A 288358-nucleotide genomic window follows, 5' to 3' on the forward strand; every position below is an offset into this window, starting at 1 on the left:
CAGCAAAAGAAGTGCAGAATGAAATAAATACATGTTCCTCACAGTGAAGTCATTTCTTTTTTTTAATCTTTTTTTTTTACATTCAGTTCAAACGCATGAAGGATGTTCCAGGAATGAGCAGACATTGATAGCACGCACGCACGCACACACACACACATACACACACACAAACAGGACTCTCAGTAAAGGGCAATCAAATACAAAAAGGTTCAAGTCAGCTAGTTTTGAAGGTTGACAGCACTTGCAAGGATCTATTGGATTTATGGATCACCTCTAAATTCACTCTCAGTTACAGACATTCTCAGAGACACATTTAGTCATTCAAACGAAAAAAAAGTTCTCTCTCTACAGCATGGAGATGTAATGTAGAAGACTCTCCTCCCCGAAAAAAAAACGCTCGCAGACGTCGTTTGTACAAGCAGCAAGAAATTCCAACCCATATTTACGTTTCTCGTGGCGGGAGCAAAGCAGGACGCAATGCGACGAAATACAAGAGCGCCGAATTTCCGCGTAACCTTAAGGAAGTGAACTACTGTCTTTTTTTTAACCCAAAACCACGACCGTTTTCTAAACTTAACTAATTAGTTTTGGTGCCTTAACATAACCAAACTGCGACGGTGGCCAGTTTTTTTGTAACTTTACGAACGTCACATTCAGCGCCACGTGCGTAACCGGAAGTAAAGGAACGTGTGATTTTAACCCAAACCACGACCTTTTTCTAAACATAACCAAGTAGTTTTGGTGCCTACACATGACCAAACTGCGACCATTTCACAACGTTAAAGACGTGTTTAAAATCGCGACCTTTTCGTTCAAAACCGCGACCGACCTTCTCTGGTTTAGATATGAGGTTGTATTCCTGCTACCGCTTGGGGTGCTAATTTATGATATGCTCCAGTGGGGCGTATTAGAGGGTAGGAACAAACGACTCATATCGTCTTAAGGTTTGGAGGACTTGTTGTAATGTAGATGCAGTTCTCTGTACTTATTCCTAGGGGCTTGACGATACATTGATCTGGGTCGATATATTGGTTCAATCTTCAACGATCCAATATTATCGATACAAAGGGAAAACACGATACATATCGTCATCTTTAACATGCGCCTTTATTTTGGAATTCCTGCTTCATATTTATTCTTTTTATAAAAAGAGTAGTTTGTTTTTAATTTAAATGTCTGGAAGAGCTTAGCAATGGAATTGAAAACAATCTCATTTTAGTTGCTTTTTGTAAATATATATAAATGTAACTGATTGCGTTAAATAGGCTTATGTATCGTCTCGTATTGGTCCTAGGGCCCTGAATTAAATCAAATTGAAATCCTATCATGGCAGACTTTGTGATTATCAGTACATATTGTATAGTTTTCCAAAGAATTGATACAATATTGTATGGTGATAAAACATGTGATGTACACCCCTACTAATACCGTGCCTTCAAGTGAGACCTTCCAACACATAGCCATCCATCTCATGAAAAAATTTCAAACCTGTATTTGCTCTTGAAGGGGCCCAATCTCAATGCCACAAACACGTTTTCCCTCCATCGATTCCCGCTGACCCCGTTGGGTAAACACGCGTGGCCCTAAACGCAAACAAGCTCAAGCCTCATCCATATACAGGGTGTGCTCGTGTTGAGAAATGATGCATGATGCACGGCAGCTCCCACAGATTGCTTACGCAGCTTTGCTTAGTGGCGTTTAGAGAACGATCTCTGCGTCCTGAAGGAGCCCATTTGATTACGGTCAATCACGGTGACACACTGCTTACTGTGCAGCGCTGCAGCAACAGCTCTGGAATAGAAAAAAAAGCACTCTGCGTTGCCGTCTTTTGTACTCTTTGAAGACGGTACAATGCTTGAATGGCAGAGAGAGACAGCCGTGGTCAGCTTTTACAACGCATGCAGGATGCAACCTTCAGAAGACTAATTGCTATTTGGATTTTGTAAAGCTAGTAGGGCTGCTCGATTATGGAAAAAAATCATCATCACGATTGTTTTGGTCAATATTGAAATCACGATTATTTAACACGATTACTCACTGGCTTTTAGAAAAAGATGTTGTGGATCAGTGAAACAGTTAAATAAATCAAGAGTGAAAACACCTCGAACTGTGAAATTTCCCTTAATACTTTTCCCCTTTTTCCATTCAGAACACGAGACAAAATTAAGAGTTTACTTGCAAAACATAATGTGCAAAATAATCGTTTTTCTCGATTTCTCTGTTTTAGTGATCGTTAGGAGCCGGAATCATAATCACGATTAAAAGTAAATTAATTGCACGGGACTAGAACAATGGTCGAATGGCCGAGACGGACAGCCGTGGTCAGTTTTTACAACACATGCAGGATGCTACCTTCAGATCTAAACAAGCAGTGCATGTATGAACCAAAAACAACATAGCTGTTTGGATTTTGTAAAGCTAGTGGAGGTTGATTCAAGGTTGTCAATAAAGTGCACTTACGATCAAACCAGTGCAAAGGTTAAATATAGCTCTCTGTATATACATAACTACATATGCAGCAGATGTGCAACCATTGCTGGATAAGAGACGTCTGTGGCAACACTATGATAACAGTTCTCTAATGTCAAAATGTAAACATTTGATGGACAGCTCAGTGATGAGTGAACAGGCCTCACCAATTTGCTGGAAAAAAACATCTTTTATGTCACGCTTCAATGCGACAGGTTGTGGAGAAATGACATGATTTAGCCAATGAGATGATCAAAATATGGCATCGTATATATGTTCAAAAACATAAGACAGTGTCTGCTACGACGGTGCTTCCCTGCTATCATCATGCATCATATTGAAGTTGGTTTATAGAAAATGACAGCGTGTGAGGGAGATCTTGGCAGTGGGTCCATATTACGCAGTTTTCCGGAAAACAAAAGCAATGACACCCTGATTTAAACCATTTAAAAAATAATGAGTGCCTTATGAAATCCATCCTTGTGTAGACAATTTTAATCTACAATTTAAAACGGCTCATCAAGAAAGTGATGGTCATTAGACCAGAAGATTGTACTGTATGGTCTTGGATAATGGGCATCGTTCGCGTTCTACGTATAGCAGAGTTGCTGTTAATTATATCGGTAGGCCTTTTTTCTGTCTCCCTGTTCCATAATTTAAGGAACAAAATGGAAATAAGTCATATATATTACTTGTTATAGTGTTATAATACTGTAGATTTGCTTCAATACTGTGCGATGGCTTATCAAAAGAATTGACCGTTTGCTGACCCCCCACCCCACCAACAACAATTCAATCCAATCATAGTTTAGCGACTGCATATGCACAATAGGCCTGTCAAGCTTTCCTTTCTACCCTCCTACACATGTTAAAGCGGTGTACATGGGACTATAGTCAGAGAGATGCTCGGCATTCGAATAGCGCCAAGAGTGGTGTCCGTTCTTAGCTTTTCCAAAACCAACACAAGAGCGAGAGTTTAACGTGAGTGGCAAATGTTAGCATGTCCAGCTATTTAGCCTACAACAGAAACCGAGAAACCTTATTTCCAATGCCAAGGAGCTTATCATTAACTAACTACTGTACTCATTAGTTTGTGGGTTACAGGTACATAAGCTCCATGCAGGACTAGCACACCTTAATTGTGTAGTCAACACATTCTCAATCCCAACTTGTCAAATACTGACCCTTGGTCACGACCCCTTGGCGTCACTTTTTAACGCTCTAGGTACCCCTTTGGCGTCATTTTTCAACGTGCAGGGTAAAACCACTTAGTTAGGGTTAGGGAAAGAGTGGCGGTCGGGCTAAAAAATCACACGCGGGACAACAACAGGACACAAACCCCGGTCTCCTGGCTGAAAGTCCTGTGTTTTTTAACCCAACCCCCACCCCCCCAACCTGTCTCCTTATGCGGATTTTTCGGTCTTTAAAACTACTCGCTACCGTTGTCGCTCTTCATACTATGTCATCTTACAGCGCCGCGGTCAAGCTGCTGCTGTGCTGCTAATTAAACATACTACTTGAAAACATGGACACATGTAAGATAAGCATCTAAACAGGGCCGTGTTAGAACAAAATAACTGATTCTGCTATGATGTAGTGTAGTCAGCCTGAGAAAACATTTTCATCCAACTCATGTAGGTAGGTAGCATTAGCTAGCTAGCTATAGAAAATGTGGAGATGACGTCATGCTGTGTTTTAATTTTGGTAGGCCTATGGGTTAGATTTGACTGTTTCAAACTACTTTTAGCCAAACAAATCACGGTAAGCAGGTAACATCCGTAGTCAGGCACATGGAAACAGATCGTGTCCTCACAAAATGGCAGCCCTGTACCAAAATTCAACACAGCATGGCGACAACTTCACATCCTCTATAAGCTGATATAATCGACATGCAGCTACAGCGACTGTTTTCATAAAAAGCAGAGAGAAATAAGAAGCCTGCTTTTGTCTCTTAATTCAAGTACCCATTGTTTAAAAAATGACTAATTTGAGTTTGAGTGTATTTGAGTTATGACCATAAACTGTATGTGCCATGCGGGTCTGGAAAGCTTGACAGGCAGTGGAAGAGTAGCTGATGTTCTGCATCAGCTAATGGGGATCCTAATAAAATCATATCGTAGCAACCTTAAGTTAGGAGGGCAGGGCAAATGATCAATAATAAATACATTTAGTCAATCAATCAGTGCAAACAATTGAATAAAAAGTGAAGGCTTATACAGCAGGTAGAGCCAATACAAAGATACTGTATTGCCCATTTATACTGAGCCTTATACTGAACTACTCAAGGTCAATGAGTTAGATTGTAGTAAACGTGTGAAAAAAGTTGATATCCACTATACTGAATTATTTGTGTTATATGGGGTAACACTTCAGCCTACTTTCATTTGATATATTTGATGATAACAACACACAAAAGATCACATTAAGATAGACTTACACTGTAGATACATGAGCAGATAAAAAATAAATAATTTTAAACAATACATTAATTTTTGTATGAAGGAACATATGTTTTGTACAACAAAATACTTCATGTACAATCAAGGGGTTAAATGCTGCCTATCTATTGCCTTGGTTCTACGGATAGTTTAAGACCATCGACGTTGTAACCCTTAAAGAAGAACTGAATCAACCAGCAATACTGAAGGCTTTAAACCAACTCTAAAGGGAAAATAGTTAAATGCTTTTGACCACAATTAGCATCTGTTAGTGTTCTGGCTGACTATGGTTATCAATAAGGCCATAAAACATCTACAGTCAATCCTGTGATGGATGTCAGATGTTTTGTTTTGCATGGCTACACGTCAAACTCAGACTTCTGAGTTAGCATTTTCAACAGTCACAATACATGGATCCTTTAATAACAGCTGCTAACAATCCTAACAAATGGGATATACACGCCCTTGCCTCTTTGATACCAGGGAATTTATACATTGAATATACTGTACAAAGTGAAGATGAGGACCATATTCTCCAAATCAACTCCATCAGGAACAACACCACCAACAGCTCCTGTCCTGTAAGCCTGCAGTACTAGCACCTTTACTTGAAGTAGTTGAGCCCTGCCACTAAGAAGAACTTCTCCAGGAAAAGCTCAGAGTCCAAGACAGCGATGTGGGCGGCGCGGCCGATCAGGGTGTTGGCTGTGTTGGGCAGAGCGTGAAACACATTCTGGCGGATCAGCCGGCACTCTTTAGCCTCCACAAGTGGCTGCAGGAGGTTGTTGATCATCTCAGTGTACACAGGCCCTTCAGTGCAAAAATGTTAAAAGTTATGGTGAGTCCTACTTCTTAAACTGTGTTTTGTACATAACATATATATATATATATATATATATATATATATATATATATATATATATATATATATATATAGTGAGCTTTAAGCCCCTGACACACTAACCCGACGGCCGACCATTGGCAGAAAAGGCAGTCGGACTGATCAGTCGGCTCCCCAAGGTCCAAAAAGTGCCTCAGAACACACCGAAGTGACGCCGACTTGAGCATGTAATACGTCTCCATAACAGCAGGCGACGCTAATCTGAATTGTCGCCCAAAAAATTAAAATCGGCAGCTGATTGGACGAACGTGTCACGTGGGTCTGGCTGCTCCCGGATTTTTCAACTGGGCATAATGGCGGCTCGTTTAGAATACAATTCTAAAATATTTTTAGCGAGAAATAGGCCATGCAGTTGCTGAATCTGTCTTCATTTCAGATTGACAAAGGTCAAAAGATTTTCGTCAGATTTTGAGAGGCGTAGACACGCTCATCCCGCTCGTCATTTCCGGGTTAGCACTCCACCAATCACATTGGTCATGGAGTCCGACTGCCCGCCCTAAGCTAAGCTAACCGCCTTCTAGTTGTTGCATATACACCTTGATAAAAAAAAAAAAAAACATTTTACGCTTGGTTAGGTGCCTTTGGCTTTTGTTAAAGATGCAAAAAGACCCCTTAAGCGTCTCAATTAGACACAGTGGGGCTTTCAACTAATTCACACTTGGTCCAGACTCTCTGCGTCACTTTTTGGCGCTCTGGGTCAGGACCAATTTGGGGCCAAAGAACGGGACTGTTGGGTTTAGGAAAAAAGCGTGGGCGGGGTTACAAAATGTACTCCTGAGTGAAAGTTGTTTGGCCCATCCACCACCCCAACCTACCTGCTTACGTGAATTTTCGATCTTTCACACTAGCAGTGTGTTCCATACAGACGCTAAAGGGTGATTTTTACGTCGGTATCTTACACTGAGAGCAACTGACCAAGCGTCAGTATTTGACAAGTTGGGAATGAGAACGGGTTGGCCAAAAAGAATGTTGGTGTATCCACTTCTGCTGTAGTTAAGAAGTGGCGTTTAGGTTTAGGAGCTCTCATGTTACGTTACACTTAGATTGCTCTTTGTAACTTTTGTTAAACAACGGCCATTGTAGTCACATGTGCCAATAACGGGCTAATGGTATATGCGTGTATAAGTGTACTAGTAGTTGAAAAGAGCCATACTACTGACTACTGATTACTGAGTCAGCGTACTCAATCAGTAATATCAGTTACACAGCAATATCTATCTGAAGCTTGCTAACATTAGCCACCATAACCTACTGGTCATACAAGACCAAATACAGCTGTAGCAGCAAAACCAATAGGCACATTAAATTGAGCAAGGGTGCGTTTTATTGCTTATTAGTTTGACTTTTAATTTGAAATAGGAAAGATGTGTTATTTCTTCTTTCAAAAATGACGTAGTGTCACTTTAAATAATGCTAGTTAGTTCCACCGACTGATGTTTACAGACAGACTGGTATGGGATTGGTACTCAGTACTCCCACAGATATTGCGAAAATAAAACAAATTGTTTTTCTAAAAATATTGGAAGATAATCAAATAGAGCATTAATGCATGCACTTCTGACCTGTGGTCCTGTCTTTAAGAGCAGTTTTGCACATCTCTATTCTGGCAGAGTGGAAAGGAACATAACGGTCCTGTGGAGACGCCACCAACACCACGTTCTTGAAGAACTGGAGCCCTAAAAGGTAACAAAACAAATGAGTAAATAAGGTGTGTGTGAGTGCGTGCGTGTGTTTGTGTATGTGTATGTGTGTGTGTGTGTGCGTGCGTGCGTGCGTGCGTGCGTTTGTGTGTGGAAGACCGAGAAAAGGAGAGTGAATTGGTTGTAAAAATGCAAAGTACAATCACAAAGTACAATGACAGGCTTGATACGATATAACCGTGTTTTTTTCTCAAGTCTCCTGTCAGTGTGCTTTTAAGAGAGTGCGCTGGTGGGTTTCCAATGACAGGGTTTGGATCATTTTGTCAGCCTGCCACAGCTCTGGAGGGGTAAAATAGTGTGTTCAGGCTTATCGTCTTCAAGCCTGTGTGACAAACGACTGCTTTGTTCCACTCAAACAGTGGGGAGGCCTCTCGCAGCTTGCTGGCAGGGGTTTGAGTGTTAGTGAGATGACGCGTACAAAAAAATTGACAAAAAAGATGACAAAAAGACGACAACATTTTCATGAATATTTGACTAGACTGTCTTTCAAGTAAGAGTCTGTAAAGTGAGGATGTCAATGTACTTTCTGTTATATACTGTATTTATCCGCTCTGAGACAATACCTGGCTTCTGACTCAGGAGATAAAGGAATGTTTTCCGTGGATCAACGTGATCTCTGAAGGTGAGCTGCAGCAAGGATCCGGATTTTTTAAGCTTCTGCATTAACCACAGACCTAAGACACACACACACACACACACACACACACACACACACACACACACACACACACACATAATCAGGACCCCTGCTTTTTGGACACCCTGCATAGAAGCAGAGCAGTATGCATGATATTCTTAGGGTGTTTTCACATATAGTGTTTTTTAAACGAACCAAACTCTGTCCTCTTTGGGTGTTTTCACACCTATAGTTTGTTTGCTTTGGTCTGAATCAGTTGATGAGTTTGGTTCAGTTTCGTTTCACACCTGCAACGATCCAAGCGTACCAAAATGCGGCATTACAAATCACGCAAGAACGTTCACTCCGCTTATTGGTCGGATGTGTCTGGGGGCGGGAGCAAAAAAGTAAATACAGGAAGAAGGTCCTGTGTTCCGGACTTGTGAATATTTTATTGCATCTCCATGGTCAAACCAGCTCATTTCATTTAAATAATCAGACATTGTCACCGAGACTTTCGCTCTGCTGTGCCGGCGTCTGTCTCCAACTATAGCCGCTGTTGGTTTGACCACAGAAATGCGAGTGACGGCGAGCTTGACCGCAGTCTATTTCTGTCAGAGAGAAATTGCAAGCTGCTACAGTTTGCATGTTCTGTTGCGTTGCAGATTGCTAACCACACCTGACTACAGGAGACGTTAGCTCAGACTTGCGGAGTACACATACAGTAGTAGGTGCGGTTTGAGGTCGGATCACGTTCTCACCAGAAACGAACTGATTCAGAGTTCGACTGAAAGTGTACCGAGACCTCATCATCAAGCAGGTCTCGGTACGCTTGTTTGGTCCGCTTTTGGTGCGCACCTGAGTGTGATTGCAGCGTTCTCACCTGCCCAAACAAACCGCACCAAGGGGGAAAAGGAACTCTAGTGCAATTCAACCGAACTCTGAGCTCTGATGGGGCCTCAGGGCTAAAATACATAGGCAAAAGGCAAAACGTACCTAAAGCGTGTTGTGTTCACAATGTCCGGTGAAGAGAACCGCAACACGGACTTGAAGCGAACCATACTTGGAGAGTTCGTTCCAGAGGGGTTTGAGTCCCTTTGGAGTGTTCACATATGTGCAACAAAATGCTAAGAGTTCTTTTGGATGGCTGAAATGGACCAAGTGTGAAAACACCCTAAGATGAAAGATGCTGTTGAATAACAAAAAACTCACCTGTGCTGACCAATGTGCTGTTGTTGTACAGCGTTCCCAAGTGTGGGCCTGACAGCGAGAGGAAAGTGTGCAGTTTGGGCAAATAGCAGCGGAAGCGAGGCCTCGTCAGCACAGAGCGAATGATGACGTTCCCCAGAGAGTGGCCGATGAAGCTGTTGGCCGGAGACAAACAACTTTCAGAGCTCAGCTCGAGTGGGCGGCTGGGAAAAAAACAGTGCCTCCAACACTGCTGACCAATGACACTGTGCAGTATCTCATTATAGACTCTTCTGTATGGAGGAACTAGCTCCAGCAGAGCAGTGGTGGAAGAAGTATTCAGATCTTTTACTTAAAGTAAAAGTACTAATACCACACTGTAAAAATACTCTGTTACAAGTAAAAGTATTGCATTGAAAATGTTACTTAAGTAAAAAGTATGTAAGTATCATCAGCAAAATGTACTTAAAGTATTAAAAGTAAAAGTACTCGATGCAGAAAAATCCTCCCATTTTAGAAACTGGAAACGATCCAAACAGTTCTGTCAACCAACTAAGTGTTTAATGGTCTAATCATGTCAGCTGGACTTGTAGGCCGTTATGTTGTTGGCTAGTTTAATTTATAACAATACATCATATTTTATAAACTACATGTGTTTTGTGTGCAAAAATCTTAATTTGTAAAGTAACTAGTCACTAAAGCTGTCAGATGAATGTAGTGGAGTAAAAAGTACAATATTTCACTCTGTAGAAGTAGAAAGCGGCATGAAAAGAAACAGCCTGGTCTCACAGAATTCTGTGAAATGATCACGAACTGTTAACACCGCATTACGTGGTGGTGGCACGGAATGTGTGAAAATTCCGTGTGGCCACCACAGACGTAGCATTAAGAGCGACTACGGTAACGAGTAGTATGAAAGCCCGAAAATCCGCGTAAGGATGTTGGTCGGGGTGGTGGATGGGTCAAACAACACAGGACTTTAACTCAGGAGACCGGGGATCATGTCCCGCGTGTCATGTTTCCTAAACCCAACCGTCCCGTTGTTGTCCCGCGTCCAGTTATTGTTTTCCTAAACCCAACCGTTCCGTTCTTTTCCTAAACCCAAACGTCCCATTGTTGTCCCGCGTGTCATGGAAACGTACAGTAAGCCCACCCACGTCCCAACCTTTTCCTTAACTTAAGGGGCCGTGTTCATTTCACGAAATTCTTTCGTGGGCCCATCACGGAATTTTTAGCGATTCCGTAAAACTGGCACCGATTTTGAGTTAAGGGGCCGTGTTCATTTCACGGAATTCTGTGAGATCAGTTTGAAAGAAAAGACTCAAGTAAAGTACAAGTGCCTAAAATTTTTACTTGACTACAGTATTTAATACTTAGTAAATGTACTTAGTTGCATTCCGCCACTGCAGCTGAGGCTATTTGGAGATTTTGTCTACAACATTAGCAATTGCAAAAACAAATGATTAACTTGTTAAATGGTTAAACATTCTCAAAGGCAATGACAAGTTAATGATGGTAACATAGAGGACACATACCACACAGATGAATAGTCTTCCCAGCACAGGGAAATATTAGATTCATAAAGCTATATGTCTGTCACTTAGTTTAATTACTGTACTGTTACAGCTTTACCCCAAATCCCTCACTGCCATGTCGGCTCCTTTTCATCTGTCTCCTCCCAGACTAAATATAGAAGTAATGTGGAAAGAGCCAGATGCTGTTGTGGCACTCCAGTGCTTTTTGTCTTTGATACTTATTCTCTAGAGAATATGCCACAATAAAGAAAGTTAACAAACTTGGGTTAGAAAACTTCTAACAAAAAAACAAATTGGCACATCGAGGGCAATTAGGCGGGAAGATGAATAGCTTAATTTGATGGGAACTAGGCAACACACTGCTGCATAAAGGACTACAGTCTATCAAGTGAAAGTCAGCAACGTATTGGCATTGTATGATAAGAGCTTTTCATCCATTTTGTGCTGCTTATCCATTTTGAAGTTCGTACAGTCTATATATTATCATGAAACAGTGATTCTCATGAGTTAAAGCATTCATGCTGAGTCCAAGTATCAATGTGCAGTCTTTGCTGCCATCTGGCGTCCAAAGAAAATGCTACTCAAAGTTAATGACTGCCCCCATGTTCTGCCTCAGAATAATCAATCAAAATCAATCACAAGCAGAGTTGTCAGTAATGTGTATGTTGCACAGCATTAAAGTTGAGCGACTGACCTTATCCTGCCTACGGTGAGATTGTAGAGCTGGATATGCTGAATGATCTCATCCAGCAGCCTGTCTGTCATGGTGTCGAAATCTGCAAACGTGTCGGTCTGCATTGGAAACGGCAAAGAAAAGCACGGCCGTCAGCGCTCCACATACTGCCTAAAAAGCACTTTCAGAAAATGTGACTGCAGGTACATGTAATCAATTTGCTCCCATCGCCGTCATGTCATCTACGAATGTACCTGGTTCCTTTCAGACATGAGGAAGTCGAGCCTGGACCCTGGCAATCCTAACTCAATGAAAGTCTTCACCAGACGAAGATCTGCGCTGTTTCCTGGAAGCAAAGAGGAAATTATACACAAAGTTTCTAGATAGATAGATACTTCATTGATCCCCAAGAGGAAATTATAAACACAGTTTCTGGATAGATAGATAGATAGATAGATAGATAGATATCCTGGAAAATACTGGAATCGCCCCTGCTAATAGGACACTAAAATAAAAATTAAACAAGAATGTACAGTACGCTGTTGATGTGTCTGTTTAATAGCTTTCACATTCTATTTTTTTGGGGCATTTTAGGCCTTAAATTCCACAGGACAGATGAAGATGTGAAAGGGGAATGACATGCAAAGGGCCGCAAGTCAGAGTCAAACCCACGGCCGCTGCGTCAAGGAGTAATCCTCTATATGTGCGCCTGCTCTACCAACTGAGCTAACCCGGCCACAAATGGTTTTTACATTCTTGCGGTGGAATTGGACTGCAGTGAACCAGAACCTTCCGCTGTATGCAGCCTTACCATCAAGCCCGTGGACACAAACCACAAGGTGTATGCCATCATCAAACTCCTCATCGTCCTCCTCAGGCGGGAAGTAGGGCAGATCTGATGCCAGGAGAGGAAGGTCGCTGTACAAGCTGGCCTCAAAGCTCAACTCTTTGAGCAGGTCCTCTTTGGCTTTGTAGAAACTGGAGAAAAAAAACACAAGAGATTATATTCTGTATGTTATCAATAAATTGAAACACACCTTTCTAGTAATGCGCAAAGACAAGCAAATAATGTCCAATCTTAGTTACACATAGGGCTGCACGATATGAGGAAACTATCAAGTTGCGATTGTTATTTTGACTGATATTACGATTGCGATATGATTTTTTTGGAGGGAATGATCATTTTTTGTGTCATTATTCTCATTTTCATTGGAAAATATTAAAAGTAAAAAAAAGTAAATGATTATAAGTGTGATTTTTGCGAGGCTCTGTACCAAACAAAGATAGTCTGTAGGATAGGATTTGTAGGCCGTGACGTCTCTGCAGCACCACAATACTTCATTCAGAATGGCTTGACACACATGTTGCCTTTGACAAATATTTTATAACCCTGTCATACTAAATTGGTCGTAACTAAATTGGTTTAACCTGATCAATGTTAACATTTGCAGGTAAATTTAAGCTGCTGGCAAACAAATCTGTTACATTTTAAACAGATAACATATGAATCATAACATGACATTCTCTCTCTCACAGCTCTTCTGTGAACTAAGTTAAATAAACAAAAAAAAAGGGGGGGGGGGTTGTTTTCGGGATAACGGGCCATCAGACTATTGGCTTTCGGTCCAATTGGAAGTTTTTTAAATATTGGGGTCTCGCAATAATGGGCTGTCGAACTAAATGCATGGCCCCCTATTTTGCTATGTAGTCTGCTAACATCTTTTCCCCCCTGGCACTTTCCCCCCCAGCAATTTGACTGGTAGTGTGTGGGTTGCATTTCACTCTGTGGCTTTTTTATTGTGTGTAGCAGGCAGGCTGCTGTCTGGCTGTTAGTCAATGTCACCGCCTGTCTACGTAGACAGTGATGCAATGACATTCTGCCTGCTAGAAAGCTAACGTGGGTTGCAGTTCACAGTCTGTCTTTTGTTTTTGTGTGTAGCAGGCTGCTGTCTGGCTGTTAGTCAGTGTCACAGAGATGCAATGATATTCTGCCTACTAAAAAGCTAATGCTAGCTAGAAAGCTTGTGTGGGTTGCAGTTCTAAGTATGTGGCTCTTTTTGTGTTGTGTAGCAGGCTGCTGTCTGACTGTTAGTCAGTGTCACAGAGAGGCAATGTCATTCTGCTTGTTCATGCACAGACAAAAGGTAGACATACATTTCTTCATTTTTAGTACTTTTTTCAGGGGACCAAAGGAAGTTTGATTTGCAAAGCAGACCTGTATGGTGAAGCAGAAATAACATGCTACGTGATTTAAATTGGGGTTTAAAACACATTTACAGCTCAGTTTGTCGTTAAAACATAAACTCACTTTAGCATTCGTTCATTAGTCTCGTCGTCCATGTTCAGGGGATTGAGCGAAGACGAGGATATTATACCAAAGGAGCCCAGGGGCTGATGGGTGATAGGTGAGGTAGTTTGGCGAGGGGACATTCCACTGACGGATGGAGAGTCTCGCAGAGCAGAAGAAAATGGCAGGCAGGTCGGGGCACAGGACACTGACATGTTCACCACCTCCACCATCTTCTTATTCATGAAGGCCAGCCCGGAGTTGGGGATCTTAGAGGGCTTAGTCTGGCAGTCTAAAGGCTCTTTCTCACTGGCTAATATCCCAATGAGGTCAACAGGTGATGCAATATCATTGGCTATCAGCCCTGTAAGGTCACTCGGCCTCTTTGCGGTGGTACTGCTGGGGAGGCCATTGGTGTGTTGAAGCCCTAGAGGTGTTCGAGAGGGATCCAGACACTCCTGGTCCCTAACTCCAAGCAGTTCGGTCTGATGGAAACGCAGGCACTCATCTCCAGTGTTAATTCTCTCGTGAGCTGCTGGATTTTTATGCACACATGGTTTGTTTCCACAGCTGCAGGGCACTGCTTCCGTTTCAACGAGATGCACATCCTCCACTGAGGCGCTTACTCCACTGATGTGTGTTTGATGTTTTGTATTCTCCCCTTGGCTGCCAATAACAGCGCTTCCCTTCACATGAGGGCTCTCTACAGACACTTGTAAAAGCAGCACATCAGACACACCACTTAACACTGACTTGGTGCTGTATGTCTCTGACAGGTACTGTGGAGGGTTTGACTTTTCAGAGCTAATATTCTCCTTGAGGATATTGCCAAGATTTTCCATTGAACTCGGGTCTAATAGAGATGATTGAGATTGCTCCAAATCCAGGTTGCTGTTCAAAGAAGAGCAGTTTATCTTCAATGAATCCTGTTGTTGCACTAAGCTATGATTATCTGTTTCCTGGGTGAGCAGCACATGGTCCTCCTCAGTGTCTTCAGGGCTGTTTATCTGCGGTGCAGAGACTGACTTGGTCAGTTTGCTGAGCTGCCTCTGCTGCTGGTCCTCCTCGTAGGGCAGGGAGCTAATAGAGGTGAGGGAGGCCTGTATACCTCCACTGCCGTTGCTTTCCATTTGCAGGCCTTCCAGAGAACTCCGATGGGCTGGGTGGCGACGCACTATTTGCTGTGGGATCTCCCGTTCACTAGAGAAGTCTAACGGAGGTCGGCCTCGCAGTGCGGCCTCCAGGGGCCAGGCCACTGAGCTGGGCTCGCTCTCAATACCTGAGTCGGAAATAACTGAGGAAGAGCGCTTCATGATCTTGGAGCCGACCAGACCTCCACGTTGAGTCATCTCTTTTCTGTGATCACCGGGAAAGGAAGGTATAATTGGATGCCCATAGGCTGCGGGTAAGCTGTTGAGAGGAAGATCCTCACTCTCGTCATCCATGGAGTGGTTTAATGGCATGGCAATATCAGACTCCTCTTCATTGTTTTCACTCTCTCTTGCATTGCTGTCATTTGTGGCATCACAACGTGGGATGATATTTTCTGTTATTTGATGAGCAGGACACTCATCACAGCTCTTATTGGAGACTGTGAGGGGATTGTGGTTGGTGGAGAGAACCTGGACTGCTTCTCCTCTACATGGATCCACATCACAAGGCTTAACTGCGATGTACATTGGGCCTGGATTACAGCTTTCCTCAACCCGGCCTTGTTCTTCACCTGGTTCCTTTAAGTGTTCTTCCTCTGCTATAGAGGGTTCAGTACTGTCCGCGGTACGGATGAGGTTCTGGGTACTTCTGATGTTGGTACTGGTCTTACTCTGCTCTGCCATGAGTGAGACATATGTGGGCAGGTCCATGCAGTCATCACTGTCCAAGGGATCCTGGAGAATTGCTGGTGATCTGGCTCCCTGGCCATTTTCAAAAATCTCGGCATGAGTGATGGCGGGACGTGAGTTGTTCTGCCCATCAGTGGTTGGCACATGTGATACCGACTCTGGAAAGACAAGGACATTGGAGTATAACTTTTGTCTTGAAAAGAAAAATCTTTGATTAGGTTTAAATATGATAATATTTTTAGCCACACCTGCTTGAGGAGACTCCACATATCTGTCCTCAAAGATGATGGGAAGGCTGTTCCAGTCTCCATCGATGTCTAGGCACTCAACAGGTAAAGGAGGCATCTTGGTCAGGTAGTCTGAGCTTCGCACTTCTGCAGCTATCTGGCCATGTCTGTTGATTCTGAATCAGCAGAATAATATTACAAACACACTTCTCTCGATTTATAGAAGGAATTATACTTTCCCCGAGAAGTCTGATACTTACAGTTCTTCTTCAAAAGTCAGAGATATCTCTTTGGGGTGTTCGGTGAAGAAGTATGCCTCTGAGAACCTCCTGACCTGGGTGTTATCAGAAACATAGTCTGGATCAACGGAAGTACATTTTCAGGATAAAGCCTGACTAATCTGGCACATGATATCAGGCTTTGCCCCTCATCTTCCGCTCTGTGTGTTGCCGTTCTCAAAAGACCTTCGCTACTGGAAACAACAACAAACTTTGAGCTAGCAAGTTTCATGCTTAAAATGGCAAGTTTGAAAGGAAATGTGGATTGTGCAATTAGGCAGGCCTGCTATGTTCTTTCGGGAAATGATTGTAAAGACTTAAAAGAATACTGTATGTTTACGACATTTACGATCTAACGGACGTTTTGGGACGATTGGTAGGGGTTGCTGTGGACGAAGTACACATGGCTATACACTGGTAAGAGCAAATTAGATTTAACCATGTATCCAGCAAATTGAAATAGCTCACGTTACTGTATTGTGTAAACAGTTAACTTCATTTCATATTTCATATGGCCTTTTTTTTTTGCGACAACAAGTTCCTTCCCGAGACTAATTTGCAGAGACACCGGAGCTTAGCGCCACCCAAGTCAATTGTAATTGGTTTAGAGAAATGCAAAATAATTTTCTTCTATCCCAGATTGTATCTGTGGTGTAGCCAGACCTTACTCTACAGCACTGTGGATATAGGTCTGGTAATGCGAGACTATCAGAAACAAGACAACAAAACAGTTTTCAACAGTCAGTCGCATTGAGTCAAACATTCAAGGTCTGCACACAGAGGGATTCAAATCACTTCTTCTGGTCTCTGACACAAGCTTGATCCAAAAGCTTTTTAATTCTCCAGCTCCAATTAGAAATCCATCATCATATAAGGCCGGCCACTTTGAACAGGCACATCTCTAGGAAGACTCTTTCTGGTGTATTTTCACCCCACAATAATTACAGAATAAGTGTTAATTGAAATCCATACTCCCCTGGTGGGTGGAGGCATGCCAATATCCCCTTGGGGTAATCTAATATCAAAGCAAACATGTTCATTATTTTCAGACAACTGAGATGAAACAATGGCACATGTGAGAGCCTTGAGAGCTACTCCACTGTGAAGCAAATAGTCATATGAAATAGCCCAGTGATTGGATAGAAATTTAATTGAAAATCATATTAACTTGCTCAGCTGGGTGTAAGCTACTGAGGACTAGAATTGCATCTTATCATTTCCCTAATTCCCTTTGTAGCTTGCAGATCACAGATCACTCTGAGTTCCAGAGTCTCCAGAGTTCGGTAAGTTTAAGTCATACATCTGACCTTTGACATTAAAATTCATATAATACCCTTTTTGTGGTCCAGCATCGAGGTTTCTTTCTCATTACAGCTGTTTTAAATTATTTTATTATTCATTAATTTCAGTTTGATGAGAGAGAACTTTATTCAATAGCTTGCAAAACTTTTAAAGGTCCCATATTGTAAAAAAGTGAGATCACCATGCCTTTTTTTATTATAAAGCAAATTGTGTTGCTAATTAAATACTGTGAAAGTATCAAAACGCTAGCCTGGGAAAAATTTGAGATTTGCTCCGCAAGTCAGCCTGGCCAAGAGCCCATTCAAGCCCATTTCCAATTTTTCCAAATCGAAGCACCAATCACAACCATTGAGGCGGGCTTTACACGATGACGATAGCGCAGCGACGGCAAGCAGCTTTTTGTTTACATTTTACATGACGGCTACCAAAGTGCAGCAACCCGTTGATGCCGCTGTCGCTGCTACGTCACCCGGATCGTTGGTCTGGTTGGTTGAAGGTCTATCCAATTGCGCCCAGAGGCATTTGAGCAGCGTTCGTTGATGACGCCCTTTGGAAATGAGCTGTGAATTAACCTTTCCCAGACCCACTCTCAGTTACAACTGAGAAGGGTCTGGTGTCACAGCACGTCCATCAGGACTCCAGTACTTCCGAACTATAATATATATATATATATATATAGGTAGAAAGTGCTGGTACAGTGCCGTTACAGTCAATCCCAGGCTGTAATGATGGTGCAGAGATTTACGGTGGCCCTGAAGTGCAAATCACAACAGCAAATAGAAAAACGCAACAGCAAATCATAAAACACAACGGCAAATAGGAAAACACAATGGCAAATAGGAAAACATGACAGCAAATACGAAAACACGACAGCAAAATATGAAAACACGACAGCAAATATGAAAACACTTCAACAAATCAGAAAACACAACAGCAAATAGGAAAACACGACAGCAAATATGAAAACACGACAGCAAATATGAAAACACGACAGCAAATATGAAAACACTTCAACAAATCATAAAACACAACAGCAAATATGAAAATACGACAGCAAATATTAAAACACAACGGCAAATAGGAAAACACAACAGAAAATAGGAAAACACGACAGCATTAACTTCTACCGGAAAAGGTAGGGCCTATCTAGCAGAGGACGGACCCACCTGATTGGACAGACGGACTGTCTGTCTTTTAACAGGAAGGAGAGGTGAAAAACACAGAGAGACAGTCCGTCTGTCCAATCAGGAGGCTCCGTCCTCTGCTAGATAGGCCCTACCTTTTCCGGTAGAAGTTAATGCCGTTTTGTTTTCATATTTGCTGTCGTGTTTTCCCATTTGCTGTCGTGTTTTCCTATTTGCTGTCGTGTTTTCATATTTGCCGTTCTGTTTTCCTATTTGCCATTGTGTTTTATGATTTGCTGTTGCGTTTTTCTATTTTCTGTTGTGATTTGCACTTCAGGGCCACCGTAGAGATTCCATGAGTGGAGATTTGAAAGACCCGGGAACACTGACCAAACAGGGCAGACTGGGCATTTAAGGAGGGGGGCTTAAATAGACAGACAGCTAAAATGGAGCGTTTCAGACAGAGGGTGAATACAGGTTTATTTGAAGTTTTAGAAAAATAAAAATAAAATTGGAACGTTAAAGCATTTAAACATGTTAACCAATGGTTATGAAACCATTTTCATTGTTGTTCATTTTTGTATTTTGGTGCTGAGGATACAAATGGCTAAATTTAAACACATCAGCACAAATGGTCATCACTGAACTCTAATATGGAGACTATCTGGACTGTGGCGCAGAACACACAGGAACATGTTGGCGTTTGAGCATTGTATAAGCATGCCTTTGATGCAGTGTCACTCTCACCCTGAGTGTGTGGTGCTCCTGGGCCAGATAAGAGAGGATGTGTGGGTTGAGCACAGCGACCTCCAGGAAGCGGCTCCACAGAGCAGCCAGCTGGGAGCAGAGCTGGCTCACATCCCTGCTGATCTGCTCCGCTACCCTCTCATGGCCTTCCTGCAGCTGAAGGGGACAGAGAGGGGGGAGATGAAATAAGATTCCTATAATATCAGAGTGAATGCATCATGCAACAGCATTCTATTCTAGGATCCTTGGGTTTTCTGCTAACATATTTATACCTACGATACAATATACAGTAGTGTCTCTAGTCTGCCTGAAAACTCACGTTAAACTCATCAATCAATGTTTTTATCCATTTTTTCAAAACATAAAACATACAGCTCACAACATGAACATCCCCCCCCCCAAACCCCCCCAACACACACACACACACACACACACACACACACACACACACACACACACACACTCGTCATCCCCACTTCCTTAGACAAAAACTAAGACACGATGAAATAATAACCATAATATTCAAGATAATGCAATAAAATATCAAAATAGACAAAAAACTGTAAACCATATAAACTATGTATACTGTATGTGCTAAAATTCAAAGCCCATACAGTATATGCCTTTCCACAGCACATGGCTTCTTAGGAGCCCTCCAGAAAGCATAAGTACTTTCCCCATTTTCTAGTGTAAACACTCAATCTGGCAAACCGTTTATATGACCTTAATTTCAAACGCCGCCACCCTGGCCATCTCACAAGCCCACTCCTGGATTGACAGCACCCCTTCATTCCTCCATCCTCTTTGAAAAATCTGTCTGGCTGTCATTAAACTAGTCTGGACCCAGCTTCTTATGTGCTTAACCATCCCGTTTGGGATTGATCCATCTCCTAGAACAATAGTTTTAAGCTAAATGGAACCTGGGTTATCATGCATCCCGGTCCAAAATTCCTGGACCTTATCACAGGACCATAGGATATGAAGTAATTTGGTCTTACATACCAAAACATTGTGTTTAGTCACCAATAATATATTGTAATCATATCCATCCTCTTAAAGCGCCCATATTATGCTCATTTTCAGGTTCATAATTGTATTCTAAGGTTGTACCAGAATAGGTTTACATGGTTTATTTTTCAAAAATCACCATATTTTTGTTGTATTGCACCGCTCTCTCTCACTGTTGCAGATCCTCTTATCACCTGGTCTCTGTTTTAGCTACAGAGTGAGACCTTTTTTCTTCTTCTTCTTCTTCTTCTGTACTATCTTTGATTGCACTCGCACAGGTGCAGTAGCTCAGATGTAGATCATGTCAGCTAGCTAGCTCCATAGACAGTAAAAGAAAGGCTGTTTCTCCAACTTCGGTCAGTTACAAGGCAGGATTAACTGGGAGACTTCTAAATGAGGGCGCACATGGAAGTAGTTCTTTTGTAGATTATGGTGAACTTGTGTGTGTTGTAGCAGTGCTTTGCTATTGAGAACGAGGTAGCATGCTAGCGTTAGCATTAGCGTTAATGCTAACACTATGAGCGAACTGTTGCGGTTAGCCAGCTCGTTTTCGGCTTGTGACTTCACAAGCCGTGCCGATTTTGAACAGCTCACCCGGAGACTGAAGGCAGGACACATTCAGAAACCGTATCTCACTCAAAACAGCATGGATGGATTTTTTACAAAGTTTGTATGCGTGTGGAAGCACCAGAGACACAAAAGAACACCCCAAATCCCAGAAAAAATGTTTTTTTCATAATATCGGCACTTTAAACTAATACCATTGTCTAAGATGAAATCTACTGTCCTACAATAAAAAATACAGCACCATTCCTTTTTTCAATTAATCCAAATTCATCCTGTGTTGGTGAGCATGCCAACATTAAATTATAGTTTTTTTCAGCCACACACATCTAAATTAAGGCATTACATTTGTCTGTGCATAGAATTTACTGTTTTACATGCATGGTACAGCATGTAGGCTAACAAAGAAAATGTTTTTTTTACTTCTGCATTTGAAATGATAACAAAACAAAAACGGAAAACAACCACAGAGAATCATTAAAATGGGGATGTAACAATAAAGTTAGAATCCTTTATTGTTAAAGAAAGACTTGTCTTTCAGGTGGCATTTTAACATGTGGATGTAGTTTGTTGAATGAACATACCTGTAACTCTATTGTAAGCTGATTTAGAGTTTCTTCTACAGGCAGCACCTCTGTGGAAACAAAAGTCATTTGCGGAGCTTAGTGCAAAGGGTTTGAACACACTATGCGTGGGTCTGGCAATGCGATACTAAGGGCCTTTCCCATTTCCCAGTTTGTGCATCCCCGATTCCTCTCCTCGATTCCCGCCCACAGGAGATTGGAGCCGTGGAGTCGAGGAAGAGCATCGAGGGTAGAGGAGTCGAGCCAACGGGCATTTAACAAACACGAGACATCTCTGCCTCCGAGCTGTCATTAAAAGCGACGTCAGTTAAATATGACGAGCAGCACCATACATACATACATACATCAGTGTATCCTCGATTTTAACTCCTTGGAGGAGCCTCCTCGATGCTCGATCCTCACTCCTCGATGCGCATTTTAGGAATTGGGACGTCCTTCAACATGGCGCGCTGAGAACGATTTCCTTGGTCACAAGCCGGAGGATCGAGGGTCAAGGAGTCGAGGAGGTACAAATTTAGGAAATGGGAAAGGCCCTAATTCTCAATAGACCTTAACTTTAGAATTATTTTTTTTTTACAAAATTTTCAAGGACCAAAACAAGAAGTTTGAATGCAGAGCTTTTTTCCCCCATGCTCACCTGGGTCTAGTGGAGTCTGCTGGAGCTGTGGGATCTCCTTCATGAGTGCAGCGTGGTAGGTGTGCAGGCCCCTGTGTGCGACCAGCAGGAGGCGACAGAGCCTCCGGTGCCACGTATGAGCTCTCTGCAGGCAGTTTTCACTGGGCACATAAAAGCTCCCCTGCAGAGAAGGAGACACACGGGAAAAGTTAGCCCGCTATGTAGGTCAGCAGTCACCTCTCAGCAAATGGCCTGCCTTAATAACAGACATGTACACATACTTGACCTTTATAGTTCAAGTATACACGTGCAACACTTGTATAGGCTCGTCGCTGACCCGGTGTTAAAAGGAGCGTGTTGTCTGAATGGGAACGGATAAGCCCTTATCATCATTACTTGGAAGATCAAATAGGACGTTAGAAAACAAATGGCCCCTAAACACAGCTTGCTGTGAAGCTGTAAAAGCAGATCAATACGTGTCTGTGGCCTGAGGAGGATGTAAGGCATCCCTGCTATGAACTTTTAAAAGTTCACAAGTATCGGAAGTTGACCCGGAATCCAAGGCGTTTCAACGTTTGTCTGGGGCATGAAGGGCAAAAGGAACAGTAAATTGTGGACATAACATTATGTGTAGATGAATGGATAGTTTATTTCGGACGACATACAAAAGAATAAACTAAGAACTTAAAATGCAAAACACAAAAGTAGTTCACTATGAAAAAAGAAAAGGCAAGAATAAATAATAAATAAATACTCTTGTCCGAAAGGAAGGTAAGAAGAAGCAAAAGGCTTTTCACGTCCTACCCTTTTTCTTTTTAAATGTCCAGCCTTTAACATCTTTAATTTCAAAAATAATGAAAGCTGAAGATCAAATTTGTTGAGCTAAAATCATACAACGAAAGATTCAACAATGCCAAGTGAGGTACAAAGCTGAAGGAAGCAAGTGGCTTGATAAGTAAAATCAAAAAGAATTCAAACAAATACGATCTGCCCCTGCTTTTGAGTGTTCTAAATACAGTATAAGCTGTAATATGGACCACGTTTCCAGTAGATGGCTCTCTAACAATGCACTAGAAGTATTAAGTGGATTCCGCCATTGCAATTTAGAATATGTGTTGAGTCCAGCGGTGGAAGAAGTATTCCGGTCCTTTACTTAAGTAAAAGTACTAATACCACACTGTAAAAATACCTAATAATATAAGTCCTGCATTGAAAATGTTACTTCAGTAATAGTATGTAAGTATCATCAGGAAAATGAACTTAAATTTCTCAATGCAGAAAAATCCTCCCATTTTAGAAAGTGGAAACGATCCAAACAGTTCTGTCACTCAACTAAGGGTTTATTCTGCTAATCACGTCAGCTGGACTTGTAGGCCGTTATATTGTTGGGTAGTTTCATTTATAATAAAACATTGTATTTTAGAAACTCTGTGTGTTTTGTGAGCAAAAATCCTAATTAGTAAAGTAAGTAGTAACCAAAGCTGTCAGATGAATGTAGTGGAGTCAAAAGTACAATATTTCTCTCTGAAATGTAGCGGAGTAGAAGTAGAAAGTGGCATGAAAACAAAGTACCTCAAATTTGTACTTAAGTACAGTACTTGAGTAAATGTACTTAGTTACAGTACATTACACCACTGGTTAAGTCCAAACTGCCACAAATTCCCAAAGCCTTGATACGGCTGTATAATCATGTCTCTCATTCATCTTCCTTGAAGAGCTACTAGCATTCTATCCAAACAGCTATCATTGTAGCAGCTGTCCTCATCTGGAGCTAGGGATCCTTGAGTGTGACCAGTGACTAGGGCTGCTTGATAGTGGAAAAAATCATAATCACGATTATTTTGGTCAATTTTGAAATCAAGTTGGTAACACTTGAAGGTATCTACATAAGAGTGACATGACACTGTCATGAACACATGACACTCTCATGACACAGTCAGCCTAACCCTAACGCAAGTAATTCAGACAGTATTTTAGAAGTTAAATAATATGTTTTTATTATTGGGATAGAATTTTCTTTTGTATTGCGACGCCGGGCTATTTATTTACATAACTCTAGATATATATATATATATATGTTTTATTTAGTTTAATTATTTATTTTGTAATGTCTCTAGGAGAGACCAGGACAGGTGTGGAGATGACCTTTTATTTAAAGTTTTAATCTTCCGCTGTCCGTCCTGTTCAGTGGTTCTTTTAACCTGCTTTTAATATCTGCCATTTCTTTAACAGCTTTCATATAACCAAACCTGGCTTTTTAAGGAGGTTTTTAAGTGTTTTACTCACACCAGTGGTCCCCTTGTGTCCCTGCCTCTTGCAGCGCCCATCCCGGGCGGTGCGTTTTAACCCAAACCTAACCATAACTTGTCATGACAAAAACCGAATGACACTAAAAGAAGCGTTATGTCATAAAGGTTTATGAATTGTTTATAATGTTTATGACACGTTCAAGACAGTGTCATGTCACTCTTACGTAGATACCTTCAAGTAAAGTCTAACCAAACAGTTTAACAAATCAACAGTGAAATCAACTTGAATTGTGACATTTCTCTTAGTACTTTTGCTGTTTGAAATTTTTGTTAATTTAGAACACCAGACAAAACAAGAGTTTAATTGCAAAATCTAATATGCTAAATAATTCATCTGTTTTTAAAATTAAAATTTCGGTTAATTGCCCAGCCCTACCAGTGACCGCCCTCGTCAGCTGGTCTGCTACCAAGCGACACCTCCTCATGTCTGGGATGTTTTGGCAGCGCCAGTGGGGCTCTGAGCTTTGAAAGGCATGTAATGCCTGAGTATCTGGGGATGTACTGTAATTTGCACCTAGCAGGTAAAGTCTCCGGCCCTATCATCATACCTGCGTGCGCTCTGTAATTGCAGCAGTGCAAGATACCCGAAACCAGGAAGGAACATCTGTATGTTTACTTTCATAATTCTTTTTACCTTTTATAGAGGCCTGCCTGGATCAGTCTGCGAGCGATGGGCAGAGAAAAATAGCTATTTTTCAGTATGAACTAGTCATTATCCTGAAACCATAGTTTCTCACTCTGCTGACAATGTCCGGGATGCCCTTTAGTCCTATATTTCACCTGACCTGAGAATTTATGCTTTTGTTGATGCAGCTTTTGCAGTTCACCGTCGCACTGGATAACCCCGACCACCCTCTCCACCCCACACTGGTCCAACAGAGGAGCACCTTCTCTAAGAGGCTCCGACAGCTTCGATGTCACACGGACCGCTACAAGAAATCATTCCCACCCCAGGCAATAAAACACATCACTGGGTGCTAGATAAGACTCTTAGACATCACATCTGCACTAAGTGCAACTTGCACAATAGGTTTATCTACATCTTTATAATTACTAGTTAAGCAGTTGTACATTTTGTATTCCCAACTTGTGTATATTTTAAATATTAGTTATTGTGTTCTATCCTATTATTATTTCATGTATATTGTATGTATGTATATTGTATCCTATTATTTCATGTATATTCTATCCTAGTATTTTATGTATATTCTGTGCTGTGTGACTGATATTTTGCTAATGTAACACTGGAATTTCTCATTTTTGGGATCAATATCTATCTATCTATCTATCTATCTATCTATCTATCTATCTATCTATCTATATATCTATATATCTATCTATCTATCTATCTATCACTATGTAGTGGTATCTCAGCATCCAATCACTGCTGCTGTTAAAGAAGTTTTAAATTGGCAGAGGACAGCAAATTTGACATGATTTCTGCATTATCTTCAGGCGCATGATTTATTTCCACCAAAAAGACCGTGAGATTGTTTTGGAGATTGGTGTATGCCTTCTGACAGCATCATTTTCCTCTCAAAATATCATTTTATACTACGGAGGCAGTGGTGGAATGTAACTAAGTACATTTTCTCAAGAACTGTACTTATAAAAAAATATAATATAAATAATAATATAAAATATGAGGTACTTGTACTTTACTTTTCATTCCACTTTCTACTTCTACTCCGCTACATTTCAGAGAGCACTATTGTACTTTTTACTCCACGACATTCATCTGACAGCTTTAGTTACTAGTTGCTTTACAAATGAAGATTTTTTGTGTTTTATTATAAATTAAACTACCCAACAATATAACGGCCTACAAGTCCAGCTGACATGATTAGACCATTAAACACTTAGTTGGTTGACAGAACTGTTTGGATCGTTTCCAGTTTCAAAAATGGGAGGATTTTTCTGCATTGAGTACTTTCACTTTTAATACTAAGTACATTTTCCGGATGATACTTACATACTATTACTTAAGTTTTCAATGCATGACTTTTACTTGTAATATAGTATTTTAACAGTGTAGTATTAGTACTTTTAGTTAAGTAAAGGATCTGAATACTTCTTCCACCACTGCACGGAGGGAACTTTTTCCTTCCTTTTGAGATGCAACGGCTGATATCAATGGAAATGTACAACATGTGATTTTTTTTTTTCATCTTCCATAAATAACAACATAACACTTAGAGGCAATGCCGTGGTGTTAAGAGGTAAAGTGCTGAAAACGTAGTGTAGCCGCAGATAAAAAGCTCTAAATAAATAAGGGTGAAGGAGCAGGCGGCGTTCTGTGTACATTTCACCTGCAGCTATGTGGTACGTGGTGCTTGTGAGCAGATCTCATTACTGTGATCAAAGGAAACCCCCCTGCTTGGCTAAACACAGAGCTTATTAAAGTGCCTAGCCAGGGGTGGGAGTGAAAACGTGTGTGTGTGTGTGTGTGTGTGTGTGTGGAGAGAGAGAGGGGGAGGGGGGGGCAACCATGGCGCTCATAAAGATTCAAAGTGTAGAATGTGACGTCCTCAGGGACTCGAGAGATGCATGGCAAATATTTAACCAAAGCTTTTACAACTTTACATAAGTTGGAATAATTGGAAAACTATAGATAAGAGATGTTGATTGAAGAACATGGCTACATGGTTTACAAAATGAAAACGGTGCAAAATGACATGCAGTCCAGAGAATAGTCCAAACAAGAGGTTCTTTTCATATGGACCATATGTTTCAAGGCTCTAGGCTACCACATGTAAATTCTAAGCAGGTTTTGAGTATAGTATGCTGACACTGGTAAGCCGACTGAAGTTATTGTACTCAAAGATCAGCACGCAAACTAAATCCACTTCATTTCAAATGTGTTAAATACTCCATGCTGATTCTATACAGTGAGTACTACACACGGATCATCAAACAGCAGTATAGTATGCAAAGAAAAACATTGCCATTTCATACTAACAGGATCTAAATCAAGCTGTCAAACTATTATTTTAATTGTTCCAAGCTTAGTGTACATCGACCAAAATGTCTTCCGTCTTCTGTTACGTCTGCTTTCTTTTCTCACGTTTCCTGTGTGAACACACTACGTACAGTACTCAAAACTTAATATAATAATTTGTGTGTACTATGGATTTGGAACATGCTGTATTTTCCTTTAATGCAATACAATGCACATGGAATGGGGGAGCTCACAGCTGCAAAAAAAAGAGGAGGAGGTTATCTTAGCTTTGCATAGCTATAGAGTCTGGAAACAGGGCAGCAACTGGCTCTGTCTAAAGATAACACATACACTTATCAGCACCTCTAAAGCTCACTGTTTAATATGTTATATCTCGTTAGTTTAATCTGTATAAAAAATGAAATGTAAAAAACATCAATGTGTGGTTTGACCGGGAGTTACATACTGGAACTATTTCCCAAAATATCAAACTATTCCTTTAAATCAAGATCCACTTACTAGCTATTTTTCCAAAGGGGTTCAAATACAGGTTACTGTGACGATTAGTATATAAATACAATCTGTATACTATTAATACTGCAGAACAGAATGGATTTGTTATGGTTTTGGTGTTTTGTCTTGTCTTATTGTAGTCTGTTTTCCTGTCTTTTTGGTAGCCTGGTTTTCTGTCATGTCTTGTTTCCTTCCGTTTGTGTGATTTCCGGTCTTGTCTTGTTTTATGTTCTGTTTCCTGTTTTATTTTGATAGTCTGTTCTCTGTCTTGTCTTGTCTAGTTTTACTCCCTGTGTTTTCCCGCTCTTGTGATTGCCTGATGTTTTCCACCTGTTTCCCAGCCCTTGTGTCACCTGCCTCTTGTTACCTCGTTACCCTCTGTATTTAGTGTTTGTGTTCCCCTTGTCCTGTGTGCGATCATTTTGTGTTTGTGTCTGTGCCCAGCGTGTTTGCATCAAGTGTACCAGGTTTGGATTCTTCCCTGTGCTCTCTCTTTGTTCCCATGAGTTTGCTGTAAGTTTGTTCTTTGAGTTTTCATTATTTTTGGACTTTAGTTTTTGCCTGCTTCCTTTGGATTCCCTTTGTTGTTTTTGTCTGCCTCATTTTTTTGGCTCTCCTGATTTTTGTGTTTCAATAAACCCTTGAGCTCAGTCCTTCCCCTGCCTGCCTGCCTGCCTGCCTGCCTGCCTGATTGCCTTGCCTCTGCATTTGGGTCCACCTATTTCCCCCTGAACATAACAGAATGATCTGACCACAATGGACCCAGCAGAGTCATTCAAGGACGGACTTTGTGACCTAACATGTAGGCTTATCTGTGCTGTTGGGAAGTGGAGATTTGCTCAAGGTTGGGAGGCTAAGGAGGCAGTTGTTAATTCTGCTCGCTGGAGAGGTTCCACTTGACCCTGGCTCAGGAGCTCCCTGCCGGAGTGGATTCAGGACTTCTTGGAGACTCCTAGCCGTGAGCCAACACCCCAACATGCTAGCAGGCCATCTTCTTCCAAACCTGCTAGCATTCAGCTACCCCTGCTGGCAGTTGGTACCCAGCCTGCAACATGGTCAGTGAGTTTTCCAAAGTTGACCAGTGTCTCCGAGTTGACCAGTGTCTCCATGCTCTCCTAGCGTCCCAGAGCTTTCTAGCGTCCCCCGGCTGGCTAGCAGCCACTCCGAACCCCGGCTTAGCGCTGCAGCTGCCCAGCAACCGCCCAAGTCTCGATGACAGCTTCCCAGAGTCCACGTTGACCGCTCTCCCAGAGTGTTTGCTTACGGGCAAGCCAGTGACTTTGCCGGTCTCCGGCGCCCCAGAGACCACCCCAGTAACTTCGCCCTTGTCCTGTCCCCAGAGACCTTGCCTTTTGTTTTCGGTCAGACCCACTCCTGCCCCTCATGTCCTGTCGACCTCTGTTCCTGTTGCCTGTTTGGCGAACTCCAGCCCAGCTGATCTGCCGCCTGGCCTCAGTCCAGCTGAACCGTCGTCTGTCTTCAGCCCAGCTGACCATCACCTGTCTTCTGCTCGGTCTGCCTGTCCTCTTGAGAGGTTTTGCCTTTGCCGCAGACCTGCTCGGCCTCCAGAAGGGATTCTGCCTTCGCCGCCGGCCTCCAGAAGGGATTCTGCCTTCGCCGCCGGCCTCCAGAAGGGATTCTGCCTTCGCCGCCGGCCTCCAGAGTTTTGGTCCTCGACGTCCTGTTCGGCCGCCTGAGGGGCTCTACCTTTGCCGACCTGTTCGGCCGCCTGAAAGCCTTCGCCGCCTCAGAGTCCTCGACGTCCCTTGGGCGGCCTGTTCGGCCTGGAATGTAATGTCACTTCCTGAAACTGAATTATCACTTATCACTTGTCACTGCAAACCAGATCAGACTATGTGCCAAGTTTGTCTAAGCAGCTTTCTAAAGTACTACTACTTAGGAAATACTGCTCTGAGAGCAACTGTGTTTAAGTGATATTCATAACGTCATTTAGTTCCTATAAAGTAAGACATAATCATGATTAATAATTATAACAGTTATTTGATTATAATTTCAGTCATCATGCAATTGTGCAGCTTAACTACACTGTACATGGGCACAAAGGCATGAGAGGGAGGGGACAAGACTACACCATCATGTCCAATGAGAGCTGCTATCACTTCCAGATGCAAAGAACAAAGTCTACACGCCTGGGCAGGTGGGTTAATCAGATTTTATTTAAAAAAAAGCCATGGTCCAACGCAGCAATATCTGTGTTGGCCTCTGGTCTTTAAGCCTTAAGACTCCACGGAGCCCCTACAAATTACAGATTCGGAGGGACAGACTAGTCCAGGATCCGTAATCCAGATCAGAATGACTCTCTGCTCGGCTCTTGGGCTGAATCCTATTGCTTCTGCGTGACACGCCAAAACAAATCACAACTAAATCCATCGGCCTCTGTCCCCAAACCGAGATCACATTTACGTCATTGTTTGGCATTTAGCTGCGTGCTTGCGAAGAAAAAAAAGGAACAACCAGCTGAACGGATCCTGGCTCATTTTGAGCTTTAAAAAAGCTTTGTCAGACAAAAGAGGCTTTGACTGTCTGTGACTTTCTATTTGAGCGCAGCTGAACTGCTAAAGGTTAACATACCTCAGAGATGACAGGCTTGCAGTAGCCAGCTCCGAACACAAGGTTCTCTACAGACATGGCAGATGGGTCGCTCGGGCTGTCTGGCGAGCCCTTCCCCAGCCAGGAGCCCTTCCCTGTACGTGCAAAGCTGCAGAGAGAACAGGAAGGGACACATGCAGGGACAAACCATTAGTGTGTGATGGAAGACAGATAAGCTGAGAGATAGGAGTTGCTACTGTTCCAATCAATCAGTTCCTGCAGTAATCCATGTAATGCATGGCTTAACACTGAGTATATGATGTTGACAGCTGAATTAATCAGATAAGTGTTTGGAAAACTATCCATTCAAGCAGCTAACGGATACAACTCTTAATTGTGACTGCCAAAACTAATAGGAAGGAGGAAAAAGCTGTGCTAGCAGCTCAATCACTCGAGTTCTTCTGTTCTTGATATTATGGATTGCAATTTGGCCTGGCCCTGGGCAAACCAGCCTTTTTTGAGAATTCTTTATCGAGCTTCCTCCCTCCCTTTATAGAATTTCTTCTTTTACTTCACAGATAGGCTAAGGCTACCTTATTAATATTTATAATGTAATATTAATTTATGTAGTGAATTTGTGATTATTTGGCTAAAGATTTCTTTCTATCTACCTTGCTGACACAACCACTAAGCTTTATGCAAATCATTGCATAATGATGTCACAAATATGCAAATGAGCTCATCTAGCTACTTTTAGCGACTTTTGGAGCTGGTGCTGCTAGCTACCTTCATCGGAAAAGAGTTGGCAACACTGGTGCCAGGCTTTGAAGCCAATTTGACACAGCCTAGGGACCAAACAGTGGAATTTAAATTTCTGTGTTTGTCACGTGAGTATCACAGCCCCCGCGAAATTACTCCTTTCACTATTGATCCACATTTGATCCATTCGGTCCGGTAACGTTTGGAAAGAGCCACAGGCCAAGTTCGCGCAGCGCTAAACCTGAAGTAGCCGGCTTGTTTTATTATTCATCCATGGGCCTATCAAGCTTTAGATTTCTTAACATGTTGAAGCAATGTGCATGGGGCTATAGAGTGATACCCACAATTTAAAGAGTTTGAAATGTGGTGTTGTGTTTTAGCCTTAAGGAATGGGTTTAACAGTGATTAAGTGCTTGAACGCAAGCTGCACTTGTCTGTGTAATGAGCTCACAACCTAACCAAGCATTACTTCCAGGGCTTAAAATAAGCACATCATTAACTTATTAGGTTACATATTTTTCTTTTTTTTTTTGATTTTGCCTTTTATTTCAAAGGCAGTCCTGGATGCTAACAGAGTTAAGGCTAACGTTAGCAGCTCTATCCTTCCCTTTATTGAATTCAGAGAAGTTTAAACATCCTAAAAGCCTTTTTCTCTTGTAATGTAAAAAGTGAAATAAATGTTAGCTAAGCAGCAAACAGGGTAAGGTTAGAATGGAAATTTCTCAGCTGGAAACATTAACGATTCAGCCAGAGAGTTCTGTTCAACCAACTCATGGAGCTGGTGTTAGCTTAATTAGCTAGCTAGTTACAGTTGTTAAAATCTGCCAGCCATAGTTGTCAGCTGTTAAAACAGTCGTTAGCTAGAAATGAAAATGTCTGAAACTGAAAAAATCGAGGACCCATTATTTTAAAAATGTTATATTTTGAATGATGAATTTGCCACTGTTATGAATGTAAACTGGATATGTGCCATGTAGTTAGAAAGGAGGACAGGGCTTATTTACATTCAGTTGGCTCCCTGTTTTCAGATCATACCAAAAGGGTCTTTCTGCTTTTTTGTGAATTCAAGGTCTGCAAATAGTCTGCAAAATGCCCCTGTGAACTCTACCTGATTAGTGGCTGATGTAAGGCAACCAGTGAAGCATGTATGGAGACAGAAATGACGGACAGGTGGAAGTAGTCGAACATGACGGGGACGTGGTGGTGGAGGCCTCTCCGCGGGTGGAAGTGGAGGCTAAGGGTCCGACTGCTGATCAACGGGACAGTCGCTATCTCTGCCAGCCTGAGGAATGGAAGAAGAGCGACAGTGAGTTACACTAATACACAAATGACAAATACGTCAACATACTCTTATAGGAGTAATCTGCAGAATTCTTGTTTTTGGTAGGCTTCTTTCCCAATTTGTAATGCCTATTCCAGTTATACACACTCACCAATGGACAGCATTAAATTATATATATATTATACTTTTTTTTTTTTTTTTAAGGTAACAATATGTAAATCCAAACACTGTAAAACAACAAACTCACTCAAACTCTGTATTACAGTGCTAATGCAAAACTACAGAGTACTGATTAATAAAATGCATATTAAGTGATTTTATTGCACACATTAAAAAGAAATGTCTATTTATTCTGACTCTGGAGAGCCTGTACCTCAAAGCAACAGCTCTTTGCGTTTTACCAGACTCTTCTGATGTCTGAGAATGTGGACTACTGCTTAACAACAACCTAACCTCACAATCTTGACTTTAATTGAAATGGAGACCTAGATATTCTACAGCCGTACAGACTCTGAGTAAAGGCAACCAGTGCCCATGCTATATCGACGAGGGGCTCCATAACTCAGTTCTGTGTAGTGTGGACAAGTACTATAATCACACAGGTATGACAAAAATGGGGAATTAACAGTTTAAGCACACCAACACTCTTCACTGATGTGCAGCTGCTGGTTCATACAAGAGCAGTTCCCCAACAAAAACATTGGCTTTTGCCATATGCTAATGCAAACTACCTATTTATTCTTCTATTTGTCCCAAGCAAACAGACAAATCCCAGTAATTGTGTAGTGTTAGCAGATAAGTTGTGATCAGGTGCTTAAAAAGATGGCTATGAGCCAAAAGACATAATAGCCCTTATTCATGCCTAGTTTGCATTCTCACTCTTGCATAAAAGCCTCACAAGGAGAGTCTGGCGCTCTCTCTCCCTCCCTCTCAAACACGCACAAACACACATTGCCGAACTGCTCAAAAACCTACTGTTGCTCATTGTCGGTGAAATGAAGGTCCAGCTTTAACTGAAAGTCCACCTCACTCAAGGCTTCCTCCACCTGCAAAATACAGGTACAGCAGTGTTAATGCATTAACATTATAGGGACAAGGTGACATGGAAGGGGGCAAACAAAATAACGAAAATGCCACATGGAAACATACTTAAATCGTCCAGTTGTCATGGAAATAAGACAAGCAGTACTGCTGTTTTAGCTTGAATGCCAGTTCATTTGTTATTGGTTAGTTTTCAACATGAGACAGCAAATAGAGATGCAAAGAGAACAAATAATTTCCTCTGAGGGAATCTATATAATGTTTAAAGGGATACTTTGCCTATTTTAGACCAGGGGTCCATTTCAGAAAGCAGGTTTAGTGAAAACTGAGTTTGTTAACCCTGAGATGAGGGGAAACTCTGGGTTTTCTGTTTCAGAAAGAGAGGTAACTTAACCTCAGACTCAGTAGTAACTGAGTCTGTTAACCTAACCTGGTCGGGAGCAGGTTTTCTTCAAGAAACTCGAGGTTTCTTCTCTCTCATTTCCTCATTCATTCAGTCTGTATCAGGCGCATTTTAATGCAGTTTATCTGCATGAATACAAAAACGTATTGGTTTATGTTAGGCAGATTATAAAACGTTTATTTTTCAAACATGTCATGTCCTTTTGTCAACGATCCCGTTGATGAAAAAGCTGTATTACTTCACAGTGAGTTTACGTCGGGAGATGATATTGAGTCCCGACTAGATGTATTTTCATTTCCACATAACCGATTTGAGAGATTTTTTTTTTTTTTTCACAGTCCATCAGATATGTAGATATCTGTCCTCATATTACTAACATCCACCATCGTGGACATGCTTTATTAACATCCCAGCAGATTCTTTGTGTCGCATAAGTTTTTTGCAAACGGCAGTTTTCTTTATAACATTGGTGATGCGGATCGTACTGTAATAGTAAAGCCACTGTATGCAGAGCCGTCAGAAAAGTGTGACTCGCTCTGAAACGTTTTTGTTGTGTTCCCTGGAGACAAACCAGTGAGAGCCATTAAAAAGAAATAAATGATTATAAATTATAGTTCTGTTAATGATCATGGTGCTGCAGCCTCAGAATGGGATATAGTAGTAGCTTACTTTTTCGACCGCAGGATTGCACCTGAATGAAATTATAGGTGTAATACAATTCCAGTTTTCACCAGTAATATCAGTTGACTGTGATTAAATATGAAATGAATACTCTGTTAATGCTTACGGCATTGGCTGGTGCAGTAATTTTCTCCCACACCACTTCTCTCTCTTTTACAGCAGCCGCTGTCTTGCTTTTTTAACGAAATACATGTTCAAACTCGTTTGTGCGAGTATTTCCGCCGACCCTTTTGTTTGTGGTTGTTACCCTGGTGAATCGTAGTATCATAGCTCCATTCATCCTGCCTTTTTATTGTGGTGGAGCACGCTCGTGAACCTACTCTGAGTTGATTGAACCAACTCATATCAGCTGTTCTGGAACCGAAAACTCTGAGTTTCCCATCTCAGGGTAAATCAACTCAGTTTGTTAAACCTCCTTCCTGAAACGGGCCCCTGCTCTCTGTGTCATGTTTGTGTGGGCAGTGTGTTTTAGATGAACGCTTTTTGGCTTAAAGGAACATGCCACCGTTTGTTGAAATAGGGTTATTCACCGTCTCCCCTAGATGTAGAGAGGTAGGCAAAAGCATTTTTGTCTCAGTGCATGTGTTGTCTTAATTAATAAATAACCATGCGTCATGTTTACAATAATCACTTACTCTATTTCAACAAACGGTGGCGTGTTCCTTTTAATATGACTACACAGTAACAGATTAAAGGAAGCTCCAATGCTGGTTGGCATAGATTCCCTAGAACATAGATTCTGATTCTCATTGAAACAAATTATATTTTCTCATTTGGTGTGTTTGCTTTAACCTTTTTTTTTTGTTTTTATTAATATGGTTCACATAATTCTTCATCTAACCTATTGCCAGACAGGAATGGAAATATTGGATTCCCCCCCAACATCCACTCTCATATTCTCTGCCTTGCTAATTAAGGGGTGACACTTCTTCCTGCATCGGCACTGAACATTGGCATTGGATGTAAATCAAGAGGTGTGGAATCTTCCAATATGGACGTAAATCCATAGAATTACTGGGCTGTATAGGCAAACACAATACATGGTAAAATGTTTCCGTCAGTGATGGAGTACTCGAGTCCTGGACTCGGACTTGAGTCGCTATTCACTGGACTTGACTCGACTTGGACTCGCACAGTAATGACTTGGAGTCGAGGATTTCCGGACCTGACCATTTATGACGTGAAACATGAAATAATGAATCAATGAAGATCACCAACAAGTGACATATGATGGACATTTACACTATATACAGTATGGTGTGAATGAATTTAGCTATTTAGCATAGAACTTAATTAACCGACCTTGTTTGCAATGCTGATTTAGTTATTTTTAATAATTCACTTTGTGATCTACAACCTGTAATCCTGCCTTTCTTTGAATCTGATGTAGATCGAATTGAAATGTATTACTCTCATGTTGAAAGGGCCATAGAATACCATGGTGTATGGAAATACAGAGCACCTATTTTGAATTTCAAAAAGAAAGTGGAAAAAGGTTTGGGTGAGCTACAAAGGCAGTGCCATGAATGGAGTCTTTTGACGACGGAGGTGCGGTGTTGCTAATTATTATAAAGGGCATACACAGTTCTTCCTCTTTCTTCTTACATTTGTCTAAAACGTACTTGCATATTGTACAGCAAACATACAAATCGTTGCAGTTCTGCCCGATATTGATGTTCAGATTGATTAAGCATACAGTCTACGGGTGTACACAGGGGAAACGAGGGGCTATTTTTGTCTGTGCTATTTGTAGCTGTGAGCGGCAGATAACCTCCAGAAGGTTAATGAGCGGAGAGCCTTCGGGAGAGCTTACAGCTGAAATCTGATATGCCTTGAAGCTCCTCCACACCTCCACATTAATGTCTATGTTTAATGAAATCTTCTAAAATTAGGAGTCATGCAGAGCCATGTAGACAGACTATCCACATTCTGACTGCAGCAGGGATCTTTCCACAGTAACCCAGCCATCCGTACTGTAGACATATGTCAGAGCAGCTGAGCGATGGTGCAAGGTAATGTCAATGTCTGAGCTATGGCTATCACATGGATGATTAGCTTCGAGCGGAGGCCATCGCTACTCCCCCGCATCGCATACCTCGAGCCTGTCTCATCGCTGTCACCACTGATCAATTTGAGTCCAACAACAAAAACAGGCAGAGTGGATTTTCGGGGTTTTGCCCACGGTGAAACCATAAAGGACAGAACATCAATAACTGTCTGGCAGGTTTACACACCTGATCATTTCAACTGAACATGGGCAGTCAGGGACACAGCAATTTACATTTGTCTGTCAATTGAAGCACATTAATTCCATGAGGCAAGTTGGTGAACTCCATAAGCCTCATACTGTTTCGGTGTCTAGAAGAGTTCAGACTGAATTGTTTTGAAAAAGGAGATTACCTTTGCTAGCTAAGAATTGGTACTTGGTCGTCAGCCTTAGGGTTAGGGTTAGCCCCTTGCAATATTTTGCTTTGGGGCCCCAACCTACAGCCAGTCATTTCATCACCTTTTCAAAACCAGTGATATCTCTGGTTAAAAAGGAAACGACTGCAATTAGGTACGCCCAGGAAAGGATGAGGGCCTGGCCCTGTTTGCAGGTCCAATCATTACTAGGGCCTTTACACCTACTGTGTCGGTTGTTAAGTATTTTTCCTTTTTTTTTTAAGAGTCTCTTTAGGGCCGGTGGGCTATACTGTTGTAAAGAGCTCACCAACTTATCAATTTGCTTGTGCCTAACCGTATATTTGCTACAGTTTCTGCACTTTCCTGAGGGAAGGGCGATGCAGTGTTTGTGTAGCACAACAATCAATAGTTTTCAGGCTGGGGGTCAGACTCTAAACCCCCATCAGAAGCTTAAAAGATCAATCTGATGGGATGTGAGGTGATTAACGGGATGGAAAGGAGTAAAGTAATGTTATGGCTAGTCTGTTTTTTCTGGTAATCCTGTATTTTTCAGACTTCTGTCAAGTCAACATCAAAATTAGGTTGAACTGCTCAACCATAGCAGAACCTAACAAACGATCACTGTAGTCAGCACAAGTCTCTGAGCAAGTCTGCCCAAGTCAATGGCCAATGCTGAGATAAACATGTTGCCAACCTGTCCGGGTGCTTTACGTAAAATATATCAATACTACTTCTACCACCGAAGCTTTATATATACGCACATAACCTGATGAACAAAAACTGTCCCTCGTAGACATTTCACGCCACTTTAAGCAAATTATTTACATTATTTACGGTATTCAGCATTATTATATGACTTCTTCATTACCAGCCTTGATAGCAACGTAGGTATTGTTTTCAACTTTTGTGTGTCATCATGGTAAAATGTGGTCCTGGAGACACAAGTGGAAACTACCACAGAAGTGGCTTTGAGTACTTTGCCATGTGTTTATACAGTATCTCTGTCTACGGACAGATTTTGTCACCGCATTAGAGTCACAACTTTACAGGTGTGTAGTTAAGATCAAAAAGAAGGTAGAGTTTGGGTATGATCTGAGCAAGGGCACCGGAAGTAGGGATCAGCCATTGGACCCCCCACTTTACACCCCTGGCCCAATTTGGCATCGTGACTGGTGTGATCCCATCACAAGATAGTCTATAGTTACATAGTAATGATAGATTTCTGCTTTAACTAATTGGCTTTAATAGCTCTGTCATGAAAAGGAAGTATTGTTGGTTTGGACAGGCGCAGTGGGGACCAGAAACGTGTGTAGAAGAGAACCGTGGATGATAAAATGCATTAATTAATGGCCGTTTAATTCAACTACATGTATCATACATCTGTTTTCACTGTTACTACTGATAAAATGCGAGAGAGAGACCAAAATGCTGGACCCCACAACTTTAAAGGGCTGTTTGAGGGTTAAGACTTTCGGGATTAGGGTTAGAATTAGGTTATGGTGAGGGTTAAGGTTAGGCATTTAGTTGTGATGGGTAAGGGGCTAGGGAATGCATTATGTCAATGATGGGTTGATCCCCACAAAGATAGTGCCACGCATTGTGTGTGTGCGCATACAGAAACTGTCACCAGCTTGACTCACCCTTTCTCCGTCCAATAGCAGGTGGACTTTGAAGATCATACAGTCATTCACCGTAATCTCCTCATTTCTGTAAAGAATCTGAAATATCCGGCTGAACACTGCTCCGTCGTAAACCCCTGCAGAGCTGAAGCTGCATTCTCCTGTTGTGGGACACAATAACATGAACAATTAACACAAACGACAACAGTATCACTGATTCCATGTAACAGTCACTATGTATTGTATTTATATATTTAATAACATATTCCATGTTATTAAATGCAGAGCTTTTACAGTACTAAATTAATAGTTAAATGGTTTAACAAGGAGTTGTCTCAGAAATACACTTTTTTTATCATAACCAGAAATAAAATTAGGCCTTTCATTTGTCTAACTGATATTCAATGTCCCTGCACTTTAAATGCAGCTACTAGCTTTCTGTTTGTCCAATTTGTATATTCAAAGGTGCTATGATGAAATCAAGCTAATATCTGGTAGAGTTAATAACATTAAGTGAGCCATCCAGACACCATAGCACTATGCATAGATGGAACAAATAATAAAATGTGTGCATAGGAAATGTCCGTGCGAGCAAGAAAGTTGGACGTTGCACGTTGACTCTGTCAAACATGCATTCTTTACTTTCTTACGCCTATCATTTTGGGGACGCCTAATCCTTTTTGGGATTGTTGGGGGTTGCGATTATGCGGCATGTTTTCTTAAAAAATGCAACGGAATATGTGGGATATTTATACAATTTTATGCGACGATATTGCGGGAACTTGCAAAAACTGCGGTTTCATCATGGCTTCATCGCGGGGTTTGCAGCTCTTCGATGATGTTCAACGTCGCCTAATTACATCACTTCATAACGTTCCCGTTTCATCGGTATTTGAAAAAATGCGGTCCCCGCATAAATATGCGGACTTTGGCTGATTATGCATTGAATTATGCGATCGCGTAATCGCGTTTTTCTGGAGGGACTGCCTATCGCTCCATGTTCATGGAGCATAGGTTGTTGACCACAGTTCGCCAGAGTCTTCTGTCCTGGGCTTGCCTTTCCAGCTCTTTCCATGTCAGTTCGCTCTGCTTGATGTCTGTCTTGAGGTCCCTTCGCCACATGTTCTTGAACCGCCCTCTCTTTCTTGGGGGCCTTGTTGGGGATTCCATCTTAGGGTCTTCCTGGAGATGCTTGTATTTGGTTTGCGGAGTGCTTGGCCAGTCCATCCCCCATATTCTTCTCTTGATCTCTTCTTCCACTGGGTGTTGGACCGTTCTCTGCCAGAGATTATTGTTACTGATGGTATCTGGCCAGCGGATGTTCAAGATCTGCCCTCAGGCAGCTGCTAAAAGTTCCTGGTTGTCCTTTCACGTCTCTGATCTGTAGAGTAGCATAGGCTTTAATGTTAGAGCTGAGGAGTCTGAGCTTTGTCAGCTGGCTGATTTCTTTGGAGCTCCAAAATGTGGTCTTTATTATCCAATCTATAACCAGGATGAAGAGGGAAAGTGGACAGTAAACAGCCTAGTCTGATGCCAGTCTTCATTTGGAAACTTTGATTGAGCTGTCCACTATGGATAACTCTGCAGCTCATCCCTTCGCAGGAGTTTCTGATCATGTTGTTCAATTTCCTGAGGTGCCAGGGTTTCTCGGTCGATTCTGTCTAACGCCTTCTCGTAGTCTATCAAGTTGATGCACAGCGGAGAGTTCCAGTGATTGCTCAACTATGATACAGAGAGTTGCAATCTGGTCCACACATGATCTATTCTACCGAAAGCGGGTCCACGGCTTCCTTTATTCGTTCCATGAGGACTGTTGAAGATATTGATATTGAGAAGCATGATTCCTCTGTAGTTAGGGCATTTGCTGAAGTCTCCTTTCTTGAGAAGCTTGACCATGTAGCCTTCCTTCAGGTCTGCTGGTACTTCCTCCTTCTCCCAGATCCTCTCAAATAGTGGGTGCAGCATCAAACATACATACTCACATGTAATGAACAATGATAAATCCAACCTGATCTTACAGAAATACATGAAATGACAACGAGCTCTTAACACAGCATGACGTGGTGCTGCTTAAAATTACGTGCCAGCAGTACGGAGACAATTTAGGTTTAGGCAAAAAAAACTACTTAAACCTAAAGGTTTAGGCAAATATTATGGTTTGGGTTGACATACATTCTGTATGTGTAGTGTTATGTAGGCCCTGTGACGTAAGTTAAATACGTTGCGTATTTTTATCTTGCATACATAAGTTAGAAAAAGTCAACGTTGACTTACACTCTTACACACGAACAGTCTCCTGGGTGAAAGGCCTGGGTTTGTTTGACCCAGCGATCCACCCCAACCTCCTACCAATGCGGACCGTTTTTATACTACCTCACCTGTCTTTGAGACAGGGCTGTGTTGAACTGGGGAATTAGTGTGTCCACCATGACAAAGCGTCCTAATTGACTGTTTTCCGTGATGCCAGCACATAATTCTGACACATTACTTGCCACCAGTGTTGGGCGTAACGTGTTACAAAGTAATGCGTTACAGTAACGTAACTACTTTTTCGGGTAAAAAGTAGTGTAATGCGCTACTACTGAAAATTTGGTAATTAAACGTATTTCCTTTTTGAATTCGGTGCAACGTTGCTTTTCCCAGGGACAGATTTGACAGCGACACTGCCTTCTCAGCTGCACGTTCACAAGCTCCACACAGGACGTAACAGAGGTAGCAGAGTAATCATGGCAAGCGAAAAGCAGCCAAAGCTAACTTTTGAGAGCTTTTTAAGCTTTGTGGCTTTTTTGTGGATGGCGCTCTGAGCCAGGCAGACACAAAGCTGACAACCTCACAGATGGATGCGGTGGAGATGGCCTCATGCATACATTTACACAAATTGCCGTGAGACTGGGTTGGCGGACCACTGTGGACTTTGTGGATTTCCAGAAAAGAGGCTGCATGTGTCTACGACAAAGCACGGACCCCGGTACAACTCGATACAGACATTACATAGTATACACTAACACCGTGTAACGCCGACGACCTGCTGTTGTGCATTCTACCCACGTTGGACTCGTTCATAATGAATCAGGCTTCACTCTGTGAGTAGAGAATCCAGTCTGCAGTGTAGTTCAGACACTTCACTGATAAACCATAGATCGGCTTTATGGTCAAAGATATTTTTTGTATAATTAACTTCAGTTTCTGCCAGAGATGCCTGCTTTTAAAAGTAACGAGTAAAGTGAAAAGTTACTTTCCATAGGGGGTAACTAAGTAAAGTAACAGATTGCTCGTTACTTCTTAAAAAAGTAAACACTACTTTTTAAAAGTAACTTCCCCAACACTGCTTCCACCAACCACGTAATGCAGTGTTAAGAGGTATGCATTTCTATGGGATTAGGCTGGATAAATGTCATCTACTCTACATATGTGTTTGTGCATGCTCAACCTTTAAAAGTCCTAGTAACAAAGGAAAAATTTAACATTTTGAGACATACACTTGAGAGACATGAGAAGGTCAATACCACTGCTATTTTTGTACCAAATATAGGGTGACCAGATTTCCCGGAACTAAAACCGGGACACTGTGCGCTTGACCGTAGTGCTCGTGCACGCACACGCTTTTTAACGTGAACATGTGCCAGCGCAGGTCAGACATAGACACAGACAGTAACTTCATTATTTTGATCGTAGGCTCCTCATCTAATAATAACAGTGCTTTTTCCTGTAAAATTAACAAAATTGCAGCAACAGCCTTTTTCAGTTTAGTGTGAGATTTGTTGATTTTTTTCTAAAGATTTTTTGAAGTGTTATTTATTCCAATAACACCAAAATAATTCAAATGATTGTGATGGTGAATTTGTATGCACCTATTTCTACTTTTATTTCTGAATCAGTGTATGCTGTAAATATCTTTATGTAAAGAGAAATCTAGATTACAATCCAAATATAAAAAACATAATGGAATGTATTGCAGTAAGGCTCTCAGGCATTCTGTATTGCTTTCAACTATTTATTCTCCTGTAGATCGACTTTACTAATTATATCGGAGTCAGCACACATGTAGCCTAGCATTTACTCCTCCCTGCTGTTTTGCATCTTTTGTTGGGGAATTAACCTCCTTTAATGTGCATATGACAATTATTCAGCTCAATGATACATACATTCATTCATTTTAATTTATTTATAAAGACCCTGGACTGTAATATTTCAGATGTGTTTGAGCAAGATTTCATGTTCAAAACTTTGTGCACATTCAAAATACATTATCTGTGTTCTCTGTGATTTGGAGGAGTCGTGATATTTTGAGAAAAATAAAGTGATAATAGGCTATTACAAGAATAAAGTCACTATATTTCAGAAAATAATCTACCCGCACCATAGCCTGCTGTGCATTACGTGACTGCTCTGCTGATACGGTAGATCTCAGACCGTCTGACAGACCAGAGCCCCGTTTGGGTCTCTGAATGAAACACATAGTTTAGCCACGGAAGTGGAAAACTGAAACTACTGCAGAAATACACAGAGCACAAACGTAACACATCTGCCGCAGCATGTCCACAGCAGAGCGCGTCCATAAACCTGAAGCTGTCCTGCATTTTACAGCGAGAGTGGACACTAAGCGACGCACGGGTCTGCTTCAGAGCTCCGTGTGTCAAACTAAATCATTAGTATTGCCCTCCTAAACTTTGTGTTGATGGCATCAATGTATTAGACTGATTTGGCTGTGATTCCTCCGAAAAAACAGCTTTCCTCACTTGGAGACAGTTGCTAGGTGATAGCAACAAATACAGCATGGTTGGACCCCGCACGTAGCTGCCCGTTCTATTCGCCTCGGAAAATAAACTGGACAAAGTTACATTCTGGGCTACACTCAAAACATTTGGGGCTGAAGCCCCGGCAAAATCGGCTCACGCCGCTCCTGGTGTAAACCGGGACATTTTAGCGTCGACCGACAGGCTTTTGTCGGGACTCGGGACACGCAATTCAAAATCGGGACGTCTGGACACCCTAACCAAAAGCTGCAGCCAGTGTCCGCTTAGCTTAGCCTAGGATAACATAAAGACTGGATGCATGGGGGAAACATATGTGTTTTTGATTTTCAACATTTCCCATGCTACAACACTAAAACTACACTGCAACACATTTGTGTGCAATATGATTATTCCTACCAACTGACACATTCTCCCTGGCTCCCCTGCTGTCCAGCTGCATGCCGTGATAGGTCTCTGAAATCCCCTGCTGAGGTTGTGCTCTTTTCAGTCTCATTCTTACTCTCCCTCTTTCTGTAGGCCTCCTCCTGATAATGCTGTCACTACTAGCAATATCAAGCAGCTCCAGCCAGGACAACAGATGTGTGGGAGCATGACTGTTGTCAAAGACTTTGTGGATGTGTGACAGACAGCGTAATCCCTCTGGGTATGTATTGTATGTGGAAGGAGTTGTGTCTCTGTGTTAGCACTGTCGCCTCACAATGTGACGAATGTGACAGATATTTTTTTTTTTTTTTATGTCTCCTTGTGTTTGTGTTTAAGTTAGTAGGGGTCCAAATCACGCGTTTTATCAAGATACGATATTGATTCTTTGGAAAACGATACAATATTTACTGATATCACAAAGTCTGCCACAATAGGATTTCGATTCATTTCAGGGGCCTGTACTAGACAATACATAAGCCCATTTAACACAATCAGTTACATTTAAATATATTTACAAAAAGCAACGAAAATATGATTTGACAATGTCATTACTAAGCTCTTCCAGACATTTCAATTAAAAACAAACTACTATTTTTAATAAAAAGAATACGTATAAAGTGGGAATTTTAAAATGAAGGCGCATCTTAAAGATGAGGATACGTATCCATATTTTCACTTTGTATCGATAAGATTGGATCGCTGAGTATTGGAGAGAGAGAGAGAGAGAGAGAGAGAGAATCCACAGCATCCACAGCGATGTATCGTTACACCCCTACAAGTTAGGAGGATTATAGACTGTGAACTGCGCAGGAATTAACATAAAAGATTGACCCGTGAAGGACTTGTGATCTCCCCCAGGTGCTTTCATGCCCTCTTTCCTTTGCTGGGTGGCCCTTCAGTTTGGCCAAATTGACTAAATCAATGAAGTGTAGCTGCTGCAGTTGTCCTTGCTACACTCACACACTCTATTCCCTTTGAATGCCAGTTTGTTTAACAGGATTGATTAAACAATACATTTAGTACCAAGGGAGCAGAAGCGATAAGACCTTGATAAGAAAGCTGCTTTGCTGAGATTTCGGCTTTGACATTGATAGCAACGTTGTTTGCATACAAGGGGAAGGCAGCACCTGTACAATGCAGTCTAATACAACAGCCATACTATGAGGCATAGGCGTGACCCCCCCCCCCATAATCAAAACTTGCCGCGGTAATGAAGTCAGAGTTTAAGTACTGTGGCAAGCAAATATTTGTTATTAAGATGTGCATGACTTCTAAAACGATAAATAAAAAAAAATAAAAAATATCTATCTCTCTCATCCCAAAACATGAGTAATGTTTTGAATCTGCAGAAAGTTTTGAACAATACCGCAGATTAATTACTTAATTAATAATATTTACATGAATAAAGATATTTGCATGCAGAAAAGGCACAAATTGAAAAATTCACCAGAATGCAGGAAATAAAGCTTTTAATGCTCAAAATTTCCTTGAGGGACAACCACCAATGTTGGCTGATTATAATGTGTTGGCCCTAATGTTTAAACAAGCATTTCAACCCCCCCCCCCCCTAATGTTGAACCCAAAGTTACACCCTTGCTATGAGGTCTAATTCTGTAAATGTTATGTTAGATTTCAATTGAGACATAAAGGTGGGCATTGTTAATTTTGAGATTGTTGTGTATGTTGGTGTTGCATTGAATTACTGTAAGTTATACACGTAAGTTATATTTTCTTCTCACAGAAGTGGCTCGTCTTTTTCCACGTTTGGATTAAAGAGCCCAGCAATCTCTCTCCAAAGTTTGCCTACATTAGCCAACATACTGCAAGTGACAAGTCATACCAGACCAAGTGAGTCATTTCTTCTTTTTTTTTTTTTTGGCTTATGAAATAAAATTCCAACATGAGAAATGTGTTATTTCTTCGTCTATGGAAGCCCATTTCTGCCAGGAAAAGAAAAAAATAAGTATATTGTTTATTAAAAGGATGCCCATAAGTCAGACTTATAAAATAAGATTCAAACAATTTCTTTTCACTTCAAATGTGTAATGTAGATAATAAATACATATCCAAACCTTTGACTTAACAAGAAAAAAAATTATGACAGTAAGTCAAAATTCAGCATTATGAAATAGGAAGAATATGAAGCAATTCCAGTTGCCCATGACTTAATATTTCTCCATATCATCACCTGTATGACAGAGAAACTTCACAGATACTGTTTTCCTTTCCTGGCAGAAATGGTTTTCCGTAAATGTCAGACTCTGACACCATATGTGTGCCAAAACTATTAAAATATTTGTAATGTTTAATATTATGTCCACGCTCTTTTGGTTCCTGTTGGTTATAAATGCGTTAAAAGTTAGTTTCAGTGCTCCCATTCATGTTTTCAGTGAGTTAGACCAAGAGAAATACATCAAACCCACCCACATGTTGGGTAAAGTGCAGTTCTCACAGGAGTGGTGGAGTTATCGCATCCTGCTCTTTAAAACCTGCTGAAATGCCCTTAAGCTTTAGCCACAGCCAAATCTGTGCTGGAAATAATATGCTTACAGCTACTGGTGCTCTGCATCTAGTGTGTGTGTGTGTGTGTGTGTGTGTGTTAGTCACTCCCTATCGGTAAAACACAAAACTCTTCAGGATGCTAACATAACGGAGTATCTTAGTCCGTGCAGTAGGAGACAACTTAAACAGCAATCCAATTCTTCCTGTTCACATTCTGAATAAAAAAAAAATCACTGTTTTTTTTGTGCGTGAATCAGTCATTAAATGCTTCAGTTGAGAGTCTGGCACACACAATTCATTTGTCTGAGGGGCTCAGACAATTGAAATGTCAAGCATACACTTTTACAGAGAACGCAGTAAGGGATTATTTCCTGCGTCTGTGTATGATGAATGCATTTCCTCCCGCTGGCTTGCCGGAGAGCTGGCTGATGCATTTATTCTCAGCATTCTGCCTGGGAGGTGTACAGGCTTAATACATGACCTTGTGAAAGGAACTGCAAAGGGATGGAAGGGGAGGGGAGGGCTGCAGCCTTCCAATTACAATATGAATGTGATGGATTGCAGTCATTGGATTACATATACAGCAGGCCGCATTGCTTTAGAACAGCTTTTGAATATGCGACTTTGTTTATAGAGTTGACAACGGTTAAATATAGTATTGTAACACATGCATGGTATAGACTAGAGGACCACACAGATATATTGCACGCAAGAATGTAGTGGAGGGTGAATCTAATTAAGCTGCAATTTACCTTACCTAAGGTTGACGGCCATAAATCTATAAGAAGAGTTCAACATTTTTTGAAAGGCTTATTTACCTTCTTTCCGTGTGAGATTAATCAAAATCAAGCTCAGTTTAGTTTAGCATAAAGACTAGCCTGGGAAAACCCTGACGAACTTCCGGCAAATTTGAGATTTGCTTTGCAAGTCCGTCTGGCCAAGAGCCCATTCAACCCCATTTCCAATTATTCCAAATCGAGGCACCAAACACAACCGTTGAGGCGGGCTTTACACGATGACGATAGCACAGCGACGGCAAGCAGCTTTTTGTTTTACGTTGTTGACGTTGATGCCGCTGTCGCTGCTACGTCACCCGGATCTTTGGTCTGATTGGTTGAAGGACTATCCAATGTGCCCAGAGGCATTTGAGCGGCGTCCATTGGTGACGCCCCTTTGGAAATGGGCTGTGAATGAACCTTGCCCAAACCCACTCTGTTACAACTGAGAAGGGTCTGTCAACCAGGCTACATAAAGACTGCAAGCAGTTGAAAAAAGCTAGGTTTCTTCAGTCCAATGTGAAAAATAAATATGCCTACCAACACCTCTAAGCTGACTTATTTAAGATGTATTTTGTTACACTGTCACTTCACTTGTTGTAGTTATAGAGTGTAACTAAAGAAAACAAAATTTGAATTGCTGTTTATGTATGGGTTGAACAAAAGACATACACTGTCTTAAAGGGGCTATATACAACATTAAGAGTCTGGGCAGGGATTGCCTACACATGGCTCTCACCGCTGACGTCACAATCAAACATCAAAATGGCTGCGCCTAGCATTTTGCGTTAGCATTTGCTCTAGCATGCATGCGTAGCTGGCCCAGCTACCAAAACAAAGAACAGAGAAGCTTGGTTTATGAAACACACAGGAAGTATGACTTCATTCTCTGCCTGAGAACACCATTACTCCACTATATCCTTAGGTAGTTGTTTGCTGCTTAGAATGTTGTATATAGCCCTTTTAGATTAAACAGCTTTCGAACAAGTTTTGCCATATAAAGATGAGAGGTGTGTTTTTTCTGTTTTCCCCCTGCATCCAGGCTTTATGCTATGCTAGGCTAAATGCATCCTGTTTTCAGCTCGAACCAAAACCTTCATTCACTGATTTTTCTGGCAGCAAAAACAAGCTGCGAACACACAACTAAAATATTATCACCCTAATGGTGAACTTTTTTAGTAAACTGTTCCCGTTTAGACTTCGAGGACATGGAGCAACATTTTCATTATTTTGGAGTCATGTTTCTGGCCGTGATGGCTTCTGACTCGACGTGGACTCGCACACTGACTGATGACTTGGACTCGAGGATTTATGAAATCGAACTCGGAAATTGGATGGAGTTTCTGACTATTATGTTTGATAGGCAGGGCTTGAGTACTCGAATCCTGGACTCGTACTTGACTGTGACTCGAGTCGCTATTCTCTGGACTCGTTACTCGACTATGACTCGACTTGGACTCTTTTTTTTGGCGACTCTGAGTGGGACTCAGACTTGAAAACTGGGGACTTGAGAGTTGACATGGACTCACAGTTGGTGACTCAAAATACACACTGGTTTCTGGCCACCTGATGAGTCCTATATTCACTCTCCTATTAGCTCTGTTTTGGTCTAACTCCTGAGGGAAATATCTGTCTCTTTAGCAGCTAAATGCTTCTCTAGGTTCACCAGCTAGGGGCTAACTGTGTCTGTACTATTTGGTGCTGGGCAGGTAGTACGCAGTGTTTTTATTGGAGACATTATCCATAAATAAGCTGCCTGATATGTCAGAAGAAAGTAGTGTAAGTAGTGTATTTCACAAAATATTGAATTACTCAAATGGTGTTTAGCTGAAGAGAATAAATGTGGCAATGTTTCAATTATATCTTTTCATACTGGATATTTGCTTGTGCTGACTCACTCAAGGTCAGTTTCCTTGACATCAGGCTGAATAATTCAAAGAATGAGCGAAGATGAATGAATACATTAGGTTATATTATGGTAACTGAAGCAAATGTGTCTGTTCACACATACTCTTTTAAAGCATGTACAGTACTCAGTTTAACTGAATCCTCCTCCAGCTGGACTTTGCTCTCCCTTCTTTTCCTCACCTGACATTATGTAAATCTGCACCTGCAGGATTCAACTCCTAAAAATAGACTATTGGGAGCAAGACTAATCAACTGCTATTTTTATCATTTCCATTGCAATCTATTAATATTTTGACTATTCAGGATTTGTCTCCATCCACAAACTAATAATTTTCCCTGCTGGTATTCCTCTCACTGTTTCTGGATAAAACACTCCAAATTACATGAGTCACTGTCAAATAGCTCACATTACTGTATTGTGTGAACAGTTGGCTTCATTTAATATTGTAAGTGGCGTTTTCTTTTGCGGGGTACAAATCTTCCACCAAAACAAGTTCCTTCTCGAGGCTATTTTGCCGAGCCACCGTCGCTGCGGACGGAGCTTAGAGCCGCCCAAGACAATCGTGATCGGTTTAAAGAAATGCAAACAACCCAGAGCGTTTTGTTCCCCCTATCCTAGTATCTGAGGTGTAGCCAGACCTTTTACCAAAATCCTAGCCTTAATATAACCTGAAACTGAGGCTGGAATTATAATGTGGGACCTAATGTCCTCGCAATCCAAAATGTCCTTACAAGGATAGTGGGCTGCACTGTCAGGAATTGGTCCTCACAAGTACATCTAAAACACACACACACACACACACACCGACCGCTCCAGTCATGACAAGCTAAAAATAGCTGTTATTACTGTGAATCAGTATTGCCAGTAAAACGGCTTTCTGCATTGCCAGAGATCCAGATTTTACACTTGGGTAGGTTCAGAAATACTGTGTCACAACCTATGAATACAAAAGAGGACAAGACACGAGCTATCTTTTATGATAGAAACCATCTGCAAGTAATTGTATTCAGGAATTAATGGATGTAGAATGCACAGAGCATAAAGTAAAATGCTGTTTTATTCCTGTTCGCCTCGTTGGTTGCATATTTTGTTGCTAGTTATCTACAGCATTTTATTTATTTAAGAAACAAACCTTTGACAAAAGGACCTTTTTACAAGTGAAAATTATTCAATTTAAATGTTATGGCCACAAATGAACATAGTTGTCTTTGAAGCAAGGAATTTTAAGATTAGCTGTTGTGGTTTATGGTGCACTGCAAAAACATTCAGCTTTAAGCCTGTTCTGTCTTAAATCCCTCATTGTAAGACAAGACAACCCAGTCGCACGGCAGTTCGTGAAATGGTCACGTAATTTAATCTATCGATTTGTGTACACGGACACGTTTATCTCGTTTTTTTTCTGTGATATCGGCACGTTTTTTTTTTTTAAACTAATGTATTTCAATGGGAAGCATCTTTCGTGATCACAGCACGACAACAACGGGACGGTTGGATTAAGGAAAAGAAGAACGCGACTGTTGAGTTTAGGAAAACAAAGGGACAACAACGGGACGTTGGGTTTAGTAAAAGAAGAACGGGACAGGTTTGGTAAAAAAAAGAAAGTGACGGTTGTGTTGCGGAAAACGCGGAACAACAAACCCTGGTCTCCTGGGTGCAAGTCCTGTGTTGTTTGACCGATCCACAACCCCAACCAACCTCCCTACGCAAATTTTCGGGCTTTTCATACTACTAAAGAATCGTGCTGTGCTCACGAAAGATTCTTCCCATTGAAATTCATTAGTTTAAAAAATTTGCTGATATCACGGAGAAAAAAACAAGATAAACGTGTCTGTTTACACGACTCAATAGATTAAATTACGTGAACATTTCACGAACTGCCGTGACACTGGGCTGGACAAGAGGAAAATGTGGAGCACCGAAATTCCAATGGAGTTCTCTTAGTATAACAAAGTGCAAATATTTCGAGACAGCATAGAAAAAATTAAGATCAATATGGATCAAGAAAATGACACTGTTTGAAAACTGAAATTGATTTACTTTTGAAACAGTTGAATCATCTTGCCACCATTTGGCTTTGGAAGATATCAGAGACGGAAGATTTTCTGCAGAGTGCATCAGTCAGTCTTTAACCCAAAGACTCCACCAAATGTCTTAAATCACTGAGACAAGGTAAAGCCATAAAATCCCCACATGCCACTCTCTTTCTCTGGTGCATATCTTTTAAAGCTGGGACAATGGTAGGAACACACCAATAGATGAACTTACTGTGCACAGTTAATTGTTAAAACAATCGATTTGGTTATTTTTATGCTAGGGCTTGTACCCACAATAAAAATGAAAGATTCTGGTCCATTCCAAGGTAAATCCATTGCAGCTCTGTCTCCACATCTGTGGTTTGCTTTATTTTAAGAAACGCCTTTGTCATGTTTCTGATTGAAGCTCTTTTCAATCCACAGATGTCAGAAATACAGCCATGAGACATGAAGGAATGAATCTGTTAGACAACTATAATCCAAAGAAGATTGTAGAGAATGTTCATATTCCACATCCACGTGATATGCTTACTAGTTCCAGGAAAGGCACAGAATAAGAGTACTTCCTGCATTACAGTACCATGTACTTTACCACAAAACACTGTGACGGATTACTGTTTTCACACAGACTTCAAACACAAGCATGAACAACAGTGTGTGTAATTCAGACGCAAACTGTGGTCATGAAACGATTCCGTGTGTCACTTGAGATTTTCTCACACTCAGTTCCCTTTGGACTTGGACCACTGTGGATGTAAAGCAAACTGTACAGACTGATGATCAAGATCAAGCTCTTAACATCCTTCGTCAATATTTGAGACCCAGAATGACATTTAATTAAATCAACTGTTTGCCAGTCAGTGTAAATAGTACTAGATAGTATTTATCTAGTATAGTATTTATTTATTATTTGTGTATTTGTGTCAAACTAGAGTCATATTAGAGTGTCTTTAACCTGAACACAAGTACAGTAGCAAGATGTATTACTACTAGTAGTAGTAGGAGTATATTTGATTGTACTTTTCTGGTTTCAAATGAGGACATTTCTTTTTCACCACCCTAGATACGTCTCTGGGAAAAAAAAAAAACTGTATATTCAAATTTAAATGTATTTAAACTGCTGTATTTCAAGTTCAGTACATTGTGTCTGACACACATCCTTATATTTGTCCTTCTTTATTACATATAGGCTACATACTGTAACTGAATACATGGATGGATTACTGAATGGGCCCTCCGGGCAAAGGGCCTGGGGCCCAAGTGGTCAGGGGGGGTCCCCTGCGATCCAAAATGACCACAAAGAGACGCAAAATGTCCATGAAGAGAAAGGGGAAAAACTGCAAAGAGAGGCAAAGTGACTACAAAATTACACAAAATGACTACAAAGAGATGCACAATGACTACAAGTGTCAGACACAAAAAAGACCACAAAATGAATACAAAATGAACAAAAGATACAAAAAGATCTGCAACACAACAACGAGACAAAACGACCACAAAGAGACACAAAATGACCCCAACATGACAACAAAGCAAAGCTAAATTATTACAAAGGGAAACAAAATAACCACAAAATAATGCCAATTAACTACAAAGAGATGCAAAATAACTACAAAGAGAGACACAAAATGACCACAAAGAGATGTAAAATAACCACAAAACGATGCAAAATGACCACTAAGAGATGCAAAACGACTACAAAGAGAAGCAAAATGACCACAGAGCGATGCAAAATGACCACAAAGGGACACAAAATGACTAGAAAGAGATGCTTTGTCTTGCTCGATGTTGCAGGGGTGGGGGCCTTGAACATGGCTGTGCCCAGGGGCCCATTGTCTCATAATCCATCCATGATTGAATATCACTTCTGGCCTGTAAATACCTTAAAAATCTCCAGTCTTAACGCATGCTTAAAAAAAAAAAAAAATTGGCATTTGCAGAATAAATGTATCAGCCCACGGGTTCAGCAAAAGTGCGATTACAGAGAACTAATATAGCAAATAGGGAGCTTATCTGCAGACAAGGATGAGGATAATGTTGTCTGACTGGTAAAGTCTATGCGATGCCTAAAAATATCATGTGTGTGGTGTAAACTCCACTTCCCCTTACAGTACCTGTATTGTCTTGTGTTGTCGCTATCAACCTGTGGGGCACTCGAGGCGAGACCTTTAGCCCTGCTCGTACCTGGTAGAACCTGTCGGAGAGGATACAAACATAGCAGTCACACTTAAAACTGCACTGAATAAATGTAAACTGATGTCTCCAAATGGCCTGGGGGTATCAAGAAAATATATAATGTGAATAGTAAAATGTACATGCTGGTGTTCACCATCAGGGGTAGATGCAGAGACTGTATACGTGAAGCCAAAACATCTGAATCACCCCCTTGTGGCTGGATGCAGTATAGGTAAACGAAATCCATGTAAGCAAATGGGATATGGACTAAACTAAAAGTACACGTCAAATACATTTTTCCCAAAGATGGTTTCTGTCATTTTAAGTAGTTCTGGTCACGCTGGTGTTTTTTCAAGCATTCATTTTATAAGTTTGGTTTTATTAGTGATGTCCCTCACCTTCCGCTTTCTTTTGTGTTGGCCAACTCCGGTGGATTGCTGAGGACTATGGTTAACTGCTCCTCAGATCTCTGCAGGGTAAATCCAGACAGCTAGCTAGACTATCTGTCCAATCTGAGTTTTCTCTCACACGACTAAAAGAACTTTTGAACGTACACAAGTGGCGCCAAAACAAGTTCCTTCCCGAGGCGATTTTGCAGAAGCACCGTTGCTCCGTCCGGCGCTTAGTGCCGCACAAGACGACTGTGATTGGTTTATAGAAATGCCAATAAACCAGGGCACATTTTTCTCCCATCCCAGAATGCTGTGTGGACTAGCCAGACCCTCCTTCACAGCACTGTGAAGTAAGGTCTGGCAATGCGAGACTATGTAAACCTATATCCTAATGTAATCACTGAGGCAGATTTTTCAGATATGCATTTCTTGTTAAACATGTGAAGTGGTGTATCCTGTTATAAAACATGAGGAAATATGCCTTAGCAAAACGTATTTGCTGACTAGGACAGATGTATTGGAGTGTCATGTCTAAATGGAATACAGGATGCTCAGCATTGACAAGTGCAGATCTTAAGCTTCATAAGTGCTCTTCATGGCATGGACAAGAGGTTAACAATGCCATGTTAAACAAAATACAAATCCATGAATTGTACAAATGTAGCTAAATAATTAAAGGATTACAGCACTTGGTTATTAATAATGAAAAAGACATACTAATGTACCTCTATTCAAAGGCTGTAATGTATACTGTGCATGGTATCGGATGAGCACTGGTTCTAGAAATCTACAGTTCTGTCAAACATTACAGGTTGGATGAAAATGTATTGATCCCAGGAAAATGAGGCTATTAGCTTCAAAGTAATTTTAGTCACAAGAAAGAAAAATATCAGCACAGACCTTAACAATGGAAAACAGAATAGAGTAGTCTTACTGACTTATATAAGGGTTATTGACATGACATTCCAGACCATAGGCAGTGATGGAAAACATGTCTTTGAAAAGCTCACTTTGACAGTTTAAGTCAAAGCAGCTTTGTGTAAAAGCACATCCCCAGGGACCCATTGGCAATCTGAGAGACCAAAGTGTGGCTGTGAACACAGTCATCACATCAGTGTGTTAGCGACAGCGCTCCTAAAGATGGAGCCTTGACAGAGAAGAGCACGGAAAAAGGTTTTGAAGGTTGATAAATAAATAAGGGATATTTATGGAATGAAATAGGTCACTCAGTGGCCAAGAGCTGGTCAGAAACCTCTCTACTTCTACCTCTAACAGCAGAGACGTACAGACTTGTGTGCTCAATGTTTAATTTAGCAAAACTGCATTATTAGTGCTGTCAGTTAAACGCCTTATTAACGGCGTTAACGCAAACCCATTTTAACGGCGTACATTTTTGTTATAGCGATATTAACGTTCTTTTTGGCATAAGCAAACTTTGTAGTTTTTTTCACATTCTGTTGCAACAACTAGTAACGTTAGGAAAACTACAACACCACACCGGATCTAGCTAGACCGGAAACAAAACAACAGGCACGCCGCACACACTTGTTTGGGCTCGCGAGACGCCGAAATGGATGCCAATAAGATTCTGAATGGAAAGTTTACTTTTAAAAAGTTGCCAAATAGTTCCATTGACAAGAACAAAGTGATCTGAGTGTTTTGTCGTTGTGAACTGAGCTATCATCGCAGCACGTCCAGTCTGAAATACCACTTAACTACAGAGATGCAAAATGACCACAAAGAGACAAAAAAACTACAAAGGGACACCAAATGTCCACAAAGAGACACAAAATGACCACTTAGAGATGCAAAATGACTACAAAGTGAGTTAAAAATGACTACAAAGTGACATAAAATGACCACAAAGCGATGCAAAATGACTACAAAGAGAATCAAAATGACTACAAGTGATGTATGTTGTTATTTGTGTGCTTAATGTTTAATTTTCAATTAGTCTCGCTTTGCCAGACCTTCCTCCACAGCACTGTGGAGGAGGGTCGGGCTACACAGCATTCCAGGATGGGAGGAAAATGTGCTATGGCTTATTGGCATTTCTTTAAACCAATCACAATCGTCTTGGGCTGCGCTAAGCGCCGGACGGTGCCCCAGTGCCGCTGCAAAATAGCCTCGGGAAGGAACTTGATGTGGTGGAACATTGTAAGTGTAAAGTGTAAATTCAAAAGTTGTTTTTGTTGTTCAACAGAAAACTCAGATTGGACAGATAGTCTAGCTAGCTGTCTGGATTTACCCACTCAGAGATCTCAGAGGAGTTAAGAATGCCAACACAAAGAAAGAGGAAGGTAACGGACATCCGGCCGAAAAGAGTGAAATCCGATGGAATTTCCAATGGCAACGGAGCAATGCCGGAATTGGAACGTCGTGGATATAGACTAATTTTCAATAAACTACTTTATCATTTTCTTTAAAAGGCACACATCTGAAATACTTCGTCGTATATATACTTTATGCTGGAGGAAATTTTTTTTTTTTTTTTGCACATTTAAACCAGAATAAATGACGAAGACGAAAATCAAGAAAATACAGCTGGGCTCGTAATCCGAGTATCTGAAGCAATCCAAGACTCTAACTTTGCCAACATTAGTGAAAATTAAAAGGGTTATGCTTATCGCCTTCTTTCAAATCAAATGCAGATTTAATCAGTATTTTCAATGCAATCCGTGTACAACTGGGCCCTTCAAAGTGTACGGGTGCATGGCCCCCCAGTCTGGCACAAAGATTTGTATTGATTTCAGTAATTACATTGCTGTGTGGTGCTGATGCTCAGGTCCTGGAAAAACTAAACTGTTCTTATTCCGCAGTGCATCATCTTTATATTGGGGGATCCAGTTCTTCTTAGTGTCCACATCACATCTCTGCTGCTATCGAAAGCAACGTGGCAACCAGTAAAAACAAACCTATTAGTGCACTCAGCTGAAGGGATTACCCTGATAAAGCTTAAGCCCACCCTATTTGGAGAGGGAAAATCATTTTGATAAAGCTGGCATTTCAGCTGACCAGATGAGAGGTTTTAATCTTCCTGCAGACGCAGCAGCAGTATAAACATGGCCCTTTTTTTGTCATGGAATATTATAAAGACTCAACTGGAAAAGTAAATAATTAGATTTTAGCTCTTTTATTTACACTCTCATTCTTCTTCTTATTGGTACAGCCCATCACATATTTTAATTTGTTACTTTGTGTGTATGTTTGTACATTGTAATGTTGTACTCAGGTTAGCGCTGACCTACAGAAGCAGAAGGAAAACTTGTAATGCCTTCATTTTGGGGGCTGATTATTTAAACCCCCAAAAATATTAGAACCGCTATTATGAAAAAAAATCCACGATGCCTTTTACTGTAACGTTCAGGTTATGTGGAGAAAACACAGTCTCTCCAACAAAATGTGTTCCTTTAGATAGTTTTAAAAGATTATGGTTTACGTTATTCTGGTTGTCTGGTTTGCTTTTCTAGGAGTCGGTTCATCTTCTAGATCTACTAATTGATATTTATATAGAAATCAATACAATTGATTTACAATTAACACATTCCAATATGTGGTTTAAAGGGAGCTTAACTTAGCCAAATCACACAAAGTCCTCTTAAAGAGTCAAAGTCAAAAGCAGAGATAGCAGCTTCTAAAATCTGCTAGCTAGTTACCTTTTAGCAGTTTCGCTTTAGCTGGTGTGTTTTTTGCTGCCTCATTTACTTATGTGGAATTACCAAGATCTCTCTAAACCTCTCTCTTCCCAAGACTCTATAAAAATTGATATTTTAAAATGACAGTTAACAGCTATAGAAAAATCCGTGGGTATATTTAGCTTTAGCTAAGGCTAGCCCTCTCAGCAGCTAGCTTTCACTTGATGAAGCTCTCAGTTTTGTAGTTACTGAAAATTGAATACTATCACAAAAATCATAAATTTTTTATGGTATAATATTTTTATATGGCAAGGTAGATGCCAAAAATCCAAATGAATATACTGCGTTTTGCTTTTTAGGACAGGGGTCTTAAACGTTTTTAAGGACCCCTTAACTGAAAGAGAGATGGAGCAGAGACCCCCTACTACATACATTGTATCAAATTAACTGGGCCCACAATGACGTGAAGGGCGGCCAAAAGCCTTTATACATACTTTTTTTGCATATAATTCTAAGCTATTAAAATAGCCTAATAATTGTTGGCATGATTTTATAAATCAGCGAATCCTTAGGATTGTATGTGGATGGCCTTAGTGACTACCTTACCTATAGGCCAGTAAGCAGTGAGGTTTTATATTTGCTAATAATATGTTGGATTCATGTTAAGACTTTTTTAAGTTTTGAAAAAAAAAATAATTTGGTTGCCCCCTTGCATTGACTCGGAGGACCCCATAGGGGTCCAGGACCCCCTGTTGACGATCTCTGTTTTAGGGTATCCTGTTGTCTTAATGTTGATGACAGGCACATTCAACCCATTCTAAATTCATTAGACCCCATGATGTCCTGACATACATTTTCAGGGGATTATGGGTACTTTATGAAACATGCCTGACAACATACAGCTCAGATGAAGGTTGTTCAACACGGTCTTTTCTTTCCAATGTAGTACGTCAGTTTTACAGTGTAATCTATGTCCTAGGCCACAAGTACACAGGTGTTTTTTTTTTTAAAACGTAGCTAAATGAATTGCCAAATTAAAGAAAATATTCAGTGAAAAAAGTCAGCGAAAGTCACTTGGTGTGACTGGTTATATAAGTAAACTCAGTATGATTTTCAAAGAATTGTGCTAAACTAAAAGAATTGTATTGAACTACTTCTATGCATCCTATAGTCTGGATGAAAGACGTTCATTTACTGGATAATCGGCGGAAGATGTGGCGGCGATGTCCCTCGACTTGCAAAACTCTGTTCGTTACGGGAAACGACAACAAACTTTGAGCTAGAAGCTACATGCTGAAAATGGCCTGTTTTGAAGAACATTTGGATCGTGCAACAAGGCAGGCTTGCTTGGTTCTTTCCGGGGAATACTTGTTAAGATGTACAAAGAATAGATGTATTTTGATTTATTATTTTTTTTGCAGGGTGCAAATGTTTCAACTAAACAAGTTCCTTCCTGAGACCATTTTACAGAACCAGCGTCGCTGAGTCCGGAGCTAAGCGGCGCCCACGACGATTGGCCCACGTGATTGGTTTAAAGAAATGCAAACAACCCAGAGCATTTTTTTTCTCCTAACCTGGAATGTACGTATGTATTGAAGAGCCAGACCTTAACACCGCAGTACTGTGGAGACTATGTATCCAACACATTTAAGTGTTGAATTCAGGTTAATATATAAATATTCAGTTCAGGTACTAAAACAAAACAAAAAAAGAATAAAGAAACTGCTTCTTTTGACAATCAATAAAATGCGTGGATCCTTTGTCAGCAACATGAATATGCACTGGGAGTTTGCGGAGTTGCCAGTTGTGAAGCCAGCCAGGTAATCTAAACAAATATCATGACTCTGGAAATGTGATTTGTGCAGAGATAAATTGCTTACCCCCTTTGAAAGAGATCCACATTGTGAAACTTGTGTAACTCTACAGAAAACTCCAGTGTTCCCTGTACTTCAGACATGATTTAATCCCACTCATCACCTGTCAAAAGAGAGGAAGCACAGCAAATATGACGTATTAGACATATAAGCCGAATCCACAATGAAAGATGAGACAAATGATGACATTTCTAAAACTAGCTCACACTGTTATTTTCAGTTTGCCGAGGTGATATGACTCAAACAGTCCAGTGTGGAGAGCCGACTCTATAAGACAGACAGAAATGTTGGAGAAAAGAGCACCAACCGATGATAATTATGTCCGAGTAAAAGCATGTGCAGCTGCTCTCTTTGTTGTATCTCTCTTAATAAAGGAGATTGTGAGCTGATTCTATTTCAGCTTCTATTACTGTCAATGCCAGCCCTTCGGTACAGTATCATTATTACCTGTATAATAAGTAGGATTAGATCTAGGGACTGTATAGCTCTGCTGCTTTAATATATCACCCTTTAATTAAATATCAAATAGCTGCAAAACTGGTGCTTAAATGGTGTAATTATGTTTTTAATGTTTTAATTTAAAGGCCTCATGTATCCCAGAGCTTTCTCCGTGTTTTGGGCGTGTTAAAGATTTAGTGTGCCATGATTTTTGCGTCGAAAGGAGCCAGTTGAGGTGGTTCGGGCATCTGGTAAGGATGCCCCCTGGGCGCCTCCCTAGGGAGGTGTTCCAGGCACGTCCAGCTGGGAGGAAGCCTCGGGGGAGACCCAGGACTAGGTGGAGGGATTATATCTCCAACCTGGCCTGGGAACGCCTCGGGATCCCCCAGTCGGAGCTGGTTAATGTGGCCCGGGAAAGGGAAGTTTGGGGTCCCCTGCTGGAGCTGCTACCCCCGCGACCCGACCCCGGATAAGCGGATGAAGATGGATGGATGGATGGATGATTTTTTAAATGCTTTTTCAGAGACTCTTGTACCTAGACGAATATGAAAGTCTGAGGAAACGAAGGTCTCCTTATCCTGTTTCACACACAAATTGAAATTTGGGACATCAAATGTATGTTTGATGTGGCACACAAAGTTTGCATTGTAGATTCCCATTTACACATGAAAAAGAATTGATGTGTCAACCACAATTTTGTCTGCCTGTTGCTGGTATTTTTTCTTGCTGTGCGCATTTAGTTAAGTTTACCCGAAAACCTCTTTTATGATCACACAGCACTGATGCCCATTATCTTGTTAAAGGAGATGTCTAAACACATAACAACTAACTAAACAGTGGAAAAATGTTCCCATCCAGTACCTATTAGCCTTTAGGATTAGGGGTTCAGTTCAGTGTTTTATTGTAGTTAGCAATGACTAAAATGACTAGGGGTGGGAGTCACAGGGTACGTCACGATTAAGATACCATACATGATACATGGCTCACGATACCGATAATATCATGATACAGCAGTTCAGCGATATATTCAATATTCAATATACAATCCTATAATGATGCATCTCGATATCCGTCTAACTATGAATACAAAATGCATGTGAAAAGGTTAAGTGCAGGTTTTCTCTCTTTATTCACTGCCACTTCCACTAAGTCCAAACTGTTAGAAAACGGCACAATTTTGCAGCACCAGTTTTTCAGTCCGTAAATTAAAGTTACAGAACTAGAGAGCTAGAACTATGGGCCCAGACTTTGGACTTAAACGTGGCTGGGGCATCTGCTATTTTCCTCAGACTGCTGTCCGCCATCTCGTTGAAAACCTCTTTGACTATAGTTCACTTACGTTCAAGTTTCTCTCATTCGTGTGTCGAGGAGCCATGAAGTAGCGAAGCTCGGAGCAGGGAAAAGAGCGCGTTATGTTTTGAATTAAAATATTAATATTTGGCGCCAGCGTATCGATTCTCGTATCGCACGAAGGACAACGATATGTTGCTGTAGCCTATGGATATTTTGTGTAAAATTTACTATTATCTGTAGGGACAAAGACATAAATACAGGCCTAAACATGGGCATTACCTGAGCTCAATTCTCAATGTGCCTCAATGCATCAGACCATTGAAAATGGATGTACCTTAAAGAACCTGTGATCAACGTATCCCAGGCTAGCTGAAGCTCATTCCACACCCATGAATGTTTTCCATTAGCAGCACGTCCAAACACCAACCATTTAATTAGACTTTAAATCCTCTAACCAGTAAACGTAGATGTGGACTTATATATTCTGCAGCATTCACAGACAGTGCAGTGGAAGCTGAAACCGTAAATACTGAGCTGCAACCAAACAAAAGGAGATAAAAAACGGACTCTGTTTACAATAAAGTGTCTCAAATAACCCCTCATTGAATGCTTTGGAACATAATCCTTGCATGTGTGCTGCATGTGGGTAGTGTTCCTGTAAGCGTTGTAAAGAAGAACATGGACAGTCATAACTAGACAGGAAGGTACACACACAAGTGCATCTTCACTTGTGCATTACGACCAGTCCTTAGCTAATGCTGGCCCTATATATACTAGATTTTGGGTCCGATTCACCCCTCCAGACAATGGCGGGGTTGTTCATGATTTGAGGTTGGTCTAAACAGATTATTCTGTTACCGACTGGATCGGAGTCTCCCCCGATTTCTGACTGGAAATCCTACAGTGTGAAAGGAACAGCGATGGATTATTGAGCAAAAACCTGCAATAGTCAATGAGAGCCAGCTGATCGGGTAAGCATCACCAACTGAATGTTGCTTACTTGTGTAGAACAGAAACATGGCTGCCAACATATAGAACCACTAAAGGAAAGAAGTTCATTTATAAAGGATGATAATGTAGAGCAAGCCGGTCATCATTGCGAACCCCGACATGGAATCAGTGTGTAGGGGTTGAATTTGCAATAATGACCAGCTCGCTACATTATCCCGCTTATTACACACCGTTCGGGACGGTTAACTTTACAGCCAATGAGCATGGCTCTCCGGATCGCCCCAGTGAGTGTGCTAACCATGGATGTATTAAGAGAACTGGATACAGCGTTCGGCGGGAAGCCCCGTACATTCCAATGAGAGTGCTCAAAAGCGCATAAAGCAAACATGGAGCTCGGCTCTTCCGCATTGTTGGCCCATAACGCTGGTTGGCTCACGATGGGCATGCGCACTAGCAACAATTTGTTTGTGTTGTCGTAGCAACCAGTAGCAACATGCGCGTTCATGAGCTCCTCTCTCGTGTCTCGTACAAGTGGCGAACTCATGAACTCGCCGTTTTCATTGTCTAAAATATTCACTAACGTTAAACATTGTGTTTTCGTTGTTCCCGATCGTTTACATGCTTAGCTAAATAAACGATATATGTATTATCATGCCTGCATCAGAGAAATAATCAGAGATATGTCCGTTACTGCAAAAGAATGTCACCGGAATAATCATAAATTCATTTCTATTATTTGTTATAGGAATTTCTCTTTATATGTTTATATAGATTGTTATACAGTGTCAACAATGCTTATTTAAAGAAAGGCAACATCAAAAAGATAGGTCTTCAGCCTTGATATAAGCAAATATGGATTTTAAAAAGTATTGATTGATTTTCCCTCGATTGGACACACAAATTATATTTTCTTTTGTCTCCCGAGACAGGTGGACAGAAGAAGAGGAGGACAAGCTTGTGAGACATAGCACACACAAATGCAACCATCTGACAACGACAGTCCACCTCCATGTTTTTCACATATGATCCTGCCAGTTTCTGTGAGATCCCAAGTCCAATAATTTAGGATAAGTGTGTGTGTGATCCTGAGTCTTGACTGAATTGTCTTGTGTGTGCACTATTATGATTAAAAGATTAGCAATCTGTTGAACCTGTCGTTATATCCGTGGTCACCCACATTTTTTTAAATCAGTTTGAAAATCCTCTTGTGTGCACCAGACATTAGCTGCCTGAAAAACATGACGCAGTTTCAGTCCACTTTCTTTAAGGAGTGAAGATTGATCTAGACAGGCTGGTTTTATTTCACCAGAGGTCAGACACTGGGGTATTGCGAGACGTTAATTTGCTGTGACTAAAATGCAAAAGCTACTGCTAATTATAGTTAACTCCAGCATACAGATATTCATTGAGTACCACCAATCTTCCTACCCTGGCTAGCTAGCTAATTAAGCTAACATGAACTCCAATAGTTGGTTGAGAAATGTATGCCAGTGTCCCTTCCTTACCAACATCAGAATGTAATTTGTGTAAATAGGGTGCATCCAAGGTGTCTCAGTTGGCAGTAAAACATCCTCCTCCCCCTCGCTTATGCTAATAAGATACTATACGTATCTTGCCAAGTGTAGAGAAAGAAGGGCCAGTAAATCTTCAGTAAAACCTGAACATCTGCCTTACAAAGCCAGCAGTGTAGAGGACAACAAAAAGGTGTCCATGTAAAGAAAGAAAGCAAGCATTGAAGCAGTGCTGAGACACACCGTAACCTTCTCTAATGTAGTACACTACACTGCTACAAATGGCCCAAAGAGACAAGAAATGGCTGTTTTTGCCTTCTTCTCTTCTTGCTGAATCGGCATGTCATGCCACATTGACGCACAAACGCTTGCAGCTCCGTAAGCTTTGTGTGTGTCAGGGTGACCACAGATGACAGCGGTCATCATAATGCCGTGAGCCAATTATTGGCAAGTTGGCGTGAGACTGCGAGACACTGGAGTTTGTACAGCTTGTTATTTCTTTAGCGTTGATTACGCTAGCCCAAGATGCTTCACTGCTTCCGTAATTCACTGAGTTGTAAGCCAACATCCTAGTTATCTGTTATCTGCTGTCTCAGAGGTTCAAAACAGGAGCTGCTCACTGCTCCAGGAATGTGTCAAAAATCTCATTGTGTAAATATTTTGTGAAAGCACCAATAGTCAACACTACAATATCGTTGCAGTATCGATATCGAGGCATTTGGTCAAAAAATATCGTGATATTTGATTTTCTCCATATCGCCCAGGCCTACTTGAAAGCCCTGTGTTTTATGACCCACCTATCCGACCCAATCTCCTCCCTACACAGACCGGAGCGGTCTAGTACAGCAGCAGTCACTGTGCTGCATACAGCAAGAAATACATGGAATACATATGAATTACAGTTTGTTTCTTTTCGTAGCTATATGTAAGAATGGTTTATGAGAACAGCCTTATCAACTGCAGCATACGCTAATGTCTTTAATGGGCAATGTGGGGTTACGCCGATTTTCATATTCAAATCCAATGAAAAGACTTATACTACTAACAATGTGTTTGTTCCTCTCTGTGTAAGGCCTCCCTGTGGCACTCAGCCCTTAGCTAATCCTTGCCTTCTAAAGATGTACAGTTTGTACATTTTTTTTTTTTTTTTTTTACCAAATCCCAAATGTCTTGGTTTTTTATAAAGGCTTAGGGCTACTCTGACAATACTTGTTGAATTATACATTCTTTGTTGGTTTTGGTCTTTTCATTTGATTTGTTGACAGAAAAAGAAGGGCATAGAATATTGGCAGCCTTATCCAAGCAGCATCTTACAGATAGAAACCTGTTTTAGGCTGATACCAGCAGGCCTATTTTTAGACTATTTCAACCAGGATCCAGTATTTCCCCACCTGGATTTTACAGGGCTTTTAAACAGAATGTATGCCTTTGTGTTGCTGTAAAGTATAGAGTGATAACACTTTACATTACGTGTCTGTTATTTCATGATCATTTTCATTAAATCAAAACCTGTTTTTGATACTATTTATTACTGATGTTTTTTTTTAAGAGTAGCCTTTCAATGTGTACATTTTGTAATACCTTTCTATAAAGTAGAGGTTGGACTCACCAGAGGCCCCACGATACGATATTATCACGATACTTACGTCAAGATATGATATTTTTGCGATTTTACACATATTGCTATGTTCTTCGATATACTGCAATTAATTACCTTTTTTTTTAAACTTTTTTTATTACCTTTTATGTCCCCAAAGCCAAACTTTGTCAACGTCTATTTTGTCTTTAATAGAAATGTCTCTGGTTTGTTCATCTCACAAATAATAATAAAAGATCGATACTTGGCGTCCGTGTGTCGATACAGTGTTGCCACGGAAAATATCGCAATACTATGCTGCATCGATTTCCCCCCCCCCACCACTACTATAAAGTATTTTCATTATTAGTGGAGGAGTCCGCCATTCCCTCCCTGGATTCAAATTGCTTACCTTCACTTACCTACAACGTGCATTTGTTTGGCTGCACTGTAAACAGATAAATGAGTTGCTTTTCTATGTGCTTAAAGTAAACTAGCTGCTCAACAAGCCTTTGCTGCCCCCAGAATTCTGGAACTTGTAGTATTAAACCACAGTTAACAATAGTACGGGGGACAAAGCTGTAACTAGCTTGTTTCTGAGCTGTGTGCCGTTCTCAGACTGCAGTTGGCATGAAAGACTGCCGAGCAATTTAGTTACATAGCAAACATACTACTCATGTGGCTGTTCAATAAACGTCATTTTTACCTAATCAGGAATTTCCTGAGCCCTGCTAACCTTCTTCTATTGTTGACAAATCCCACTTAAAATGCATTGTGTGCTCAGATTGCTGGACAATGCTGCTGTCCCACACAGATCTGCACAACCTGTAGCCTAGCTAATGTCCTAAGAATTCTCTGCTTGTGCATTTTCATAAACTATCTTTCTGATTTTCTACTTGTAGCAAATCATTAAATGTTAATCATTACAAAACAGCCATCTGGTGTCTGTATATTATTTAATGCAGGCCACACACACACTGGCTTTTTTTTTTGAGGGCTAGAGTATGCCAGTAATTCATCCACACACGAAAAAAACTAAGACTCCAGGCTGCCCTTAAAGGGTAACTTTGCTATATTTCAACCTGGACCTTATTTTCCCAGGTTTTTGTGTCTTAGTGACACTGTCAATTTCCGTCTACTAAAAGTGCTGTTTTCGCCACTGACATGCTCAGATAATTATTTTAAGTGTCTGACAACATTATTGAAAGGATCCCTACAGAGATATACCCTTTTGTTAAAGAGTAAGATCATTATTGTTTAACCAGAAACAGCCCTGAAATCACTGTCACCAGACCCACCAGACTCCATTTTAACGAACAGTACTTTTAGCATGTATAGAGCCAGCTTTATTTCACATGTAAATGTGTGAATTAAGGGTTTATTTCAACCTAACCACAGTGGTGGAACTTGTTGGAACAGTGGAAAGATGAACGAAGATGACTTTTGATACATTTGTTTTGTTTCTGTCGACTTTGAATAAAGTGTGTTTTACGATGTAAAATTACAGTTTTTTTAAAAGGAGTCTGGTGGGTTTCGCGATAGCGATTTGGGGGCTGTTTCATGTTAAACAAAAAGGATCTTACTCTTTAACAAAAAGGTCGACCTCTGTAGGGATACTTTACATAATGTTGTCAGGCACTTAGAATAACAATATGACCATGTCAGTGGTCAACAACAAGCACAAGCACTTTTAGTGGACATAAATTGAAGGTGCGCAATTGGCCATTAACTTTACACCTTGCAGCTTGTTTCGCAGCTGCCGACTACAGCGGTCTTGCTTAATACTGGACCAATTTCAAAAACTGTTGTTCCTATCAGTCACTTAGACACAAAAACATGGAGAAATAGGGTACAGGTTGAAAAATATCTGAGTTACCCTTTAAGCTGCCCTCCTCCCTTTTCAGCCGCTCCTGGTGGTGTCAGCACAGTTGGCAATGCAGACTGACACTTCCAATCTCAATTTGGGGAGGACGAAGAGGCAACATGTTCACAGTGACTGAATGTGGAATGAGCAGATTTTTGCAGGCTACGTAGGCGTAGGTGTCATTGTAACACTGAGAGTCATTGTGTGCCACGACTGGGAGCTGCTGTATGTGTGCCCAGCTCCAAGGGCCGGAAATGAATATCAGGCATTATTCCATTCATTTACAGCTAACTCTTCCTCTGCAGAACACAATAACAGAAACAGGACTATCACCAAAATTAAGGGATACGTGCCAGAGGGCCAATGGCTTACAGCACCTCCTTGGAGCTAAAGAAATGAAAGGAAAAAATGCAATGCTGGGAATTTCTGTCCAGGTTATGAAGTATTTCAAGGATATTAACATAAGTCAAATCAAAGCGGCAATATTTATTTTTCGCGATGTCTTATTTTATGGGAAAGGAATCTGCACACTGGATATGTGGGGACAGAGCTAAAACCCTCCGTGATTCTGTATTATTTTCTTTGTTGTCAAAATTACAAAGCCAAATCCCTGCAAAGGCAGGGGGACCAAGTGGAGTTATCAAGTTAAATGAGTCAGAGTAGGACTTTGAGAGGATGTGACCGGCATGTGTGCTATCTCCACATGAGATTCTCATATGATCAAAGAGCTTTTATGCAAAAAACAAATCCTACATCCATTACGTCAGAAGTCTTTTGTAGTGTTTGGAGAGCTGCTGGAGCGTGCAATCTGCACTCAAGGTCCATAAACAGACTCACCATGTATCCACAACTCTGATTCACTGTTCATTGGTCTGCGTGCGAACCAAGTGCGGGTGTGTGTGTGTGTGTGTGTGTGTGTGTGTGTGAGCTATGTGCTCTTTAAAGACTTGGTCAAAAAGTATGAAGGACATTACCACTAGTTCAGCTTTGCAATAACACACTCTAGCACTCTTGTGGTTTTCTGCTCCGAATGTTTACATCAGTCACACGAGGGCCTGAAGTCGTGCTACATTAAGGTGTGAACAGCCTTATTAATAGGGGTGTCAGAAAAAAATCGATACACTTGAGTATCGCAGTGTTTTATTTTCCAGTATTGTATCGACTTTCAAAAACACAATATTGATTTTTTTTTTAGTTGACATGCAAAAATATTCATGTAAGACAGTAGTTCACGTTCATGTTGTGTTTAAACCCCCTATCGCTAGATGGCTATGCTGAGATGCACCACTAGTGTCCTCGCCTAACAGTGCCTGACTTTTTGCTAGAAGCTAACAACGTAGCTATGGCTAAACTTTGGCCTACTTTAGCATATAAACATTAGCTCACTAAGAACCTGTGAACCACAATCCCAAACTGGCAGTTTGATTTTCTGTGTACTGAATTGTTTACCTAAAGTAAACTTCTTTGACTTTTATGCACATCATGTCTTTTTTTAAATATTATACTTATACTTAAAAAAAATCCCAATATATCGCCTTACGCACAGTATCGAAATATATTGCAATATACTGAATCGTGACCCATGTATCGTGATATGTATCGTATCGCCAGATTCTTGCCAATACACAGCCCTACTTATTATCCGTGATTCATTTAACCCTGCATCGTCGTTCTGCTGCTGCTCTTCTCCTTTTTGAAGCCCGCTGTGACGACCCTGCATTGTTTCGCATATTGCTTTGTTCATTTCAGACAGCGTGTGGGACTGTTTCAGACTACAGCATCTGTGAAAGACTGATAATGAACAGTACCACTGTAGGCTACCGTGTCAGCAGCTTTGACAAACATCCCTGCTTGCCATGAAGATGCAGAACTGCACAGGCGCACAGTTGCCAGTATAGTTTGTCACTCTTAATTCAAATACTGCATCCATTCAGATCTTTTTTTTTTATTATTATTATTATTATTAATACCTTTATTTTGATAGGCTTAGCCTATTTCATTAAACTGGTCCTTTCTGCTCTGTTAACTTCTCAGTGTGGAGTGTTGTTATGTCTGTTTACACAAGGACACATGCCCAGTAACCACACATACAGTAGCCTAGGCTACAATAATCCGACAAAGACCCCGAAATGCTGCAATAAAGAAGTATGATAGTATGTATTAATCCCCCATTAGGCTCCTAGTTTCCTATAAAAACCCATCCTCATTCAGCCTGACAGCGCTGTAACCAACCAGCGGCTACAGTAGCAGCTTTCTCTACTGTAGGCTAATGTAAAACAACGAGCTCCTCTCGTGTTCAACACACACACACACACACACGCATGCAGACAACAGGCAGCCCAACTAAAGCAGAAGGGTATCACATGTAGAATAAAACCGCCTCACCTTCGCAGTGATGAAGCGTAGTTATCCGCAGAGGGGTTCGGCTCCAGTCTTTTACTGAGTAATCCGCTGTTTGCGGACGGATGCGCGGATTGCAATGTTTATACCGCCACTACTCCTGCTGCTGCTGCTGTTGCCATGGTTATTCATCCAGAGCCTGTATGTTCTGCAGTCCCCCGTCCCCCCCGTCCCCCCCTCCCTCCTCTTGCTCCCTCGCTCTCTCTCTCTCTCTCTCTCTCTCTCTCTCTCTCTGTCTCTCTCTCTCTCTCTCTCTCTCTCTCTCTCTCTCTCTCTCTCTCTCGCTCTCTCTCTCTCTCTCTCTCTCTCTCTCTCTCTCTCTCTCTCTCTCTCTCTCTCTCTCTCTCTCTCTCTCTCTCTCTCTCTCTCTCTCTCTCTCTTTCAATTCTCTCCTCCCCTAGTCTCTCACTCTCCTGACGGCGATTTTAATTTGGGGAAGTGCGGAATCTGGCTTTCCCGGTCCGCCCGGCGTTTTGCACACAAAACAGACTGTGGGTATAGGTTCATAAGGGAAATATTAATAGTCGGCACCCAGTCTGTGTGTGTGTGTGTGTGTGTGTGTGTGTGTGTGTGTGTGTGTGTGTGTGTGTGTGTGTGTCCTGCTGCTGCTGCTGCGCTGTAGTGTGTCACACGTCACAGCCTGCCCCCTAAAAGCTGACGTGAACCGTGCTGTCAGAAATGACCATTTAACACACAAAGGGTGAGTGTTAGCCTAGATGCTAACAAAATATTAATGCAATAAATGCATGGACACAATAGGAGCAAACTAACTTTTCTGACTCCGGTTAGTGTTAACACTGTTCAGAGAAGAAATTAATCAAATCATATGGCACTAAATAGCCTAACTGCTATTTTATGAATTGCTTCCCCCCCCACACATCCAATCTGTCTGGTTGATAGGTGACCAACATGTAACACGCTCATTTTGCTGTCCATTGTTGAGTTCCCAGCTTCACATTGTATCTGCAGTTGATATAAAGCTGTTATGGAACTGTGAATGTTTTTGTCAATGGGAACCCCATCTAAAAGAATTGATGCCGCAAGTTACACTAAATGTAGGACTAACTATCTACAAAATTATAAAAAAAAATAATCCCAAAGTGAGCATCATTGGGCAAAAAATCTGCAATTATCAATTCAGTTTCAATTCAGTTTTTATTTATAGGGTCAAATCATAACAGGAGTTATCTCAGGACACTTTACAGACGCTCTATAATTTACAAAGACCCAGTAATTTGCCCCCAAAAAGCAAGCATGTGATGCAATAGTGGCGACATTTAATCTGTCTTCAGGCTTTAGAAAATCCAGCCTGTGACAGGAAACTTTGGCCAATCACAGGTCATTTCAGGGAGTAAGCATTCGTATTGGCTATTCTATGCAGATGTGTGTGCACGTCCCTTCAGACGACGTGATCTAACCGATTTTATTCTTGGAGAAACAGCATATGAGCAAAGTAACAATGGAAAACCATTACAGTATCCTGCAATGTCTCGTTTGTTCCTGGCAGACAGTGCAATTGAAAAGGCCATCTGTCCTGGTTAAACAACCCGTCACTGACTAATCACAAAGTCAGATAAGGGGGAGGGGAGGATTATGTAACTACAAATAAATCAAAAAATGTCCATGGCCCATAAGCTGTTGCCGTTGGTAATGTGTTTTACAGTTGTCAACAATAAGAAATTGGTTTTCTCTATCCGTCTCTTTGGGTGGTTAGTGTCTGATGCACCACATGAACCCGTGCGGGATGACCCTCCTCTGTTCCCTGCTTCACCTTCCTCCTTAAAACCTCAAAGTCAATTGCTGCTTTTCTCTCATGGCGTTCTGCCATAAGCTCCAAGCACTCTTGATTAAGAGAGAAGCGCTATCGATTTTTTTCCAACCGTTGCCAAAGCCCGGATGACCACATAGTCTGAAAACACAGCAAGGACACTCACTTTTACACGGTCCAATATCAAACTTAGATGATTAAATCTGGTCTACGAAAGTAAGACCGTAGAGGTGATCGCTGTGCTTATTTAATCATTTTTGCTTTTAATTTGATTTGGCAGAAATGTAGAGCAGTGGTTCTCAACCTTTTTGAGTCGCGACCCCCCCCCAGAATAATGAGGTTGGTCTCTCCCCCTGACCCGCCTTCAGACCCCTTTCTGTGTTCCAGGACCTCCTGATTTACAAATGAAGCTCTGAATATACCGTAACACATGAGATGTACCAAACTTCACGTAGTCATGTAAAAATCATTCCCAGTCTAGAATATGTTATTTACATTTTTTTCTCCCCAACAATCTGGCGGCCCCAAAAAATGATCTCGCAACCCCCTTGAGGGTCCCGACCCCCCAGGTTGAGAACCACTGCTCTAGAGTGGATAGTCACAGACACACCCACCTTACCCTAAACTTAGTTCATATTGTCAACTATGACCAAGTAAAACAGTATGTAGACAGGTGACAAATATCAGAAAAGAATAAGTGAGTGAACAGCCATATATTAATAAAAGTTCAAATATATGGTTTTACTCTTGGCTGAGGTGGAAATGTTGGTTTTGGTTGGTTTGAAGTGGATTGAAACGTGCATTGATTTGCATTTTCTTTTGCAAATGTTCGAATATCCTTCAAATTTGCACTGAATTTAAAACAACACTTTACTAAAGGCACTTTAAATTGAGTTTTCCTTTAATTTGTCACCTGTCTATATCTCATTATTACACGTTTGTCAAATACTCAGACTTAAACTAAAACTGCCGTTGAAACGATGATCTAGCAGCAAAATCGGAGGTCTCAACAGTAAATAGCTAAACCGCTAAAGTGGAACCTATCAGAATTGAATACAGTAAACTGTTCATTTTGTGTGAAGATAAACAAACCGTCACTGTCTTCGTGTTACATTTACTCTGCCTGCTAATCTAAAAGCTAGCAATAGTAGCAAGTGGTAACTATGGCAGTGTCTAGTGTATTTTTTTCACTTCAAACAGTCCCGAGCTAGCAGTTTCCTTCTGGTTTCTCATATTACCTTAAAGGTCCTATGTGTGAGAATTTCTCCCATCTAGCGTTGAGATCATATATCGCAATCAACTCTCTCGCGCCACGCAGTTCAAAGAATGTATTACAGCTACGGTAGCCTTCACGCTTCAAAAAGCCGGTCTCTTGCTCTTTTCAATATCCTTTTTCTTTTTCTGGGCGAAGAAGAAGACTCCTGTTCCTGAAATTTGGATTTTGAATACGTGTGGTCCTCCATGTTTCCTTCTTCAAACTTGCCGGGGCCGGGAAGCTACGATACCCATTAGCAGCATTAGCAGCACCTGTGAGTTTATCATGTGACAGCGAAAACACAAAAGGCGGAGCAGTATGTCCTGTATGTCCCTTACCGGCTAACGTATTTCAAGATGGCGCATGAATATGGAGCGTCTACCCCAGTTCATGCGAATGCAAATGTAAAATTTCAAGCCAATAGGAATTTTTGGGAATTTTGTTATTGATGGTGGTGGTAAATATTCATGAAAAAGGACAAGTTTGTGAACGGGCAACACAGATTTTGATAATGAACAACTAAACACGTTACACACTGGACCTTTTTAAAGCAGGGGCGAATCTAGGATCAGACCTTTAGGGGGGCTCAGCCCCCTAATGAGAATGTGACACGGATACATTTATTAAAGTAATAACTTTCCAATTTCACACAATGTTCTAACATTCAGCAATTTTAGTGGTGGGAATCTAACACAACCAGCTCCGATTGGTCAAAACTACGTTTCTGTTAACCCTTTCCTTGACTGGGTTACAGGTGCATAGTATTGGCGACAGACACACAGGATATTAAACCTGTTTCAAGCCCTTTGAACCTGTAATTGTCTGTCCTCTGTCACTAACAGACAAGTTCGCAAACTCTAACTTGAAGCACTAAAATTATTTTTTTTTTGTAAATAAATGAAAAAAAAAATATTAAATTTTATTATTTTAATTTTTAGGGGGGCTGAGTTGAAATTCAGTAAAATTTAGTGACATTTTCTAAAAAGGGTCTAAAATCGCCAATGTTTTAAAGTCTTGCTGGCTACCTAACAAGGCTGTCAGCCAGCTGTTTGTTCAGGTCACCTGAGCTGATCTTTAAAAGCTACAGCTCATAATGGGAGCAGCAAGAGCTAAAGACACAACAGTTAATCATTTTAGAAATAAATGATTCTCGCCGGTCCATAACATTAATCTGCACCCATACCACATCGGTCTCTGCAAGACTTTACTTCATCCAAAACCTACCGGCTCTGTGTACATAACACTCCTGTATTTATGTTTCCACAACTTCATCAGGCTGTATTCTGACTGGAGGGCCTAGGCATATGTGATGCCAGGTCACAAGTGTGCTAGTCATGGGGCCTGCCATGTGGATGAATAATCCCAACTTGTTTCCTCATTCTCTCTGCCCGCACTGTCTGTGCCTGCTCTCTCATTGAGAGCATGAGCTCTCAATTATCCAGGCTGGACACATGATCTCTCTGCCAAATCTCTGAGGAGGCCCAGTCACTGCATTAGGTTTCCCTACACACAGCTCTCTCAGATGAGCTTTGTGGTGTAGCTACAAAAAACAATCAATTCATGCAATTTGATACAGTAACAAATATTTTATACTTGGCCTTTATATTATTGGTTGTAGTAAATTGCAGAGTATCAGTTGACTGTGAGGTTATTGATGCCAGATAATATATCATATATCAGGGCCAGCAACTGCCAGGATCAAAAAAACAATGTGTTCAAGATATACACACAGGAAAACAGACTTAGGAATACAAATACTTAATAGAAAATACACTTTGGCATGCACCCTTATAAAAATATGTTCAATACAAAGTGGTCATTATGCTCCTGGACAGCGGTGGTAATCACTTTTTCCAGATCCATTTACTTTAAAGCAGGTGTTACAAAAGTCTGTAGTACATTCATGCTTTTAAAACGCAAATAATATTTGCTTCAGACACTTCTATACCCACAAGCAAAAGTGCTTCCTGTCACATCAAAATGGCTGTGGACCGTCGGAGCCGACAAATCTTTTTTTAGGATGAGACAGTCGTACCTGTAAGAAATGTCAAAGTGCCTACATGTACACGCCAAATGAAGTGCAAGTGATTTCCTGCAAGAAATACGCCCCGCGCAGCTCGTTTTAGGCTCTCAGATCTTCCAAAGCGCAGCAACAATCAAAGATTAAAACGCCACAGAATCAATTACACAACACGCAGGATACAGACATCATGTCTGCCTAAGGCCCTTCTGGTAATAACAAGGCTTTCTCCATGTCAACACAGGCTAACATTGCATTCTTCACCTACACTGATGAGTACACGTCATTATGAAATCCACATTTCATCACTCGTTCGCTGCTTCTTCCCCCTATCATGACGATAATTATTAAGAGAATTGCATACAGGCATACGTGTCATTAGGAGGCACTGTAAAGAAAAGAAGCAGAGGTGGGGAGGGTTAACACATAGAGGCCCGTGGGCTTCTGCATCTTTTTAAGTGTTGGTAATAAAAATGTAGCCACCACCTCCTGAAGAACTTCTGGCCAATGGGAACCCATTGAACACATTTTTATGTGTCCTCAGAAAATGCTTGAGCATCCCCTGAGCCTCTTCTCTCCGCCAGTCCTCAACATGCGCAGGTAGGACTGACTTCAGGGGGGAATTTTGTGTCTGCCGCTCCTTCTGCTTCTGCATCTCACCGCTGTTCCTCGTTTCTGAATCTGACCTGTCTCCCGTCAAGGAAGCGAGTGAAACATGGCCTTTCACAACTCTGGTTTGAAGAGGTAAATATCTCATGTTGGATTTCTGTCAGGGCTCTTTATCAGCTACCTTTGTCCTTGAGCTTTTTGTCTAATTTCCATAATAACGAAGACTCATTTCAAACTGGGTCTCCATTTACTTACTACATATCTTTTTTTTTTTTTTTAAATCTTCATTTAGAAGGATGAAACATCTACATGTTCCCTCTGATAACTGGTTGCAATAAAATGTGTAGCTTAGCATGGATAAAAGAAGATGGCCATTTGACTTTTAATCTGGCCCACACATGCAGCCTACAGTATAAACCTCTACTGTGTGACATTTAGCCCTTCAGTGTTTCCATTCAGTTTGTAGGATTAATTCCTACAGCATCATCCTCTGCAAAGAAATGGTCACACATCTATTGCTTAAGGTCTTAGTCTGCACATTTTCTGCAACTTTAATATGACTTAATTGTACAGCTAATTGCTTCATGCGGAACAGCGATCCATTTTGGGATAATTAAGACAAATGAGAGAGCAGAAATCATGCCAGAAGTGTTGGCTCATTTTTAGCATTTTGGGAGCACCTAAGGGACTTTACAACATGGGTGGCAGTGAAGGGGAAAGTCCCATTAAATGTTGATAAATGTCAGGAATTAAAGTAGATGACATGTGATTACCTAATTGTCTTGACTGATTGATTTTATGACGTGATTTAACTGGAATATATTTTGGGGATTTCTGTTGTTGTCTTTGCAAGTATTTTCTTTACCTTTGAACTGTGGCAGCACATGAATACCTTTCTGTGTGGAAGCACAACTCTTAAATAGGACCTTTAATCTTGCAGGATGCAGATCACACACATTTATAATTACAGCAAATGTGATATGGATGCATGTTTGACGTTATGTTAGTACGGTGGGAAGCTTGCTGCTTAAAGCCTACATTAAAACAGCTGTAACAACTGTAACAACTCTAAGTCCTTCAATTTTCAAATAGCTTGGCATGTCTTTACTTTCAGTGAAAACTTAGCCCTGAGGATCCCTATACCTGCTACTACTATATTCATTTTGCACTAAAGGCACAAACAAGGCTTTTGTTGATTGTATTTCCACTCTTTCCTTTTCAGTTGTCATAGACAGAGCTGAATATTGCGAGAAGCTTATTGTACAATTATGTTAGGAGATCCTTTAAGGGAAAATGGTACAAAATCACACTTTGCAGAACATTTATTTAATTTGGTCCAAATTAGTGTTCATTTTCTTCTCGCCTCAGTTACTAATCTTAAAGGAATAGTTTGACATTTGGTCTACTGGGAAATTATCAGCTTTCTTGCCAAGAGAAAATTGATATCGCTCTCTTATCTGTCCATTAACTTTTAAGCTACAGCCAGGAGCTGCGTTCACAAAGATAGACTTTGACTATGGCTTAGGTCAAACTAGATATATAGGCTCCTGGTTATCTTAAATGGGACCAATTTGCCATGAATTCTCGGTAAATTAAGACTTTTTTTAATCTACAAAAACATGACTAAAACTGTGTCAAACCACTCCAGCAGAACATATTTGCTTTCTGGAAGAATTCAACAGTTACAAGGTCATTTTACAATTCAGTGAAGAGTGTTACAATACAAAAATCATACATTAGCATTAACCTTTAACGCAGTGCAGGCCTGTAGCAGAGCTGAGAGACTGTGCTTCTTAATGTGGCACTGCTAACTCATTAGTCAGACTCAGGATAGTCTCCAAATTTAACCCTGTCTCCTAAAAATTACGCTATCGTACAAAAAAAAATATTCTCAAATACGTTATTAGGAAAAATTATTTTTTTCAGGATTAAGTTTGTTCAACATGTCCTTGTACCGGCGACAGGAACTACAAAACTACTTGGGTAGGCTTAGGAAAAGGTCATAGTGTGAGTTAAAATAAGTATGTTTGTTACATAACTTAAGTTACGTACATATATTAGGTACGTTATGTACGTGACTTACTTAACTTATGTACATGAGTTAAAATAAGTTACCGTTGACTTTTGGTTTCACACGGGATATGAACAGGGGTGTCCTGGGTGAAAGTCCAATGTTTTTTTGACCCATCCCTCCCTACACAGACTTTGATCAGAAATATGTTTGTAATAGGTCAAACTGAGCAGTCTGAAATATCTGAAATCAGCCATAGACGGTAACCTTAGCTTATTATAAAGGAAGCAGGGGGGAAAAGCTAGCTAAATGCTAGCTAAAACAAATATGTCTACCAGCACCTCTTAAACACTAATTAACACATAGGATCTTGCTTGTATAATATGTACAAAAGCTTCAGTGAAAAAAACATTGGTGGATATTTTACCTTTGCTAAGCTAAGCTAACTTGCTGTCTCCTGGCTGTCGATTGATATTTAACGGACAAATATGATCGATCTTCTCATCTAACTTTCGTCAACAAAGCGTATTTCCCCCAATGTCAAACTATTCCTAAATAACTATGGGTTTGTAATTTGGAAGGGTTAAACATTGAAAGCTTCCCTCTTGTCACATCTTATCAGTGACATGTAGCTGCACCTGTCCAGACTGAAGGCAGACATCCAGTCCCACTGGGGCTCTGAAGATGCTCCTCTAACGTGAAGGGCAGAATGTTAGAGCCCAACGGCTTCTCTGAAGAGACCTTGCTGACTTAGCCATTAGTCATTTCTCTGACAGTGCACTCACACAGACACACATGAGCATACTTCTCAAGCAAACACACACGCGCGCACACACACACACACACACATTTGCAAGAGAGTTTGCACACCGGAGATGGGTTACGCCCTCAGTAACACCACCCCTACCTCATTTGTTTCTCCGATTGATGAGCTACAGCCTTTGCTTTTGGAAAAGAGTCCTCGCTATCGCTATCAGTCATGTTGATGAAGGATTTGGGATTGCTGTGGAAAGCTGTCACAACTCAGGACACACATAGTAGAACACAACATAGAGAAGCTGAAGGAGGAGGTGTGCTAATGCTAGTGTAAAGTGTGGACAAAATGTACCATTGCTTAGGTACCTACTTCTTCTGCTGTCTAAGATCACCTTGGAAAAGCTGCATAGCTATTACCGCCATTTATCATCCACCTTCTCTAGGATTCAATAGTGCACATACAGACATAAGGCTACTTGTGTGGGGCAGAAATGCCACTTATAATGCAGGCAACCCTCAGCACGCAAGCTATCCCGAAGACAGACGGGAGTTTGGAGAAAACACCAATCTGCGTCTGACTTCGTGATAAGGCTGCTTGTAGTGGGGGGGGGGGCAGTAATGTTAGTTGAGGCTCAGTGAAAGGCGAGAGGTCAAGAGGATCACAATGTCTAAATGACCTGGCCTTAAATCAGTCTAACTACTTTTTAGGTAGTCTCGCAGTTCCAGACCTATCTCTACAGCGCTGTGGAGTAAGGTCGGGCTCCTCCACACATACATTCTGGGATAGAAGGGGGGGAAAAAACCGCTCTGGGCTGCATTTCTTTAAACCAATCACAATTGTCTTGTGCGGTGCTAAGTTCTGGATGCAGCGCCGGTGGCTCTGCAAAATAGTCTAATAAATGAAGTTAACTCTTGACACAATACAGTAGCGAGAGCTATTTAAATTAGCTGGATACATGGTCAAATTTAAATTGCTCTTACCATTATATCGCCGTGTGTATTTCGCCCACAGCAATCACTGGCAATCGGTCCCAAAACGTCAGTAAACGCCGTAAACATATTCTTCGTAAATCTTACAAATTTTCTTCAAAACTTGCCATTTTCAGCACGTGGCTTGATAGCTCGAAGTTTATTGTTGTTTCCCGAAGCGAAGGGATTTTGACACGGCAACACACAGAGAGCCGAAGGGATACAGGCTAGTTTTTAGCAACAGTAAGTGAGCTAATTAACTAGCCTGATAATCGTTTAGTATAATGAAAATTATAGTGATGCAAGAATGGAAAACATTGTTCATTGTGACTTAGCGACTTTTGGAAAAATCAATCCCAACTCATCTGCTGTTGGATGATAATTGTCAGTCACTATGAGTAACACCTTTGTCCATCGTTATAATAAAAAAAATATCATTGCAGCTTTAACATTTTAACCATAGTTCCTTATGAGCTATTTCAGATGACCAGTTTAGCTAAGTGGCATTAAACAGTGGCTCAGATTCCTCCAAAATTGAACTTTATTAGTCTGGTACAGAATGCAAAGCAAACACAATTTGAAGGAACCGTGTAAACCTCTTTTTTTCTATTCATGTGCTCACGAAGATCACAGAGGATACCAGCAAAGTGCTTCATGTCATCCCTTTGGTGTTTTATTGATTCAGACACAAAGAAACTGTCAAAGAGTATTAGATGCTTGACTGAATACTGATTTTCTCCATCGTTCCTGAATAGAAAGCAACCGTGGCATCTATCGATGTCGGTGTGCTCCCCCGTCTGTGTGGCTCTCCTGTCCCTCCTCCTCGCCCCGGCAATTGGACGTAAGTCACCCACAATACAATGCACAATCATTGCCACATCATAAAATCATTGTACCGTACATTGTATGAATGCCACCATTTTTCTGTGAAACTGTTTGTCCTGTGAACACAAAGAGGAGCAGGTTCATGTTGACGCCTGCATGTTGACTGTTGCTAAGTCATTCTCTTTATCAGAACACACAAAGAAAAGGCCACAAATAGCAGACGCACTGTGCCTGTGTCTGTGCTGTAAGACTAAATCAGATTAAATGTCCCCTCTGATAATCACAACAAGCCAATTCTCTGCTGTTGTTTCAGGGACATAGTAAATCTAACGTTAACGCACAGTAAGTGCCAGACACAGTAGGTGTACTGCTTTTTAAAACCTCGCCTCATTATTACAGCACACACATGCAACTGCATGTGACATCTTAATTGTGGTTCATCTCCCGCTCATTGCACTAATGACTGGCTCTCTGAGCGTAATGCTGCGGCAAGCAGTAACTTTTAACTACTTGAGGCCCACATGCACAGTCAGATAAGTGTTTAGTGGTCGTAAATATGGCATTATAAATACCGTCTCACCACTTTATCTCATTTCTCAGCAGTTATGTGGGATCTGGGAACGGCTTCCAGATGTGTTGTGTTCCTCGCTGCTCACTGTAAATGAGCTGACTCAGGTTATTGACTGGGGAGGCCCTCTGGCTGTCACCATGCTCTTTTCATGGGGTTTTTCTGAGAGGCTTTTCTACTTATTATAGCCCCCTCTTCTGACACATTCAAAGAATTGATTTTTGTTTTGTACTGTTGGGGAGCGTTTTTTTTTAACATGTCTAAGTTAGGATCTGCAAAATGTGTACAGTACCAAGTACTAAACAGCTGTTCTATTGAAAACGGATGAGTTCATATTACATAAAGTTTAAGCTTTTTTAAATAAAAGTTTCTAAATGTATCAGTTTGTCGATGGCAATGCAAACACTAGGCCAGTCTTTTATTTTGTTGAATAAAAAAAAACAAAAACAGTATAGATTTAGACAACTGATAAAAAGTCATGATGAAAGAGCAACTCAAATGGCAATGTGATTAATTGCCGGTTACCGTTTCCACCAAACGAGACTTCCATCTTGATAAATCCTACACATAAATAAAACGGAAAGCAGCTCACCTGCCATATTGACCTTCTAAAATGTTTCCCATGACGTATGGCTTCGGCCACAGTCATGCAACACTAGCTGCCATATTTATCAACATTATGTTTCCGTCTCTGAGGACCTATTTGGATCACAAGAGGGTGTATGAGCCGTCTGCATTATAAATCTCAAACATGATGTTGATTTGTGTTCATGCTTTGAAATGTGTGAATATGTGAACTACTGAAAGTGGAGTTGTAAGAGAAACTCACATTAAAAATGCAGAGTGCACTCTGATGTTAATCCCATCTGACATTAAACACCATGGTTTTCCCTTGTATTTGTCTGCAGACTACTCCAATTGAATTAAACTGACTGGTAATAAAGCTCAACAGTGTGGTTCCGGAAGTGAAATTCCCAATTATTTTCTCCATAAGGATTTTGATAATTAGCCATAATGTCTAAACCATCCAAGTTAGACTCACCACGAGCTACGAGATTGGGAAACAATAATGTATGAATGTTTTTTTTTGTTTTTTCTTAGCACCAAACTAAATGTTTTATGGTTACAATTCATCTCGTAGCTGGTTGGCTTGGGTTCAGCCTTAAAACTATTTTTATAAGCATTTTCTTAAACGTCAATGGAGATATTAAATGGGGATTATCACTTCCGGAACCTGAGCCGTTCAAAAAGTGGACGGTCACTGTTGAGTTCTATATATTGCATATGTTAAAGGAGCTGTGTGTGGGATTTAGGGGGATCTTTTGGCAGAAATGGAATATAATATTATTATGTCATTATTATGTTTTCGAAACTAAGAATTGTTGTATATTCATTAGCTTAGAATGAGCCGTTTATATCTGCATAGGGAGTGAATCCTCTTCCACGGAGTCCGCCATGTTGCACTGCCATGTTTCTACAGTAGCCCAGAATGGACAAACCAAACACTGGCTGTAGAGAGTGCCTTTGGCGGTTTTACGTTACCAGATAGGCCACCGTAGGCTCTACTACACGCTTGGAAAGGAAAGGTTTAGCGGAGGGCTCGCATTGCCAGACCTTCCTCCACAGCGCTGCGGAGGAGGGTCTGGAAAGTCCACACAGCATTCCGGGATGGGAGAAAAACTCTGGTTTATTGGCATGTCTTTAAACCAATCACAATTGTCTTGTCAACGGCGCCTCTACAAAATAGCCTCGGGAAGGAACTTGTTTTGGTGGAACATGTGTACGTTCAAAGGTTGTTTTAGTCGTGCAACAGAAAACTCAGATTGGACAGATTGGACAGATGGACAGAGTCTAGCTGTCTGGATTTACTTTGCAGAGATCTGAGTAAAGGTTTACTGTAGTCCTCATAAATCGACCGGAGTTTAAAATCTCAACACAAAGAGAGCCCAAGGTAATGGATATCCGGCCTAAATGAGTGAAATACGGCAATGGAGCAATCCCGGAAGTGGAACAGTGGAGGTGTATTCAACAGTGGAGGTGTATTCAGTTGGCCACAATCTGTAACTGCTAGATGCCACTAAATCCTATACACTGCTCCTTTAAATTCAGCAAAGAACATGATGATAAGAATAACAAGATAATTCTTTTTGTTTTGTCTTATCAGAACTAGACCTCAACCGATTGGATGGCGATACAGTCTGCCCACCAATGAGGAGTGGCCAAGATGACCTTCCAGGTAAATTATCTATAGTCGGGTTGTACTGAACAAAATTAAAAGCAGCGGTTGAAGTTGTCGTAAAACCACAACCCTCAAGCCTACAAAATGCCTAAAGGAGAAAATAGACTATCCAAGGGAAGGTGGTGAGTTTAATTAGTTGAACAGGGTGGGCCGCCTAATGCCTCAAAAGATCAGCAAGATTGTAATTGCTCACCACTGTCCTGTTCTAAACACATGTGGTCATTGCTCTCATGCTGCTCTGTGGTTTGGAAAAGTAATGCATTGCTATTTAGAAAAGTTAATTGTGATTATTATTTAGTTTTCTCATAACCTTTATCATACATTTACAGTAACACTCATAAAGTCATGATTGCTAATTAATATATATATATATATAGTATCAATATCGTGATATGAGACTAGATATCGTCTTAGATTTTGGATATCGTAATATCGTAATAAGGCACAGTCTTGTCTTTTCCTGGTTTTAAAGGCTGCATTACAGTAAAGTGATGTAATATTCTAAACTTACCAGACTGTTCTAACTGTTCTATTATTTGCTTTCACCCACTTAACCATTATATCCACATTACTGATGATTATTCATCTCAAATCGAACTCTGTAAATATTTTATTAAAGCACCAATTGTCAACCCTACACTATGGTCGCAATATTGCTATGGAGGTATTTGTCAAAAATACTGTGATATTTGATTTTCTTTATATCGCCCAGCCCTATTGCTAATAGTAGTGTTAATCACAGGCTAATGCTAATGTCGTTTTCACCTCTGCTGTAACTTAAAGTGCTACCACTGCCAACTGTTTTTACTTACTGTAATAAGAACAACAGGCATTTAAATGACACACTTTATCAGCCTCTGGCACCATCCCATACGTCATGCATTATCCTCCGTAGGTTTTGATCTGATCACCCAGTTCCAGCTGGATGTGATCCCTCTGAAAGGTGTGAGGAAGGTGGACGGCTCTACTACCCTGCAGGTGGCCTACCGCCTTGACAGGGAGGCCAACTTCCAAATTCCAACTATGTAAGTACAGTAAAGAGGGTTTAAAAGAAAACAGATAAAAACACACAGAAATCCTGATGCAGGTGTTGCGTTATTACAGGTCCGCCACAGATGTTACTGCATGGCAAGCAGCATATAATTGGTAGAGAAAAACATGTCTGAACCTGTTTGGCATCTCTTAGACACAAAGGCAGAAGAGAGGCATGTTTGTGTATGTACACTATGTGTTGGAGGGAGTGGAGGATTGTAAAAGCACCGTTTGGACCCTACTTTGGACCTTTGGATCTACAGGAAATATACAGTAAAGAGACATATTTCACCATGCCTTTTGGCAATGATTTGTCTTCTGTTGTGCATACCCCTTTAACGGTTTAGACTGAACAAAGACAGCACTGGCTTCATGTTAGGATTCCCCCTAGTTTTTAATTAAAGGTTAGCTGTAGCAATATGGCCGGATTATCCTGGTTGGGACCCTGCGGCAAAAATAAGCTGTGAGCCCCTATCGAGACAACCCACGCCCCTTTGAAAAAAAGGTATATTATTTTGAAACAAATCAATTTATCAAACAATATACTAGTCTAAACAGAAAATGAACAGCAATTTTGATAATCATTAATTAATCTGTGTTACTCGATTTAAATTGGCATTTCACTTTCATAAAGTTGGGTGACCTATGAGAGTCCGATATTTAAAAGGATTGTCGGAATCAAAGGCAGAGATTTGCTATCCTGAGTATCAATCAGCTTTAAAAACACTGAATCCTACATTTCCCACAATGCAACAATCACATCTTTTTGACAACAATTCATCTATAAATTAAGGTTGATTAATAATGAAAACAAGCGCATGTTGCATCCCTAGTGTGTAAAACTAGATTTTGACCCCTAAGCAGCCAGCAGGGCCTTTAATAATAATATTAAAGGTGTAGTCCAGCTATTTTTTTATTGCACTTCCATAAATTTGGGGGACTTACAAAAGACATATTTGGTGAAAAATCGATTTTAGTCCCTATGAGTGAAGCTCTTAAAATACTTGACCACATATTTCCCATAATGCATCTCAACAGCATCTCTCATTTAACCCCCATTCCCAGATAAATGCCCACATTTTTCAAATTCCACACCACTGGTTTGTAACACAGACTGCCAGTTAAACATTCCCAGCAATGGGATAGTCAGGGAAACATTTTTAAACTTTGGAAAGCTCCCCCAAGAGACAAAACAAGAGAGTAATTCTCATCAAAGCGAGTAAACTGAATGCCATGTCAATGCCAATCAAATTACCATGAACCAAATGATAAATAGAGGACCTGGGGGTGTAGGGTCTTTTGAGGTCCGTGGTCCTGGGGAAGCCTCCCACTTTGCGCAGTCTATAATGCAGCCCTTTGTAGCAACTGCACTATCTACAGTAACTATGCATCAAGGACCCTCTATGTGTGTCCGTTGTCAAATATCTCGAGAACCGTTCATCCGATCTACTTCACACTTGGCATCCTGGGTACCCAATGAACTTGGCGTTTGAAATTTGGAGCAGTTTGGACAGAGTTGGGTAATGGATATGAATGAAATGAATAAAACAAAACTAAACAACCGCACAATAAGGTTTGAAGAACAGGGACAACAGATAAAAATTGCCCGGCTGAGCTAACTCTGGCTCATTTACAGTTACTTACTGTTTCTGTCAAATAAACAAATAAATGAGAAGAAAAAAACCGCTGGCATATGGCTGGCTTCACTTCTTCCGTGTATACCTATCACAATAAAAGCCCAGCTTAAATTCACTCATGAGTAACATCTGAATCTCCAACATAAGCAATAACATTTCTCTGTCAGGTAAATGTAGTAGTACAGTGATTTCTTCTGAAGAGGTATTACACCGCGAGTCAGTAGTATACAGTTGGGTTGCTTTGAGGGCCTTCTGTCAGTTATTTCGGGGTATAATGGTTCTGGAGAAAGCTACAAGCAGCAATACCACAGGCCAAGCAATTGTCTCATTCCAAACAAGCACGTTTTCAACGATCACTGCACTGGTCAAAATAAAGACATTAATATCTTTTTGAACTTTTTGCACAAGTGAAAGACATGCTGTCAGCACAAAATGTGCAGATTAATGGCTTCACCACTTTACATAACGAAAGGCATCTCCTGGTGTTTCCCTGTGTGCCTGCTCCAGTCTGTTTTGGCTAATCTTTTCCTGCAGGCCAGCTTTTCTCAAAAAGCTGTTATGTAACTCGCTGGCACCCTGCACCTACGGCCTGTCACACTGAATGTAAATACATGTTTATTTCCTCCACAAGTCCCATGGCACAGACTTGTGCTTTGAAGTCCGTCCCTGCCAGCAGGCTTTATGCTGCACTCCCTCCCTCTTTTTTCTGCAGGACAAAAGCAGCACATACGTTACACTTTCTCACCTTAGGCAAGGCTAGAGAGTGGTCTTCATTTGTTTTATTGGCTGACAGGAAACTCTTTTTTTATTGGCTCACCTTGATCGTTTACAAGATGGTAAAAGTCCGGCTGGAGCGCCTATCTATGAATGCACCACCTACTGAGAATCTGGCTTGTTAAAGACAGAAAGCACCAGACTGTGGATGCTAACCAGGACTGCATGTTGTAAATGAAGCAGTGATTTATGCACTAAGGCGGCCTCTTTCACAAAATTTAATTTTTGATATAAAACCATGCCTTGTTTCTTTGAAGCATGTAGCTTCAAATGATGCCAATGATGGCATTTTTTGTTGTTGATATTTTTATCCACATCTTGTGCTTGATTCAATGCTAGTTTTGCTGCTTTGTGTTTGTTTTGTGATCATGAATTCACTTTGACGTAAAGGATATTTTGAGAATAACCTTTCTTTGAGCTTTTCCTTTGAGTGCCATTCAAAAAAAAAAAAGTGCATCATTGTACCCTGACACCTCACCCTTGCGCTCAATTTCCCTCTCAGGCTAAACTTTCCTCGCGGCTTCCCCGACGAGTACTCCTTCATGGTGACTTTCCGTATGATTAAGAACACAGTGAACAAGGTGTGGAACGTCTGGCAAATAGTGGACGAAGACGGCTACAAACAAGCCGGACTGAGGCTGAATGGCGACCAGCTGGCTCTGGAGTACTTCCTGATGGGTGCCGACGGCAACCTGCAGACTGTCACCTTCCCCGGCCTTTCTGTGCTCTTCAACACCAAGTGGCACAAAGTGATGATTGGCGTAGAGCGCGACCAGGTCACTCTGTACGTGGACTGCCAGCCTGTGGATCAGAGACCCATCAAAGGCAAAGGCCCCATCAACACAGAGGGAGACACTCTCATTGGCAGGCTGGATGCTGATCCTGATGCCTCCGTAGTGGTAAGTGGGGATGGAGAAGTGCCTGCTGCATTTAATCATGCTCACTGACTCTATGGTACTAAAGATACGCTGCGATACAATACGATACAATACGATACGATACGATACAATATACTTTATTGGTCCCACACTGGGGATATTCCCTTGTTACTTACAGGCTCTATCAGTGAAACGGTGCTCTCTGTGAACAAACACGTTAAGGTTTTATGTGTGCTGAGCTCTGCTATAATTCTAAAGTGTTGCTGTCACAGCAAAGCTGCTCAGCTGGGTTCCAGTGGAAAAAAATAAAAACCTAATCCCTGCAGAAAATAGCATTGGTGGAATCTCAGTCTCGCATTGCCAGACCTAGCGCCACACCACTGTGAAGTAAGGTCTGGCTACCCCCACAGATACATTCTAGGATAGGAGAAAACAACGCTCTGGGTTGTTTGCATTTCTTTAAACCAATCACAATTGTCTTGGGCAGCGCTTAGCTACGGACATGACGGTCGATCTGCAAAATGGTCTTTGGAAGGAATGTTAAATATTAAATGAAGTTAACTGTTTACACAATACAGTAATGTTAGCTTTTTAAATTAGCTGGATACATGCTGTGTATCGCCATGTGTACTTCGTCCACAGCAATAATCCAAAACTTCCCAGTTAGATAGTAAATGCAGTAAACATATTCTTTGTAAGTCTACAATTATTCCCCGAAAGAACCAGGCCTGCGTTGATGCACAATCCAAATTTTCTTCAAAACTTGCCATTTTCAGCATGTAGCTTGAAAGCTAGATGTTTGTTGTTGTTTCCCGAAGCGAACAGAGTTTAAGAACGGCAACACGCAAAGAGAGGAAGGTGAGGGACATCAGGCAATTATCCTGGAAATGTACTTCCGTTGATCCAGACTAGTGGAAGCTCAACAATCCATAGGGGGAACTGATTAAAAACTACAAAGAAATAACTGCACCACGATGAAGCACTTCAACATTTATCATGTCTGTGTTACATCTGAAAACGAATGCATAGTATTGTATTTGTAGTAACATTAGCATCTCCTTTCAGTTTGAACTCCAGTGGATGCTGATTCACTGTGACCCAAAGAGGGCCCAGCGAGAGAGCTGCAACGAGCTGCCTGCCACCGAGGTACAGTAACAAGGACTCGGATCTGCTCAGCATCTGCTGTGGTTTGTGGTTTTATTCAGGTTGATAGGGTTTCCAGCATGCTGAGAAAACAAGGGCAGAAATGCTGAGAGGGAGTTGCAGAAGTATAATACAAACTGCCAAGTAGTTTCTTTTAGTACACCCAGAGGTTGCTGTTCATCTAAAACAATTTGCAAGTTGGACAACAGCAGATTGGAGTTGTAGTTGCTACAAACATTTCTTGGAGGCATAGCTCTTAGGCAGCAGGCAGAGATTATCTCGTTGGCTGTGTTAAACCTCATTGCACGGAGCCAGAACTCTAACGTTAGTTAACTACAGAAGCGGGCAAATAACAATGAGGAAGTTTGAACAATTTAATAGTGTGAGATCAGAAACCCAACCTGCATAGTGTGCACAGTGCAAGATGTTTGTGGTTACCATTTCTTCTAAAGTCAGCACAGAATACAGCATGTGCCACTTGGGTTGGCAGCTCCTGCAACATGAAAACAACATGAAGCCCAACAACAATATGGTTTTGCATAGTTACATCTAAACCGAAAAGTTATTGTACTGACTTTGCCCACACACAAATTGGGATAAGATGAATTAAAAGGTCCCGGTAATGGGTACATAAAATGTAGTATAATAAAAAAATGTTTTAACAAGTTAAGTATGTTTCCCTGCCTAAAAAAAACTTTCCTAATACAGGCACAATACCTGCTGCAACTTGATTATCAGCTGACAGGAATGAAATTTAACACCTGCCGCCTGCTGTTTCAGACATTTAAATGTGTTTTTGTCCACCGTTGTTGCTGAGGACTGCACAGCAATCTGGCAACACTAAACAGTGTTCTCTGAGACAAAGCTATCCATGGAAATAGCATTTTTTTCAATCATTTATATGTTCTTTACTGTATTTGCTATGATGGAGCGTCAGCAGGCTTACTAACTATGGTATAAATGACTATTACTACCTCCAATTTAGAAGTCAGTTAGCTTAACTAGCTAAGAAAGATTGTTTACCTTAGCATGAGTTTTTTAGCTAGTAATATGGGCAACAGGCTTCATAAGTTAGGCTAAATGTCATTGTATTTTTTTCCATTTTTCACAGGGTTTCTGTTAGACAGAAAAAAAAATTGTTTTAGCTTCAACATTAAAGAAATAATATTCTCAAGGTGTGCTCAGACAGACAGAAAAGCACATTTTGGCCTCATTCGCACGAGTTTGACCACTGGATGATGTATGCAACAGCTAATACACCAACTGTAGACAATAGCTGTAAGCTAGCTAGAAATGTATGCAGCCTCTATCTGAACTCAGAACTTCTGGATTTCTATTGTTTCCCTCCAATCCCTCTCCTTTTTTCGTCTTGTACGTTTCGTACATTTATGAGGTCAATTTATAAAGCCCCTCGAAGCTCAAATGTATTTGCTTGGTTGACACATTTTTCAACAGAATTTGCACAACCCTTGGTGTCTTGTACACAATCGTGTTCTGCCTGTTAAGTGATTTCCTGGTTATGCTGAAGTCATGTACATTTTTTATTGTAACTACCAGATTTGACTTGGCAAAATCGTTCATGTCAACAACCAAGTTGTAACTATAACTGGAAAAGTCAGATTTTTATGAAAGTCAACTTGGCACCTAGTAGTATGGAAATGCACATAAAGTTATACAAATACGGATGTTCAATGAAAGTCAAAATTCCTCATTGAAAGTAATGACATCTAGATTTACTTGATGAAGTGCTATATTCCCAATGCTCAGTACGTTTTAACCCTCACACATCCAATTCTGCCAATCTTACAACTGTCTTGTCTGATTATGACTACAAATGAAGCGTGTGGTAACCAGTAGGAAAGTTCAGACAATGCAGAAAACACATTATGCAAGGCTGCGTATGGTTTTTGGTATTCATGACTAAATATTATCTTTCATTTCAGTGTGGCTTTATCAAAATAATAACATTTCTGCCTGAGAGAAATACTTGTAGCCTATTTGTTACTCTGCTGTCTCACATCTCATTCTGTTTAAAGTCTGCAGTGCAATGAATTACAATTAGCTCAAGTGTTTTTTATTCAATCACTTGTATCAAGATGCAAATATTCCATCCCACTACAGACAGAAACATTTCCTGGCCTGGTGCGCTCTGTTAGATTGTAGGCCAACATTCCTGCATCACGCTGTGAGCTGGTTCTATACATGGGGAGTGTTGGTACTATGGGCTGTATATTCAAACGATAGCATGATATACTCACTACTATGATCATGAACAGGCTTCTGCTGACACTTGTGGTGAGGGTGGTGTGACTACTTTCACTAACTCTCCCTTTATCTGATTTCTCTTGCTTCTTCAGATGTATGCCAATGCTGAGGTATTTATTTATCTACTCTACTTCTTTTTGCTTTGTGATTTTAAGCCAATAATCTACTTCAGTGCTTTGGTTGCCTACTTGCCTCAATGCTTTGTTCTGAATCTCATTTATGGTGGTGGTTTTGCCTGTTTGCTTTTTTAGGGTACAGAGGCAGGCTGCAGGCTGTAAAAAGACACATGTACTTTAAAGGTGCTGTAGGTAGGATTGCGAAGATCCAGGACTTAGCCAAAAAATTTGAACATCGACAACTTCTCAGTCCCTCCCTCCTTTCCGCTAAAGCCCAAAACGGTCTCCTAAGCCCCTCCCCCCACAAGGGAGAATTAATTGAATGATTGACACACAGTTAGACACCCCCCCTGGCCCTGATTGGTGCATCTGAACAGGGAGCTGTGGATTTTTGCAAATGGTGCCGGAGGAGCCAGATTTTTTTTAATTACCTTTTTCTTGTAGTTCTACTGGAACATAGGGTCAGTTTCAGCAAATATGACAGAAAGTTAGTTTTATAAGTCGTACCTACTGCACCTTTAAGAGTGTTACATTAACATATACAATACAATACAATACAACATATACATTTGTCCAATTTACTGTTTTATTTCTTGAAAAGCATAATATATCAAATAACTTTTGGTATAATCTAAAAGAAGTTACCATTCTGGAACAATGATTTGATAAATCCAAGTTAGAGATTGTGATTTCATAATTTGTTCTAAATCAAGGTTTAATTCATAGTTTTTATTAAGTCATTTCACTGTCATTGGCTGACTTGTTGTATCCACTCTCAGCCTGACAAATCACTCCAAGGCCCCCCAGGAGCCCCTGGCCCAGAGGGCCCCCGAGGGCCCGCAGGAGAAAACGGCAGAGATGGAAGAGATGTAAGTATTTCCTCATGGATAACTCTCTTTCTCTCTACAAATATTCTCTTTATGTCTCTGCTTTCTTTAACTATGTTGTTGTATTCATCTCTCCAGGGTCTTCCAGGTTCTACTGGCAGTCCAGGCAATCCTGTAAGTATAAAATGCTTTACTGCCAAAATACCCTGCAGCCTGTGGATCCATTCTCCCTCTTTTTGTGTGATACAGTACCTCAGGGAAATTATTCACTTTACCTCTGTGGTCAAGCATTGGCAGAATTTCAAAACTGATTTGTCCATGACAATATGGCTATGACTTGGCATTACATTATATTTTTGAATTCTGGAGATGGAATTTTTATGTAGGCCAACCCAGAAACCTTTACTTTGAAATTCCAAAGAATTGACGAAAACTGTTAGTATTTTGGCTACAATATAAATTGCGATAAATGTCAAGTCACTAGTCACTAGTGGAACGACATCAGCAACATGAGCACTCATGTCTAAAACCAACAGTAAATTCCATTTCCACAGACTCATACCTACAACTTTTTCAATTATCAATTATAAATATACAACCTTATTCCTCTGTGTAGCTTCACTAAAATTAACCAGGAAAGAGACAAAACTCAGATAGTTAAACAATAATCGACAATACATAAAATGTCTATGGATACCACAGCGGGTGCAACAAGTAATGTTAAGCTACTGTAATAAATTACATAGCTTGACACTTCTTATAGAATCAACAGCAATTTAAATCACCAAATCAGACTACACCGAGCTGTATAAACAAACTCCACAGCAGCTGCAGCCACAAACTGTACTGGCCACATCATGGGTGTGTTTGATTTGGGTCATTTAGTGTGCTCGCCGCGTTGTGCATTAAGGTAGATGTAGTATTGCATTGCCAGACCTATCTCCACAGCGCTGTGTCAGTGTTGGAGCATGGTCTGGCTTCACCGCTTATCTATTCTGGGATACAGTAGGGAGGAGGGATGGGGGGATGCTCTGGCTTGTATATATTTCTTTAAACCAATCAGCTTCTTCTGCTGATTTATCATCTGTCTTCTGTTCCTTTCTCACATAGTTTATCAGGACTTTCCACGTGCCTTCTTTTTACTCTTTAACTGTTGTGACTTGAAATATAGCGAAGTCAGATAATTGTGATTAAAAGCACTTAACAATTTAATATCCCTGTCTTCCAGGAATACAAAAATGCATGACACAAAGTCAAAGAAACTCTCAGAGAAAGTTGTAGGCTGCTTTTTTAGACAATGTGTGCTAATGAGCAAGCTTACTTCTAATGGGTCTTCACCTTTCACCAACATAACCCAGACATCCTAACCTGACATGCCAGATAGTTAATTAAACAGAACCATCTGATAAGCCGTCATTGGAAACTGTTTGGAAAAGGGCATGCACGTTTGAAAGAAATTCCCTGGCAGGTGATTTGATGAACGATCTGTCTATCGCGTCCACCATTGTTTTGAACGAACAGGCGCGACTGTCACGCACAACAAAACCACGCTTGAGCTGCCACTAGGCGAATTTGCGTTATAGGATGGCGAACGCATGTCCCACCCTACTCTGCCTTACGCTGCCTCTGATTGGCCTAGCCTGGTATTCTTACCCTAACCTTAACCAATCTCACTCCTCTTCTTAAACCTAACCAATCCAACCAACAAAGGCAACAAGTATTAGCCAATCAAAGGTAGAGTAGGGCGGAACATGCCTTCGCCATCCTAGGAAACTTGCAGCCAGTCGCTCCTCACCGGACCACGATTGGTGCGGTAAGCTGGTAGTTCAGACACAAATGCATTACTTGAAGCCTGAATAGATGGATTTTTTTGTGATATGTTATCCTGTGAGAACCTAGCAAGGTAACAGACATCCCACTCCCCATCTATGTCCCCATCAAACAAAGAAAAGAAATTGGCAATCTGGTGAAGGAACAGATTTCTTCAGATCTACTGTAACAATTTTTTATCTTTCAAATGAAAATACATGGAATCTAGACATTCTTTCTTTGCTCCAAGACGGACAATGTACTGCACTATATAATGAATTTAACACCATTTTAGTTTTCTTTAAAGTCATTCTTCTTACAGATAACACAAATAATGCCACCCAATGTCTTTGCACTGACACATAACAGACCTGAAACGCTTGAACAATTGTTACTGGTTAAACATGAGGGTTAAGTGGAGGCAACATGTTTACTGGTGCCTCTGTCGTTTATTGTTGCTCTGTTCCCGTCCGACCCACTCGTTATCTGCATATCCTTACACAAGCTTAGTATCTTTTATTTTAAGAACGAGAGCGGCCCACCTTTCATTGATTAAATGTTGACTGTCACTGCCTCTGTGTATCTTAGCAACGGTGCAGAGAGATGCAAGAAGAAGATAAAGCGGTTTTATTCCTGTTGTGTCTGTTTCCTAGGGCAGCAAAGGGGAGAAGGGGGAGATCGGTCTTCCTGGACAGAGAGGCATGCCTGGCCTTCCAGGAGCTAGTGTAGGAGACATTACTATATCCCCTGACACACACACACACACACACACACACACACACACACACACACACACACACACACACACACACACACACACACACAGTCTTTCTAATATCTGCCAGTATTGTTTGTGTGTGACTATTTGTTTGTTGTTGCAGGGTTCTTCTGGTCCAATGGGTCCCATAGGGCCTATAGGGGAGAGAGTGAGAAACCATTTATAGTACTCTGAAATCATTCAGTTATTATAGAATAATTAGAATTATAATTCTTTACAAACATAGACAATGTTTCTGATTTATTTTACCTCCTGACTGCAGGGACTTCCTGGCTTTCCAGGACTTCCAGGTCCCGCTGTAAGTATCTTATTAAAGCAACGTACGTGGAAATGACGACCGTATGGAGAAACTGCCAATACTAATCTCTTCTGTCTGTCCTTTCACAGGGCCCAGCAAGTGAAGGCCCCGCTGTATGTGTTTGCTACATCTTCTGTTGCATTCTGACACATTGTTGAAATGCTCATACAGTACATGTGCTGCTTTATTAACTGCTGTGTGTCTGTCTCTGACAGGGACCACCAGGGAAACCAGGAATCCCAGGAGATGAGGGAAACATCGGGCCTGAGGTCAGACAAACAAACAGTTTAAGTTTGAATACATGTTGATATGAACCCACGTGAAAATAGTCAGTTTTGAAAAGTAACTATGTACATTTACCGAAGTATTATACTTGTGTAAAGTTCTTGTGCATTACTTGAGTATTTTCATTTTATGCTACTTTATACTTCTACTCTTCTACAGGACTTAGCTAAAAAAAATTAACATCAACAACTTCTCAGTCCCTCCCCCCCTTTCCGCTAAAGCCCAAAACGGTCTCCTAAGCCCCTCCCCCCACAAGGGAGAATGAATGTGTGTGCTCGAGCAGTGATTGACAACCAGTTAGACAACCCCCCTGGCCCTGATTGGTGCATCTGAACAGGGAGCTGTGGATTTTTGCAAATCGCACTACAGGCTGTAGGTATTTTTGTTTTAAATGACCTGCTTCATGTAGTTCTACTGGAACATAAGTTAGTTTTATAAGGCTTACCTACTGCACCTTTAATGTGAATTGAAACAAAACCAGGTTAGGTTGGATTTAGGAATCCAAACTATTTGGTTAGGTTTAGGAAAATATTGTGGTTTGGGTTTAAAAAAAAAAATGTTTTTAACGTATTATATAACTTAAGTTATATACGTAAGTTAAGTACGTTACATCAGTTTACTTTACCGACGTAAGTTAGAATGAGTCAACGTTGACTTTTGGTTTAACATGCGACACAAGCAGCGACCTCCTGATTGTTTGACCCATCCATCCCCCTTGAACCTATCCCTATGCAGACTTTGATTAGAAACATTTTTGTGATACGTCAAAAACAAACTGGGACAAAATATGTTTCTCTAGAAACTCAAAATACGTTTCTCTCGAAACATAACTGAGAATGCAGTTTTGTTGTATGGAAACCTAATTTTTAGGAGACAGGTTTGCCACCACATGTATTTGAGAGCTATAGTTACTACTTCCTTTAAGATATTACCTACAAAACATATGCTCATGAAATATAATACACCGTTAAAGATTAAACTGGTGGTTCCCAACATTTTTGGTTTGTGACCTCTTGACCTATTGGCTGGGAACCGCTATCAGTCACAGGAAACATTTTTTACTGCAGTACTAGTACTTTTATTTTGAAAACTTTAAGTAAATGTTGCTGATAATACTTTAGTACTTTTACACTGGGGATAATACTTACTTGTAATGGAGTATTATTAGATTGTTGCATTGCTACCTTTACTGAAGGACCAGAGTTATTCTTCCACCACTGAAAATAGTTGTAAACATAGTTTACACACAGTGACACAAGTTTTTACAGCACTATAAAAACAGTTTGATATTTTAAAGATTTTGTCATGGTCATATATCAAACGCTTGCTCATAAGTGTTGGATATAAAATGTTATGATAATATTTCCTGTACTTGCAGGGTCAACCTGGACCCAGAGGGAAACCCGGCACCGCAGGGCCTGCTGGCCCTCCTGGTCCACCAGGGCCGGCGGTGAGAACCAAATCTAACCCATGTTTGGTTTACAACTACTACTTTATCATTTTTAAACATTTCATACAATACAATACAGGCATTTTAGATCTTCAATATTTGGAAGCTTATCTGCAGATCTGCTAATATTTACGATTACAGCTGCTAACTGTTGATATTACTCTGTTTGAATTGGACACTTTTCACGCCAACGATTATAAGTATATTGTAAGCAGACATTTATTATTTGGAAAAAAGACTTTGAGACAGATATTAGACATTGGGATGCTAAATGACTCAAGTGTCATCAGACCTTGTAGGTCTGGTCAAATCTAAAATAATACAATGTACAACCGATTGTATCACAAATCAGAATCAGAAAAGGTATTATTGCCACAATAAGCACACTTATGTGGAATTTGCCTTGGTGAAACAAACAAACAAACACACATATTAAACATGAATATGAAATAAACAATAACTATAGAAAAACAAATATATACATACAAAGTAACAGTTGCATAAGAAAAAAGGCAAAATAGGTTGAGTGCAAATTTTGCAAAGAATATAAGTATATGCAATGGGCAGATGTGAAGTCCAGGATGAAGGTTAGTGAGAAGTGTAGTGACTAGGGATGGGGGGTTGGGGTTAGGAGTCAGTGTCAGTGGGGGTCTTGGGGCCTTGTTGTCATGCCAAAGTTGACTAAACGGAATTATCAGTATCTGCATGCCTTTTAATTAAAGCTCAACATCAGCCACATACTGCATCTTGACCACCTGCTGAACAGATGCATAACCCCCATACTAATGTGTCATCTCTTTGGATACTCATACAATCTCGAAATCACGAGTGCATGGTGACCTTTCACGCTGCAGTCTCTTTTCACATTACCTCTCTGGGGATTTCTGCTGGTGGATTTTATGTGGACATCTAAACCCTCGCGGCTCTTTTAGATGTCACTCTGCTGTGTTTTAGGGACCGCCTGGTGCCAGCAATGAGGGAAGCGGGGAAGCTGTGAGTGTTTTACTGTCTTTCACACTGCCAAATGTGTCCTGGATGCATGGCAATTGGATTGGTGACAGTAATTATCTCATGGAACAATGGAGTCATTAAAGTGTCTCTGAATCTCACTGTTTTTTCTTTCATTTGTAGTGTCCTGCTGCCTGCCCTGCTGGCCCCCAGGGACTGGCTGGGCTACCAGGAATGAAGGTGAGGAATGGCAATGTCACGTTAGATTTAGAGACACTTCAGATTTAGTTTTATTTATCTTTGAGTTTAGTTTTAGTTTTGAGACCAAACTGTTCCCTCTGTAGAATTCCCAAGGATCAGATTTGATTAGCTTAGTTAAAGGAATATTTCACCGCTGGAAAGATGAATATGTATTTAAATTGGGTCATTTATGTAGTAGAAATGTGAAATAATTTTAGAAGTTGGTGCCTTCTAGACTGAGAAAAGCCAGAAAATGTATTTTTGGCTCATGTGGGTGAAAGACAATAACTCCCAGAATGTACTTGCGTCGCTTCCCTACGAGGCCACGCCCAAGCCACGCGTACCGGTTACAGAGGGCAGTCAAGTGGATTTTATTGTCATTTCAACCATATACACTAGTGAAACGAAACAATGTTTCACTGTGGCTCAAGCGGTGTTACACATTTAAAATATATAAAAACAACATTTTATAAAAACGACATTATATAAAAACGACATTATATAAAAACGACATACGAGACATTTAGTGCACACACCTGACTATACATGAAGTGCAATTACTACTTAAAGTAGAGCATTTAAGACAGACAAGGGACAGGACAGACAACAGACAACAAAAGACAGGTATAAGTAGACTAGTAACAGAGCACTGATTGTTATAAGTTAGGTTCACCGTGAGGTGAAGGTAGAATATAAGAACTTTCTTGAGATTTGCGTGGTTGAAATCACCAGCAACAATAAATAGTCCATCCAGATGTACGCTTTGGAGCTCACTGATAGCTGCGTAAAGTTCAGCTAACGCATTGGTAGCAATAGCGCTTGGTGGGATGTAAACACTGAGTATAAACACAGCCGTGAATTTGCATGGAATGTAGAATGGTCGGCATTTAACAGTCAAACTCCCCCAGCGGTGAGCAGTAGTTGGATACAAGCACCGCATTTATGCACCAGTCTGTGTTAACATATATGCACAGCCCACCTTCACGAGTCTTACCCGACAGAGCAGCATCTCTATCTGCTCGGAAGGCTAGCAGGCCTGGTAGCTGGATAGCGGACTCTGGTACACTGTTGTTCAGCCATGTTGCCACAACAGCAAAAACACAGCAGTTTCTGAACTCGCGTTGGGAGTTTCGTTGAAGTTGGATGTAGTCCAGTTTGTTGTCTAATGTGCGGATTTTTGCATCATCAGAGGTTTTTTTCCAGACACACAATACAGAGATCTCTCATCTCAGGGGGACATGAGGGAGGAAAGCACGGTCATTTGAAAATACTACCGGGTTTCTACTGATACAAAGCTTAATGCTAATTGGTGAAGTATCCCTTTAATAAGGTAAAATAGTTGCTGTTTATTGTCCGACACAACAAAGCATTCCTGAATAGCCCATTAGCCCGGCCACTAGAAGACGCCACCTCTAAAAGCGTAAATATGCATCGTAATTGCTGCTTGAACAAACGACTCATGGTGGCATTTTAGAAAGTAAATAAGATTGGTTGCAAATGTCATTTTGGGAGTCTTTGGAAATCAACCTATAATGTTGTTTAGGTATGAGGATGTGTTGAAATACCTGCAAAGCTAATGGCATTTCAAATAGACCTAGCTTTGTGTTTAGTGCTAACAAGCAAATGTGAGAACTAAAATAGTGAACATTGTAAATGGTGCTTGTTTGACATCATCGTGTTAACATTGTCGTTAGCATGACGTTGATGTTAGCATTTAGTGCGAAACACAGTTGTGTCTAATTTCAGCCTCATAGAAGTGTGGCTGTATTAGTCGTTTATATATTATGAGAAGAATGAAAAACAGCAGGAAACTACACAGGGCTTTCAAACAAGGGGAGCCAAGTTTGTGTCCTGGAAGAAGTTAAGGGGAAAAACAGAAGACGTTTACCCAGGAAACAGATGTTCATGTCCTGGGAGTACTACTTAAGTGGATACCTACACCAAACTTTTAACTGTAACAGCCACCATCACGTATCTGGCTCACAGTAACCTTTCCTTGACTAAACTTAACTGGAAGAAACGCTGAACCATGTAACAATTTGGCTACTTTGTCATGTCCCCGGCCAGCACTCGTCGTAATTTCGTAGGACATCATACAAATTGGCATGCATACATTTTCAGTACAATATCACTACAAACCCGTTCATGAGAATGCTTTTTGTGACTGCATCTTGTAGGGTTGTGATGTTATGTAGTGAACAAATCTGGCCACAGACATATAAACGCCTGGCAAAGTACCTGAAAACGGCCTCTGTGGTAGTTCCTGCTACAGTACACCTACTGTAGCAGGAACTACCACATCTTAATGGATGTATTATAAGAATGGCGGAGCCCTGTTCATTCCTATGAGAGTTGCTCAGTGGCGCATCCACCAAAAAAGTTCCGGTTTTAATTCCGTGATCACGTGGCCCACTGAATATGCGCTGGAGTGTTTTTCCCGCTGGCCCCACCTGCGAGTTCCAGCTCGGCCAATAGACTTTACATTGTGGTGACATCACAGGTTTTTAAATCACTTTTCTTGGCTAAAGGGGAGTTTTTCAAATGTAAAAAGTTCATGGATTAAAAATTCATAATAGAAAGAGTCATAACTGACCTTGTTTGCAGTCTGAAGTGACCTTGCAGCAGTTTTGCAGACATCTCTTTTCAGGCTTGGATTGGCCATCGGGTGTACCTGGACATTTCCCGGTGGGCCGGTCTATTTTTGTGGGCTGAATGGGCTGTACTCCGGTCGAAAACTTTTAATTTCTTTTAATTTTATCGGCCCAGAGAAGACTGATTACATCATTGGCAACTGGTTTGTCTCTCATCTGAACACTGGCCAATTACATACCACTATCACTCACTTCCATCCTATCATAGAGACACAGCGCATTTAAGTACCGCCCCCACCGGCGGCAAAAATAACCACAGAGTGCCGGTAGCTACCTAAAAAACACGAGATTTAAGCATGTCAAACAATTATTTTAGCACCCTTTGTCTGCCAGAGAGGACAAGTTAGCTGTTAGTAAGCTAATGTTAGTAATATTTTAGCAAGCTAAGGCACTTGCAAACATAGTACTATAACTTTCTGATTTAGCCACATGCCATTAACATAAGCTGCAAACTGTGTACAAAATGCAGCTTTAGTTTAACTTACAAACTTGTCACTTGTTTACTATACAAGTCATCTTGATGACAACCATGCTCCACCCCCTCAACCTTTAGCCATCTTGCCATCAGGAGCCTGGCAGCCTTTTTGAATCAGTTTGTACATTATCATACTCTCTTACTTACCACTCAGCTAACTGAGAGTATTAGGGGCTGGTATGCAGGGTTCAAAATTAACTTTGCGTCCACCATCCAAATGGCTAGTGAATCTTTTTTTTTGGGCTGGTGAGTCAAGCAAATCTACCATTCTACCAATGTTGAAGCATGCTGGTGTTGCTGCTACATGTGTTGAAGGGGAGTGCAAGATTGATGTCTGGCCGATTTTGGTGGGCTGGTCTGGGTCTCAAAAGTCCAGGGCTGATTTTTTACCCCAATCCAGCCCAGTTTTTTACAATGGTGGCCTATGGGGAAAATCCTTTCTGGGTCTCAGAGGGATTTATTGTTGCAATAACGCCAGTGGCTACTGGACAAAATCAGCCAAAAGAACTAATTTTGCCATGATGACACACACACACACACACACACACACACACACACACACACACACACACACACACACACACACACACACACACAAACACACACTTATAAGGTAAAAGCAATCACAGCATTGCTGTTGCAGCTGGTAATCAGTAAAAGGGTAAACCCTGATACATTTGTTGATAAAGTTGTATAACATTGTTGATACAATTGATTGTTGCCTTCAGGGACACACAGGTTTGCCTGGTGAGCCCGGAAAAGATGGGGAACCTGGAGCAAAGGTATGTGAGAGAGTAAAAACAGAATGATATCTAGTCAACAAATGAGGTTCCTGCTTAATATCCCTCCTTTACTTTTGACACTTGACAAAAACAGGGTCCCTTTGCATTAACAAACTACTGTGTGAATTCCCATTTCCAGTAACAGCTCATAAGTATGGGAGGAGTTTGGTACCAAAAATAACGTGCACAAACATGATGTGATTGCAGCCAATAAACAGCTTAATATGATTATCTCTGGTGTCACAATTTAATTAATCTTATTTTCCACAGGGAGATGCTGGACAGGAAGGTCCTCAGGGGCCACCAGGTCACATGGGAGATGATGTAAGGGAACTTAATACTCAATTACAGTGGGCTATTACACAACTGTATGCGACTCTATCAAAGGAAGTGATATATATATATATATATATATATATTTCTTTTTAAATATGCTGTTTTGTCATTTTAGGGGCAAAGAGGGCCCATTGGATTCCCTGGAAGCACGGGGGAAAAGGGAGACAGAGTATGTTAAAACTAACCTTTATCACATTTTTTCTACTAAGGGCTGCTTATAAAAATAAAATAAACTAAAATAATAATGTACTAAGCTTCAACATTTGTAGCATTATGTTTGCAGATAAAAACTGACTCTTCTCTGTACACAGGGTCCTCCTGGTTTCAATGGTGTCCCAGGACCTACCGGCCCACCTGGGGCTCCTGTAAGCAATTCAAATCAATTTTATTTATAGTGTCAAATCATAACAGAAGTTAGCTAGAGTAGGTCTAGACCACACAATTGCCCCAAAGAGCAAGCATTGGGTATGCCAATAATGATAGCAGTGGGTAAAATTGAATTACATGATGAACAGTGGCAATTATAGTGACAGTAAAGATAATAGAACTATGACTAATAATAGTAGTACCAGAGCAGGTGTAGCAGGGCGTCCGGCAGGAGACTGGGGTTCTTGTCCCGTGTGTTACATAAGCTTTTAACCCCACACACAATCTATTCTAACCCTAACTGAGTAGTTTAGTTTCAGTTCAGCAGCTGCAACCACAATCCAGGTGCCACCACAATCCAAGAAAATCTGCGAAGCAAGAAAGCACAAGGACTCCGGGGAAAGGGCTTAGTTAGTTGTCTCGCATTGCCAGACCTTCCTCCACATCGCTGTGGATGAGGGTCTGGATAGTCCACGTAGCATTCCGAGATGTGAGAAAAACCTGCTCTGGTTTACTGGCATTTCTTTAAACCAATCACAATCTTCTTGGGTGGCGCTAAGGGCCGGACGGAGCAACGTTGTCTCTGCAAAATAGTCTCTGTTTTGGTGGAACATGCACGTTCAAAAGTTGTTTTAGTCGTGCAAGAGAAAACTTAAAAAAAAACAATAAGAGAAAGAGAAAGCTTTCTTGATTTACCCTGCAGAGATCTGAGGAGCAGTTAACCATAGTCCTCATAAATCCACCGGAGTTTAGAATGCCAACACACAAGGAAGTGGAAGGTGACAGATTATCAGTCGAAAATGAGGGACATCCAGCAGAACCTCCGGCAGCACCAGAGCAATTCCCTAAATGAATCATCGTCGAAATAGACCACATAGTTAGTTAGTTAGTTGCATTATTGGGACATGAATGCACACAGATGGAGAGCGAGAGGAGGAATGAGGAGCTCAGTGTGTCAAAGGACGTCCCCCGGCAGTCTAAACCTATAGTAGCATAACTAAGGGCTAGTCCAAGGCAAACCTGGGCCAGCCCTAGCTATAAGCCTTATCAAAGAGGAGAGTTCTAAGCTTACTCTTAAATGTAGAGACGGTGTCTGCAAGCAGTCTTAGTTTGACCGGCTCTATGTCCTCTACTCGTTGGCATTCACTCTAATAGCACTAGGGCAGGATGTAATTGAAAACTCTAACTCTCTTCTGATCTCTTTTCTCAGGGTGTGGAGGGAATCCGTGGACGTCAGGGTTTGGAGGGTGCCAAGGGCGACGAGGTGAGTTCTACACTTCAACTTCTGGATTATGTTGCAAAAAATATTACCTGAAAGACTGTTTTAAAAAAAAAATGTTTTTGTGTGACTTTGATTAGGGAGCTGTGGGACCTCAAGGAGAACAGGGTCCTGCAGGGGAAAAGGGAGACGTTGTAAGTACGCTGACGGGACTGGGTGAACTCATTCATTCTTTAGCACACTGTGGTTAAGAGTGTGGCCGGGTTCTAACTGTGTGGTGTGACACTACAGGGAGAGCCTGGCAAGGACGGCTTGGATGGACTTCCTGGAGTTGATGGAGCCAAGGTGACTTCTCAGTTTCAACAGCAAATATTTTTTTGTTACAGTATTAAATATCTTTAAATATTTTCACCAAATATCCACATAGTGAGTCGAACATTAATTTCTGCACCCTGGATACAACGCTCAGACCATCACGGTACACTGAAACTCGCTTTATGTACTTGTATCAGCAACGTGTGTATGTACTAAATAGAAATTTTCATTTGTCAGAGAGATTTATCATTTATTTTGGCAAAAGATACAGCGTCATGTTAATTTACAAAAACAATGAACAGTAAAATGCAAAGTAAAAAGCTTACGTTTCCAAAGATCAAATCAAGTGTGCCCCATTATGTCAACAGTAAATGTGTATGGACTCATCACTACTAATCTAACCCTATTCATTAATGTATTTGTATGAATACACTTGTACTCAACAGGGAGAGCCTGGTACTGCTGGAGCTAGTGGTGTCAGGGGGATTGTGGGTATTCCAGTAAGTCCAACTTTCTATGTTTCTATAAGTGTTTCTGTATATATATAAAAACTGTCTGCTACATTCTGGTAAGTTTGAATAGTTGTTTTTTTTAAGTCAAAGCAAGGAAAACTAATATAGGAGAAGGTCCTCTCTGAAGCAACAGAGCAGGGCAGATCAATAAAACAATTAAGTCAAACAACCAGCACGAAGACAAATCTAATGCCAACAGCACATCTACAGTACTTTTGCCTCTGAGTGTGTGAGGTGAGAGGATACAGATTTGGTCTCTCACTCAGAGTTTGTTTAACTGAGTCTACAAACAGCACAGTACAAAAATTATGTTTTAGACCCTTATCTTCTGAAGAAGAAGCTATGCAGTCTCCTCTTTCATTTCCTGGAGAGAGATTTTCACAAATTACACAAAGTGCACACTGGTGACTTTTCCTAGTAAATAATTCGCAAAGCCACCTTAGAAATATGCATTTTTTTTACAGAACCTCCACTAAATACAGTATAAATTCTTCAATAACTCGTTATTTTCTGTTTCTTTTCAAATGATGTGTCGTTGTCCCTAGGGGCTGCCAGGGAAGCAGGGAGTAGTTGGACCCTCTGGTGCAAAGGTAATTGGAATCATCTCCTATTTAATGAGGCATGTCCACATAGTGTCTTCAAAATAACAATATAATATAATAATATATATAATATATAACAATAATAAACAGAACTCACTACATATACTACACTACCTTCCTTTTTCCATTCAGTCTTATTCATTTGCAATACTGTCCATATGCATTTATGTATTATATAATTATATTACTTTATTCATATTGTATTTGTTTATTTTTTAGCCCTTTATCTTAACGTGCACTATTTTCTTCATTTGTCTTAGATTCAGGTTTTGCTTTTGCTTGTGTGTTTTGTGTTTCGTTTTTTTTTTTATAGTTATTTAGTGAGCATTGTTGAAACTTGGACTAAGATTTTCATTGCCAACGATTACTTCTGTAATTGTGCACATGACAAATGAAGAACATTGAACTTTGAACCAACCAAGCAGACTGAGCGGATAGAAATGCAAAGACTAACACAATTCCTGTTTTGGATTTAGGGTGATGCTGGTGCTGAGGGACCCGTCGGGCCAGTCGGACTTCCTGGAAAGACTGTGAGATTCTCTCATCAAGCCTCCTATCACACGCTCGTTATATTCATGTGCTAGTTTGATGAATGTGCTGCAAGTCCTATTATCAAACCCAACATCTGTTTTCATACAGGGGGAGCCTGGAAAAGATGGAGAAGATGGAAAACCAGGAAGTAAAGGATCAACCGTGAGTTTATATTTACTTGTGTGTTGGTCAATTTAAGCTTTCAGATGTATTGATTTGGGTGTTTAATGTTTTTTTTTGTGTGTTTAGTAGTTTAGTTATATTACTAAGTTGAAGGGTAAACTGTATCTATAATCAATTTCCAGGGTGAAACAGGAAAACAAGGGCCAGTTGGGTCTGCAGGTCCTCCAGGCATGCAGGTGAGACATTATATAATTTATGACACGGCTTGGCTGAATACTTGATTCTGATTGGTCTATCACAGCATTCTGCGGTCTGCTCTTTCTGTGCACAGTAACGAGACGGTTGCTAAGTATAACAGACCGTTGGCATTGACAAAGTTTTTTATCATAGGCTCTGGTGGACCATTTTTAAATCAATATATTCATTTTTAAATCAATATTTGTGTGCATACGGAGATCATACTGCTGATCAGTGAATCAACAGTGCAAACACAGCGTAAGTTAGCACTATGTTTAGCTCATTCACTGGGTCAATGCTTATCAGCGGTAGCCTGGTCCTACCAGACTCTGGTCCATTTCATTTGTACAGAGAGTCTGGCCACTCTCCATTGACAAGTGTTAACTTCCTTGAAGGCGGGTACTCTGTTGAAGTTCAGAACTATTGGATCTGCCCAGAGCCACTCTGGATCTGCCATAACGTAAACGCTAACGTTTGGTCGTTACGTTGGCTTAGCATCGCTAGCTTTCGCCTTAGCCAACTCCTTCACCACTAACGGAGCGAGCTGGAAAATCAAACTTTTCCCGAACCCCGTGGGGAGGAGGGCCACAACATCATGGCCACCAACAAAACTCAGCAACGATTGTTCTTGCTCGGGCTTTAACGTCTGGATATTCGGAAGCGTTGCCACAACGGACCCAATGGCTTCGCTCTCATCTTTCTCCGCCGCCATTACGGAACTCACCGAAGGTTACCGAACCTCAACGTCATGGTTCTCAGCCACTCCGTCTGTTTGCTGATTGGACCGGTAAAGACTTGTCCGGAGAAAATCCAAGAATATACCGCAAACCCAGACGTAGTACTGAAGGAAAATGAAAATTGAACGGAAGTACGTAGGAGGGCGGAGCCAGGCTACATCAGCGGTAAAGTTAACAGTGTTATCAGCGGGTAACCTCTGTATAAGTAGCCGTGTAAAAAGCCATGTAATAAGGGGGATAATGTAGAGCGGGCCAGTCATTATTGAGAATTAGAAACCTGACAGGGTGATGCAAAAGTTCCATGAACTGACCCTTTGATTAATAAATCATAAGAAACCGTATTTACAGAGCACATGTAATACTAGCCCAATATGCTTTACAGAGCAGTTCACGACAGTGAAGACACTTTATAGAAAAAAAGATATTCAACATTGCAAAAAAAAAGATGAAATGAATAGAACACATGTATGTAAAATGTTGTATTTCCAGGGTGACAAAGGAGATAAAGGTAGCATCGGTGCCACAGGACTGAAGGGTCATACTGGACACAAAGGTGATCAGGTTAGACAAATTTCATTTTACCAATGTTATGTGTCTCCACATCCATAATGATAAGAGTCCTTAGGTGTGGTAAGGTAAATACAATTGAATTTCCCATGTGTTGTCTAGGGACCTATGGGACCAATGGGACCAAAAGGAAGTTTGGTAAGAACTATTATAACCTCTGTATTTTGTTTAAAATGTGTCTGTGAATGACGTCTCGCAGCCATTTCATTGGTCCAGAAGTGATAGACTTGGCACGTTGTTTTTGTTTACAGGGGGACACAGGTATAGCAGGAGATCCTGGGGCCAAGGGCGACCAGGTATGTGGAGCTAAGTTTTGTTTTGAGAACGTATGTGTATTGAGAACATAGACTGTAAAAATAGCTTCGAGTTTTGGCAATATGGCAGTCGCCATCTTGGTCGGATGTGACGATTTTTGACGAGAGGGTTGGAGCTGGGGATGATGTCAATGCTGTTAATAGTTGCAATGGCGCTGCGCTAAGCTAAACGCTAAAGGATGAAATTTGACTCTTTTCAACCCTTCTGAAGCGAGTTATACAGTGGAGATTTCCCTGCTGGTAAACACGGATCTCTGGGTATTGCCGCCATTCATCTGCATGTACGGCAGTACCAAAGAATTTCTAATAAGGGAAGATGTTTCACTCTCTCGAAAACTTCCGGCTTCTGAACTGGTTGCAGTTCCACTCTGATTCCATATAGGGGGCGCTCACAGGCGAGTGCAGAATGAATGGGACTGTATGGAGCTATACCCCTCGAAACTTTTCTCAGGATATAATTTTTTGTCTAGTAATTTGAGTGTTGCATTCGAAAGGGGAGGCTAAGAAAATACACACTGCTGGGTGTTAGATTTTTTTAAAGTGGCTTTTTTGTTCTAAAAAGCCTTTTAAAATGTCAGTGACGTCATACACATCGTACGGCCAGAGATACTGCTTTATGGCAAGCTCTGAGTTGCTTCCTTTTTTCTCTCGAGGCATCGACAACACAGCTGACAGGTTAGGCTCTCCCTGTTAATACACGTGCTAGAAAGAGGTTTGCCGAAATATTCACTCTGACATTCTGGTTCTGCTTCGGATGCCGTCAAGTGGGATCTCTTGTCGTAGTCAGTCCTTCACTGACCAATCAGCATTCATTAGCAGAATGCTAGCGTGTTATGGGCAACAACAACTCAACCTGTAAGAAATCGAAAGGACATAAGTACTCGTTCATTCAACTTTCAACCTATAATCCATGTTGAACTTGCAAAAACTACAATCAAATCTGAGATTTGTCAACGGCAATCAGACGAAAGAGACAAATTTAGCCGTCTAGCTCCATAGAGTCCCATTTATTTTGCACTCGCCTGCAATCACCCCCAGTGGAACTCTGGTGGAACTGCAACCACATTTGTTACAATGGGGCTTAATAGGGAGTAGACCGGCTCTGGTAGTACAGAAAATCGGCAAACGTTACCTTAAGTTACCAAGTAACGCTAGCAGTAACAATTTTAGGCAACCAAAATGTCCCAATCAGCTTTGATGAAGTGAAAACACACAGTCAGAGGGTCAAAGTTTGAGACGAAAACACAGACAACACCCAAAAACAAGTCCATGGCTATTTTAATGTACACAGGGCATGGGTAGCATTGCTAAGCCTCTGTCATGATTGACAGGTCGGTGTCCTAAAGCATCTCCTGCTTTATTGTCTATTTTACTAGATTATATTAAGGTTTATATTTTACATAATGAACATTGTGCTGTATTGAAGAAGACTGGAAAGTGTCAATTGAGGCCATAAACTCATTATCAAAATGTTTATTGAGGTTATAAATCAAGTAAGAAGTAGGGTCATTTTCCGAGACTGACTTTTTTTTGCAACCAGTGGAGTCGCCCCCTGCTGGAAATTAAATAGAATGCAAGTTTAAGGCACTTTCACATTGGCTTTACTTTTCAGGCCAGGAAGCTTCGTCCATTGTTTTTACAGTCTATGATTGAGAATGCAACACTGTGTCTGTTAGTGGATTTGAAAGACGTCCACTAATCTTTGTGTGTTTTCAGGGCCCTCCTGGTGTTACTGGAATCAAAGGAGAGGTATTAAAACTACAGACTGTACTGCAACACACTTCTGTTTCTGTTGCCTAAGGAACTTTTCCCTTTAAAAATTGATAATTCCACCACTGCGCTGTAACACCTGCTATTACTAGTGGCTTGTATTGTATTTGAACAAAACAATGTAAACTAGTTGGACTATCTTTATGAAATCCCCACACATATAACAATAATAAGGAATTGAGTCTTACCAGTTAAAAAAATTAATGGACATAGTTGTAGTCTTACTAATGTCAGAAGGGGATGGTAATTGTTTTTTTTTCTCACCTTAAGCGCGGAGAGAAAGGCCAACGAGGAGCTACAGGAGAGGAGGGCAGACCAGGCCAGCCGGGCCACTCTGGTTTGTCTGGTCCAATGGGAGCTCGAGGGCTGGAGGGAGAACCAGGCATTCCTGGATCACCAGGCCCCAGAGGTCTACCTGTGAGTGTTTCCATTGCCAATATACAGAATTAACACACTATCCTCAGCAGCAGCACATTTTCTACCCATAGTGGCCTTCAAGAGCTAAACTTAGACAGTTCAGCCATAAGTGGAGATGGAATGACTTGAGAACTCTAATCAAGAGTCCACATATGATGTATCCTAATGACTTTGGTGATCCTCTGACTTTTCATCCCACGCCATCATCAGGTCAACATTGTTATTTGTCCAATGCTCTGGTTCATGACCAGATACCTGCAAAACTAGCGACATTCCCCTCAGCCTCAGCTATACTTTGAGCTTTAAGGAGTACTTCACCCTCAAAATGGTCATTTGTATATCAATTACTTACCCTGTGTTACACACAGGATTCCACAGTGAACTAAGAATCCAAACACAGAGAAAATGTGTGATGAATTAATATGTTGCCCCCGATTGCTCTATTATTTTCTGTTTTTGGATTCTTCGTTCACTGCGGAGGAAAGCCAAAAAAACTTCATCATCATCAAGATTCAAGGTAACACGGGGTGAGTAATTGATCCTTGCCCATCATATTAAATCACACTTAACCGTCAGCTAGTGTGGCTAGCTAGCAGAGCGATCTCAAAATAGGAGTAGAGTATTTAATAATGTTTGCTCATATTTGAACCTGCTCCTCCTGATCTGACAATGTAGGGGAGCTCTTTGCGCTGTATTCGCTAATACTGTGATTCCCAACACCCCAGGGGGTACTTCTGCAGTTGCCAGGGGGTATGTGAAAAGATTGGAGAGTAACTCAACTAATAAAAAATGAAAAATGATGATTTGATTTAAAGAATATATCCACATATTAACAGGGTTAACAGTGTAACACCTAAACACTACAGTGTACTACTATTGCAGTTATGTAATAGTGTTTGAAAACTAGTCAGCAAGCGAGCTGTTGCTTGAGCACAGAAGCTTAAACAGGTATTCAAAAGTAGTGAATAAAAAGTTCAAATAATTAGCTAACAGTAACGGTAATGGGTAAATTATTGAAACATTCAGCCTCGTCCAATGTAGTAATAGCCTAGCAGGCTAGTTGTAGGATTGCTGACCAAACCAACTTAAATATTGACAGTTCAATTGTATGAAAAAAACTTGTATTGCATGATGGGTTACGTGAGTTCATCCGACAGGGCTGTGGGGGTACCTCAGACCAAAAAGGTTGGGAACCACTGCGCTAAGCCACCACTTTGAATTTTTCAATCAAATCTAAAGAATTGGATTTAAATCACTCTTGCAACTAAACCCTGCCCGCCCACATTACAGTCACTTCGTTGTCTCTTTGAATGTCCCGTATTGTAAAAAGTGTGATTTGCTTTGTCTTTTTTTATTATAAAGTAGGTTGAGTTGGAATGTAAATACTGTGAAAGAATCAAAACGCCTAATCAAGAGAAATGCACAGCCCGTAATCTGAAACTGTGCCTTTAAACGAGCCGTCACAATTATACTCGTCGTTACAGTCATTCCCCGGCTGCAATGATGATGCAGAGAATGCAGATGTGGAAGACGTGAAAACACTGACCAGTCAGAGCAGACTGGGCTTTTTCAAGAGGGCAACTTAAAGAGGCAGACGCTAAAACTATGTGTTTCAGGGTGAATACTGGTATATTCAGACAGACAGTATGAGAAAATACTGTGTTTTTGAACATTAAAGCATGTAAACATGTTCTGTTAGAAACCCACAATAACATGTTTGAACCTGAAAATAAGCATAATATTGGACCTTTAACATCGTTGTTCTTGGTTTTTATCTGCTGTTTTTTCTGAAAAGCACTTGTTGTTGTAACCTTGTTAAGAAAAGTGTTATAGAAATGAAGTTTATTTTTTATTATTTGCATGTTAGCATTGTCATTGTAGCATGCTAGTATGCTGACATTAGCATTTAGCTCTTAGCATTCACGTGCCACTTCACAGATCCGCTAGCATGGCTGTAGACTTGCAGTATTGTTGTTGTCAAGCAGTGCATTCTGACCCCATAACAGTTTTTTCTATATATATATATATTGCTTTTAAGCCATCAGGATGCAGTTTGCAGAGGAGATTGAAATTGTACAAATATATGGTCACATTAAAGAGTTAATTTTTATTCATTAATTCACAGGGCCCAAAAGTGAATGACGAGAAGCTTCGGGAAATGTGCTCAGCTGTTGTTGAAGGTGCAGCTTGTTGACTTTAATTAATCATATCCATATCTTCACTTATATTCAAGTCATGGTAAAACTATTCATGGCTACTTCCTGTTTTATGCTGATTTGTTCTTTGTCCTTTTAGAACAATTAACAGAGTTTATGAAAGAGTTTCTTAAGAGGCCGGCAGCCATTGGTTCCCCTGGTACTCCTGGACCGGCAGGACCTCCCGGCCCCCCTGGACCAGCTGGAGTGGCAGGAGCAGCAGGGACCCCAGGTCCGGCAGGTGCCAAAGGCCATCCAGGCTTCTTTGGCCTTCCGGGCTTACCGGGCAAGAAAGGTCAGTGAGCCTTTTTAAATTACTCAATACTCCACCAAAGCCAGTGCTAAGATAACCCAAGCTGCTGCCCAGCAACCTCTGGCAAAGCCTTTAGTGCTTTGTAAATACTGCATGTGTTTCCCCAGCACTGTGATAGATAAGCTGTGCCGCTGTGATAGCTTTGTGCTTTCCCTTTATTTCCCTGGAGAGCCTCCAGAACCCATACAGTGGAAGTAATGGCGAGAAAATAAGTGGAGCCTTTAGAGAAAACAAGGCAGTACAACTTTGTCTTCACACTGCCAGAGTACACTGAAAGAAGTTATGCAGAGCGCTCTGCGGATGGAAGGGCTTCACCCACGCATAACAATATCCAACTAATTACTCACTAAACAAGGCCGAGTCAGAGGCATTCAGTTTCCTAATTACATCCCCATAACTGTGAAAACAGGATGCCTCCCTAGCATTTATTTGTACATGCTCTCTCTACATGCTCTTCTCTTCTGCAGGTGATGCTGGGGAGAAGGGAGACAAGGGAGACAAGGGAGTGGATGGTGTAGGAATCAAAGGAAGCCCAGGCGAACCGGGTGCACCAGGTAAAGCTCGTTCTTGTCATGATTATAGCACATTGTTGATGAGAATGTTCCTCTTTATTAACAACTGAAACTGAAATTCTTGGTGTTTGGTGTTTTAAGCCCCCAGCATCGTCTTCCAGGCAGCTCTGCCTGGAAAGCACTAGGATTAGGCAATGTTTGGGTTAGGTGCCTTGAAGTCGACGGTTGCAGCGCTGCCTTGAAGTCGACGTTGGGGGCTTAAAACACCATTGAACGAAATAATGTTACACGTCATTTAGCTGACGCTTTTATCCAAAGCAACTTACAATTGCTACATTTGTCAGAGGCCGCACGCCTCTGGAGCAATTAGGGGTTAAGTGTTTTGCTCAGGGACACATTGCTTGATGTATCGCAGTGGGAATTGAACCCAGATCTCCCACACCAGAGGCATGTGTCATATCCACTGTGCCATCACCACCCCTAAATTCTCCTCACCTTTTGTGTAAGGGAATATAAACCATAATGATATGATCTCTTTGTGTAGATTTTCCATTTTTCAAAAGAGGAAATTTGGACATTTGGCTATTTGTGGTAACAGCATCTATGCTCCAAGCCTCTGGGTGGGCATTTCCATGGCAGTGGTTGACTGACTTTTTAGGGAGAACTTTGCTTGGCCAGACTTTCTTTTACATTGTTTACATTGAGTGTTACTCACTAAAACACTTGCTGAATGCATTTCCCTCTGGATAAAACATGCTTTTTGAAACATTTTAGATCTTGCATGGATGTCTGCTTGCTAGCAGTTGTCCTTTTTCTATCCTTTGCTGTTGCATTACTGCGCTTCTTGGCATTTAACAGCCACCAGTGGAATCATCAGTGGAATAGTGTGAAACCATCGGCAGGATTGTGTATTGCATCATCTGTGCACACATGAGCGTGCATGGGAGGCCTAATGTGCTACTACGAGACAACCGGGGCGGAAAAACAGCTCCATAGCGCTATTTGCTGTTAGTGATCAAAAACTCTAAACACTAACTGTGGTGCACTATTGATTGGAATACATCACAGCCCAATACCAGGCCTTTTTTTTATACAAGGCCACATAGTGTGTACCATAGTGTTTGAGCCGGAACATAACCATCAATTAACGTCCTAAAGTAATTTAAGATGTGTGTCGTTTTCAAACATTTGGCAGGACTCTTCAGTCTGTATTCCACTCAATAAGGGAAGCTAGCAAGCTCGGCTAACTAGCTAACGTACGGAGAAAAGTGAGGAAAATGCTGAAATCAATGGAGTTGCAAAGCTTGAGGAGCTATTTTCCTAAGTAAAAGTCCCATTCATTTTTCAGCAGCGTTTTGATTTCTCTCTGGTTGGTGCCTCTGACTTGCTATCAACAGCATCCCAGGCTCATGGGTATTGAAGTATGAAGAGCCCTGTGCCAAAATAATGGACAGAACATGATTTGACATACAGTTTAAATAATTACAACTGGTGATCCTAACATTAACCTCTAGGATCCCTATATTATACAGGAGGGTCTCTGCCTGCTATGTAACTTCAGAGACATTGAGGATATCATGTAAAGAATATTTGAAATGGGAATCTAGAATGGGGAAAAAACATTCAGCTATTCGTGTAGCCATTGGGATTTAAGTGATATTAAGAATTATTTTGAGGGCCCACCCACACAGATGTTGCACCAATCAAATTACAGTACCAAGTTGTCTTCTTTTTGGTAATTAAAATGTTATATTATATATATTATATTATATATGTATATACTTTAAATTTAAATTTTAACTTCAATACTTTAACCTAACTACTCTAACCCTAACCCATTTGTATTTTCCCCATCAGGTGCACCGGGCGCTCCTGGCATCGGCAAGGATGGCAAGAATGGAGAACGCGGTAAGACAGGAAGTCCTGGTGTCCCAGGAGAAGCCGGTCCAAGGGGAGCTTCAGGTCCGCCCGGGCTTTGTGATCCATCAACCTGTATAGGCAGACTTCCACCTTTCTACATGGTCAGTGGAAAGAAGTCCGACGGCTACAAAAACCCATGAGACATCACAGCTCGTTGACACACTCCAGATCTCATCCTGCAGCGACCACGTTTCAGGGCTACTCAGAAGTGCGGGCGACGTGGTGATCTTTGGGAGTCTTTCAATGTCTCCATCTGAACCACGGATCTAAGAGACACAAAGGGAAACAGAGACAAGGCACAATTGTAGAGTAATGTATAGACGTTTAACTTGTTGGTGATTACAGTGAGAGCTTATCTAATGTTCAAAGATAGCAGCTACTGATGCCAAAACGACTTCTTCCAGCCGACGACCATGAGTTGACCCGTACAAATCTGTGGCCTGACCCCTTATCTTAGGGAAAACTAATATCACAACTTGTACTCACAACTCTCTCTGATTTCTCTCTTATGCGTGTACCTTTTCATTCCTTGAATAAGCTCCCTGAAAACATTGCTTCTACTCTTTTAGCTACATGTAAAGCCTACAGCATACCAGTTGCCATTTTGAACCACTGATTCTCCACTGCAGTCACAAGCCAATTAGGAAGTGGAACTATGTTTTGAGGCTTTGCTTTCAAAACAAAACTACAAAAAAGGTTCACATTAACATTTACAATTGTGCAGAACTGACATGTCCAATAATGTGCTTTTTCTTTAGGATCAAACATTTGTTTTGCCAGATTTTGTCCTATGAATTTGTTCTTTTTCAAACAATGTAATAAAGTGATATGTTTTGGAAGTGTTGCACATTACTGTATTAAGTTTCACATTTAATGGTGCATAAAATGTATCTTAGAGTAGCTGCAGCTATGATTTTAAAATTCAAAGATATGCAAGTGACAATGAGTCACATTATTACACAGCACGATACAGAGGACTAAATAGATTGGTATGCACATGGAAAAGTGGTTGATCAATGAAATTCCACAGCCCTTCTATAGTGAAATGGTTTTGTCCAGGAGGGCATTTACTGTTGCCTAGTTACAAAGGACAGTCAACATCATCCCTACCTCTGTCTGCACAGCACAAATACACTCACAGATCAAATATGACCTTTACCAGGCCGCTGGAAAGAGTTAGCATAGCACCCATCCCAGTAGGGATGTCCTAGATTGTATCATTGTATGGAGCCAGTGGATTTGAGGTTGTATGGAAAAGTGAAAGGGGGCACACGTTTCCTTGTTTACATATTCATCTTAAATAAAGAGGGTTCAGGTATTAAAGGGGACACATGCTAATTTTCAGGTTCATACTTGTATTGTGCTTGCATGTGTCTGTGAAGAAAACAGTATAGTATGTCGTAAATACTCAAAATAAAGTATGTAGAAAAACAAGTCAAAAAGTAAAGGTATAGTATGTCGGACAAAAAAATTATAAAAAGGCATAGTACAGAATGTGGAAAAAAGTCAGAGTATACTATGTTGAAAAAAGTGATAAAAAGTAGATATACCATGTCCAAAAAAGAACTAGTAGAGTATGTCAGACACTGCCAGAGGAGCCTGGGATTGATCAACCAACCTTGCAGGTATGGGCAAACGTTCTACCTCCAAGCCACAAGCCACCCAGTTAGTATGTGGAAAAAAGTCATATTATAGCATGTCGAAAAAGGGATAGAAAAAGCCAATAAAAGGCCATAGAATAGTATGTTGAAAAAGACAGAATTGTAGTCGAAAAAAGTGATAAAAAAGTCATAGTATAGTATGTTGAAAAAAGTAATGAAAAGTATATCAAAAACCCATAGCATATAGAAAAAGCCATAGTATAGCATGTCGAAAAAAGTGATAAAAAAGCCATACTATAGTATGTCGGAAAAAGTAATAAAAAGTATATTGAAAAAGACTAGGGCTGTCAAATGATTACATTTTCTTAATCGCGATTAAATCGTTGAATTTCTATAGTTAATCGCGATTAATCGCATGTTTTATCACATGATTAAAATTATATTATTTTGCATTTCAGAACTGTTTTTAAGTACATATTAACAATGGAAAGCAATTCTTACCAGTGTCAGTGGCTTTTTTATCACTTTTTTGACATACGATACTATGACTTTTTTCGACATACTATACTATGGCTTTTTTATCACTTTTTTTGAAATACTATACTATCACTTTATTCAACATACTATACTTTGGCTTTTTTATCACTTTTTTCGACATACTATACTATAACTTTTTTGTCAGGTTTTTGACATACTATAATATGACTTTTTTAACACTTTATTCGACATACTGTACTATGGTGTTTTTTTACACTTTTTTCGACATACTGTACTATGGCGTTTTTATCACTTTTTTTGAAATACTATACTATGACTTTTTTATCAGGTTTTTGACATACTATACTTTGACTTTTTTCAACATACTATTGTGGTATCTGACGATTTACACTTTGACTTGGGATTTGGTGTGAGGAGATGCGTAAACTTTGCCCACTTGTGTTGAAGCCATTTGGAGGCTGTTAACATGAACAGATGGCCCCCAGGACAGAGGAGTCCGGTTTTTGGGGTTGTGCCAAAGAAAAGGTATCGATTGGTCAGTTCCCTACTCAATCATACACTTACACATATCACACCTTATGTTATTACAATGTAAAGGATATATACTGAATTCACACAAAGAAAAGGCAGAGCGACAATATTTGAAGATTGGGTTGGTCGTCTCTCCGAGCTCCTGCAGAAGCTTGTAAATTGATGCTGGAATCTTTGATGAAATAAACCTTTTATAATCAAGAACAGTGTCAACGAAGTTCCTTCTCCACACATCGGCAACGCAGTACTGCAACTAAATATACAACACTATACTATGGCTTTTTTAATTGCTTTTTTTCAACATACTATACTATGGCTTTTTTATAAACGTTTTTTTCGACATACTATACTATGGCTCTTTTATCACTTTGTTCGAAATACTATACTATGGCTTTTTTTATCACGATTTTCAACATACTATACTATTTGTTGCAGTTAGATTAAAGGACTCATATTCAGGGGAGGCAAGCATACTATACTACTACTACTATACTACTAATACTATAGCTTTTTTAATCACTTTTTCTACAGGCTATACTATGGCTTTTTTATCACTTTTTTGACATACAATACTATGACTTTTTTCGACATACTATACTATGGCTTTTTCATCACTTTTTTCGACAAACTATACTATGTCGTTTTTATCACTTTTTTCGATATAATATACTATAGCTTTTTTATCAGGTTTTTGACGTACTATACTATGACTTTTTTCGACATACTATACTGTGGCTTATTTTCACTTTTTTGAAATACTATACTAAGACTTTTTTCGACATACTATACTATAGCTTTTTTATCAGGTTGTTGACATACTATACTTTGACTTTTTTAACACTTTATTCGACATACTATACTATGGCATTTTTATCACTTTATTCAACATACTATACTATCACTTTATTCAACATACTATACTTTGGCTTTTTTATCACTTTTTTCGACATACTATACTATGGCTTTTTTTATCACTTTTTTCGACATACTATACTATAACTTTTTAGTCAGGTTTTTGACATACTATATTAGGCCTTTTTTCAACATACTATACTATGGCTTTTTTATCACTTCTTTCGACATACTATACTATTTTTTTTATCACTTTTTGACATACTATACTATGGCTTTTTTATCACTTTTTTGACATACGATACTTTGACTTTTTTCGACATACTATACTATGGCATTTTTATCACTTTTTTCAACATACTATACTATCACTTTATTCAACATACTATACTTTGGCTTTTTTATCACTTTGTTCAACATACTATACTATGGCTTTTTTTTCACTTTCTTCGACATACTATACTATGACTTTTTCATCCGGTTTTTGACATACTATATTATGACTTTTTTCAACATACCATACTATGGCTTTTTTATCACTTTGTTCAACATACTATACTTTGGCTTTTTTATCACTTTTTTCGACATACTATACTATAACTTTTTTGTCAGGTTTTTGACATACTATAATATGACTTTTTTGACATACTATACTATGGCTTTTTTATCACTTTTTTTGAAATACTATACTATGACTTTTTTCAATATTCTAGGATATACTTTTTTATCACTTTTTTGACATACTATACTATGGCTCTTTTATCACATTGTTCGAAATACTATACTATGGCTTTTTTATCACGATTTTCAACATACTATACTATTTGTTACAGTTCCAGAGATTAAAGGACCCAAATGCAGGGAGAGGCAAGCATACTAATACTATAGCTTTTTTAACACTTTTTTCGACATACTATACTATGGCTTTTTTATCACTTTTTTGACATACAATACAATGACTTTTTTCTACATACTATACTATGGCTTTTTCATCACTTTTTTCGACATACTATACTATGGCTTTTGTCGACATGCTATACTATGGCTTTTTCATCACTTTTTTCGACATACTATACTATGGCTTTTTTAATCACTTTTTCTACAGGCTATACTATGGCTTTTTATCACTTTTTTGACATACAATACAATGACTTTTTTCTACATACTATACTATGGCTTTTTCATCACTTTTTTCGACATACTATATTATGGCTTTTGTCGACATACTATACTATGGCTTTTTTCATCACTTTTTTCGACATACTATACTATGGCTTTTTTTTCAACATACCCTATACTATGGCTTTTTTATCACTTTTTTTGACATACTATATTATGGCGTTTTTCATCGCTTTTTGACATACTATATAATGGCTTTTTTATCACTTTTTTCGACATAGTATACTATGGCGTTTTTATCTCTTTTTTAACATACTATACTATGGCTTTTTTATCACTTTTTGACATACTATACTATGGCTTTTTTATCACTTTTTGACATACTATACTATGGCTTTTTTATCATTGTTTTCAACATGCTATACTAATGCGTTTTTATCACTTTGTTAAACATACTCTATACTAAGGCGTTTTTATCACTTTTTTCACATACTATATTATGGCTGTGTTTTATCACTTTTTCGACATACTATACTATGGCGTTTTTAATACTTTTTTTTACCATACTATACTATGGCTTTTTTATCACTTTTTTTGACATACTATAATGTGCCTTCTTTCAACATTCGATACTATGGCTTTTTTATAACTTCTTTTGACATACTACACTAGGACTTTTTCAAAATACTATACTGTGGCTTTTTTCAACATACTATACTATGGTTTTTTTATCACTTTTTTGACATACTACACTATGGCGTTTTTATCACTTTTTTCAACACACTATACTATGGCTTTTTTAATACTTTTTTCACCATACTATTCTATGACTTCTTTCGACATACTATACTATGGCTTTTTTCACTTGTTGACATACTATACTATGGCTTTTTTAATACTTTTTTCACTATACTATTCTATGACTTCTTTCGACATACTATACTATGGCTTTTTTATCATTGTTTTCAACATACTATACTATGGCTTTTTAAATACTTTTTTCACCATACTATTCTATGACTTCTTTCGACATACTATATTATGGCTTTTTTATCATTTTTTTAAACATACTATATTATGGCTTTTATTATCACTTTTTCTACATGCTATACTATGGCTTTTTTTATCACTTTTTTCGACAAACTGTACTATGGCTGTTTTATGACTTTTTTGACATACTATTCAATGGCTTTTATTACTCTTTTTTCGACATACTATACTATGGCTTTTTCATCACAATTTTCAAAATACTATTCTATGGCTTTTTGTCACTTTTTTGACATACTATACTAAGTCTTTTTTATATAAGTATATAGTATAGTAATACTTTGGCTTTTTTCAACATACTATACTATGGCTTTTTTATCACTTCTTTTGACATACTATACTAGGACTTTTTCAAAATACTATCCTATGGCTTTTTTATCACTCCTTTGACATACTATACTATGACGTGTTTTATATGAACATCCAACACTTTTATTTGACAGAAAATGAGGAAAATAGATTCCCTTAAAACCCCATTTTAATGAACTGAGCAGGATCTTTCAAATAATGTGAGACAAACATTGCCTATTCAAAAAACAAAGCAAAGCATGTATTATAAAATGAATCCTTTCCAGTCTTTATTATACAGTACAGTACATGTGTATTTCCAATACTTACAATATGCTACTAATATAAAATATCTTAGCACCAATTCATCAGGAAAAAAGGGGGGAAACAGGTTAATAGATTTTAGTCAACGCATTAAAACACACTTGTGTTGGTTCAACTCGTGAATAATTTAGCAGTATAACTTAGAAAATGGATCAATTATCACAAACAGCTAATTTGAATTATGAATGATGCTTTGCTTATATGCATTGAAAAAAATTTAAGCTGTGTGCAGCAACCTATCATCCCACCCTATAACACATAGTCAATTAGTACCTGTAACAAGCATTTACAAAACCAAGAAAGGGCAATACAGATATTGTTTGATTGTTCAATAATACACCACTGACAAAGAAGCAACTAATATTAAATGGCATGACATCATTGACAGAGCAGGTCTTTTATTCCAATCACACATTAGGACCACATTTGATTGTGAACCTACTGTAAATTGAACGTTGAAGAAAGGAAGCATAATGTACTGAATCTACAAACATTTGCATATTTTCAAAAATTACACCCCCTAACTGTAGTTTTAAGAAAGCCTGTGTGACATTGTTACTACATGGAACTTTTGACAAACAGAGGCCACTGTCCATATGTGGCAAAACGTAAGAATTGCAGCACAATGACACATGTGAAATTCAACCTTGTGCTAAAATTAGCTAATATTAGCCCCCCTAAGCTAATGGTCTTACCAGACCAAGTAAGGCTGTAGCAACAAAACCCCTGAGTGTACTGGATTTAGTAAGGGTGCATTTTAGGTGCCTATGTATTCAACTTTTGATTTGTAAGACGAAAAATGTGTTATTTCTTCTTTCGTAAAATGACACAGCGTTGCTTTAACACGACAAATGAAATTACTGGTGTCTCCAGAGCAGCTGAGAGCGATCGGTCAAACTAAAAAACTCTGCTTTACCAACATCTTCAAAACTAAGTTATGTCAGAGCCCCTTTACATTCTTCATGAATGGCCTTCTACTAGGTAAGCAGAGCAAGAGATAATAAGTATGACTGGCCCATAGTGATCAACTTTGACCTGTAGCTCATACTCTATGTATTGGCAAGCTCTCATAAGAATTCTATATCCTGTGCTTGAAAATTGCTCCCCCCACACTTCCCTTTTTGCTCTTGTGTGTATTGATGCGTTTCTTCGTGTTTTTGAAAGGAAGACAAATGTGATACCTTTAGGCTGTTAGAAAAGTTCTAGATGACCAGCTGGTCTGAGGTTGGGAAGAGGTGTAATTAGTCCATGAGGGACCTAAGGCGAAACATCTATCAAATGGTTAGCACAATGGTTTGGTCATCAGGATGCAAGGAAGCAACTCTCCAATTTTGAGGTTCCAGGGGACAAATAAGAAAAGCTGTGTGTTTTCAGAGCAGGGTTTGAGCCGCCCGGACCCTGCCACAGCGTAGGCACTTAATAAGCCTCCACCGAACAGAAAGGATGTGACACATTTAGAGAAAGCACTGCGAAACAAGCAGCTTTTCAAGAAAGGTGAACAAAGGCTGCGATTATACCACCTCCTCAAAGCAGTTTACTGCTCAAGTCTAGGCATACTGCCCCAAAAAAGAGAATGAGCAGAGCAACTTCATTAAACATGAAAGCACAAATCTAACAGTGACATTTCTTCATGTCTCGACTTCTGTCTTCTTAGACTCAGCTTTAATAGGCATCCTGTGTGCGAGCTTGGAACAAATCAATACACGGCATGTAGGAATTATACATACATGTCATGTACTATTTTGGCCAGATTTTTTAAGCAAATTCAAATGACTTTCATTTCAAAATTAGATATCCACCTTTAAATGATACAAATGTATACAAAATGATTAATAGCGTTTTTTCTGTGTTGCATTCTTTTTGGGAAATAAGTATTGAGTATTAGAATGAAAGCCTTCTGGGTATTTTCTTTCTCCAAAAGGCTTATAAATGCTGTTGCGAAGGAAAGGCTCTAATTTATGAGTTGTGACAGAAAGGTAATATCTGCTGCCTCCAGTTTATTCCCAGAATAAAACATTGTTTTGTTTCTGTCTAAATAAATCAGACATGTTTACAAAAGGGGGGAAAAAAGTAATTTTACCAGCGCGGAGGCAAGAAGTTCATACAAGCTGTCATTCGTTACTCTACACACTAACTCATTAACACTCCTCCTACACAACCCCCCCCAATAAAACAGATAATTCCCACTGACTGAGTAATTACCAACAGACTCAGCAAAAGATCAATTCAGTGAGCAGTAACTGACATCTCTTGCTTGACGTAGGACAGTGTGGGCTGTGAATGCTAATTGATGCAAAATGGTGGAGTGATAGGAGTTGCATCATCCCTCTTATCTCCCTATATATATTTTACAGGAAGCATGCGAGTGAGTAAAAAAACTGTTTAGCTGCCCTCATTACCCAATGTATGATCTGAAAAAAGATTCCCCTCGGTGCTTAAGCCCCCATCCATCCCAAAAAACAAAACAAAGAATCTGACCGGCAGCACATATTGCTTCAGCCCTCCATACTGAGGTTATCTTGACAAAGTTAAAAAGTTCTTGATTCAGACCAAGTTCATAAATACAGCTGGACTTCCAAGCTCTTTGTGTGTCGCTTTTGGGTCTTAGGTCCCCTTGACATTTTTGGTGTGGGGTCTCTGTGCCAGGCTGGCGTAGTAGGCACACTGGGTGGGGTCACATTGGCCAGTAGGGCCTGGAGGTCCGGGCTGACCGTGGGGGCCGGGGTTCCCTGGCTCTCCCTGGGCTCCGGCTTGTCCCGGGCTCCCGTCTTTACCATAACCGGGCAGACCAGCCGGACCTATAAGTAGGAAGAGGAACAATCAGGGGCTCCGGATTAGGTGAAACCGACTCAATAGAAATGGATGCAGTAAGTAAGAGAGTGGTCGTTACCTATTGGGCCAGAGGGTCCTTGCTCTCCTCTTTCGCCGATGCCAGGTTCTCCCTTTTCTCCTCTTGTTCCTTTCTCACCTGGTAGGAACGGGGAAACAAAAGAGTCACTGTGATTCCTTAAAGGTGTAGTAGGTAAGACTTCTAAAACTAACTTTCTGTCATATTTGCTGAAACTGACCCTATGTTCCAGTAGAACTACATGAAGCAGGTGCAGTAATTAAAAAAAGATCCGGCTCCTCTGGCTCCTACAGCCTGTAGTGCGATTTGCAAAAATCCACGCTCCCTGTTCAGATGCACCAATCAGGGCCAAGGGGGGGTTGTCTAACTGCGTGTCAATCATTGCTCATGCACACGCATTCATTCTCCCTTGTGGGGGGAGGGGCTTGGGAGAATGTTTTGGGCTTTAGCGAAAAGGGGGGAGGGACTGAGAAGTTGTCGATGTTAAGTCCTGGATCTTCACAATCCTACCTACAGCACCTTTAAGCGGTCATATTTATTAATTAACACTAGGCCTGTCAATCGATTCAAATATTTCATTGTGATTAATCGCATGATTGTCCATAGTTAACTTGCGATTAATCACACTTTTTTTTTTATCCATTCCAAATGTACATCAATCAACAGTACATGCAAATAACTTTATTCTTGTCGAGAGAACCATTTGGAAGGGCTTTGAAACCCAACTTGCCATTCAAAAAACCCTTTTCTTTACCCATTTCTGTTTTTTTTCAAGTTTGTTTTGTTTCTTGAGCTGCTTTTTCATGATCATTGCTGAGGTTGAAAATGTAAGTAATAAAGCCTGTAACTCAGAACGCAATGGCATGCCAGATGGCGGGGTTGGTGATACCCTGGAATTGCGGGTTTCTGCTAGCCGTCCACAACGTTACTGCGGCAACGCTTCCTGATTTCGCAAACTACGGAGCAACTGAGGCCCAAATCACAGAACGAGGGTGCGTTAATCGCGCGTTAGTCAATGTCCTCGACGTTCCACTTCCAGGGACTTCAGGATGTCACTCTTTTCGGCTGGATGTCCGTTACCTTCCACTTTCTTTGTGTTGTAATGTTAAACGGCGGAGGATTTGTGAGGACTATGGTTAACTGCTCCTCAGATCTCTGCAGGGTAAATCCAGACAGCTAGCTAGACCATCTGTCCAATCAGAGTTTTCTGTTGCACGACTAAAACAACCTTTGAACGTACACGTTCCACCGAAACAAGTTCCTTCCCGAGGCTATTTTGCAGCGGCACCGTTGCTCCGTCCGGCGCTTTGCACCGCCTAGACGATTGTGATTGGTTTAAAGTAAATGCCAATAAACCAGAGGACGTTTTTCTCCCATCCCGGAATGCTGTGTGGACTAGCCAGAGCCTTCTCCGCGGCGCTGCGGAGGAAGGTCTGGCAATGCGAGACTAATTGCGTAGGCGTTAAAAGGAATTTGCGTGAACTTGTTATAATCACGTTCAAAAAACGTTTACTATAGGTTGAAATACATGACACATGGGTGGACTGTTTGGAATATCCGGCATGTCCCTGTGTGTGTTTAAGCTTTTATAGCAGTCTCTGCACAGCCTTTCTCCACTATCTCAGGATGAAAAAGTCTTAAAGGGGCACTCCATTGATTTTATGTTGAAGCCCAAATCTACCAGTTAAGGACAGTGCTACACAGCCTGTGAACAAGCTTTGGAGGAGTGTTGTCAAGTCTGTAACGGTGAATACCATTTATTTTTTATAGAATGGTCCGATGCATTACAAAGAGGGTTTGTTTGTTTAATCTGTACAAAAACCTCAGTGTAAAAACAAAACATTGGGTTTTTACAGGGGGTTATGTCCCAGACCACTTCCTGGAGTCTCTGCTGGTTGCTTGGCAACCTTAAAGTCACGACAGGATTTCAGGAAACAACAAAAAATATATAATGTGTTCGTTAGTGAGCATTAGCAGAGTCCGGTATACTCGCCGCTGCCGACCTGTCGCACGCCAGTGTGACGTCATGGGAGCGCTGTAACTGTTCATACTCGCGCGTGGTGCTCGCGACACTAGTTGCAGCCTTCTCCTGAACAGAGGTGGCGCGAATGAGGAAAGGCTACCGACTTTGCTATTTTTACTGACTAGAAGAACAAGAAAAAGGTAAACAATGGCGAAGAGAAGCACTTTGAATACTTCAGAATGTCTGCACAAAGATTTGATGACCTACTTTGTCGGATCAAGCCTTTCATTCACCATAAAAGAACTCATCTTAACCCAGTAAATTTACAAGAGAGACTTGCAGTCACTCTGAGAGTCCTGGCATCCGGTTGCCCTCGAACTCGTCCAAGCTTCCTGTTTCCGCTTTGTCGTGCGCCGCTGAAAAAAATAGAATGGTGCACGACCTCTGGTCTCACTTAAAATCCTGGCGCACCAGCGAGATCTGCGAATTTTGAAGTCAGATTGGTGCGCGACAGGTCGGGAACGACTGTAAAGAGGCCTTTAGGCTAGCAGTTCCCAACCCCCACCCCCCATCATTATGTAAAACTAAGCAGTGCAGAAATAGTGAAGGAACAAACTCCTTAAAAAGAACACACAGACAGACACGCACGCGTCACGCGCACACACACACACACACACACACACACACACACACACACACCTATGAGTCTATGTCTTACCTTTAGGGCCCATGGGTCCCCTGGGTCCTTCTCCCCCATTCTGTCCAGGCATACCGGGCTCTCCAGGGGGGCCAGGTCGTCCGGAATTGCCGTCCTTACCTGGAGGGCCTGGAGGTCCTGGACGTCCTGCTGTACTCTTTACATGGGCTGGCTGGATCTGAGCCATGAGGTAAGCCATTTTGGCTGGACACAAAAGATAAAGTGAATTCAATCTCATGTAACGCTGTTAAAGTTATCTCAGTCAGGCTGACAGGAAAGACCATTAAAACGAGAAGAAATGGCGTCCTCACCGTCTAATTGCTTTGCCAGCTCCTCCTGGATGAGCCGTCTCATCTGCTCCAGTGATACTGACTCTCCCTGAGAAAAGAGAGATGTTCCCCCCATTCACTCAGTTATTAATGCCTGAATCTAAATCATCTGTGTATATAGTTTGCTGTGGCGTCAACATTAAAGCTTTCAGTTAGAGCTGGGTGATATGGAGAAACTCAAATATCACGATACTTTTGACCAAATACATCATTGTCGATGTAGCGGTGATATGGGTTGACTATTGGTGCTTTCACAAACTATTTACACAATGAGATTGTTAATAAATAGTCATCAGTACCATGAATATAATAACTAAGTGGGTAAAGGCAAATAATAGAACATCTAGAGCAGTCTGGTAAGTTCAGAAAATGACATCACTTTACTGTAATGCAGCCTTTAAAACCAGGAAAAGACTTGACACTTGTGTCATATCACAATATTACAATATCCTAAAGACGATATCTAGCCTCATATATCAATATAATAATCGACATATTGCCCAGCCCTACTTTCAGGACTATGACTCACCCTTTGGCCTGGGAGACCGGGGTTTCCTGAGACTCCTTGTGCCCCGGGAGGTCCTATTTCCCCTGGTGGTCCTGACATGCCCATCATCCCTGTGTGGCCCTTTCTGCCGGGGGGTCCAGGGTTTCCAGGCATACCTGGATCTCCTGAAATTCCTTTATCTCCCTTCACACCCGAGTCTCCCTGGATTAGATGACAATTGCACATTCAGACTTGAAGCACCTTCAAAATAACAGTTTTTTTTTTTCTCTAGTCGACTAGATTGCTTCATTTTTTGCATTAAATTGCTTTCTACTGCCAATAATACTCCTAATTCATATTTGTGTACATTTAGCTGCCAACACAATATATAAAAAAACAATACTATTTTAATGATGATGATAATATTATTATTATTATTATTATTATTATTATTATTATATATTAAGATCATATTTAACCATGTACCTAAATACCAATTGCAATGGGCTAGAGGACCACAACGGAAATACGCCTTTTGCATTTGTTGTATTTTTTTTTGGGGCATTTCCGCCTTTAATGGAAAGGACAGCTAGGTGAGAAAGGGCAGAGAGAGAGAGGGAGAAGACATGCAGGAAATCGTCACAGGTCAGACTCGAATCCTGGACATCTGCATCAAGGCATATACCTCCAACTGAGCCAACCAAGCAAAAAAGAAAAGAAAATAACTGTAGCTTGGTTGAACCCCACCATCAAAAACAAAAGAAAGATCGGTACAAAGATCGGTACAAAAAATTGCTTGATTTTCTGGACGGAGGACCAGATGAATGTAAAGTCGCTCTGAGGTGTCTGTGTAATAATTGAGAAAGCTATTGACAAACACCTGAAAAGCTCTTTATGCCATTTTGTATTCACTTTTGAGATGGTCCCTAACTTCAGGTCATTTTACCGCTGACTGTGAAGTCGGCGAGGTACCAGGCTTCAATATCCGATCCAGAAGTTAAAATAACATATCGGTCAAGCGCTTGGGTTGAATTTGTTTACAACAAAGATGGCTGCCATCGCGTCTGTTATAGAAGATATCGACAGCGCATTCATTTTAAAAGAGGAACAGAGAACCGCGATCACGTATGTATACACATTGCCACACCCGTCCGCACGACACGGAAACTCCCGCCTCTGCCTTTGCTCTGTCGAAGCCTGCCTTTGACTTGCAGCTTCTGTGACGTCTGTCTCCGTTTGCTCTGATTGGTTGGAGGTCTATCCAGTTGAGTGCAGAAGCATTTTCTTTCCTGGTTCGGTTGAAACACACCCCATAATCACAGCCCAGTGGAGCAGTATCAGACTCATATTCTGACTAGAATCTGAGTATGACGACGCCAGGCTACCTTTATGCTGCACTGCCTGTACAAATCTGGTGAAAAAATTTAGGAAAAGTTGTTGATGAAAATACTGAACAATCTACACCCCTGTGTTTTAAGTCTATGGCATATTTGTTTACATTTTGGCAAAACTGCACCGTGATAAGTCCTGCAGCTTTGGCTGCTACTATAGCAGGTCCTGGGTGCACTGTATTACTCCTATACTTGTGGAAATGTCAGCGTTCTATTGCAACCTTCGCGACTTAGGTGTAAAGCCATGACCATGAACTGCAATGGTTGAATTCGGCCCAGGGAACATCTGTCATCTCTCCATTATCGCTATCTAATAAAGGAATTACTGGCCCTTTTTGTATTTGGTTGTATTTTCTCACTTGCATATTTGTTTTCTGAATGACGTGTGGTCAGGTTGGTGAAGATGTTTTCTTCATTTGTTTGTGTTTTGTCAAATTGCACACATTAACTTGAATTTAGCTCTCAGGGCCACCGTAAGAAAATGCCACTCAAATATTTTCTAAAGTCTAAATCTGAGAATTATGAGCCAAGATAGAAAATTATAAAAGAAACTTTTTTTTATATGTTTTATAAAAGTCTGTCGAGGACATTTATCCTTGACGGACATCAGAGATCTGAATTCTGAATGTAGCAGTGTGTGTATGATATCTGTGTTTTTCCATTTTAAGTTATGACTCATTAGCCTCTCTGTAGAGGTGTCAATCAGGTAACAGCTCTGTATCTATTATGAGCACATTATCTGTTCATATCTGAATAATGTAGTTGTATTTGCATCCAGTGGTTAAAAGTGATCTGAGTATTACACTGGAGGATGAGGAGTGGGACAGAATCTGTAAGAATATTAAAACTATGTCACGTGATGTGAGGGTGCACCTCATTCAGTTCAAGGGCATGCATCGCTTCTATTGGACTCTCTCCAGATCGTTTAGAATTGGTCTGAAAGACACACCAAATTGTTGGAAATGTAAGACAGAGGACGGCCAATTACTTCATGTCCTATGGTCCTGTGAGAAGGTCCAGGAATTTTGGACCAGGATAACCTATGTCAGATTGCAGGGACCCAGGTTTCATTCAGCCCAAGATTATTTGTTGTGGGAGATGGGTCAATCCTAAGAGGGCTGGATAAGCACATAAGAAGCTGGGTCCAGACTAGTTTAATGACAGCCAGACAGAGTCTTTTAAGGGGATAGAAGAATGAAGGGGGGGCCATCAATCCAGGAGTGGGCTTGTGAGATGGCTAGGGTGGCGGAGTTTGAAAAAAATGTTTGCCAGGTTGTCTACACTAGAAATGAATCTAAGTGTAGTGGCAGTAACATGCTGCAGATCCTGTGTTTTGAGCTGAGCTAGACAGAGAATATTCGGTTACAACAGATTGGTGACGCTGTTTTGCCGTCACTGTTCTCCGTGAAGTTAGCTGGAAGTGAATGTAGTCTTCGGGCCCTATTTTAACGATCTAAACGCACGGCGTGAAGCGCATGGCGAAGGTGCGTTTAGAGCGTGTCCAAATCCACTTTTGCTAGTTTGACGGCGGAAAAAAGGGTCCGTGCGCCGGGCTCATGGTTGAAAAGGGTTGTACTTCATTAATTAGGGCCCGAGTGCCGACAGCGGCGAAGGCCCTATTGGAACTGAAGGAATTATTATTTTCTGCAAATGAATTGGCTTTTTGAGAGGCTTAACATATTCAACAACTCACCAAAATTGGCGGGGGCATCAAGTCTGGTGAAAATGTACGTATTTGAAGGGTTTCGGGAATAGGCGCACAAAAATGGCTCGCTAGCGCCCCCTACAAAACTTAAAAAATGTAGCCCCTGCAGTGTGTTTATCGTAGACTCAGGAAACTTGGTACACATACGTAGCATGTAAAGACGTATAAAAGACGTCATTAGAGCCATACCCTAAACCCAACAGGAAGTCCGCCATTTTGATTTCAAAGTTCAAAATTAGTGTGATTTTGGCCATTTCCACGTCGTACTTTAACGAACTCCTCCTAGAGATTTCATCCGATCAACTTCAGATTTGGTCTGTGCCATCTTAAGACGTTAAAGATGAAAAGTTGTAAAAGAAAAACTTTTCGTCATAGCGCATGGCCGTGGCAGGGCGGCCATTTTGTGCGTTTCGCCGCCGAAACAGGAAGTGGGTGTAACTTGAGTGTACATTGTTCAACTGGCTCGAAACTTTTCAGGATTCATAACACTCCAACTCTGAGGGCATTTACTGGACAAGATTTACTCAAAGTCATAGCGCCCCGTAGTGGCAACAGGAAGTAGGCCTTAAAGTCAAGGTGCTATACTTTAACAAACTCCTCCTAGAGATTTCATCCGATGGACTTCAAATTTGGTCTGTACCATCTCAACACCTTAAAGATGAAAAGTTATTAAAAGAAAAACTTTTCGTCAAACGGTGTGGGCGTGGCGTGGTGGCCATTTTGAGCGTTTAGCGATGAACAAAGAAGTTGCGTGTGCACGTTGTCGTATCTGCCCGAAATTTCTCACGATTGACAAGGGTCCAGGTCTGAGGACATCTACAGGCCAATATTTAGTTTTGGTCATAGCGCCTCCCGCTAGCAACAGGAAATGCACCTTATATGACAAACATAATCCGATTTACATGAAACTTATAATGTGTGGTCTACATGTGATACTGAGCCGCCCCCTATACTTTAACCACGCCCCCTTTATCAGGCCTTTCATAATATTTTACCGTTTAAGGTAGAGTATTGTGTGAGGTATCATTGAACTCAGCAGAGAGTTCTTCTTCAATGGTGATGGTTTGACCCGCCCCCTAAGCTTTAGCCACGCCCCCTTTTATAACTAATGACCCGTTTGATGTAGACCCTTGTGTGAGGTATCATTGAACTCAGCAGAGACTTCCTCATTCATTCGTCATGGTTTGGCCCGCCCCCCTACGCTTACACCACGCCCCCCTTTCATAAATGGTGACCCGTTTAAGGTAGAGTCTTATGTGAGGTATCAATGAACTCAGCAGAAAACGTCATTGAGCCATACCCTAAGCCCAACAGGAAGTCCGCCATTTTGAATTGAATTGAATTGTCATAGGGCGTGGCCGTGGCGGGGGGGCCATTTTGTGCATTTGTGCGACTCTAACTCTGAGGACATTTACCTGACAAAATTGACTCAAAGTCATAGCGCCCCGTAGTGGCAACAGGAAGTAGGCTATACTTTTGCTTGAACTCCTCTCGTTTCATCGATGGACTTCCATTTGGTCTGTACCACGTCTCAACACCTTAAAGATGAAAAGTTATTAAAAGAAAAACTTTTCGTCAAACGGTGTGGGCGTGGCATGGCGGCCATTTTGAGTGTTTAGCGATGAACGAGACAGTGGCTGTAACTACAGTGTACATTGTCATATCTGCTTGAAATTTCCCACAATTAACAAGAGTCCAGGCCTGAAGACATCTAGAGGCCAATATTGACCCGCCCCCTATGCTTAAGCCACTCCCCCTTTCATAACTTTTTAATCGTTTAAGGTAGACCCTTGTGTGAGGTATCATTGAACTCAGTCATTGGTCATGGTTTGCCCCGCCCCCTATGGTTTAGCCCCGCCCTCTTTTACAGCTAATGAACTGTATGGCATAGAGTCTTGTGTGAGGTATCATTGAACTCAGAGAGTTCCTTTTTTATTGTGATGGTTGACCGGCCCCCTATGCGTTAGCCACGCCCCTTTTCATAATTAATGACCCGTTTGATGTAGAGTCTTGTGTGAGGTAACATTAAACTCAGCAGAGAGTTTGTTTATCATTGGTCATGTGTTAGCCACACCCACTTTCATAACTGGTGACCCATTTAAGGTAGTCTTGTGTGAGGTGTCATTGAATTCAGCATAGAGTTCCCTTTTCATTGGTGATGATTTGCCCTGGCCCATATGATTAAGCCACGCCCCCTTTAATAAGTAATGACCCGTTTCTTGTACACCATTGTGTGAGGCATCATTGAACTCAGCAGAGTTCCTTTTTGATTGTGATGTTTTGACCCACCCCCTATGCGTTAGCCACGCCCCCTTTCACAGCTAATGACCTGTACGACGTAGGGTCTTGTGTGAGGTATCATTGAACTCAGCAGGGAGTTCCGTTTTCATTGGTGACAATTTGCGGTGTCTGAGTGCCTGCGCAAATGCACAGTCGCAAGGAGCGGTGTCCACCAGTAACCCCGACACGCGTAGAGGCGCGAGGGCCCGTCCAACGCTGCTTGTAGCTTTAATTTTATTTGTAATCTTTTGCATGTTTGTGTGCTACTGTGCTTCCCTGTGTGTGTTTGTAATAAACATAGTGTGTGCGCGCTGTGCACGAGCCTAGGCGCATTTTACTAACGCGCTGTTAAAATAACAATGAAATGCTGTGTTATTGACTTTAGACCAGGTTTTTGTTGGGTTAGGGGTCAATGGCGCAATCACATCCTGCTGCCTCAAGATAGCAATACGCCAAGAATTCACCTGAACACACCTCCCTGTCAGACCAGCACTCCCATGGGCGCAAAGATGGGTGCAAGTGCATTTGCTATTTAAACGTTGCGGGTGCTGGACGGGAAACTGACAACTGCGTTGGTCTTAAACTAGCAAAGACACTTGTGTCGGGCTTTGCGCTGCGGCGGGTGCAAGATAGGGCCCCTCATGTGTTTTATGTGGACTGGCTGCGTCGGACTCCGAAATTTTAAATGCTTGTTAGCAAGCAGCCGTACAGTAACTTCAGGAGGCAATTTGGCCTTGTGTTTTCTGAATAATTTGGCATGCAGTTACCACACCAGTCATAAACATAATTTTGTTTTAATGAAAACTCAGGGAGTAGCAGGCGAGTATTCTTTAAGTGCTGTGTAGTGGATCAAATGAATGCCGATGTGGTTCATGTGGATTCTCAAAAGTAACTGCTAAATATTGAAAGAAACTTTAAAGTGGTGGTAGATGTTGTAAAATGATGTTCTCGTGATGTTTAACGACCTGCCAGATCCCACTTTAAGCGCCGTTTGCATCTCTACTACACACCTTATCTCCTTTGAGGCCACGATCACCAACTCTGCCTGGCATCCCCTACAAAAACATCAAAAAATCAGTGGATGTGAGCAAATAATCAGAATCAGAATTGTTTTTATTGTCATGGTAAGTACATACAATGAACTTAAAATTGCTACTCTGTGGTGCAAACTTAAACACACACACACACACACACACACACACACACACACATTAAACTAAGAACATGGATAAGAGAATGTAAAGATGCTAAAAAGATTAAAACTAGAGTCAATAGTAAAATAGTGAAATAATTTAGTAAAATAATTTACTCGCATTGTACATTATCACGTAAAGTGCAGGTGCATAGCATAAGTGGATAAAAACTGCTTTTTGTTTTTTCTTATTGAATGTGCAAATTGCTTGGCAGACCTACAGTATGACCAATAACCTAAACATTATGTATGCATTAAATCACATTCGTCATCAATGGTCTTAAAGTGCCTATACCTGTTTTCCTTCTGGGCCAATTGGACCGGGTGGACCCTGGAAACCAAGATAAAAGTAAACATTACCCAATAGCTGGACATATGAGCTGCAATTAATCTTTGGATCAAAAATAAGTCAAATGTACCACTCACCGCGGGGCCTTTAGGCCCACTAAAGCCTGGTAATCCTGGGTTGCCAGCCTCTCCCTTGTCTCCTCTAAGACCCTGTATGACAACAGAGACATCCCATCATCACATCACATGGTACTGTACTTGTATTCTAACTTGCTCATTACTGAGGATTCAGCGAGATTAACATTTAGCTGCGCTTCTTATCAACATGCAGCAGTGCCCTGGATACTCCTGCACCAATCTTGCGGTGGGGGATGCAAGCTTGAAGAGATTAAAATTCATATTGACATGTGGGCCTGACGACTAGTTCTGGCTATGGGCAACCACAGAGTGAAGGAATTCATTAATACTTGCAGAATTGAGAGAATATTTTCATTTCCACTTTTGGATATTGTAATAATGGTAAATGTTGCCGTTGCTGGTTTTAAAGGCTGCTTTTTTTGCCTTTAACCCACGTAGTCACTATATCCACATGATTGATGATTATTGATCTAAAATCTCATTGTGAAAATATTTTGTGAGAGCACAAATTGTCATCCCTACAATATCGCAGCAGCATCGACCCTGAGGTATATGGTCAAGAATATCGTGATATTCAGATTTTCTCCATATTTACCAGCTCTACTTTATATTCTTGAATAGATACACTCTCTCTTCTGCTTCTTTCCCCTCAGTGCGCTGTGCTCTCTCTCTCTCTCTCTCTCAGTGTGGCAAATGTGGCCGTCTGATAACATTTTGCTTCATTTTCTGCATTCAATTGCTTTCTACTGCCATTCACGATGCTAATGTTGATTTGTGTACGTCTAGCTGCCAACAAAATATACTAAATAACATATGTTTTTAACCATGACCATGATAATATGAATATTTGAACCATGTAACTTGATACCAATTGCATTGGGCTAGAGGAGCACAATGGAAATAAGCCTTCGGACTTTGTGTTTTTATCCTCTGCGATTTTTATTTATTTATGTCAGCCTATGTAACAACTACTGTGCAGTGTTACATGTGGTTCTTTGTGAAATTATTAAATAAAGAAAAAAAATGTTTTAACCCCATCATCAAAAACAAAAAGAAAGTCATTCATATTCTTGAATAGATACACTGTCTCTTCTGCCTTTTTCCCCTCAGTGCACCCTGCTCTCTCTCTCTCTCTCTCTCTCTCTCTCTCTCTCTGTGTGTGTGGCAAATTTGGCCGTATGATAGCATTTATGGAAACAATCTGATCCTGTCTCTAAATACTTTCTCCCTGCACTGAAATCCTTTTCCATCTCCTCCCCCCAACCTCTGTGCATCTGGCTCCTGCTCGCCTCCCTCCTCCAGGCTATATTCCTGACAATCTGCTGCCTCTGCTGACTGATACCATCCACTCCTCTCTGACAGCGGGCTGCGTTATCGTCTGCCCTCCACTAAGCAACAGTTAGTGCTCCCACCAAGAAAACCAGCCCACGGGCCGGTGTGCTGCTTCATTCCATTTCACACGTTTTGTGTGCGAATGATAGGAAGATGTCAGATTAGAAATTCTGCTCACCCGCAGGTCTCACTATCTCTCAGTGGTGGAAGAAGTACTCAGATCATTTACTGAAGTAAAAGTACTAATGCCACACTGTAAAAAAAAAAAAGCTCTGTTAGACGTAAACGTCCTGCATTGAAAATGTTACTTAAGTAAAAAGATGTTAGTTTCATCAGGAAAATGTACTTAAAGTATTAAAAGTAAAAGTACTCAATGCAGAAAAACCCTCACATTTTAGAAACTGGAAACGATCCAAACAGTTGTGTGTTTAATGGTCTAATCATTTCCGCTGGACTTGTGTTGGGTAGCGAATTTATAATAAAATCGCACATGTGTTTAGTGTACAAAAATCTTAATTTGTAAAGTAACTAGTAACTAAAGCTGTCAGATTAATGTAGTGGAGTAAAAAGTACAATATTTCTCTCTGAAATGTAGCAGAGTAGAAGTAGAAAGTGGCATGAAAAGAAAAGACTCAAGTAAAGTACAAGTACCTCAACATTTGTACTTAAGTACAGGACTGTACATGTACTTAGTTACATTCCACCACTGCCATCTCCGTCTACTACATTTGATTTTCCTGACATATATCTGTGATGAAGACCCCTGCTTCCTCTTCATCGCCAGGCCCAGTACCAGTGTCGCCCTGTAAACTCTGTAATCACTGAACCCTCGCTGGCTTTAATTAACCTCATCTGTGTGCTCAGCACACTGAGAGTACATTGTGTACAAGGGCTCCAAAAGCTTTAGGAGGACTGGGAGGGCTCTTTGATAACCATAGTCCTCAAAAATCCACCTATGTTTAGAATGCCAACACAAAGAAAGCGGAAGGTGACGGACAGCCGGACGAGCCATCATATAGAGTGCCATCCGGCTGAATTTTTCTGCGGCTACGGACCAATCACGGAAGTGGAATGTTGTGGATATAGACTAAGGGGGAATTGATGTTCCCACCCGGCTAACAAAGACAACAGTTTCATAATCTGACAGCTCCTCTCTTCAAGAAATACTTCACAGCCTCCTCTCGCTTCACTTACATCCCACACACAGTCCCTGCTTGCTCTATTAGCCCTGAAAGTGCTACTTTTTTCAAATTTGCCTCATTTATTCTTTTAGCACTTCTCTATTAAACATGTTCACTCTGGGTAACAATGAATTATGTTTGTATGGAGGTATAGCAGTGAATTGTTTCTGAGTTTCTATCATCTGTGAGTCATCCAAGAGCCTGTTGTGTTTTAAGATTATTTTGTGGAATGAAAATGTACAGTTAATGGATTCCTCTGTGTCATTTTCTATGTATAGAAATGTCTAAACTATGTGATTTTGGAGGGAAAAAAGATAACTCTTAGAAAACTGTTTTAACTGTAAACATGGCAATTATTTCTGTTTCTCTACATTTCTTTTTATTACATTTTTATGATTTTTTTGGCACACTAACACTTAAAATGCTTTTTTTTCTTCAATGTCATTTGTTTATGTTCTGTGAAACAAATTAACTAAACTAAAGTAGGAACAGATAACTCACAGGAGATCCAGGGAGACCCGCTTTTCCCGATGGCCCTGGTTCACCTGGCTTGCCCTGGGATGCAAAAGGAAAAAAAAAAGACGACAAGTTGAGAAAATTGATGGGGAAGGACAGCAAAAGAAACGACTAGAGTGCCACTTTGTGTCCATATCTATCTGTTTGCTTGACACTGTGCTGCGTCTGTCTTCTGTTTGCATCAGACTGCCCCCGCAAGTGAACTCACCGAATCTCCACTTGGTCCATTAAGTCCTTCTCTGCCTGGAGGTCCCATAGGGCCCTGCCAAAACAAAACAAAAATAGCCTAGTTATATTATGTCTTTTACATGCTGAAAACAAAGAAACGTAATCATATCTCATCTTTAAGGCATGCTGAGGAAAACTGCAAGCTTGATTACTTTAATCGCCATTGGAAAACAGCCTCTACCGTAGTAGTGAGTTAAATCTGAACTCCGCTTTAAGTGTGTAGGTGTAAAATATTCTTACTTTAGGAGACGTGCTGTGAGAACATTGTGTCTCCAAACCTCACAGGCAAACAGCATGAGTTTAAAGTGAAGTGTTACATCCTGCTACGAGACAAATCTGCGAATACATGTACTGCAGCCTTAAAATATGTATGTGAGAGGGATTTGAGTTTGTCACCTGAAGAAGATAAATGGCATACAACTCCCGTATAATGTCAAAAGATATAAAGCTGCTACGTTTTAAAATGATACCATGCTGCTAATGGAGCTTTAGTATTATATAGACGAGATTAAAGGTGCTGTGGTCTGCTGTGGGGAAACTTTGCATTCTGTCCAAAACCTTTTTTTTAATCTCCGGAGTTTTCTCTGCATTTCCTCAATCAATGGAGGATTGGTTCCAGGCAGTAATAATGATTATTCTCAGGGACTGGGTGACTAAACCAGGAGGGGATGCTGCACAAGAAAGAATGACATATAGGATTTTTATAGGGAAGACAAATATTTGCTGTAGGGGCCTGTATATTACTTTTATACAGGAAATGCATAAGGGAAAGCTAAGGTAGGCATTTTAAAGTTATTTCTCTGTATTCTGTAAGTCACTTTATTGCAGCTTTTTTCTGTGTGTGTGTGTGTGTGTGTGTGTGTGTGTGTGTGTGTGTGTGTGTGTGTGTGTGTGTGTGTGCATGTGCGTGTTGATATTGACTGAACTGCAGATTGAAGTTACCTTCTGGTGGTCACAATTTTGATTTGTATGCATGTCGAAAAACACAATTGCAAAACCAGCAAAAAAACAAGAGTGCAATTTCCACTGAGGGTGGGGGAGAATCGTCCCCCTCACTTGTCAACATCCTATTTATGCTCCCCTTTTGTTTCAGGTGGATTGTCTGATTTAGCTCTCTCTAATGTATTAAGATCTCTAATCTAGAGCTAATTGTCCTCTTACTGCCCTACCACCATAGTCCAGAGAACCGAAGATCTAAATATCCCTCTTTTGTCTTTGGTTATTTGTTATTTGCTGGATTGATTAAAAAGCAGAGCGAGAGAGAGAGAGCGAGAGCGAGAGAGAGAAAGTAGTAGCCAATGTAGACTAGAATGATATCTAACCCTAAAAAGAGATTATGAATTAGCAGAATATCTCTCTACTGTCAGAGCTAGAAAGCAGAGACATATCCTAACCAGGTACAGGCTCAGTGATCACAAACTGGCAGTTGAAACAGACACACAAAAAGTCATGGCAACCAAACGAAAACAGAACATGTGGTCACTGATGGAGATACACTTTCTCCTACAATGTACTAGCCTGGGTAAACCCTGACGAATTTCCAGCAAATTTGAGATTTGCTCTGCAAGTCAGTCTGGCAAAGAGCCCATTCAAGCCCATTTCCAATGTCCCCAAAATCGAGGCACCAATCACAACTGCTGAGGCGGGCTTTACACCAATCACAACCGCTGAGGCGGGCTTTACGCGACGACGATAGCGCAGTGACGGCGAGCAGCTTTTTGTTTACATTCAACATGACGGATACCGAAGCGCAGCATCACCCGGATCGTTGGTCTGATTAGTTGAAGGACTATCCAATGCGCCCAGAGGCATTTGAACGGTGTCCGTTGGTGACGCCCCTTTGGAAATGAACTGTCAATGAACCTTTCCCAGACCCACTCTCAGTTACAACTGAGAAGGGTCTGGTGTCAACCAGGCTAACAATGTACAGCATTCAAAGAAAAAAAGAAACATTAATTTTTAATGAATTTAACTCTGTAATCCAGGATTTCAGAGAACTGAATGTCCTTTCAAAATGAAAAATTCTCCTGGGAGAAGGAGACATCTTGCTGTACGTACTGTTTATAGTGTTCTCTCCAAATGTTTGTCCAAATTGTATTTTTATGTTTTGGCAACATTGTTATTGAAACTTTCATGCCAATAAAGCACCTTTGGATTGCATTGAGAGAGAGACAGAGAGAGAGAGAGAGAGAGAGAGAGAGAGAGAGAGAGAGAGAGAGAGAGAGAGAGAGAAAGTATAAATTCCAATGTACAAGGTTGAACATACCTCCTTCCCAGGTTTGCCATCATGCCCAGCTGATCCAGGGTTTCCATCTTCTCCCTGTTTGGCACAGAAGACAAAAATAAGAGAAACCTCAAGGCCTCATGTAAGCATACCATCCTCACCCAGAAAACGGCCATATAGGTCGATTGAGCAAGCAGCTTATAACGACCCATATTTACATTTGTTAGGAGGCAGCCTTTAGTGGCCATAGTAATTATAATGGGAGCAATGCAGTAAGTAAGGTGATAAAGTATAAGAGCACAAAACTCTAACGGATGAAGGTTGGGGTGGTGGATGGGTCAAACAAACCAGGGTTCGTGTCCTGTGTGAAACCAAAAGTCAATGGTCACTCTTTTAGATTAACCGACTTTGTAACGGACCTAAGTCTGTGGTGTAGTTAAATTCGTGACATAGTTGCGTCTGTGACTCAACGTAGTTACAATATTTCCATAGTTACGTTATTTCCATAGTTACGCCCGTGACTCATTTTAAGCCCATCCCTTATCTTTTCCTAAACCTTACTAAACATTTTATTGCCTAAACTTAACTAGTTCCATTTCCCAACGTTAACTACGTGTTTAAAACTGTGACTGTTACATAAATAGAATGGTCACACGATTAAAACTGCCACTTTGCGGCCGTTTTACAACGTTAAATAGAATGGTCATGTATGTGTCGCAAGAATAGGGCTATAGTGTCTTTAAGATTGTGTTGAGGCTCTTAACATACTTAAAAGCTATGTTCTTACCGTTAGTTTTAGTCACTTCAGCAGTATATGGATGATTAACATTACCTGCACAGGTGCAGTTGTATTTAAGTTAACTGGAGTAAGTTAGCGTGCTGAGAAGGTGCTCGGTCAATGTGTTAGCTTAGGCTACACTGTTTCCATGTAAGCTAGCTAGCCTTACACACAGTCCTCTACACGATGTACAGCATGTCCATATTGACACAAGTTTTTAACTTTTGTGTTTAAATACTTATTATGTCACGTAAATTACGTAATTAAGTATAGCTTAGGCTACACGGTTTCCATGTAAGCTAGCTAGCCTCACACACAGTCCTCTACATTTCCTCGACATGAACACATCCATCTCATATAAAGCTTAAATTTCCTTTTAGGTTCCTTTTTAATTAATTAGCTAAGTGCTCTATGTGTTGTCGGTGTTGGCGCTCCATAACATAGTATTTTTTACTATTTATTACTACTTTATATACCATTAAATACTGTTTTACACCTGTTTACATCTCTGTATGTAGGCTATACGGTATGACTTTTCATTACACATATGCATTTACTACATCCCTGTTTACATTACAGTTCATTAATTTCGTAGTTACTTTCTACTACAAATGTATATTATTTTATTTTATATTTTATATATGTTGTATTTAATCCCTATATTTTAACTTTGCAATATTTTAGGTCTTGGATTCCCTTTTCCTACTTGCACAATTTTCTTTTCATGCATATTTAATGAGTACTGTTGCAGGTAGATTTTCATGGCCAAAGATGGCTTCTCTGTAATTGTTGTGCATATGACAATAAATGACTTAAAACTATTGCGTCGACAATCCACAGAACAGTTAAAGCACACTTGAGATCCACAGAGTTAGTCATAAGGATCCATACAACACTTCTACATTGTACTGAGGTACTGTGCTGTACTGTACTTCTAACTGAATAAAGTAAACTTTCAATTTCCTGAATATAGAGAATATCATTTCCGTGTGACTGACATTTAGTGGCAGTAATTTTGAGCAGCGGAGGGGTAATTTTCAGTGTGTCTATGGAAACACTCCCCGGCTCCTCTAATAAGTTGTCTGCTGTCTGCGTGGCAGCGCGGCCTGCAGGGCTGAGAGGCTGCCCGCCGCGCCGTGGCTCAGTCAGAGCCGTCTGTAATGAGCCATGCTATTATTCACGGCTCTGTGGCAGAAACCTTTGCTGCTGGTGTGCGTGTGTAAGAGACAAAGCAGCAGGTGCGGTGGTTCTCTCTGTGAAGGTATTTGTGGTGGGGGGGAGGGGATGCGAGGGTCAGACATATCTTGACATCTCAGTGCAGCAGTGTGAAAATTCCGTGGTGGAAGTATTCAGATCCTTTACTGAAGTAAAAGTACTAATACCACACTGTAAACAATTCTCTGTTACTTGTAAATAAAAGTCCTGCATTGAAAATGTTACTTCAGTAAAAGTATGTAAGTATCATCGGGGAAATGTACTCATTCACCCTGACATCGTCCGTGCGCGGACTTTTGCAGACTTTGATGATGAACGTATTTGTGATACGCCAAAGACAAACGTAATCTGGGAGAAAATACGTTTCCCTCGAAACGTAATTGAGAATGCAGTTTTATTGTATGGGAACGTAATCTTTAGGGGATGATGCTGAAGCTCATTGGGCATGAAAATGGTGCTAAAAAATAAACAATGGCATTGTTTGTGTTTGAGAAAAAAACGTCTCTCTTAAATGCAAACTGACCTGTTGAAATACATTAAAAAAAACTAAAAGTAACACAATGACCTTAGGTCCTGGAGGTCCAGATTCTCCTCTGTGGCCCTTAAATCCCTGTATAGGAAGAAGAACAGCAGTCAATCAGTCACAGCAATTTGCACTCACAGTTCGCTTCATCGGATCTGTTTACTGGCTGTTACTTACCGGGAGTCCCCTGAGCCCCGGGTTTCCTGCTGGTCCAGGTTCACCTTGCTTGCCCTGAAATGAAAACAGAAATAGTTACATTGTCTGGCCACTAGGATTGGGCATCGAGAACCGGTTCCAACTTGGAACTGTTTCAAACACTACAAACCCAATGGAATGTTTTTTTTTTTTTTTCAAATTGGGATCGTTTGGAAAATTTTGGTTTTGAATCCGATCATCGGTTCCAAATTTAACATGCGCAAGTTTTGGTTTCCCAGGGTTTCTGTGGGGTCCTAAAAAGTCTAACATTTCGAAAAAAAAAATGTTGGCCTTAAAAAGTCTTAAATTTGCTGGAGTGTTGTGTTCTAGGTCTTAAATAATTTCAAACAGGTCTTAAATGTCCCTACTTCCATGTAACGCTAACTCTGATGCTTATTGAAATGATTTGTTTTATTCTGTGGTGTTGTAGTTCTTTCTGCCGCTAGTCCAAATATAATTGGCTGTATATGCACATCATTATTACTCTGTCGCTTTAATTCAATTTTAATAATTTGATTTGCTTTTGTGACTCTGCATTTCGTTTTATACTTTTATATCGTCACATACAGTATGTCTTAAATGTCATACATAAAGGTCTTAAAAAGGTCTTAAAAAGTCTTTAATTTGACTTGTTGAAACCTGCAGAAACCCTGTTTACGTGGCGGCTACCGTACTTCCAGGCGCTTGTTGTGTTGCAGCCATGGAGCACAGTACGCAGCTCTGCAAAGTGTGGCTTTATTTTACGGTGAAAAAGCCCAGTAAAACTGTAAATCACTATTGAATCAAAATAAAATGATCCTCTTATATATGAAATAAGCACATGACCCGTTTCAACTCCACCCCTCAAAGAATCAGAATCGAGAATCGATAAAAAAACGCTCGAAAGGAAGAATCGGAATTGGAATCAGGGGGTCAGCCCTATGTTCCCACAGCCCAATGGTCCCACAGCCCTATGTTCCCACAGCCCAGTGGTCCCACAGCCCTATGTTCCCACAGCCCAATGGTCCCACAGCCCAATGGTCCCACAGCCCTATGTTCCCACAGCCCAATGGTCCCATAGCCATAACCAAAAATCATGGCCATAGCCATGATTTTTCTTAAAATTAGGCCCTATGTTAGGGTAAGGGGTTAAGGTTAGGGTTCTAAATGTGGGAACTGTGGGAACATAGGGCCTAATTTTGAAAAAAATCTTGTGGGGCTGAATCAGAATTCTTAAAATCAAAACGATCTCCAACCCTGCTGGCCACGTTATACTATCACATTTTCCCGGAAAAAAAACAGACAATGTGGAGTAGCTTTACTGTATATACTAGGAATATAACGCATGCAAAATACAACTGCAGTTGCACATTTGAAGACACATATGTTTGTTATATGAATAAAAGTATATTTTTCATGTCATGTGTCTGCAGCTCACTCTATTTAAAAAGTCGTGAGAAAATCGCATCCTGAACTAAAAATCGTAAATTGTATTGAATTGTGCGATGAATGTATCGTTACATCCCTATTATATATTCTTTGGATTACTGATCACCATCTACTTACAGGTTCTCCTGTTTCACCCGGTCTGCCATCTTTTCCCATTTTGCCAGGCTGGCCCTGCAGATCAAAAGCACATTTACTAACTTGGGCTGTTTACACCACAGTGCAGGGACTGTGTGTGGGTGTATTCACGATGCTGTACATCAAATCATTTTCTCTTACGATCAAGCCAGGAAGACCCGGTGGTCCCTGGATTCCTTTGAGACCCTCTTTGCCCTGGTGAAAACAAACAACAAACAAACACAATTCACCAAAGACAAAGAAATGATTAATGGCCACTTTTACCAGACACACTGGCTGACCTACATGCCAGAGGGGAGAGGTTTGTACAATAATGGCACATGGGTAATACGTTTTCTGGGGGGGAAAAAGTACATGGAGTGCAGCCTGACCTTTTCTCCAGGGGGCCCTGGGGGGCCGACAGAGCCAGGCTGTCCATCGGTTCCCTGAAGAGGAAAGACACAGTGTCAGTGGAGGTCAACAAAAATAGAAAAGCGCAGAGTGTGAGACAAAATCCCAACAAATGAGCAACGTTTAGAAAAAGGTTAAGTATTTGGACCATTTCAGGTCCATATAGTGACAAAGAACAATGCATTGTCTTGAATGGATTGGTACAAAAACGTACGGAAGTTTTTACACACTGATTCGTATTATATGCTTTGAAATTAGGCAATTGCCTGCTGTTCACGTGACGCCTGCTACAGACCGTCGTGAGGTGTGGCTCATATCAGCATATGTAGTTGAGTTTAGCCGACAAAAAGGTTTCTTGGAGCCTGCTACAGTGCACCCCGAGATGACGGTCCTTTCAGGGGCTGTTGCCAGTTGAGTTTAGCCGACAAAAGGTTACTGTGAGCCAGCTACAGAGCACTGCGAGATAACGGTCCTTTCAGGGGACGTTGGTAGTTGAGTTTAGCCGACAAAAAGGTTACTGTGAGCCAGCTACAGAGCACTGTGAGATAACGGTCCTTTCAGGGGACGTTGCCAGTTGAGTTTAACTGACAAAAGGTTACTATGAGCCGGCTACAGAGCACTGCGAGATAACGGTCCTTTCAGTGGCAGTTGGTAGTTGAGTTTAGCCGATAAAAAGGTTACTATGAGCCGGCTACAGAGCACTGCGAGATAATAGTCCTTTCAGGGGCCGTTGCTAGTTAAGTTTAGCCGACAAAAAGTGAGCGTGAACAGTTACGTTTAGGCACGAAAATGACTAATCATGGCTTGGGTTAAAACATTCCCGGGGAACAAACACGGCCGTTTCCCGGCTGAAAGTCTTTTTCCCCAGGAAGTGAACTCCGCTCCCCGATTTGAAAGCACTGTGTTTTATGACCCACCCATACCCCCCTGACCACCTCCTTACACGGTCCACAGCATTGTTATACAGCAGCAGTCAATGTGGTTCATACAGCAAGAAATACATTGAATACATAAAAATTGCAGTGCTTGACTTTTCGTAGCTATATGTAGGAAAGCTTCATTAAAACAGGCTGATTAAATAAATAACTTACAGGTGTACCCATTAAGCCAGGGGTACCTGGATGACCAGGGGGTCCTGGGTGACCCTAGTAATGCAGAAGCAAATGATTAAAATTATTCATAATACTCAATATTGTAATGAAGTTTTTTTTTTTTTTTAAACACAGATGAAAAGGAGGGGAAGCGACAGATAAGCGCGGGACTTGTGAGTCACAAACGACAAATATACCTTGTCTCCTTTCTCTCCAGGGCCTCCAGCGGGTCCTCGATCACCTTTTATACCCTGTGGTGAAAGTGTCAGACAATATAAAATATCACATTTCAAGAGGAAGCATCAATCTGACATGTCAATGGAAAAATAAATCTCAAATATTACAAAGGAGGATGATTTTGTTTTCACCCTACACTGTAAGAAAAAAATCTGTAGAAAAATGCATAATGTCCTGGCAGAAAATTACTAATACCTTTTCCGTTAAGTTTACAGACATTTCTGTTAATCCAAAAAAACAGTGAAAAATTATTACAGAAATGTCCTTATTTCTAATTCCTTATTCCCATATGAACACAGTATATAAGCCCATATTTCTATGTACTTTCCTAACAGTGTATTACCTTAACCTTGTGAGGTCAAAATAAAAGCTAATTAGCGGTTGGCCCTTTGGGAGCCATAATGATGCAGTTAGTGTGCAAACTTGCCTTTCCGCCATCGGCTCCAGGGGGCCCTTGAGCTCCGGCTGCTCCCGGCGGGCCCTGTAATGATAACAGCAGAGCATCAGGGTCTGTCCGGGCCCCTGGAGCACCTCAGAAGAGGCCCTAGCTAATGGGGTGGACAGAGCCTCTGCATCCGTCACACCGACTGTGACTGATGTCGACAAACGTTCAGCTAGCACCGCACTTTATAATTCTCCTTTAAAGATGAGCGGTCACCAGCGGTGGAAGAAATATTCAGATCCTTTACTTAGGTAAAAGTACTAATACCACACTGTAAAAAATACTCTGTTACAAGTAAAAGTCCTGCATTAAAAATGTTACTTAAGTAGAAAATATGTAAGTATCATCAGAGAAATGTACTTTAAAAGTAAAAGTACCCAATGCAGAAAAATCCTCCCATTTTAGAAACTGGAAACGATCCAAACAGTTCTGTCAATCAACTAAGTGTTTAATGGTCTAATCATGTCAGCTGGACTTGTAGGCCATTATATTGTTGGGTAGTTTAATTTATAATAAAACATCGTACTTTATAAACTACATGTGTTTTGTGTACAACAATCTTAATTTGTAAAGTAACTAGTACCTAAAGCTGTCAGATGAATGTAGTGGAGTAAAAAGTATAATATTTCTCTCTGAAATGTAGCGGAGTAGAAGTAGAAAGTGGCATGAAAAGAAAAGACTCAAGTGCCCCAAATTTGTACTTAAGTACAGTACTGGAGTAAATGTACTTAACTTAACGTAGTTACATTCCACCACTGGCAGTCACTGTATTGTGAGGTAATGGTTGAATGTTAATGACTGTGTCCTACTTGGTAACCATCTTGACCGTTTTTCCCCGGAGGTCCCTGGTGTCCTTTGTCCCCTGGGACTCCTGGGAGACCGGGCGGTCCAGCTGGCCCTGCAGGGCAGTCCGAGCAAACGTCCTATAAGATGGCAGAGACATGTTTGTGATGAAGTGATCGCTCTCAGGATGCAAACATAAAGTCTTTTTTTCTGGTTAAAGACTGGTGGAAATGATCCTTACCTTCAGATTTAGGTCAGAGAGGTCTGCTGCCTTCCCCTGAGAGAGAATCAGGGAATTAAAGAGTTAATCAATCAGGGAAATGCAAGATTAGGGCTCTCTGGAGGCCTCGCTATACTGCAGGGTTAAGATTTCCCTTAAGTAGAACTATTCATCAGAAAGGCATGTGTCTACATACTTTGGACCAAAAAGTGTAATGTACAGTATGTATTATATATGTTGTATTTAAGACAAGACACTACAGGTGAATAGGGTCACATTTCTAATCGATAGGTATCACCATGAAACTTCACCACTTGATTTACGTACATTAAGACAATTGTTTTTTAGTATTGTTGTATAGTATTGTATATGTTTAAATATGACAGTGAGGCATTTTCTTATTAAATATGAGGTCATTGGCAGAACAGAAATCTGAACATTGGATAAGGCTATATCAATCCATATCTCGGAAAACACTGTCAACTCAACAGCCCTAATAATTCAATTTTTGCCATGTCATTGGGATTAAAATGTTGTATAAATCGAAAGTTACGAATGTAACTACGGTTCTATGAATGCTGAATGACCGACCTGCAATCTAGTGTTAAGCACTGCCTCTGGTGGTCAGTGAAGATGAAATATAATAGACTTTGAATGCTAAACCCCTCTGTAGAAACCTTCAGAACATAGATGGGAATGAAAGTAGAAAGTGTGGTCTATGTGAGTGAGTGCTACTGAAATGAAAAAAATGTATTTAGAGAAAACGGCCTTGAAACATATGGATTGTAAAATCCCATACATTTTTATTGGAAACCACTACAGACACAATATCTAATTGAATCCATAGCATACTATATAGTAATGTGACTTTTCATTCTTTTATACACTATTCAGAGGACATATTGAATATAAAGTGAATCGTAGACTAGTAGTTACAATTTACTGGAGGTACAACCAGTACCACAGATAATACTGGTTGTTTCCTTCCAATTTGTTTACTTACAGGCTCTCCTGGTGATCCCTTTTCTCCCGGCCTGCCTGGTAAACCCTGCATTTGGAACAAAGGCCAGAAAAATTACATTGTCTGTAAGTCATAGATTATGGACACTCAAGTGTTCTAGAACAAATACATGAATGAGATATCGAGAAATAAGTAATTGTACCAATAAATGCAATCAGAACCAATTAAATAACCATGTGAAAAATAGTGAAAGCTATAACAAGGTAAAACTGTGCTAATTTCAAGTTTTATAAAAAAGAAAATACAACAACAACTTGAATTTCATAATGTCACTTTTCACCACAAAGTCCTACAATCTAGGCAGGCAGATCCGAGCCAGTTATGCGATTGGCTATTCTTCAGTGTGAATGAGCAAACAGTCACTTTGGGTGTCCATAGCTATGAATGTATGGGTCTCAAACCAAGGTTTCCCCCAGTGAATTGCAAGCCCGGTGGCCCACCGGTCCTAAGTTGCCCCCCACCAGGCCAAAGCCACTGGGGGGAGGAAATATAAATGTATTTTTAAGATGTTTTTTAAAGCACAGTTACAGTGGGGCGGCTCGGTTGGAAACTTAGACATCGTCATATTTTCAAATCTCCATTTAGTTTTTAGCGCTGACTTAATGTAGGGCTCTATAGAATCTGTCTTATAGCTTTTTTAAATTCTCAATTTCGCAATTTTGTCCATGATTCTGTTATCACTGAAACTATTGGGCTCTACATTAATATTGCCATCAGTCTGTGACTGGCCCCAGCCGGGCCCTCGTCAAAAATAAACAAGACACTTGCCACCGGGCCTGACAACTTTTCTGGGGGAAACTCTGCAAAGAAATTGCATGAACATGAAATTGTTTATCCATTTATTCATTCATTTTTGGGCTCACATTATGTCCTGCTGGGCCCTGAGGACCGGCGACTCCAGGCAGACCCCTCAAGCCCTGGAACGCAGATAAACAGATATTAGAGGGACACCTTTTATAGACATAAACATATTCAATATGAATCTTTAGAAAATATTTACCGCAGGTCCGGGTAAGCCATTATTTCCCGGAGGCCCCTAAAAAAAAAAAGAAAAAAAAAAACATTTCCAAATGTGTAAATAAATGCGCTGGAGTAAGATAGAGTCCCACTGGTTGACTGGCATTGATGTACGTACCTGTTGTCCCACTTTGCCTTCTCCTGCAGCACCCCTGTCCCCCGGTAACCCCGGTTCTCCTCGTGACCCTGGTTGGCCCTGGGGAGAAAAACAAAAAACAAAGTCGACATCACCATCCTGAGATAATGTCATTTCAGCCATTTTGGCTAAGTGTCTCGCTTGGCACAGAAATGGTTACATTCATCGGCGCCTGTTGATCCCAGAAAAAGCACCTTGTTTTTAATCTGTGGTGATAAAAAAAACAAAAAAACAACAATCTGCAGTTGACATTTTGGTACTCAGCAGAGAAAACGTGTCGGTGACGAGGGTGAGCGATTTGACACCATAAATCCAGCAAATGCCCCAAATGTCCGGCCTCTCCCAGTCTATGCCCCCCCCCCCGACATCAAGCTCTTCACAGCAAAGAGCCACTCATCATCAGAGCCGTGGTCACAGTGCAATGGACATAGAGATTGCATTTGCTGCTTTCAACCAAAACTGAATTGTTTTTTCTCATCCTTTCCAGGAAGAAGTTTTTCACATTAATAAAACAGCACCTGTGCATGATAAAAAAAAGACACCTAAAGGAACCTAAACACAGACACGCACATAGGCACGCACACACACACACACACACACACGCACACACACACACACTCTCTCACGCGCACACACACACACACACACACACTCACACACACACACACACTCTCTCACGCACACACACACACACACACAGAGACACGCACACACACACAAACACACACACACACACAAACACACACAGACACGCACACGCACACACACACGCACACACTCACACACACAGACACGCACACACACACACATACACACAGACACGCACACGCGCACACACATCTACACGCACACACACACACACAGACACGCACACACACACAGATACACACAGATACACATAGACACGCACACACACACACACAGACACACACATACACACAGACACGCGCACACACGCACAGACACGTGCACACACGCACAGAGACACACAAACTTCTAAAACAACATTACCTTTAGCCCTGGGGGACCTTGAATTCCCGGTGGTCCGGTCTCCCCCTGTAATATCACAAAGAACATCAATCAAAATGCTTGTCACTGAAACACTTAAATGAAGCCTCTTTTGAACACATCATTCAGAGATGAGAGTGTGTAAGCAACAAGTCCTCCAAACCTTAAGACGATATGAGTCGTTTGTTCCTACCCTCTAATACGCCCCACTGGAGCATATCATAAATTAGCACCCCTAGCGGTAGCAGGAATACAACCTCATATCTAAACCAGAGAAGGTCGGTCGCGGTTTTGAATGCCAAGGTCTTTAACATTGTGAAATGGTCGCAGTTTGGTCATGTGTAGGCACCAAAACTACTTAGTTAAGTTTAGAAAAAGATCGTGGTATGGGTTAAAAATCACACGTTCCTTTACTTCCGGTTACGCACGTGGCGGTAAACTTGACATTCGTCAAGTAAAAAAAACCTTGCCACGGTCCCAGTTTGGTTATGTTTAGGCAGGTGGTTTGGCTTAAACCCATACTGGGACTTGAACCCAGCTCTCCCGAGTGAAAGTCCTGTGTTGTTTGATCCATCCACCACCCTGACCCTATATTACACATAAATTCGATGACGTTTCATTCACGGGATTGTTCAGGTGCAGCCGGAAATCCCGCGGATGTCCCTGATTTTTCGGCTGGATGTCCGTTACTTTCCCCTTTCTTTGTGTTGGCGTTCTAAACTCTGGTGGATTTGTGAGGACTATGGTTAACTGCTCCTCAGATCTCTGCAGGGTAAATCCAGACAGCTAGCTAGACTATCTGTCCAATCTGAGTTTTCTGTTGCACGACTAAAACAACTTTTGAGCGTACACATTCCACCAAAACAAGTTCCTTCCAGAGGCTATTTTACAGCTGCACCGTTGCTCCATCCGGCGCTAGCGCCCCCAAAACGATTGTGATTGGTTTAAAGAAATGCCAATAAACCAGAACACGTTTTTTTCTAGCCAGACCCTCCTTCGCAATGCTGTGGAGGAAGGTCTGGCAATGCGAAACTATCTTACTTCCTGCTTTGCTCCCATCATGACTATTACGGCCAAGAGAGGGCGCCGCCGCTAGAAATGTAAATATCGGTCTCTATTGCTGCTTGGACAAGCATTTTTTGGGGGAAGGACAGACACTCTGTACAAGTTTCTGTTCTTCATGCACACAGCTGAAGCGAGGCCTCAGGGCCGCACCTGGCAGCTGTAAAAAAGCGAGCGAGCTGTGAGCCTAATGTGCGGTGCTCCTGTGTGGCTTTAATGCGATACGTCTTAACAATGTTCCCCCTGTTGGCTCCTGCCTCGTCAGCAGGACAGCCACATGTCTTGGGTGAAAAATGATGAAGAAACATGTTGAGCTGCAGGGCAAACAAAATGTGCCTACTCAGGCTCCTTTTCCTCCCATACAGCCCAGCTCGTATTGTGCTGTGGCTCAACATGTCTTACAGGCAGCGGGGAGATGTTTACAAGCAGAACACATGTGGAATACAGACGCGCTAATGAGGTTTCTGCGACTGCTGAACGTGAACTGATGAACATGCATTTCTATTATCAATGTAAGGGCTACACAATATATTTTTGTTTTATCGTCATCACAATATCAACTGGCACAATAAGCATATCGCCAAGAACACGTAAGAGATTTTTTTGCGTTAGTTGAAAGAAAATATCAGTTGAAAGCTGCACGTTAAAATGTAACTGTCATTCTTTTTTTCAGTGGTGCCTGTTATATCCGATTCAATGTTCAATTCGGAATGTTGGAAATGATTTCCTTTTATTTGTTTTAAATTCAACAAGCAATCAGTTTTTTTTTATTGTATCCTCTCAAAATAAAACAGAAATGCAGAACTGAGTACACAATATCTGTTAATTCAGCACAAGTAGTATCGTTATCGCAATATTCAACAACGTTATCACATATTTTCCTCATATTGTGCAGCCCTAATTCATATTTTTCCCTTTTCCTGTGACTTAGAAATGAGACTAGGGCTGCAATTAGCAGCTATTTTCATTGTCGGGTATTCTGTTGATTATTTTCTCGATCAATCAATTTGTTGTTTGGTCTATAAAATGTCTGTGTGTCAGTGTTTCCCAAAGACCGAGATGACTCCCTCAAATGTCTTGTTTCGTCCACAACTCAGAGATATTTAGTTTACTGTCACTAGAAGAAACTAGAAGATATTCACATTTAAGAAGCTGGAATCAGAGAAGTTTGACTTTTCTTTGATAAAAAATGTTCTCAAACCGATGAATCGATTATGAAAAGAGTTGGCGATTGATTTAATAGTTGACAACTAATTAATTAATCGATTAGGACTTTGATTTGAACCGTAATCTGGGAAAAAATATGTTTCCCTCGAAACGTACTTGAGACTGCGGTTTAGGGAATGTCATTTTTAGGAGCTGATATATGATACGGACAGAGTGGGATTAGGTAATGTTTCCAACCTTAAAGCTTTTTTAAAGGAAAATAAAAGGGAACAGATGAATGGTAACTCAATTTTCCTGGGCTAAAACATTTTGTCAAGTTGCAGCAAAGTAGTTACCACAGTGGAAACAACACACACATTATATATATATATATATATATATATATATATATATATATATATATATAGATGCAATATAAAAAAATCGATTCAAATTTGAATCGCGATTCAAGCTCTACCGATTCAAAATTGATTCACAGAATTCCAAAAATCGATTCATATTTTTTTATAAAAAAAAATATGAAAAATCAAATCGAAAAAGTAATGCTTTTTTATTGTATGTCTACTGCAATCACATGGGAAAAGTAACTACATTGTGAATCAATTTTCTGAATCGTGCACCCCTAATATATATATATATTTATCCAGGTCTTGGCTGAAAAAAGTAAATCTACCATTTAAATATAATGGTAGCAGTCAATAAAAAAAACATCACAAGGCAAATTGTAATTAATGTGACCAACAACAAAAAAAACAGAAGTTAATTTGCTTGAACGTGTTGGCTATTTTCCTTTATACACCCTGACTCCATATAACTCACATATGCATTAAAAAACACTGACAACATTATTCTGCAAATCCATAATATGTATGTATGTATACGTTTACTCAAGTTATATATATATATAAAATGTCTTACGTTTTGCCCATCTTTGCCCTTTCCTGGTGGTCCAGGGGGTCCAGTCAAACCGGGATCTCCGGATGGACCTGAAGGACCTGCTTGTCCTGGTTTACCTTGTTCACCCTAAAAAATTTTTTACAATAAAGTAAGAACTTTACAGTGAACTGTAAGCCTGTACTCGCCCTAACTTCAGTACGAAAGGGTTAATGCCCGACGAGGTGTCCATTATCAGGCTTAATGGATGAAGGGAAAGCCAGAACCGTCCACCGAAGTCCTGTAATTACCTGATTATGGACACCTCGAAAGGCATTAATCGCTATACCATGGTCACTTATATTTTTATATATTGAGACCATTCATTTATATCTGGAATGCGTTTTACAATCAATATCTAAAGTTTTTTTTAAAACAATAGCTCGGTTTCCCAGAATACACCTGAGGGTTTGACTAATACCTGGAGCAATCATTCCCTTCCCCTATCAGGCAAATAAAACGCCAATACAGATAATCTGCAAACTGCCAAAAAAAACATATTATTTTGGGCTACTCTCTTCTCTGCAGACTTATTTTCCCTCTGCATTGTCAAACCCATTCTGAACATAGTCTGAATACTTTCATAAGAAACATCCATCCAAATATATATATATATATACGTGACTGACCTTGTCTCCTCTCTGTCCAGCTGGCCCGGGAGGCCCAATGATCCCTGGTATGCCCTGGAAGACAGACAACCGGTAGTTCCACACTCAAGGGATTTGTTATCACTGGCTACTGTTCACATTGTATACTGTAGTCACAGAAAATGCCAGCAGCAAGTACTTTTACATGCACACTAATATACCACTATTATTCGGAATTAGGCAATATTTCGATTTTGATACGGGTCATTGTGACAAAGTGGGTGAGGTTCCATGTACTCACTACTTAGTCCCTTAGTGCTTGTGTAGGGTTGTCCATATTTATTTCATACATTGCTCTAGTTATTTTTATATGGTATTCAATTTCAGTTTGCTTTAAAGACCTCATATTATGCTCATTTTCAGGTTCATAATTGTATTTAGAGGGTGTACCAGAATAGGTTTACATGGTTTACATACTGCACACAACTCTCTGGATTTCTCAGTATGGCTATGTTCAGAAACTGGTGTCGTCAGGCGACGTTCGCGCGCAGAAATTCAAGCGAAGATAATATAGTTTTTTTAATCCTCCGTGTCTCCTTGGTTACAAGCAAGTGTGTGGAGGAGGGGTGGGGGTGGTGAGCAATCACAGAAGGCTTGTGTCATGTGGACACGCCAACAGTTTTGTTGTCATTACTTGACAGAAACTACGCACTATAGATTTAACAAATTAGTCTTTCATACGTAGCGTTTTAATTCTGCACTGTCTCCTGGATATGGCGATACAACTATCTGAACTCTTCGGGCTTCCGCCCTAACTAGCTTGGTTTGAGGGCGTGCCACGCTAGCAGCTAGGCGTGCATTATAACGTGCGTTACAAAGTGACGCGCGATTGTCTCTGAAGTAAAGGCTGGACTACAATAGAGCTGTTTGGAGCAGCTTGTGAACAGTGTTTTCTGTTGGAGGTGGTAAGTCCCTTTGGGGGGGACTTTGGGCTTTTTCACTTTGTAAACCGATTACATGCACAAAAAAGATATATAACACAATAAAGGAAAGGGAAAAAGCCAAAAAGCATAATATGAGCTCTTTAATGTTATCATTGCTTTTGTGTAACATATTTCAAGGCTTACTATCCCAGGTTTGTTTGTGTTAAAACTATTACATTCTGACATCAAGCACTGGTTTAAAGCAAACACACAGCTACAGTTTATTTTCAGGTAGATTTATTAAGGTGTAGCTTTAAACAGCTAATTGTTTGTTTCTGCATGCTCACCCTTTCTTTGTTCCTTTTGTCTGGTCACCATGTAGGAATGTTTGGGGAGGAGCTGCCAAGCATTTCCTGGTGTATTTCTAGTATTGATGATGTCATCGCTGATATCACAGGTCAGAACTAAGGGATGGGCGTTTCCTTGTGTCTAGTGATTGGCCATGTTTGGTTTAGGCATTTGAGGGGTAATTGGGGAGAGTTACATACCTCAGAAAAGTGTTCTTTATCTGTGTAGTATAATTACAAACTGTCTAGCTTTGTTCAGATTGTGGTAATGTTCAAAACGTTACCTATGCACGGCTGCATTTAAATGGGACTATTACTGGAATACTACCTTTCATTAGCCACATAAACGGCTTAGTCGGAATATTGTCTTTTTCGGAATAAGGCCAAAAAACCTAATATTATGTGCATGTAAACGTAGTGACTGACTCCCACCTTCAATGAATCTAAGATGGTTTAAAAAAGACCTACCACGTTCCCTGGTAATCCACGAGGACCTTGAGGACCAGCTATGCCAGGTGGACCCTGCAGGGAAAACAAATCAGCCGTTACAGATGGTACAGTACAGCACATGTTGATTTCAGAAACCACCCATGTCCTCCACAATGATAGCGCGTTCCATTTGTACTTGGAACTCGGATTTTCTGAGGTCAAAGTTGGAAACAGGCCCCCTGACCTCGGATATCCGAGCTCGGAACTCGGACAACCTTGCAGTAGCCCGAGTTCAAAATCCAACATGGCTGCCCCCAGTATCAACAGTTATCAAAGCTGTAATAACATAAAGTTATAAGCACGTTTGTCTTATTTGTGTCTCACTAAATCAGTCGTACACGCAGTACTGTCCATATTTTATCTGTGGACATGTTGTTACGCTGTCTGTATGTACCAAAAACAGCGTAATGCATTGTTAAAAACTGCCATTGCTAACAATGGCTAAACGGGCTAGAGCTAATGAAAACAATGAAAATCCGACTTAAATGAAACGCATTCGACTCGGGTGTGACGTCATTCCCAACTTCAGCTTCCGAATTCCGAGATAAATGGAACGCACTATGAGTACCAGCTTCTCACTTCAGGCAGACGCTTCAGAGTCCCCTGGTGCAGACTCAAACGCTTTAAGAAATCATTAGTCCCCCTGTCCATCAAAGCCCTGAATGGCAAGCCAGCCTAACCCCTGAAATGCTTTTATCTTAAACACACACATGTACATTTTTACTTTATATTTTACCAGGATTTTATGTTGATAAGGCGGCTTAGCATTAATGCACATATTATGACGACTGTTATGATGTGTTGTACAATGCCCAGTGTGCAATTTTGTTGACTATAGTGGCAGTCTCTGCATGCATCATGAGCATATCCATGCAACAGTCTGTGTCTGTGTACTTGATGTATGTGTATGTCTGTATGCACAATGTTGTGTTGGATTCTTTTAACGGCAGATATTGTTTGTTTGTCCAAGACAACTTTCCTTCAGGACAATATAATGTAAAATTTCAAAAAGTAAAAGGTCTATTACATTAAATTAGACAACTTACAGGGTCTCCAACTCGTCCAGTCTCTCCCTTAAGTCCAGTTTCACCTTTCGGACCCTGGAATATACAGTTAATGGCAAATTAAGACATATTCAATTAACATTCACTGTTTATTACACTGACTGGGAGGTTGGCATCACTAGCATCTTACCGCTGGTCCAGCTGGTCCCTTAAAGCCTTGTTCACCAGGTAGCCCTCTTTGACCCTGCAGGAGACCGCACATGAAATAACACGTGCGTTGAGTAGTGTAGGTCTATATATGTGCTGTCTTGTATCCAATCAAATCCAAATTTATTCATAAAGCACATTTGAAAACAACAACAGTTGGTGTACAATCAGACAAAACAAAAACATTGAAAGAGCACAATGAACACACACACAAAAAAGACAACAGTTTAACAGCAAAATGATAATAATATAGAAAGGCAACTATTCTAATGTGTTAAAAGCCTGAGAATAAAAAATGTTTTAAAGGTGCCCTGCCACACGTATATCATTACTTTGTGGTACTGTCTGAAGTTCTACCATGGGCTCTGTCAAACATGTTGTGGAATAAATGCCTTGGTTACCTTATTTCATGAGCGTCAGTTTGGTTTGAAATGTGCTGGGGACAGAGACGCATTCGGAAGTACATTTCCAAAAAACGTGGTTTAATGTACGTAAACAATGATCAATGATTACCAAATTTCTATCTCATATTGCTCCTCATAACCACTGAAAACTGTCAAAAAATCTAACCCAAACTCCAATTATCATTGACGTTATCTGACATTAAGCGTTTCTGCTTCACATTTTCAGCAGGGCAGCGGAGTGGCTGTGGGTTGACTCCCCACGGTTCTCATGGGGTTTATAAGTCATAACGTGAAAAAGCTTAACGTGGTTTAATGTACCTAAACAACGATCAATCATCACCACATTTCTGGTTAGATTTTTTGACAGTTTTCAGTGGTTATGAGGAGCAATATGAGAGAGAAATTTGGTAATCATTGATCATTGTTTAGGTACAATCTTTTTCCTCGCCATAGGCACCAATGAAGAAGACAAATGGGAGATAACTTATATAATCCTTGGATTTCGGTTTAGTTCTTTTGACAGACTTAAGTGTTCATTACAAGATATGGCCATGAGAAATTTCGTGATCATTGATTGTTGTTTAGGTACATTAAACCACGTTAAGCTTTTTTTCACGTTAAGCAGAATGTGCAGCCAGCACAGCAGCAGAGCGGCTGTGTCTGTGCCTGCCCTGTGGGGATAGAGATTGTTGTGGATTTTTTGGCATCCGTCGCTCAAGAACTATATGTGTTATGGACTTTTTTGTTTAACCAAATTGAGCTCGAGGTTTTCAAAAAAAGTAGTGGGTACAAATGACTCATGACGAAATCTGGTAGGTCTCCCCTGTTCTTCAGCCTTGATCTTGGGACCACAAGGAGCAGTCTTGTATAAAGTACTTGAAAGCAATATTTGAGTAAAAGTACAAGTATCTTACCACAAAATGACTTTGGTAGAAGGTAATGTAACCTTTTTACAATAATACTTGAGTAAAAGTCTTAAAGTATCTGGTTTTTCCTGTACTGTAAGTATCAAAAGTAATGTTGTGAAATGAAATGTACTTCATTTTTTAGAAGTAAAAGTAAAAGTAAAGAAAAGCTTTGATTATGAACTTTATTGTGGATTCCTTACAGTAAAGCACCATTTTTAGGGTTTTCCACACTTCAATTACTGGAACTGTTGGGTCTTTGTAAATGATAGAGTGTGGTCTAGACCTACTCTATCTGTAAAGTGTCTTGAGATAACTCTTGTTATGATTTGATACTATAAATACAATTGAATTGAATTGAATTGAATTCTTAAACATCCAATTCAAAGAGATCTCAACCCCCCTGCGTTACTGTCCCTGAGAGGCCATGTTGTAGCAGGACTGCTTCAGTATCACCATACTGAATCTCTGCTGACATCTAGTGGGCTCCACTGTATATTGCCAGAACCATGGATGGTTCCACAAGGTGGAATGTAACTAAGTACATTTACTCAAGTACTGTACTTAAGTACCAATTTGAGGTACTTGTACTTTATTTGAGTTTTTTCTTTTCATGCCACTTTCTACTTCTACTCCGCTACATTTCAGAGAGAAATATTGTACTTTCTACTCCACGACATTCATCTGACAGCTTTAGTTACTTTACAAATTTTTGCGCACAAAACACGTTTTTTTTTAAAATTTTCTTTAGGGATTGTATTCAATGCATTCAAAATAACAGTAGAGACAAAGAAGATAACATAATAGGGCTGGACGATTCATGGCAAAAGTTATCGAAACTGAAATTCAGAACCTCTTACCGACATCATTTTCTCATGTCGGTTATTTAGCTTTTTTTTTAATCCTGTTGAAACTTTCCCCACTGTGTGTGTTCATGTACTTTTCCCCTTAAAAACATGTTTAATGTTTAAATCTCCAGCCCATCCAGTCCCATTCACTGACATCTCGTCCTTGTCAGTAAACTATGAGGGCAAATGTTCAACTGATCATGATTTGGATTTTAAGTCATATCATCCCACCCTGTAACATAAGTTGTACAATAAACCCTAAATAGTGAACGCAATAACTGCAGGGAGTTTGTGAAAATGGAGCGATTTGGATGAATTATTTTTAAGCATATTACTTTATCTGAATATTGAATCACAGAAGACTTTCCCTGTTATTTTTAGGAACTTTTAATACAATTCTCTATATTGTACAAACAGCCATACGGCCCTAATAGGTTTTGACAAATTCAGTGTTTTCTTCTTCCTGATGCTTGGCCATTGTTCTATTGTTCTACAGGGAAGGCTCTGTGAATGTAGCTTGTGTTCAGGTCTTCAACGTGCCCTTATCCTGTGTGTTATTTTTTTTTGTTTATTTCTTAAATAATAATCCAAGCTTTAGAAGGAATGACAATTTCATTTTAGACCCCTAAAAATAAAAGAAGGGCCTTGCGACCCCGGGGTCGGGGAGCAGTGCGTTAAAAGGAAGAAGACAAGGCAGCTAAAAAGACGGAGAGAAAAAACTCACCGTCTCTCCTGGGCTCCCTTGATCCCCCTTCGCTCCCTTCTCTCCAGGTATTCCCTACAGGCCAGAACAAACAATCCAATTAGTTTCAATGTAAAACAAAAAGTAAAGGAAGACAAGAGGAAGAACAGAAGAGCCACACATCACGTACACAATCACATAGAAAACCATGAAGCATTAACTAAAAACAAAAAAAAGTAGCCTAGAGAATAGTCTAAAATTCACATAATCTCATAAGAGAGTTTGGTGTGTGTATGTGTGTGTGTGTGTGTGTGTGTGTGTGTGTGTGTGTGTGTGTGTGTGTGTGTGTGTCTCTGTGTGTTCTTTTTAGGGAGTTTGTTCCTTCACTATTTCTGCACTGCTTAGTTTTACATGTTTTCAAGATCATTTTGTGAAATCACTTTCTGGATTGGCAGTGAGAAATATAATTCACTGCATTACATGCTGACCTGAAATGACATACATCAGCTAGTAGAGAACAGAAAGAACATTTGTGCCCAAATTGTAATTATAAATTGGAAAGTAATGAATTTTTAAAAAGACATCTGGGGGACATTTAGGTCAATTTAAAAGAATATTCCTTTATTAGGATCCCCATTAGCCGCTAACAGTGTAGCAGCTACTCTTCCTGGGCTCCACATAAAACAATCCCAATATGTACATAATAAAATAAGTAATAAAGTAAGTCTACTCACAGGTTCACCAGGCTCAGGGATGACATTTGCCACCTGTGAAGAAAAAGAGATAATAATTTACAGCATGACTTACTGTAATATGTCACACACGTGATAGCGATATCATACAGTTGCAGGGTTGTGACTATGTTAAAGGTATAATATGCAGTGTTTTCTTATAGAAACAATGTATGGACTAATACCAAAGTAATCCCTCTCAGTCCTTTTTAACCACTAGAAGTGTCTGGTGAAGTCTGCATTTGCCCTCTGGTTTAGTTTTATGTTGCTGTGTGCGGGACGTTTCTGGGCGGCAACAAAGAGCCTTTGGGCCCCATGGGTGTGTAACCCCCAGCCAATGACAGCGCGCAGAGTGTGTTTTCATTCCCAACCGCCACTTTGCCCCGTCAACGTCTCATATCGATGCACAAGTCTAACTGAACAAGGACCAAAGAAAAAGACAGGATGAAGCTCTGCATTCACTCATAATCCGACAACGTGTCTCATTCCCGTGGAGGTGTGGGTTGGTTTATTTGTGCTTCAGGACACATCTGCCGTGAAACAATGACAAAAGAGTCTAGCGCTGCAACGATCAATCGATTAGTTGTAAACTATTCAATTAATCGCCAACTATTTTCATAATAGATTCATCGGTTTGAATCATTTTTCCGTGAAAAAAAAATGTACCTGATTGAAAGTTCTTAAATGTGAATATTTTCTTCCTAGTTTCCTCTGTGACAGTAAAATGAATTTCTTTGAGTTGTGGACAAAAAAAGACATTCGAGGGAGTCATCTTGGGATTTGGAAAGCACTGATTAACATGTGTCTCAATTTGCTGACATTTTATAGACCAAACAACTAGTGGATTAATCGAGAAAATTATTCGATAATGAAAATAATCGTTGTAGTTGCAGCCCTGAAAGAGTCTAATAGTCCTCTGATTACTGTTTTGTACGGCGCTCCCTCTCTTCATTCACTAGACCACTGCTGCACTCTCTCTCTCTCCCTCTCTCTCCCTCTCTCTCTCTCTCCCTCTCCCACGTCCCTGAAACAAACACAGCACTCAAAATGTTGTATATACTGTATGTTGCATGTTGTATTTCTACTGTTTAGAAACGAAAGCCCGCTCCATTTTTCCTTTTCAGTTTTCGCAGTGACTTCTGCTTCTTCTCCTCCTCCGGGAAAACACGGCCATGTCGCATTACAAAATGGTGATCACGCTATATAGTGACAGTAAAGCTTAGTCACTACATATTCCACCTTTAACATGCACACTAGAAAACAAATTTGACTTACATTTCCTGGAATGCCAGGTAGTCCCCGAGCTCCCACTTCACCCTGAGGCAAGAGACAATAAGTTCACATTGTCTGCATAGTAATGATCTTATTACAGCTAATGCTGCAGGGCGACCATTACTGAGGCCTATGTAACACCGTGCCATACACAGCCACAACTCCTTTGTTTTTGGCTTGACATTTAATTGGACCTTGTACAGCAATTTAAACTGCTTAGTTCTCATTTACCTTGTCGCCCTTGTCACCCTTTGGCCCGACGGGTCCATCCTGTCCTCTTTCGCCCTGAAAGAGAAGCCCAAAATCGAAATGTAATGTAATACATTTCTACAGAAAAGGGACCCTATCTGCACTTTAATGCAGGCAAATTGGAACTTTTTTTAATTGGAAAGCATGGAAGTCAAGAGCAGTGCGTCTCCAAGTGAAGGCCCTTGAGGGTGTCCCAGAAGGTTACCTAGCCAAATTAGGAACAATTCATTTCACAGATTAATTTGGAAAACTTGTGATTGAAATGGATATGTATCTGAATAGGTATTATTGCAATGGATACGGAATGGATATACTATATGTATTTGCACTCATGTAGGAAACGTGCACATCAATATTTTTATAGGCTAATAAGTTCAAACTGTGGCGTCACCATGTATTCCTGCAATAGATATGAAATTGATACGTGGTATTGCAATTGAATTAAGATATGTTTTGCTTGCATGAATGTGAAACTTTGCAAAAATGACAAGTGTGTTTATTGAGAGACACTCCCAGTGATAAGTGATTTTCAATTGTCTCACACCTGGGGACACAGAAATGGGAGGGGCAGAATGTATTTAAGATTTGTGTTAATTGTTGAAAGATATTCTCGATGAAGGTCCAGAGGGACCGAAACGTTAGTTTTCTTTAATAAATGGCAATGCAATAGCAAAAGCAGAGTGCAGGATTTTCCTTTTTTTTCCCCCAAATTGTGATATTTCGCAACGCACCTGCACTGAAAAGTTGTTTGTAGAGTTTGATTTGTAGATGTTACCCAATTCAATACTTAAACCAACAACATGGGACACTTTTGGGGGGGTCTACACTCTGGTGATGCTTGATTAAAAAGAAGAAAAAAAAGCATAGCCACACCTACCGGAACACCCCTGTCTCCTCGTACTCCATCACCACCTTGTTGCCCAGGCGAACCAGATTCTCCCTGTAAAAAAAACCCCCAAAACAAACCATACATGAGGACATAAGGAACTCTGACTGGCAAAGAACTTCATTCCCCAGGCTGTCAGGAAGGGGTCAACACCCCCCTCCCATCCCTCCCCTCTGCCCCCAAGAACTCTGAACACTCTCCCACCCCAACCCGCCCCCATCAGGATCAGCACTGGTCACTTTATAAAAGAAGACACTCAGGATCTCTTTTTACATTTTTACATTGCATCTTTAGTTTTCTATACTGTTTGGTTTTGCCTTACACTTACTTTTTAGAAATGATTACTGTATTGTACATTACTTACCTTATTTTAATTTTAATTTTAATTTGTTTATATTTCTTATCTTTTATATTATACTTGTGTACTTGTGTTGTACGTGACCTTGTTGCACTGTGGGTCGGAGAGAAACGTATTTTTAATTGCTCTGCATGTCCGGCACATATTGCAGAATTGACAATAAAGTTGACTTGACTTGATGTTTCATTATCTCACAAAATACCCCAAAGTAAAGCAGCTGTGAACTCACTCTCTCCCCTGGAGGTCCTCTTGGTCCGGGAGGCCCGTCGTCACCCTGGAGAGAAGACACACGCATGCGGGCCATTCAAATGTCAGATTTGCACATGAAAAAAAATCACACATGATATCTCATAAGCTGCATGTGTCCTCAGTCATGTCCAGCGTGTTTCTTGGGATATACGATGAAGTTGGAGTTACCTTAGGCCCGGGCTTGCCGGCAAAGCCATCTCCTCCACGCTCTCCCCTGGGCCCCTGCAGAGACACACCATTAATCCACTGTTATTGACTGAGTTAACACAGAGATCAATGTTTAAAAAAAAGGCAATTAAAAAACATCTTGGAGCACCATATTTGTAGAATGCTATGGGGATGGAGATTTTTAGTTTTTTCTGGGTACTATGGTAAGGGAGTCATCAGCGTAAGCTTAGAGTCATAGACACATTAATGTACGTTTGACTCATTCTCTAATATGTCTAATGTTTGTTGTTTATGTGGACTGTAATGTTTAACGTAAATGGGGTGAATTCATAGGCATAATGTACAGGGGGGATCGGGGAGTTAAAACCCCCCTAATAATCCATTCTGGGCTTTTTCTGAAGTTTTTTCTTGCTTTTTTGGGAGGTTTTTGTTGCTTTTATGACCTTTTTGTCACTTTTTTCGAGTTTTTTTTCTACAATTCTTCAATGTTTTTGTTGCTTTTCTCAATACATGCAGACATGTCCCGGGACCTCTCTAGATAGCTCGAGATCTCAACCCCCCCCCTCAATGTTAAAACCAAAGTTCTGCCCCTAATACGTCCAATTATGTGGACTGTAATGTTTAACGTATGTTTTTAAATGTGTTAAATCATCTGGATTAATGTTTAACGTATGTTTTTAAATGTGTACCCCAGGATGAGTAGCTGTGCTTGAGGGCACAGCTAATGGGGATCCTATTAAACTAAATAAGACTTCCATTTAGTCGTACTTTCAAAAACCTGTATTTGCCAGAAACATTGGCCAGATACTGTATGTAGTAAAAGTAAACCCACCACAATGCACTGAACTTTAAGCGGTCTTCATATTTCTGTTGTCCTCTTGGGGGCAGAACTGCACAACATGCTGAACGACACGCACGTTTGACATATTCTGGCTTGGTAAAGTCAACACGTGTTAGCAAACAGTTGCCTATTTACGTATCTGGCAGGCACAAAGCATCATTAGCATCCATTTTTTTTGGCCATCTGATGAACGCAAGTCCAATATTCACTATCCTTCTAGTTTTGTTTTTGTGTTCAGTCTGCTGTTTGGTACCATACAGTTCAGATTTCTGTGTTTTACTGCTGCACACGATGTTGATTAGAGTTGCATTGCCCTAAAACCAGGGTAGGAAATGTAAAAAAATAATATGGAGGTGGGGGTGGGGACAATTTTTGCCTCCACTGTCTAAAAAGTCTGGGCATTTACCAAATTTAGGGGGCACATTTGAAAAACAGTAATTAGTGGATAAGTTGCTGTTTTTTGTAATGTGAAATGAGCCTAGATTAAAATGCATACAGTAATCACCATCTGCCAAAATTAGTACATAAAAAGCATACTATGGCTATTATCAGTGCATTCATATATAACAGTACTGTTTTTGTGAGTGTGGCAGTGGATATTAAATGAATTGAATACAAAAAAATTAAATGAAAATAATGTAGTATTAGGATATTGGCCTAAACTGGTAAATATAATAAAATATTATTTTTTTCGAAATCTTGTGGGCAATTTTTGCCCCTCCATCATGTTTTTAGCGTTCGGAGATTTCTTAGTTTTTTTGCCCTTTTCCCGCCCCTTCATTTCTGACTGGCTAAAACCAAAACAATGAGCTGAAAGACACTAAACCTCTAGCTCCATAGGGCACCTTGGTAGGTCACCTGGTAGAGCACACGCCCATTTATAGAGGTTTACTACGACCTGCGGCCCTTTGCTGCATGTCTTTCCCCCTCTCTCTCCCCTTTCATGACTTCAGCTGTCCTATAAAAAATAAAGGCCTAAAATGCCTTCAAAAATTATCTTAAAAAAAAAAAAAGAAAAGCTCCACAGAGCTGAGAAGAGCTGCAGATTTGGGTGATAATTCTCCATGGTTTTGTCCCTATAAGCGACGTCTTTTCAATACACATGGGCATTTGAGTCATTGTTGATATACATTTTTTGTTTGGTTCAGCTTTAAAGTGTCACAGAAAGTTTGGTCACTGTGAGCACGGAAGGCAAAAAAAAAAAAAAAAAAAAAAAAAAACCATTATTCTAAAGGTCATACTGACCACGGCACCGTCATTTCCAGGAAGTCCATCCAGACCGTCTTTACCAGGAAGACCCTGCAAAGATCAGCGATGAAAGGTTGACATTTAGTGATGTGAACAGAGAAACGACAACATCTACGACTCAAAGTACCATCACCTTATCATGGTCATTGCCTCACATGGTCAGTCCATACCAGGCCTTTGTAATCACTTCAGAAATTGTTAACTCTTTAAATTTCTGTGAGTGATTTGTATGTATGTGAGGACATACATATAGCATATATACAGTATGTGTGTTTGTTGTGTTATGGTTGTATAAGCTACTGTCCATCCATCCATCCATCCATCCCTCCTTCCCTCCATCCATCCATCCATCCATCCCTCCATCCATCCATCCATCCCTCCATCCATCCATCCATCCCTCCATCCATCCATCCATCCATCCATCCACAAATGCTTTTATTTGGATAATAAAAGGCCAACTCACAGGCTTTCCAGGCTCTCCGTGTTTGCCCGAAAATCCAATCTCACCAGGTAGACCCTTCATAAAGAGAGAACGAGTATTACTGTAATGCATTTATTGCCAAAACAACGGATCATATTTATGAATGACTGTGTTCTGATCTGCGCCGGATCACTTACAGGAGGTCCAGTGTGTCCTTGGTTTCCTGGTGGCCCAGGTGGACCCTGAGGACCCTGCAAAATAAATATAACAACATCAGTAAAAATGTAAATCGCCTGATCATAGGACTGGGCAATAATTCAATATGATAATGTATCGTCTTTCAATGAAATCATATCGTGACCAAATATTTCGAGATGTCGTGTTATACAATTACGCTGTCTAAACTGATAATAACAAGCACATACTTGTGTAACGTTTAGAGGGACTATCATTTGAAGAATGGCAGATATTTTTTAACATCACATTATTTTTGTGCATGCGTGTAAACATAGTCAGTATTTAGCTGGGAAAATAAATATGTATTTTTTCTCTATGATTTCACTTGAAACTGTTGATGATTATTTATTTAAAATCTCATTGTAAAAGATATTTTGTGAAAGCACCAATAGTCAATACTACAATATCGTCGCAATATCGACATCGATGTATTTGGTCAAGGATATCATGATATTTGATTTTTCCATATCGCCCAGCCCTACTTCAGACCATCATTTCATAAATATACACGCATAACGTGGGCTTATTATTATTATTTTTTTAAGATTACTTTTTTGGGCTTTTTCCCTTTATTACACAGTGAGAGTGATGGGGGAATACACGCAGCAAAGGGCAGCAGGTCGGATTCTCTTACTGGGTGAGCTAGCGGTCGCCCCAATGTGGGCTTTTTTGAAGGTATCTATATTTTTGGATAAAAAAAGCAATATATTTGGGTAACTCTTTATTATAACCATCGCTAAAAAAATGTAAATTGATAGTTTGTTAAACTAATAAAACTAATTAAAAAAGTGCTCATATTATGATCATTTTCAGCATTTAAGCAGAGTATGAGGGCGTGCCCTGACAGTAGCTAGGTAAGGACTACTAGCCAGTCAGAAGCAGAGTATGCAGTTGGTGAACAGTGTTTTCTGTTGGAGATAGTAAGTCCCTTTGGGTTGGACTTTGGGCTTTTTCACTTTGTAAACTTATAACGTGAACAAAAAAGATATATAACACAATAAAGGAAAGGGAAAAAGCCAAAAAGCACAATATGAGCACTTCAAGTTAATAGTTATAGTTATATATTGTTAACTAACCACAAATTGATAACCAACAATGTTTACTAATGATGAGTTATGCAATAATTCATGTTATTTTAACAGTTCATTGTTGCTCACATCATAAAAGTTGATACATTTTATGAAGTCTTTGTAAATTATGATCAAGAAATCGTTTATAAACCGTCAATGAACATTATTTGAATGGCTATCATAAAGTTGCATCTGCCGATTATAATACCTTGTTAATGGTTAATAAAGCATCTATAGATATTATTTAGATCACTGTGTACAGTGTACAAATAATCCAATAATCATCATCTATTTCATAGCTCACCCAAAAAAGATTTCATGTGGCCACATTAATGCTTGCATGGTTTTCTTGCCAATTATGTTCAATACAAATATTCAGATTTCCCCCAAGCATTGTATTTATATGTACTTTTGTAGAGACAGTGTGCATTAGTACGGGTGAGCGGCCACTAGAGGGAGGTATTACAGCACTGTTTATATAGCTCACTCAACCTTGAACACCCCTTGAAGATAGGTGTGTTTCTAATTTGCTTCAGGGAGCAGTTTGGGAAATGAATTGGCATAATATGTTGGTTTTTAATCTAGCCTGTTTATTTTCCCTCTATTAAAACACACAGTGAAGACACCTCTAAGAGAGCAGAAACTCTTTGTGGATCACGTCACATATTGAGCAACTGAGGTGCAAGAACAAGCACTGATATTAATGAGATGTCATTGTAAACATGTGTATTACAAATATGCGTGAACACTTTGATCATCATGAAAAGTGAAATAGTACTTACAGGGGGTCCAGGAAGGCCATCCACTCCAGGCAATCCACTTTCACCTTTCTTTCCCTGAAAGACAACATTGAAATTCAATTCAAAACACAAAAATGAAAAGACATCCGATGCATAAGGTGAACAGTTTCCAGACAGTTTAACATTTTTTTTAAACCCTCACTCACATAGTTTCATTTTCTTAAGCCAATTCCAGTATTTTAAACCCAACATTATTTTACTACGATTTAGGCTTTTTCCACCAGAATTTGGCAATTTCTAAATATTATTCATAGTTTAGCTTTTTTGACGCCCATTTTAACATACAAAAAATGATCATGTTGTAAAGATGGGTGGTAAGTCACGTAACTTGGTATACCTTTTGGTAGATTACCACCTAAAATTCTGAAGACTACTTTAAGTGTTACTTTAAGAACTTGGTATGGATCTCTGTTATATCTCTGTAAAAAAAAAATATGTTGCCAAGTAAAATACTTTATTTTATTATAACATTTTAGCCTAATCGAAGAGCAATTGTATTTCATGATGTGTGTGTGACAATTGACGGACTATTGTGGCTGACGTGGACTCACTGCATCAGCTTTCATATTTTTGAAGTGAATACTAAAGACAAATATCTCTAATATGACAGGGAGGTTCACAACAGCATAGTCACTTTTTTCCACAACATGCTGGAATTTATTTTTGGTCCCATTTTACCCGAATCCATTTGATTGCCATTAAAAACCCTTTCCCATAAAAAGTGTTTTGTATTTTTAGTAAACAAAATAAATTTGGTGTCAGTATTGTTTTAGCTGCATAAAACTCATAAAAAAAAAGAGATTGGCTTACCATGCACGTTCTGGAACCAGCAGGGTTTTTTTTTTTTTACTGGGAGCACTGTAGCCCATAATGAAATAAATTTAGGGACACAGGCAGAACAGTTTGGGGCGCACACCTTAAATCGACCTGCAACACAATTTGTCTTTCAGATTTCCCCCCATTGTAACTGTTTTAAAATAAATCCAGAAACTGCAATGCGTACAATCCGTGTCATCTCCTAATGTGCAATATGTCATTTCCACAGCGCTGTGGAGGAAGGTCTGGCTAGTCCACACAGCGATCACGGAAGGCTTGTATCAAGTGTTGTTGTCATTATCTTAGAATTCCTCATGGGGGCGGCAGAAACTACGCACTATAGCTTTAACGAAGAAATGATGTCTGTGGATACTAGGTTTTTCTCCTGCATTCCTATTACATTACAAAACCACTTTCCAAAAAGGGACCAATACGTATAGTTTTTTTTTCTTTAATAAATGGCGATGCTGCAGCAAGAGCAGTATGCAGGATTTGTACGTTGGATGTGCGAATTTTCTCTTCAAAAACTTTCCAAAAAGTAAAATCCTGGCACTTGCTCTTTCTTCATGTGTTTGTTAGTGCTGTCCACTGCATCCCTTTAAGTTCCCATTCGGCTCAGGCTGCCCTCAGCTGTCTATAAATAAGGACAGAAGTGGATAGACAGGCCTCAGAAGCCATGACACACACGACTGATGAGAGCTTTGCTGCAGTTTAGGTGAGAGTGGCTCAATCTATACCAACTCAACCATACAGCCAACTCTATCAGCTGTGGCAGCGGCGGAGACCAGCCTATTATCACAGCTCTCACAATACTTTCTCCCCTGCTCTCTCTCTCTCTCTCTCTCTCTCTCTCTCTCTCTCCCTCCCTCTCCCTGTGCATCTTCAAACGAGGTATAACTGGACAAAAACCTGGAGGAAATAGGCCAAGCTCCTCACCATCTGTATTTTATTTTTTTATTCATGGGGCTGTAAACTCATAGGGCTGTAAAATGCTCCAGCAGGACCTCCAATGATATTACAAAATAAAAGCAAAGCTGCACAGTGGGAGATTATCTAAATATTGTAAAATCTGAACCCAAAATTATGTCTTTATTCATATTAATAAACTACACAGCTTGTCTGGCTGAGGACATGTTAGGGGTGTCACGATACCAAAAATCTAGTAGTCGGTGCTGACACCACCAAAAGTACAGTACATAATATCCTACTACTTTATAGCCTGGTCCTACCAGACTCTGGCCACTCTCCATTGACAAGTATTAACTTCCTTGAAGGTGGGTACTCTGTTGAAGTTTAAAACTATTGGATCTGCCCAGAGCCACTCTGGATCTGCCATAACGTAAACGCTAACGTTTGGTCGTGACGTCGGCTTCGCATCGCTAGCGTTAGCCTTAGCCAACTCCTTCACCACTAACGGAGCGAGCTGGAAAATCAAACTTTTCCCGAACCCCTTGGGGAGGAGGGCCACAACATCATGGCCACCAACAAAACTTTAACTTCTGGGTATTCAGCGGTGTTGCTACAACGGACCGAATGGCTTCACCCGCATCTTTCTATGCCGCCATTATGGAACTACAACTCAAACTAGCACAACCTCAACATCATCGTTCTCAGCCACTCCCTCTGTTCGCTGATTGGAATGCCAAAGATTTGGCTCGAGAAAACCCAAGACTATACTGCAAACCCAGACGTAGTACTGAAGGGAAATGAAAATTGAGCAGAAGTACGTAGGAGGGCAGAGCCAGGCTAGGGGGTTGAGACAGTGTCATGTCATTCTTTTTTCGGTGTAAGTTTTTCCTTGAGATTTAACTGTCTATCTGTTTTGGAGTGGAGTGGAGGGGGCAAGGAGAGCGTGATTTACGTGTAATCTGGAGAAAACGACTAAGACTGTCAGTGTGCACGGTGATGAGGTGCTATTCTCGCTATATTCCTTCTTCTTTTTCAGCATTCAGCATCAGACCAGAACGCTTGTAACGTTAGGCGTAGATACTGCCCCTGGCAGGTCCGGAAGGACTGTGATCCCCCTCGCACCTATACGGGATTGTAGAACAGTGATTCCCAACCAGGGGTATTTGTACCCCAGGATGTACTTCTGTGGTTGCCAAAGGGTACATGGAAAAATTGTATCCAACTACTGTAATTTGAAAATTTTGAAATTATGATTTGATAAAAAAAAAAAAAAAAGAGTATAATGAAATAGTTAGCTAAAGTAATGTTAGTGGATAAATGGTCAAGTATTCAGCTTCAATCTTAGTAGTAGTAGCCTAGTAGGCATGTAGTTGTATGATTGCTCCCCAAACCAACCTTAATATTGACAGTTCAATTGTATGGACAAAATTAACAATATCCTTTTAAATAATAAGTAGTGTTATCTATTTGGAACATAACATTGGGAATTGATGAAGGGGTGCGCGAGTACATCTGACAGGGCTGTTTGGGTATCTCAGCCTACATTTACATTGCTACGTTTTGGTTTTTAAGCGGAGTTTTGAGCCAAAAGCGATCTCCGTGGACAGTGTTTTAGCTCCAGTAGGAGAACTAATGTCCGTTTAAACTAACACGCCCAAACTGCATATCTCATCAACTTTCTCATATACTGGGCAAGCCCATGCCCGGGTAAACAGGAGGCAGCATGTATACTCCGCCCGTTGCTGGTAGTTGCCATGGAAACGGTAGTAGCTTAGTCTCAGAGATCGAGATGCCATGATCAATAACAACCAATCAGGCGGCAAAACGTTGGCGTCAGTGTTTGTGTTGCCAAAGTTCTCCGTTTGCGGCCGCTGAGACTCCAACTCAACCGCGCAGATTCCAAACCAGGTCAGACGTGTTTTCAAATTTCTCCAGTTTAGGGGCTCTGAAACACCAGAGCAGTGGGAATGTGAGGTGTAAACGTAGCAAAAGATTTTCGTTTTTAAACCAAAACGTAGCAATGTAAATGTAGCCTCAGACTAAAAAGGTTGGAAACCACTGCTGTCGAAAAATGAGTACCGTCAAGTTTTCAGAATTTTGGTACCGACTTGGTACCGAAGTGTCATGTCTGGTGACATCGCTAGGACAAAATGTATTCTGGTGGTAGAAAAGTCTTTGGTATACAGTATTTCCAGAGGGAGGTCTGCCTTTCCTCCGCTGCCCAACTGAGCAGCTGCACAATTTCATTCCAACATATTGCTGCCGAGAAGTTAATTGCTACCAGTAGAGACGGGGAATGGAGGTAACTATCTTTGTTAATGTTTTGGAAGAACAAATCATGTAGAACCACTGCGCCTGTTTTAATTACACTCTGTGGTGTGATGGGAACAGCTAGTTCGGAGTAAGACATAAGAATATGAGAGACAGGGAACACTTTCTGTATATAATTTTACAAGCACTGATAACGGTCACAGTATCAGCACTCATTAGTGTGAGGAATAAATATTAGTTTTCATCATTCAAAATATTCCCATTGGAATTAGATAAGTATGGGAGCACACACAGTATGAACTTCCAATTACTGCAGATTAGATTTTTGTTCTACCAGAGCTTCTCTGGAGGCAAAATAATCTCGTTTTAGTCCAAACTCAGCGGCACTGAATTCTTTTCTGTTCTCTCATGATTACAAAAGTATTGTTTTGTCATTTAAAACATTACAAAGTTTGGTTTCTCATGATCACAAAAAATAGCTTTGATAATAAATCTGTTACAGGAAAACTGGTTTCTGTTTCTCGTAATTACAAAGAATTTCCCTTGTGATGCAAACCTGTCTCCTTTAAATTACATACTATACTTGTTGTGCTAATTATGTGAGTTTAGACCACAAAAGCCTTTTGGTTAAGGTAAGCGAAAGATCTGGTATTCGATTACATGTAAATAAAATAAACACATTGCGTCATGTGCTTCCTCCAAGTCCTCCAAACTGAAAATATGACCCACAGGAGCATTTTCAGACCTCATTCTTAAATGTTAACGGTCCCGGTTTGGTTAAAAACACTTAAAATGCATTTTTGATATTGTACATCTACATTATTGTATGTCCTTTGGTTGTGGTTTTTATATAAGCCGTTACAGGTTTCTACCACACCCTCACATGTATTTTTTTCTGTATCTTCAATGTACTTAGTTTGTATGTTCTGTGAAACAAATACACTAAACCAAACTAAAGCCAGAAACAACAGAGAGAGAACTACATGTGTGCAGGTATTTAACAGCTATGCACTTTGTTGAGCATCTCCCTGGTACAGTACAGTGTCTGAGTACTGAAGTGACGAAGAAATGTGGAGAAAACATGTTCAGATACTCTTCATTTAAAATGAGATTCTTACCCTTTGGCCAAACTCTCCGGGTTGCCCAGTTTCACCCTGCAGACCAGGAGGACCCTGAGGAATAAAATGTTCAGCTACCGTTTAAACAGCACAACTTGTGTTTTCATGAACTGCTGAACAGGTGGCTTTTCCACAACAACTAAATATCAAAAGCTATAAACAGAAGGAAAGAGGAAGTCATAAATCATAATCCTTACTTGAGGCCCTGGGGGGCCCTCGGGCCCAGGAGGTCCAGGCGGTCCAGCATCTCCCTAAAACAGGTCAAACACATGAGTACTGTATGTATCACACATTACAAATGGTATACATAAAAGGACTTCTATGACTATTTGAGATTACAGTTTACATGGTTTTGTTGAAATTCTTTAAAACTCTAAATCCTTTAGAGCAGAGATATTCAACAAGGGGTCCGTGACCCCTAGGGGGGCCTCAGAGTTACTGCAGGGGGAGCCGCCAAATAATGTTTACAAAATCAATTTTGCATTTTTTGGGGCATTTCAGCCTTTAACGGAAAGAACAGATAGATATGAAATGGGGATGACATGTAGGAAATTGTCTAAGGTTGGACTCAAACCCTGAACCTTCTGCATCGAGGTATACACCTCTATATATGTGCACCTGCTCTACCAAGTGAGCTAGCCCAGCCACACTAAATTTAGCATTTACATTTTTTTTGTATATGTCTGAAAATATCCATTAACATTAAGCTAACATTTTATTAGCAAACATAAATTGGAATATAATTTGAAAAAAATGTAATTTACACATGAAAGATACTTACTATGCCTACTATGGTAGCCATACACTTAAGCTTAAGCCATTTATTTTCATCCATGCGGCCCAGTTTAATGCAACTTCATTTTATACTGTATATGTAGCAGGGGGTCCCTACTCAGTCTCTCTTTTAGCTTAGGGGTCCTTGGCCTAAAAAACATTGAAGACCCCTGCTTTAGTGTATGTACACTGGAAATGGTATTATGTTTATTTGTATAGTCCCTGGCAATGCATTCTCACTGAATGAATGAATTATTTAATTCAAACAATTAAAGGAATATACATAAATAAAATGTATCCGACAAAAAAAAGGTATAACAGAAAGAAATTGTCGAACTAACTTCATTCTAAAACCAGAAAACAACACATGTAGAGGATGACTAATTTTCACTTCTCCTACCTGAAAAGAGATTATGTTACTATTTTTGAGTTACATAACATAGGGAAGGGTACGTATTTGGCGTAAAACAGCATTACTAATCCTGAAACCTATTTTTAGTAGAGTTCACAGAATGAATGGTGATATTTCCCCAGTAAAAGAACAATTGCTTCATTGATTTGCTGGTCCAGTCAGAGAGACTGGACAGAAATGACACAAAGATGAAGTTATTTTAAAACCCTAAAAGATTCAGGACTTTTGAGAAAACATTTGCAGTAGGGCTGGCCCCCCAGAAGCCAACCCCTTCGCTCCGCCCCTGGATCACTGCACTTGTCATGATGGGATTAACACTGCATTAATAATCTGTTACTCTATAATTATTTTATAATTAATACTATGAGGTAGCCTTTAAAATCTTGACTTTCAGGTCAATGAACATGATAAACTATCTCATAATGGAACAATGACTCACCTTTTCACCCTGTAAACCTTCTTTGTGATGCTGAAATTAAAAGAAAAGATGAATAAATCGTCAAATGATGTTTGTTTTTCAGCTAGTCAAATCATTGACAGATTCATTGTGATTCCTTGGACTAATTACTGTGAAGAAATGAGGCCATGGACAATAGAACTGGCAACCCGTATCTCACAACAAGAAAACCCTGCATGGCTTCATTATACATCTGCTCATAATTGTTTGATAAATGATTTTAAAAAAGGACGATTCCTTTTTCAGCCCAATTGGAAGTATTCAAATTGGTTGTTTTATCCGACCAAAAGTCCGAAACCAAAAGCAATTCTGTTTACTATCACATATATGATACACATATAATGGCATCCTATTGTAGAAGATAGAACCAGCAAATGTCCGTCTTTTTTGCTTGAAAATGATTTAAATGATCGTTTACCAAAAATAAGCTTATTGTCAGTCAGATAATCAGTTAGTCGACTAATTGTTTAGCTGCTTCTGTGTGGAGAACAGCGCCCCCCCCCCTTCAGTTTGAAGTAATAATCGTTAGAATGCATAACAGGATCATAGATGAAATGCACAATTACATTTTAATTATGGATGGTTTATTGGGTTTTTTTATTGTTGCTTTTTTAAGTGTTCATCCTTTCTCCATCACGCCATTGTGTTCTTCATGTCGAATGGTGATGATGATGATGATGATGATGATGATGATGGTAATGACATTGTAGAAAAGGCCATTCTAGTTGCTATTTATTGGTTGGACTTTTAATTTCTGTGGTATTTCTTAGTGTGTGTGTATAGAGGGCATTAGGGTCCGTTTTACTCCTAACATTGATTGTACTGGTTTAGATTTGTAGGCATTGTTTGTAGTTTTATTTGTGATGGTACTTGCTCAGATTTGTATAACTGATTGATGATGGTTTTTATAGATCTCTATTCATTTATCTGGATGTTATTGCACTAGCACTTTATGATAGAATTACTGCCACCTTAATGATGGATTATAGGACCTTCAACACTTTCAATTATGTGATTTATGTCAATGTGGATTTCCTTTTGTTGTCTTTTGTTATGCTGTGTGTCTGATTGTCTTACATGTATGCCTTTGCTGCACCACAAATTGCCCCTGGGGGACGATATCAATAAAGTTGAAGTTGATGTTCTTCATCGTTAAACCAGCCTGTAATTCTTTATCCTTTTGGTCTATTTTTGGTACTCACCACATCCCCAGGTAATCCGGGAAGGCCTCTCTCCCCCTGTGAGGTAGTTCACACAAAAAAGATGAAAACCCCGTCATTAGAATCAAGAGACTTTCAGGGTGAAGCACCGAGGGCAACATGCTAATGACACGGCAACGACCGTAATTTAGAAGATGACACGTGTGTACTTATTGTAGGCCCAAAGGAAAGTGAAACTTGCGGGTAAAAGTACGATGGGAATATATTGTGCTTATGGGTGTGGTATAAGCATGTGTGCACCACTGGAAGACTCATCAAAGTCAGTAATTACAGACAGACAAATGAACTCTGCATTTTATTTTCTCAGACAAACGAGTGGGCTGACTTTGATGGTACACAGAGGAGACTGAGGAATGTCTGGAGAGGGCAGACAGTAACTTGGAAAATCTGATACCTCTTTGAAATGATTTATATCAGCTTAATGACATTATGCTTACGGCAAAATCCTCTTTGAAGTGTTTCTAATGAAGTGAACAGGGTGTTTTGCATGTAGCACAAGACAGGGACATACCTTGATGCCTTGAATTCCGCCGGGCCCGGGTGCACCAACCAGTCCTCTCAAACCCTAATCAATATTAGACAAAATCTTCATTAATACAATGGTGACTCACTCCATCTGTCACATACTAATGTCAGTGGCCTGTTTGTAACTGTGGGATCCTAAACAGAGGATCACAACTTACATCTTTCCCTGGAACACCGGGTTTGCCAGGGAATCCATCCAAACCTGCCACGCCCTGAAATGGAAACAAGTGTAAAGGAAAGCATGTACAAGGTGTTGCTACAATAAATGTTGAACTCAATAAAAGATTTAAGTAAAAAAAAAAAAAAAATCTGGCTATGTTATCGAAGTGAATGCCAGTTTTTTATGTCTCCACTTACAATAAACAAAGGTGTCTATAAATGTCTATGATCACAGTCATAAAAGCTTTTATATTTGCTAATCTAAACACCAAATAGCTGGAGAGTATTTTGTGAAAAATAGTCGGCTCAGGAAGTGATGCATGTTACAGCTTGTTTGCAACAAATACAGTATTTGCATAGCTGGCATGTGCAGCGGTAGCTACCATGGCTGCACAGGTAAAGACAACAAACTTAAATGTCATAAACAAAAATGAAAGGCACAATACGCTTTCAGTTCTGAACCAAATGGAAAAGTAGTTAACAAAACAAGACTAAAGGGTTTACAGCTAAGATAGTCTCCTTAATACATCCCCGAGAGCGGTGCTTTCAGCTAAATGCTAATATAACGTGCTAACATGCTTGTTCTTGCCCGATTCGTACTGGAAGTGTTATTATGGATCCCACGTAATTTTCTAGGTCCCGCCCTACGAAGTAGCTTGATTGGTTGGGGTTAGGCATTGACCTCAAGTGGTTAAGGTTAGGATAGCTGATTGGTCAGGGGATAAGACCTGAACAAATCAGGATATGTTACCTTGCGTTAGCATGGACGCCGGGCCTATAGTAGTGTGTGAATGCTACTGAAGGGCAGGTCTTGCCTCAAAGTTGCGTGGGTCCCATAATAACGCGTACTGGAAACTCAATTTGTTTCTGGAGCCACGCCACTAGCATGGCTAATAGAGAGCAGATTTTTAAGCAGTGGACAGTGCTGTGTAACCCAAAACACATCCCTGAATGTTCAGTCAGCAAACATCGCTCTGACTTTAACCCCAGGTGCCTTCTCTAAACCACATATTCCCTTTATCACTTCACTGAGGGAAGTACTTTTCCAGTTTTCGCCAACAGGAAATTGCTTACTGACTGACTGGCTGACAGACAGACAGCTCTAAACCTGACAGCATGTTTGAATGGCCCTTCAGTATGCCTAGAACCTGCTGCAAATCTTCATGACATAAGGCAAAGTAATCAGTGTACTGATTCCGTGTTTACTGCTTTCTACAAAAAAAAGCTTGTTAAAGTCGTTTACATTTAAATGTGAGTTGACATCTCAGCATGATACAAAAGTAATTGTTACAACTGTCTCTTATATTATTCTACTCAATCTGTTACTCGTAGTATCAGTGAAGTCATGATCACAAAAACATCTTGACAAATTGACTTCAGTTGGAAACCATTGTGATGCTGGTAGATAACCTTTCACTGATTTATTAGCTGAGTCGGCTGAGTCTGAACTGCAGTCTAACATCATTTTGTTGGCAAAAGAAGAAAGGTGTTAGCAGGTAGGAGGAAACATTGGACATCAACAAAGCTTGAGAAGGCCTGAATGAGCTGCATAGCCAAACTCCCCTACAGGATCCCAGACAGGAAGTGTGGAGAGTGATTCCAGGAAGCCACATCTGTTAGCACAATTACGCCCCCAGTTCTCAGTTCCTCTGAGAAGAATGGCCTCTCTCAGTTAAGTTAACCCTGTTTTCAGGATTTGCAGTATGAACCCTGTTCTGCACATATACATGGTTCAAATCCCGCTGGGAAAACATGGCCAGCAACTTCTATTCTGTCCAAGTGCTCTTGAGCAAGATGCTGAACCCCTCTCTGCTACAGTAGATGTGATCTGTTTACATTACATAAGTTAAATTTGACTTCTTATATCAAAGAACTGGTGCAGTATTACTTACCATGTCTCCCGGAGATCCTTTTTCACCTTTTTTACCGGATTCCCCCTACAACAACCACAGCAACATCATTAATATTATAATTTCAAAATTGTATATTACAATTTATCAATATTAGATCTTAAAGGGGAATCATTTTTTAACATACACCCTTTTTTCCAATGCATTTGTGCCTAAGTGGCTAAGTGAACTTTGAAATTGCTCCAGTATTGAGCTACAACCCTGTAACCGGCATCCGCTAACCGGACTGCACTGTAATCCTATGAAAGAAATGTGCACCGTAGTTTGTTATTGCCACTGGCTAAGATTGGTTGTGTGACTGACTGATTATAGAGAGATGGTGAAGTCTGGTTCTGAAATCTTGCGAGGTGACTTAGCGAAAGACAGCAGCGTGGAACAATGTGTGTTTATAGTATAGAACACAAGCAGAGAGAGAAGAGTTCCAGGGATTTTGTTGTTTTGGAGTAGAGACAGCGTAACTTTGTGTTTCCCAATTTTGCTTAAGAAATGTCGAGCTAAACTTCACGCAGCATCATAGACCTTACCTTTGGATGCCGACAGGCTGAAGTTGACGTGCTGCAGCTACAAATGGATCCTAACACTCGCGTCCGTACACAGCGCCTTGCAGACCATCACTGCCCGTCTACAGTGAGCAGTTTGACTGCCGATGGCTCCTGCCAGCCAAAGATGAGAAATAAACCTGTACCAAAGCACATTTTCCTAAAGAACAATGCTGTTCCAAGAGTGGAGAGCTGCAGACAGACCGGAGTTAAGCAATTGCTATTAGCTAAAGTTACTGTGTTTACCTGGCCTCAGTAAGTTACACATGAAAGGATGGCAGGTTCCATCTTTCCATAATGGAGTCAGACACTTATATAATAACAACCCAAGTCTGTCAGTGGCAAAAAAAACAGCACTTTAAATGGACATATACTTTGACGTTGCGCAATTCCGGTTTGTTTCTGCTGGTTACATCATTCTTGCTCAATACTGGACCAATTTCAAAGATCTTTGTTCACATTTGTCACAAATACCAAAATTCCCCTCGATTACCTGGGCAAATCAGATAAATGCACTCAGATTATACTCACAGTGACACCTTTTGGTCCTGGCGTGCCAGGAGTGCCTTCATCCCCTTGAATTCCCTATATAATATAGATTGAACAACATTTTATCAGTGCAGTTTATTGACCTGGGACCTTCCACAAGTGTTACCCAGTAATATACTGCAGGCCAACTGGGGGACTGCTGAGTCAGAGGTAAATGAATGTAAGAAATCTAACTGACCAACTAAGACCCCTGAAACCCCAAAAAAGAAACAGTTGGCAGTGGTAAAAGTTCCCCCCCCCCACCTCCATGGGAGAACCTTGAACTTTCACCCCTAACCTCACTTTCATTCTTTTCTCAAGAAACCAAAAAATGTGTCCTATGATATTCACTTGCAAGCCATCTTTCTTTTTATCACTGCTTTTGTTTTCATGAGGTATTTTTCTAGAAGTTTTTTTTCCATTTAAATGATATACACCGCAGTGATAAAGCTGTTGGCTTGACTGATATTTGAAGCCATAACTTTCACTTGCTTACGCAGCACAGTCCTAATCAGAACACTTATGTGTTGTAATGAATAATTGGCTCAATAGGCTTCAATAGGCCCCTTTATGAAAGACATTTTGAAATGTCACGGAGAAAACACACAGGTGTGAATAATCAAAAATAACAATGGCTCACTGTCACCCTGCCACGGCTCACTGGGACACTTGAATAGAAGTGAGCAACCGTTAATCAAATTGATAGCACCTGTGCTGCTGTGAAGTGGGCCTATTATACTGTAAGATGAAGTAGGTCAGCTGTCTTCCACATTCAGGCTAGAAGCCTGCTGGCAACATTTTTTTTTTTTTTTTTTATCACTGCTTAATCTAAAAGATGTATTATTGCTATTATTATTTTTAAACCATTTTGGAGCAGAAAAAAAAACCAAAAAAAACATCACAACAAAAGACAGCCTGGCATAGTTTTGCCTAACAGGCTACAGTTGCAATGGCTAACGAGGGAGCAAGCAATTGCTAGCTTACACAATTTAACCAACTTTGTTGCGTTCAAGTCTGTCTGTGTCTCTGTCATAGTTATAGCTGTGATGCAGTTACGTCTGTCAGTGACGCCGGCAGCCGTAATCATGTACGCCACTGTGCGTGCATTGTTTTTCTGCGAGACATGCAACGCATCTAATGATAACAATGCGTAAATGCGCACAGGATGCGACAGGAGCTCTGTTCGGCTCTCTGCTCTGTTCACAGTAATAATGTTTTCATTAATTATACGTTATTTCACCAACAACACATGCACGATTAATCAGTTCATTTTCATGACTCAATCTGTAGATAAACTGGTTGCTGGACGCTGAGTAACGCTGAACCCACGGATGGAGCTAGAAATTTGTTGGAATAAAAAACTGTCATGACCTGGTCATTACGATATGATAAAAGTACGCTAAGAGCAACCTCTCATACACACTGAATATTATGTTGTTGTTTTTTTACATACTATGAAATAGAATCCTGCCGACGCCACTGACGTCCGTGACTCATTTTTTTATTTTTTATTTTTTATTTAACCTTTATTTAACCAGGTAGGCCGATGAGAACAGGTTCTCATTTGCAACGGCGACCTGGCTAAGGAAAGAGTGAGCGTGCAAGACAACATACAGTTTTACATTCAATACAATACAGGAGTACAGAATACAATATGCTACATAAAGGCTACATAAAGTGCAGATTAAGTAGGCATTACAAAGCTGGCACAAACGTGTGGTGTAAGTAAGCCGAAGGATGTGCAAAAGTGATATGGTGACAACACAGTATACATTAATAGACAGTCTGTATCACCGCTTAAAGGGACAAAATATAGATATTGCAAATTGTGCACCAGTTAGTGATTTAGAACAGTTATAACGCAATTTGCATAGATTGACAGTCTATTTTAAACCGGTCCATGGAAGCCATTGAGATAACTTTTCTTATAACTAACCCTAACCAAGTAGTTTTGTTTCCTAAAGCTTACCAAGTACCTAGTGTTGTTTCACAACTCAACCCAGTGTTTAAAATGGCGACAGTTTCATAACTTTAAATAGAACGGTCACATGTTAGGGTGACATGATTACCACGTGTCTCAAACTGCCACCGTGTGACCGTTTTGCAATGCCCAATCATTTGTTTAGGTATAATGAGGTGTTGACTGCTATATACCAGGTCAGTCTCTAATGGGGCAATCATTCCCTCCAGTCCTGGGTTTGAGCTGCCTGTCACAGTCCATGGCCAAACCTGAGCCAGCGCCCCCTGCCTTCACCCCCGTCCTGGCTCTTGCACCAACTGATGTTTCATCCAAGGGAAAGTCAACCAAACTGCCCCCTTTTTTTACCAGGCTGAGTGGTAATTGTCCAGAAAAACATATATACGATGCCGACTTGTCAGAACAAGTGCGTATCTGAGATCAGTGCCAATAACACAATGAATAAAGATATACCTTTTGTCCAGCTAGACCTGGCAGTCCTGGATTACCAGCCCGCCCCGCTTCACCCTGTTTACAAAAAAAGATACAGATGAAAACATAGACATTTGCACAAGGGCTGCAAAACCCTGACTGAATTCAACAACAACAAAAATATCATTCTTACTTTGTCTCCTTTGTCTCCAGATAAGCCGTCAATACCTGGCACACCACCAAGTCCCTGTCAGAAGATCGGAAACACATCATTAATACCAGGATGTGAACTTTCACTATAAGATTCAAAGTATTAATGAAATCCTCCACATGTCCAGGTTCACGAGTTCCACACCTTCTCTCCTTTTTGTCCAGGAGCACCTGTCAACCCTACGCTGCCTGAATCACCCTGTAAACAGAAGGCAAGTTATTGACTTTGACTGTTCCATAACACACATGCATGCAGGATGGCCGGTAATGCAGGCGACGATGGCGTGCTGTCAGAATATCAACCTGGTAGCGTCACAGAACATGGTTTAGTGAGGGTTGGAGGATTAATGTAGAGGCAAATGTCAAGAGGTGAATGAATGGACTTGATTAACCGAACAGTCATACAAACATTTGGACAAAAGATGGGGCGTTAATATTACACACAACACAAAGAGTTACACAAGTCAAGATACACAAACACACATAGAAACTTTGGTAACACTTTACTTGAAGGTATCTACATAAGAGTGACATGACACTGTCATGACAAACTAACCCTAACCATAACTTGTCATGACAAAAACCCAATTAAACACTAAACACTAACAAAAACACTTAATAAAAGAAACGTTATGTCATATATGTTTATGACTTGTTTATGTTTATGACACGTTCATGACAGTGTCATGTCGCTCTTATGAAGATACCTTCAAGTAAAGTGTAACCGAAACTTTTGAGTAAATGTTTGGGAGCCAGAATATGCTAACAGCTGTCATCTGCTTCACCAAGACCCACTATGGTCTGGTCGCACATCCAACCAAAGAGTCAAGGAACAATGGTTTTTCCCACTTGTCTTTCTTCACAGGCGTTGCACTTTTGGTTTGTACACTGATGTCACACGCTATGCCAAGCAATCCCCTTTAGAGATCGAAAACTGGACTGAGTGAAAAGCAATGGCGGGTAAATTACACGGTACCATGAGGCCTTGCCAACCGCAAGACTTCACAAGCCACTTTACAAGTCACAGAAGGTGGACCTTTAATTACTTAGGGAGCTTGTATCATTTTAACGCACGTCATTTCTTTCATCGCAGAGATTGGGAGGGAGGGCGGCCCCCGCTCTGCTGCGAATCTATAACCAAGAAGACATTATCTATATCAACACTGTTATGCAGGGAATTGCCTGTTCCCGTCGCCTAAAGATGCAATTAGAAGCAATCAAAGCCGGATGAATTCACTCCCCACCACCACCATGCCACTCGATGACCGAGCCATTTTTAACCACAGCTTGGGGTGGGCTTACGTCATGTTTTTTTGCATCGGCTTTAGAAAAATTTACGGCGACAAATTGCAGCCTTCCCCGGGAGAAAGTGAAGACAGATGCTCACGCAGGAAGTTGGAAATAGCAAAAGCAACAGGGATGCCCTGCATTAAAGTTTGATTTAATGCAGTTTTATCAAACCAGCATGGTTTCCAGCAGTAAGAACTACAAAATGAAAATGCACTCGTCATGAAATGAGTCCTGCTGTCTGTCTGACTGTTACTGACTGTTTTTTTTTAACACTGTACTTACACCTGTTTTATCCAAAAGAATAACACATGCATTCTCCAAACTATCACACCCAAAGTAAAATAACACACGTGCGAAGACCACGTCTCATCTTCCAGACCACTTGTGGCCATTTTTAACCGTCCCTCTCGGGACAGCTTGAATGATGCACACTGAGGATTTTGCTTCAAGGAATAAATTATACTATGAGCGTCCCAGCTGGCACTGCCAGGCAGCAGAGAGGCTGTGATTTGGACAGACTGGGTGGGCGTCTGCGTGGGCCTGCCCTCTCTGCTACACATCCTCTGTGGTAACCTGTCCCTCTAATTCTGACAATAACAGCTGTTTTCCTAGCCACTCCCTGACAGAAATGTAAGTTGAATAAAATTAAATAAATATCTAAAATAGCATATAAAAGAAACATAAAATGAGAGATAGGAACAAAAGGAAGATATAACATCAGAGAGAAAGAAATCAGAAAACTGTGTCTAAGATGTACATGCATATGAAATATGCACGGAGACAAAAGGTGAACATGATGCTCATGCAGCATCAGGAAGAATAGGCGTACTTACCTTCTCACCTCTGTCACCTTTGACAGAGTTTACATTGCCCTGCAAATAATTCATCGACAAGGATCAATTATTATCGAGGCGGGAAAATAAAAGCAGAGATAATAGCTGGAAGGCATGCAATCTGAAATAGATGAAATATGTATGATAGCTACCGAAAACTCTAAACAGTACTGAACATGATGTGTTGAAACGTAATCATTTAGCTATTTTCTATCCATTGAAATCAAAACTACGCTTGTTATTGTGCACACTTTAAGTTTTTCATACAGTTTCTCCTTTTTCTCCTCTGATTCCAGGCGATCCGATGGCGCCCTTAAGGCCAGTGTCACCCTAAAAAAAAACGCATGTTCACACAATAAAAAAAAAAGTAGAACAAACAGCTCTGGAACATAATGAAACTGTAGTCTTTTCACACACAGACAAGTACTTAAAGGCAACGTTAGATGACCTTTTCACCCTTAGGACCTGCAACACCAGGTGGACCAGTATCTCCCTGTGAGAAATGGAAAGAAAGACGTCTTTCGAAAGCCATTTAAGAAAAGGATTCCCACTCATCTGTGAAATAATACACAGGAATGAAGTCTGGTAAAATCCGGTGGCTTTACCTTATCTCCTGCAGGGCACGAACAGTTCACTTCAGGGCCTCTCTGCTGCTCCACAGCAGTAGGTGTCGGAGTGGGGATCTCCATAGGGGTGGCCTCTGTAACCACTTTCTTAGGGCACTGAAATTATATGATCAAACCAAATAACTATCAGGAGTATCCGATGAGCATTGAGCCACTCTGGCTTGACAATAAATGGCTTTCAGGCAATGTCACTCAACGTATAGTGGCCAATGCTAAATATGTCTTTTAGCTGTGTAAATATCTACATTAATGTTAGCAAATGAAAGTATTAACAAATTATACAAATATGACTTTTGATCCATCCACAATGGCCATTTCAAACAAGGCCACTCCCATTCAGGAGACAGGAAGTGTATACCGTTTCATACCATTGGCGCAGCTTGTAATGCGCCATCTTTAGTTACAGAGAATCTTTGGTGAGATCCCAAAACACACCTGCAATTACCACTTATCGCCATAGGTGCCGCCAAAGAGAATGAAACGGAGATCTTCGAGATTGTAACTTTAGAGTTAAAATAGTTAGAAATTTGGTAAATGAACTGATATTCTTGCCAGGATTTAGATGAAAAGATCAATACTCTCATCAGTCTCATGTCTATGCCCTAAGAATGGCGCTTAGCTTAGCGTTTATCTTAGTAATTAGCTTAGCTTAACATAAAGACTGGCTGCAGGGAAAAAATAGTATTCAGTTGCTTTACAAAATGAGCCTGGTGGTTGGCTACAGTAGGTAACAAAGCCAAAAGCTGAACCTTCATGTTAACCTAGCTTTGTTTTTTGGGGGGGGGTTTAAGTTCCATTAGAAACTAGCTTGGGATACAGTAGTAAGTAACCTGCAGTTAGAAACAAATCGTTTATACTCACAGGACCATTGGGTATATCACAACAGGTTTCCAGCTCTGCATGCTTGGAATTGCAGTAAATCATCATCCTCTGGAGGTCAAACTGCACGGACAAAGACACACAATTGATGAACATATCAACCTCCAGACAATAACATTTGTTTTCACACATCCCAATATCTCTAGAGTGGAGGGTATTGGGAAATTTAAAATCTCTCATAATGCTTTGTGTATTAAACTACCACATATGCGGGGCAAAGAACTCACATCGATAGGGACACTGTCATAAAGCCTCTTCCCAATCACTGTCTTCCCCTGGATATCAATGTCCTCCCTGTCTCCAATGGGCAGAGTCTGGATGTGTTTGCAGTCCAGGTACAGAGACACAGACTTGGCCTCCACGCTGAGGGCGATCTTGTGCCAGTTGCGGTCAAACAGGTTGTCGACTTCAGGGTTCTTGAACACAGCTCGGACGGCGTCTTTTGTCAGGCCAACAGCATTGTACTCCACCGCCTTGTTCTCACCATCCACGCGGATGGACACCTGACAAGTCGGAGGCGGGACAACGTTAACGATAGGAGTGGGAAAGTACAGGCAGTCAAGTTCATTGGTGGAATGGGACTAAGTACAGTTACTCAAGTACTGTACTGAAGTACATTTTTGAGCTACTTGTACTTTGTTCCCCAAACAAATATATTATGATGATTATATTTATTATTATAGCATAAGCTAATACTTTATTAATCCCAAGGTTGGAAATTCACATGCTTCTCAATATAATATATATATAACAAATAATAGTAAATTAGATAAAAATATTAAATGCACATATTAATTGATCAATAATTATATATATATAATGAGTACTTTTGGTACTTTAAGTATATTTTGATACACTGTGACAGGGCTGTAGTACTTGAGTCCGGACTCGAGTCCACCTTTTTGTCTTTCACTTGTCTTGCTCTCGTGCATTGTTGGACTTGGAATTGTCTTGGACTCTTGGCTATTGAGAACAGGTCAAGTTGCAAGTATGCGGCTTCGCCGTCCAAACAAAGACGAAAGGACGGTGTTTTTCGAATTTTTTCACCCTGGGACCCGGTTTCAAAAAAGTGCGTCTTCAGGCAGTGCGTTTACAGGATTCGTTTGGGCCAAAACGATGCAAAACGTGCATTTGCACCAAAAAGCGTTTCCGTGTGGATGGCCCCTTAGTTTGATGTTAGAGGATAGATCATTCTTGTTTACAGATCCATCTTCACTCCTTAATCACTATGTTATAGTATTGCATTGAAAAGACAATATTGTCTATTTTGGTCTTGAACAAGACTCGATTTGCTCTGGACTCGGTTTTGACTTGGTCTCAATTGCCTTTGGACTTGGTCTTGACTTGGACTCGATTAAGTTGGTCTTGACTACAGCCCTGCATTGTGGTATTACTTTAAAAAAGTATTACTTTTACTTAGGTAAAAGTACTTTCGACAACTAGTCAAGATGTGAAGAATTACAGAGATCAGAAAACCTAGTTTTCTGTGGAGGCAAACTATGAAAGTAAATAATTGAGCTGATTTAGGGTAGAAAGTTTAGTAATGTTGTCTCAAGTCTTTGCTTTAACATGAAAAATGATGGTACAACTTATAGTATTACAAGTGACATTCCATTTGAAATTAATGATCAGGCTTGACAGATGTAATTCAATTAATTAATTAATAATAATTAATTTCAAAAGGATCTGAAAAGTCAGTGAACTAAGTTGGCCTTGTAATTGGACCAAATCCAAACACAGAGTAATAGTCACAGTCATTACTATTTACATTGGGCTGACCCACCTGTGGGATTCCGTATTTGTCAAAAACCTGCCAGAGGTACCAATCTTCACGTCGTGAGGTTTTCCTGAATTTGAATGTCGTCACGAAGGCATATTCATCTGGCAACCCTTGAGGAAACACGTCTCTACAGGGTAAAGGCACATTGTTATTGCTGACATAAACCATGCTTTATTTTACGTATGTCATGAACACAGAGTCACAGTTTAGACTTTTATGCACAAACACCTATAACCGCTTTGTCCATCTACAGTTCCTTCTCTCCGAAGCAGAGTGACATTGCATTATTTGTATTATGAACAAAACATTTGCATACAGTATTACATTTTAATATCCACTGTAAGACGTGCTGATAAAACTGTTTGACAATCTTTTATCCATTTTGAGGTGAATTAAACTTGGCATGTTATAGTGTTATAGTCTTATACACTTTGCATATTTTCAGTAGGGGTCCAACAGCAAATTATTGCCCTGGATTCCCCAACACACTTACCAAAGTGGAGCAAAGAGGGGAATCCTTTGTTGTCACTATAATCCATCCATAAGCAACACAATGACAGAATGTATGACTATTTCGGTCATGGGTTTAATGCTTTTCATACACTTTCTGTAATAAAATATCTAAAAGCAAAAAACCTATCAGATGGGGGACCCTGGGACGAAATCGTATCAAATGGGGTTCTGTGGTGTAATTTGTTTTGGTTTAGGGGTTTGGGTTTGGGAACCACTGCCCTAACAGGTTTCTCTGGCCATAACTTTAAGTCACAACTTTACAAAATGTGCAGCTTATTGTTTGCAGTAAAGGGTGGTCACTTACTCTGTTTGCTGCACAATGGGCATGGTGCCAAGGCGAACGTAAGAACTTTGGCCTTCATCAACTCTGGTTCCCAGAATATCTCTCACATTAAAGTACTCCATCAGGTCGAACCCTGCAGCAACACAATAAAATAGCCAAGTTGGACTCAAGTCTCTCTCACACACACACACACACACACACACACACACACACACACACACACACATGAATGAGCACCCAAGGCTCTTAAGTCTTGAGGTTGACTTTGTCAGATTTCTTGGGGTATACTGAGGTTTAATTGGGTCAGTCCCTACAGGGACTGACCCAATTAAACCTACAGCCACTGTGTTTGTGGCTTTTTGGAGGAAGATTAAAATCACGGAATAACTGAAATTAACATTCGTTTGATTTGCTGCCAGAGGAGAGAAAAAAAACTACTTTCCATCACTGTTAGTGTCCGCTGTTAGTATAAGTCTGAGAGTGTGCGCACGTGTGTGAACGTTGCCCTGCAGCTTGTGATTTGAAGTGGTGTAACCACAGGTCATATTTAGGGGGTTATGTTCGGATACTCCCTTGTGCAGCAAATAAGCGCTGTAGCTATGGCAATGCCAACAGGATGAGTTGTTGTAATGCTGCCAGTTTGTCCAGCAGATCTCACTGAAAGCTGGTGGTTATGTTGTGTGTGTGCATTGAGCTCTCCCGAAAGCAGACTGTGCCATTACCGAGCTAACAGGATGAGGACAGCCACAACGTATTGCATGCCTGCATGGCATTTCAGTAATGCAACTAAATCTATGAGATGTAAGGTTTCCGGTGGGAATATTGACACCAGCGCACTAATCTTCCAAAGAGGAAACCGGAACATTAAGGTGGTAATGTGAGAGCCTGGCAAAAGCTTAGTAGAGGTCATTAGAAATAGCCTGGAAACAGGTGGTAAGACGCACAGGCTGCCACTGTGCTGTTAGCAACAGAGTAAAAAATACATTAAAAACAAAAGCCATTTTTACAGACTGAATAACTGACGGGATTTGTCATCCGCCACAGCTACTATGTATGTCAGTAGTGTCTCAGGTGCACTGTTAGTGATAACGGATTACTATGCATTCACCACAGGGGGAGGGTTTCACTGTGCTGGTCTGTACATGAATAAAATATTTTTGGGTGGACATTTCTCATACACCTCCACTCATTTATTCACTGGCATCTTTAACAGTTACCTCTACTGGTCAGTAAACGGTGCTGTTTCTGCTTCTGATTTTACTTAAAGCTATAGTGCGTAGTTTCTGTCTCCCCCATGACAAATTCTAAGTAATGACAACAACACTGTCGGCGCATCCACATGACGCAAGCGTTTGGTGATCGCGCACCACGCCTACCACTCCTCCACACAGTTGCTAGGAGCCAAGGAGGACACATAGGATTAAAAAAACATGATGGACTCTTCAGAAGAGGTAATTATCTTCACTCAAGCTTCTGTGCGCCAAAATCGCCGGACAACACCATTTTGTAAACGTAGCCATACTGACAAAAATACAGAGAGAGTTTTGTGGAGCAGATTTGTAGCATTAGCTTTGTATCAACTAATTTGGCAATGGCTTAAATGTAACTGACATTTATTAATATAAAATAGTTAAAAGCCTTAAAGCTTTAAATACACAAGCAGTTTGCCCATTTGTCCTTCAATCTTTGTATCTTGCCAATTGCTGTACAAAGTGCAGTTATTTGTATTTAATGTTCTTTTATATGTTATCAGCAGCATAGTTTTTTATAGCATGACTAAATGCTTGTTTTTACAGTGGTGGTTCTCAACCATTTCAAACAGAGGGGCCAGGCTGAGGCCACATGCGATTTTAGGCAAGTGTTACATACCACCAACCCTCAATAGGTTAGGTTCTACAGAAGACTACAAATACACATAAAACAATAAACAACAATCCTCTCTTTGGGGATAGTAGTGGGGTTAAAAATGTCTGAAAATATTTGCCACAGTTAGGGGGGGGGCAGAGGGGGGGTCGAGTCTTAATATTATGGGGGCACTGGCCACCCCCTAGAACCACCACTGTGTTTTTGGCAAGACTAATGCCAAAGCATAGAGACTACAATCTCAATCAGGAGAACTAGCATATCCGAAGGTGTCAGAACTATTATTGTAGCTGTGTTCTCTAAAACTACCTGTGCAGTCTTTAGTTCTTCCCATTAAAACCAAAGGACACACTTTGCAAAAACACAACATCGCAAGCAGATCACATGCAGCCAATTGAAAAACAAGACTATTGAAATTTGCTGATAGAAGCCTGGTGTAAAAGGGCTTGGCTTATTTTTGAATCAGAGCAGAAGTCTAGTATTTCTACAATGACAAGTAATAATAATTTGTGAAAAAGTCAAGTGATGCTATACAGAGGGATGTTTTGTTGCTCATCAGTGTCGCTGAAGGGTTTGCTCGAGGAAGCCGAGCAGCTGTGAGTTTTGCTGGCCTTGATTGTCGTCGTCACCATGCTCGCATCGTGCACATTCGCTCACCGCGCCGCTTCTGTGGCTGTTTTGGGGCCATCTTATCGCAGAGCTGTAATTTGGACTGGCAGTGAATAGCGTATAATCAACTGAAAAAGTTATTTTGGACAGCCAAAAAAACTAACCGATGGGGTGATCTGCGGGAAAAGCCAGATGAGTTCACTGACTGGGAAAAGGCAAATGCACACACACAGCATTCTTTTGATCAGAGCAGATGGCAACAGTTGTGCAGTGCAGTTGATAGTGAGCGCATGAGCCGCAAAGATGCTCTGCAGCCTCTCGTGTGTGCTCAGTATCCTGAGGGGTCGGACTAGACAGCCCATGATAAACACAAGTCTGACTCAAACCACAGTTCTCTTGGCTGTCAAATCAGCGGCAAATAAGCTGCTGGTGTAGTGACGATAAATACTGTTTGTCTAGTACTTCTCTGTATGTAGAGAAAATCTTTATGTGCTTAACCGAAATCTGAAGAAAAAAAAAACACTTTACTCAAATGAGTTTGACAATGTATGTCTTAAAGCGAGGTCACAGCACAGTTACAGACTTACTGCATTTTGGGAAAACCCTTCAGACCTCAGACCGCTGTTTAAAACAGCGGTCTAGGGCCCAATGCAGGTTTGGCCTCTCAGATCTGATTATGACACAACTGTCGCTACCCTGTAAGTCGAGAAAAAAAACCTAAAACATTCCTGATACTTTCTCTCAATGTGCCAACATCCAAAGTAAAATGAAAACTACACTTTTGCTTTGAACCTGCTGCTGCTTCTTCAAATGCTCCTGGTGGTCCTTTGACCTAATGTTGGAACCGTTATAATACAGAGAGCCATTTCTAAAGTTACACCATGGCAGTATCTAAGGATTTAAAATGATTATAGTAGTGACTTGTACCTCTTAGGGAGCACCGTTTCATTTGTGGTGCTGGTTGCTAAATGTAAGATGAGTCTAAATCAGTGCAGTGTGTACAGTATATTTATGGTGAATTCACAATAACCTAGCTTTTGGTTACAAGAAAACATGTTCTCATATAATTTACCAGTGGGACAGGGGAAAGATAAACAAAACACAGCCCAAAATGATTTATTCCAATTAGAGTGCTTACAGCACATCTGACAAAGTGGCACATCTGCCTAAGAAAACATCAGTGGGTTTCAGTAATTTATCTCAAGTTTGTTCCAATTCCTGTGCGCTTTAGAGGAAAAGCCATAATTAGCATAATTAGCACTTGCTCGATGGCGATTATCTGATATTATGTCTCGGCAGTGGGAAGTGATGCTGTCAGCTGTGATCAGAAGCACATACTAATACTCTATGCTGCCAAATAACCCCTGATTGGATGTTCTTTATCTTCGACCGAAAAGTCACTTCAACTTGTAGACACAACTTTTGAGAGTGTAGGAAGTTGTGATATCAAATGTCAAGCATTTCTCTAACAGCGGAGGCAACACTAACACAGCTTCAGCGATGTAAAGTAACTAATAGTACTCAACTCGACTCATTTTTGGTACCAGGTGCATTATTGAGTTCCTTTTCCCCTAGAGATAATACTCTGTCAATGTAGGCGGGACTCTTAGTTGACCATCATAGCGATGGCGTGTAAAACTGCCGTGACATCATCTTTAACGGCAATGCTCCATTCTCGCTGGATTCTTTCATCACATCACATCTGCTCTAGCAATTGACCATGAAGTGGTTTTGGAGGCTGCCATTTTATTAAATCTGGGTCAAGTCAATAAAATAAATGTTATTGACAGTAGTTGGGCTATTTGAAAATGGCGTGTTGGTGCAGGATGTCGCGCTTGTAATGGTTCTCTCTGACCAATCAGTGGTCTCCAGTGTTTTAACTCCATCTTCTAGTATCGGCTCAGCTCACTTGGAATTTCGACAGATGTGGTACCAAAAAAAAAGTACCAGGCACCATGTACTATCCACGAGTTTGCCAATGGAAGCTCACAAAGAAACGGTTCCAACAGTCAAATCGAGTCGAAATGCGGCATAAGTACATTTACTCAAGATGTGTACTTAAGTATCATTTTAATGTACTCGTGTTATACTTGAGTACATCCATTACTGTATATTCTCCCTAACACTAAATACCACTCTACCACATTTCAGAGGGAAATTGTGTACTATCCACTTACGTTTTAACAACCAATAGTACAGTATAATTGATGTATAACAATACAAAACGTTGACACAACAATACAATACAAAGACATTTGATTCTTGCCAAATTTTGTTGTATTTATTATCTAAATTATTTTGGCTCCGTGGTTTGCACAGCAGCCTTATAGCAGAGATTATTTCACAGACAAACTGAATCTGCAGTCTGTGTTGAGTTTGCGTATTATGTCTGCATGGATTTCCTCCAGGTTCTCTGGTTTCCTCCCTCAGCCCAAAGCCATGCAGGTAGATGAATTACAGTAGAAACACTAACTGGCCTGTGATAGACATGTTACTTGTCGAAAGTGTACCCTGCCAATCATCCAATGCATGCTGGGATAAGTTCCAGCCTCCCACAACCCCGAAAATGATCAGTGGGTTAAAAAAAATGGATGGATGGATCATTTGGTTTGTGGAATAATTATTCCTTTCTATATTTAAAATGTATTTCTCCTTGGAAAGCCAACTTCCATCATGAAATAATGATGCTTCAAAAATGTCACTGGTTTGGGTATCAGTGACTTTTAGTGACCCATAAAGGCTGAAATGTTGACTACATTTCTACTACTATTTGGCGGGGAAATACCTGGATACTGGCACAAAAGAGTCCATCAGCAGAGTGTCAGTAATTTGCTATGGAAAACCCATCTCAGTTGACACATATTATCGGGTATCATTGTGCCAACCAAATTTGTTAAGAGTCAAACTTTCTAAAACAGTCTTCGGCCCTCTAACATCTCTCTTTCCATTAAGTTCAACATAGCAGGAGTCTAAACAGTCATGCCAGTGCATCTGTTTTTTCTCTCAGTGTGATGGATGTGGGTGGGAGACATAGACAGGAACTCAGATCCCCCAAAAGACACTTATAACAACATCCGACCTTTCTGGTTAAATGCTATTCAAGAGTTCTGAGAAACCTTTAGCACAGCAGCTTGGAATATATGAAAAAAAAAAAATGGCAGAGGACTAGGTATGTGCGCCACTTGGTAGATGACTAGTTCAAGCGCTGGACTTAAAAATCACAGCTGCATTTAAAGGAACATTTCAGTGTGTTAGCGAGTTTTTCCAACTTAAGGAATAGTTTGACATTTTGGGAAATACTCTTATTGCGCCTTCTTGCTGAGAGTTAGAGGACAAGATCAATGTTTGTATAATAAATATGAAGCTATCACTAACAGACAGCTAGCTTGTTGTTTTTAATCTTCTTTGCACACCAAGTCCATATTTTTCATCCGAAATTGCTGCACATTTAAAATTGAGTATGACTTCAAGTTGTCTCAATCATGTTCACACACCGACTAAGAAACTTTAGATTTTCTGTGTTTTGTCGCATTCTTTAATAGCCTTTAGAAAGTTATTTGACCACTCAGAACCACCGTACATGCAAATGTCATCATCCAAAATGACATCTGATAAGCGGATTCACTTCGTCTCCCAGCACAAAGCACTTTACGACAAACAAAGGAAAAAAATACAGAAATGCGGAATTTAAACATAGATTGTGGCAGGTGATTGAAGAACAGCTTGGAATCGGGGATGATAGGCACTGATTGCAAAACAAAGGATCTACAAAAGATTAGACAGTAGTGCTTGTTCTCTAGGTAGCTACAGCTACACAATACCTTCTGGCTAATGCCATTCATTCATTAGCCCTGTTTAAGACTAGCGCTATCCAAGTGAAGAAGTGAGAGGAAAATGGGACTTTGGGATCAACTTTCACAAAAAGGACTGTAATTTGGTATTCAGTGTGATTGATTACACAAGTCAAGCAGATTTGAAGGGTCTAGAATTTGATTTTCATATTATATATGGAAATAGGTAGAAGTCAATGGCTGCCTGGAACCGTAGACAAAATGCATCTAAAACACAGCAGCTTGGTTTTGCAAGTGTATTGGTTTTTTTTAATAATGGCAGCATAAAACAAGACAGAAAAGTAGCACTTTCCAAGTCATGAATAAAACCAATTTGGTTTCCAATCACATAGAAATGGAGGAAATTATGAGTGGAAACTTTCTAAATCTTTGCATTTGAAAACATTTTCTCTTCATGTAAACATGCTGAATGTGGGAGAGTAGGAAATGCTTTGAAAAACAAAGAGCTGACTTTGTGGTGTATTGCCAGCGCTACATGTTGCCGTTAGAAAAGCAGCAGTTTGCACATACCTGGAACCTCTTCAAGACCATAACTGGTGCTGTTGGGCTTAAACCGATCAGGTTGAACCTTCATGTTTGGACACAGGACATCTGAGGACAGAGGATAATAGTTTAGTTTGACACGCTGTAAATCAGGATATGATGATCTTTTTGGGAGCACAGGGTAGGCAAAGAACTGTTCAAACACTTGTATTGGTAACCTTACTGTTAGAAACCATGTGTTGGTTTATGACAATAAGCAATCATTCTGAAACTTTATTAAAGGTCTAGTGTATATCGAAGACGTTTAATTTCCGGGATTGTTCAGGTGCCGCCGGAAATTCCGCCGGATTTCCCTCATTTCAGCCAGATGTCCGTCACCTTCCGCTTTCTTTGTGTTGTAATTCTAAGGACTGAGGACTATGGTTAACTGTTCCTCAGATCTCTGCAGGTAAATCCAGACAGCTAGCTAGACTATCTGTCCAATCTAAGTTTTCTGTTGCACGACTAAAACAACCTTTGAATGTACACGTTCCATCAAAACAAGTTTCTTCCTGAGGCTATTTTTCAGAGGCACTGTTGCTCTGTCTGGCGCTTAGGGCGCCCAAGACTATTGTGATTGGTTTAAAGAAATGCCAATAAATCAGAGCATGTTTTTCTACCATCCCAGAATGCTGTGTGGACTAGCCAGACCCTTCTCCGCAGCGGTGTGGTGGAAGGTCTGACAATGTGAAACTATTGGTAACCCCACTGTTAGAAATCATGTGTTGCAATCATTCTGAAATTGTATGAAGGGTCAGATGAAAAAGGTGTGAATTGTTGGATTGTTTTAGGAAATGGTGATCTCATTGTAACACAGCCTTTGGACTGATATTTGATCTGAAGAGCACTGGCGCAGACAGACTGCCCTCCATCTCTCCTGTCTGACGTCTGGAGAGTGGAGTGTGTGGCTCTATAAGAGCAGGAGGCCCCTCCACAGGCCCAAAGATCAGTAACAGTTTTATATTTCCACACCCATTCATGGTGTTGACAGTGAGAAAGGCAACACCGCCAGGTTGAGTTTTTATTGGCAGGAGGGGTATTTTCTATTTGTGTCAAGATGTCAGTTTCACTACTGAAGAATGCAGATATGGATCCCGTTTAGTTTATTAGATGTAAACATTAGAGTTGAGATTGACATCTTTAAAAGGGTCAGTTCACCTAAATTACCAAAAAATATTTTGTCACGTGGAAGTGGTGAGTCAAGGTTGCTGTCAAAATCTTAGACGCCTTAGCAGCATGGCTGTATGGAATGGCAATGTCGGTGGGTTCCCCACTCTGGCCCAGACTAAAATATCTCAACTATTGGAAAGATTGCCAAGGAATTTGCTAGGGACATCCATATCCACCTTGGGCTGAATTTTAATGACTTTTGCTTTTCATCTAGCGCCATCATCAGGTCAAAAATTCACTTTACCCAATACTTTGATTTATAACCAAATACCTGCAAAACCAACCCGTTCTCACTCCCCAACTTTTGGTCAGTGACCCTCAATGTCTGATACCAAGGCACAAAGCTCCATTGAGTGTCTATATGAAATGCACCAGGCATTCAACTAACTTCAATGTTAACTCATCCGCTGCAATATTAGACGCTTAGAGCAACTGCTCGACCGCAGTGCTGTGAGATGACGTAGTACAAAGAGAGACAAAGTGTAGGGAGGATGTCGGGGTGAATGGATGGGTCAAACAAACACAGGACTTTTACCCAGGAGGCCGCTGTTCGTGTCCGGGGTGAGAAACAAAAAAATCAATGTTGACTTATTTGAAGTTAACTTACTGTACTTACGTAACGCACTTAACTAACATAACGTACGTTATGTTATGTAGCCAACAGACTTATTTAAACCCAAACCACGATCTTTGCCTAAACCTAACCAAGTAGTTCTGTTTGAATCCACAATGTTAACCACGTGTTGAATCGGACTGACCCGCACGTTGAAAAATGGGTACCCAGAGCGTTAAACACTGACGCCAAAGGGTCCTGACCAAGCAGCCATATATGACGAGTTGGGAGTAAGAATGTGTTGGGGAAATTTAATGATAGAGGTGCCCAAATTCTTTCACATGAAGGGCCAAAATGTATCTGGATACATTAAGACTACCGTAATTCTTGCCATTCTCCATAGATAAAACGTACGTATGTAATTTAAATGGGAAGTTTACCAGCACTGTGTATTACATTGCCGTTAAACTCAGAATACGTACTTTTTAACTGCACAAAAAGTACGTTTCGTAGTCATTACTTTTAAAATAAGAGGAGAATAAGCATGAGCATGTCAAATCCATGGTGGGCCAAAACAAATAGAGCACGGGCCAAACTTGGCCCGAGGGCCCCAAATTGGACAGCCTTGCATTAGCAGCATTAGCAACACCTGTGAGTTTATCATGTGACAGCGAAAACGCGAAAGGCGGAGCAGTATGTCCTGTATGTCCCTTACCGGTTAACGTATTTCAAGATGGCGCATGAATATGGAGCGTCTACCCCAGTTCATGTGAATGCAAATGTAACATTTCAAGCCAAAAGGAATACTTGGAATTGATGGTGGTGGTAAATATTCATGAAAAAGTTTGTGAACGGGAAACACAGATTTAGATAATGAACAACTAAACACGTTACACACTGGACCTTTAAGCTCAATGCATTGCTCTGCCTTACAGAGCTGCTAGCATGGCTATAGACCCTTAGCCTTGTCTAAATGTAGTTTCTCAATGTGAGCACAATAAACACAATTTCTATTACCTACATTGCATTTGAGTTTTGTATGAAATCTGGGTAAATAAAAACCAAAACTATCTGCATGTCTAGATACCACAAGAGGCAAGTGAAAGGACATGTTTTTTTTGTCATTTGGGTGACCCAACCCTTTACAGCTGCATTAGGTAACGCTTTTATGTCTGAATATATTCCACTTATCAATCTAAATTAAATAGCAGGGCTGCAACACAGAAAAATGTCCTATCCCCACTAATTAAATCTCAGATCTATCGAGACAAATCTCATCAGTGTTTGAGAATAACTTTGATCTGCTCGCCTCCATTCATTTTACAACTGACAAGGTGAATTTGAATAGAAGCTCCTCACCCGGTCCCACATGGGAAGATACATTTTCACATTGTTGATGAGGTACGACAGCAAATCAGGATCCTGTCATCAGTTTGTAATCAATCTGTTCAGAGGAACTTCTCATTAAACCTAGTATCAGCCCAACAATTTGTCCGTGTCGTGACTGTCAGCCCTAAATAATATCTGTGGCCCAAAATATCACAGTGAGACTTCCCTAACAGATCAAGTATGTGTCAAACATCTACTATCAGACCCTGCAATTTGCTTAACTCACAGCTATAAAAATCATCCTGTCAGAGTGAATTTTTAACCTTTGTGGTGTCCATCATGAGGACAGCTTGGCTTGTTTGTCTGCTCCATTCAAAGCCCAGACCATGCCTAATAAGAAAATCCAAGTAGCTCATTTAACTGTCAGCACTTGCATTCTTGTTATTAATACACTTAAAAAAACTGGTGTTATCTCCATTTCACATGATTTATTTCTAATTCCAGCTGTATAATTTGTCCTTGTTTGTGTCCGTCTTCAGTTTGTTTAGCAGTGAAATTAAAGGAGTCTTGTTTTTCTCGTCTGTCTTAAAAGTCTTTTTCAAAGTGATAATTGAAGATCGCAGTAAAAAGATACTTGGTTTTTTTTTGTTTATAAAGCCAGCAAGTCTACCAAAAAGTACCAATCTGTGAATGAATGGAAGTGCGTCACTCTTTTTTTAAAGGCAGTGTTGTTGCACAGCCCTGTCACTTAGGTAGCATGCTAGATAGCTGAGCTACTCCCTGCACTGGCCCTAGAGCTATAATTTAGGGATCTGGCTTTGAGTTAAAATGGAAGCAATGTCAAACCTGACTTTGGAAATTAATGTCTCAGACAGGTTCATAGTTTCAGCACAAGCTTGAGTAGTACACACCTAACAACCACCATTTTATTTGCAGCCAGGATCTGATACATTTTTAATTCTTACTATTTCTCTTACTATTACCCGCATTACCTGTCATCATTGTGGCTGTGTAGCATGTGTTACTTTTTTTAAACACACTGCAGGTGTTAGAAAAGAGCTTTAATGTTAGAGTTCTCTGTCACTGTGATCATGTAAGTTCAGGTGTACAATCCTATGCATTAGTAAGCGAGGCCACACATGCTCTAGTGAATCGGTGCAGTACAAAATAAGTAGTGTCCATTTTAAACCTATAGATTAAAAGGTGAACACATTTGACAAGGAGAAGCTGCACTTGACCCACTTGAAACATTAGAGCTATAATTTTCTGGGTGAAAATAACATCGCATTGCTCTGTGAGCCAGTTGTGCTGACCACTGATATACTTAGAGACTCACTCTGGATGGTTTGAGAGATTACAGAAAGAAAACAATGGAACTTTCTGTCTGCGTAAATTTAGCCTTCGGTTAGTTCTACAGAGCTCTAAACTCGGCACGGCATACTTTACAATATATAACCTACATTACTAGTTGACAGATTGAAAATATATGGAGTCAAGGAGCAAGTTCAAAGGCCATGGCTTTAAAATGAAGCCCCATGCTTCCCCTTGCACCAGTATCACTCTGAAAAATGATATGAGCAACTTATGCTCATGATCTTTTTCGTATGATATCGTACGGAAACTTATGCACAACAATTCGTATGATATCCTACGAAATGACGGTGACCGCCTGCGGGTCACGTGGCGACCGGTCCCATAACAGTTAAGTTTAGCGGTCTGTACAGTTAAATTTAGCCGATAAGAGGTGACCATGAGCCGGGTACAGGCTTAGGGGTTACTGTGAGGGGGGCGGTCGTGACAGTGGCTGTTGCAGTTATGTTTAACCGACAAAAGGTGAGCGTCATGCGGCAACGGCACCAAAACTACAACTAGTTAAGATTAGAAAAAAGTTTGAAAGCCCTGAGTTTCCGCAGATCGTCGCCGTCTCGTACAGCAGCAGTGAATGTGGTGCATACAGCAATAAACACGTGAAATACATATGAATTACAGTGCATTACTTTTCGTAGCTATATGTACGAATGGTCCATGAGAACAGCCGTAAAAAAAAGAATAAGGGTGTTTGTCTGAATCAACACTTCCTTCAGAAGAAGTTTGCCATGTCAAACTTGACAATTTAGAGCCAGATTACTGTGAGAGTTGAGAGTTTGACTATGCTCATCTGTGTGCTAAACCATGTAATCATGTCTTTTTTTTCCGTTTTTGCATTTACTGTTTGCGGCTAAGACTTATGGCATCCTTTTCTTTCCTGTCTGGCTAATTTTAGGCAGGAATTTGTGTTGGAGTGCAAAGCATCCATCTTCTCCATGAAAACATTCACATGCAGATTTAGTTCTCCATTTCTCCTCACAGCTAACATAAAGCTGTTAGGCCTATTTTAGCTAATACATTTGGTGACTACTTCCTGAGCCTGTGGGCCTGTGTTGAAAGACTTTCTCAGCACACTAGCGGAAAAACCACTGAGGTTAGCTTAAGACAAGCTTTCCAGTGCTAAACACCTCTGCACCAAAGCAGCAGTCAAAAAGGCAGCTACACCACAGAAATGTCTTGGGTAGAATCTACAAGCCAATTTCTGCAACAGCCCCCCTTGCACGCTTCATCTTCAGTCAATCATGATCGCACTGTATGCATGTGCCACAGCTCTTTGTGGTTGGGGTGGGGTTTTGTGGTTCGGGTCTTTCCTCCACATAGCGCTTAAACGGCTAAAATAAGAGTCTAATTTGATTAACTGCACGTTCAGGGTGAGGCAAGCTCTTCAGAGCGAGGCTTCAAACAGAAGCCATGTGGCATGCAGTGTGAGCGATGTGTTGGCACTGGGCCCGACGGCTTACTTACTTTCGCACAGCCTCCTCCGCAGCCTGCCTCTGATCTTGTCAATGGCATTGAAGTCTGTCACATGGAAGACGTGGGCATTCTTTGGCTCTGCGGCGATCTCCTCCAGCTCCACCTTCAGCGCCTCCCCGATGCCCACAGCAAACATCCTGATGCCAGCTTTGGCAGCCTCATTTGAGGGCTCCAGAACATAATCCTGGCTTCGGCCGTCTGTGAGAAGGATGGCCACCCTCTGAATACCTCTGGCTGCGGGCCTGGCTCCGTTCCGCTCCGTGAAGATGTTGGCTGTGGTGTAGCTGATAGCATCCCCGGTCATTGTATTCCCCCCCAGGTAGCGTATGTTACGGGCAGCTCGCTTAACATCTTCCAGGGTCCTGTGTCTACCCAAGGTGAACTCTGTGGTGGATCTGTCGCTGTAGCGAACCACGGCTACTCTCGTCTTGTCTGGCGCCACATCGAACGACTCGACAAGGTTGGCCACCCATTGCCTGATCTTCTCGAAATTCTCTTTTCCAACGCTGGATGAGGTATCCAAGATAAACGCCAAGTCATAGTGGACATTTTTACATCCTGTCGGAAGTAAATACAGGAGGATTCAGTCACATACAGTAAATATAAGCTCGGTATCCGAAGATATTCAATCTTAATGGTCTTACCTGCCCTCTGTGCTTCCACTCCCTCGCCGGAAAGAGTCAAGGCCAGGATGACCAAGACCAGGGTGATCCTAAATCCCAGTCGTAATTCCATCTCTGCCTTGGTTTTGGGTCTGTTTTGTTTAGCTTATTACCACCATCAAGTTGTCCAGTCTGTGGAAAGGTCAGTGGAAACATCAACAATACTATGACATGGCCTCCAGCAGACACTCCAGTCAGTCACGTTGTAAATGTCTGGATCTCTGAAGAGATCTGCAAGCTTTAAGGCCTAATGGTTTACTAGTTTAATTCTTTTAGGGTTATGGTTAGGGGTTTTGTTTTTGTATCTGTCCCTGGCACTTTGGGTCTAGAAAAATGCTTTAAAAAATAAAATTATTATTATTATTATTATTATTATTATTATTATTATTATTATTATTATTATATGTACAACAGAACTATAAGATATGTTAGAATCGTAATCCCTTTTGCCAAGCTGTCCCCTGGCAAACAGGATTTGTGCTTATGTCTCTCCAACAGTGAAACCAAAGTGGATGTAGCACACAAGAGACTGGTGGCGGCATCCTTCAAATGCTGCTGCCACATCTCCATATTGACAAGAGACTGGTGGCATGCTGACTTCAGATTCCTTTTGGCACTTTATGTGTAAAACAAACTGGGGCTTCAACAAGGAAACAATTCTCTATCTCATCCCCCCTAGTGTCCAGTATGTCTATTGTCCCCTGTTTAAATTTCTTTCTGGAATGGAAGCTGGCAGGAAATGTTCTCCATTCTCAGGACGCGATAATTGAAGCCTAAGACTGAAATACACATCTCTGTACAGCAGCAAGTGAACACTCCAGCCAGAGAAAACTGGACTCACCAAAGACTGTTGGAAGTTGCTGACCAGCTTTTTCAATTTTTTTTTTTTTTTTTTACCATCTCCACCCACAAGACAGTGAAAGTTAAGAGTGCGCTGATGTTGCACTGAATGCTTTCTCCAGACCTTAAAGTTTGAAATGCAGGTATCTCTAGTTGTCATTTGAAGCTGTGATAACTTTGACAATCACTTGTTTATTTATTGTTTATTTATTTATTTAGATAATTATTTGTTCTCTCAGTTTTCCTTTTTCATTGTATTTTATTAACTTATTTTTTATTATTCATTTTTGTAATTTCTTAATACATTTATATTTTTCATACTGAAATACATTAATACTAATCTTCGAGAAAATGAAAACAATATATGCTACTTAGTAAGATACTTGGTAAGTAACTTGAAATATTTGGATGAGTTAACAAAAGAATTATGACAGAGGAAACTTGTTAAATAACTAACAATGACTTATAGAGAAGGGTTGGGATTAAGTGTATACTTCTTCCCACTCCTTTTAGGACATGTTTGTTATTCGTGTATCTCTATGCTTTCTATTTTGTGTAATATTCTTATTTTCTGTATGACCTTTTTCTGTTTTTCTTTTACATGTTCGAAAAAAATTTCAATCAATCCATTAATCAAATAAACTTTGTGCAGCTTTGATCCACCAGCATGTTGCAAAGAGCCGATGAGCCTGTCTCTGTTAGATTCATGTCTGTGGCTGTTGTGCCTGGGTGCAAGGGCGTAGCGGACACGGGGTACGGAGGGGGACATGCCCCCCCGCACTTTCCATGTTGGTGCCCTCTGTCCCCCACACTTACAACACTTCTGAGTTGATTTGAACGCACCATAAGTAGGCGAAGTAGGCAAATCAACTGGGGTACTTTCCATAAAATCATCTCTCAATGCAAATCAAACCAGCTATTAGGCTAACTGAAATAAAACCATGCCAATCTCTAGGTATGGTGAAGGGTATGTGATGATGTGGGGCTATTTTAATTCCAAAGGCCAAGGGAACTTTATCAGGATCATAGTATCCTGGATCCATGAAATAACTGGCCTTTAAAAATAAACATCTGCCTGCCTCTATGGGAATTTAACATATGGGTGTACTTACTTATGCCCCTGTATTTTAAGGAAGAACATTTATTTATTTAAGATACATTATTCATTCACAAAGAAAATTGGTGTACTTAAAGATTGGATTTTTCCTCATTTTTTTAATTAAGGCATTAAGATCAATTTCCTAACGATGATTTTTGTATTCCTCTTTTTAGTCAACTTTAGCATGGGTGTCCTAATTTGTTCACATGACTGTATAAACACAAAACTATTCCTGCTCTTATTGTACACCAGTGGTTGCGATGCCTGCCTTCAGGGCTGATGTGTCACTGACCGTAGCCATAACATGAACTCATCCCAACTGGGGGAGTGTGCCATTGCGGGGGGTCACTGGGGGAGGTTGAGGAAAGTCTGAGTTATGCACATCTTGGAAAGCAATAATACCAGTCCCGTGTGTTTTCCGAAAAGTTCTTCACCATCCTTCACCGCCTTTCTGTGCTCTCTGACATTCCCATTGAATTAGTCTGTTAATGTATTTGTTTTCTCGAGTCGAGTGGCATCCAAAGCTACAGGCTGTTGTGGAGAATGTGCTTAATGGAATTGGGGAAATACGTTTATTCGCTTTCTTGTCTTGTCGAGCGTTGGGTGAGAGGATTGATGCTACTCTCGCGTCGTGAGAACGGTGCTGATCTTCTCATCTAACTCTCGGCAAGAAAGCTAATATGTGTATTTTCCCAGAAGTCAAGCTAATCCTATAATGGGGGTATATTAAATAATATGAATTAGAGCTAAGCAGCTGTGTGATCCAGTTGCACTGTGCTGTGTAAATAATCTTCATTTAGCCAGACCCTCCTCCGCAGCGCAGTGGAGGAAGGTCTGGCAATGCAAGACTATTATGTCATTAACTAATGAAAACAGTATTTTTTTCTTGTTTTAAAAGTTAAATATGTAGGGGCGGCCTCTAGCTCACCCAGTAAGAGCATGCGCCCCATGTTGGCTGAGTCCTTTGCAGCGGCGTGGGTTCGAATCTGACCTGCTGCCCTTTGCTGCGTCTCTCTCCCCCCTTTCCTGTCTACCCACTGTCACTATCTAATAAAGGGAAAAAGGCTCCAAAAAAGAATCTTAAAAAAAGCTAAATATGTTATCATGTACAAAGGTCAATGGAATGCCAGGGGGCTAAAATGAAGTTTAAGTATGTGGAGGTAATACATGTTATAATTAACGTGAGTGTATGCTCGTATGATTTGGAAATAGAAAGTGATTTGAGGCCGAAAATGATTCCAGGAAATGGTCCATTTCATAACAGCAACCTGTTGACCGTGGCCTTGCCTTTTCCAGCCTGCGAAATAGAGAGTGCATTATTTACTGTGGGTGAAGCAAAGTGCTTTGGCCTCCACGTACAACTTTCCTTATCTGATTCTTCCATTGGGCTATTCCTGCTTATTGGTTTCACTGGTGCCATTAATGAGCAGAGTAGGCACGCTGGCTGAATCACTTTAATTGCACCAATTTAAAATTCAGCCCAGGGAGGCTTCAATGATAAAAAAAAAAAAAAGGTCTCAGCCGCCCAATGAAAGCAGCTGAACATGATTTGGATTCGTGCTCCTAATCCTCTTCACCCAAAACTTTTGCACAAGTCCAACAAGTTCTGATTTGTCTCTCTTTAATCCCTGATTACATTTGAATATACGCGCTGTGTGTCTCTCCCAGTGCTGCGTTAAATCAGTCTGCAGTTTTACAAGCAGATACAGTATCCGAGGCAAAGCTAAAAACAAGCTGCTTTGCCTCAGTCAACATCTGAACCTGAGGCCAGATTCCGTACAAACTGGGGTTCTGTATCATCGCGCCTGTTTCCACTTCCTCTATCAATGGCAGACCTGGGACTGTGATGTAGATGTCTATAACAGAAGCACCACGTTTGTCATTCACAGAATGTAAAAAACAGAAACTGTTTTTTTTTTTTTTCCTTCTTCCATGTGCAACCCAAGAAGAAGAGGGGGGGAAAAAAAGTGTGTTCTCTGATAGAGCATCTGAATAGCATGTGGATACAAAAATAACCTTCTGCCAACAAGTCAAAACGGCTAAAGAATAAATAAGTATTTTAGAGGAAGACAGCAGCAACAACTGTTATGATGGAGCTGGGTCAAAGTAATCCATTCTCCAATCGATCTTTGTTTACGTGATCCAATATCGAATCATAAAATCCAGAATTCGACCTCTTCATGTATGCCTTTTCACCATGGATGTATGAGTAAAAAGTACTTTTGGGGGTCAATACTTAATGTAAACATTAACCTGGTGCATTATAAAACATATTAGAGGATTGCTTCTTGCTTGTACGATTTACAGTTACAAGTTCTCTAAGAATCTCTTTTATATAAAAGAGATTCTTGCAAAATTGGTATTGTAGCTGAAATTTCCCTAACCTAATTGATAGAGCATCGGAAAAAAAAATCAAATCAAACTTGTGAATCGTAATTAGGGCTGCACGATATGAGGAAAATATCTAATTGCGATTATTTTTGACTGATATTGCGATTGCGATATGATTCAAGGGAATGATCATGTTTGTATCATTATTCTCATTTTCACTGACTAATATTAAATTTTAAAACATTAAAATCATTACAGTGTGATTTTTGCGAGGATCTGTACCAAACAAAGATGTTTTCTGTAGTCTGTAGGATAGGATTTGTAGGCCGGGATGTCTCTGCAGCACCACAATACTTCATTCAGAATGGTTTGTCACATATTTTGCCTTTAACAAATATTGCGCCCCACTGCGATTTGGATATTGCACTAGTCCATATTACGATTTCAATAAAATTGCAACTAATTGTGCAGCCCTAATCGTGATCGAATCAAATCAAATCAGGAAATCATTGGGCGATACCCAGCCCTATTTTATGATGCTGATTTCTTTCTTACCTGGCCTGTCACTTGTTAGTCAGCGTCAGTGAGGTGTGTGTCTCTCTCTCTCTCTCTCTCTCTCTCTCTCTCTCTCTCTCTGTCTCCAGCAGTCACACCCTGAATCAGTACCGGGGCAGCATCATTATCTGTTGATAATAATCCAAAAATATCTCCCCTGCATACGCCAAAAAAAAAAAAAATCAAGATGAGATAACCATTTCATCCAGGGTGACAATCCAGTGTACGATGTTGTTGAACACTGAGTTGAGGTGAACTTCAGAAACTTTGTGGATGGGTTTTGGACAGAGTGGGAGGGAACTGCCAGAGGGGAAAGTGTAGGGTTTCACTGGGGGGGAGAGAGATGAAGTGGCTTCTACTGTTCTTGACTGGGCTGCGCTCGCACATAAAAAACAAAAAGGGCTGAGAGGCGCAGCCAATTATAGACACAAACTTTCCGGATATTTTTGTCCTTTATTTTCCCCTCGCTCCTTTCTGGCTGCACCCATGTGAAGTGTTGCCCTCAAAGAAAGAAGAAAAAAAAAGGCATGGCTTCTTGGCAACCGCCTCAACTGTCCGGCCTTTGCCACGGTGATAGCCACAGCGGAGCCGCCCTGAGGGCTGGTGGTAGTGGGCCGGGCCGCGTTTGGCTTCAACCAGCCACACACTTGTGGACAAGGGCTGTATTTAAGTTGGGGAAATGATTACAGAACACTGGTGCTTGCAGCTTTGTGTTCAATGTCTGTCCTTGCACTGACGTACAGTACAGCTCTGTGATCTATATTACTTGCTGTTATGACAACTTTACAATCCTGCCAGACCGCACATCTTTCTTCTTCTTTTACAACGTATGAAATGTATATATATATATATATATACATACATTTCTTCTTTTTCTCTTAGTTCATCTTAATCTTTTGTTATTTGACTTTCCCCCATTACTTCAATTCTACTTGGTTTTCCTGTGGCAAACATTGTGCTTTTTTTTTGCGATACCCTAATTTCCCCAGAGATGATGAACGTTTTATTCTCTAATTTCCAGTTTGTATATGTGATTATTTATGTACAACAAGCAAACACACACACACACACACAAGCACACAGTGCAAACAACTGGAAGCAAATGGATGCGTAGTCACAAATCTAACTTATCTTCGTTTGTTTTTCAGTTTTCCGACCTGCAAATCTACACGTGTTTTTTTGATTTGATGTACACATTTCAAGGATGACTGTAATTTACATTTTCAGTGTACACTGATGTCCTTCTCATGTGTGGTCATGCTCCCTGGCAGGAGAGGAAGCTGCAGTGTCTGGCAGCGTTGTCTAAAGTCCTCCGCATTACAAGTCTCACACTGGCAGCTCTCTCGCTTGAAATTTCTCTTCTTTAAAGTTCTCCAACAGCTGTCACCGCATGCTTCTGCTCCATTTGAAAACCCATCCATATCTGCCGTGGAGCTGTTGAGCCACCAAAAATGTTCAAAAACACAGTGTCAATATTTGAATGTCATGGACAACAAACAAGTTAGCCATTACGTCCAGGCATATTTACAGTGCCTTTGGAGCCAAGGAGAGTGAGCGCAGGCCAGGCTATGTATAGGCTCCGCATGAAGTGGATGGGAAGTGGGCTGACGATTTGGGGCAGATGCACGTTCTGAGCGATGGTGTCAGTCTAAGCAACCGTCTGTCGCCTCCTGCGAAAGGGTGTAAAGAGGTGACCAGCTTGTAGGGTGAGCGAGAGGCTGCGGGCGGCATGTAGTGTTGGAGAAAGCCATCTGTTATCCGATTGACAGCCAGCTTTCAAGCTCCCACATCAGAAAGAGGCCCTTCGTCCAAAATATGTTTGAAACATTCATGTGTGAATTAGTGTTTAAACAGATTAAACATTTCTTTCTTTTTTTTAAAGCTAGCGCTTAGGTTCAACCATTAAAGGTCCCGTATTGAGAAAAAAAACAGAGAATGTATGTCTTTTTTTGATTAGAAAGCGAGTTTCACTGAAAAGTGAAGCCAATGCGGAACCTGCATTCTATCTCATAGAGACCATAATTCAAAAAATTAACATCATTCTGTATTGCAGAAGACTTAAAACTAGCGATTGAGACCATAAACTCATTATGAAAATGTTTACTGAGGTAATAAATCAAGTGAGAAGTGGGTGACTTTCTCATAGACTTCTACAGAAACCGTCTTCCTTTTTCAACCGCACGTGTCTCCCCCTGCTGGAATTCAGATAGAATGCAGGTTTAAGGCACTTCCGCATTTGCAGCACTTCGCAGAACCGGATGCGTTGTCCATTAATATCAAGGGGGTAAGCGTCTATCAACAACCCGTAGCTCCTATGGCGCCATTTTGATGCTAACAAGCCATCACCCGCCGTTAGCATTCCATTGACTGCCATTCATTTTGACGTCACTTTGACAGCGAATAACTTTACATCTGAAGCGTTTAAAGACTCTATTTGTCCATTGTTTATTTCTAAAGAAACACAACAATGTATAAAAGGCTCCATTACCTTGTATCTCACGTTATGGCTCTGTAGCAGACGCTTTTGTAAAAATAGGCTAACGATTGTGTTATAACCACGCGACTTACTGTCGCATAGTAGAGGAATTACCGTATAGTCAGGAGAAGCTCGCAGGCAGTTTTGACTTACATTAGGTGTTTAATTACTAATGTTAACTACATGTAATGATAATATATTAATTAAAAATATAACAATTATTACAAAAATAACAACAAAATACATTGGTACATTGTACGTTGGTACATTTGATACCAACCTGATCTCACAGAATTCCGTGAAATGAACACGGCGCCTTAACTCAAAATCTGTCGCAATTGAAAAAAATTTCCGTCATATGAACACGGCCCCTTAAGCAAAGGAAAAGGTCGTGGCGGGACAACGGGACGGTTGGGTTTAGGAAAACAACAACGGACGGTTGAGTTTAGGAAAATAATAACGGGACACGGGACAACAACGGGACGGTTGAGTTTAGTAAAGAAGAACGGGACGGTTGAGTTTAGTAAAACAAGAAAGCAACAGTTTGGTTTAGGAAATGTAACACGCGGGACATGATCCCCAGTCTCCTGGGTTTGACCCATCCACCATCCCAACCAACCTCCTTACGTATGTATAGGATGAGAAGCTATTCAACGTGGATGGGACCTGGAGAAGTGAAAAACTAACCTTTCAAAAAAAACTTTTGCCGATATATTCGGACTGGAGAAGCACATGTATTTCAAATTCCCCACAATCATAGAGGATGCTAATACGCGTGTCTGAAGCAAAAATCACAGCTCAAGCTTGTTGCGCACACAAGTCATTTAAGGTGTTTCAACTGCGCCCCTGTACCAACTGTACCTGGTCTAACCTAAATGTTTCTGGGTTCAAGCTGACTACAGCTGCCTTCTTCTGTGCAGGAGCAAGATACAATCTTTTCTAAGCCACCTTTCAAGTCCACATAGGAGGATATTTGATTCTCATTGGAGTATTTCTTTAACTGAGAAGGAGCATTGGAAGAGATCCTCTAAATAGTGTGCTGTGGAACAAAACCCGGTGAAATGAAGGCAACATTTTGGCAACTTTGGCTCTGCAGCACCTCACAGGTGCAAAGCCTGTGTTCTGGTCTGATACCTTGGAGTTAAAGACAGAGCGGAAACTCCCATTCAACAGGCTCATCTTCTTCAACGACGTTTATATGTGTAGAGAGAAAACCCAAGATACTCTTAACCAGGGTACGGTTTTCTAGGGGGGGATACGTGGGATTTCCCCCTTTCTGGTCTACATATCCCTGCCTCTGCTCAATTTTTTTCATCCCCGGTGGGGACAAAATGTATCCCCCACTCAAAGTGATCATCTACTTCACCAATAGCCTAGACCAAATTATATACCTAAAATAGAAGTATTTAAAACTAAGTAAAGTGCTCTAACGTGAACAAAGTGCAGTAGAATGATAAAAATACGAGCAGCAGTTGCTGTTTGTATTTAGCCGCTACAGAGCTCCGGGATGCCGGCTACCCAACACGTTCTCACACCCATCTAGTAAAATATGGACGCTTGGTCAGGTGCCTTTGTCGTTGTTATTGACGCTAAAAGTCTTCTTTAGTGCTTTAAGTAAACGTGCTTGATCGGGACTATTGCCGTCCGTTTTGACGCAGTTATGTTAAGGAAAAGGTTGTGGGTGGGCTTACGGTTCCATGACATGCGGGAACTACGAGACAGTTGGGTTTAGGAAAGGGTCGTGGGTGGGCGTATGGTTCCGTTACACGCGGGAAGAACGGGACGGTTGGGTTTAGGAAATGGTCGTGGGTGGGCGTATGGTTATGTGACCCACGGGAGGTGGAAAGAAAAAAACAACTACAGCAAGCGTGACAAGCGGGACGCGAAACCCGCTCTCCTGGGTGAAAGTCCTGTGTTTGACCCACAAATCACCACCACCCCAACCAACCTCCTTCTGCGGAAATTCGCCCTTACATACTACTCGCTAAATCCTATCTAACTGCTGCTCTCCCCGGTGCGTTACACAAACACGCTGAAAGACGCCTTTTTCGTCGCATTAGACGCTGACAGCCACTGACAGCCACTGTCCAAACGTCCTTATTTTACGAGTTCGGAATGAGAACGGGTTGGGCTACCAGCGGCAGTTGTTTAGCCGCCAACAGGTGACTGCGAGCCGGCTACAGGCACCACCAGATGAGGGTCCTTTCAGGGGCCGCGGTACTGGAGTTTAGCCAGAAAAAGTGAGTGTCATGCAGCGCTGACAGTTAAGTTTAGGCACAAAAATGACTCGTTAAATTTAGGAAAAAGATCTGATTTGGATTAAAACACTCCCGACTCGGGGTTCCCGAGGAACAAACGATTGTTCCTGGGTGAAAGTTTTTTGTTTTCGCCGCATAGTGAACTCTGCTCTCCGGCTTGAAAGCGCTGTGATTTATGTTGATACCACGTTGTGTTATTTCATTTTGAAATTATTTTCCATTGGATATTGAAGTTCATAAATAAGTGTTTTGGCACGGCCGGCCGAGTGGCACTATGTCCGTGGTACTGAAAGGGGGATTTAATTCTTGCATGTTTTGTTTTGTTGTGCATGAACCCCCCCCTGCTTTTTTCACAAATCACATGTGGTCTTCTACACGTTCTGCAAACGTTTTGGCCAGGGTGTCATTTGTTTAGGACAAACTTTTAATCACTTTAAGATAAAGGAATGAATAAACCAAGCAGGGTATCATGACACAGACGGTGAGATCATAAGGAGCTATTTTAGGCGGCGGTATAGCTCTAATGTCACCTGTCTGGCTAATGGCCAAAGGTCAGATCAAGCATTATTCTAGAGGGACTTTGCACATCATCCAAATCTTCTAGAGTGCAGAGCATTGTGGGTGGGGGAGGAGGGCCATTAAACAACAAAACATGGCTGCTCTTTTATAAGCCAGAAATGAAGCAACCACTGCTCATATACTGTATAGCCCTATTTTGAACACGACAAGCAGAAAACTCTTTTATTATTGATGGGTTATCTGACATAACATGTAAACATATGCATCATAGGATTCAACTGATATAAATAAGGATGTTCCTTGGCTGCTGGTCAATCAGTAACTAATATGGATCAATGGAAGTACATTTCCAGGATAAAGCCTGACATCCGGTCCCTCACCTTCCCCTCTCTGTGTGGCGGCATGTTTTCAACACAGAGGTGAAGTTCACAAGCACTTCACCTCTGTGTCTCCCAAATGGAATGGTCCAGACAAGGGGGGGAACGGGGGACCATGAGCCTCCTTGATAAGGATAATAAGGATCTATCGGAGATCTACCCCAACTTTTGAAGGGGGTCTCGCCCAGGGTGTAATTCAATGTAGAACCACCACTGTCGATAAGATGAAGAGAAGATGGTAAGAACAAATGACATTTAACCATGGATCCAGCTAATTTAAATAGCTCACGTTACTGTATTCTTCTGTTACGTTATTTAATATTGTATGTCACTATTTTGCAGAGCCATGGTCGCTGCACCCAGAGCTTAGTGTCCCCCAAGACGATTGTGATTGGTTTAAAGAAATTCAAACAGCCCAAAGTGCTTTCTCTTCTATCCTATAGAATGTATCTGTGGTGTAGCCAGCGATGCGAGACTAATCACTAAATGTCTGTTAAGTAACTTGATCATACCAACTCTTTTTTTCTCTCTGAGGACTTTCCGTGCAGTTTCATCCATAGTGATTTAACTCTCCCTGTGATGTGCCAGGAGCCTTTGCTTTGTGCCGTGCCCGCTTCACCTAATTGAATCGGTGCATACTATGATCAGGGGAATAGCTTTTGGAAATGGGACAATCCATAACTTAGAGCCACCTGGCATACACGTTTATGAAATGTTGCTCATCCATTCATTTATTTTCTATTTCGGGAACACAGGGGAAAGTCCATTAATAAACTTGAGATCAGTCTGGCTTTGTGCCAGCGATATGTTAGTGAAACACACCTCCTCAGAGATTTCACGACAATACACTATACGGGGCATTTCATTTAATAAGAGCATGCAAATATATATATATATATATATATATATATATATATATATATATAGACTGTATACATCTCAATATTACAGACTGAGCTGTTTAAATGAAATCTTTAAAAATAAGTATCTCAAATCAGCTCAAATCATGTTGTTGTTGTGTGTGTAAAGCAGTTGATAATGGCACAGCTTCAGAAAGCATTTTCTGATTCCTACGTGTGTTTTTCACCTGCCTTGTAAATTACATTATTTGGTTCATGTATTTTTCACATCACTGGTTAATAGACTATAAATCCAAACTGGGATACTGGCTCTCCTCACGACACAATAGCATCTCTAAGCATGACATCATTTCACAAAGTCCTGAGCTGCAAAAGTGAAAGATCCAATTTAATAACAGTCTGAGACTTCCTGTAGGGACTGCATGGTTGTGCTTTGTGATCAAGGCTTTTTCCTCTTTAGGCTCCAGTATAGGGCTGGGTACTGAATTCAATACTTTTTAGTCACCAACCAAATTGCCTCCTTGGTATCAAGTATTTAAAAAATGCCGGTAAAGAGGTAAATTTCCTTAGCGTCAGTGAGCCAATAAGCATGCAGCATGCTTCTACCAAGATCTTCTGATGCTGCTAATTGGCTGCACCAGAAAAACTCTACGTTACGCACAGAGGACTCACCTGGTAGGAGCTGAAAATTAAATAAAAAGAGTAAGATTTCATAAAATTGGTATTGAAAAAAGTATCATTCAGGAACCAGTATCGAAGTCACGGTATTGGTATCGGTACTGGTATCAAAACATTGTGAAGATTATTTTTTGGGCATTTTCAGCCTTTATTTTCAACAGGACAGATGAAGACATGAAAGGGGAGAAAGAGGGGGAATGACATTCAGCAAAGGGCCGCAGGAGAACCCTGGCCCACTGCGTCGAGGAGTAAACCTCTACATATGGGCACCTACTCTACCAACCGAGCTATCTGGGTGCCCCTGACATTTTGAACGATAGCCCTACTCCATTTAGAAGCACTTGTCATCACACCGTTGAGTGTGTGCTCACCGCTTCTGCCTTCAGTGGGCTGCCGATTCAGAGTACATCTTGCAGTTTGCTGCCTGATCCTCTTGATGGCTTTTCCTGACACGTCCATGCTCCCAGGAGGCTGCAGGAGGCTCTTTGATGCCTTTTCCAGGATGCGGCAGGACTCTCGGAACCCTCTCCCTCTCCGCCCGCCGCCCTTTGCCTTCGACACCTTGGGCCAGCTTGCCTTCATCTGCACATAATCCCCCTGTTGATGTGTTTGAGTTGCACTGATCCTCTACTAGGCATTGTGCTCTCTGCAGCCTCGGCCGCCTCTTTCCCACCTCTTCCTGGAGGGTGCTGGGGTTTTGGCGTGCCGCCTCTGCGCCGCGTGTAGCCAGAGCTTTAACTCGGAGAGAGAGTAAAGGAGGAGCAGGCTTGCTGCACAGAGGAGCTGGCGTACCTCGACACACCACATCCTCCAGATGCCTGTGCCCATTGTGCTCTACGGGGACAGAGCGTGTCAGCTGGGGCCGTGACGATGGGTTTTGCTTTTGGGCTTTGAGAGGCTCAGTGGAAACGGAAGGGCACACTGCAGCTTTTACCAATCTCTGCCTCACACAGGATTTCACCTTCCTTGTTCGGAGCTCATTCACCGTCGCATCTAGCCTACAGGAAGCAGGTTTGGCTTCCTGCTGGATAAACTGAAGTTTTTGCCTCTGAGCCTCCCTCACCTCCTCTGGCAGCTCCAGCGGGGCGAGCTTCAGTGGCCGTCTGACTGGCTGACTCTGGGCCTCCCTCTCCGAGTCAGGCCTGGGCGACTCGAGCAGCAACAAGTCCAAATGTGCCGTGCCCTCCTGCGTTGGTGAGCAGGCCATAAGCTGACCCACTGTCTCCTTCCCATGTGTCGCTGACAGATGGAGGCCAGGTGTTTTAGAATTGCGGCCATTTTTAGCTGCCAGTCTGAGGTTTTGACCGTTCAGATGCAACATGGTATTTTTAACTTGGATGGTCAACATTTCTTCTCGCTGGGGAGCCCCCTGAACAAAAGAGACATCAGTGACTCGTATCAATATCATTGAAAGAATAACACGGCCTCTGCGTTTCTGCATAGAAATCTGTTATATATACTGCAATACTATGAAGCATAAGGACTCTTAGCAAGATGAATAATGTCAGTACCACTTTCTAACAAGGCATATTCTATGAAGGGCTTCAGTACCAGGTACTGAAAAATCCCGTTATCTGTTGTTATTTTAACAGCTCCTCTTTATAATAATTACTACTTTTAATCATTTTTATTTTATTTTTGTATTATTACTTTTAATAATCACTACTGATTTAAATTTAGAACTGCAGACTAATTAGCTTATTTAAAATTAGTATGTCATCAATAAAGGGTCATATGGGTTTCTTACTTATCTGCAGTTATACATTTTATTGTATATTGTTATTATGTAATTATTAAATAGTTATTTCACTACAATCAGCCATCAAGTCTTCAGAAATTTTAATTAAAGAGCTAGCTTAAAAGACAAAGTTAATTTATGCCGGACACAAGCCAAAGGGTACCAGTTGCCCCCCCCCCCCCCCCCCGCAAATTGCTTATTACTGTATTAAAAAGCATTTGTAAATTATTGAATTACCATTAGTTGTTCATAAACCATCCATATGTAAAGTAATCTGTGTTAGGAAGCGATACCAAAACATCTCTGAGACAGAGACTACTACAATGTGGCAATTGTTCTGACACAACTTCAAAACCAAGCACCATGGTAATTTCTTTGTCATGTCTCATATATATACAGTATATACAGATATACAGTATATGTTTGACGCAGTTGCTGTACACACTGTATTTCATGCATGTTCCCTCACATTCACTACGTGTCACTCAAACTAACACCAGCTGTGTCTGTTGGCAGTGACAAACCAATCTCAAACTAGATAACTATTTGTTGGTGAGTTGCTACAGTATACTCACGGGTTTGGCAAACATCTCCTACTACAATCTTTCTTTTCTTCCCGGAGTTGAATGGCTTCTTGCAGCTGCAGGAGAACAATCTAAGTTGTCCTCTGTGTTTGTTTGCTCCGTGCCACCTGAGCCAAAGGCAGTGACAGTGCACTTGGAAGAGCTTTTTAGCTGACATAATGTAATTAAGCAGATTAGGGTCACAGAGCAATCTCTAATTATCTCCAGCTTAGTGGCAGCCAGCGCGCACACTCATGGCAAGGCAAGGCCTGTTTTTTTTTTGTTTTTGTTTTTTTCACCGTCCGCAGTGCAACTTTAAATATTCACATAAAAGGAATGGAAAATTGCTGCTTGGATGATGATATGATGGAGAAGCATTTCACTCACCACTAGATGGTGCCAGAGACCTCTTTAGCATATTAGCATCAACGGTGGAGTTTTGTGGCCTCGTCATCATTATGTGTGGAGCACAGCCACAGCCAGCTGTCAAGCGTGTCAGCATGTTGAACCCTTTGAATTGCTCATATGAGCCCAGTCTGTACGTGTTCACATTTTAACATAATGTAGATAACATTACAGTGTACTCTAAGGTTTCTATGCAGTTTTTTTTTTAAGACATTCAAGCCTTCTCACAAAATATTTATCAAAACATAAATATAATGCTATAGTCTGTTCTCCCAATATACTGGGGTTTTCAATTTAGTATTTATGCCAATGAACACTAACCTGGAGTTCGGAACCCCTCAAGCATCCCAAGAAAAATGTGAGTGGGCATCACATAATTGTGATATAATTTCCCCTAATGTTTTCACCATTCACCAGCCAAATGGCTAGTGAATGTTTTTACCAACCACTAAATAGATTACCATAGTTTTTTGGGCTAGTGAGTTAAGCAAATCTACCAGCCATTTGCATATTTTAACAGCATTTGGCTGGTGGATGGTTCTAATTTTGAACCCTGGTTTCAGCCCATGTTTCTCAGGCTTCCCTCCCCGGAATCGAACCCTGATTCCCCATTACCCATGGTCACCAGGGTAGACGCAGAAAGTACAGTACCATCGAAGGTTGATAGGGCAGACATTTGAATGAGACGTTGCCACCATGAGGGCCAGCGATTGGCTCGAGGGTTATCTAGAGTCACCCGAGCACCCTGAGACAGCAAAGACTGAAATATGACGCTCTACAGCAGCCCAGGGTTTTATAGCCACACTGGATGTATGTTTAAGCTAAGTCAACATTGTCGGTTGCGACAGGAGAAATAGGCCTACTGACAATTGTAGGCCATCCAGAAGCTTTTTTAATCCATCATGGAATTTCAGTGTCTTTGTAACATAAATAAATATATTAGTTATGAATCCAAAAATCAACTTGCGTATGTTCCGTTTGCTTCGCGACCTTTGGACCCATCGTCTAAAGAGTCCTTCGGTGTCTTTGTACCCCTTCCAGAATTAGTAATTTAGTAATCCGGCCAGGAAGAAGGGGACTTTTCGGAGACTTTGCACAATAATTCCAGAGTGATAAATCCACGAATGAACGGCTATTTACTATATTTAGTCATCTTTTTGTACCAAAAACGAATCTATTCGCCTTAGCCAGGTGCCATCTTGGATAGTGAAGTCTTGACTGACAACTGGCTCGACCAATCACATCAAGTCATTTGCGGGATCAAGTTAGCTCAGCCAATAGAGAGGCCTTACAGGAGGGGCTTATTTACTTGGTCTAAGTGTGTGTATTGGAAGGCAGAGGAGACAAATAAATGAAGCCCGGAGGTTGAAATGAGTTTGATTTGGCCTAAATGATGTCAAATAGCAGACAGAGAATGCATTAGAGGTGACACAACTAACACTCTTGGATAAAAGTGTATGGACTTTTCTGGGAAAAAACCTACATAGTTTAGTTTATATTTTGTTAGATAACAAGTTTATTTTAGTTTTCCCTGATTGCCAATACTTTTCAAATGCCAAACGGTTGAGTCATTATTGTTCTCTGTGTGATTTCAATATATTTCAGTGAGATTTCTTTTCCGTTTAGTCTTTTCTTTTGCCTATATAGTCATTAGTGCTGTCAAACGATTAAAATATTTAATCGTGATTAATAGCATTAATGACATAGTTAACACGCAATTAATCGCACATTTTTATCTATTCTAAATGTCCCTAGATTTCTTTTTGTGCCATTATTTTTTCTCATTTTAATGCTCTTATCAACATGGAAAAGTGGATCGGCTTGCTTTGTGCTTTTGACGTGTGGGCGGAGAATTTGCATCAGCTGTGTGCTTGGCCATCAAGTGATATTTCAGACGACGTGCTGCGATGATAGCTCAGTTCACAACGACAAAACACACAGATCACTTTGGTCTTGTCAGTGGAACCATTTGGCAACTTTTTAAAAGTAAACTTTCCATTCAGAATCTTATTGGCATCCATTTTGGCGTCTCGCGCTCGCCATCCACTCAAAACGTAACGTTAGTCTACTATTCTTTGGCCGGCTCGCAAGCCTAAACAAGTGTGTGCGGTGTGCCTGTTGTTTTGTTTCCGGTCTAGCTAGATCCGGTGTGGTGTCGTAGTTTTTTTTAACGTTACTAGTTGTTGCAACAGCATGTGAAAAAAACTACAGTTTGCCATGCCAAAAAGAACATTAATCTCGCGATAAAAAAATGGAAGCCGTTAAAATGGGTATGCGTTAACGCCGTTAATAACACGTTTAACTGGCAGCGCTAAAAGTCATTTAACAATTTATACATTCATGTGACATCCCTGCAGCATGCATATCCTGATAGCCCAGGTTCTCCTGGAACATAACAGGGTTGAAGTTATACAAGCATTATTACACATGGAGACCAGGTGAACCAAAGATGGGGAAAAATGGCTTAGACCTCAGAGGGTTTAAGATGCTTCTTTTTTTATAAAGTGAAGTGATTAGATTAATCCAGGTAAAAGCATTTATATCTTATTATCTTCACTAATTAAATAAAAGCCGGTCACAAAGAAGGCTATAAAGAGAAGTACAAGTGTTACAGAAGGATTCGTAACCTTATAAGCGACTAAATAGTGAATAAAGGTGCTGCAACTCAATATCAGAAAGATGCCCTTAATACTGTCAGCATTCATTGGAGCTATACTTTGATCAAGTTCTCCCGGCTCTGGTGAAAGTTTTCAGCGTAAATATCTTCAGACAGACTCGATAAGACAATGATGTGGTATGTGTTCCCTGTAGGAATATCTGCAGATCTTAATCACTTTGAGACAGCGGCTTATTTTAAATTTTAGCTCCGCCGCTTCCACGTCAGCCTCATTTATTATATTTAGAGGCACACTGTGGCAGCGTTTCCCTGCAATGGATGGATCAGTTGTGCCTTGCTACAGTTGATCCATTTTTCATCAGGCAGACAGACTCAATCATCGTTGGAAATCTGTTTCTGCATTGTCTTCCATTCTCTGTCCTCGGGCCCCAAAACAAACAGCTGCATGTCAGCACCTGCTTATTGCAAAGCTTCATCATATCATTGGTATGGCGGAGACGGTCCCGCTGCAGAACAACTTGGCTATGCTTACATGATCATTTAAGATGCAAAATTACAGGCTTGAGGCCAAAGGATGGCCCTAACGCCCCTCTGCCACTGTTCTTATTGTGTTGCCCTCTGCATGGCGTGACGTCCACGGCTGACAGTATAATTACTGCGGTGTGGGAAGAGATAAAAAAAGGGATGTTGCCTGCTCATTCTCCGACCTACTGAACATCCAGCTGCACTACACGGGCAACTTGGAAGGAAGAAGAAGGCAACTGGACAGCAGAGATCCTTTATCAGTTGAATTGTGCCAGAATTTGTGATTCGTAGCATTTAATGCCATAATGTTGCTCTGACATGGGTTTCTATAGACTTTTATTGTATGCATGTTCAGCAATGACTATTAGTATGTCAAAATGTACACTTACAAGCATTCAAGAAGAATTACATGAATAAATAAAATGTGTGAATTACATCAAAATGTATTGTAGATTGTCTGCAAATGTTACTTTTTAACACGCTGATGGATCTAAATATGATGGAATGTTACTGAAAGTTTGAGATTCCCTTCCCCTGCATCATTAATAAAGTATGTCAAAATTTAAATTCAAAGTTGAAGGAAATACTCTCTGTTGCCAAGAGATAGATGAGAAGATTGATACCACTGATGGATAGTCAGCAACACGCACACCACTTGCTTGAGCTCCTTTGTGGTGCAGGGAATTAAATCCCCCGAAGATCCATTAAAAAAATAAAATAAAATTCCTGCTGACACCCTTTTTGTTACCTCTGCATTTGGTTTATTTGCAGACATTTCAGTCGTGTCTTGAGAAAGGTCTCTGGGACCGAAAACGACCACAAATAAACCAAATGCAGAGGTGAAAAGTATGTGCGGGAATTTTCTTTTCTTTTTTGAAGATTGATACCACTCTCATAAATCTTTGTTCTGTATAAAACAGCTGGCTAGCTTAGTTTAGCTTAGCATAAAGACTGAAAAGAGCTAGCCTGGCTCTGTCCAAACGTAGTCTGGCTTACCACATGTACAGTGCTGGGATAAAGCCTGACATCCAGTGCGTCAGAATCGGAAGTTGTTCTGGCCCTGCATTGTGAAGGCTGTATCAAAGCTCTTATTCCTGTTCCGAGGAGCCAGCATCGAGGATGGAGGATGGATCTCTGAGGAGCTATGAGTGAGGACACACGAGAGCAGCCTTCCCAGAAGCCGTGCAGTTGATAGACGTCGCCCATGCAGCTGACGAATTCACGTGATGCATCAGAGGAAAGGACGTCTCATCCCTCTAAAAACACATTTCCTCGTTTCCTCTCTCCTCGCATGATTTCGCGAGGAAGGGAAGCAAGTGAAGGAACTGGTCTAAAGTTAGTCTCGCATTGCCAGACCTTCCTCCACAGCGCTGCGGAGCAAGGTCTGGCTAGTCCACACAGCATTTCGCGGTGGGAGAAAAACGTGCTCTGGTTTATTGGCATTTCTTAAAACCAATCCCAATCGTCTTGGGCGGCGCTAAGCGCTGGACTGAGCAATGGTGCCTATGCTAAATAGCCTGGGGAAGGACCTTGTTTTAGTCGTGCAACCTAAAACTCAGATTGGACAGATAGTCTAGCTAGCTGTCTGGATTTACCCTGCAGAGATCTGAGGAGCAGTTAACCATAGTCCTCAACACAAAGAAAGCGGAAGGTAACCGGACAAAATGAGGGACATCCCGGAAATAAAACGTCGTCGATATAGACTAGTCTAAAGGTAACCTCTAAATCTCACTAAATAACAGCTTTTTTATTGCCGTCATTATTTTTTTTACTTTGTTTTTGTACAAAGTTAACAAATTAGATTTAAAGGTTTTGATAAGCAGATGTTGTTTAGACAGAGACTTTCCTCCCTGGTTCCAGCATCGAGGCTATGCTAAGCTAAGCCAAGCGACTGCTGGGGGTATAGCTTCATGTTTACTGTACAGGCGAGTGGGATCAATCTTCTCATTTTACTCTCAGCAAGAAAGCAAAAAAAAAAGTATGCTTTCCAAAATTTCTAATGATTTTCTTAAGACTGAGACTTGTGAAAAGAAAGTACATGTCTGAGTTAAATAAGCAAAACAGATGCATAAAATAATCTCTTTTTATCTCTTGCAGCTAAGATTATTCTACCCGATCCTTGCCTGAAAGTCTGAATATTTAAGACTGAGAACGGTCAGTTGATCTCCCAGTGTCTCTGTGTATTTATCATCATATAATCTCGGTGGGCAGGCTCCTCTCACTTAAAATGTTAGAAGGCCACACTTCTCTAAACCTTGACTTAAAACAAGTGTGATCTGGAGAAAAATATTAGTTTTAGCTTTGTAAATGAAATACACCTAAGAGGTATTTTTAAATGAATCGCAAAGTATGAGTAAGTTCAAAGTTGATCTTGAATCCGTTTAATCCTACTGCACATTTAGAAAATAATTGATCGTGTTAATGTCGTTTTAATGAATATGTACCACGGTAACTCCAGGTCTAACTTTTTTAACAATGGACAGACCTAATTTGTGAATTCAACTTCTCAGTGGAGCGGCTGGAGATGTTAGGCAGTTAGAGGAAGACAAAGGGTTTCAGAAGGAGGCTCATCATTTTTATTCAAGTGCGTTATGGCTTCACTCGGGCTGTGTAACCCAGTGAGTCATCCACACCAAATCATGCACACACACGCACCAACAAAAAAAAAGAAAGGAAAACATACAAATGTTATGTAAAATGTTCATTGCACTCGGAACAATTCTCAACAATCTCTTCTCTGCATGGCGAAAAAGAGATGAGACCCATACCGGAGTGTACTGTACAGACATCAGATTTAAAATTGGGACAGAAGACGTCAGTTGTTTCAAAATGACCGGCAAACCACACGGATGCCAACAAGATGGGATATAATCTCCTGTAAGGAATATGGTACAAGGTATTATTTGTTCATCAGACCTACAGAAGAACCTATTGCAAAGGATATTTCACAAGTAGAAGTAATGGAACACAGCCTTTCTATTATATTGTATTACACAGATAGTAGTGCAATTTGTGTCCCTTTGTCCCTGTCGGAAAACATGGCACTGTTAATAGAGAAATGGCCTGCACATACTGCCACATGCAGTAAATGACGCCTGGAAGCCAAGCACAGCTACATACCAAATGCCAAAAAAAACAAAAACAATAACCGGCAGGAATCACTTCACCTTTGTGTTGTTTGATGCCACGTGGCAGGGAAACGCTCGGGAAAACATAATGTTGCGCCGTCTCCTGAGAGAGAACGCGCGTGGCTGTTTTCTCTGTGCCATCTGTGTTATAGAGTAACATTCATCAATATGACATGCGGCATGATGGCAGACAAATCTTAGTAATATGCACGCTTGGGTATAAAAAACATGATTATCAAATGAGTTCACTTGTTTGCTGCTTCCTTTCAGAAAAAAAAAATCCATTATGGCTGATACATTCCCCAAAATGTTGCTTGGAAAAGTTTGACTGTGAACTGAATGGAAAGTAGACGACACTGATCACTCTCCGTGACGCTTATTATAGGTAGATAATTGCTCAATCCTTTTAAATGTTTAAAGGATAATTCCAGTTTATTAAAATGTAGGCCTTATTTTTGCACTTTTGGCAGTCATTCTTAATGGTTATAATAACATTATATTTATCAAAGTAATAACTGAGACTTGGGAACAAGGCAACATCACTACAATAGAATCCAATGAGATAAGAAATGAAAGCCACACTATCAAACACGTGCTGACAGGCGAATAGTTTAGCCAGATTGTCTAAACAACCTTTACAGAGGTAGAGATAAACAGATAAACTACTGTATGCTACCTGTCCAGCACAACCTGATCGGCAGAACGGAAACAATTTAGGTTTAACCAACAAAACTGCTTGGTTAGGTTTAGAAAAAAGATCATTGTTTGGGTTAAAATAAAATGTTACTCCGACTTCCTCCCTGTGGAGGAGTTTGAGTAGGGCTGGGTACCGAATTTGATACTTTTTAAGCACCAACCGATTTGCCTCCTTAGTATCGAGTATCGAAAAATGCCTCCTCATTCAATACCGAATTTCAACACCTAAGGAAAGCAAATCTCGTCAGCGTCAGTGATACAATAAGCATGCAGCATGCTTCTACCAAATGGATTTTATAAAATTGATTTAGAAAAAAGTCCAGGAACCAGTACCGAAGTCACGGTATTGGTATCGGTACCATCGGAAATGTTTGGACGATACCCAGCCCTAAGCTTGAGACAGGGCTGCATTGAACCAGAGAATTTGTTTTCACCACGACAAAGGATCCTAATAGACTTTTTATTGGCATTTTTTCTGTGATGCCGCCATGACTTTTAACTGACATTTCATACCAATAAAAGTGGTAAGAGGTCGTTAAGAGGTCTTGGTCATTTTACGTATTTCTGTGAAATCAGGCTGCTCCAGCGGCAAACAGCTGGCAGACAAAGTCAGCGACTAGCCTAGAACATAGCAGAGCACCTATCAAGCTAACAAAGTAGCGACTAGCTGGTAAACATAGCAAAGCAACTATTTAGCTAACAAAGTTAGTGACTATCTGGAGAACATAGCAGAGCACCTATCAAGCTAACAAAGTAGCGACTAGCTGGTAAACATAGCAAAGCAACTATTTAGCTAACAAAGTTAGTGACTTGCTGGTAAACATATCAAAGCAACTATCTAGCTAACAAAGTTAGTGACTATCTGGAGAACATATCAAAGCAACCATCAAGCTAACAAAGTTAGTGACTATCTGGTGAACACAGCAAAGCAACAATTAAGCTTACAAAGTTAGCGACTAGCTGGGGAACATAGCAAAGCAACTATCAAGCTAACAAGCCAGATGTTTTGTCTCAGGAATTGGTAGATACCTAAATAGAGCTAAAAAGAGAGTGAATATTGGGCTTACATTCATCAGGTCTCCAGATACATGACTCTAGATAAAATGAAAATATAGACTCTACAAGGTTATAATACGTCAACACATTATCAGCATGTTCTGCTGCCCCAAAGTGGCCAAGAAAAAGCAATCCATACAGCTTTAAAAGCAAGAAGATAGGCTAAGTAATTTCCTAAAACAGCTGGGCCCCCATGTTCATCTTAATAATTGAACATGTCAGTGAAACAGTGTGGCTCATTCATATCTTTTTAATAGTTTTGGCTAAACAGGCAGTACTTGTTAGTAGGCTCAATTAATTAATGGTTTAGGAATTTAAATTGAGGGAATATCGCAAGCATTAGCTTTAAACCTGTCTAATCATCTCTGCTTATGCTTATTTCACAGTCTGACTTCTTTTTAGCAATGTTGTAGCATTCCCAAATCTCAGTAATTACCTCTGTGAGTACAATGTTATTATTACTGATAGGAGTGATGGCCGACAATATATAAAAGAAATCCCCAGGTTGCTATACACTGGAATTATCTTTGAAGCTGTCATAAGATGATTATGTATTTTAAAATTAAGGGAGTGATTGAGTCTGCTTTGGCGCTGGGTGTGTATGTGGTTATAGAAGGTAGGTGTTGGATCAGATGTTGATTTTCCTCTCCTTACTGTATATAAAGTTGTTTGTCAAGCCTTAGATCTGTCTATATATTAACCATATCTGCGCTCCAGACCTCCAAAATCTTCCAATAGGTTTGCTAAAGCACAAACAGATCCACCGTATTTAAATGTGCCCACTTTAACAGAAACACTGACTGCTGTTTCTTCAAGGCACGTATGCTAATGTGTAAAAATACATATGCATCTCAGCCATGAAAAGGCCTTTTTATTCCAAAGGTTGTTATAAACATATTGTACAGGTTATTTAGATACGCTGGTATAGTTCCAATAATGAAACAATGCTTTTAGGGCTTATCTCGTACTCCACGCCTGGTTAAGTTGGTCACAACTGAATAGGACTCATGGCATTTTCCCATTTGCCCAAACAGAGTGGCATTTTCCTTGTGAGGCAAGCTCAGGTATCCAGAAAATGATTAGAAGCCTGTTAAACTCTAGGCTGCAAAGAATACTGACGCTTCCTGAAAGTCAAGGACAGAAATGTGTTGGTTTCCAGAAATGTTGAATGATTTTGAAGGATAGAACTTGCTTAAGGGAATAAAATAGCTCCCAGCACTGTGTAACTTGAAAAGGCTCCCCTTTGCTCCAGTCTTTACAAACAATGTATACTTAAATATACATTTTTAAGCTTAAAAGGCCTTTAGAAATCCTTTGTAGCACTTTAATGCTTAATTTAGGAGCTGAATATTTCTTTAATTTCTTTGACAGGTAGCATAATTGTGACAGAAAAGTTGCATTGGGCTTTAAAACACCCCTGTAATCAACATAAATAACCAGAATTGCCTAAATATTTTCCAGTCTGGTCATAAATGATGCGCATAATGCAAACTGACTGGTGTACACATCTGCATCAGAGGCAGCGTGGGCCTTTGTGAGATGATGCATCTCAGTCGCATTTCTCGGGAAAATTCCTAACATTTGGAAAAGAGGATTTGATATGTACATTGTATTATTTGGCCGATGCGCTTGCACTTCTGGGATTGTGTATGAAATAATACAAATAAAAATAAAAAAGGTGATTCATTCAAACCTGAGAACAAACATTATTGTACAGTTTGTTTGAATGAAAAATTAAAAAAATAAAAATAAAGTAAATAAAGTGTATCCCTTTAAGGACTACTGGGCTTTGGCAAAAGAAACAGCTCATATTGTAAATCATTCTTAAAACTCTTTGTCATTAAGATACTTTTAAAGTTATTATGAAATTATTTCCCCATTCATCATATAAAGTTCATGCACCTATCAGATCTTTCAAACATAAAAAACGTCCCTATACTTTTCCTTCTTCTGAAATTTTACAGAAAATGGAAGGATCATACTGATGTTATTACGTTTTTTCTTAATTGTGATCTTCAGCTGTCCCCTCACATTTACTCATGCTCACTGTTTTTGCTTGTTTCCGTGTTGATGCATTTATCAGGTTGGGTTTCCCTAATGGCTCCAAAGTGCATCCAAGCCTCAAGAGTTTTAGATCTGCATGCTTTTCCGTCACTTTGAACAGTTTTTTGCTGTCAGTGCTGCGAGGTTAGATCTGAGCAGGCTTCATAAGCGGACCCAGGGTCAGCTGCTGCGGGCATGCATCATTTACTATGCAGGACTTCGGAACATAATCATGCGTGTCCTTTGATTTAAACTGCTTAAAAATTTAGCAGGAGTCATCTAATTGCACTTTGGTAGCTGCAGGTTAAAAGGTATAGTAAGCAATGTTAATCCAAAACACTATTTGTCAAATTCAGCAACTATCTCCTTACGGTCACCTAGCTCTCTATTTTCTGTGTGCACTGATGCGGGGGGGGGTTAGTTGTATATGGCCAGTAGTTATAGTGCGTTCCATTTACCTTGGAACTCGGAAGCCGGAGCTGGGAGCTCTATCCAGGTTAGCTATTGTTAGCAATACCAGTTGATAACAACGCCTCACGCTGTTTTTGTCCATACAAACAGCGTAACAACATGTCCACAGATAAAGGTTGGACAGGACTGTGTGTACAACTGATTTAGTGAGACACAAATGACACAGAAGCGCTAATAACTGTATAATACTACAGCATTCACAACTTCGCAACTGATGCACGGTGCAGCTATGTTGGATTTGTTAGCTTGGGAAACTTGGTGGTTCCGAGCTCGGAAATCCAAAGTCAGGGGGCGTGTTTCTGACTTTGACCTAGGAAAATCCAACTTCCATGTTGTATCTGTTTGGCAGTTGAGTTCAAATATCAACAATCTTTGCGCAGCATCGCTTACTGCACCTTCTGATCCTCTTACACGTCTTATATCATAACTCACTTCATTCATTTAAGTGATTTGGTTATTTTCCAAGAACCTGTGAATTCACTTTCCTCAACCTGACTCGTCGGCTACAGCAACATTTCCCATATTGCTTCCTAAAAGATCTTGAGAAATGGTTGCACCCAATAAAGGATGGACGTGTGAAGCCACCTGGACATCAGGTTTGTGAAGAGCAGGTCAGTATGATCATGGCCGCAACGTTACCTTAAAGAGGCACTTTACCAATTATAACAGCCTATACTCAGTTGTGTAAAGTGTGTGGCTTTGGAGGGAGCTTTTCAAAGTTTAAAAAAATAACCCCGATGATGTCATAATAATGTCATCAGGGTTACCTCAATATGGCCTCAAACTTCAAATATTGAAACGAAAGGCTGCTTTACAAACTGGAGGTGTAGGGTTTGCGTTACGCTTTAGGAGACAGTGAGGGTCCAATGAAAGATACCATTGAGTTGCATGGTGGGAATTGTAGGATCCAGTGTTTTGAGAGCTTGATCATTACTGGGGCTAAAAGTCAGTTTTATTTGTCTCGTCTTCAATTTCATGGAATACTAATTCGCTGAATGATCCTTTTGTTACATATCTTTAGCTGCATTGCATTCTGGTCTATTGAAGGGATAGTTCAGAATGTTTGAGGTGGGGTTATATCAGGTAATGGACAGGGAAAGCAGCTTAACGTCTTTTAGCCACGCTTTATTTAGAATATTTTCACAGCTTTACCTTGCTGTCAGACAGCCCATTCCAATGGGGGAACTAAAGCTGTTGTATACATCTATGCTCTCTTTAAAGCCACTAGACTCCTTTGTCATTTTATCTCACAGAACACAGTATTTGCTGGTCTACTGCTGCCTCCATCAGTTAGTTTGTTTGTGTTATTGTTAAAATGCGATATAGGATACCTACTAAGTAGTACTGGTGAAACTTTCTGTTCACTGATCTAAATGAATGCTCGAAATTAAAGGAAAAAAAGAAAATCTGGATTTCGCTCCCTCCTATTATGTTCATAACGGGGACAATGGCATGGCTGATAGCCTGCTTGTCTTGTTGTTAAACATTCTGTCAAATTGGACATGCTGTCAAACGGTTACATTGCATAAGAACCTTATGGGATGGAAATGCTTTTTCCAGGTATTAGTCAAACCCTTGGGTGTTACTGGGGAAACGGAGATATTATTTGAAAAAAACGTTTAGGATTTGATTGCAAAACACATGAAATATATATATAAATGAATTTGCTTTAAAAAATTATTCAGCAATTGGCCATGGTATAATTACCATAATCAGGTAATTAATGGACGACGGGAAGGCCAGAATCATCCGACACGCGTCCTCGTCAGGCTTTTACCCTTACCTAACTAACCGATGGAGGCAGCGGTAGACCAGCAACTTGTTACCATGCAAAAGGGCTGTCTGACGGCAAGGGAAAGCAGTGAAACTATTTTAAATATAGCCTACACTTAAACTGATAATGATATTTTAGGTGGGCCTTTTTTCAGGTGGCTAAAATAACTTTTGGTTTGTGGCCCATCGTTCACAGCAGTACATTGCCTTTGCTATTCGGGGTGTGCCGACCGTCATCTACTGTACTACTGTAGGTAATACACTAACTATATATAAGTACCTCATACAACCCCAACTGAAAAAATCTGAACTATTATTTAAGGGGATGACTGTAAATGAAGAAACTGGTCACTCTGCCTCTTTTACAATGGAGTTATCCTAAATGATTGCTGAATAGCGGTGCAAAAGTATCAATATACAGTGGAGTGCACCTATAGAACTGATATTCAATATAAATGTTAATGGGAGAAAAATACACAACCAACCAATAATACAGAACCCATAATTGGCAAATCTGTTTAACAGTTTAGTGGGGAGGGTGGATGTTCCTTTAGGTCGATTTTACATCTCCTTATGAAAAATGCCATAGGTTAAAATAAAGCTTTTATGGCCAGATCTGATACTAGGTGAGGGTGAAATATTAATAACAGCAGCATGATCCTTTGAAACCAAGACAAACAGACACCTTTATACGGCTGTGCTATAAACAGACTAAAGAATGTCACAAAACTATGGCACACTCATTGAATGACATCTAATGCACATGCTAATATTGGCAACAACGTTTTGGCTTGATGTGTGGTGAAATTGTTGAAATACATGATTGCTTATAGAAAACAATACCTGATGCTTTAAGTCATTTCAAAATCTCTGTCTGCAATGAGGCAATGGAATAGTACATAACGGTGAGAGTTTCTTCAAGTTAAGGTGAAACAAGCATACTCCCTTTTTGAAAAAATAGCATTTCCCCCAAGTGTGCATCATTTGGTATGTAACCAAAGTTAATATATCAATTTTGTACCGTAAATCTGAAAGAAGGAAGGTCTTGTCGTTTGTGTCAAGTGTTTGCAAATGGAGCAATCTCTCGAAAAAATAGACATCCATGCTTCATGCTTTGCATCCCGTTGTGTCCACGCTGTTCTCCACAGTGCTCTTCATCGGTTCCCAACAATACTTTTTATATTACACACAACCAATATAGGGGGAGAGGGGGGAGTGCTGAAATAAGATTTGGTAAGGAGCAGCATTGGAAATGTTTGACCGTGTGTATAAAACATGGAAACTTGTGTGTCCTTGTCTGTGTGTGTGTGTGTGTGTGTGCGTGTGTGTGTGTGTGTGTGTGTGTGTGTGTGTGTGTGTGTGTGTGTGTGTGTGTGTGTGTTAGGGTTTAGATGGATTTCCTTCTCCTCATCAGCTGGTGATTGTCTGTGAAGCTGTGAAGGCCCGGCGACACCGAGCTGATGGGCGAAGGGAAGAAGCTGTTTTTCAAGGTGCTGGGCGAGATCTCCTCGATCCGGTAGGAAACCGAGTGAAAGTACTGATTGGGATTCAGCTGCGAGCTGAACGAGTTCTGATGGGAGAAGGCACAGCCCAGGCCTCCCATCCCTCCCCCAGAGCTGCCGAAGTCATGCGAGTGGTAATGCATACAGGAGCAGACTGACTGCAAGTCAGTCACTTCCGGCCGATACGGCTCGCGCCGCCGCCGGCCCCGCTGCAGCGACTCGTCCTGGATGTGGATGATCATGCTGTTCCGGTTGTCGGCTAGCGAGGCCCGTTCCTCGGCATCCCGCCGCTCGTCCTCGCTGTTCATAGTCAGGAAGCGGAGCACCACCAGGTTGAGGAAGGCCCCGATGACCGTCAGGCCCACCAGGATGTACATGAAGCTAAAAGCCACGTATAGGGGCTTCTTCTGGAGGGCCCGGTTCTTTTGAAGGGCCACAAAGTCCCCAAAGCCTATAGTTGTTAATGTGATGAAGCAGTAATAATAGGACTGGAAGAAACTCCAATCCTCGTAATGGGAGAATGCGGCGGCCCCGATGCACAGCGTGCCGATGCAGGAGAAGAATCCCACGGTCACCATGTTCTCCATGGAGACATCAGTGATGCTCATGCCGCAGCACTTTTTGATGCGCTTCAGAAGGTATTTGACAAAAGTGTTCATCCTTTCACCGAGACTTTGGAACATGACGAGAGTCAAAGGGATTCCCAGGACGGCATAAAACATGCAAAAGGCCTTCCCTGCGTCGGTGCCCGGCGCTGCATGCCCATAGCCTGAGAAGAGAGCAGACAGACAGCAGAAATTAGTGATGCGGAAAGATTTCACCAAATTGCGAAAAGTGTGAAGCAGCAGTGGCATCACATAGGCCTGTAACAATTATTACATCATTTTCTAATTGCAATATTTTTGAAGTAATCGCCATTTCTTTGTTCATTAATTGCTAACATTAGCTAAGGTGCTAAGTGGTATGACTAGTGATGGTTTTGTCAATGTTATGTTCATTTAAGAACAAAATGCAATGTTTCATGATAATAAAGACACTTGGTTTACTTCATAGGCTGTGTATTTGAGTGATTACATTATCTGGGTCACATAACGGAAGAGTAAAAATGCGGTAGATTCCGAGACCAGGCCTTCAACAAGACTGATGTTGAGTACTACAACGCTGGTAACTAGTGGCTTAATCATGATAGCAGATACAAGCAATTCATAAAAATTGCCTCATCAGTTATTCTGATTATTTATTCTAAATTCTTCAGGAGAAAGAAATATTTAGGGCGCTACGCATACAGCTTGCAAAAAATGAAGTTGGGTAAAAGCAAACATCATGTGCAAGATTGCAGTAAAACATGCTTGCGGCATCCCAAAAGTGTTAGTCAATTCTAAATACATCTCAGGACAGATTTGTATTCTGAACCCAGCCGTCTGTCTTCTTCCCTCCTTGCTCAAAATTTGTAAATGAATTGATATTGATTCTTATTGCTTGAATGTGTTCTTGCGCGGTGATGAGGACATAATAAATTACATCGACAGCTGCAAAGAAATCACAACTTTAATTTGATTTGTGCTACGCCTCGAGTGTGCAGACAGATTACCACAGATCTCCATAGATAATCTTTCAACATTTCACGTTTTAACCTCAAACATTACACTGACTAAAGTCTAGTTCTGTCTGAACGAGTCATTTTACAGGTTTTGTGTGTGACTGTCACTCACAAGAGCCTCGCCCTGCTGCAATCAGACTGGAGTGCATCAGGTTTCCATTCAACAGCTGCCAACTGCAGGGTCAGCACACTTGTTTTCCTATTAGATAAAAAAAAGCAATAAGGATAGTATATAATGTAGGTCATTGTGAGCACACTAGTGCATTATTCTTTAAGGGCACTTTCACACCTATAGTTTGGAGGACTCGGGGCGATTCAGGGGTAAAGTTTCAACATTGTTGCAGTTTTAATTTAGTTTGGTTTGCGTTCACACTGCACACTGTGAACACACGTCACGTGATTGAGACGGTCGCTTGTTTATTGGATAGAATATCCGAAACTCGCCGACACTTCTGGTCTCAGAAATAATGGAGCAACACCACAGTTACAACGTCTTGGGTTATCTGGTTCTGCTTTAGTGTTTTTAATATGTTAGGCGGAGGCGAACAATGAGAGCAGCTGACAGACAGCGAGTGAACGAGAGAGAGATGATGATGTCACACAGACGAGCAGCAATGTATGGTCAGAACAGCTTATGGATATCAAAGTTATCATCCCGTAAATCATATATAAGTCCATACATTGTGTGCAAAGTTGAAATTGCAGGCTAGTAAATGCTCTGTTTTTGGTTCACTTCCTGCATTTGGGTCGGATCGCAGTGACCCGAACTCTAGTTCACTTGGAAGTGAACCGAGACCCCCGTTTTCAAGCGGACCAAAATTGGTCCACACCAGAGTTCGGATGAGCTTACACACCGCACCCAAACAAACAGGACTATCCGACCAAACGCTCCAGGGTTTGTTTTAAACGGACCAAACGGGGTAGATGCGATTGAAAGCAACCAAAGTCATATGCTTTGGAATTCATGATTCTAGTTGATTTAAAAAAAAAAAAAACTGCACAATTAATGTACAAAGAGAAAACAATGCACTTCCTGACAACATAAAAAAAAAAACAATCCTGGATAGAGAGGGGGTGGGGGCTGTGATTTAAGAGGGAAACTTAATTTAAAACAATGTATTGCGTATGCCCGCAATACTCTTAAAATTATTAATTAATTAATTAATTACTAACTCTTACATTAAAAGCATGTGGGTTTCTGTTCGTGGGGTGACGAAATCATATTGAGTAAAAATCTCACACTGTTCAAATTGAACTAAAAGTACAGTAAAGAGGATGGAGGTTGTAACTCATGAGTGGAGATGTTCAAATGATTGACTGGTAGTGTATTGTTACTGATCAATTTCGAACCTAATTGCGCTTGATAAATATGCTAGATGGACAGTAGCTTAAGGACATATAATTAAGGAAATTATGGAACAGTAACTTGATCCATTGATAGATCGGCAAATGTTTTTGGATTTTGACGATGTTTTCTGTTACAGGGTTGTATGGTTGCATATTGAGAAACGAATCTCAAAATGAAATAGCACAACTTAAAGTAACAAAAAATACAGCGCTTTCAAGCCGGAGAGCGGAGTTCACTTTGCGGCGAAAAACTAAATACTTTCACTCACACCTACAGTGATGTCATATCAGTTCCAGCTTTCATGTTTCAGCTTTAGCTCCAACATTTATTAGTGTCCTTACATTTCCAAGGCATTATATACGGGATGATTAACAGGGATTTACAGGGGCTCAGTGAGCTGATCGGCAGACCTACAGAGCGGATATTAACATTTTCATATCAAACGATGTCCACTTGGATACTATCTATCATGGATTGATAGAAGACAATAAGTTCATTAAGTTTTCAGTTTGTTTTTCTGTCAGGGAACTCTGACAAAACACTCCGTGGCTTTTCTTATAGAATGTAAAGCACACAAAAAATGATAGCTTAGCCCTTAATAACTAAAACAGGAAAAATATGTCTTGGATTATAACTTTTTTTCCCCAAGCCAGCCTCTTAAAGTATTTCTTTGATGCCGTTGATGGGATGTGTGTTTTTTTCTGCAACAGTGCAGCACTGTGTAATCTGTTTGTCCTGTTCTAATGACTTTATTATCTGCTGTTGTCTTGGGAACAGACATATTTGCTTTGCCACACAGAGCCCTGCCATGCACAGGTGCTTTTGTGCTCATGTGTGCACAGTTGAACACGTGTGTTCAGCGCAGTGTGTAGTGCAACAGAAAGAGAATCCCACTCTGATAAATGATAAAGGCACAAGAAAAAGGCCCAGTCGCTCAAATATTACATAATTAAGACACATTCTGATAATGGGAGGGTTGTGTTCTAGACATCCATACTGGAGAAGACATGTGACATTTTTTTTCAATCTATATTCTCCTGCCAGCTGCAGCAGACGAGATTTGTTTGCAAAAACACACCAGTCTTATCAGCCAGAAGCAACGGAGAAGCGTTTCACAATGCACTAACCGAGATGCTGTAAATTTGCCCAAATGTAAATCTGATGTGGGACAGCTCACAAGGATTCTTTAATAAATGTCCTCCTAAACAGATTTTTAGTTAAACAAAAATCCTTCTGGGCCTCCTTTAGTGCATCTTAATGTTTAAGATGTTGGATTATAATAAACAAGGCAACATTTGATTGCTTTAATGAAAAAACGAACACATTCTGCAAGGACAACTGCGGCTCAAAAGCATGTATAGCATTCCTCCATAAGCCTGGCATTCAAAAAGGGAATTATTCTAAATCTGCTGGCCATCTGCTAAAAAGTAAACAGCAAAAAAATAATAAACAGTGAACGTCTAATTTTCCGTGTCCCTTAGTGTGCGTTCAAAAGAACAGCATTCTCTCTCTCTCTCTCTCTCTCGGCACATTTCAATGTGTTCATTTTCTGTTTCACTGCACATCTGTTGAGTCACCGTTTAAATGTATGAACAAACAAGGGTGGGAAGTGTGATAACACGTCTACACAAAGGTGCCTCATAAAAATGGTGTCATTGGGAGTAGGAAGAGGTGAAATCTGTAGCTCAACACACTTTTGTGAAATGTTGGGTCTTTGTAAATTATAGTGTGGTCTAGACCTACTCTATCTGTAAAGTGACCTGAGATAACTTCTGTTATGATATGACACTATAAATAAAATGGAATTAAATTGGACTTCCATGTCACGATCTTTTTCTACAACCACAGCCACGATAAAACAAGACTGAAAGTCTATTGTTATGCTAGCAGCTCTGTGAGGCTGAACTGAGATGTCAGCATGCTAATATGAACAGTTCTTCTATTCTTAATCTTAGTTTAGTGCATTACCATGCTCACATTTGCTGCTCTAAAAGAGAAGAAAGCTGAGGCTGATGGCGATGTCATCAGTTTTGCAGATCGTAAACCAAAGTATTGCACAAACTGAATATGGTGCCCATGGATGAAAAGTCAGAGATCACCAATGGCAACAACAATATGTGCACCAAATGGCAGGGCAATCAATCCAATAGTTATCAAGATATGTCATTCAAAACCACAAATGTCAACCTCATGGTAGTGCTAGTAGAAAAGTCATGAGGATCACAAAAGTAATTAGCATAAATTATCTGGGAAGCGTAAATGTAAATGCAAAATGATATTCCAGTCCATCCAAGCGGTGTTGAGGTATTTCACTGGATGAGTGAACACTTTGACTTGCTGCTGGCATTAGCTAAAAAGTCAGGGAATCACTTAAGTCATTAGGATTGTTCATCTCTGGCAGGGCTGTGAGCACAAATACATTTCTAACAAGAGCCCTCATAGGTAGGAGGTCGGTGTGGATGGATGGCTCAAACAAACACAGGACTTTAACCCAGGAGACCGCTGTTGTAGGGATGCACCAACTGCAAATGTCTCAGCCAATACCTATACCGATAGCGATGTGTAGACTTTTCATTTGGCCAATGTCGATATTGATATCGATGCCGATATTTGTTGTTTTCTTTTGCGCCAGGTAAACAAATAAATATCATTATAAGAAGAATATTGAACCATCTTCATCACACTAACTGCGAATGAGCAAAAATTCTCCACCATTAGTGAGTGTACCTGAAGGCACCCACATGCTTTGTTGTTTCTTTCCATAACTCATTCATGGGGAAGGCAAAATGTTGTACCCACAACGTTCCACTTCTGGGATTGTTCTGGTTCTAGCGTAAATTCCGCCGGCTGTCACTCTTTTCGGATGTCCGTTACCTTCCGCTTTCTTTGTGTTGAAATTTTAAACTCCGGTGGATTTATGAAGACTATGGTTAACTGCTCCAAGGATCTCTGCAGGGTAAATCCAGACAGCTAGCTAGACTATCTGTCCAATCTGAGTTTTCTGTTGAACGACTGAAACAACTTTTCAACGTCCACGTTCCACCAAAACAAGTTCCTTCCCGAGGCTATTTTGCAGAGGCATCTTGGCTCCACTCGGCGCTTAGCACCACCCAAGGCGATTGTGATTGGTTTAAAGAAATGCCAGGAGGATTTTCTGTTGTTTCTCTGTCATCTCCGACTCCGGCTGTGGCCATGGTGTCTGGAATAGTCAAGCAGCAGGCTACCGACAAGCAAACATTACCTTGTTAGCTGCGTGCTACCAGCTAGTAAGATACACAATCCGCGGGGATTTCCCCTTCTCGAATGCTGTATCGAGGTCATCTCTCCGTTTTTTTATTAGCTTTCAGGTAATCGTACACTGGAATATTCTTTTTCGAGGTATGGGGAGGCTACTGTTACTGTTGTGTGAGTTAGACCAACTAACACAACATTAAGGCAGCGCAAAATACATTAACATCAGCTACTGCCATCGGAGCATGTAACCTTATTTGCCGATGGGCCAAGGACAGTAAATCGGCCTATTTCGATGTCCAGCGTGATCACTGGTGCATCCCTACGCTGTTGGTTTCCCGCGTGACACCAAAAGTCAACATTGACTTATTTTAAGTTATGTAAGTTAAGTACGTTACCTACATGACATGAATTTGTGACGTGAAAAGTACATAATGTACCTAATTTACGCTTATTGTATCCCGAACCATGACCATTTTTACTGATTCATTTTGTTTTACTTTCTTTCTTTTTACTATTAGCATTTTAGTTCACATGAATATTTAAGTATAATCTGGACCGGTAAGAACCTTTACATTTTTGCCATTTCTTAATTTCCACTGTCTCAAGTTGAATGATGTGTGATATATGTGCCTCTTTGTTTTTTTCCCATATGTGTGTATGAGGACTCTACTGCAAACAAAATCTACCTCTGGGTACAAATAAAGTAACTTGAACTTGATGACCGGCGACTACTCCTACTGTCACTGCGAGGCAGGAAATCTCAACCCAAGTCTTCTTCCTCGGAGTTACTATGCTTGCTTAAGTCAGCAGAGTCCCTTTCTGTCTTTGAACATTGCTCAAATACCTATCTCTTCTGAGAGTACTTACACATCCAATGTTCACTTTCTCTCTATCTTTTGATCTTTATCTAGCTCTTTTAAAAAGAAACATTTGCTAGGCATTTACATGTTGCTTCAGTACCTGCAAGCCTTGTGGCACTTGTGTCAGGTTGAGTGTTGAAGCACTTTCATGTACCTCATTTGTACATCGCTTTGGACAAAAGCTTCTGCCAAATGAATACACACACGTACATGTAAATGATTCATCCTTTGAGAACCATAAATATCTGTACCACGTAATGACAATCCATCTAGTTGTCAAGGCAAGGCATGTCTGTAGAATGGCTGAAAAAAACATCTTAAAGGAACTATGATTATGACCAAGGTAATTGTTGTTGAAAACCAAAGAGCCAAACATTAGACGGATCTAACTGTACATTAAGATGTATTTGATTACACCAGACCTACTGACACAAACAGATCATTTTTTTTGAGCTATCACAAAATTCAATCTATAATTGAATAAATGTATCTCAACCCCTGTGGCTCTCCACAGTCATCTCCAAAGTGCCTCTAATGTTTGACACATTTATGAATATACCAAAGCAGCTCTCATCATAAACTGCATGACTCAACCTTTGTTTGGCTCCAATCCACTTTACTATGACTTATTTTGAATGTCTGCCCACACCCACAATGTGAACTACATAGGTCTGTGTGAGTGAGTGTGAGTCACTGTTAAACTCTAAATTGACACAGCTGGCAGCCTATCCAATTATTATATCATTCTATTATTATATCAGAAATATTTATTTTTTCCTGTACTAGAAAAAGGAACATCTCACACGGTCATGTAATGGCGTAATGGCTTAATGAATTAACCAACAGCCTACACCTCGAGTTCAGATGCTGAGATCCAGCAGCCTCTCATCTGCTACCTAGTGATTAAACATTAATCCTTAAAGCAACTGACTTCCAGAAAGTATTTCTCTGCAACATTAAATATTCATGATTAAGTAAGAGTAAATCAAAGTCAAAATTTTCTTGGCTGCATGGGCATAATTTGAAGGGGGGATGGGGGGGCAATAATCAAAACTGGCCAGTGCAACCCACCCCAAAAAAACTATTATAATTTCCTTTACATAAATAAAGACATTTGCACTATATATTGATGCAGAAAGGCACAAATTGCCCCTTTAAATGTTGTAGCCCCTTTAAATGTTGCTTGATTGGATTGGTGAAGAAAAATATGTGACATCGCCTTTTTCCGACAAGCACAGACAAGAACTCAAATACAGAAATCTCTAATGTAAAATAACTAGGGATACACCGAATCCAGATTGTTGGGGTTTGGCCGAATACCGAATGCTACTCCCATCCTCAGTCCATGAACACAGTAAACACATTAATGAAGTAAACAAATGGTTAACACAAGTTTTCAGCTGTGACTGTCCTTCCTTTGCCGTATCTGAAGTTGCTGCATTTTGGCTGCTGTCTGTAGATTCTTTCATGCACAACTCGTATTCTTTCGGATGTTTCATACGCAAATGTTTTAACAGCGGCGATGTTGTGTATTGTTTACGGTTCTTTCCACCACGAGACAAATCGGCATTGCAAATTGAACATGTAGCTGGACTTGAATGGCCTTCTTTTGACTGAAAGTACTGCCAAACAACACTTTTTCTGCTCACGAGTTCCATTTTCCCTTTCTCACAGCCTACTGCATTGAACGGTCGACCTACGTAAACACCTTACAGTAATCAACGGCGGTGTCATTACGTCGACCAGCGTAGCGTGCGTAGTGCGAGCTTAGGGTTCGATGGAAAAAAATTCTACGGTTCGGCAGAAACCCAACCCCGCCAAAAAGCCCAATATTTGGCCAAATCCGAAGCCGAATCCTGGATTCGCTGCATCCCTGCTTTCAAGTTACACATTTGATCCATTGTTAATAAAAAAGAAATAAATAAATACATTTGATTAGTATTTGTTTTGGTCTTCTTTTATTTTCTTATTACCAAATGCAGGCATGAAGGTAGGAAATGGGATTAAATTGTATGTTATTTGTATTCTTCAGAAAACTGCAAATGTCACTTTCATTTAATGTACCACAACTACACTGACATTTTAAATGAACCCTTTTGAAATAAAAATGGTTGCATTTTGCCCTGAAATAATTTTTTTTTTTTTTTTTTTATTGGAATAAGGGCATAAACTATTCATGTGGAATATAATATGCACACTAAATCAAAGTAGAAACATAGTTGCTTAACATTTGATCCTCTGAACATCAAATTGTCAACGAATAAAGTAGAGGATACGTCCCTATGGTTTTCATTTAGTTTTACACATTGCTGGTTATATAATCTATATCATCCATTATTCATAACAGTATCACGGTAGTCCCTCATTAGTACCCACACACAGCCTGGCTAGTTACTTTACAAGTGTCGAGCAGTTGCTTAAACCAACGCCTTTTGCTTGTTTGATCCGCAGGTTAATCTGCCTCGTATTACTTCAGGTGGCATTATTTGCTCTTAAGCCATGGCATTTTAATGAAGGTCAAGAAGTGCAGGGAGCACAGAGGTGAGAACACCTTGTTCAGCTTTCTGCCTGATTCTTCACTACGTCACCAACAAGAGCTTAATGTGTCTGGGAAGTGGGAACACCATGGTTACCTACTACAGGCAGGGAACCTTTCGCTATCAGTGCTCTTTGAAACACTAAGTCTGCCTACAATTCCATTCTGTTATGACACCATAATGGTTATGCTCTTTCCGCTGCTGGTTGTCTTAACTCTATTGTTAAGGAAAAAATATCAAACCTAAAATTCTACACAGATGAAGAGGCAACTCCACCGATATAAGAGATGCCTGCCAGTAGATTAAAAAGATCACATTTACATTTGAAGTGTTTTGTCCGATGCTCTTAACCAGAGACATGCAACGAGTGTATGACAGAGGAAATTCATATAAAAAAGCAGATTCACTAACATAGTTTCATAAATGAGTGTTTGTGTTGTTATGTTTGTTATGTTTGTTTTGCTGCTGTCAATGACCAACTTATTTAACACAAACCTGATACAAACAATAGTTTTTTTACTCATTGGGAGTGGTATGATAACCTGACGAGCCAGATGGTTTGTTACACAGAACCATCTGAGAAGCCGTCATTGGAAACGGTTTGGAAAAGGGCAGCTATCAAAAAATACCTGGCTGGATGAACCATCTGTCTATCACGTCACAAGCGCACATGGCGCAATTCAAATTACAAAAATTATTTACAGTAGCGTTTTCTGATCTTCCGTCTTTATGGCTAAGGTTTAAATTAAGCTTACTAAAAGTACTCGGTTAGGTTTAGCGAATGATTGTTGTCATGACTTTTGTTATTTTTTAAACAGTTAAGAAGACTTTTCTGGCCACTTGGGGGCCACAATATCCATATATTATTAAGTTTTTGTGGCTAACATTTTAGCAAACAGTTGCCTGTTTCCACATGTAGCAACATAATAATTCATTTGGACTCATGTTTCAGTCCACCTAATGAATTTAAGTCCAATACTAACTCTCCTTTTAACTCTGTTTTGGTCTCCACCAGCTCCTGAGGGACATATCTCTTTAGCTGCTATATGCTCGACTATATGTTGACTCCACTAGTTGTTAACTTGGCCCTGAGCTCTAGCGATGGGCAAAGCAGTTCTTTTCAGTGTCCTGAATCACTAGAATCTGTTTAATAAAAAGATTTGTTTGAAAGATTTGTTCACCTAATCGCGTAGTGCTTGACCGGAGCTCAGACTACACGTAGTCCAACTTGCTGAACTGAAACTCACTAAAAGTGAACTGAGAACGGAGAATATGGTTAAATAAAGATACCGAACTGAAAGCTGAAGTCCTACCTTATTATGTACAGCACGTATATATTTTCACGACACCTAATTATTATTATTAGTTAGGTCTTATCTACTTCAAGACCTGAAAGGTAGGGGAAGGGAGAGGAGGGAATCAATAATCACACACTGTTTCATCGCAGTGCTTGACCGGAGCTGATTGACCGGAGCTGATTGAACTTCCTAACTATTGAACTGAGAACGGTCGTTCGTGAAGGACAAGCTAGTAAGCTGAGAATTTAGTTATATAAAGATACCGCTTGCAAACGAACGACTTGAATCTCAGTGAGACTCTCTGCACGTTCGTTCGCGAGCCGCAACTGACTGAGAGCTCAACTGGACTGAGAAATGAACGGATCGTTTCAGGAAGTGATTCAGTTCAGTTTTTAACCCAAAACATGTGTTTATTTCGGATGAATCATTCGCAAAAGACACAACACGACTGAGCAGGTAGTGTCTACAGTGGATTTATTAGAGCTTCTACACTAAAAACAGATGCCTGCTGCAGTTGGAAAGGAGGTTGAGAAAAGTATAAGGACAGTGCAGCCTCAAATCTGTAGTCCCTCAGTTGTCTGTTTGCTCTGGAGAGCTCAATTTGGAGAGACAAGGTAGACAGTACACAAAAGAGAGTCTGAGCTAGAAGCTGAGCAGCCTGGACAGAGAAGCTGGTAATCCTGAGTATTGCCTGTGGAAGATGGGTGCTATAGCTCCTCAGACAATTTGAGATTCCTTAAACCTTTAAGTACAGTCAATGCATGCTAGGTGTGTTATCCATCTCGTGAGTAAGTGCCGTTATGTCTATTCTGACTGTAATTCTCTTAATGACACTTTCAGAGGGGATGCAGATCCATTTATTCCATGAATGGGTATACTCTCTTATACTCTTATTTTGGGAGACAGGCTCTTTTCATGAGTGTGCTCCCTGATTAATCCAAGCAGCAGTGTGGGATTCAGTGGGAAGCACCACAAACAAACCCCTATGGCTCTGAAGTACAGCAGCCAACTGAGATATGGGACACACAGAATGCACAAGGCAAGAGATGCCATCGCCAGGTAAAGTAGAAAATAAGGAACTGGGATTGCAGAGGGAGAATCAGTCGAAACAGCCACAGAGAGCAGTATGTAGTATACCGAAATAACGAAAAGTTGGACCGAATGTACATCAGTGGCAACATGGGTAAGACTGATTGACTGATGATCACATCAATCATTGAGATTCAATATATTCTCTTCTTAGCCACACTAGTGGCATCTAGATAGAGCCCCATCCCCACAAAATTACACTCCCATACAAATAAACTGCATTCTCAATTACGTTTCGAGTGAAAAGTAATTTGTCCCGGATTATGTTTGTTTTTTGACGTATCACAAATGTGTTTCTAATCAAAGACCGCATTCAAAGTCGGCGTTCAGAGTCCGCGTAGGGAGGAGGAGGTCGGGGTGGATAGATGGGATTTAAACTCAGGAGACCACTGGTTTGTGTCCTGTGTGAAACCAAAAGTCAACGTTGACGTATTTTTGAGCAAAGTTAGGTAAGTACCTAACCTATGTGACGTAAGTGCATAACTTAACCTACGTCACGTACGTTAACGTACTTAACTTACACACGTGCATAACATTATGTAACAAACATTCTTAATTTACCCAAACCATGATCTTTTTCCTGAACTTAACCATGTACTTTTGTTGCCGGAACCTAACCAAGTAGTTCAATTCACAACGTTAACGACCTGTTTAAAACTGTGACCGTTTCACAGCGTATAAATACATAATAAAAACGTTTCCTTCGAAATGTTTTTGAGAATGCAGTTTGGTTGTATCGGAACCAGTTAGAAGCAGTTAGATCAGCTTCAATATTTATATGCTAATATTTCTGAACTTCCTTTGAGTAAAACTATGAGGAGCAGGACTTACTCTACTATACTACTACATTGCAGACACCAGATACACACAGCATAGACAACTGCAAAGCTTTTAGTTCATGTTCTTCGGGTTGGCTGTTTTATATTTATCCATATTATATCTATATGTATGATAAAGTGACAATAGAACAGAGGTGTCAAGTAACGAAGTACAAATACTTTGTTAACTTACTTAAGTAAAAAAATGTGGGTATCTATACTTTACTGGAGTAATTATTTTACAGCAGACTTTTTACTTCTACTCCTTACATTTTCACGCAATTATCTGTACTTTCTACTCCTTACATTTTAAAAATAGCCTTGTTACTCCTATTTCAGTTTGGCTTGTTCATTCCGGCTTGTCATCGTTCAAAAAAAACAGCAAAAAAAAAAAAAAACCTAGCCAGCTAAATCGCGCCATCCGGATAGAGTGAATTTGATTGTGGTTAGATGAGAAGTATAAACATATACCATTCCGACACCCTATTGGTTTGTTCGGGATCCATCGCACACATCACGTCACACTCCAGCAAGGAAATAGCAGGCGTTTAATTGTAGCCTAGTGCGAAGATGTCCGTGGCAGACACTCAAGAGAACTCGAGCGAAATGTCCCAACCAAGCACCAGCGAGGAGGTTGATAGCCAGGAAGACCGTCAACCCTTCTACATCCCTTGCCGTACCTGGAAGAATATTTCGAAATGGTTGGATGCAATAAACAGCTCCTTTCGAATGCGCTGCGAGCTCTGCGCACCTAAGTACCACGAGCTAATTACAATACTTATAGGCAACTAGTCATCATATCTTTCAGCTCCATGAAACACATGTTAATGCTCAGTAGTGGTTCTTTAATGTATTTGCTTTGTACTAAAATGCGTTCATTTTCAATGGGCATAAATGCGGCTGAAACAGGTGCATTCCAAATTTTTCAACATTAACATTTTAACATAACATTATAGTCATTATGGCCTTTAGAAAAATGTTGTATATTACTTATACTTTTATACATTAAGTAGTTTTGAAACCAGTACTTTTACACTTTTACTTGAGTAAAAAGCTTGAGTTGATACTTCAACTTCTACAGAACTCTTTTTAAACCCTAGTATCTATACCTCTACTTGAGTAATGAATGGGAATACTTTTGACACCTCTGCAATAGAAACAGCACATTTGCCATGTCAGGAATACATATTCTATTACAGAGAAATGATGATTTGGTTTGTTGAATGTATTGTTTAAAATGCCAATGCTATTTGATTCCATTGCTTCAGTATATAACTATATTTGTATGCTCAACATCCAGGCAGTGTCTGACATTTCATACATCATATGTAATAAGCCGTTAAGCCAATAGCATCTGGTCCAGGTCAGCCTGAACTTGTCTGACGGACCAATATGATTGTGGCTGCTCAGATTGATTACCAGCAGAACAACACAGACTCTGGCTACTTTCTCACTGTAGCCTGAACTGCTGCTAATACTTCATTGTTCCATAGAGTAACAATAACAAAAACAACGTCCAAGATCTTTGCCGAGAAGAACACATCTCAGTTATGATATGCAGCTTCAAGTTTGACTGAATGATTTATCGTTCCTTCCTTTGTTGTGTTTTGTTATTCTCGCTGTTGATAATGAGTCAGCCAAACTTTTGCAGAGGCCCCAAACTTGACAACTGTCTTGTGTGTTTTCTAATAGTACTTACAGTAATGGACCCATGCTACAGGATCAGGAGAGAATAGTTCAGGATCATCGGACAAAAGGGATATTTCCCATCTGTGTGTGAATGACATCACCTAGTTTGGTTTTCAAATTCTAAAAACGATCTTTAGCAAAACGATCAATATGCGTGCTGGCTTCCTAGCCTCCTCTGAAACCTCTAACTCCAAATACTAAATCACTTTCCTCAGTTGCTGTCTGTCAAGCTTAGCTAACCATGGACTGGTTGCTTCAATTTCAAGAAACTCCTTTGGCTCAAATTCTGCCATGTTCAACTGCGCTATCCGCGCTTCAGTCACCTACAGTGGGAATACGACAATGCATATACAGGCTATGTGAACCAATGTTACCCAAATGGCAAAAGCAATGTTGATTTGCTGAGAAGCAGAAGTAACCCTCCAAAACAGCATGTTACACAATAGTAGCCCACTTGCTAATCAGCATAATCCAAACACACAAGTCTAATATCAAAGCTAACCAACACATGGAGACACGCAATTTAAAGAAAATAAAAGTGCCTAAACAGTAGGCCACACTCACGCCAACTCACACGATTTTACGGCTACAAAACACTACACGTCTAATTAACACGCAACGCCACGATAGCTCCCAATTGTTACAAGGCTAAGCTTGATGACAAAGGTGATAAGATATTACAGAGCATCTTAGGTATATAGGAATGTGGTGCTGCCTACTTAGATTCACTCCTAAAATTCTTTATTTATCTTTCTAACATTTTCACATGTATTCAGTCTAACCCACAATAGTTCACAAAGGGGATTTAGAGGCCTTCCTGTCACCTGAAAACTACTAATCAACAATGAGTCACCCAAAACCAGATAGTCATTGTTAGACCCGCTCAGCCCGATCTGCCAGCTATTTGATTTCACCCCTGCAGCTCAGGCTGGAAACCTGTACGTTTATCTATCCTGCTTCCGTTACAAATTTGCGGGAACTAATCACAAACTGGCTTATCCACCTGGCACGCTATGATGACGACAGAGAAGCGACCAAGCAGCTTTTTGTTTACATTCAACAAGCCGGCCACCGAAGCGCAGCACTCCATGGCAGCAACCCGTTGATGCCGCTGTCGCTGCTACGTCACCCGGATCGTTGGTCTGATTGGTTGAAGGACTATCCAATTGCGTACAGAGTCATTTGAACTATGCCCGTTGATCACGCCTCTTGTGCAGAGATAATACAGAGCAGACTCCCCAGAATAATGTTCAATCTTAAAAGATTGAGCTTGGTCTGGTGATAGCCAGACTAAGTCATTGCAGCACCGCTCTTCAATCTTGTGTTTCTCACTTCAGCTCCCAGCACAAAGCTGTCTGGGAGCAATTTCAGTGATAAAACACCACAGGGGAGATGAGTATTAACAAAGGTGACTCATGCTTCTGCAACCTTCAATGCAAATCATAATTCCAGATTTCATTTAAAAGGATGTTTCACTAATTTTCTCCATTTTAAATGCATGCTGTGAGTTGTCTTTGAAGTCTCCCCTCTGAAGGATGTTTGTGATGTCCTCTGTCCATGCCAGTGATCTCAGACTGGGAGTGACCTACTACAGTGATAAACAAGACTAGAGGACTTTACTACGAGATGCTGAGCTGTCAGCAGCACGCTGCAGCCATCATGCGAGTTTTAACAGCGGGACACCAAACACAAGTATTGGTTTGGGAGATTACCCACGTTGAATATGTACGAATTGTTTTGATGGGTGAAATAATGAGTGAAACCTGTATTATCCCTCAGGGAGCTGAACCCACACAAGGCACACAGTATGGGTTCTTTTTAGATTGACGTTTGGTTTTGTTGCGGTTCTTTTATGCACTACATTATTCCTCATGATAATAAGGCCACACTGGTTATAATTTAGCTAAACTAAATTTAGTTATCAAGTTATAAAAATGTATCTATTGGTATACGAATGATCACAGATTGGCCTGGTTGGCAAAATGAAATGTGCTGTGAGCAGTTTTGATGTCCACTTACAGAATTACTGAGTGTTCAAAGAGTTACTTTTTGCTGCCGTTTCTCACTGCCAACTTACATAGTTGTCAAATGGCAGCTTGGAAGCTAAGCAATGTATTGCTGTGGATGGGTGCAGCAGGTAAAACTTATTTTAGCCACCTAAAAAAAGGACCACCTAAAAAAAAAATCAATATCAGTTTAAGTGTACGCTATATTTAGAATACTTTCACTGCTTTACCTTGCAGTCAGACAGCCCTTTATAACGGGGAACTGAAGCCGTTATATTGCTCTTTTCAATACCACCTCCTTTCATTTTACCTCGCAGAACACAGGAGTTGCTGGTCCACCGCTGCCTAGATCGGTTAGTTTGTTTGTTAGTTTTGTTAGTTCCTAACCCTTCTAAAACACCAAAGTCACCGAATAAAAAAAATAAATAAATTAACTGATCAAGGCAGTGGTAGACCAGCAACTCTCTATTCGCAGATCTCAGTCATTACTTTGAGTACAATGTTATCATAACCAATATAAACGATGGTCAAAACTATGAAAATAAGACCCAAGTTATAATAAGTTGGAATTATCCGTTAAGTTATACTTCAGTTGACCTGAGTTGATAATATGCCACACTGACCATATTGTTTCTGGACTTCATGTAGTCAACAACCCTCCATACACTCCCCTATTGGATCCTTTCCGTTTTTAGCTAAACATATCTTCTTTAAAGGCATTTAGCTGCCAAAAGACAAAATATGCCGATGGACTGTCAATAATGTAAAGGCCAGTAATTAGTGCTGTGCAGTGGAGGCTTACTTGTTCTTGCTGACAATTTTGGGCCAGAGCTGTATGGATTTCTGCTTCATTATTGAAGAGCGAGGTTCCACAGTACCACACAGTTTGGACCTCATTTAACGGATTGAAACTCAATTTGCAGTTATTTCTCTGTCACCGACACACTTCTGAAAACTAGTGTACCTGTAACTCACCTAGGCACTTATCAGATGTTAAAGGTCCAGTGTGTAACGTGTTTAGTTGTTCATTATCAAAATCTGTGTTACCGTTCACAAACTTGTCCTTTTTCATGAATATTTACCACCACCATCAATTCCAAGTATTCCTTTTGGCTTGAAATGTTACATTTGCATTCGCATAAACTGGGGGTAGACGCTCCATATTCATGCGCCATCTTGCATACTGCTCCGCCTTTTGTGTTTTCGCTGTCACATGATAAACTCACAGGTGCCGCTAATGCTGCTAATGGGTATCGTAGCTTCCCGGCCCCGGCAAGTTTGAAGAAGGAAACATGGAGGACCACACATATTCAAAATCCAAATTTCAGGAACAGGAGTCTTCTTCTTTGCCGAGAAAAAGAAAAAGGATATTGAAAAGAGCAAGAGACCGGCTTTTTGAAGCGTGAAGGCTACCGTAGCTGTAATACATTCTTTGAACTGCGTGGCGCGAGAGAGTTGATTACAATATATGATCTCAACGCTAGATGGGAGAAATTCCTACACATTGGACCTTTACAGTCAGAACATTTTAAAACTAAGGCTTTGTGTAAAATGTAAGAGTAGAAATGTGTATGATTTCTTAATAAGTTTTAATTATGCAGGAGGGAAGATACCTTTAAAGGTGCAGTAGGTAAGACTTATAAAACTAACTTTCTGTCAGCTGTCCTCTCTTCCAATTCCTGTTGTTTAAAAGAAATAGTCTGACCTTCTCCCCTACCTCGAAGCTTATTCACTGTGTTCCTCCTTCAGTCTTTCTCATAGTTAACACTTAGCCTCCTTTCCTTCCTTTCTCACTCCCAAACCTCTCTACCTCCTTCTTCAGACTGTTGAACCTCTCCAGCACAGACTATGGGCTAATAAATATTAATGAACGATCAATATGGACCCGCTCCTCAGTGACATTACTCTCTGTTTGTGTGTGTGTGTGTGTGTGTGTGTGTGTGTGTGTGTGTGTGTGTGTGTGTGTGTGTGTTTGTGTGTGTAACATACAACGCTGCATGTTTATCCCAGTCCCAGTGTCTCTCTCCTCATGAGGTCATTTAAGCGATACTGTTTTAATGTTTTAATTTGCTCAGCAATAATTGGGGCCCTGAATTGAGGAGATAAGACATGGTTCCTTCTAAACAGCAGCTCTGAATTCAGTCATTATGGTGACATCATGGGATGCAGTTGTTTGCCAAACACATTTAATGCCATCTACCACTCTAATACTGTACAATAATGAAATCACATTAATAATGTTGTGTTAATATACTAATGAACTTATTTGCATAAACAAAGGCAGTGGTTGTGCCTGTCTGTGCTCCTGTGTGCTGGAAGATTACCAAGTTCTGCCATCTTTTGCTAATTAAACTCCTTGATTATTTTAGGCACAACTGATGCTTTCAACAACAGTTCAATTGTTTTGCTTAGCTACCAAACATGGTCACATACAGTACTGTATCACATGTAATGCCCACACATTGTACTATTAGTGAATCAGTACCTTGTTAGAGGAAACAATATATATGGAAAAAAGGGATAATAAATATACTACAATACAACAACAGTGTGAGTAATAATAGTGCTGAAAAATGGGATCTATTGAGCAGTATACATGCAGTATTAATGCCATAGTATTGCACAGTTGAATTATTATTATAGTATTAGCACACATTTGTCAGTATTGCACAGTTGAAACAATATAAATGTTGAATAAATCAATAATTGTGGGTTTATAGCTGCTGACTGTTACTACTAACTACATGAAGCAGGTAATAAAAAAAATCTGGCTCCTCTGGCACCACCTACAGCCTGTAGTGTGATTTGTAAAATAACTAACTGCGTGTCAATCACTGCTCATTCTCCCTTGTGGGGGGAGGGGCTTAGGAGACCGTTTAGGGCTTTAGCGGAAAAGGGTGTGGGGGGGGGACTGAGAAGTTGTCGATGTTCAAATTGTTTGGCTAAGTCCTGGATCTTCACAATCCTACCTACGGCACCTTTAAATTCATTATCATTATAAAAAACGATGAAATGTGCAGTATTTGCTAAACTTTAGTTGCCCATGTACACATTCAGTAGATATGGAGCTACATCAGCAGTCATTTGGAATCATGTTTCTGACTGCTGATGAATCCCAATTCAGGGTTCTAGTGAAAAAAAATTGTACTTGCCCGAAAAAAATGTTATAAAAAAACTTCAATAGCGTCGAGAAAAAAAAATTTAAAAAAAATGTCAAAATGCATATTTAAAATGTGAAAAGCGTTGAAAAAAGTGTCAAGCACCAACTCAATTCTTGATTGGCCAAAGGCACATTAAAATTAAATCATTCAACAAGCATTTTTTGACGTGGGCGTTTGACTTGCCCGGAGCCATCGGGCAACCCTTATTGTTGAACCCTGCATTCCAATATTAACTCCACCTTTTTCTCTGGATTTCCGGAAAGAATTAGGTGTCTCTAATGCTCCACCAGCTAGTTGCTGAATGTGTCTGTGTGCTGTTTCGTGCTGGGCGTGTAGCGTACAGTGGAATTTCAGAGCGTTTTCGTTGATTTTAATGAGCTGAAATATCCTAAAAATGCTCTGTAGAGCAGAGGGAATCTACAGTCAGGTGACAGTTCTCTGCCGGTTTATCACTATGAATGACCCGTTTCACATACAAGTAGTCCCGCGTTCAATTGTTAATGTAAGGATACTGATCATAGTTGCTTTAAAACTAAATGGCCAGTATTCCCTAAGATATTGTGCTGCACAGATATGGAATGCCAAGAGCTTGTAACCATTGCAACATTTTTTACAATAAGTCATCATTGCATTGTTTATTATCTGGTCATTACATTCTGTGTTGCTTCATCCTCCTGCCTTTCATTAAGTATACAGTCTGTGTCTGCATTCTAGCCGTGTCTTTTAACACAAATGTAACACAAAGAACCTGGGTGAAAGTCCATTGTTTGTTTGACCCATTCATCCACCCCGACCTCCTTAATAGACAGACTTTGGAGGATTTTGATTAGAAACGTATTTGTTATAAGTAAAAAACAAACTAATCCAGGACACAATACGTTTCCCTCAAAACATAATTGAGAATGAAGTTTAGTTGTATGGAAACGGGGGACGGGGCTGCTGCATTGCGCTGTCCATTTTGTGTCTTGTTTTCTTTTCTTGTGTTCATATTCCCCTGTCCACTGTACAGGCCTATGGCTTCTTGACCACACTGGTTTACATCTGTTAAGTGTTTTTATTCTGAAAAAATAATTAAAAATGAAATACATTCAGTAATATTGCTCTACCCCTCTTCTCCAGCTCTGCTGATAAAGACACAAACCCCACTAAATTTGCTTCAGGCAAAATTCATTGTAGCGTTATATTCTACCAGATAAACTAGAGAACCAGGTAAAAACCTGGAGCACAATGACAGCATCATCTCTGCTCAGTCTTGATAACTAGCATTAACTTCAAAGCAGAATCTCCGTGCACTTCCTATAAAATGCTAATTAAACCTCTGTGGACAGCATTACACTGACACGCATTGTGTCGCAGCTGTAGCCCACTGTGGTCATCCCAATCCTCCCTATGTGCAATCATTACAATTTCTTCAGACATTTAAAGTCACGGCGCAGTCGCATCCTGCAGCCTGCTCCTGGCAGGACTCTAAGCTGTCCCAGGTGTCACTCTAAATCCCCTGTTAGGCCTCACCTAATGAAGCTCATTGCCCAGCATCGAGAAATACGGCCATCGAGTGCTGCTAAGCAACAGGCACTCGTGCTGTTCTTGCTAAAATCACGTCCCCAGAGAAACTGACACCACTTGGCCTGGTGCGCCCTGCTGCCTCTCTGCCAACAGACTTGTACCTGGGATATGTTTTTCCGTAGTCAGAAGGTCATCTCAAACTGACTATTTTTTGCAAGACGAAAACATGCGATGTTACTCCCAGCAAGTCTGTGATTACGTACAGTATGTTGACCCACAGCAGCCGGGGAGCCTTCACTACACGCTAGAGCATGTTTGGCCTATTAAGGCTGAAGACCACTGTAGGAGAAAATTAATTCCCTAACAGTTTTAGTCTTATTGACTACGTTTACATGCACATAATTTTTTTTTGACCTTATTCCGAAAAAGACGATATTCCGACTAAGCTGTTTACATGACTAATGAAAGTGAATATTCCACTAATATTCCCGTTTACATTCAGCCGTGCAAAATAGGATTTTTTTCAAAGTTTTCCAGCAGTGGAGGACTTGTTGGACAGTGCGAAGTTAATGTCGCTCTTTCATTCCTTCAACCAGCTTCTTGAAAAGGTCGGCGTAGCGATGTGTGTGCATATCCAAAAACAGGTTGATATCCAAGTCTTTGAATATGTTGAAAAGTAGCTGTGTTTCTCCTTCTTATCGGGTCTGCAGCCTCGCAAACCGTTGGCTGTTTGGTTTGTTTACAGCAACTATAGCAACGCACCGAGCTGACCATAAGCCGTAAACAGGCAAGAGGCCGCAAACTGGGCGTAAAACCCCCGGTTGAGACGCATATTTCGAATGCGCTGTATACATGTCCTAAGAATGCCTCTAAAACCTGAATGATACCAGAATATCCCACGTCTTAATCGGAAAATGCTATATTCGGAAAAAGGCCTTATTCGGAATATCCAACCGGCTGTTTACATGACCTGTATCAAATTCGGAATATTGTCATATTCAGAATAACACTGAAATGTCGGTGTGCATGTAAACATACTCACTGTATCCTGATATCCTCTTTCCTGCTCACCGATTAAGTTCCTATTATTTTCTCTGATCAACAGACTATTTTATATTAATGAACGTCCGTTACATTCAAGCCATTGCCAAATGAGTTGTTACAAAGCTAATTAAGACTATCAGCTCCACACAACTCTCTCGGGATTTCTCAGTATGGCTATGTTCACAAAATGGTGTCGTCCGGCGACTTTCGAGCCCAGCAGCTCCAATGATGCGTTTTAAAGGTGCAATATGAGTTCCTGCATGGTTTCAGCGCGATTGAATTTTTGTCTTAAATCGTAGGCATCTCTCCTTGATCTGCTGGCTGCCTGCCCCCTGAACACACTGTGAAAAAGCCCGGTCTTGGGAGACAACACAGGGGTCGTAAATGTCAAACAAACACTAGAGGCACAGGATAGGCACCAAAATACAACAAACCACGTTCTAGCCAATCACCGACAAGATGGTTGGGGGAGGGGGTGGGGGTTAGTGACAGTTAGCCAGTTAGTCATGACAGTTACGGAAACATGGGGGGAGGGGCGAGCTTGCTCTGTTTTGTTTGGGATTTACTTGGAACGTCAACAGAAGTGAAGTCATGCAGGAACTCATAATGCACCTTGAAGTTACTGCTGAGAAAGGAAACTGCAGCGTTCAGCTTTGGAGACGAAGGATGGTGCAGAATAACCAAAGGTTTGCATCATGTGGATGTGCCGACAGTGTTGTTGTCATTACTTTGATTTCTTAATGGGGGGAGACAGAAAGTACGCACTATAGCTTTAACGGACATTGCATAAACAGGTAGTAGGAAGTACTGTTCATGTACCATGTGGAACAGAATGCAGCTTGGCTTTCGTTTCCCATGTCTTGTTCAGTAGACTTCACATCTTTTTTCATGCCAATTCACTCCGCAGCAGATCGGCATTTATAATACACACGCAATGACTTGAAACTAATTGAGCTTTGTATTTACATAAATCATCATACATATCACGATTACTTTGCACGAACTGAACACCTGCGTGCATAATGTTGCAGCAATCACGCAACTGAGCAGTCCCAAAAAGCACATGTTGCATATCGTGTTTCATGATAATCACTAAGTTCTGCAAATTATATTCCTTTCATTTATCATGAATTAATGATCATACAATTAGGAACAAAAACTATGTCAACACTGTTGCAATGCCATGCAAACTGAAGGGGATGCTGTGACGATTACAGACCTCACCCCGCTGGTTTATTTGCTCTTTTTTTTTCAACCTACTGTATGTAATTCTACTGTCACTGTGCTATCACACTGTATTTGTGTTCCACCCTGCGGGTGTACCGCATTTAGTATCAGAGACACTCCTGTGTATCAAAAACGCTAGCGGACCACACACTGTGCACAAGCCGCCGACGCTGATTTCATGCTGCTGTTCCATGGCAATAACTCATACAGGAGACCACACACTCCCACTCTTTCTACAGATGGGATAAAGTGGTTGTGATAAGACCGTGTGGGAGTGCATTACAGTGCAGAGTTACAGAGGGAAGATGATTGTCAGGGTCCAGCAGGAAAGAATTAACAGCAGGTGGTAGTGATGGAGTAGCATTGGTCATCTGCACTCCTACTGTACCCACAGACAAGTTACATAAAATACCCTGCAGCTCTACATGCGGCTTCTTTAAGGGAGTCACGTCAGAGAGGGAAATGAGCACAATGTGTGACTCCGGGAACACAGTGTATGAGCATAGCAATAAGATGAAATGCAAATCCGTCTCAGGTCTGAGCTGCAAGGAGGAACACCCAGTGGTTTGGCAGCTGGGTACCGTGTCATGCTGACTCACAGCCCGGGGCGGACGCAGTGGATGAGAATGCAACTAGCCGGCAAAGGGTGACGTGAGGTGCAATTCAAGACACGTAAAGGATGGTGGTATTCTTTATTTTGTTACTGTCAGCAAATCCAATGACAAGAAGAAAACAACAATGCATTACTCGGGCCTTTCAATACTGTCAGACTTCCCACCCAGGGTCATATGTTGCTACTTCTGTCGGTTACCTAAAGGAGCAAGAGCCAGGTGGCGATTACCTTAGTTTAGCATAAAGACTAGAGGCCTGGGGGAACCATCCAAAGCAAACAAATATGATACTAATTATCTATCTTATTTTCATCTGTACACCAACTGAAAGGTAAAAATGAATAGATGTGAATTAAGGGAGACTTACATGATGTGGCCTAACTATAGGGAGCCGAGGTAAAACCCAAACTGCAGGCTCTGTTCCAAAAAAAAAAAAACATTGACATTTTTAATAGGTTTGGAACAGACTCAACACTTTGTTGTGTAGTTCACTCCATATGTAATAATAATAATAATAATAATAATAATAATAATAATAATAATACATTTTGTTTATGGGTGCCTTTCATAGCACTCAAGGACACCTTACAGTTAAAACAAGCAAAAATACAGTTAAAAAGGCAAATATAATTAAATTAAAACAAACACATTTGAAAGATTGAGGTAGAAAATTAGAATAAGGCAATCTATCCTATTTTGATGGAGAGTGAAGTCATGTGGGGTAGGCCTTTCGGAAAAGGTGGGTTTTGAGGGAGGTTTTAAAGGTGGGTAGAGACTCTATGGTATGGATGGATAGCGGGAGGGAGTTCCAAAGGCGAGGAGCAGAATGGTTGAAGGCACTTAACCCCATTGTGGACAGGCGGACAGAAGGAGTGAAAAGCAGTGAGGAAGAGGAGAATCGGAGAGTTCGGGATGGAGTGTAGGGCTGAAGGAGTTCAGAGAGGTATGGAGGAGCAAGATTATGGTGGGCTTTGAAGGTGAGAAGAAGAATCTTAAAGTCAATACGGTATTGGACAGGGAGTCAGTGCAGTTTCTTTTGCAGTGTTTAAGGAGTGGAGTAATGTGTTCCGTTGTTGGGGTTCTGGTGATAATATGGGCAGCTGAGTTTTGGACAAATTGGAGTTTATGGATGGACTTGTAGGGTAAACCAGAGAGGAGGGAGTTACAATAATCAATACGAGAAGTGACAAGAGCGTGGATGAGAGTAGCAGTATTATTGGGTGTAAGTGATAGACGAAAGCAGTGCATGGTGCGTAAATGAAAGTAAGCAGACCGGGTGAGATTATTGATGTGTTTTTCAAAAACTGTACTATCGAGGATGACCCCGAGGCTCTTGATGTGAGTGGAAGAGGGGACTTTGGAATTGTCGATGAAGAGTGAGAAATTGGGACATTTTGCTAGAGTGGATTTGGAGCCAACAAGGAGAATTTCTGTTTTGCTACTGTTTAATTTGAGGAAGTTATGAGTGAACCAGGTTTTAACTTCGTCTAAACAGTCAGACAGGGAAGACGGAGGTAGCATGGAAGTGGGTTTGGTGGACAAGTAGAGCTGGGTGTCATCCGCGTAGCAGTGAAATTGAATATTGTATTTCCTGAAAATAAAACCTAGAGGAAGTAAGTAAATTATAAAAAGGAGGGGCCCCAGAACTGAGCCCTGGGGAACACCACTGGTAACTGGGGTAAAGAAGAGAGGGGGGGCAGAGGTAGGTGAATGAAGTGCACTGTTGTCTGTATTATCTGAAGAGGGCAGCTGTTGGTGAATGTTTTCAATTGGACAGTCTTTTCTTATTCAGTATTTCAGGTCATAGATCTTCAATGCCAACAGTTATTATTTTAATAGTTTAGTATTCTATGCACTAAAAAGGTATTTATAAAGGCTTTAGGCGGCCCTACACAGTATTGTAGGCCCAGTTTAATATGCAACTTAATTGTACACAATATATGTAGTAGGGGGTCTCTCTCTCAGTTAAGGGGTCCTTGGCTTAAAAAATGTTGAAGGCCCCTGTTTCAGGTTTTTGCGGCAGTTAATGAACACCATTTCCCATAAGCCCAGGACCTTCACTGGCTCGAAAACACAATGCGGGTCCATGGGTGAGTTGAGGGGTCACAGCTAGCTCAGACATGTCTGTAAGAACAGCAGGACAGAGAGACGAGGGTGGTGTAGAAGTCTGACAGCTGAAAAGTTGGAACTTTGGGATAATGTAATAGCTATGACAATGTACTGTAAGTACCTATGCTGCCGCACTGCTAAATTTCATGGGAGCTGTAGTTTACAAAGTAATCATCATTAAAATCACAAAGGTTTCAACTTATTAAAGAAAGTGATGTGGTGGCTGCTGATTTTTCTCAGAATATGGAAAATAAACCTCAGGAAAAAAGACAGCTAAAAGAAATACTGAATGAGAGATTGCATTGAGTTACAGAAGCTAGTGGGGAAGAGGACAGCCATCTTGGCATACAGCTGCTGCTCAATGACTTCCTGGAGTCTGATCTTGATGTTGTTGTTGTTGGCAACCAGCAGATGCCAGTTGTTCCCTCTGCTTTCAGCTATCATGCTAAGCTGGTGCGTATTTCCAGCATCAGGACAGCATACGTGGGATTCACTCAAAGAAATGCCTGCCTTTTCCGTAAAGAAAGACAATTTCAAATAACCTGGTAAATACAAGGTTATTATAACCAATAAAAATGATGGGTTGGGTATTAGAATAAAACCAAAGTTGTAAAACTTCACGTTTTCTTAAAGATGAGGCCCTAAAATGTAAAATGTTATAAACAAGAATGATCAATTGAGCTTCTTTTTTTCATTTATTAAATATTTGAGACATGAATGAATTAAAATGTCCTGCAATGTAAGCTTATATTAATATTTGATACAGCGGTGTCAGCGCCAGAGAAAGGTCTAGAAATACTCATTATCATTCTGCTATAGGCTGGAAAATAAGCTCTGGCTTGTTTGTATTTCTTTAAACAAATCACAATCGTCCTGGGTAACGCTAAACCCTGGATGCAGCAAAGGCGTTCTTGCAAAATAGATAGTGCGAGGGAAGGAGAATGCTAGCCTAGATAGCCGGCCAATGATAGGCTCATATCCACAGTCCACATCCGGTGAGACTAGGGAAGTATCTGAGTTTAAAAACTCAACTTTGATTCCATCTTGTCCATCTTGTCCACCATCTAGTCTCACATGCAGCATGACATAACTTAACATGCACGTCGAAGAATTCATATAAATCTTTCAAGGAAATAACTGCATTAATAGTTTTGTATAATTAATAAGAAGAACCCATTTGCAGCGGGTGTCCATGTAATTTTTATTTTAATGAAATGTCATGAATGTCATGTTAGATACAGTATGTAGCACATCAAGTTAGGTTTAGTGATGTAAAGTAATTGCTGTACTGCAGTTTATTGGTACAAACCTCTCGACCTGGATAACTGTCTCTATCTAATAGCACAGTATACTGGAACTGAATGCAAATGGGAATGTAATAAGATGGTAAAAGGTGTACTTGTTTTATTAATTGCAAAGTGCAGTAGTTCACCGTGCACATTTGTTAGAGCTGGTGAAGCAGGTGCATTGAATACAGAGGTGTATAAAGTACTAGAGACCCATACTTGAGTAAAAGTACAAGTGCTCTATCAAAAAAGTGACTTGAGTAGAAGTAGAAGTGCTCTTTAAGCACTTAAGTAGAAGTACTAAAGTATTCAACATTTTTTGCACTTAAGTATTGCAATTTATTGTTTATTTTAAAATGTACTACTCAAGTACGGAAAGTAAAAGTACAAGTATTGTGTTATTTAGTTATTCAAGAAAGCAGTCAAAAGTTTGAATATCATATTGTTTATATTATGTCAAATGTTTAGCCAAGGCTGTAGCCAAAGGAATTAACAAATATTAATTATATTAAAAATAACAAATATTAACAAATACTGAAATAAAATGTACAATTATCACACCGTGCAAGTAATATAAACATCCTCTCCAGCACAGTAACGATTAAAGCCCCCAAAAAAGTTATCACACACTAGCTAGTAACATGTGTGATGAACAGGAAAGGTAGCAAACTAGCAAAGTACAGATAAGCTAGCAGCTTCACATCACAGGGTCAAACGGTAAACATTCAGGACTCACTGCAGACTCAAACAACTCAGGAATAGCTTCATCTGCTGCAACAATAGCTAAATAGAAAGAGTACAAACTTACATTGTCTCTGACTTCTGAACGGGCAACCGTAATGAAAAGAAACACGACGCGATCTCTGGGATTTCTAACGTAAATTACGTAATTAGCGTACGTAACTAACGTACACACACTAACCTACACAGTCTCCGTGCAGTGTTGCCAATTCAGCGACTTTGTCGCTAGATTTAGCAACTTTTTAGACCCCCTTAGCAACTTTTTTTCAAAAAAGCGACTAGCGACAAATCTGGCGACTTTCTGTAGAAAAGAGGGGACAGGGTGTGTGGATGCTGGTGTAGGTAGGAGAGACAGCAGGACGCGACGGGAGAAAGACGCCGCTGAGCTGGCCTGGACCTGGGCAAGCCAGCCTTCTTTGAGAATTGTTTATCGGTTTTTTTCCCTCCCTTTGTAGAATTTCTTTTTTTTACTAAAAAGATAGGCTACCTAAGTAATAATTATAAGGTAAAATAAATCCCTGTATTGAATTTGTGATTATTTGGCTAAAGAGTTCTATTTCTATCTACCTTGCTGACACAACCACTAAGCTTTATACAGAGGAACGAAAATGGGACACACCACAGCGAGGAAGGGGGCGCGGTCGAGGACGAGGCCATGACCATGTGAAGAAAGCTGACGGAGAGACGGAGGCAGAGCCTACATCTTCAAGCTGAGTGACTGTTCTACACAAAGAGGAAAAAAGAAGGGTCTCATGGTCGACTGCGGCGCCACGACACACATGATCAACGACGCCACAAAGTTCAAAACGGTTGACAAAAGCTTCAGACCCGAGGACCACGTGATCGAGCTTGCCGACGGAACTAAGGTGAGCGGGATGGCAAAGATGAGGGGAGACGCCGAAATCAACATACTGGACAGCGAGGGACGACAAGTGAAAACGAGGCTCAAGCAAGCACTGTACATCCCATCGTTTCCACAAAACATCTTTTCAGTCAAAGCAGCTACAGCCAACGGAGCAGAGATCCACTTCAAGGACTTCAAGGATGGTATCAAAGTTCAAAATGGATGTGTATGGTAGGCTGTATTACCTTAGCACAGTAGAAAATGAAAACGTTGATGAAGTGTATGGTTGTCATGACATTCAAACCTGGCGTAGGATACTTGGTCATTGTAATTTTGATGATGTTGCAAAATTAGAAAAGGTGGTTAAAGGGATGACAATAAAAGGGAAACACGAAAAGTCTAATCAAAACTGTGAAATATGCACACAGGGCAAGTTTACACAAAGCAGAAACAGACAGGCAGACGCTAAAGCTACAATTGTACTAGAGCTAGTACACACAGACTTATGCGGTCCTATAGAACCAGCAGATAAAGATGGATATAGGTATGCAGTAGCATTTACTGATGATTACAGTGGGATGATTTTTCCATACTTTATCAAAACAAAGAGTGACACAACAAAAGCTACAGAAAAATTCATAGCAGACGTAGCCCCATATGGAAAGATAAAGTGCATAAGATCTGATAATGGCACAGAGTTTACCGGCAGGAGTTCCAGTCTTTACTTAGGAGTAACAGGATAAGGCACGAGACAAGTGCACCCTACTCACCTCATCAGAACGGAACTGCCGAGAGAGGTTGGAGAACCTTATTTGAGATGTCACGATGCATGCTATTGGAGAGTAACCTCCCAAAGCAATTATGGACATATGCTGTACAGACAGCCGCTCAAATCCTCAACAGGTGTTACAGTAAGCGACTAGAGCAGACACCTTACAGTGTTTTCACAGGAAAAACACCTAACCTATCTCACATGAAGATATTTGGCTCTGAATGCTACATATATAAGCAGGATAAAAAGAAGCTGGATTCAAGGTGCGAAAAAGGGATTTTTGTAGGCTATGATGAATATAGTCCAGCATATAATGTGTATTATCCTGAGACAGGAAAAGTCCTAAAACATAGGCTGGTGAAATTCATCACCAAAGGTAGCGCAGATAGCCAGACTCAGACAGATTGTGACATGGGGGACAACATTGAGAGTTATGTAAGTACACCACCAAAGGTAGTCAACCAGGGTCAGGGACAGCCTAAGGAGAGTAAAGAGTCCAGTGTAGAGGAGACTGGTGAGGCAGGTCCGACCCAGACAGATGGCACTCAGAGAGAACAGGGAGAAAGGAGGTATCCTACGAGACAGAAAAAGGCTCCAGAATAGTTAAAGGAGTACCAGTGTAAAGCTGAGTGTAATAATGACGAAAGTGAAAATGTAGATTATTTCTACAGAGTGGCGTATGGTGTACCTAAAACATTCAGAGAGGCTATGGACTCTAAGAAGTCAAAAATGTGGACTGACGCAATGAAAGAAGAGATGAACTCTTTGACAGAGAATGAGACTTTCACTCTGACCCCACTGCCAAGAGGCAAACAAGCAGTGGGAGGCCGTTGGGTGTATGCAGTGAAAGAGGGGCCAGATGGATCTGAGACTTGTAAAGCCAGATATGTCGCAAAAGGATATGGTCAAGTAGAAGGGATTGACTATAGAGAAACCTTTTCACCGACAGCCAATATGACCTCTGTCCTAGCATTGATGCAGGTGGCTGTACAGGAGGATCTTACCCTACACCAAATGGATGTGAAGACTGCTTACCTCCATGCTCCGATGGACTGTGAGGTATATATGGAACAAACGGAGGGTTTTGAGATCAAGTCAAAAACAGGAGAACACTTAGTGTGTAAACTCAATAAGTCATTGTATGGTTTAAAACAGTCCGGGCGTAACTGGAACATGTTACTGCATGATCACCTTACAGAAATTCATTTGTACAAAATGATGCTGATCATTGTGTCTACAGCAGAGAATCTGAGAACGAGAAAGTGATTCTGTTAGTATGGGTAGATGACTTTATCATAGCGGCGAGTAACAACACCTTGCTCAGTGATGTAAAAGAAATGTTGAAGAGAAGGTTTAAGATGAAAGATATGGGTCCACTTAAACACTTCCTGGGTATCGACTTCAGACAGACCGAGGGAGAGATCAAAATGACTCAAAAGAGACAGAGAAGATGTTAGCAAAATTTGGAATGTCTGAATGTAAACCAAGATCCACCCCATGTGAGCAAAAGTTAGACTTTGACAGTGAGGGTGAAGTTATTGACTCAACAGGATATAGAGAGATAGTAGGTAGGTTGCTATACATTATGACATGTACTAGACCTGACCTGAGCTGGGTTGTTAGTAAACTATCTAGCTAGTAACACCTAGCCGAACCAAAGCAACAGCATTGGGCTATATCAAAACACCTACTGAGGTACTTAAAGGGTACTATAGCTCAAGAACTACACTAAAAGAAAAGTGAGGAAAGCCTACAGCTTGAGGGATGTAGTTATGCTGATTGGGCAGCCGATAAAAATGATAGGAGGAGCACAACTGGATACTGTTTCAGCTTAACTGAGAATGGTCCAGTTATATCATGGAAGAGTAGAAAACAGCCAACGGTGGCACTATCCACCTGTGAAGCTGAGTATATGGCCCTAGCAGCCACTACTCAAGAGAGTATGTACCTTGTACAACTGCTTAAAGGAATAGATAGTTGTAACCAGCATGTACCAGTCAAGATATATGAGGACAACCAGGGGCCAATAGCTTTATCTAAAAACCCAGTATGCAGACAGAGAAGCAAACATGTAGATATAAAGTATCACTTTGTAAGGTCTGCACACACAGAAGGGAAAAGATCTATAGAATACTGCCCTACTGCAAACATGGTAGCTGATGTGCTTACCAAGCCAGTGACAAAGGCTAAGCTTGAGAGATTCAAAGAATATTTGTTTGGAGAGTAATGTGAACTGGCAAATGTAAATGTTTTTTTTTTTGAAGTTTTTAAAACATTGCCTGTATGCCAGATGTTTTATTTTGAAGTGATGTATTTTTGGTTTTTATTCACCACTACAGAGAGCTGTAAACATGTCTTTGAGTGGGAGTGTTAAGCATATTTGATATGAGTAGCAAAGCCATGTTAAATAGCTTACGCAGTGACATCATATTTGTACGTGTGTGCCTGCGTGCACTTGAATGCTATTGTGAGCATGCGCAGAATAAACGGTCCGTGAGAGTTCCCAGACCAAAAGAGAGGTCTGTCATTTTTCTCCCGTGAATATTAGCCACTAGGTGCTACCTAACCATTTTGGTGACTGTTACAACGATAGACTGCTGCAGAAATGTCTAACGCTACAAAATGCAAACAACCTAGAGCATGTTTTTCTCCTATCCTGGAATGTATGTGTGGTGTAGCCACAGCACTGTGGAGTACGGTCTGGCAATGCGAGACTACCATGTTAACCCCTTATAGATATGTAACGGGACAGTAAAATACGGTATATCCCAACAAACCCTTTATTTATTTAGGATGTCTCCCTATCCATCTTCTCTCCTGCCACACTCTACCTCCATTTTCTAACCCAGTGTTCAGCCAACATGGCTCCTTTGTGATAGCTACTTAAGAAAGACACCACCTGGACCCGGACTCCGCTAACTACAAAGAGGCTCTACGGTTCTTCAAGCAACAGCTCACCAATACCACTCTCCACTCGCACTGGCCCACTTGAGCCTGTATTACCCACTCTGCTTTGCCTGTGCTGGAGTGGAACAGCCAGTCGCCACCACTCAAATCCTTTAAGAAACTCTAAGGGTGAGAGAAAGCCTCTTGCTGGCCTGTGGGCATTTGAACACGTGTGTCTATGGTAGAGGCTTCTCTCTTTACACAGATGAGAAGACACAAAAAAAAAGCTACAAGCCACTTATATTGTCGTGATGGATGGAAACAGTGACACAGTGCAAGGAAGTAGTACCGACAACAATAGAACATAACAGTCCAGTGAAGCTAAATATGCTACAGTATTCATATTCAGCTTTTTGTTACAGCCGTTTGTTTCAGATTACCTACGTTTTCAAGCTGTTGCTTCAGGAGTGGAGCTAGACGTTGTAAACATTCGGGGCTCGGCCCAAACCTGGTGGGGTTGCGGGGGCATGCTCCATTTACGGCAGCTATGTGCACTATTTTTCAAAGCCATTTGATAATAGAATGTCTTCGGGAAAAACATAGTTGCCAAGGAAAAGAATAATCCTGCAGCACCTACATCCTATTTTGTATCTATTGTTCTCTAACTGTCTTCATCATTCTGAAACCAGAACACAACTAATGTTAAGGATGATTGATTTTTACTGCTGCCACCTAAAATGGGGCAAAAATGTTCTGATGTTACTATTTTTAAGTTACATAACATAGGTAGCGTAGGAAGTTGGCGTAAACAGCATTATCTTGAAACTTATTTTTAGTCGTTGAGACTGAGCGGAAATGACACAAAGTTGAAGTTAGTTTAAAAACCTAAAAGATTCAGGGCTTTTGAGAAAACATTTGGGGTTAGAGCCCTAGAAGCCACCCCCTCCTTCCGCCCCTGTGTTGCTTCATCTCTTGTTTTAACCCTATGGATGCTGCTTACATCAGCCTCAGGGTAGTCGCTGTTTCGAGGCAGATACGTCTTTGAGTGTTGAGCCAGGAATTGCACAGAGAGGAGTACAGTAAGATGTATGCAGGTTCTGCCTATAGGTGAATAGTTAGATCCAGCAGCTTTACTGGTCCTGTCTCCAGGTAAGATGTGAGCCTTATCTTGGCTGCTGTGGATGAACATTTTCCCATGCCATTCAAACCTAGTGTAGTACCTGACAAGAAAAGCAGAACCTTTTTTTGTGTGTGTGTGAAGTGTGAGGTAAAGTTCTGGTTTATGACAGCTTTTATTTGCATAATTTCCTAGAAGTGTAATTGCATAGCCCACCTAGACACTGGAAAAATGTGCACTTCAGCATTTCAATACTTATATTACATATACTTATAATTTCTATTTTTGAAGACATACCACCCTGCATTTACTGTGCATATTATGAGCATGTAATAAAAAAAGAAAAAAGTAACTGCATCTGACATGCATGTGATGATCCCTCATTGCACAGGAAAACTGTGTGCAAACTATGATGAATATGGTGAGAACTGAACGAGGAAGTCAATCTGTAAGAGCTGTGATGGATGTTTACAGCAGACTGTTTAGGTCATCGTTTTACTGTTCAGCTTGAGTTTCTTTTTTAAACCCTACAAACTTCTTTTTTGATAGATCGTAGCAATAAACCTGATGAGTAAAAAGGTATTATTGTTAATACAAGTGATGGCCAAAACTACAAAAATAAGACCCAAATTGTATAATGTCATAATAGTTGTGCAGGTATTTGATCATGAACCAAAGTATTGGACACATTTGAATTTTGACCTGATGGTGGCACTAGATCAAAAGTCAGGGGCTACTAAATTTGTTACAATTTATCCTGAGAGGGAAATAATATGTGTACCTAATTCCATGGCAATCCATCCAATAGTCTTGATATTTCACTAAAAGCCAAAAATGTCAACATGCTGATGGTGCTAGAGGAAAGGTCTGTATGAGTCATCCTCTGGGAAACAATATTTGGGAAATGAATGTCCAATCAATGGCAATCCATCTTATACTGTTGAGATATTTAATTGGCATTAGCCATGCCACTAGAATGGTCAACTAGGGCTGTGCGTCACAAACACAAGGTAATCGAGAAAAACTATTATTTTGCACATTACGTTTGGTATGTAAACTCTTATTTTGTTTTGTGTTCTGAAGTTCAAACGGGAAAAGTATTAGGGGAAATTTCACAGTTTAAGGTGATTTCACTGTTGATTCATTTAACTGTTTCACTGTTTAAAAAACTAAAACTAAAAATGAAACATCTTTCCAAAAGTCAATGAGTAATCGTGTTAAATAATCGTGATTTCAATATTGACCGGACCAGGTCAACATCAAAGTAGTAGAGACCAAGATTTCCTGACGTTTGTCTCTAATGCGGGCTCCCCAAAACACTGGATCCTACATTTCCCATAATGCACCATCACAGCATCCTTAGAGCCGATGTTTTTCCTAAACACCCATGTCGTTCATACTCCACACAGTATATTACAAAGGTGTTGTTATAAATGTGATGCCTCCGAGCCTAAAACGACAGAACCCCTGATGATGTAAATGAGAAAATAACCTCTCATGAAGAGGTCTTCACAGGTACAAAAATGCATGCCAATTCATGCAAATGTAATACTCTGAACCAGACCTGTCTATTATTTAAAAGCTGGCACCCTGACCCATGCAAAACCGAGAAATGTCGGACCTGAACCTGGCCAGACCCGGAACTACAGCTTGCATAGCTGTAGTTCCAATGAGACATCCTGTAGGGGGACCGAAGCAGCGGGACGTGCGAGCTGTAGTTCCTATGAGACAACCTGTAGGGGGACCGAAGAGGGAAAAGTTACATAGTATGCCTTTAAAGGCTGTCACAGTGACGCATCATGACAAACACGACTCGTTCAGAATCAGCTTTGCATTTTTGTTGCATCTAGCATAATAAAGATAACTTTGACTGTTTGCCCTTTGCCCTTTTGAACTTGAATAACAATTGCTCGTTGCCACAGCTGCTAACGCTAGCATTGGTAACTTGCTATCATCTGTGCTCTCCGACTCTGACCTGTGCTCTCTGACTCATCATCATCAGCGCTGTCTGATCACGGCCGGGTCTTCTCGGATCCCTTCGGGTATTACACATAATGTTAAACAGACCTAGGAACCACGGTAATAGAACGGGATCCAACCTGGACCCGATTGACTGTATAAACCGTGGATCCGAACCCAGTACAGGTCCCGGGTCGGGTCTCGGATCCTAGGGTTCGGGTAGACCCTTGAAGACCTCCACTCTGATGACATCATTACAGTTATTTTCTCAGACTTTGAAAGGCTCCGTTCAGAGCCAAAGACAACATTATATACAACTGTCTTCACAGGCTGAGTAGTACTTACAACGAGTAGATTTTGGTGTGTAAAATGGAAAGAGATAGTTGGACATACTAGAGTATTTTATATCTCTCTTTCAGATTAATAATATCTCATGTCCATGTTTTTAGAATAAAGCCACAGGCACAAACTGTGTTTTACCGAGGGACCATGTGTGCACACATAGTCCCTCTGAGCAGTGAAAACAGACCAGCTGGCTCCAGAGCCACTGACTCCCACAGAGAGCATCAGCACCACAGGGACACATTCCCATCGATCTGTGTGGAGACCTCCATCAAGCTCCCAATAGGAAACTTTAGCAAAGTGAAAATAATCTACTGGTTACAAAGCGCAACTAGGGTGAACGCTTCAAATGGTTTTTCAATAAGCAGCAGTATGACAGTAACAGCTTTCTTGTTTTCGAGAATAAAGGCAAGTATCTATTCATCTAGCATAATAAAAGCATTACAGCTGGCTGCCAAGCAGCAAGGTGTTGATCCACAGCACAGATTTGATCTTACAAATTGCTGAGCTGGATATAGAATCTCGAGTGAACAAAACCACTAAAGTCTTCAGCGACACTTCATTAATCACTGATAGATCTCAGATACATCCAGGTAAAGTTACACCAGTGTTAAGGGGATAAAAACACAATAATCTTTATGTGTTTTTGTTTTAATCACTGTTCCTTCATTAGAAGGACTAAATCAAACTGTACCAAAAAGTTCAAAACACCATGATTTAACATTCTAGAGGCAAATACTGGTGTAAACAAATGAGAGCCATTATGTACTGCAGCACATTCACAGTTCATAATCATCGATCACTCTGAGATTATAACTGGTTGAATAAATTAACATGAACATGACATTTCAAATTAATTCGAAGTGAAGTAAAGAAGACAATGTTCTTAGAGCAGTAATTAGTTTCGCATTGCCAGACCTTCCTCCACAGCGCTTCAGAAGAGGGTCTGGCTAGTCCACACAGAATTCTGGGGTGGGAGAAAAACGTACTGATTAAAAATCAATTGCTGACATAAGGAGAAACTCATAAGAGGTAAAAACAGGAGGCATTTCTTTAAACCAATTACAATTGTCTTGGGCAGTGCTAAGTCACGGTGCCTCTGCTTGTTTTGGTGGAACGTGTGTACGTTCAAAAGTTGTTTTAGTCGTTCAACAGAAAACTCAGAATGGACAGATAGTCTAGCTAGCTGTCTGGATTTACCCTGCAGAGATCTGAGGAGCACTTAACCATAGTCCTCACAAATCCACTGGAGTTTAGAATTACAACACAAAGAAAGCGGAAGGTAACGGACATCTGGCCAAAAAGGGTGATTATCTGCCGGAATTTCCGGATTTCACATGAAGTGTCTTTAATATGTGAAGACATGAAAGGGATCTCACGAGCAAACTTGTAAATGAAGTGACCTGTAGGATTTTCGTTGCCCAGTTAGGTTATTTCTTACTTTCTGGAACTAGCATTAGTAGCCTACTACTACAGAAAATCATTTAAATCTGTATTTCATGGAGATCTTTTCATACTTGTCAAGGTATTTCACTGAAAACATATACTTTCCCATATTATGCTTATTTTCAAGTTCATACTTGTATTTTGGGTTTCTACTTTAACTTGTTTACATGCTTTATTGTTAAAAAAAAAACATTATTTTCCTTATTATGTCTGTCTGAATGTACCTGTCTTCACCTTCTGTCTGAAACGCTCCGTTTTAGCGCCTGTCTCTTTAAGCCCCCCTAACCTGAAAGTGTGCATTTCTCTGTGGATTAAGCAATACTTTCACAGTATTTATACAGCACCTTAACCGGAAAGAAATGGAAATATCACTTTTTATAATATGGGACCTTTAGAATAGCAATCTAATGGTGGCACTGGAGGAAGGAGAAGTCAAGTAATCACAAACGTCATTAGGATACATCCTCTGGGGATCAATAACAACTGTCATCGCAGTCGATGATAGTAGCTGCGATATTTCAGCCTGGATCAAAGTGGTGGATAGACCGACGTTGCTATCACAGCTTAAAAGCTAAAATATAGTTATTGTCTTGTTAGACAGATTCAAATCACAAAAACTTACTTTATCTTGTAGTATGTGGCAATGTAGATACTTTGTTTTCATCAACAACTTCTGAAAGTTGTGCTTCCACTCCAAAAAGATAATGGTGGATGGAATGTTTATTGTCAAATGTGATTGTTGAAATTGAATGTGTCTTTCCAAAAACAATGTGTTGCTTACCTAACTTTTTTTTCACAAGGGCTTTCTTTGATAAACAGATGTTCCGATAAAAAAAGCTGTAAACATGTTCTGTGGATTATCCAGAGTAATGGGGACAGATATATTGGTGTTATCCTTTTTTTTTATTTTATCATTTAAGTTTTTATTGCTGTGAGCACCACAAATAAAATATCCTTCACCTCCACTGTATTGGGGCGGATGCTTAAATCTCAGAGAAAGATATCTCAAAGCTATCTGCATTGCTCCTGTCACTGGAGGTAAGTGACTTTCTTTTGTAATGTTGGTGAACTTATCCTTGAAAAAATAACCATGTTTTGTCATAAACATAGGCGCCGATACCGTAGGTGCTCCGGAGCTCGAGGACCCACGGAAAATGCTGAGCACCCACGAGTGCCAGACTGCCAGTATGCTACATTCATTTCAAATTAAACATTGCAGTTGGGGCTAAGTGGAGCGTCTGTCATAGTGTGATTGGTTATGTCGCTGTCAGTCCCCTGCTCCATATCCTATCCTAGGCTACTAGACAGGTGGCATTGATTCTTAATTTCCCACGAAGCTGATCGCGGTTACGTCAGTTAAACTTCTCATCTCCAATCCTATCTGTATTTGTGAAAAGTGGCGCTGTCCCGAGTTGAAAGATAATATAATAGGCGTGTGTGTTCGTGTCGGCCTCTCTCCATTTCCTAAGGTTCTGAAATGCAAACATTTTTTGCCTACTTTTTTTTTTTAAAGGGCGTCGGCGCCTATGGTCATAAATGCCTTGAAGCCGAACGCATCTTTAAAATAAGACTGAAGAAGATTTAATGTCAGTAGAACACTGTGGCAGAACAGGTTGTTGTGTGATTTAAAAAAGGTAAACTGAATTTATGTTTTATTGCCAGTCATATGATGATCTGAGTGCTTTCTATAAAATGTGCTCAATTTGTTTTGCTTAGATGACTGCTAAAGATTGCCTAAAACAACATAAAATCTGTGAAGAAAAGACCTTCATGACATTTACAAATTGTCCCTTTATTCTGACGATTTCCTCTCCCGTAAGACAAAACGCCACAACAAACATGACATATGCCATTAATCCCTGTATATGTGCAAATCATCTCGTTTTAAAATATGCTCAATCATTTTATTGACTGCTGCTCGAGAAAAGAAGTCATGAAATCCCGTGTCCTTGATGTATTGGAGATTTACATAATCCATACTAAGTAATGAGAAGCCTGAGGTATTACAGCCCATATGTCATCAAGAACATGCAGATGAGTTAGCAGGCTTATTGACCCTCCTAGGGCTTGTGCTCAGGGGCGGCTTCTGGGGCTTCAGCCCCGAATCGTTTAGGTTTTTAAAATAACTGCAACTGACTCCTCAGAAGAGACACATCTCTAAAGCCATTCCCGCTCCCTATTGCACGTTCTGTCAACCTAAACAAACTGGAATTTTCCTGCACATGGTCTGGGAGTGTGAACAGGTGCATGAGTTCTGGAATAAAACATCAATAATATCTGATGTGATAGGATGTTGAATTCCTACTGACCCGGTTGTTTTGTTACTTAATGACGACTCTAAATTACATCTGCTTGGGAGACAGAAGAAAATTTGGCTAGCCGGCTCAACCGCAACCAAGAAAATGATAGCTCAACGCAGGCTCTCCCCCCCCCCACTCGCTTTGTAAAACAGTGGTTGGCGTATTTTCTAGACATAGTTATGCTTGAGCTCTCTACAGCAAGGATTAACAAAGCCAAATCATCAACTATAGATCTATGGAAAAATGTAGCAGCACAAGTATCAGTCCTAATGACCTCAGCATCACAAGAATTAGAGGAGAGTGACTAGGCAAGGTGTGATTTCTGTTTCTGTTTTTGCTTATTTGTTTGTTTTTGTTTTCCTCGAGACCGCAGAGGGTGGCAGAGGGTTTTTGATCTTGTTCCATTGTGTTTGTCTGTTCTGTACGTTCAAAAATATAAAAATAATCCAAAATGTATCTTAAAAAAAATGGGTGTAGCAGAAAAATCTGGGCTCTGTAGAAAGGCATTCTCTATGGGCCCATCCCCGCATCCACAGCTATTCATTCTAGGATCTTTTTGGCCCCTCCTCACATGAGAGGTAATTGGTCCCCTTCCCCTCCGTAGTCCGTCACCCATGATCATTTTTTGCTCAATCTCTGACTGGACTGGAAAATCAATGCCGTGGAAATGTTTTACTTACTATTGCCATACATTCTGTGACCTCTACTAAAAGTAGGTTTCAAGACCTGTCATGCTGTTTATGCCAAATTCCTACCCTACCTATGTTATGCAACTTAAAAATAGTAACATCAGACAATGTTTGTCTCTCTTTAGTTGGCAGGGGTGAAAATCCTCAACTTTTGTTGTGTACTGGTTTCAGAATGATGAAGACAGTTGGAGAACAATTAGATACAAAATAGGATGTCGGCTCTACAGCCATTTTCCTAGACAACAATCATGTTTTTCTCAAATTATGTACAGATGTTTAGGCGTTCTGTTATCTCAAATGGCTTAAAAAATAGTGCATATATCTGCCAATCTCTGAATGTTTACGTCTATCTCTGCCCCTAATTATGCTTTTTGATGTTCGAATGAAAGCACCAACACAGCTGGAGAACAATCAACAGGTTCTCTTTGGGAAATAGGAAATCCAGCTCTCCAATCAGTCCTTGTCAAGATCCAACGCAGATGGACAATCTGTGTGTTCCGCTATACCCACACATGCCTGCATGCACGCATGCACGCATGTGCGCTCGCACACACACACACACACACAATAATCACTGTCTCCATGCTTCACATCTGTAGGACTCCACCAAACAATCCCTATCAAGATAACAGTGTGTATTATCATCCTGAGGATGACAGCCGAGTGGAAGCAAAGTGTAGCTTTTAGCAGCCTGTGGTGCTGTGTGGAGTATCAGACAAATGACAGAGCACGCCTATTGTATGCAAATGGACCCTCGAAAACATTTCAATCCCATAAACCCTATAGGCACCATATAATTTCCTTTAGTCTAATATGTTTCTTATATCTAATCAATAGCGTAATGGAAACTGTGACTGGCACAATAGGTCCAACCAGAACACGGCATCTGACTCATCTTCACAAAGCCCTTTCATTAGAAAGGATGGGTAATTAATTTATCTGCAAGGACGGTGGTAGCCACTTGTTTAGCACTACAACATGAAAGCATTTGACTCAACTATTGTGGAAATAACCATGCACTACTCGTGAAGTTAGAGCTACCTTGACATTTGGAACATTTATCTCGGATTTCCTCAAGTAAGTCTCGTTGTTGGCAGTAACATTTATTTAGCATGAATGTAAAGTGTCAGGAGTGATAGGCCTATGTTACGGTGTGTTACATTCAAGCTGCACTGATCAATATTTTTATGTTAATGATGGATCAGATTACTATGTGTAATCTGAAAGGGTTCACTTATAGTGTCATATCCACAGATGATTAGCATCCAACTCTGCAGTTCCCCTCAGCTCAACATGACATCATGACTTCGCGTAAACACGCCACTTTCCTAAAGCCATGTTATCGCGCATAGGCGCCGATACCGTGGGTGCTCCGGGGCTCGAGCACCCACGGAGAATACCGAGCACCCACTGAGCACCCACGTGTGCCAGACTGCCAGTAGGCTACATACATTTTAAAAATAAACATTGCAGTTGGTGCTAAGTGGAGCGTCTGTCATAGTGTGATTGGTTATGTTGCTGTCCCTGCTCCATATCCTATGCACCAATCACAGCGTCTCTCGGATGAAAACGCCTCTTTAGTGACCCCGCTCCATCCCCCCACAGTGTGTATATGAGCATTCGATAGCATAGTGGCGGTCCGCCACAGTAAAATTTCCAGCGCCACGGTATCAGAAATAGGGCAGACGCACAACAGAGTTTCAGCTATGTACACCGCGCACCACCGCTCCTTCAGCTGTTTATGAAAAGTCATAAAGTCGTAGCGCCGTCTGCTCTACTGAACTCAAGCGAACTGTCATCCGCTCTCTCTCACCCTAGGGTGAGCAGAGCAACTGGAGCAGTGACAGGACGTCATCACTCGCGAAGTTATGGCAACCAAATAACTACTACTAGTACTACTTCACTCAATGATAAACAGTGACGAAAGCCGCGACATGAAATCCGTGAAATATGACAGCTGCAGTTTATTGGAAAATAGCATTGTGGACACTGAAGTTGATGAATTTACTGTTTCACTGGAAATGCAAACATTTTTGGACTACTTTTTTTTTTTAAACGGCGTGCGCCCGTGAGTACCCACGGAGGAAAACATAAATCGGCGCCTATGTTATCTCGAGGCTACGTGTTATCGCCACGTGGCGTGTTATCGCGAGGTTACGTTTGGGTTTAGGAAACGTGACGCGCGGGTTGGGTTTAGGAAAAGAAGAACAGGGTTGGGTTTAGGAAAAGAACAAACGTGGAAAGGAAACATCACACACGGGACACAATCTCCGCTCTCCTGGGTGAAAGTCCTGTGTTTTACACATCCTCGACCAACCTCCCTACGCGGATTTTTCATACTACTCGCTAGAGCATCAATTCCCACACAATCGCAAGGTAATGTAAGTCAATGGAGGCCAAACGGCATTGATAAACACGCTAAAAAGTGAGTATGCGTCTTGATAACACGCCAATAATGGCGTGTCATACATACGCCACTTCATGAGATCAGTCTGCTCAGCTATACAAAGAGCTTTTGGCATTTTAGCCAGCTTTGTTTTTGTTCTCTACATCATCATTTTTGCAATGACACTGGGAATCTTTGGACTTTTATTTAAAATGACATATTGGTCAGTTTGGACATTCATGAACAATGAATGTGCCAACCACCACAACAGCCTGTGAGATGTGCAATTTATTTTCCACCACACACGTTTTTCATTTAATTGTTGATTGTAGCAAATATAGTTTTAATTAAAAAGCAATTATGTTTTTGTGTGCCATTCAATAGTCACTAGTCTGGGTTTTAGGAAGAGTTTTGTTAATGGTCTCTATGATGTTTCAGAGGCTCTTTCACTCTGGCAAGTCAAAAAAGAAACGCTGAATTCTTGTAGTTATTGACACATTTACAGGCACGAGCTTTGGTATAATTTGAGTTATTGTTATTGTATAAGCATCACTGGACTCAGTCTTCAAAAATCCAATTTCAGTCATATCTAAAAAAAAAAATTTAAAGCAGAAATTATGAACTATTTTGACTAATAGTTAGGATCAGAGGATGTTGATGGATAATCACAGTTTATGTTCAAATTTAGTCAGGAGACTCTTCTAAAACCATTTAATTTGTGAAGAATGTTGTATGGGTTCCATATAATGTACATGCATGCATCCATGTTATTTTTTATTTGGGCAATTTGGTTAAAAGAAACCCATATTTCTGATATCAAAAACTTTGAAAACGGGTCAAATTTGCCACGAGGACAACACAAGGGTTACCAATGTAAGAAAGGTAGGTATATATAGGCACTGTACTGCGTTGCTTTTGTCCCTCCAAGCAGAGTTCGGGTGAAAACACCTTGCGCTCACCACATGCTGTCATCACTAAGTGTCGCAATGGGTGCAATTAGTCACAGAAATAAATATAGTCAACTCGCAGGGTCAATCTGGAAAGAGGGGAGGGTGCTTACAGCCTCATCATGGCGACCGAGATGGGCCCCTCAAGACAGCTGGTCTGAAATGTGCTAACAGTATCACAGCTGGGCTCCAGTTTCAGACCTCCAGCCTTTCTTTTTTCTTTTTCTGTTTTTTTGGAGCAGTTTATGGAGGCATGATGAGAATGATGATGAGCATCTGATCCCGGATTACTACCAGAGGTTCCCTTAAACTGAACATGTGAGGCCTCCAGCTTTTTTTTTTTAAATCCTCCATGAGTAAATGTGTAGCCTCAGATCCTCAGTTTAAAGTGCAGGCTTAATGTAAGATTGTACATTTTTCATACTGCAGCTATTACTATTATCACCATAACTACTACTACTGCTGCTACTACAACTGCTATTACTACCACTGCTGCTATGACATCTATTATTACATTTTTATTGCCCCCGGGATTATACTGTATCTGTCTGCCACACATTAACACACTTTTTATCTGTTGTAATTTAAATGTGATTGTAATTATTATTATAATGTAATTTGCTGAAATGCATGCTTTGCACTCGGCCCCATTGGAAATGAGTGTGTCCCTCAATGGGCCCACAGTTTTAAATAAAGGTTTGAAATGAAATGAAATGAAATTAAATTAAAATACTTGAAATGTGTACATATTTTCCTGCTGCCTGAGCCTCATTCAGTCTTTGAAGAGGCTAGTATGTGGTATATCTCAAGGACCTCACCCTAACCCAAAAGGAGGAAAACAGGTTGTGTACACTGAAGTGGAAAGTGAGTCCCATCTGTTTCTTTTGTGCTATAAATACTATGATGATTTAAGAGTTGCAATTCTCCATGAAATGACTTAATCAAACCCTGAAATATCAGATGATCGAAAATGGGATTTATTTTCCATTTTGATTTGGTTAGGATTGCTAACTTTGTGTAAAAGCCTGAAAAAGAACACATGGTTTGACTCTATATGATGTTTGGAGTATTATAATTATACAGTACATGTTATGTTAGTGATTAATGAATTTTGTTGCAATGTTGTTTGTTGTATGACCTGTAGGTCTCAAATATAAATGTGAAAACTATTCTCAATGGTTTCCTTTATTTTTATTGGTTACACTTTACTTGAAGGTATCTACATAAGAGTGACATGACACTGTCATGAATGTGTCATAAACATTATAAACAAGTCATAAACGCTTATGACATAACACTTCTTTTAGTAAGTGTCATTCGGTTTTGTCATGACAAGTTATAGTTAGGGTTAGAGTTCATGTGTCATGACTGTGTCATGATAGTGTCATGTGTTCATGACAGTGTCATGTCACTCTTATGTAGATACCTTCAAGTAAAGTGTTACTTTTTTATTATATGTTTTTGATTATTATTTGAAAATATACAGTTTATGTATGGTGGTCAGTCTCTCTCTATATACTGCCGCTACTGCTACTACTTCTACTACTTTTAGTACAAACGCTGCTACTACTATGATTAATACTGCTACTGCTATTATTACTACAGCTGCTGCTGCTACTACTATTATAGTCTGGATCAACGGAAGTACATTTCCTCACCTTCCGCTCTCTGTGTGTTGCTGATCACTACGGGAAACAACAAACTACAAGCTAGCGAGCTACACGTGGAAAGTTTTGTAGAAAACTTGGATCGTGCAACAAGGCAGTCCTGCTTGGTTCTTTCGGGGAATCATTGTAAAGATTTACAAAGACTTTTTTTTACAGCATTTACTAGCTGGCACGTTTTGGGACTGATTGATGGGGATTTGTTATGGACAAAATACACACAGCGATATCACGGTAAAGTAAACTTAGTTAGGAAAAGTCTGATTGGCTGGTAACTTTAAAAATCTGCTAGCCATGTTAGCTGGTGATCAAAGAAGCCCTGACTACTATTACTACAAATGCTGCTGCTAAAACTGCCACACTTTATGCTACTAATGCTGCTTTTACTATTACCATCAAGGTTCAAATACCTACTACTATTTTTTGCTATTACATACTACTAATTACTACTACTTCAACAAGGATTTTTACAACACTACTCGTGTTGCAGCTCTTGAGACTTTAGTTGACTAAACTACAACGGCCCTGAAGAGATTGGTCCACCAGAGTTGATATCAGCCTGTAAATCACTCCTGAAATGTAATTCGATGGACTGTCCTCATGCACTTTTACTGCATATTCTTTTACATTATGTTATTTTTCTTTCCTTTAAAATGTGATCACATTCTAACAAAGTTCTGTAGTGAACAGATAATCTACGTGAATGGCTTTCTGTGCAGCGTACTGTGGTGGTGAGCTATATTCTTACACTTCTCCAGGGCTATTTGGTCTTTCTTGTGATTTATTCTGCTGTAAATGTACATATCCGGCAGTGAGCGCGCTCTCGTGGACATGCCACATATCTTAATAGATATCTTTGTACCGTTTCTACTGTCCCACATGACGACACTGCATTGAATTAGTTTCCTCAAACAGCTCACAGTTGACACAGTCCAAATTGTTTGCCTTATCTTTGCAGCAGAGCTTTTCTTTTTGCACAAAGTTACTTTCAATTCTTTCACTTATAATTATTATGAAAAGCTATTTATGGAGTGCAAACGAAATAATCCTGTTGCATTATTTCTGAGAGGAAAATGTCCCTCAAAAGGCAATAACAGGTGAGAGTACGAGGTGATGAATTTCAACTGAACGGTATATTTGAGTATGGCCTTCCAATCATTGAGTGAATGAATGAGTGAATCAAAGCTCCACTGCCTAAAGACATGGATGGCTGGGTCAAATACTACCTGCAAATAATTCTTAGCCTTGAATTTAACGGGCTTGGAGGGCCACATGAAATTGGCCTGTCTTATGAAGTCTGGATGGTCGGGCAAATCACAAAAAAAAAGATATCAAACGACATCAAGACACTTTCCTGTGATTGCTTAACTTCATGCTCTGAGGCATCCAGAAAATCCCATCTCTCCTAAACCTACAGTAATATCACTGAGAGAACAGAACATACCAGTGAGAATAGGAGCAGATGACTGTGTGCAGTTTCCTCTACATCCGATCAAGACAACATCTCCAGGAATATTTGCACCGTGCATAAATATTGCCGCCACACCAGGGGTCATGGTAATTTTCTGAGAGATCCGGTTACCATATTCCAACCATGGATGTATATCTGTATCAGTGTCTCTGTGTCCCAATCAGCAGCGGCAGATGGCCGCCCACCTTGAGCAACGTGACATCATGACTTCGCGTAAACATACACGCCACTCTCTAAAGCCAAGTGGCGTGTTATCTGTATGCATTTTCAGCTATCCGCGTGTATGTATGTCTACACCGTATTGAGAATGAGGACATACGTCATGGTAGCTTGCTGTCACGTGACAATTTGGGAGGTGTCTGAGCCCGCCCACCATTTTGGGATCCTACGCTATCGGTTGCCAGGGGCAACAGTGTAAGAGCAACACAGAGACGGAGCAGGAAAGACGGCTCGAGGAATTAGCAATCACGGCGAACGGGAGATACGTCTGCCTAGAGCCTGGGTCTGTCCGAGGTTTCTGCCTGTAAAAAATACGATTTTCCTCTCCACTGTCGCACCAAATGCTTGTTCGTGGGAAATTGACATTGTGGGATCTTTGTAAATTATAGAGTGTGGTCTAGACCTACTCTGTAAAATATCCTGAGATAACTCCTGTTGTGAATTGACACTATAAATAAAATTGAATTGAAATTGAATGGATGTATTATAAGACCTGGACACAACGTTTGAGGCGGAGCTCCGTTCATTCCTATGAGGGTCGCTCAGTGGAGCATGAAGCCTTCAAATTACTCGGATGATCGGCACTACTTCCATATTGTGCCGCCCATTGAGCAAGCGAGCTAGAGACCTCCGCCGGCCGAGCCGGCTGCTTCCTGTTTAGCCCGCTAAATGGGGTTTAAATGATTAAATTGTGCGGCTCTTTTAGACTTTCCAAATGTTATCAGACCGAATGGATCAAATTCTGATAGTGAAACGAGTAATTTTACCGGGATTGTGAGGCTCAAAGAAATGTATCTACTGATTTACAGATGTCTCTTTCGCCATGTAAGTCTATGGGGAAAAGTCTTTTTGGGCCAGAGGGTATCACGTGACGGGCCGGGAGTTGAAACTCCACCGTTTGGCTGCTGTGTTCAATGCCCGCCGCACTTCCTGGGGGCCTGATTCCAACTCACAGTGTCAAGTTGACACATTGAAATTTACATTTCACTGAACTGGCTTAGAAACCTGAGTTGGAATAGTGATAACTCATGAAATGAAGTTGAAATTTCACAACTCATTATGTTAAGTGGATGTAAACTGTAGAAAGAAGTTGCTATAACGTATTAATCAAATCCTTTTTTACAGTGCGGTGCCTTTGGCCATTTTGTTCATTCTTGACTCTGTATGATGTAAAAACTTCCTTAAGCTTGATAGTATAGAAATCTACCGCTCGTTGTTCAGACATACTGCTGACAGACATAGTGTTGACCATGCCATACAGTAGGACTCACACTAGAGCTAGGCGATGTGGTTAAAGGATTAGTCTGGCAACATGCTGTTCTTTCGTTATCGTCAACAAATCCCATGAAAAGTTTTAAACCAACAATGTGTTAGTCCGTCTCTCAATACTTTCCAACTTCCCCACCCTGCGTTTTGCCCTCAGCCTCAAGCCCATTGGTCCCTACTGAAGAAAATCCTTAAAATCTTGTCACGAATGTGTCACGAATGTATAGTTTCATTTTCAAAAAAATGCTAAATGATATCCTAAAACAGCTGTAGTTTTTAGCAAATGTTACTCAAACAGGGGGAAACTGTGTATTGATTGGGGACTATTTTCTGCTGCGGATTGATACACATTTCATGCTCTGTAGTTAGATTTACAGCAGCAATAGAGCATATTTAGGATTTAGTCAAAAATAAACAAAAATGTTTGTTGTAATGAAGTAACAGCCAGTGTGTGGGTCATTGACATTTGAAATAGTTTCTGAGAAAACAATAATGAAGGAATAGTATATATCAGGCTTTGGAGACACTGGCAGTATGTTAGTAGGATTGGTCAATTGTTGGTTTAAGGTCTTTCCATAGGGTTTATATTCTATAAACCCCATGACAATGTAGAATTGTAGTTTTCTTGATCAGCACTGAAGGAAATTACAATACTAACAGTGTTTTCCTATTCTGATCCATATGACAATATGTCAAATATTAGTATTGTAGTAAGTATTATATATATATTATTATATTATAGTAAGTATGTAAAATGGCAAATACAACGGACGTTCATTGTAGGGGAATGCATTCTTCTGTTGTTTTACATGATTCACGACTTTGCAAACGTGTAAAACAGCCCCCTCAGAAACTCATTTTGTGAGTTTATAATTACAATTTGCCTGAAATCATTAAGACGGCAGATTTAGTAAAATTATAACACAATATGCTCGTATAACCATGACACAGTTCCACTTTAAACATTAACTCGCACTAATGTTCACAACATTGTAATTTGGATTTTGCAATCAGCAAGAAAAATCCCTTGTTCTACCAGAGATGTTTCCTATTTCTTGTATTTATTGCATTCTGCTACAACCAAATTAATGGAACTACTGTCATGAAACAAACCCTGTTCTGTTTAACTTAACTTTAATCCAAACAACTGTACTTCCCTTCCAGTGCTGGAATGTAACCGAGTATATTTACTCCAGTACTGTACTCAAGTGCAAATTTGAGGTACTTGTATATTACTTGAATCTTTTTTTCATGCCACTTTCTACTTCTACTCCGCTACATCTCAGAGAGAAATATTGTACTTTTTACTCCACTACATTCATCTGACAGCTTTAGTTACTAGTTGCTTTACAAATTAAGATTCTTGCACACAAAACACATGTAGTTTATAAAATACGATGTTTTGATAAATTGAACGACCCAACAATATAACGGCCCACAAGTCTATCTGAAATGATTAGACCATTAAACACTTAGTTGATCGACACAACTGTTTGGATCGTTTCCAGTTTCAAAAAGGACCTTTCTGCGTTGAGTACTTTTACTTTTAACTACATTATCCTGAAGATTATACTTCTTCCACCACTGTTCCCTTCCTATTCACAAGTAAACAAGGTTCACTCCTGTACATTTTGCAGGAAAAAGTCTGACTGTTCTTGAACTGCTCTTACGACTGTTAGGAGTATGACAATGCGTAAAAGCGTCCCATTTCCTTCAGAAGAGAGAGACACAGTCTGCTGCAGTGAATGTAACCACTTCACAGGACATGAATATTACAATGGCTCTCGTTGCTGTAGCCTAGAAACAACAGTGTGCAGGAGCCACCTTCACTGCTCGGTGCAGGCGTACTTTTAAGTGTAGCCTGGAAAAACTGGAGGACAGGCAGGCCTGGCGCAGTGCTTTCCTCCAGATACAAGTCCATTTTAGCAGAATACAGCCTAGAAAATCTGCTTAGAAATATAGGAAATATTGAATAGAACAACACAATATAATACTGCAAAATAAATCATCACATTAATTATTAGTTTCACTTTTTGTTCTTAATTTTAATCAAATTGTGTATCCTAATACAATACACATTCTCATTCTACCACAAACTATTCCACAGCTGGTTCCATGGTATCAGAATTTTGGATGGTCATCATGGAAACATTATTTGGTCATGTGACCCAAGGGCTGGGAAGATTGGCAGAACAGGTGGACAGTACTCTGATTAGGGGTTAGGGTTAATGGATCAATTAAAGGGTCAATGGAAATCACAATTGTCAGATTGACAGCCCTTTAACTCAATGGATTGGGGGTGGAGGGGGGGGGGCGAGTGCCACCCCATGCCCCCCTTCTAGCCCCGCCCCTGACACCTGTGCTGCGGGAAGGGAAGTTCATTTTTAAATGTCCTGCCGCTTCATCTAAACTCAGCGGGCTGAAAATCGAGTTTGAACTCTTTTTTTACGTCATAGGTGCAAACTGGAATGAACTGAATTAGCTCCAACTTGATTCGATAAAACTTCTTTCAGCATTATGGTGATGCAAATGCACAAAGGGAACGCGATTTTAATGTGGAGCGTAAACCAAGAGAAACTCAGTGAACCCTTTCGTCACTGCTTGAAATAAATATTTATGACGCAAATGCATCATCGTAAGTCGCGTCAAACTGATTACATCATGTCTCCTTTCATGATCACCAGCTCTCATAGTTCACCTATCTTTTTTTTCCAAATAAAGCTCTTGATCCAACAGCAAACCCCTACAGTAATGTCCCTAAACCTAAGAAATACACATTCCAATGTCTAAATGTCAAAAGTAAAGCGGGATGAGCAGAAGTGGCGTCAGATTTGTTGTTTTGTATATAATGTTCTTTTTCTATTTATTTTTTAATTAATTTATTTCTTATTCCTGTATAATATGTTTTTTTTTTTTTTTGTTTTTTTGTGTATGTATGCACCAATCACCGAGGCAGATTCCACGTATAGGTGTAACCCACTGTGGCAATAAAGCCTTTTTCTGATTCGGATTCTGAACTCAGAGGAGCTGTCCTTTCAGCACCACCCTGCTGTTGCTGCTGCTGCTGCTGCTGCTGCTTCTCTCAGCCAGTCCCGTTCCCCAAGCCTCCTCCATCACATCTCCTCTCCATACGCTTTAAGAGTCAGTCTCGGCGCGTCTAATCCACCTAAACTCGTTATACTCTTTCAGACTTTATGGCTGCATCTAGGTGACGCGCCGTCAAAGTTGAATTCGTAACGTATTCCCATATGGAAACCCATATGTATGTGTGCTTTAACACCCAACTGAGTGCGCTACGTCATCCTTCAGTGTTATTTAGTATAAATCCAAATATCCTCATGTTTGACCGTGGTGACACAAAGCTCCATCAAGTATAGGCTACAACTCCTTTCGGACCGGCGAGTGATTATACTGCAACATGTTGCTTAAAAACTTCTATCTTAACTATCTTAAGACTCGACAGACATATTTGTAATCAGGTCGGATACTTTGGGACTGCTCTGAATATGAATACTTCGCCAAATGTCTGCCTACATGCTGTTTTATTGACTTGACAATGTAACTGTCCTCATAATAAACTATATCCTGTTGCGCAACAGTGATAATACTCCGACACTGAGAGTCACCTGCACTGGTTATGGGCTCGGTTATACTGTTTTTTAGAGACTGGAACTCACCAAAAATAAAGACTGATACTTACCTATGGTGGTTATGACCGTGATGGCAAAGTAAAACGACCCTGCGAATTTCCACTGCACCCCGGCTCTGTGGGGCTCTGCCTCCATGATGATGCTCTCCAGTTTGCGGTAATCATCCTCGCTGATGTTATATTTCCCCTGGAGACGCTTCTCCTCGGCTTCCAGCTGCTCCTTTTCCCGCATCTCGAAGTCGGACTCCAGGGCGTCAAAGACGGCGGCCCCGACGAGCAGATATGTGAACGTGCAGATGATCAGGGACAAGGTCCGCACGTTTTGCCGCTTCATGGCCAACAGGAACCGGCGACCGAGGGGCTCATGTCCCCTCGGATTCCCAGGGAAGGCGCAGCAAGCGTGGGGGAAGCCGTGTGGACAGCGCCTTGAAGCGGAGGCGCAGAAAGGTGCGCTCCGGTGACGGTGGCCGCGCTGCACGCCGGAGTCGGAGCAGCGGTGGAAACCCCCCGCCTTGTAGTGATCCCGGGGACACACTCCCAGATCCTGCTCCTGGTTGGCGGAGAGACACAAGAGACTGCTCGATCGCCTGGACCAGGAGCCCTGCAGCCGAAAGACCCTGCGCAAGACCTGCCCAAACCAAGTCCTCCCGGTGCGCAGTGCCATCAACAAGCTGCTCCCCAGATCGCCTGTTGGTCTCTGTGTTCCTCAAGTGCACTATACTGACGTGAATCAATTCTTCCAATCAATTAAGTGATCGGTTATTTACTTTGATGCTCCACTCGCGCTGTCTTTGATTAAAATGTCCTAGAACTGGGCATCTTTCCGCATGTCTCTAAGTTTCAGCTAAACACCAACCTGTTCATTGTAACCTCATCAGCATGCAGGCTATTTTTAGCAGCCATCCACCACATACAAAAAAACATCCAGTTTCTGTGGAAGTCTTAAATGGTCCTCACAAACCGCTGACATCCTCATCACAAATGTGCTGAGTCGCGGATCAGAGCGGAGGGGTCACAGAGTATGGCAGAGGAACACACCAAGTTGGGAAACGTTACTCACACAATGCGCGGACCAAACATTTTCACAGCATCATTTCCCCTTTGCAGTTGCTTTATTCCTGGATCAACTCACCACTTGTTAAGAGGAATAAAGAAAAACATTCCAAGCACAACGAATCATCGTCGACAACAGGTTCCATCGCAAAGAACAGTTTCCCCCACTATATCTTTTTTTTTTAGACTATGTAGAAGATAAGAAAGACAGACCATACTTTGGAGCTCGAATAAGCACAATTAATTCAGGCAACAGCGCGCTCCGTGCCCGCAGTGGCACTTATGCTCCGTTGCGCACATCCAAACCTTCCCTCCAGTACAGTCTGATCAGTTTAAACTGGTTAAAAAAAAAGACTACATGTGTTTTCCCTCGCCGTGCGGGGGGCCTCTGTTAACCATACGTGTCACGAACTGCTCGTATTTTGAAGGCTCGACATTTTATGTCTCCACACACACTCCAGACTCTAATCGGTGGGCGTTGCTCCTCCTGTCTCTGTGTTTTTCTCTTTTTCCAAGTGTCACGATGCATCCAAATGTTGGCCTGAGGAGCTGCCTGTACTCTTTCTCTTCGGGGGGGGGGGTAAATCAGCTGGGGCACAACTGACTGCATCCCCCTGTCTCCACGCCGCGCAACCGCCCACAATGAACACTCCCACTCATTATATGGACAGAGAGGGTTTACTTACACTCAGATGCGATCATAATGGCTTTTTACATTCCGCCAGCAGTGGGGAATCAGCTGCACAGGCTGCTGCGCTGTCCAAGGTGCTGAAGGCTGACAGACTGATGCGCACAGTATACAACCCAAGTTATCATACACACACTCTGAGGATAGATGCAGCAGGGAGGAATACATATAAAGAGATTGCATAGACAACCCACCCTAAAAAAAAAAGGCTGGATTAGCACCCACACCAAGGCCCTCAAGGGGCCCAAAGGCTCCAGGTTCACAGTGTGCTGTGGCAACGGTGGTCATGCAATTCATTGCAAAATGGATTGTAATACTTTATATACATCTAAAGCAGAATGTGATTATGATAACACCTGATTATGATTCATTCTTGATGCCCCTTACAGACCCCAAACCCTCTTTTTGCATTAAATAAATGTCTTGTTTAATATTTAACATTCACATTGGAGTCAACCGGACACTTATGGTTTGTATGAGTTTATATTGGAGCATCCCCGAGGTAGGCATGAAGGACCTATCCCAGCAGTGTTGTAGTCGAGTCACCAACTGTCAAGTCTCTAGTCGAGTCGAGTCACAATAACCTAAGTTTGGGTCTGAGTTGAGTCTCGAGTCCCCAGTGTTCGAGTCCAAGTCACTAAAAAAACAGTCCAAGTCCAAAACCTACCTTTTTAGTCAGGCCTTTTAATAAACAACCCATTTATTCCTTTTCTTTATCTATCTACTTATAGTCCTTTTTATTTGTATATGTGGTTTGTTTTAGTTTATTAAGTTTATTAATATATATATATATATATATATATATATATATATATATATATATATATATATATATATATATATATGCACACATATTAGTCCTCCAGTCTGATATAAATTGATGATTTGTTAGGTTGGTGATTTGTTAGTTTTTTTTTTGTCACATTTTATCTTCACTGCCTTTTTTATATCCAGAAATTGGGTCGGAAGTAAATAAAATCTTCCTCCACAGTCAACTGAGCAATTTTTTAAAAGCTTTTTAATCAAGTTCTGAATCACTAATGTATAGGGTTTTCATACACACGGATGTCATTTCTGTAAGCCTTAAAAGGGTCGCCACAAAGGACGAGAGGGATCCCTTTTTCCTGTCAGATTAGTTTTACAACTGCAAATAGTCCATTTTCTCCATGAAAACACATTTTTAACACAAACAGGAGCACGCTGGTCTCAGTGAGACTTAGAGTGCATATGCAGCAGTGGAAGAACTATTCAGATCTTAATAAATACAAGTACTAATACCACACTCAGGCACATTGTAAAACTACTGTTACAAGTAAAAGTCCTGCATTGAAAATGTTACTTAATGTAAATAAAAGTATGTAAGTATCCTCAGGAAAAAGTACTCAAAGCATTGCAAGTAAAAGTACTCAATGCAGAAAAATCCTCCCATTTCAGAAACTGGAAACGATCCAAACAGTTCTCTCAATCAACTAAGTGTTCAATCATCTAATCATTTGAGATGGACTTGTAGGCCGTTATATTGTTGGGTATTTTTTATTTTTATGGGGCATTTTTTGGGGATTTTCCCTTTATTTGTGGTGACAGTGGATGGACAGGAAAGGTGGGAGAGAGATGGGGGATGACACGCAGCAGAAGGCAGCTGCAAAGGACTCAGCCTACATGGGGCGCATGCTCTTACTGGGTGAGCTAGAGGTCGCCCCAATTTTAGGAACGTTTATTGACAATACAGCTTTAGACAGGAAAGGGGAGCGAGAGGGGGAACGACATGCAGCTGCAACAAGGACTGAGCCATTGTACATGGGGCGCACGCTCAACCAGGTGAGCTACCCAGGCGCCCCGTGTAGTTTTTTAAATTATTTTCTTTTAATTACAAAACATCATATTTTTTTTAACTACATGTGTTTTGTGTGAAAAACTCTTAATTTGTAAAGTAACTTGTAACTAAAGCTGTCAGATGAATGTAGTGGAGTAAAAAGTACAACATTTCTCTCGGAAAGTAGAAAGTGGCATGACAAGAAAAGACTCAAGGACAAGTAACTCACATTTGTACTTAAGTACAGTACTTGAGTTACTTAGTTATATTCTAGCACTGACAGGGCATGCAGTACGTCTCTGCAATGGCCAAGACGTCAGCCACAGCGTTTTTGCCATTTAAGAGTCTAAACAGCTCCACTAATCAACTGCGTCTGGATCTGTCGTCGTTCTATATTTAGCTCCCCGTTCTCACATTTCAATCTCCGCTCAGCCCACCCACAGAACTCCTGATGCATTTCTGGAGAAGCTCTGAGAGAGAAAAGTTTAATAATGGCAACAGCTTAGATTAGTCTCCATGGTAATGACACCAAATGTACAGTCCAGCCCCTCTGCTCAGCACACAGACACAGATGCATCCTTTCTGAAGGCTGCACGACGGCAGAATTCCTCTACACATGATTCTAAACTGACAGCAGAGAGATCAGACATGCACAATTAGGAGTGATGAATGAGTGAGAAGTTGGAGCTTCAGCTCAGCGGGATTGACAGACTGACAGCCGAGTGCTTCTCTGTTCACGTCGCAGTCGCACAAACTGAAAAATGCCAGCCACAGTCTGGAGATGAATCCTTGTCTTCTAGCTGTTTGGTTAGGTTTCATACATCATCCACACATCGATACCAGCAACAATAACAAGGTGTCTATGATGTATTGCTTAAAAGCAAACAATAGACATCGACAAAATCAGTACATGCAGAATTCTACAGAAGAGGATTAGGGCAAAATGTGCAAACATGTATTTGAGTTCTGACTTTAAAGTCAGAATGTTGAGTTAAAAGTCAGAATTCTTAGAAAAAAAGTCTGAATTCTGAGGCTACATTTACATTGCTACGTGTTGGTTCACACTGCTCTGGCGTTTAAGGGCGCTTTCACACTTATAGTTCGGTGGACTCGGTGCAATTCGGGGGTGTAGTTGCAACATTGTTGCATTTTTATAGGGGACTCAGTCACACTGGTACATGGTAGGCTGTTAAAGTAATCAAGGAAGGGTTGCCATGCATGTTGTATTTTGCAATAGAGCTCTGACTACGACATCTTCACTCCTCTAATGTGTATGTGTGTGTGTGTGTGTGTGTGTGTGTGTGTGTGTGTGTGTGTGTGTGTGTGTGTGTGTGTGTGTGTGTGTTTTAAGAAGACAGCATGTGGGTCAGCACTACACTGATTGGCTGAATTACACATAAGCGGCCCGAGCAGAAATCAACAGTAGTCAGGGCTGGGAGAGAACTACCACTGAGGACACACACGTCATGTTCTTGGTATTATTATTTCTGGGGATTTGAATGACTTGGGGAGGTGTTTATTCTACAAATACACATCATTGATTCAGATTCTTTAAGTAAATGTCTTCCCATTGTACTGTGGGCAGAATTAAGGCAAGAAGAAAACATTTAAATGGAATAAAGATGAATAAAAAATAAAAAATAAAGGCTTCAGTATTTCGGCACCACAATGATTGTGACTATGTGAAACAGCCCAACATCATCAATGTAAGGCTTGTGAACAAGGTGAAAAAAGGATTTCTTTCATTTCATGGAGACTTTTAACTAGGAGGAAATACATAAGCTGCAGTCACATCTTACAGTTCAGGTTAGGTTTATTTCATATTTAACAGCTCGTGTGCTGCGGCAGATAGCGTAGTAATTAAGTCATAAAGTCACAGTGGATCAGTAAACATGCAGCGGATCAGCATTCCTGTGCGTTTCTCTCGCAGTGCTACAGGCTTGAGAGCGAATACAGTGCAGGTGTCAAATCACTTGTCTTTCTTTAGCACACACCATAATCCCCCCCCACCACAACACCTCCATTGCTCCACTCCTGAGATCATTTACATGTCAAGGTTGCAGATACATTATACTGTATATGAATGGACATGACTTATTACTCAATACTGAAAGAGAGAAGGAAGGGATTGTAGTTGAAGTCTGGCTTCTTGTACATTAATTTGCATGAATGAATGTTTTTTTTCATGCACAGTGACACACTGTACTGTCTTCAGCAGCGCTGCGGGGGAATGCTTCACCACTACATGTAAGACTCTTGTTTGCTCTCAAACAACTAATTTTCCTCCCTGTTGTAAGAACCTACTCTCAGGCGGGGAGGAGATGCATCAGAAAAGATTGATGGCTGATTGTTAGGCTGATTACAATCAGGATTACAGGTGTGCTGCAAGGTAATGAAGGCATGGTGGCTAATAATGCGCCGGTGACTTTCTGATGAGAAACCTCATTTAAACTTCAGACAAGATGCTTAGTCTCTTCGGGATGTGTCCTCCTTTCTGGGGAGGTCAGCAATAGTTTGGGGCAGTGGAAGTGTGGTGAAGAACCATAAACTAACGCACACCGATGCTCTCAACAAGTCCTCCAAACCAAAAGATGATGTGTCGTTAATTTCTTCCCTCTAATACTACCTATAAGAGCATTTCCTGTCCTCATATCTAAACCAGAGAATGTAACGGTCATGGTGTTAAACATGTTAATATTGTGAAACTGTCGCAGTTTGGCTAGGTTTAGAAAACTACTTAATTAAAGGTGCTCTAAGCCATGTTGGGTGACGGCACTTGTTGTTGACGGAGGCTAGCTCGCCCCCCCTCCTCATCCCGTCCCCTCTCCCTCCCTTCCGTGCTTCCGCGCACTAACCCCCAACCCCCACCACCAAATCCTTCTTGTCGGTTATTGGCTGGAACGCTGTTTGTTAGGTTTGGTGGTGCAGGTTGGCGCAGTTTGTTTTTGTTGCCGTTTGTGGAGCCTGGGCTGTCTACAGAGAGTTTTTTTACAGTGTGTTCAGGGGACAGGCAGCTAGTGGATAGTGAGATGTTTGCTGTATGTGACAAAAAATGTTGTAGCCTAAA

At 40.7% G+C, this 288358-nt stretch overlaps 4 protein-coding genes across 6 annotated transcripts; 1 reads left to right on the forward strand and 3 right to left on the reverse strand.

Moving 5' to 3' along the window:
* Positions 1–4843: 4843 nt before the first annotated feature.
* On the reverse strand, positions 4844–69274 carry fam135b (family with sequence similarity 135 member B). 2 transcript variants are annotated; one of them, XM_078267420.1, is made up of 20 exons: positions 69091–69274; positions 59079–59175; positions 53111–53190; positions 38618–38757; positions 33425–33495; positions 32276–32449; positions 30451–30577; positions 22120–22279; positions 21483–21532; positions 19327–19482; positions 16136–16209; positions 15897–16042; positions 13829–15806; positions 12332–12498; positions 11775–11866; positions 11542–11639; positions 9337–9488; positions 8072–8182; positions 7371–7484; positions 4844–5717 (listed from the first exon to the last, which is right to left on the reverse strand). In XM_078267420.1, exons 2-20 carry the CDS (start codon positions 59153–59155, stop codon positions 5512–5514), a joined length of 4173 nt encoding a protein of 1390 aa, XP_078123546.1. In that variant the 5' UTR covers positions 59156–59175; positions 69091–69274; the 3' UTR covers positions 4844–5511. The 2 variants fall into 2 exon arrangements, with proteins under 2 accessions (XP_078123546.1, XP_078123545.1); XM_078267419.1 differs by having other exon boundaries at positions 15897–16051.
* A 5589-nt stretch (positions 69275–74863) lies between these two features.
* col9a1c (collagen, type IX, alpha 1c) lies at positions 74864–114271 on the forward strand. Its single transcript, XM_078267687.1, has 38 exons — positions 74864–74892; positions 79249–79334; positions 82051–82122; positions 83021–83150; positions 86071–86467; positions 87512–87592; positions 89947–89964; positions 90750–90839; positions 90936–90971; positions 93260–93331; positions 93488–93532; positions 93647–93682; positions 93772–93795; positions 93898–93951; positions 95346–95417; positions 96372–96410; positions 96549–96605; positions 100460–100513; positions 100784–100837; positions 100965–101018; positions 101161–101214; positions 102426–102479; positions 102575–102628; positions 102726–102779; positions 103196–103249; positions 103807–103851; positions 104340–104393; positions 104503–104556; positions 104700–104753; positions 105981–106052; positions 106161–106196; positions 106310–106354; positions 108089–108121; positions 108413–108559; positions 110685–110739; positions 110855–111049; positions 111535–111621; positions 113437–114271. Exons 1-38 carry the CDS (start codon positions 74864–74866, stop codon positions 113637–113639), a joined length of 2850 nt encoding a protein of 949 aa, XP_078123813.1. The 3' UTR covers positions 113640–114271.
* A 5429-nt stretch (positions 114272–119700) lies between these two features.
* Positions 119701–206165, reverse strand: col22a1 (collagen, type XXII, alpha 1). Of its 2 annotated transcripts, XM_078267858.1 has the most exons (65): positions 205932–206165; positions 201089–201238; positions 200436–201002; positions 194540–194620; positions 187728–187839; positions 186914–187037; positions 185358–185633; positions 185113–185193; positions 184231–184347; positions 184074–184118; positions 183893–183955; positions 183626–183664; positions 181648–181701; positions 181486–181539; positions 181335–181388; positions 178907–178960; positions 177819–177863; positions 175926–175979; positions 175754–175807; positions 175225–175260; positions 174005–174034; positions 172577–172630; positions 172380–172433; positions 167248–167301; positions 165356–165409; positions 165201–165254; positions 164735–164788; positions 162649–162702; positions 162461–162505; positions 161865–161927; positions 160970–161023; positions 160742–160783; positions 159470–159502; positions 158778–158831; positions 155880–155933; positions 155732–155785; positions 154665–154718; positions 152969–153022; positions 152325–152429; positions 149181–149225; positions 148152–148229; positions 148017–148052; positions 147880–147933; positions 146999–147043; positions 146017–146052; positions 145802–145915; positions 144978–145031; positions 144511–144564; positions 144314–144367; positions 143204–143257; positions 142974–143027; positions 142815–142868; positions 141252–141305; positions 141117–141161; positions 138601–138654; positions 136315–136368; positions 136092–136145; positions 133078–133149; positions 132947–132982; positions 132470–132514; positions 126126–126305; positions 125579–125645; positions 125289–125471; positions 122650–122727; positions 119701–122557 (listed from the first exon to the last, which is right to left on the reverse strand). In XM_078267858.1, exons 2-65 carry the CDS (start codon positions 201177–201179, stop codon positions 122364–122366), a joined length of 4869 nt encoding a protein of 1622 aa, XP_078123984.1. In that variant the 5' UTR covers positions 201180–201238; positions 205932–206165; the 3' UTR covers positions 119701–122363. The 2 variants fall into 2 exon arrangements, with proteins under 2 accessions (XP_078123984.1, XP_078123985.1); XM_078267859.1 differs by lacking the exons at positions 181648–181701; positions 183626–183664; positions 183893–183955; positions 184074–184118.
* A 23336-nt stretch (positions 206166–229501) lies between these two features.
* On the reverse strand, positions 229502–282401 carry kcnk9 (potassium channel, subfamily K, member 9). Its single transcript, XM_078268071.1, has 2 exons — positions 281789–282401; positions 229502–230385 (listed from the first exon to the last, which is right to left on the reverse strand). Exons 1-2 carry the CDS (start codon positions 282399–282401, stop codon positions 229502–229504), a joined length of 1497 nt encoding a protein of 498 aa, XP_078124197.1.
* Positions 282402–288358: the final 5957 nt, after the last annotated feature.

This window comes from Sander vitreus, chromosome 14 (genome assembly GCF_031162955.1).
Source record: "Sander vitreus isolate 19-12246 chromosome 14, sanVit1, whole genome shotgun sequence".
NCBI classification, from domain to species: domain Eukaryota; kingdom Metazoa; phylum Chordata; class Actinopteri; order Perciformes; family Percidae; genus Sander; species Sander vitreus.

Bases quoted from the DNA above. Each gene is read 5' to 3' on its own strand.
- fam135b (XM_078267419.1), bottom strand. From the start codon at position 59,155: ATGTCTGAAGTACAGGGAACACTGGAGTTTTCTGTAGAGTTACACAAG. The intron at 33,496-38,617 runs GTGAGTCAAGCT...TGTATTTTGCAG, and splicing joins TGCTATTGGACGGAGAAAGG to GTGGAGGAAGCCTTGAGTGA. The intron at 22,280-30,450 runs GTATGTTAACCT...CCTTCTCTGCAG, and splicing joins GCAAGCCTGTCATCTCTGAG to GGGAGCTTTTATGTGCCCAG.
- col9a1c (XM_078267687.1), top strand. From the start codon at position 74,864: ATGGCCTTTCACAACTCTGGTTTGAAGAG. The intron at 93,533-93,646 runs GTGAGAAACCAT...TCCTGACTGCAG, and splicing joins TAGGGCCTATAGGGGAGAGA to GGACTTCCTGGCTTTCCAGG. The intron at 108,122-108,412 runs GTATTAAAACTA...TCTCACCTTAAG, and splicing joins TTACTGGAATCAAAGGAGAG to CGCGGAGAGAAAGGCCAACG.
- col22a1 (XM_078267858.1), bottom strand. From the start codon at position 201,179: ATGGAATTACGACTGGGATTTAGGATCACCCTGGTCTTGGTCATCCTG. The intron at 184,119-184,230 runs GTAAAGCCACCG...CATTTCTCACAG, and splicing joins CGTGCCCTGCAGGAGATAAG to GGAGATACTGGTCCACCTGG. The intron at 126,306-132,469 runs GTGTGTAGTAGA...CATCTAATCCAG, and splicing joins GTGGCCTCAAAGGAGATAAG to GGAGACTCGGGTGTGAAGGG.
- kcnk9 (XM_078268071.1), bottom strand. From the start codon at position 282,401: ATGGCACTGCGCACCGGGAGGACTTGGTTTGGGCAGGTCTTGCGCAGG. The intron at 230,386-281,788 runs GTAAGTATCAGT...CTCTCTTCTCAG, and splicing joins CACGGTCATAACCACCATAG to GCTATGGGCATGCAGCGCCG.